Below are 288,358 nucleotides of genomic sequence, written 5' to 3'. Positions count from 1 at the left end.
TTTACTGAGGGAACAGGCAACAGGACATAGACAGAGAAAAAAAAAACAATCATAGAATTTTTTTCTGGGAGAACCGATGATCAGTCAATACAAAGTTTTATCTTCAGTGAGTGGAACAAGTCATATACTTTCAACACAATAAATTCAGTTTGGGCTTTTAGCAAAAACTATATCAAGGAAAATGTTTATCAGAAAAACTCTTTTTTTAATGTTAATTTTTTGAAGTAATACTTCAATAAGTGAAAGCTTCTGGGATAGTAACTGAAAAAGTCTTAAGTTCTTCAGAGGAAACAAAAAGAATGCATCTTTTATCTGCACTTTTCACAAGAAACAAGTCATCTCTAGTAAGAAGCTTTCTGGGTATTCATGCATCTACAGTGATGTACATCCCCAACACGTAAATTTGGGCAGGCACAGGCAGATATAGCTTTGGGCAATATGCACATTCATATCAGAGGGCCACAAGAATGCGCAGAGCATTGGGTAGTGCTGCAGAGCAAGAATTAATGTTCCTACAGTCTCTGACAATAAATTCACAGCAGCGCTATTTTGCTCACTGTGGTGTTTGATGACACTTTTTCTGATAAAACACGATACAGTGTTCAACTTAGAAACTTCCTCCAGTATGTCTATTAAGCCTGCCATTACAGCAGATAGGCATTTCTGTCTAAAATAGATTTCAACTGGTCCTTGGAGTGCATTGACTCTGATTTCTTCTTTCTTTTTTTGGGGAATATCCTACCTGCATTGTTGAGAACAATGTGTACAAATGTTGTGAAACAGATGTGCAATGAAAGGAAAATCAGACAGATAGTCAACAATGGCAAAGGCATCTCTGCATTTGCAAGTAAGTGAAATCTGTCTGAAAGCTTCTTTGCAGACAGCTCTTCCGTAAAGATTTTTTTAATCTTTCTGGTGAGGATTAATTCAACGGTAGCTTTTATTATGGTTGCTTCCATGTTTTATATGTGTTTGATATATGAATTTGCTTGAAATCTAGAATCTGCTTTGGACATTTTAGCTGAATACTATTTATTAAACAGATTTCCTGCTGAGAAAGCTCAAAGACCTGCTCCCCATTAGTTTGTTAATACTATTAGCAGTTCCAAGGACTGTAGTCAGAAAGGCAGGCCCAAACAAAGCAATTTAGCAATCCTGTAATTTTAACATGCTATAATTCATTCAAGAACTATTTGTCAGTGGGCATGAATGGTCTGAGATGAGCCTGGTTTTGTATTTAAACAGGGATAGCTAACTTCCCATCTCTAAGCATGTAGGATTCAGAAAAGAGAAAGGATGATCTCAGAAATAGACAAGAGATCAAGCAGGGAATGGATAAAGATTTCCAAATCAAAAGGGAAAGAGAATCAGGTGAGAACTGCTATCTGGTACCACAAGAACATCTCCAGAAGCAATTGTCCATGCAATTCTTACTCTTAATTAGCAAAACATTAGTTCAATTTCAACACTGTTAACTTCCACTGTTGGCTTCGCCATACTAAGAATTATTTCCACAGCTGAAGAAGTGAGAACCTTTATGTTAAAGAACTGAACACAATGGCATTATTTTATGGAGATGAATTAAAATAGAATAAAAGTGCTTTATGATGATCTTAACATATCAGAGAACACTCTTGCTAAAATATCTCTTCATCCTAACCCATTATTAGAGCTGCTCTCTTTTGATTCAAGCCTTAGTGAACTTTATTTACTCTTAGGCATTTGTATGACTCCCATTTGTGCAGTGTCTTAAGGCTTTGCCACTTTTTTCTGCATCATCTTCCCCACATTCTTTCTGAAGACAAAATTTATGATACATATTTTCTAGCTGGAAGAAAGGAGAAACCCCCCAGAAGAGATCTGAACCAAATTTTGGATAGGATCTTTCAGAAATGCCCAGCTCTGAATGATAAATAGATGAGCACTTTAGAAATTTCTTCTAGGGTTTTATGTGACTGGATATTATTAAAAACTTGGCTTGAAATAAAATGACTACAATTGGACAGAAAGGCTTTAGCAGGACAAGGCAAAGAACACAGAGAGTCTTCCATGTCCCTAACCAACTGGGCAATTCTTCTCTCCTGACATTATATCCAACAGAAAAGCAGAGAATTTTAAAACTTTTTCCTATATCTATCTACCTATATCTGCCTATGTCTGCAAGCTGGATTTATAAAATCTTGTTCAGAAAGTAATGAATCAAATACATCACTGCTCTACTTTATGAATCTGACAGATGCTGCACAAGGAATTATTCAGGCCCAATGAACTTCAAAAATAAATAAACAAACAAACAAAACACCAGTGTTTTGTTATCGTTTTTAAGCTTTTTTTTTTTTTTTTTTCTTCACCAGATTTTAATACAGTTTGGAGATGTGTCAGCTTCTTGCATATGTGTCATTTAAAGACAAAAATTTCTAGGATTAGTGAGACACTCCCAGCTAGGTCAGAGAGTGTTATTATGTGTCAAAGTCTGAAACAGCAAGGAGCAGTAATTGCTGAGCTTTGACTGCATCCTGTCTATGCTCTGGGCGGTTGAGGGTGTGTATACACGTATTTGTTTTATGCATGTCTGTCATAACTTGCTTCAGGGATTCAACCAACCATTTGTCTGCAACCTGGTTTAGTAATAACTAACACAAGAAGAAGGAGGCTGGGGGAGGGGGGGAAGGAGGGCAGTGAAGAGGGGGAAAGGTAAGATTCTACAGAAGCATGAAAAATAGAAACACTAGAAGGCAAAGAAATTATTTAGAGAGCTTACACTATGGAGCAATGGATTTAATTCAGATGGAAAAAATTAATGAAAAATTAGGAAAGTATTCCTGTCACTAAAATGACATTTATAAACTGCTCTGGACAAAAGTATTGGGAAATGTACAGTATGAAGCCAATTTAAATAGATAGCCTGTTTCCTTATGCAGCCTTTATTATAATTACAGAGAGCTATGTTGAAACTGAAGGCCTCTTTCTTTCTCACAGTCAAACTACTGTCCTGCAGTTGTGTAATTGCATCCAAGTTTGCTTCATCATCTAGCCTTTACCCATTGCATATTTGCCTGTCAATCCATGTTATGGAAAAACACTGGTTAACATCCATCTCTTACCTTGCACAAAAAAGGTTCTGTGGTCTGGTTGTTTTCAAACATGCATGAGACATGGAGTAAATACCCTGCATTTTTGCCCTTCTGCTTGTCTCAGTCTTGCACAGGGCTCTTGTAATCCCTCTATCTCTGTCACGGCTTCTTTTCAGCTCAGAACCTGTGCTCTTAGGCTGCTGTTGTCCCTTTTTTAGCTATTCCAGCAGAACCCAGTCAGGGTCTCGCGACAAGCAGAAAGCATGTGCTTTCTAATTTATGAACATACTCTGGTGAATATCTTTATGGTCTGGAGTTTCATTACCCCTTTGTTCATTACTGTATGCAATATCAAAATGGACTGAAAGTATCTGGGAAAGTTGAAAAATCTCTGAAAGAACAAAAGAGTAGACTCAGCCTGTCTAGCACAATACCTTGTCTCCTCCAGTAGTCAAACTGGATATCTAAGGAGGGGTAGAGTCCAATGCCAAAGGAAGAGTGAAGCACAAGTACAGTGACAAGTTCCCAGAATACTCTCCTAGTTTCCATGATTCAGGGTTTTCCATGCCCAGGGTTTTATTGGGTCAAAGGCGGTGGGGAATGAAGGAGCTCAAAGCATGTCTTGGAGAGACAGCCAATACAAGTGACAGTATTCCATTACAATTCCATTCCTAATGGAAGGGAGGAAGAGAAAACATGTCTTTCCTTACAACAAACAAAATAATTAAAAATTTGGGAGGTAAATGAAGGGAAAAGATGTGTGAAATGGTTCAGACTGTTTGCATTATTTATTTTCACCACTAGATATAAAAATAATAATAATTAAAAAAAAGCATATCCATGCATGCAGTAAACTGGTTCTTTCCGTAACTTTTTGGGATTTTGTTAGATTCTTTTTTTTTCTGTAACTTTACACATAAGAGCAAGTGCTCTCATATATTTTAATCATACAAGAATTATGCTTCATTCTTCCTGCCTAGACAGTTCTTTATATGCATCATATTTTCCCCTCAATTTTGCAGTGTTACAGAACAGTAAGAAATTTTTACCAAATCTTTTGCAACCTCTACAATGTGCCTTGTCCAAATGCAAAAGTAAGGTCACATTCTGGAATTACAAAGTGGAATCTTGCATAGATTCAAGTCTTCTCTAACTACAAATACTTGCCTTCTGACGAAAAACAAACAACAACAACAACAAAAAAAAAACAAACAAACAAGAAAAAGCAGTATAGAAAATTTCAAATCTAGGTGCTTTCAGATCTTCTTGAATGATCCAGGGCAAAAAATGTAGCTCTGACTCACCATTTATGCGACAAAAGCCTTCTGTTTCCCAAGTTGTATTTCTTACGTCTATATTCTAACAGAAAAAAAATCAATGTCTGGAGCAAAGCTCTAGTAAATTCATGGAAATAACCACAAGTACTTGATAAACGCTGCTAGTATACTTCTAACATAGATCTGTGGGAATCATCTATCTGTTATGTTAGTTGACTGAGTCCTAAGCTCAGAAGTTCAGCTAGCTGAGGCTACAAAAATAAGAAGAGAAATTAGCAAATGTTTTAACTACTGTGTAAGAGTTTCAGTAAAAATGTGACATATCCTTGCCTATTCTGTAGCCTTGGTTAGGAAGGTTATTGCTAGTTGTCAGATATTTGTAACTGCTTAAATTAAAATTGCAAGATTTTATTTTTCTGTGCTTTTATAAGCATTTGAAAGCTTCTGAAGTGGCAGGTGAGTATCAGATATTCTCTTGCAGATATGTTTGATGTGGAGGTAATTCCCTTTAAAAGCAGACTGCGGCAACCTGAAACTGAGAATACTTGAGATGAAACCAAGACTGAGATAGATGGTGTTCTGTATTGATTGAGGGTGAGTAGTTTTCAGGTACTGGCTGAGGTGGTTGTCAAGCCTGATGCAAATGTTTTGACAAGGTAGGCAGTGGAAAAGGTAGTACTTAAATCTAGGATGCTGAGTCAGATTTCACACAGAATTTAACTCAGCCGCCTACTTTACTCAAAACACCTTAATATATCAATTGTTGAAATAAGAAAAAAGAACAAACAAACTTTTTATCACTTGTTCCTGTCTACATTGGCTTCTCTGGGAGGGCATATTCAACCTTCAGCCGTGCTTAATCATTTCCTAGGAACTTTACACCAAGCATAAGTAGATCCAGATGGTAGGTTTAAAGAGGGCAAGGGGAGTGTCTTCCTATTCCTACTGTGCCAAGACCACTTTGACTCCTACTGTTCAATAAGTAAAATAATATCCAACAGGATCTTAGCTTTCCCAAGAAGCAGTTGAAGGAACCTGAATATACACAAACCATTCTGCTGTTCTATAGGGCATGGTTTGCCTTGATAAAACACCTTAGGATTAGATTGTCTGAATGGCCAAACCCTCTGTGAGCATATGGTTGGCTGGCAGACCCCTCAGCTCTTAGGCAAGTAAAGTGTAGTAGCAGTCAATCATCACCATAAATATCTTTTCACTGTCTTGCAATGCATGAACATATATGTCATGACACAATGATGGCTGAATCAGTCCCACTAAGCAGTACACACTGAAAAGTTGTTTACTTTAAATCTTTCTCAGAAATAAAAGTTAAGAAATTAGGAAACATCATAATGAATCAGTGAGATTTTCTCATCTGTTTTCTTGACCAGAAGTTATTTATGACTTAAATCTGTGTTTACTGTCTGTTCAGCCCTTTTGTTTTAGGAGTTGGGCATATCACTGCTATGCAGTGTGTTTTTATTTCATAAAATGTTTTGGCTAGATATGGAAAAGAAAGAGGCAGAATTATTGAAGTCCTCCATGTAATAGGAAAAGTATTATTGATTATTGTTTCTTGTCTAGAATATATACCAGCTAACCTACTGAAGTGCAGGTAATTTATTGGTGCCTCCCCCGTACCCCATGTGAATGAATAAACTCTTTTGCAAAAGCAAAGAAAAGTCTCCCAAACTTCCTGCACTGCCAAAAGCTCTCACTCAGTGGTATTGGAAACACCACAGATCCTTCACAGTATCACAGAATCACAGAATCACAGAATTTCTAGGTTGGAAGAGACCTCAAGATCATCGAGTCCAACCTCTGACCTAACGCTAACAGCCCTCCACTAAACCATATCCCTAAGCTCAACATCTAAACATCTTTTAAAGACTTCCAGGGATGGTGACTCCACCACTTCCCTGGGCAGCCTGTTCCAATGTCTAACAATCCTTTCAGTAAAGAAGTTCTTCCTAACATCCAGCCTAAAACTCCCCTGGCACAACTTAAGCCCATTCCCCCTTGTCCTGTCTCCGGGCACGTGGAAGAACAGACCAACCCCCACCTCGCTACAGCCTCCTTTAAGGTATCTGTAAAGAGCAATAAGGTCACCCCTGAGCCTCCTTTTCTCCAGGCTGAACAAGCCCAGCTCCCTCAGCCGCTCCTCGTAGGACTTGTTCTCCAGGCCCCTCACCAGCTTCGTTGCCCTTCTCTGGACCCGCTCAAGCACCTCGATGTCATTCTTGTAGCGAGGGGCCCAAAACTGAACACATTACTCGAGGTGCGGCCTCACCAGAGCCGAGTATAGGGGGACGATCACTTCCCTAGCCCTGCTGGTCACACTGTTCCTGATACAAGCCAGGCTGCTGTTGGCCTTCTTGGCCACCTGAGCACACTGCTGGCTCATATTCAGCTGACTATCAACCATCACTCCCAGGTCCTTTTCTGCCTGGCAGCTCTCCAACCACTCCTCTCCCAGCCTGTAGCTCTGCTTGGGGTTATTGCACCCCAGGTGCAAGACCCGGCACTTGGCCTTGTTAAACTTCATGCAGTTGACCTCAGCCCATTGGTGCAGCCTATCCAGATCCTCCTGCAGAGCCTTTCTACCCTCAAGCAGATCGACACACGCACCTAACTTGGTGTCATCTGCGAACTTACTGAGGGTGCACTCAATGCCCTCGTCCAGATCATTGATGAAGATATTAAAGAGGACCGGCCCCAGCACTGAGCCCTGGGGAACGCCACTAGTGACTGGCCTCCAACTGGACTTGGCTCCATTCACCACAACTCTTTGGGCCCGGCTATCCAGACAGTTTCTAACCCAACGAAGCGTGCACCAGTCCAAGCCAAGAGCAGCCAGTTTCTTGAAGAGAATGCTGTGGGAGACGGTGTCAAAAGCCATGCTGAAGTCAAGGTAGACCACATCCACAGCCTTTCCCTCATCCACCCAGCGTGTCACTTTGTCATAGAAGGAGATCAGGTTTGTCAAGCAGGACCTGCCTTTCATAAATCCATGCTGACTAGGCCTGATCACCTGCTTGCCCTGCAAGTGCTGCATGATGACTCTCAGGAGGATCTGCTCCATGAGCTTCCATGGTACTGAGGTCAAACTGTCAGGCCTGTAGTTCCAAGGGTCTGCCCTCCGGCCCTTCTTGTAGATGGGTGTCACGTTTGCCAGCTGACAGTCAACTGGGACCTCCCCCGATAGCCAGGACTGCTGATAAATGATAGATAGTGGCTTGGCCAGCTCCTTTGCCAGTTCTCTCAGTACCCTTGGGTGGATCCCATCCGGCCCCATCGACTTGTGCACATCCAAGTGCCGTAGCAGGTCGCCAACCAGTTCTTCGTGGATAGTGAGGGCCACATCCTGCTCCCCATCCTCTTCCACCAGCTCAGGGTACTGGGTATCCAGAGAACAACTGCCCTTGCCGCTAAAGACTGAGGCAAAGAAGGCATTGAGCACCTCCACCTTTTCCTCATCTCTTGTAACTAAGTTTCCCCCAGAATCCAGTAAAGGATGGAGATTCTCCTTAGTCCTCCTTTTTGTGTTGATGTATTTATAAAAATGTTTTTTGTTATCTTTAACGGCAGTAGCCAGATTGAGCTCCAGATGAGCTTTGGCCTTCCTAATTTTGTCCCTGCACAGCCTCGCAACATCCTTATAGTCCTCCCTAGTGGCCTGCCCACTTTTCCAAAGATTATAAACCCTCTTTTTTCTCCTAAGCTAAACACCACAGATCCTTCTGTATTTAAACAACCTAGAGCTCTTTAAATCAAAACTGAGATATTCAATAGTGGGTATTTCATTATGATCACTAAATGATCCTATCTGCACTGCATCATTTATTACACTGCACTGATTAAACTCTCAGAGTCCTGCCTAAACATGCTTTGAACTTAATTAGCAGAAAATGGGAGGAATTCTCTTGAGGGGTAATCATTTGTTTTTCAAAGTCACATTCAGGAATTAGAAAGACATATATTGTGAACTTTATGCTTAGAATAGAAAATAACCATGTAATACTGGTTGGAAACATATTTCTGAGGCACGGCCATGTTGTAGGAGTGGGGAGACAGAAGATAAGCAAATACTCTAGTATGGATTACTTTCTACCAGCTGAGGTGTCATGTAACATTGATGGCTCTCTGAAGCCTCAGGACACTTAATTAATTTGCAAAGAGCTTTGTAGAGCTAGTCATTGATTTTCCTTTTTTATTTCTTTGGTAAGGAAAGAAGGAAGGAGAACAGTAGCAGGAAATAGCCAGAAAAATGCAGTTTAACAGAATCATAGAGTTATAGAGTATCCTTAGTTAGAAGGGACCCACAAGAATCATCAAGTGCAACTCCTGTTTATGCAAAATAAAATTATTTAGCAAAATGTCTTATTTATTATAAGTTCTATCTTTAAGCTAATGCCACTTTTTTACAGTTCAAGGGCCATGGCACATTGATACAGCACAATGAAGTCTTTTAAGACTGTTTCCACAGTTAAGCATGTAATGAAGGCCAAGTACCATGCATCCCTCTGGTAAATTCTTTGCTTCTGTGCATGTTAAAATGCCCGATATGCCACTGGCACAGATGAAGCAGGTTTGATAGCATCCGCAGGAAGGAGGCCACTTATTTTTTCATGTGTAATTTATCACCACAGGTATTTTTGCCTACCTATGTGTCCTCTGCTTAAACTCATGGTAGCACGTACATTTGCAGCTGGACGTGCTGTTGCTGTAGCAATCGTGCTCCACCCTTCAGCTCACTGGCAGATTCAGAAACAGGATGTCAGCATGAGGTGCCTCTCTGCAGAGCTACTGTCTATCAGAAAAAGACAGTCTTGAGACACCCTGTGGGGCACTTTTTTAGAGGAACATGGGTAATTACTTAGGATATTTAAGTATAACATTAAATATTTACTTCTCCTGAGAAAACATTTAAAGTGGCAGTACTTTATACGATTCCTGCAAATGCAAACTCACAAATTTGGCTGGGACATTTTTATCCATTTTTCTTTCATAAAAGCCAAGTTTTACCTCTCATTTCACATACACACACACACATTTTAAGTTTTTTGCTTTTCACTATCTACCTTACCATTATTATTATTATTATTATTATTATTATTAAATTATAATTAATTATTTTTCATTATTATTATTAGCATAGCACAGAGAACAGTTCTGAAGCTCTCTTTTCATCCCAGACTTGAACTTGTTTGTCAAACCTCTGTGAACTTTGGGGACTTTTGCTCCTGATCTACATGACATGCTTTTCTTTCTCTATGTTTTAGATGTAGATGTGTACACCTTATAGCTATTTCTGTTTAACTGATTTTGCTTCACACCACTATTTTTACCTTGCATTACCATAAAGGATCATGGGTCATAAAGACCACTTAAAACAAGATGTGATGCATCTGAAGAAAAATTTGTAGCCTTGAGTACGTGTGTATTTGCACACACCCCTTTGCTCCAGACATAACTCACTGTTCTTTACAAGTCTAACCAGTACTCACTGTGTTCTCTTCCCACACATTCTAAGAACTTCCAGTCTGATGTGTTATCTGTTACAACTTCAGTTGCAAATGACAAAACCAAACCAAACCAAACCAACCAACCAAACAAAAAACAGCTGATGAGGAAGAATGTCACAACATATCTATTATGCACCTTCCTCCACCTAAGAAGATTTTCCTCCATCTATGTTTTTGGTGACTTGGCTTGTGTGGGAACATTTAGGGAGTGTTGAGACATGGAAAATTAAATCTCCAATTATCCAGAGGTCATAAGAGTCAGCCAAATTGTGTGCTTCCCTTTCCACCTCTACACCCACTATGCTGTCCTGCTGCTGACCCTGAAATGGAAAGACCACCCTCCTTTGAAATGAAATCAGATCCTCAGAACTTGCTCATCCTTGGGCCTCTCCCAAGTGCTCATGCTGCCAAACATGGCTAATTCAGCAGTAGTTTCATAACCTGGTGGGCTTCTATTCTCTTGCGACCTGAGCTGAGGTCATTGCATTCATTTCCATTTACGAAGTTGTCTTACATTTAAATCCATGTTGTCCCAGAGGCAAATGTGCGTCTGAGTTTTTCCCACTGCGTATGTGTTGCCCTCCTCACACAGATGAGGTTTTTCTGGCAGCTTTCTGTCATGTTGTTATGCTTTGAATAATTATTTTTTTTAAACTTCTCCAGTCCAAAGTTCACTTTTTTCCCTTCTCTCATGCTCTTTCCCCCCTCCCTCCCCATCCCCCCTTCCAGTTTCCAACTTTTCGACTCCATCGCCATCCTCTACCCCTCCAATTTATCTCTGTGTTATTCTTGGCCTGTCTAAGTGCTGCTTAGGAGCTAAGTTAATTTAGGTGCTTGTCTGCTTGCCTGTCAAATTCTATCAAGAGTACAAAGAATGGCAAGTTAATAAACTCACAATTATGTCTGGCTCAAAGCAAACTCTTATCCCATGCTGTTTATCTGGCAGCAGGTAAAAGAAAAAAAAAAAAAAAAAAAAAAAAAGACTAGTAAAAGGGAAGAAATACAGTCTTTCACGCACATGCACACAAACATTTTTAAAGGAAACCGAATGGTTGAGTGGTACTGTCAGGTGGCCAGAACAGAATTAGCTGGTGGTCTCAGGCCAGACCTTATGGGGCAGGTGTCTGCATTACAAAAACCACAAGCACCATTTGCAGGCTTCTTGGCAGCCACAGAACAAGGACTGATGTGTAGTCTCACCAATTCAGGAGAGTCACTTGGTGAGAATTTGGGGACAGGAATGGGGAGAAGGGGGCATGTTTCTCCTGCTGCCAGTCAGGTGATATTTATACTATTCATAAGAGACACATCCTCCACTGATGTCAGTCTGGCATCTGCCAGGAGAATAGGCCATGCTGAGTTCGCAGAAGAGAATGTCAAGGATACATGAAATTTGGAATGAGAGCTATTGTATTAAAAAGAAAAACCTCCAACAAAGCTATACAAATAGGGCGCCCAGCATCCTGGGAATTTTGGTGAGCTTCCTTCCAAAAGTTAAGCTTCATCAACATATGTTAGATTGCTCAAAAGAACAGTGTCTATTAGTATTAATTCTAGAAGTGTTCTTGGATAGCTTTGTTTGAAAGATAAAATTTGTTAGGAATAACATGCCTTTGGAAATGTCTAGAAATATATATATATATATTTTTGAGACTAAACAAACAGAAAAAAAAACACAGCACAATCATCTGAATGAGAGGACTTTTCTTTTTATTTGATTTACTGTGCATCACATATGTATTTTCCTTTTCTCTTCACCATGAGAAAGCCTAACATCAAACCTCCCAAGCTTCAGGGCATGGTATTTCTCAGGCTTAAGGAAGAACTTCTTTCCCTTGGCAGGTGTGGTATCAGTCTTTCTTCACTCATACCCTCTTTCCCCACTTTTGCTCCTGGAAGTGAATGGAAAGCTATGTCTTTCCTTACAGCTTTCAACAAAGTGCCCAACATGACCTTGGATGAGTTTAACCTTTCTATTCAAAGAAAAATAGATGACTTCAGATGACCAAAGAAGTAGTATATTTTTATTGCTTCATTTTTTTCTTCTTCCTGTGTCTTCCCTTTTACCTGCGGTTATCCCAGGCAATTGACTTATAATGTTTTGGTCTGGCAAATAAGTGAAAACACTTTGGTGATATCACCATTGATGCATACAGCTTTTAAGGACTAAAGTTCTGAACAGGATCTGCAATCCAAGTTTCTGCTGGACTTAACCGAATGCAAGATCAGCACTTAACAGCTGGGTAGTTACTGAAAAATTAAAACCTTAGTGTTTGAGAAGACTTCAAAGGTTTGACATCAGTAGTGAGTGACAAAACACGCATAATTAATTCAAAGATCACAGCATGCCTTTTAGCAGAATTTGTGTTTGTGTTTGATTATGTATTTTATCTGTGCTTATATATGTTTATACCCATATAAATTAGGAATATATATTTATATATAATTGCTTACTTCTGTTTACAAGTGTGAGTGGGAGTTTTCTATAGGCACTACTATATTCTTGAAGTCACGCAGTTTGATAAACATGCTCAAATACCATCTAGAAGATTACACACAATATCATTGATTTAGACACCAGAAATACTCACTGAAAACAGAACTATTGTATTTAGTTGCAATGGACTGTTGAATACAAACAAGGAATAAAACATACATTTGGGTTTTATATATATATTAAGATCCTACATCTTAATAATATTATAATTAATATCTAAAACCTGTTACAGAATCCCAGAATGGCCGAGGTTGGAAGGGACATCTGAAGATCATCTAGTCCAACCCTCTGAGCGGGATCATCTAGAGCACATTGTACAGGATGGCATCCAGGAGGATTTTGAATACCTCCAGAGAAGGAGACTCCGCAACCTCTCTGGGCAACCTGTTTCAGTGACCTGTCACCCTCACAGTAAAGAAGTGTCCCCTCATATTCATCTGGAATTTCCTGTGCTTCAGTTGGTTTCCAGTTGCGTCTTGTCTTGTCACTGGAAGCAACAGAAAAGAGACTGGCTCCATCTTCTTGACACCCCCCACCTCAAAGCTCCAGGTGACCTATAGTACTCCTAAGGGTAAACAATATTCTAAAGAGCCCTTTATTTTAAGTTTATGATTTGTGGCTGTGTTTTCTTTTATTATTATTATGCGTTGTTGTTGTTTGTTTGTCTAACTTATTTTTATTTAAATTCCTTATCTTTATTGATTTTCCTTTACTGAGTTCCCCAGTAATGTTCATTCTGTCATGCTGATATTTGTGTTTACCCACACCATTACTTGAAAATGAAGAAATGGTGTCCCCCAAATCCTCTTGATTTCAGGTACTGTTGTTCACTGTGACTACATATTTCAAGCAGTTCCATTAATAATACCTGTCTTGTGGAATATGTATTTGTTAATACAGCAAAATTTTCTCTGAAAGCTTAAGTGATGGAACAACTACAGTGAATGTCACTTTAGATGAAAATACAAACTCTCTTGGTTTTATAAAGAAATGTGATTTCTTTGTTCATGTTGCCTGTTCGTCCATCTACATCTTTCTAGTAACTTTTGAACCTACAGTCTGAATCCATCAACAAAACCTGACGGAGGAATAGTGGTATTAAATACAAGTCACTATTTGTGAAAACTCATATATTGAAGGGCGGGAGGAGGCTGATAAAGCCTCCTGATAGAGCTGATAGAGCCTCCTCTGACACCCTGATGGAGCCTTACTGAAAAAAAGGGATCATCCTTTACTTGCTGACTTTGCTGTATGTAACAAGTTAGAATGAGCAGTCAGGAAAGCCATACTTTGAAACAGACAGTATCACCTGTCTTCTGCTGAGCTAGCAAGGCTACCAAAGATAAATAGAGGTTGAAAAGGGCTGAGGATTTCCAGGGTGGGGGAGAAAAGGTGAAAGGAATTACTGTCATATTTGGGCCAATAATTCAGGGTAATGGAAGAGGCTGAGGTTATTGTAATGTGAGGGTGTAAAGCATATAGAATATGCATTCATAAGAAATTGGGCATTATCAGCTTATGGATCAACATTTTCAAGCTGCTGCACCCCAAGTCATCACTGCACTATGAGGGGTGCTTGGCTTTATGCAGCTTAATGACAATGGTGGAATCAGTGGGATTGCTTTACTGCTTAACCACTTTCTGCAGAACATTGTTGTATTATGGCCATAAATGACCACAACAAAGAGCGGCAATGTATCCTACAGATAAAAGACACTAGTTCCACATGTGTAAACAAGCACAGTGTATCTTGCTTTGAATTCCACTCTTATTCAACATATCATTTGCAGCAACAGACCTCATCCCTGTGGAGCAATTTCTTTTCCACTTGGTCTGCTTCTGATTAGTGTAAAAGAATGACGTATAGAAATGACACTATAATAAAGATGATGGATATTCAATGAAGCAGCTGCATATTAGGCGAAAAGGAAGCTGACTACTGAAGTCTGGATTAGAAAAAGAAAAGACAAACAACAAAATAAGTTTCTCATTCTGCATGTAAAGCTTAAAACCTCATTTTAGTACTCTTACTGATATGTCATTCATAACATAGAGTAGCAACTACTATTCTTCCCTGTGGAAGAAAAGTATTTACATGCATGTTAGGGGACTAAATGTCTTTTAGATTTGGTTTTTAGATTAAAGATTTACCCTGAAATGTCTTCTCCTCTGAAATTCATAATTCATAAGGAATAGGAAAAAAAAAGATCAAACCATTTTGAAATAACAAAACAACATTCACTGTAGATAAAGCTTTTAGACCAGGGTGTTAGTAAGTCTGCGGCTTCCCTAAGCTCATACATGGATTTGGTACACCAGGCTGAGTCAGCCTAGCGTGGGATGACTGGATGACTTTATATCCTTACTCAGATTTTGTGTGAATAGTTATTTTCCTTCTGTTTGCACCTGAGGAAAAGCTTACAAGTGTTTGCACCACCTTCTAAGCAACCAAATTGAACTGGGCAACAGCTGCCTGGAATACTTTACAAGACTTCTGATTCTGCAGGGATCTTGCCCTTGTTTACTTCATTTCAATTAGAGGTAGGCATTTGTTTTAGAAGGTGGTTTAGCATGCCATTTTGAAAATGGTGGAGTGAAATAGAAGAGAGGAGAAGGCTGAGGGGGATAAGAAGAAATTTTTATTTAATGAGTCAAACAACTAGCTGTCCAAAAGTTTCCCTGAAGACATTCACTTCTCCTGTCTGTGTGAACTCCTACAGAAAGGAATGGAATGTACCAAAGTTTTCCATAAAATGCTCCAAACACAGGATTAATCCATTGCCCTTTTCTGTGCTTCTCCTCTGGCTACAATAGTTTACGCTACTTTAAGGACATAGCCTACATATTTAGTTTATTGGATCTGATGTATGCTCATAGATGGACTTGATATTATGTTGTTTTGCATTTGAACTGAAGATGGCACCTCTCTCAATTTCTGCTGCTCTTTTTAATCCTTGTCACTGTACTGAAGGAACATAGAATCAATAACACTACAAGCTCCGAATGCACTGAAGAAGCAAATGTGTCTAGTCATGCAAAGCATTGACCACTTCATATTCAAAAGAAAAACACATGATAAGCATGAAAGGTGTAAAATTATCTTAAATAAATCTCTTTCAATAAAATGTTTTAGTGCTAGATGAAGAAACTGGGTTGGTGTCCTGAAGGTGGACTTCTGATTGAGAGTAAGGTATCTCAGGAATTATATTTTCAACTGCATCATGGGGGATACTACTAGCCAATATACCCCTTCTGTGAGTAGAGAGACTTCCTCTGAGACTGTAACTAATGTATTGTCTATTTGCTCTTTCACTTCCTCTTCAGATTTCTTACACCAGCGCAAACTGTTATACTAATGATATTAATACCAAGGAAGAAGCCTGTCTTTAAAGCAACTGTGCCAACATATATTTCAGGTAGCTTGCTGTACAACCATCATAAACTGCAGCTTTCAGTTCATTAGTTTATCTGAACTTAATTAAAATGTGGTATTTTAAGTTCCTTCAGTTTGACTAGTTAACTCCTAGTCCCACAGCTGTAATAAATTTTTACATTCTAGTGGTGTTTTGTGTAGTTTACAAATCTTCTGTAATTTCTTATTATGTACTCTAACTTGTTGAGGCATTGCTTAAAGGTTATTAGTGGTTTCTCTGTTATGATTTTTAAATCAAAACCAGTGCCAGCCAACGTGTCATGTATCTCAGCACATGCTACCAGTCCCTAAAGCAAATTGATCTTCACACTCTTGCATCCATGAACAATGTTACAACAGCCCTTGTCAGTTGGGAAGGACTCACTATTTCCAGACCAACACTTCAAGGACTGACTAGCATGTGTGTCCCATTGAAATAAAAACATTTTAATAAAGGCACACATACTTAGTTTCAGGATTCCCAAAGGCTGAGAACTGCTGAGAGCAAAAATAATCATTAATTATAACATCAAGACCAAATCAAAAATCTTTTGAATGATTCCATACATCATTAATGAGTAAAAGTTTTGTAGCCAAAATATCACTAACATTTCCTCATATTTAGTGATGGCTCTGGAATACAGAAATGGAAAAGTAGCTGCTTGTTTAGTCTTTCAGTACAGAGTTACTTGGTGCTTTTGCTGTCTTCTAATAAGAAATAAGGATATTTGTTTCAACCAGTAGGTCTATCAGGAGCTGGTTTTGCTATTAAATAACTTCACATGAAAACCATTGTAGATACATATTTTCACCAACCCACTTTATGTGTTTCTGTGTTACGTTGGTAAATACAGATAAACTTGAAGAAGCTTGTATAGTATCAATGTAAGCAGATTCCATAGTATTTACTTTTAGCAGGTTTCCTGTGCAGGGATGGAAAAAATATTTACTGACATTTTTCACAGAACATGTTCCTTTTCCTCAAAAGTGTCTTTTGTGTGCATGTGTTTCTAATAAGAAGTAAATTTAAATTGAAATTCTGGAATTTTGTAGACAGACACTCACAACTAACTCCATCTCTTCCAACATGGAGAATGAAGAACAGTGAAAAAAATCAATACGCCTTCATTTTCAGGAAGGTTTGAGTTATATCTTCTATCACTGCCTTGTTCTTCAGTCCAGACTATTTTGAATAGGACAGTTGGAAGATTTTCCAGAGTAGCTATAGCAGAATTTGACCCTGCCCTTTTGAGAAAAATTATTGCAATAAATCCTCTCACATAGTTCTGCAGAACCAGAAAGCATGAAGGTCTTGAATAAACTCTAAAGCTGTTGAAACAAATATTTCAGTGATTCTTTAAGAAATATCTTTAAATCTTTGTCAGGTTGTTCATAGTCTCTACTTGCCCATGTATGAGAAGAATGGAACAGATCCCAATGCCTCAGTCAGAAGTATCTGATCCTAAGTGACATGTTCTGTCTCATTTTCCTTCAGGACATATTGAATGTGTCATTGGCTAAGTTATGGGTACACCATGACTTTGGAAAGTAAACAAGAGAGGTTAACTTCACATTTTCTCATTATCATAAGAACATTAAAGTTTGACTCTGCACCTCCTGTACTACAGACTTACTACTACTGAAAACATAGAGTAATTGCTTAAAAAAAAAAAAAAAAAAAAAAAAAAAAAAAAAAAAAGTCTTACCTTTTTATTTAAAAAAGGTAAGGCCATCAGTTTGATGTTTTGGAAGAAAATAAACCTGGCAATGAGGTGTTCAGCTTGTACCAAATGCCTTACTGCCTGCCATGTGTTCTTTAATGCGCCAAGGTCACCAGCAGCTGCTTAAGAATCAAACAAATACAGTGGAAAGTTTTTTTAATATTTAAGAAACAATTGTATGCTTCACATTTTTGAAAACCTTGACTGATGGCTATTAGCAAAAATGTTATGCTCTCCATAAGGGAGGTGGAAAGGGTCATAACTTGGTCATCAACATTTGATGCATCCCAAAAGAGGACATAGAAAGGTCTCATACTAGGAGTGATGTGTTGTTGTTGGCTATCCTTGGCCACAGCTGTGATTGAAACTGGTTCAGCCTTTTAGGAGTGAGAATAAAAATGTAAATTGTAAGTCCCTTAGTCCCTTAGTCTCTTAGCTGTTTGGTGTTTGGTTTTAAAAATTATGAACTACTGTGACTTTCAATCTGAGATGAGACTATTTTGTCTATTTGATCACTTTGAGTAATTGCCATTGAGTGTTCTTTCAGTGGGAAAAAGACCATGGCAGATGTCTTATTCTACATATTTAGATTTAAATACAAAGTAAAGTAAGACACCTCGCTGCCATTCCAGACTCCTTGACATTCTCCATCTAGAAGTAACTTATGGGTATCAGAGCAGCCAAGAATCTGAAGCAACAAAATATAATCCATCCTTCCCACATCTTCTAAAACCTGACCTTTCCAAAAATTCTTCACCTTGCTTGTCTCTACAGAGAATAACAGAAAGCCTTGTTTTTCATTAGTGTCCAGTTTCCTTTGATGTCTTTTTTTTTTTTTTTTTTTTTTTTTTTTTCAAGGAGATCATCTGAAATGATATCCTGAGTATATCCTCTTCCGTTCATCCTCCTCTACATAAATCCTTTTATCCTTTCTGTCCCTAATGTGTGGACAGGAAACTCCATTCTGCAAATGTGTCTTGTAAAGGCACAGACAACTTTGTCATAGCTGAACCTAATCCTCAGATCATGACTTTGCCACATGCATCGCAGAAGGTGATTTTATACATGCAACCACCTCTTCTTTGAAAAAGAATTGTGGGCATTACCCTGATTTCTCCATTCCCCTGATTTCTCCAATCACAGCCATCCATGAGAGTGGCTAAAACAAAACTGTGTCTGTTCAGATGGAACTAGTTTGAGGTTCACACAAATTTCACACAGACAGACCAGTCTTCAGACTGTCAGTAACTTTTGACCTGTTTAAGCAAGACTTCAGTTAAGGTTTAAAGCTGAAATGTCTTCTACTCAATATGAAAGTCTTGTTTCCCTGACTAGCTCAGTTGTTGTATAAAAAATCTGGGATTATGTGGACTGGTGAAGTCACAGTGATAGGAGTTCAGCTGGGAAAAGAAACTGATTTATCTCAATTATTTGGAGCTAATACTGGTTCACAAATTCTCAGGAAACAGAAAAATATAAGCGACAAGATTCTGCTTAAAGATGTCTGTAGGACTAAAAGATGATGGGTGTATTTTTTTCAAAAGGTATTAGTACACTTACTCCCTGAAATATTCAGTTGACTCAGTTGGCTCAATGGGCTAACTTATCTTTGGATAGGGAATTAGAAGGAGTAAGTAAAATAAATAAATAAATGAATAAATAGACACAGCTATTCTACATTACATTGTCTTTCACATGTCACCTTGCCTTTTGAGGGATCCCCTAGTTCTCTATGCTGTATATTTTCTGATGAAGTCACTTTGTCCAGTCTATGTGACAGACTACAGCAGCAAGCTGTTTCTGTATAGGTCAAATTTTGCTATCTTACATGATGACATAAATGCAGAGAAAACCATCAAGTTTCCTAAGGCTTCTTTCTATCTATTTGTTTATTTAGTTGATTGTTTTTGCAGCAGAGAACTGAGCTCAGTGGAACTACCTGCATTACAAAACACTAGTTCAGAAAATTCAGGAAAACAAACAAACAAACAAACATACTTAATTTAAAAATTTGAGTGAAATCTAGGGAGAGAAATTACAGCTACGACGATAACACCCTGATCTCTTTGATTTAGAGATACTATAAGTTATGCTCAGTATTTGAAATATAAATTTTAATCCAAAAAATGAACACCCAGGCAGATTTACTCTTTCTCTTAATAACACCCCTGGACCCACCCAAAATTAGGGTGGGTTAGCACCCACACAAAATTCTTTACAGTGTGATGGAGTTTATATAGAAGGCCAAATGATGACCTGTATTTAGTTGATTTGTAAGATCTGAAGAGATCCCGCAGTAAAGTGGAATGTATAACAAACTACTTTGAAAACTTTGACTTGAATCACAGAAGAAAGACAACCTGAAGATTGAGTATTATACATGCCGTAAGCACATAGAAATATCTTTTGTTGACCACTTCATCTGACCACCAACAATTGCCTCCTTCCAGTGGGGATAGGGCAGCAAATATTTTTTATATGTTAAGTCATGACAGCAGATGTAATGGGAGTACAGTAGCTTCGAGAGACAGAAACAGACTATCCATGAGAATGTGTGTTCCAAATAAACACTGACATTCTCTCAGTTTTCAAGTGTGTTATTTTTTATTTTTTTCCCCCACTGGTGTGCATTGGGTTATTTGGAATGATGGAAAGGGAACATAGAGACTTCATATTGGAGCAGAATATACTGATAGGCTGCATTTGGACATTGTGCATTTCAGTCATGCTTCTTTCAGTTGACATGTCCAACTGGCAGCTGCCTTTGTGACCTCTTTCTTACTTTGCAGCCTTGTGTGCAAGATGTAGAAAAATCACAGATAAAGCAAAGAGCTACACTGCAGAGTGAGAGAAATGGCAGAGGTAATTAGGCAAGTACAGGCCCAGTTGCATGAGGGTGAAAGGTTGGAAGCTCTTGTTCAAGTCTTATTCCCCGTCACTGAAATCTGGCCATTCTGAACTGTACCAATGAAAGACTTCTGCATTGCTCATCTCTTTTGCTGTACTAATTTCCCCTGCTAGCCTCCACTGCCACACACACAATTTACCTTTGGAAACAGACACCCTCAAAACAGAATGTAACAGTAGGAATCAACAGCTACACTAGATACCTCTGTCTCTCTCTGTGTGTCTACAAGCATCCACTTTGCCTCCTGGACAAAGCCACGTGAAGGATGGCCCAACAGCCCAAAGAATATTCTAGGAAAGGAGAGCCACATTAAGAGACAGCAGGATGCAGACTGACAGTGTGTCTGTGCATTGGCTCAACAGCGCTTCTGAGCAGAAGGCAGTGATACAGCTCAAATGTCCACAAAGCAAGAGAGCATTCTCTAACAAAGAAACAGCATGGCAAGAAGAAATGCAGGAAATTCCATCTCTTGGTAAGACTGCCATTAACTTCTGCAGGATTTTGATAATCATAGAATCATAGAATATCCTGAATTGGAAGGGACCCTTAAGGATCATCAAGTCCAACTCTTGACACCGCACAGGTCTACCCAAAAGTTCAGACCATGTGACTAAGTGCACAGTCCAATCTCTTCTTAAATTCAGACAGGCTCGGTGCAGTGACCACTTCCCTGGGGAGCCTGTTCCAGTGTGCAACCACCCTCTCTGTGAAGAACCCCCTCCTGATGTCAAGCCTAAATTTCCCCTGCCTCAGCTTAACCCCGTTCCCGCGGGTCCTGTCACTAGTGTTAATGGAGAAAAGGTCTCCTGCCTCTCGACACCCCCTTACGAGGAAGTTGTAGACTGTGATGAGGTCTCCCCTCAGCCTCCTCTTCTCCAGGCTGAACAGGCCCAGTGACCTCAGCCGTTCTTCGTACGTCTTCCCCTCCAGGCCTTTCACCATCTTCGTAGCCCTCCTCTGGACACTCTCCAACAGTTTCATGTCCTTTTTATACTGTGGTGCCCAGAACTGCACACAGTACTCGAGGTGAGGCCGCACCAGCGCAGGGTAGAGTGGGACAATCACCTCCCTTGACCTACTAGCGATGCCGTGCCTGATGCACCCCAGGACACGATTGGCCCTCCTGGCTGCCAGGGCACACTGCTGGCTCATATTCAACTTGCTGTCTACCACGACCCCCAGATCCCTCTCTTCTAGGCTGCTCTCCAGCGTCTCATCGCCCAGTCTGTACGTGCAGCCAGGGTTTCCCCGTCCCAGGTGCAGGACCCGGCACTTGCTCTTATTGAACTTCATGCGGTTGGTGATCGCCCAGCTCTCCAACCTATCCAGATCCCTCTGCAAGGCCTTTCCACCCTCATTCGAGTCCACAACTCCTCCAAGTTTGGTGTCATCAGCAAACTTGCTCAAAATACCTTCTATTCCTACATCCAGATCGTTTATAAACATATTGAAAAGTACCGGCCCTAAAATGGAGCCTTGAGGGACCCCACTGGTGACCGCCCGCCAGCCTGACGCAGCCCCATTTACCATAACCCTTTGGGCCCTGCCCGTTAGCCAATTGCTCACCCATCGTATGATGTTTTTATTTAGCTGTATGGTGGACATTTTGTCCAGTAGGATCCTATGGGAAACCGTGTCAAAAGCCTTGCTGAAGTCCAAAAAAATCACATCGGCTGGTTTCCCTTGGTCCACCATACGGGTGATCTTATCATAAAAGGAAATCAGGTTAGTTAGGCAGGACCTACCCTTCACAAACCCATGCTGGCTGGGACCAATGACTGCTTTGTCCCGCAGGTGCGCCTCAATAAGTTCGAGAACCATCTTCTCCATGATTTTACCAGGCACTGACGTGAGACTGACAGGCCTGTAATTGCTAGGGTCTTCTTTCTGACCCTTCTTGAAAATTGGCACAACATTTGCCAGCTTCCAGTCTACCGGGACCTCTCCAAATTCCCGGGATCGTTGAAAAATAATTGAGAGAGGTTCCGCGATGACGTCCGCCAGCTCTTTCAGCACCCGGGGATGAATCCCATCCGGACCCATGGACTTGTAGGGATCCAGGTGGAGTAGCAAATCCCGCACACGTTCAGGGTCGATTGGGAGTTTGTCATCCCCACCGTCCCGGTCCTCCAGCTCAGGGCACCCTGGGTCCCGAAGCCCATCATCGGCATTGAAGACAGAGGCAAAGAAGGCGTTAAGCGTCTCTGCTTTGCCTATGTCATTGTCTGTGAGGAGACCTTCCCTATCAAGGAGCAGCCCTATGTATTCTTTAGTTCTCCTTTTTCCATTCACATATCTAAAAAAAACCTTTTTATTTTCTCTCACAGACACAGCCAGCTTCAACTCTAGGTGTGCTTTGGCCACACGAACTTTCTCCCTACAAACACGATAACAAATACAAACAAATACAGCATCCCTGTATTCTTTCCATGACACCTGGCCCTCCTTCCAGTAGCGAAACACTCTCTGTTTCCGCCTAATCTCCATTAGAATGTTCCTGGTCAGCCACGCCAGCCTCCTGCCCCACCTGCCTGACTCGCGATATTTAGGAATTGCCTGATCTTGTGCTTCTAGGAGGCATCGCTTAAAGAATGACCAGAACCCTTCTTCTAAACTGAAAGGAAAAGATTGTAGTCAATGTCATCTAAAATTACTGTCCTTACAGTTCTTTTTGACTTTCCCATCTCTTTTCAGTAGCTTTCCTGCTTAAAGAACACAAAGACCTTCAAAAATCAGCTGCAAGTAATTTCTTCATATTAAAAACAAACAGAAATTCTGAAATTAATCCCAAGGCAGCAGCAGGCTATGAACTAAGATCTAGTTCAAAGACGGATCTCTATCTGTTAATATGGTCAGTTCAGCCAAAATAAATCTTTATTTTCACCAGATGTCACATGTGGCTTAAGTATTCTCATGCAACTGCGTTAGAATAATTTTCAGAGAGAAGACAGATCCTTCCCTGTACAATATAAATATAACTTCTGTGAACTGATCTTAAGATGATCCTTGATTTTCCTTTATTTTATGTGATCATCAGGCTTTTCAGGGATTAAAGTATTAAGCAAAAGTGGGTGCATCTAATAGACAGACTTGTGCCCAAATTGTTGCTAATCATAGTTCAGATGGGTTACACAGTGCCAGCTAACATCTGCAGGTACAGTTGAGTGAAGTAATGTGAAGTAAAAGAGAACTAGACTAACATTTTCAGTGCATTGATGCTTTATTTTTATTGTATTTTTTATTTATTTTTATTTTTTTTGTTATGAAAGGAAAAATGTTCTGGTTTCACAAACACCTTTAAAGAATGCACAATGGGGGATATGTTTTATAGAGATGGTAGAGGATATAGTTACCTGAAAAAATGTAATGCCCTATTGAACAGCCAGGTTAATAAAAGTGAAGGAGAAACTGTGGGCAAACTCTGTAGCCCTTCTGCAATTCCAGGGTCATAGAAGATTTATTTAAAGGCTCAGTCTTCAGGTTTCTGTGTTCTCATGATAATCTTAAATTAAATTGAGAGCAATTCTCTTCAGACTATCATGGCTACATAAAAACCAAAACCAAACCAAAACAACCAACCAAACAAAAGAACTAAAGAAAGCCTGAAGGCATCCTTAATTGGATGAAGATTTTAAAAAAATAATTCCTAAATATATTTTTCTATAAATCATCAGTTTCATAAGAAAGAAATGTTGCTTGCAGGACAGAAGGAGTGAAGATAGAACCTAGGAAAAAATGTGTTACTCTACATTAGAAATGTGTATGTTCTACATTATTAGCTGGAATGACATTCAGTTGTATTAAATAAAGTATCCAAGACTTCCTGCTTGTTCTGATCTACCTTACTAGTCCTGGACCTTCCCTTCTGAGGTGTCAACTGGCAGTTTTTGCTTGCTGTTTCACCACAGATAGAAAAGTATGTTAGCACTTCTATGTCACAGAAGTATGAAAAAGGAGACAAGGATCTCAGTTAGGCATGGAAGACAAAAAACATGATGAAAGCTGAAGGAGAGATAAAAAAGATTTGACTATTGTTAGGGGGGGGGAGATGTTAATATCACAGAGACTGTGCAGAAGGACACTCTTTGAAGGATGATGTGACCTTTGTTACCAATTTTAATTATGTATATGGAGATGGAAGGATGGACTTCAGAGTCAATCTAAGGAAAAAACAAAAACAAAAACAAAAACAAACAAACAAAATTTCATTGATAGTTTTAGCAGTAAATGAAAATCCCCAACCCTTCTGTGAGATGTGGTAACTGGAAAAAGTAAATATTAATGGAAAAGTTCGAATGAAGGACTTTAGGGAAAAGAGGTGGTTGTCATGTATCCAAAATGTCTTTCGAGTACTCTGAAACTGCAAGTTTCACAGTCCCCAAGAAAGACTTCCAAACCTCTAGACCGGCCCAAGCCACATGAATGCTTAGGGAAGTGTATGAAACCACTGCTTTCCTTTGGCCCATTCACCTAGGGTTCTTAAACTTTCCTGCCTAGAGAAAAAGAATCTGCTACAGGGATTTCAGGAAAAATAGCTGTCTGGAACCACTATCACTTTTTTTTCTAAAGCTATAATGATGACCAGTTCACCAAAAAATAACCAATTTTAACCAATAGTATTGGATTTCATTGATGTTCACCACCCAACACAAAAAAACACTGCACTTATTAGGAATGTTTTATAATTAAAAGTAAGATACTCCCCCACAACAATGACATGGAAATGAACATTTAAATCTAACTTTCTCACTCTTAAAATGTCATCTTTTTACCAATCACTCTTCCTGATGCTGTTTAGTACTTTACCATGCATAGGTATGAGTCCTTGCCTTCACAAATATGGATCAAGGAGAAGCTGGAAGTAACAAGGGGTAAGGAAGAGGAGAGATCTACATTTTTACTGAACATGATTATTTGCAGAAAGTTTTTCACACCAGTGCAATATTTAAAGAGACATTGCAGGAGTCTTGGTTGTTAAACCTGTTCATAAATCTCTATGGACAAAGCAGTCCAGTTTGCTAAACCTGTTTTTTTTTTTTTTTCTGTACAGCTTTTATATCATTCTTTCTTCTCGTTATCCAAACAAAGTTCAATGAAAACAGGGGATGAAGGTGATTATCTATGTTTTGAGATTACTTTTTTGTTTAATCTTCATTTTCTGATTCTCATTCTGTCTGGACAGTTTGCCTTTTTTTTTTTTTTTTTTTTTCCCCGTTTTGATTACAACTTCATTTTCTCTGTTCCATGCCTGTTCCCCCTTCCTGCCTTCCTGAGGGTACACATCTCTTCCAGCTTTGGGCAGACCAGAATGTACTTTGGAAATATCCTTCCAAACCTCCTCCCACAAGGAGTTAAACCTAATATTCAGGGAGCACTTCAATTTTAAATGTAAAATTTTGTGGCATTCTGTCTGGTTTAGCCAAAGAGCCTGAAAGAGAAAGTTTGTTCAGGGGATGAGAGGCAGCATGTGATAGTTTTTGATTTCTTGCTGGGGAATGCATAAACTAGGTCTGAAACAGGAAGCTGCAAAAATGTGGCATCCTCTCCTCTATGAAAATCTTGTGTTCACTAAAGGGAAAGTGAAAGAATTCCCAGGAGCTCCCAACTGGCTATTGATACGCAGTCAAACTTTTCACCCTCACAGTTCCACCACACCCTACTTTAAATCTCAGCTCAGATTATTTTTATTTTTTTTAAAAATAGCTCATGATTTCGTTGGGCCTACAGTTCACAGAGATTGTGTTGCCACTAAAAACAGATAGCTAACCATGAGCGGGTAGAATTCAAAGGATTGAAGCAGATATATTTATTTGTAATTTATTAAAAAGCTCTGAATGTAGATTAATGTTCCTTATTCAATACTTTTTTTTATTGTTTCACCTGCTATACAGTGGGAATTGCAAAGACTGTCTGGTTATCTAATCTGATTATAGCTGCTTGAACTGTCTGAGGATCTTCTGAGAAAACATAAACTAAGAAACCACCCACAGTAATACCTCCCAGCTGCCCTCTGAAGGTCAAGGCTCTCTGTGAGACAGCTCTAGGCTCTAGGACCCATTCAAATCACAAGCAAGCAACTTCCCTTGCATACATGCACCTTACTGATGTCATTCACCCCTTCCACTAACATTTGCCTTGTTTGATCAGAGAAGGAGGCATGGAGCTGTTTTGTCCTTCATGCAAGAAGTCTTTATACCATAATCCCCATAGCTGGCCTTTGAAGTTCTTGTTAGACACATATTTATTTTTGGATACTCTGATGAATTTACTTTCCGTTCTCTGTGCTGTGAACTGGATCCTGGATCTGATCATTTGGGGGCCCAAAGAAGCAAGCTCAAATATGGTAGAGGAACTCTCTATGATGTTTTCATTTATCCCAGCAGGCACATGCAGCACACAGTGCAATATATACTGATTGCATCCCAACAGTGGGCCTTGTTTGGAGTTCTTTGTCAATTTTCCTGCGTTACGTTCTTGTCTCTTTCTTCCAATCTCTTTCTTCTTGTTACATCAGTCCCACGTGGTTAGATGGTAGCTCTTTTATGACTTCTTTCTTTTTCTAAGAGTTTAGTGAACCTTTCCTCCCCCTTCCCCTTCTTTCCCCCTTTTCTACCTTCTCTCAATTATCAGAGCTTTTGTTGTATTTCTAAAGTTGAAGTAACCAGAATAAGATATACTATGTATGGTATGGTAATCTTATTTTTAGATATTAAAAAGTGCTGCACACAGAAATTGTTTTATTTTGTGAACCTGGGATGTGTAGGAAAAAGATTAATATTTCACTCCACAGTGACCTCTGTGTCTCCCCCACCAAAACACCTAGATTACTTGCCCACTGGGTATACATGAAGACTGTATATTATTTTTGTCTCCTAGTTTCAAGTGCCAACTGACACCTAGTAGCTGACCTTGTGGCTTGCTGAACATTCCTGGATTTATCTGGAGATGAATCATGATCAGACTCCCAGTGGTGAAGAGTATGTCTTCATTAAAGTAAGGAAATGTTAGCAATCAAAATCATTAGACCTCATTTCACTAAGGAAAAATAATTATTGGTAGAATTACATGTTGCATAGCTCATGACAGCAAAAACAGGTTTTCTGTTAACAGCTAGCAGCAACCTTTTCCATTTACACTGGACCTATGTACTTCAACATTAGGCAAATGAATATTACAGAAAATGACTTAAAACTATAGCACCACAACTAATGAATTGTCATTTTCAGGACTAAGTTCTGTCACATCAAGTTAATCTATGTAGTGTCCTGTCCAGCCTGGGATTTATTTATTATTTTGTTTTAATACAACAAAATAAGGTGTCCTATAAACTTTTGAACCTTTAAACTTTTTTTTTTTTTTTTCAACAAAATATCTAAGTTAACAGGGGAAAAATACAGTTTCTAAATAAAGTCTTCCCCTAGGACGGCATTTTTGTCTTGCCAAATTAAACTAACCAAGACTTTTGTTTCTCCAGCAATTTAGCTTCCCAAGAAAAATACACCTGCAGCTATGAGGAGCCTTGCTTGAGCATGCAGGCCTTCTGTTTCATGAACAACATTAGAGGGCACTTCTGCATTGTGGTCGGCTTAAGCCAAAGAAAGGCAGAAGCCTGACCTTACCAGCTGAATTGTTCTTGAATTCAGAGGCAACGTGAAATCTGTTTCAGCCTCACCCAGATTAAGAATTTATTGTGCAGACAACCTCTTTGATCTCATTAAAGCTGCTGCTGGACCTGCTGTGAGGGAAGCGGGGGACTCATTCTTTATGAGGAGGTGAGTGGCCAGGGCAGTGAGGCTGAGATGTGGGCTCCCCTCCTGCCCCACATTCCCATGTTCCTGCATCCAAGAAACTTTGTCCCTGTGAGCTCCCACAATGTGCTAGGGGTGCTGAATCAGAGGCAGCTGTGAGAGCTGTATTGCAGGATGCAACAGGCATTACAGTTTTGACAGCTTTACTGATTTTTTTTTTTTAATTATTATTTTTTTAGTCTTTCTGCATGTGATGCTCTTGTAGCTTCTGTTGACAAAGGCACGTGACTAGTTTATAATCTCTGCTTTCACTGAAAGAAAAACAAACAGCTTTCTAACCTGTGTAATTGTAGACAAAAGCTTGAAAAGGAGATTCTAAAAGCTTCAATATCAGAAGGTCATTGGGAGGTAAAGTAAAATCTCAAGGTTTATTTGTTTATTTATTTTATAAATGCCATAATTTTTGAACTAGTTTCTTTATTTTAAGGGTGCTGACTCACATTTTAAGAAGGTTTCAGGTTAGCAGTGCAGACATAAGCAAACAAAAATCATCAATATCATTAAATAGCTCTACTTTATCCAAAATCCTCTAAGCAGCCATTTTAATATGTGCTTTTCTTCAATGAAATGATCTCTTCAAAAGACAAACAACATTATCAGCGCATGCAGAGAGAGCTCATTGGGCTTATTTTCCTGTTTACTGTTCTCCAAGGCCTGGCCTATGAAGTTGATCTTCTGAACCCAGACTCGCTGAAATTTGATTACAATTTATCCTAAGCCTCTCCCTATTATGAGGTAGAATTTCACAATATGCCTCAAGAGCAGTCTTCAAAGTTTGCTATTTTAGAGACTATCCAGACAAAGCCTGCTTGGTTTAGGCATCAAGTTCCATTGTTTGCTTTGAAACTCCCCCTTCTCACTTGTAACATTAGGGAAAGGTTGTAGAACCTGTTAGAAAGTTTTCTCTCAGTCTCACTTTGGGGACAAGGAAGTGAAAAAAGACAGAAAATCAGCAGGGTATCATAAAAATTTCAGTCTTTCTGGAGTGAGAACTCAAAATTTAGACCTTAAATTATTTTGTGCAGTCCTATCCCAGGATACATAGCTTTTCATTTCATTTTCATTTCATAATTTTCGTTTGAAATTATGTGTTCATCATTCATGACAAAATTAATGCTTGGCCTCCTCTCCAGCTCAGCAGGTACAGCTAGAAATCAGGATCCTGTAAAGACTCCCAGGTAGGTTTTTATCTTGAGTGCTGCCTTATTTGCTGTTGGAGGCTACACCTCACCTTCCATCACTTGTGCTGCAACCATTGCATAAGTAGAGTGCAACTTGCTGTATCAGTTAACTTGATCTGTGACTTTTCTTGGGCAAAGATCTTGGTGTTGTCCCCATTCATACATATTTGTAAGTAGCAGTCCTACAGAAGAATGGGGCCTAGTTGTTGCTAGGGCTGCCTGGTATAATGCACATGCTTCCGTGGGAGCAGTAACATTTGTGCATGTGTTCACCCACCCCTCCACCCCATTCAGGAGCATGTTTGCCACGCATCTAGGCAGCTACTCTATTCAAGTTTCAACCATCTGATTCATGCAGCAAAAAGTCTCCCCACAGAAAACATACTGGATGAACTGCTTTGTTTTTCCTAGAGCAGTACAAACAGTTATTGCAAGGGGAATTTTAGGAAGATTGTGCCTGGCAAGGAAAACTCACTAAATAAATATGTGATGTTAATTATCCTTTGCCTATTTCAAGTGAACATTTCAAAGTGCTTTGCAAACCATTAATTAAGCTGCAATTTAGTACCATGAGGTAGTTAAATATTATTAACACTGTTTTCTGCAGGTGGGAGACTATGACTCAGAGGGTGAAATGACCTGGATGAAGTCTGTCAGCAGCAGACCTGAGAGCCAAACCTCCAAATTTCAGCTCAGCAGCTGCCTGTTCTTTAGACCTTTGTATTGTGAAAAGATGTGGTTACCTTGGGGAGTATGATGAGTGCAGGTCAGAATTTGAACTGCAGGTCCAGAAAGCGTGTAGCAGGTCACCCAGATGACAGAATGGTGACTGGTAGGAAAGGCGATTTCTGGGGCTGTGCCATAAACATGGCCTTGGAGCACCCCCAGTCCTTGGAGCACCTCTTGACTGATAGCAGGCTTAATTAGAACCATTAATTACAGCTGTGGTTCTGATCTGTTGCTAATAACTCTGGTGACAGATTTCATGAACAAGTCTGGCATTTAAGTTTGTTCTGCACTTTTGGCAATTTTTTGGTCTACTGTTTCTCTGAAATGGCTCTACCTGATTCACTTATGCCACACCACCTTTGCCCTCCTGCATACACTTAACCTTTCCTTCCTAGTAAGCAGTAGTGTAAAAATGTCTTGGCTGAAATGTTCACAGAGCACTAGGAGTTGAGCCTCCCAGACCATATATGTTGGCCAGAGAGTCACAGCTGGTGGAGGACACATCTGAGGTTGAAGACTGACTCTTTGGAAAGAGGCACAGAGTGTTGTTTCCCAAAAGCAGGACATGGATAGTGGGGATGTTTTGCCAGCCCTTTGTAAGACTCATGTTTTGATATCCACTACTGAGTCCTGCCTGAGACATACTGTCCATCAGATACCCTGCCAGTTCCTACATTCTCCCACCCTCTTGTCTGATCTTCTTCCTTTGTTTAATCACCTTAAGCTTATTGTCAATGAAAATTCTAAATTAATGAAACAATAAATGTAACATAAAAGTTAAGAGAAATTAAGAATTCAGAATAACTGAGAAAAGGCTCACCTAAGGCAAATAGTGAACAGGAGCAGACCTGTGCCCTAGGACCTGTGTATCTAACACTGTTCAGGAAAGGGCTGGGGGTGTTGGGAAGGCTAGCAGGGAAGGCAGTTTGCAAAGTGCTCTGGTTGGAGGGTTCATCTTTGGGATGGACATTTACAGCAAAACCAAGTAAAAGTGCAAAAGGTGGGGGCTTCTCCTATATTCAACAATCTGGCTTTTTCGCTGCTAGTACACATTACACTATTTTGGTAGATGCTACCTTCCACTCCTTTTAAGAGATATAAATATCCCTCTTTTCAACTTCACTTGGCAACCATCATGATCTACTGGGAATGAGCTTTCTGAAAAGTAAGCTTTTTATGGTGTTGGGGTGTTGGGGTTTTTGTAAGCTTGGGGTGTTGGTGCAGACAGCCTGAGGCAGGCCGAGTTGGTGACAGGATCTGTACCCAACTACCCAGAGGATGGACTTTTCCCTATGTCTCAGAGGCTGGGCTACCTCAGCTCACTGCCACCGTAGGGTAAGTTTGTCCTACCTGAGCATGGCAGTTCTCAGGCACCTAAACAATGCCCAAGTAATGCCAAGTGTCATTTGAAATATGATCCATTATGTATATACGTGTGTGAAGCTATGCATTTTCTTATATGTATTTCTACATCTATGTATACATCTACTTACGCATTTTTCATTCACATACTTACGTAGGTAGGAGATATGGCCGATGAACAGAAGCAGTGAACCACTAGATGGGGCTGCAGGAGGAAAAAGATGAATGTGGGATGGATTATAGGCAATTCATCGTGATCAAGCTGAGTTGTGTGTTTAGTATCCTGGCTGTGTGGAATCTTTATTGAAAAAGATCAGCCATAATAGTAGCTTGCAGCACCTGTAATCTCACCACGGGAAGGGAAGCAAGCATGATTTCAAGCCAAAATGCACAGTATTTTACCAGGAAGAAAAACATGGTATCTCTTCAATTGTAAACTCTGGGTGAATGTGCTTATACATTCAGAGCATAAGGCAGATGGTAACAAACCACATGCTTGTGGACTATCCCACTTTTTCCACATCTGCATTCTCAAAACCACTTTTGGTGCCCGTGGTTTAACCTCTGTTTCCCTAACTCCTGTTTATGAGTTGAGTGGTCACATGTCATCATGTTGAGTGGGAAAGTGTGTACAGGGGATAAGGAGGTGGAAGTGATTCCATATGGTGAAAGAACCGACTATGCCAAAGTATTTAAAAAAAAAAAAAAAAAAAAAAAAACAGAAAGAGGAAAAAGCAAAAGTAAAATCTTTTGAAGAGATGGGGAAATGAAATGCTGAAAAAATCTGAAATGCTTTTGACTTCATATGAAGGAACAGTCATATGCATGTGAAAGGGAAACTTATGACTTGGAATGCTGATGATATAAGTTTTGGTGTTTGCAGCAAGGGCGAAGGTTAGACAGATTTACTTTCCTCTGCTCTGCACAAGATTCATGCTGAAGGCTGAGATTTCAGTCAGGAGACACTAGGCCCCTGGAAGACTGTGAAACTGCCAACTGTATTTTTTCTTCTAATTTTAAGCTGCTAACTAGAATAAAAAAACAACAACACAAAACAACAAAAATTCCTTTAAAGCATTTTCTACAGTTCTGTTCACAATAGTATTATGAAGTAAGTGGGGCAATGCTAAGTATGTACTTGCACTTTGTTGAGACAATTCATTAGCAAAGCCAGTTCTTACACTTCAGGGAAAGGTGAACAAAACACAGCAGATATCCTTTATTCAAAGTGGGTAACAGGGGTCAAATTTTTTTATACTACTAGATAAGACAGGAATTATCATAAAAATATGGAATAAACAATGAGATTTTTTATTTTATATTTTTATTTTTATCCCAGGTTCGAATGAAAATCAGACAATATTGTTAAAAATCCATTGTTGCAGGATGAGGATATACAACTTCTGGGCTAGCAAAACCAGATTACAGTACCACTTTTGTCACCATAATCAGTTAATACTCCTAGTAGTTTTATTTAGAAAGATCGATCAAAGATGAATGGGAATACAACCCCAAAGCATACTTCTACAGTATAAGCTTTCATAGGTGTTGTGTGCTGTAAAAAAAAATCATAAATGAAAGGATGTTTTACCTAATGGGACTGAGATATTCAATTTTTTGAGTATACAACATTAAGCAGTTTTAGAAGGCAAGATCATCAGCTGCATGAAACTTCTTGAAAATCAGGTGTCTCTGAGAAATTTCTAGCTGGGCTCACAAAAGCAAATATATTTCTGAATATTTAGGTCAAAGGTCTTTGATTTTGAGAGTAAATCATGTAATCATAAACTAGTCCCAGAAAGGGGTTCAAAGACCAGCTCAACTGGCATTCCTACTGTTCATTATCAGTGGTTCTCAGGATCACAGACTGAGTTGAAGCAGGTTTCAAAAGTCAGACTAAGAAAACAGCATGTGGTTCAAAAGCACTTAGCTTTGCCTTCAGGGGAAGCAGATAATCTTTGCCAATATACCAGGTGATGCATAGACACCAGGGTGAATTTCAAACTTCTCTTTGCCATCAGCTTCATTGTGGCTAGGATTTAAACACAGTTGTTTTAGGGACACATTCAATACTCATTTTATCAACTCAAAGGCTTCCATTGATTTAAATGTATGTGCTGTCACAAATTGGTTTACTCATAATCACAACTCAGGAAAAACTGTTGCAATTCATTATTTAAGAAATGTATGTAGAACAGATTGGACCTGGGGGCAGGGGGAGCAGAGAGGTTGAGGTGCAGGGGTCTGGAAATAAATGACAGTCCCAGGTCAGACTACTCCAGCTAGCTCCAGAGTGGCAACATCAAGCCTGCTTCACCCCTTTGAAAGTGGATTGGATTTCTCACAAAAGATCTGAAACTTTCCCTGAAGCAGGTTTAAACCTGCAAATTGTCCCAAAACACTTTCCATCCCAATAGACATCCTATCACAAACCTGTTCTATATTCTGTAAAGCTGACGGTGGGTGGCTTTCAGTTGACTTCCTCCCCACACACGCTCACTGCCCTTTGCTGCCAAGTCAGAGAGACGAAAAATCATATATGCTCACATTCACCAAGTGATCTCCAAAGCAACTTAATACCAGTTCAAGTCTTCCTTGTCTTATAAATTGGATTCGTTTTGTAGATTGTTTACCTACCACTTCTAGTGTGTCTCCAATAAATTAAAATCTGCTGAAGTGGTAAAATGTACGAAAGATATAGTGGATGGTCTGCAGGCTGTACAGTAGAACCATTATTCTAAGAGGAAGTAGGAAAGGCAATCATAAAATTTTGAAAAATTATGCAATAACTTTGTAGTTATTGCACATCTGTATAGATTACAATGATCTACTTCACAGACATATAAATAGAACTGGCAAGTAAAAGATGTGCTCTTTGCCTCCAGATGTAGTACTAGGCTTCAGCAAATGAAATTCAATTAAATACTTAAGAAAAAGTCTTATAAGCATTCATCAACACATGAAATCTAATCACCTCTCTTCCCCACCCCCCACTCTACGTTCTCCCTCACTTTCACTCATCCCCACTCAGGACATCTTTAGAAGAAAGATAACTAAATTTAATTGCTTCGTTTTCAGGGCAACCCTGAAACACTACATGACTTCATTCTCAGAAGGCAACAAGTCCCATAAATCACACCTACTGAGTGCACCCATTAGAGCTCCAGTATGACAACTTTATGCCTAATACTCTCCAAACAAGGACCACACAAAACTAGGGCTTTAAAATCACTGTTGACTCACAGTGGCTTTTATAACATGCACTCAGCTCAAAAAGACTTAACTTATATGGTATTTAATCATGTTTGGGCATAGGAGACCTCTCTCTGTTTCAAGACAACATATGTTAAAACAGAAGTAAAAGCAGGATATATTTGGCAGAGTTCTTTCCCTTGCAGTTCCCACAGAGAAAAATGTCAGTATAATGGAAAAACAATTGTTTCATTTTGTAAAGAAGGAATCCTGATAAGTGTGTCTTCATAAAAATTGAAAAAAATGTCTGTTTCCATGACAATGGAAGAAAGGTGTGGGAAAGATGGTTTTTCTGGATTGATCCTCAACTGCCATATATCTGTGCAAACCCAAGGGAGCAGCTAGAGCTGTACTCACCCACTTGGGAGGCTAAATGTTTCATGGGTAGATCGTGCTTCCAAGAATATTTGCACCACCAGGCCTACGAGTGGTGTACTAACTGCACTGTAACGATCCCATTTGTGTCAAATGTGAGCATATGCTCAATTGCATTGTCAAGCCACAGCACAGTGCAAACACCACAGAGGAGTGAGCCCCATAGAGGAGCTGACTGATGTTGTTCATGGAGTGAGGTAAACAGCTGATATTAAGTGATGGATATACAAAAATATCCTGGCCTAGCTGCCCTGCAGAGCCTGTAGCCTCAGAAGCAGAGGCTGTCACTTCAGGCTTCTGCGTGAACAAAGGGCACAGAAGGGGCTTGGCAGTCGATCCAAATATTTTCATGTGTTTAAACCAGGGCTCCCATTGCTTTTCTCCAACAATGTGACATGCATCACTACGTCTGACCAAGAATCAGTTATTCCTTCACACAATAGCATTTTTTCCTACCCTCCCTACGGCTACAAAAGAGACCAAGGGGGTGAATCTTACACACTGTCTAATGGACTTCCTTGCATTTAGAAGGCAAAACAAGGGGGGTTATATAATCAGGCTGACATGCAAACCAATAGAAATTACAATGGTACATCAGGGTACATTTCTTAAGTATTCAAACCACAGTGAAAAAAATACCCTCCACAAAACTACAAGGGTCTGACTGAAACCCACAAAAGCTGGGAAACACGGTAAGGTCTGACTGAAAGCCTGTCCTTATTTCACCCCTGAGGAAAACGAGAGAGTATAGATGGCATTGGCTGCTTTTTGGTGGGCCCCAAATATGCAGGAGAACCATTAAGACTCACAAACCAAACATAAGGCTTGCAGCTGCATCCCCTCTCCCATTCCCAGACAGCTAGCGTCTATCTCACACAATTTCAGGGCAGCACTGCAGCTGCCTTCCTTCTGCCTGGGTCCTTCACTCACACAGAAACCAACTGTGGAGCTGCTTCTCTGCTTTATAAGGTTCAAGTTAGCAACTGCCATACTTTTCACTCTGCTTACTCTATCTCTCACAGAAAGTGGTTTCTGCAGCATCAACAATCCCAAAACAATAGAAAAAAAAATGTGAGCAGAACAGCTCTGGATGCCTGTTTTCCTATGGATTTATGCCCTGTTCTATATTCTCCATTTCCCCCTTCTTTATTACACCCACAGCACTTCCCTTCCTTCCCCTCTCCACAGTGGCCTGGCATATGCCTTAGTGGTATGCACATGCTGCCTAGTCAGCTGGTTGCTACCTTTTCAGGTGGATAAGGAACTAAGTTGTTATTATTATTATTATTATTATTATTATTATTATTATTATTATTATTATTATTATTATTACTCCACAGTGAAAGTGCTAATCTGAGTCTTCTTCCTCTACTCAGCTACCCCTTTTTTATGAAAATTCATAGTCACTTGTCTTCAGTTTTTTCTCTGCTGTCAAATTGAGCTGGAGTGGAACAATTCCAAGCTCTTTACCATCTTTCCAGTGTTATCTACTCTGTAAAGTAGGAAAGAAATTTTATTTTTGTTTCTGAGATGAAGAGCTAAGACTTGCAAGTATCAGAACACTAGTAAAGTATTTGTCATTTTATAGAATATTTAATTCTTAAGTATATCTGACAAATGGGGAGCATAGCCCTAAATCAAGAATTTAACAGAAGTTATGGAAATGAAAGGAGCTGAATGTAGTCCCAAATCCCAGACTATCATTGTAATTCCATCCTCCTCCAGCCATCCCTTAGTGACCTATATTGTAAATAGCTGAGGATAAAAATAAATAAATTACACATATATGGGGAAAGAGATAAAAGAAAGACAGATTTCAGTTTGATTTGTACAATTTTCTGGTCCTGAATTCCATAGTCTTAATTCATACATACACTTTAAATCACCTTGGAAAATTAGAGCTGTTGAGGAAGGCAAAGTCTATCTCATGCCCTGTATTATGAACTGATTTAATGACTACCTACGCCTTCCCTAGCCACTGCTATTAGAAGGATACATTTCTCTACTGAGAGGCAGTTTATAATTCTAAAAAAAAAAAAAAAAAAAAAGATTAACACAATCCTATTAGAGTATACTTTTTTTCTGTACCTCTCTCTCTTCTGGATGGGAAGCAGCTTGCTATAAAGATGAGAGAAGCTTCAAACTGCTTACTTAAAGTTGGGGAATAAAACTGTCTCTAAAAAAAAAAATTAAAAAAAAATTAAATTTGAAAAGCAATGCCTCTCATTCTTTATGGGTTGGCATGAGCCTGCAGGCTGATGGTTTGGGACACTAAGGCAATGGGTGCACCCCGTGAAAGACAAACCAAAAGTTCTGACACTGAAGCATAATGGTTAGGGCTATTAGGGCTATTCAAATAGTCCATCTGCTTTTTCTATTTTTTTTTTTTTTTTATTTTTTATGAGTAAATGTGAAATACTTTGGGGTTTCTGTTTTGTGTATTTTTTTCCCCCTCAAAGCAAGAGAGGGTATTGTTTAGCTGTTAGACAACAGAGCTGGGCAATCTTAGGACACATGTAATAAATAATGCAGAAAATGGTATAAAGACACATATCAAGTGTGGTCTCATCTACAATAATTTCTGCCTCATCAGAGATATAAGCTAGCTTTTAGGTTTGGAAAATCAGTGAAAAAGAAAGGATTATTTCAATTTACAGAAGAAATAAGTAACAAGGGGTGAAATAAATGCCTAAGGATGAGAGAAGAATATATAATATCACAGATGATCTTAAAAGGGAGAATTGTCATATTCAGGGAAGTTAAAAGGTGAGTTACTTACATATGATGAATGCAAATGCTTTTTAACAGAACACATAATTGTCTGTTGCTAAATGAGGTGCTCAAAACAAAGAACTTAGTGAGATTTAAACAAGTATTATTTATATATATGATTAGCATCATTATTATGATCATAGAATCATAGAATGATTTGGTTTGTAAGAGACCTTGAAGATCACCTAATTCCAGTCCCCATGACATGGGCAGGGACGTCTCTCAGAACAGATTGCTCAAAGCCCCATCCAACCTGGTCTTGAACACCTCAGGAGATGGGGCAGTCTCAACTTCTCTGGGCAACCTATGCAAGTGCCTCACTACTCTCTGAGTAAAGAATTTCTTCCTAATACCCAGGCTAAATCTACCCTCTTTTATTTTAGAACCATTTCTCCTTGTCATATCACTTCACTCAATGGTGAAGAGTCCCTTCCCAGCTTTCCTGTAGGCTCCCTTTAGGTACTGGAAAGCCACTATAAGGTCTCCTTGGAGCCTTCTCTTTTCCAGGCTGAACACCCCCAACTCCCTCAGCCTGTCTTCATAGGAAAGGGGCTCCAGCCCTCTGATCATCTTTGTTGCCCTCCTCTAAATGTGCTCCAACATCCCCGTGTCCTTCTTGTTGGCCAGAGCTCAATATGGTACTCCATGTGGGGTACTCATAAGAGCAGAGTAGGAGGGAAGAGTCACCTCTATTGACCTGCTGGCCACACGTCTCTTCATGCCACCCAGGATACGGTTGTCTTTCTGGGCTGCAAGTTCACATTGCCAGCTCATGTTGAGCTTCTCATCAACCAGGTCCTCCTTATCAGTGCTGCTCTCAAACCATTCTCTTCCCAGCCTGTATTTGCAATTACTATTTTTTTTGTTTGTTTATTCATATGAGAGTTATGTATTGATACAAGAGTTATTATTTATATTTTTACTGATACAAGACATTATAGTAATATTACTATAGAGAAACATATTAATATATTTCAACGAAGCTGGTCAGGGGTCCAGAGAACAAGTCTTATGAGGATTGTCTGAGGGAGCTGGGATTGTTCAGTCTGGAAAAGAGGAGGCTCAGGGGTAACCTTATCACTCTCTACAGGTACCTTAAAGGAACCTGTAGTGAGGTGGGGATTGGTCTATTCTTCCACGTGCCTGGTGACAGGATGAAGGGGAATGGGCTAAAGTTGCACCAGGGGAGGTTTGGGTTGGATATTAGGAAAAAATTCTTTACCAAAAGGGTTGTTAGGCATTGGAATGGGCTGCCTAGGGAAGTGGTTGAGTCACCATCCCTGGAGGTCTTTAAAAGATGTTTAGATGTTGAGCTTAGTGATACGGTTTAGTGGAGGACTTGTTAGTGTTAGGTCAGAGGTTGAAGTAGGTGATCTTGGAGGTTTCTTCCAACCTAGATGACTCTGTGATTCTGTGGATCTGATTGAAATGGAGTTAACTTCCCCCTAGCAGCTCGTATAGTTTTGTGCTCTGCACTTCTATCTAGAGCAGCCCTGGTATCACACCAATGTTTTTTTCTGTTGCTGAGCAATGCTGGCACAGCATCAAGACTCCCTCCAAACCCTTGAACCCCAAAGCCAAAGAAAAGGGACAACAATACTTTTTTTTTTTTTTCTTATTCTGTGCTTGTGTTATTTCACATTCTATGGAAATTAAAGTACATGCATACAGTAGATTCCTATCCCTCCTTCCCACCCAGGTTTTGTAAAGGTGGGAAATTCAAATCCTTGTAAATAGCAACCCACCCCCTCTACCAACATTACTTCCCATCCATCTCCTTTCTTCCCTGGGCAAGTGGTGAGCAAGTATTTACATGCGATCATCCTTCAGAACCTGGAAAAAGGCCCAGCTGCCTCTTACAGGGACAGAGCAAAATGCTTTAAGTGTCATGGTGTCATACTAATAAAATTAATGTTCTACAAAATAGCTGACTTTTTTTGGACCAATTATTCTAAGCCCTTTGTACGACATTCTTATATCCTTTATCCCTCTTCTACATAAAACAACAACAACAACAACAAAAAAACACAACAAAAATGACTCTCAAGAAGAGTTTTCTGTGGAGATTGCCATGAGGAGAACTGGATTGTTAATTATAGAGAATGGTCTGCAATCTGAATGTGTTTCATATGCAATATTACAAATTCATGTCACTTACTTCAGTATTAAATTTAGGTCAAATTTACCAAAAGCTGTGCCCATGTAGGCATATTCAGAGTACATACCTCTCAGAAGGGAAAGCATAATTATGACAAAAAAGACAAAATGTTTACTATCAGCAGATATCTGAGTTGGACTGTATCTGATTTACTGAGTATTTGTATGCCTTTATTCCAGGAAGGCAAATAGACCTGCACTATCTGACAAAAAAGGCACTTTAATGGAACTGTTTTTTCCTATGCTTGTATGTAAGCATACAAGCATACAATTTCACTTTGAGGATGTTGCTTCAACCAAAACAATATGTTGTTCTTAAATTTTAGATAATAGTGAGTTATTGTTTATTATTCTTTCCTTATTGCACAACAGAGTTTTGATAGCATTAGAGTTTTGTAATTATTATCAACCTTCAAACTACAAACAAGGTTAGGGAATGGTTTGTAAACAAATAAATATGAAATACTTTGGGAGGTGTCGTACTACTATTTCTGATATCAAAGGTTGATAATCCCAAAGTCTGTCTGTGGAACAGTTGACTTTCAAGAGTTTTTAAGTATTATGCTTGAGGATTAAAGGCTATTTCTTTTTATCTTTGATCGTTATGAAATTATTTTTTCAAGATATTTTTGGATGATGAAAATCAAATATGTACTTATTTATATATTCATATAAAAACAAACAAACAAACAAACAAACGATGATGCTTGAAGTAGTATTCTTAACTAATTCTGCTAAAATAGGAACTACAATTGTCTGAAACTCAGAAAGACTCTACACTGACTTCAGTGAGCAAAAGCCCTTCATATCCTTCAAGGATTACATTAAATAAACAAGTCAGATACCTTATTTGTCAAGGTCCACCCATTTGAAAAGAACTTTGTAGAATTTTAAAACACTTTTTCCATTGAAAATGATATCTAAGATTTAAAACGGTTTTCAATTAAAATTTTCAAAATTAAAAATAAAATTATCAGTCTTCCTTGAAAGCTGGTAAATTATATGCAGTTCTATGATCTTTCTATAGAAGATTGTTGTTGTGGTTTGAGTACTCAGTTTATCAGCAATTTATATGTTGGTGAGGAGTTATAATCAGTGCAAGTTCAAAAGAAATCTTGGTAAATACACCTTGTGTGTGAAACAACTTCTTTGACTGGTCTTAAGAGTTAGAAGATCCTATATTTCATTTCAAATATTTTTACACCAGAATTATATTCAAACAAACCTTCGTATAGATGACAACTAATGCACCATCTATTTTTGATCTCACACCTCTTCTTTGAAGAAAGTTGGAAATGTTTTATGAGAAAAACTTTCTGAAAAATCTTTCCTAGATTAACTACGTGTACTTAAACTCAGTGTTTTGCAAGCTGCACAGAAACATGTCATACAATTTGCACTCATTTTTATGAAGCCAGGCATCTAAATATCCCAAGTGTATTTGAAAAATGCATTCAGGCTTTTAACTGAAGACCTGAAGGCACAGTTTTTGTTGTTTGGTATGGAATATTGCAAGTTATACCAGTGTAGATAGCTATAGCCTTAGAGTCTGGGATTATAAAAGAAACAGATTATAGAGGTAATTACTGAAAAGTGCTACATAATTAAAAGAATATTTACTTCATTAGAAAATTTCATATAAAATACAAGTAAATACATGAGAATATTTGCTAGAACTCATACAAAACTCTTACAAACAGGACAGAGAAAATAATGGAATCAGTTAATTCCCAGGTTGACTTAATGGATCATGCAGAATGAACAACTTTTGAAGCAAATGGCATGCTTTTAACTACACTGCCTAGAACAGTTTTCTTCTAGCATGTCTTTACAGCTAGCAGTATGATGGTTAGGCAGGAGCCAAATATTTTTCACATATCAGAGTGAGAAAGTGTCAGTTTCAGCCATGCAGACTTGATTTTCAAATTTGAACCATTTTCTCTGTGTTTGCAACATTCTTTCTGTGATGACCAGAGTCCTGCCACAGTTTGGGAAGGAGTATTGTTACCTCATTGTATGCAATAAAAGATTTGTATCAAGACTTCCCCATTTTCCCCTTGATACGCATTATGATTTCATGACACTCTGGAACGATCCTTCTCTGAGACTCTGCCTTACTTCTTTTGCAGTGTACAAGGGTTGTGTTGTTCCCTTGAAATTCTGTTGGACAGCCCAGTAGTGAGCTTTGGATAGGGCCCCTAAGCAAACATGTCTTTCAGACATTTTGAAAATGTCTCTAATTTCTAGATATACTCTGCATATACTCTGCCTATACTGCCTGCCCTAGCTTAGTCAACTCTTCCATCTAGCACAGAAAAGTTCTTTTACTGGATTTCATTTGCTGTTCACTAGAAAGTTAAATAAAGTCACAAGACCAAGACTGAGCTGCTTCTCAGAAGCACTTAGTGGAAAGCTAGGAACTCCATCTGTTTCTAGAAAATTTTGGCTTACTGACAAGGACAGAGATATATGCCCCTTGGAGCAAAATAACTTCTTGCTCTTCTTGAAATTGTTTGCAGAACAAAAATAGATGTAACTAATGTCTTGACACTAATATTGTGGAAACCATCCTTTTTAGTCTACAAGGGAACACCTGGGAAGCAGTTCTGGCATACAAGGTTCTGGTATGAGTAAGTTTGTAAAACCTCATGAATGGACCTGAGATACTTTTGAAACTTTGGTTATGAAAATGAACTTTTGACACGTTAGAAGGTAGAGGAACCTCAGAGACATCTGTGACCTCCTGCATAATAGCATACCTTTCCTTTCAGTGGGACATTGGAACATTAGACAATAAATAAATAAACCCCACCTTTTAAAAACCTAGTCCATACAGTTTATTGCAGTATTATTTTCTGATACCTCTGACTGTATCCCATCTTTCATACTAAGGGTGGGATTCTTTTTACCAGGCTTCAAAAGCAAGGTGCCTCACTGGAACGCAATGACTTTGTGTCAAAGAACAGACCTGTATGTCCCAGAGCCCTTTTAGCTGGGTGAAGTATTCTAAGACATGAAGTACTTCCTGAGAATAACAATTTCTTCTCACTGAGCACAGAAAGACTCTATAAAACTTATCTAGAAAAGGTTCCTAACATAAAAATGGCAGTTTAGGCCACATAAACCATGTCTTTGACTTGAAGTGTGTTTGCACATTACTTGTAACTTCATCTTCTAGTGGAAGAAGCTGTGGCATTTTTTTGCACAACCAGAATTTCTCTCTGGGTGTATTTTTTGTTGCTAGAAGGACATTATCAAAATCTGTTCTGCCTCTTGCCAGAGAACCTCTGACTAGAGGGTAGAAGGACCAGCTGTACAGGGCCCAGCATGAGAACAATCATCAAAATTAATTATTCTGTAGTGCCTGAGAAGTACTCCTTCACTTCTCATTCAGCAAAGGTCCTTCCAATGGGAGGGAGAAACTAATGGATGGAAATAGCAAACTTGGTACTGCCTCTCTAAAAGGTTTTTGACAGTGCCCCTAATTTAAGGTGACATGACTTTGTAAGCATGTGCATTTGGTGAGCATCAACACCCTTACTATGCCTCTTGTGGTTGGATCTATTCAAAGACTGGTACAAGGTGCAAGGAGTGCTCCACTGGGAAGACCTCACACTGAAGACTTTTCTGGTGAGCCAGCTCCTTAAGGTCAGTTCAACCTGCTTGCTGTCAAAGAATCAGTTCAGTAGCCAGACTGATCCGAGCACATATCTGTGAAATAATTAAGAGCACTGGTAACTGAAAAAAACATTTGCAATAAAGGGCTATCAAAATTTGAAAAGATCCAAATACTTACAAGGTGGGTGGTCTCTTTTTTCCTCAGTTATGTCAGGGGGACTAGGGGTGGCAGGATCTGGCCTTACATAGGTAAGAGCCTTTTTAATTTCCATTTTTTAAAAGAGGATTAAATAGGTTGGTCTTTTCCTCCCCATGCAAAACCATGATTCATCCATCATGTCAATAGCATCATATTCATAAATATACCACCATGCCTGGTGTTTTCCACTGAAATTGGCAAATGTGCTTAGAACAAAGTGAAATGAAAATTTCAGGAATTTCCAATTGGGCTTAGCAAGTTGTGAAAGAAGAGTGATGACTGCTATCGATGTAAAGAGTTATGAGCTGCCTGATTCTTCTGTTTTATGGAACAGTTTAGCCATAGAACATACCTACTTCACTGTGACTGTGGCCTGGTCCTGGCCATGGCCTTAATTTTTCTGAGGATGTTATTCATAAATGTTCTCTTAATCAAGCTCAGGCCCAGAATTTTACTGTTCAGGCCAAACTAATTGCCAGGATACATGAGATGCCAAACCCTAGAAGGTAAAGCTAAAATTTGTGTGTCCTGGCTCAGAGAGCCACTATATTTCAAACTTGAAATAAAAAAGTGGGTTTTTACATTTCTTAAATAGTTGATTTTTCCATTCCAACAATTAGAACTCTGTGTTTCTCAAAGAATTTACACTATTCGTATATCTCTTTCATTTTTTAATTTTACTAAAACAAAAATCTCTCTTTTTAAAGGTTTGTTGTTGTTGTTGTTTCTAAGAGAAAAAAAAAAAAAAAAGTAAAGATTATCTCTTTTCAAATTCAAAATTATCCCTGGCTAGTGTGCATGGTTGCCACACTGAAACAGACGGCGGTTTTCTGGGTGAAATGGCATTGCCACAGGTGCCAAGACCAACAAGAAAGGTATGCCAAGGACTGTGAAGATTTTATGTCTCTCCTGCCATCACAAACAGGAATGTTATATCTTTCAAGCGGACAACTGGCAGGTTCCCCATTGATTACACCCTTTTACTGAAAAAGAGAGAGATGAATGATTTTCTTTATTCTTTTCAGATGAAAAAGACTCTAGAGGATTAGGAATCCCTTGGTTCTTGACCTAAACACAGACTCCAAAGCAAAAAGTTGTGAAACCTTGTAACATCTTAATATTATTTTCACTTACTATTCATAATCTTATATCATAATACTTTTAACCTCAGTACCATCAAGGAACTGAAATATTTCACTGAATTCAACAAGCAACATAACAACGATCCTGTTTTTTCTTAAGTTCAACATCTGATAGCCCTCACTTCCATGACTGTGGGAAGCAGCATTTTACTTTGCCATTCTAAACCACAGGAGTAGGAAGAAGTGAGACAAGGTGAGGTGAGATACAGTATGTGGACAGAAATGTTGATGAATTTGAAAGCTTGTACATTTTTTTTTCTGTATATATCATCATGTGATTTTATTTGATAAATAAAGATTGTGGCTCCTTAAAAGCCTTGTGTCAGGACCCTGACTGCATCTCCCCTTCCCAAAGAGTTTCACTGCTTGGGTTGACAGGAAGGTCAGATATATGCATGATATGTATTAGAACCATGTAATCCACTTGTTCAGGCTTGTGAAAGAATAGCTTTAGAGAAGGAGCTGTCTAGCCTTGTGGAGCCTTATTAGGGCACGCCTCTCCTTTGCTTGGGGGCTGCTTCTAGGATCAGGCCATTTTCCTTGCTGCCCACCTGAGCTATGTTTTTGGTACACCTGTGCCCAGTCTCCTACTCACTGATTCTGGCCCTGATCCCAACACACTGATTTGACTTTCTGATTTGATCTCAGACCTTCCTCATTTCTATGGACTTATTGATCAGGACTGTTGTCTGCCTGTGGTTACCAATACTGGGCCTGTTTGGGAACAGTGGGGCAGCTTGCTGGTCTTGATTTGACTCTTGACTCTTGGCTCACCTTGGCTCACCTTCCCTTCACAGAGGAGCCTGTCCTTGATGCTCCCTAAAGCTTTGCATCATTTTGTCCGTTGGTCACCTTGGTTATAAAAAACTGCTATGAAAATGTGTGGGGTTCTGTGAACTTTAATAATTGAATATTACAGAAGTTTCAGTAGTAAACATTTACATACCAACAATCTACCAGACAAATGCATGAGATATTTATCTACTACCATTTCTTCTTATTTTCACCTCAGATGAATTACTCCCACCTGCCCCATTCCTCTACAAGGTACACATGAAATATTACATTTGTCCTTCAGATTCCTGAAAGAGATTCTGTTGTGCTGGGCAGAAAATATAGGACTCTGAAAGCTGGGTCAGATGAGGAAATACTGGAAGAGTTGTGACTCAGGGTCAGTGAAGGAAACAAAATCTATTAAGAAAACCACAAAAAACACACCAACAGAAAACAACAAGAAATACCAGTTTTATTCTGTTAATATAAAAGCCAAAAGGAATTTTGCCATAGACTTGACTAAGAACTGTTGAGTGTAGAAATAAGTTCTTGTCAGCAATTCTTAATTAATTCTTGCCTCTATTCCAGAGCAGTCATCTAACAACTTAAGACTAGGTGCAGGATTGACTACCACAACCCATTTGTAGCAGGCATGAATTAGACTTGCTACGTGTCAGAAGCAGACCATGTCTGAGTTAGATCCAAAGCACTCGTATTTAAGATTATGTTCTCCTACGAAAAAGGCCACTCAATGCGGCATAGTTTTTCACTGTCCTGTTTATCATGAGCTACAGTATCCAAACATGAAATACAAGTTCAGTACTGATTTTAAAAAGAAGAATATCAAAATTGCACCTCCTTATTTCCTTTTTCCAATTTAGGGTCTAGGAATGACCAAAGCCTAGTTCTAGTGCCTTAAGGCATGTTCAAATCAAATTTCTCTGCAGCAAAGCCAGGATCCTGTTCAGCTTCTGCAGAATTCCCACTGCTGCAGGGTCATAAAGACAGAGGAATCAAAACAGGAAAAAGATGAAGATCAAAAATATTCCATCAGGATAAAAAGAGTTGACTGAAAAGGATTAATCAAGGATCTGCATCACTAATTGTATCAGAACAGCTGAAAGGTCAGTCGGGGAGTAGAAATTAGCAGCTGGTGTTGTAAGGAAGGGCAAGGGACATCTTAAATTGATTTTGTCACTAAGAAAAATGCCTGTGGAATTGTGACACAACCTAAACATCATTTCTTTCTTCAAGGCTTGCAAATTCAGGCACCATTTTTGACAATAGAAAGCTATAGATCCTCATTTTCTTAAGAGGGTCTGAAATGTCTTCCCTCTCCACCTCCCATACCCCTCTCCCCAAAAGTAAAGATATATATTTGAGCTTACTATGCAAATTGCAATAAACCCATTAAACAATCAATTTCTCTATTGCTGTTTTTCAACATGCCTGAGGACCATTTACAGAATCTTCATCTCTGCTTTAACTCTAAACATTTGTGAATGCCTTTGATAGACTATTATTGCAGTGAAGTACTGTATGAAATATACATCACCTTCATGTACAGTTACATACCTAATTAGCATCAGAGTACAGTACAAACTGCACATTTGAATGTAAAATTGAAAAGTCACATTGCTTTTGACAATGCAGCTGAAGCTTTGGGAAAGTAGTTCAAAATTCAAACTAACACAAAAGTAATTCATTTTCCACAAGAACTCTTCAAAGAAGCTCAAACAATTCAATAAAAGTGTACAATGAGTGAAATGAAATACACTTTTGAAGTTAAATGAACAGCTACATGAAAGATAACTGTTTGCTTTATTCACATAGGTCTGTAAACACATATTATAACAATGAATGAATAAGAAAATTACTGCCTTGTGATTCTGGATAAGCACTCAGAACTGTCAGTTCTTGTCCAAATTATCTGGATCATTTGGGCATGGAAAAAATGGGTGGGGAATTACATGAGATCAGGGAAGAAAAAAAAGGAAATCTCATGAGAAAAGAACTACGAGGATTGCCACTCATGGTATTTTGGCAGTTTCTCAACCCAGAAGTATAAAGCAAATGAAAAACAGCAATAACAAATTCCAGATATTTTCGAGAACTGAACCTCCAAGAACCTCCAAGTTTCTGGGACCCTACCACAGATAGAGAGGGTTTGTGGAATGCCACCCTCTCCTCAAAGGCTCACAAAATTGCACAGGGACAGTGTTTACAGCTGAGTCATGCTGGCAGACAGACCATATTTATTCCAAGCACGATATAAGAGGATTTGGAGTGTGTTGTTGGAGCAGAGGAAACTTGCAGCTGCAACAGAGGATTCCCCCAGAGAAAGATCCAAGAACAGTTAAGCTTGAGAACAGTTAAGTTCTCTCCACAATGAGCTATTGAAAAGCCAGAAGGCAGTGAGGAGGTATGCTTCAACCTGCAACGCACAGAGTGTATTCAGAGCAGGGTGGAAGTTTTAGCTGTTTACAAGTGCTTTCCTGACCTGTGTCACTCATGTTTAACAAAAATAGATGAGTCGCTTATAGAAGACGAGTCTTCTTGTTTGTTATCTCCTCTAATTTTCTTCATCATGCCAGCATTGATTTTATTAGCCTGATTGCTCTTTTTCTTAGACAATATTTTATATTTCTAGAAAGGGAACTTCAAACACATACATTCTCCTTTTTATACCATTTTATACATGTCCTGCATAAAGTAAAAATGATTACAAGAACTACAGGACAGGGATACTCAGAGTCCAAAAGTGTCAACTCACAATCTAGTAACCTTCCAATTTGGTCTTCACGATCTGCTGAGGAACTCTTGTTGAGTAACCTTCATAGAAAGAGCTGTGGGGAAGGGAAGGGAAGGGAAGGGAAGGGAAGGGAAGGGAAGGGAAGGGAAGGGAAGGGAAGGGAAGGGAAGGGAAGGGAAGGGAAGGGAAGGGAAGGGAAGGGAAGAGGAAGAGGAAGAGGAAGAGGAAGAGGAAGAGGAAGAGGAAGAGGAAGAGGAAGAGGAAAAATAAAAAGAAAAAGAAAGAAAAAGAAAGAAAAAGAAAGAAAAAGAAAAAGAAAAAGAAAAAGAAAAAGAAAAAGAAAAAGAAAAAGAAAAAGAAAAAGAAAAAGAAAAAGAAAAGAAAAAGAAAAAGAAAAAGAAAAAGAAAAAGAAAAAGAAAAAGAAAAAGAAAAAGAAAAAGAAAAAGAAAAAGAAAAAAAGAAAAAGAAAAAGAAAAAGAAAAAGAAAAAGAAAAAGAAAAAGAAAAAGAAAAAGAAAAAGAAAAAGAAAAAGAAAAAGAAAAAAAGAAAAAGAAAAAGAAAAAGAAAAAGAAAAAGAAAAAGAAAAAGAAAAAGAAAAAGAAAAAGAAAAAAAGAAAAAGAAAAAGAAAAAGAAAAAGAAAAAGAAAAAGAAAAAGAAAAAGAAAAAGAAAAAGAAAAAAAAGAAAAAAAAAAGAGTTTGTCCTTTCATTGGGTCATACACTTAAGTGGCACAGACTGGCACAGCCCCAGTATTTCAGATGGAGCTACCCGATTTACACCAGGTGTGCAGTCCAGTAAGTTTTCATATACGTTAAAGAACACCCACTAACAAGGTGAGATCATATGTTGGCACAGTTGCAGAACATAAAAGATCTAGAAGGTCAAGCTGACGTGTTACACCACATTACAATGAATAATGGAACTCTCTGTTTAGTGAAGAGCTAGTAAATACATACAAATAAGATGGACAGACTTCCACCGGCCACCTGTATGCTCTTCTTCCTGAACCACCAAATATCACCAACAGAGTCAAAATGGTTAGTGTCAGAGGTCAGCAAGATTGAGGCAGCACTTCAGGAGAGGACAAAACCAGAGTCATAGAAGATTCCAGTGATGGTGTCCTCACTGACCAAGTCACAGTCCCAGAGTGTCTGAACATGGTCGGCAGAGCAGGATGCTGATAGCAGGGTCTACTGACATCCTCAGGCAAGGTCAGGAGATGAGATTCCACCTAGGAACTCCAGTCAAAAATAGCAGGACAGGGCCAGAGACAGGAGTGAAAATAAAGCTACCTACAACTTTCATCTAGAGTACTTCAAGAAAGTCCCATGAGTAAACAAGCACAGACAGGACAGAACACAAAGGGCAATTAATTTAAATGGATCTTATGGGGTAATGAGCAGCAGGAATGTGGAATGGGGGAGGTGGGGGGCTGATAAGATGGCTCGTGGCAATTAAGGTGTACTTGTTCTCTCAGGGCACAGACACTGAGTTTACAACAGTAAAGAAATCTTCATTTGAAACTCGACACAAGTGTAAAGCAAGACAGCAAAAATGATTCTGAAAATGTCCTTCTCCAGAAAGGATAAAGTATAACTTTTGCACACTGTAGGAGAAGATTATGTTTGGGAACTTCTAAGGAATTTTAAGGTGCACAAGTCCATGGGACCTGATGAAATACATCTGTGGGTCCTGAGGGAACTGGCAGATGAAGTTTTTAAGCTACTGTCCATCATACTGGAGAAGTTGTGGCAGTCTGGTGTGGTCCCCACAGCCTGGAAGAGGTTCTGGAAACACAACTCCCATTTTTACAAAGGGAAGAAAGGAAGCCCTAGGGAACTACAGGACAGTCAATCTTACCTCTGTGCTTGGCAAGATCATGAAGCAGATCTTTTTTGGGACTATGTTAATGCATATGGAAAATAAGGAGGTGGCTGCTGACAGCCATCATGGCTTCACTAAGGGCAGATTGTGTCCAGCAAGTCTGGTGGTCTTCTACAGCAGGATTGCAGCACTGCTGGATAGGAAAAGAGTAGCTGACATCATCTACCTGGACTTGTTCAAAGCTTTGGCACTGTCCCATGCAACATCCTTGTCTCTAAGTTGTAGAGACATGGATTTGACAGATGGACCACTCAGTGGGTTAGGAATTGGCAGGATGGTCACACTCAAGGTGTTGCAGTCAGTGGCTCAGTGTCCAGGTGGAGATCAGTGATGAGTGGTGTTCCTCAGGGGTCAGTATTGGACTGGCACTGTTTAACATCTTTGTCAGTGACATGCACAGTGGGATTGAACGTACCCTCAGCAAGTCTGCCAATGATACCACACTGTGCGGTGCAGTCAACACACTGGAGGGGTGGCATCCTTAGGGACCTGGACAGACTTGAGAGGTGTGCCTGTGTGAACCTCATGAAGTTGAACAAGGTCAAGTGCAAGGTCCTGCACCTGCATCAGGACAATGCCAAACACAAATGCAAGCTGGGAAGAGAATGGTTTGAGAGCAGCACTGATAAGGAGGACCTGGGGTTGTTGGTTGATGAGAAGCTCAACATGAGCTGGCAATGTGAACTTGCAGCCCAGAAAGACAACCATATCCTGGGTGGCATGAAGAGACGTGTGGCCAGCAGGCCAATAGAGGTGACTCTTCCCTCCTACTCTGCTCTTATGAGTACCCCACATGGAGTACCATATTGAGCTCTGGCCAACAAGAAGGACACGGGGATGTTGGAGCACATTTAGAGGAGGGCAACAAAGATGATCAGAGGGCTGGAGCCCCTTTCCTATGAAGACAGGCTGAGGGAGTTGGGGGTGTTCAGCCTGGAAAAGAGAAGGCTCCAAGGAGACCTTATAGTGGCTTTCCAGTACCTAAAGGGAGCCTACAGGAAAGCTGGGAAGGGACTCTTCACCATTGAGTGAAGTGATATGACAAGGAGAAATGGTTCTAAAATAAAAGAGGGTAGATTTAGCCTGGATATTAGGAAGAAATTCTTTACTCAGAGAGTGGTGAGGCACTTGCATAGGTTGCCCAGAGAAGTTGAGACTGCCCCATCTCCTGAGGTGTTCAAGACCAGGTTGGATGGGGCTTTGAGCAACCTGTTCTGGGAGTGTCCCTGCCCATGTCATGGGGACTGGAATTAGATGATTTTTAAGGTCTCTTCCTTAAGGAAGAACCATTAAAATTATAAAAACACAAAACAATTCTATGACTCTGTGATTCTATGTTCTGCTCCTATATATGAAGTAAGTTTCAGAGTTTCGAAATGTGTTACACAAAATGTAATTCATTTGTAAATTTTAGCCACAGTTAAAACCATGTTAGTTTGAGGCTATGAAACACATACCCTAGTCAACTCATACAGAAATGGCATGGAACAGCAGACAGTCTATGCATTTACATTGAGCTTCCAGGATTTTACACTTTTTTCTTTTATATAATTAAAATCCAGTAGAGTCTAATGAGGTAGTGATTTGATGAAACTTGACATCCGCTTCTGTTCTTTAGATCTTAAAATGAATATTTTCTCATAGTTATGGATAGGTATTTTATGAATAGGCAATTTCTTCAGATGAGAGAATATTGTCTGTAAATTCATTATCACTATTTTAAAATGTATGATAAATTAATTTATTATGAAATAAAACTTGAATGTTATCTCATGATAGTAGCCAGTACTTAAGAGACACAAGTCCATATTTCAGTTTTTATCTTCAGGCAAAGTCAGAATGCCATCCTTCCAATGTCAAACAAGATCCCCCATATTAAAAGGGAAATGAGAAACTAATGGTCTTTCCTATTACTGGTATGAAATCATTCTCTTCAGCAGGCTACCCTCTTCCTTTCAGATGCTGTAATTTCTATATTTATTTAAGTATCAGTAAGTAATAAAAAATGAAATGAAATGAAAAATAACAACATTAAATTAAATAATAAAATAAAATAAAATAAAATAAAATAAAATAAAATAAAATAAAATAAAATAAAATAAAATAAAATAAAATAAAATAAAATAAAATAAAATAAAATAAAAAGATTCTCAATCTCTTCTGACATTAATCTAAAATAAATGCCAAAAGGCCTACTAATCTTCTAATTAGTGGTAGTTTATCCACCACTCCTATTAAAAGAGAAAGTCTTCTGCTTCTGGTCAAATCAGAAAGACATAGAGGTCCAGAAAGCATCTCCCCTGCTAGAAGGTGGGCTGTTTGAGCTCAGGGTCAACCTCGTGGCAATGCAGCTAAATGTCTTCTCTGGGTGACACATGGGAGCAGGTCCCAGGTGACCTTGCTGGCAGGGAGCAGAACTGAGCACTTTCCTGTAGGAGATGGTTTTAAGCTGAAACTCTAGCTCTTGGACCCTGGTTTAACTACTGCTCCAGCTTAGACATCTTTTCCAATTTATGAAAAGGAACTGACTATGGAGGAAATATCAATAGATTTTTCCATTTCCAAACTCATCTTACCTAACAGAAGTTTATATAACTTTGTACTTGCAGATGGACATAGTGATCCTTTGATATGATCAAAGCACAATTGCTTAAAATATTGTAAAGTTACAATGGGAGAAGAAGCACAAGTACAAAGACAGAAGAATATTTTGAGCGAAATGATGAAGGATTAAAGGAGTTTATAAAGGGAAAATCAAAGGAAAAGATGATTCATGGACAATGTAGGGCAAGGAAGAGAAAAACAAAGAAAAGATGAAGGGAGAAAAGGTGTAGAGATGCAGATTCATTGAAGACCTGGCTTGGAGTCCAAAGACCTCCTGTTACCCCTCCCCTGAATGGAATAGAGTCAATTGCTAGTTCTGCAGAATAATAGGAAACACACAAAATTTCTTACATTGAGAAATAGTAATAATTTTACCGTCTGAGGAAGCTTTTTGAGCTATGGCAGTCCAAATGCAAGATTTCTGATACAAACCCACCAGGTATTCACAATTTTTATTTAATTGAAAACCGTGAAATCTTCAACTTCACTAGGTCTGGGCTTGAGAAAAGCTAAATTACTCATGCTTTCAAAACATTGAAAGGTCAAACAAATTTCAGGTTGTCATGGAAGCAGATTGTTGTGCCAATACTAGATCTTTGTAGCTGCAGATAATTAACCTTAATTACCCTGATGTGCTGTTACTGAAAATATTTGGTTACCTATGATGCTTTCAGTGTGTAAGATTGACAATTGTGCTCATTTGGTCTGTGTGGTTTGATGGCAAAATGCATTTCACTGGTGGAGTTGAGAATTTTATTGCATTTCCAGTAAGAAAAGGATTTTGAGAAAATTGGCCTGTGATTCTGTAATAGCATTTTAGCAGCCATGCTTGGTCTAAGAGTCCACTCTCTAATATCCTGCATCTTGACAAGTAATGCTCTATGGGCCGAGGCAAAAATACTAAGAAAAGAAATGATAACTTCATTTAATATTCTTGATATATTTTGCCAACATTTATACTGTACTCATAGCCTAGTTCCTTTTCTATACTAGGCTGGCAGAACGAGGAGAAAAATAATTTTTTCAAGTTCTGAATACCAACATGAAAAGCCTGACAATCAAAACCCTTCTTTCTTCAATATGAAAAAAAAAAATAAATCTATTTAACATTTAAATAATAGTAGGACAGTGACACAAAAACAAACAAATAAACAAAAAAGAAAAACAAAAACTAACACAAAGGCCACCAAATCCCCAGCTAAGGCCAACAGCTTTCCTAATGCAACTCTGGAGATCTCATTCTTTTCTTTTCCCTCTTCTCCCTGTTTCATAATACTGCATTTCAAAGGCTGGCTTGCCACTCTTCACCCCAAAATTTATGGTTTATGCAGAATTGTAGCATAATTACTATGTGAAATAAGGAGGTTTAAGAGAATAGAGTTTAAGCTACTTTTTCAGTAATTCTTTTTTTCTTTTTCTTGAGAGTGGAGGGGTTCTGTTATAGTAAGAAAGAGCTTGGAATTCAGGCCGCTTTCCTGATATTGACTTTAGACAAAAGATGGAGTACATACTGATGTAAGTGGTGAAGTGGGATATTTTAGGTGCTGGGTCTCAGTTTATGTTTCCCTGTGCTTTCTAAAGAGTTCCAAGCAGCAATTGAGAGTGTGCTTTGTGATGTGTTCTGTAATTTGACCTGAGGTTATTACACCCCAGGTCACACTCACTACTGTCTGAGAACATTTATTAGATTTTTTTTTTTCTTGCTTCATAAGGATATCTGATCTCTTTCTGGTGGGTGCCAAGATGATTTATTCTTTCTCATGGCTACAATACAATTATCAGTTGTAACATTCTGGCCTCCAAAATACCTAAACTAATGTACATCTTTAATCTTATTGAGAGGAGGAGCAGCTTTGTCTTAAAGTGTCTAACAATCATTTCATGTATTTAAGAGAATTCCTCAAAGAACTCTGATGAATTTGTAAAAATAAGGTAAGTCTCAGAAATTGATTGAGTTAGGACTTTATTTTAAAGTTGCATTATTAATGCACTATTAGGTTTATGACATTATAGTCAACCCTTGTTAAAAGGCTTCAAGGTTTGAAATTAAATCAGAATATGGGAAATTAAGGGTGTTAGAAAGATAGTAGTATGAGCCTTGCCTAGACTAGAGAGGTTAGTCTGTTACTCAGTGTTTACTTCAAAATGAACATAACTGATAGCTAGTTGCTTTTTAGGTGAAAGTGTTGATGAGAATAAAGAATATTTATTATTGTACTCTGGGTTAAATATTGAATATGGCATGCCTTCGTCTATGCTTGCAGTGAAATTATCTTCAGCATTGGTTGTGATGTAACTAGCCAAAGACAGACAAAATTGAGAAAGATGGTAAATAATGGTGAAAGACCCTGAAATCCATCCAAGAAACTAACAATAAAGCAATATTCACGACTTTTTGATTTTGATCTTTGCTACTTTCTTGGGGAAAAAAAAAAATCACACAGTATTGTAGTCTATCACTTCTGTGGTCACATCAAATATTTTATATGAGGAAAGGTCACAAGGTCACTAGAACCCAGTCTTAATCCATTACTCTAATACTTCTTCCTCAAAACAAACAAACAAACAAAAACAAACAAACAAACAAACAACACCCCCCCAAAAAAAAACAGAGTTAAAGTATTATGAATAACTGGCTGCAGAATCTAACCCTTATTTGGGTCTTCTACCAACTTGTTCCCCATATTCAGTCTGTGATCCCATAATATTTTAAAGCAGATGCCATTCTGAAACAAAAGACACTATATTCCATAAGAATTGACATGCTTCTAAAATAGAATGGCTTAGAAATGGTCTTTGAAGAAACAGTTTTTCTGTTTTTGTTATTCCAGCCAATGTCCTGTGAAGATAAGCACTTCCATAAATAAGAATAATGTCTGTAGCATGCAATATACTCAAAGATCTTTATCTCAGACTTTCTTGGCCTGATTCCTGGTTCTGCTATAACAGTGTAGCTGTAGAGACTCAATGGTCTAAAAGAAATAAAACAGATTGATGAGTATCTCTGCAGTGAAACATCTTGGCAGCAAGAATCTTTTCATTGTTTAATGTTGTATAGTAGTGGGGAATACAGGCATTTGGATCAGAATAAAAGAGTGGTAATCAAAATCTGAAATAAGTAATATTTATGCATATAAAATTATTTGTGTTGGGTGTGGTGCTGCCCATTTTTGTTTCTTTCACATGAATGTCCATGTGAACATAATTTTCTGCCAGGAATGTTCTCAATAAATTTTAGGGAACTCTAAGACTGTATTTGTAAGAAGCAAACTGCTGAATGAATTTAGAATGAATTCAGGATTCTCACTCAGTACAGAACTACTCTAGGCAATATAATGCCATGTGACTCATGCACAGAGATAAAACTGAACAACACAGATCCAATTTCTAGTTTAACAAGATCCATTTATAGATGTAGCTTTATAAATTTACTAAACATCAAATTAATTGAAGAACATTCAAAGTTTCTCATGGATGAGCCATAAACATTAAGAGAGACAAAATGAGTCCACTAGAGATTTTTTACATAAGAATAATAAAGCAGTTTACAGCAAGATGTTGTTTCAGATAAAATAGAATTGGAGGTTGAGAAAAATGTAGATTTGTGTGGAGTGAAACAAGGAAAGCCCAGTTTCCTGCAGCCTTGTGTCTCATGGTTGAATTCCTTGGTGTTTGTTCCTTGGTGTTTCCTACTTGGGAGGAGCTCACAATGATTCTACTGCTTGTCTGTCAATGCTCTGACTTCATTAAAAGACTTCTTAACTAAATTAAAGGGGCATTGGGAATGTAATTGGGGTAAACAAATCTCTACTTTTGAAGTCAGACTCCAGTGCACCAACGAATAGTGCAAAGCATAGGAGAGACCTGGTGTAAGTGATATCCCTCCCAGGGATACCTAGGGTCAAGGCAGACTTCAGATGCCTTGCATTTGCTTGACACAGATCTTATTTGTGCTGACACACAGTAATACGTGAACCCTCCATACTTTTTGAGAAGTACAATTCATTCTAAAGGAATAAGAAGGAGATGAACTAAAGTGTAAAAAACAACAACAACAAAATACATCAAAATACATCAAAGCAAACAAACAAACAAACATTTCCTGTAGATAAATTTATGGATCTGAACTCTGAGCTGGCGTGACCACAAGTCTCAGAATGAGATATTACTACTTGGGAGTGAGACACTGTTGATTTTCTGTTAGGTATTTCTAAGCATTTCTGTTCCAGGCAGCAGAGTCTTTCATAGTTATTCATTAGTTTGGTTACTTCTTGGGAGGGCAGTTAATCCCTCCCTCACTTCCATGTTTGCTCTCTTCCTCTTAGCCTCCTGTAGAGCTATCTCCAGCCAGCCAGGATGATCTGCTTGGGTGTTACCAGAGGAAAAGTCATGGAATTCACATTTTTTACTTTTATTTTTTGTAAAAACATAGAGAAGAGCAGGCATGATGGAAAAGTCTCAGGAGTGGGAGAGGCATGCTAGAGCAGTTTTGCTCTTGAAGAAGCATGCTTTATAAAACCTACCAGAGTCATGCTGGGGTATCCTGTCTTTTCCAATGTCAGGTTCCATTTTCTTTAATACATGCTTCCATAACATTTATAAGGCCTGTTAGCTAGAAACATATCTCAAATCATTATGATGCTACAGCTCTTTGCTCTTTATTATGGAAATAAATCAAAAGCAGACTTTCAGCAAAGAAAGTCATAGCTGGAGTAACAACTGCCAGGTTCTGAAGATGCCAATGCCCCAACGTCTTTAGCATTTCAGTGTATGTTTTGGCCACTAGAGGCTCAGTTTTTCAATTAAGGATCAAAACCAAACCAAACCAAAACAAACAAACAAAAAAAACACCTTCATGTAAGTTTGCCAACCCAGACAATGAGACTCTTGTTCTTCATGAAAAATCGTATTTATTTAAGCTTTAAATTTGTGTTCATATTTACTTTTAAAGAGCACAGTGGTACTGGAACTGGGCTGTGTCATATTTACACAAAAATTAAGAATACCCGGTTGAAAATGGAGCAAAAGCTTTACACGAAGGTACTGAAGATTACGTATCATAGGACAGGTAGCCCTGAGGGAAAAGGAAAGTTCAACTCAGATGGAAGCAAGGGCTCTTTTGTTTTTCTGCAGCCCTGTTTGTTGGGCTAAGGAAAAACAAATCACTAGCTTTTTGCAACCTATATCTTTGTCTCCCTATAATTGGCAAACACAGAATATATTGGGAAATGCTTTTTGGAGCAGGTTATGGGTATAATCAGAAATCCACAACAGAACTGCTCTTTGGAGCCATATTCTGTGTATAGGAATAGAAAGGTTTCACTGTAGTTTATTCAGTTTCTTGTGAAGCAAACCAGGATTTTGTTAACTCTACTGTAATGAATGCAGGTCACCTCCCTTCAGAGAAATGCTAATAGTGCTCTATGAACTGCAAACTATTCAGTTTATTTTGTCAGGTTTTCAGGATCTCTTCCAGTTTACAGAGAAACCTCTGATGCCCTCCCCAAGCCCTTACCAATCTGCAGCAGGAAAGTTGAATCAATCATCTCTCTTTTTTTCTCTTTTCACATAAATTAATTTTTACAGCCATTTTACAGTAAGAACTGGAATACTGCAGTACCAAGAGAACATTGTCTCACACAGGGGCTCTGGTCAAAAGTGGAAAAGACAGAAACTAATTTATTTACAAATATGTTGAGAGCCCATGATATCAGTGGGTGTAATACAATTGCATTAGGAAAAGATATTTTCATCTCCATTTTAAACTCAGTTAACAAGAGTTTAAGTTAATTCTGAGTATGCTGATGTTTACAAAACTGAATAAAAATAGACAAAAATATAGTTAACTCTAAGATTTATTAAATCTCATTAACCCTTTCCTATCTTGAAATATTCAGCTTGTTTGTAACTGAAATACTTTGCTCAGTTTTGGCAAATATTTTTAGACTCCACTGATAGATTTCTAGCCCTGCTTCTTTGAAAGAATGACTGATATCTCAAATATAACATGTAAAGAATTTTCCTTACTTGTAGGCAATCAAGGATTCTAGGTCCTTTACATACTTTCCACCATCCATGAAAACTAGTCCAGTATTCATATGAAATAAATAAAGAGATTATTACTACAGAGAAGTCAGTGTTGAATGACCAGAAGTCAACAGTCTATATTTAATACCCATCTTCACAAGAAAGTATTATCTGCATCATTGATTACACTTTGTCTAACTACATGTTAATGAGGCAGGCACAATAATGTGTACTTTATTACACTTTAAAAACAAGATCCTTGTGGAGATATATTAATTTGACTGGAACATAGAATATGCTTAAAAATGAACAAGAAATGTCAGAGTATAAACTATATAGGTAAGCTTTGTTTCAGTTCGGACTTCTTCAAGAGGGAAGGAACTTGCTAAAGGTTTTTTATTCTTGACTATAGAATATCAAACATGGTGAAAAATACCAGAATACTGAAAAAATAAATTATGTTTTTGGAAACTGTGAGCACGGGAGAAACATAATACTCTGATCTGTACAATACGTTTATTCAATGTTCAGGTAATTCCCTTGCATATTTACAGTGTCCTCTCACGTTCCAAAACATCTTAATTTTGCTTAGAATTTTCAAAAAGGTAGATAATTTGTTTAGAATTCTATGCTACACTGAAACTTGTACACCATCCATAATATGGTTTTAAATGTAAAAACTTAGCAAAGTCAAAGAAATATTTTAGTTGCATTACAGTTTAATTTCCTACATCAAAGACATCTACATACATGATCTCAACACAGCTTTGATGAATCTTCATAACAAAGTGATGGTAAATATGAATTTACTGTGAATGTGGATTAGCTTCACATTCACAAAAAACAAAGCTTCAATTCGACTCAGTTTCTACATTAGTTCATATTTTATTGATACATTCTGTCGTGCTTTTTTTTTTTTCTTAGTTGACTGCAGGTTTTTCATCCCAAATATCTTATATTTGAAATTTATGTCTCATATACATAACAGGTACAGTAAAGAAGCATGATGCAATGAATTTATCCTCTTTTTCTCTCATTTCCAAAATACAAAACCACTTTAGATGTAATTCTTATTAGATAGAGATATTTAGAGATAATTCTTATTTCCATGATAGTCTCTTATGGTTTAAAACCCATCACTTTTAAAGTTGATTAATATTCTTCTAGATGTTATAAATCACTATTCAGTTGGTTGAGTATATGTCCTATGCATTTAAATGTTTGCTGGTTTTTTATAATATAATAGTAAGTCTAACCTACTGAAAACCCTCAGGGAAACAGAGATGTTTTCTTTGAAGGGGAAAATAATTTAAGAATCATTTCAAAGTTAGTCCACTTTTTAGTGATGGTCCTGATTTAAATACATAAACTTCCTGATTGTCAACAGCATTTTGAGATTTGCTGCACACCTTCCCTCCTTCCTTCCTTCCTTCCTTCCTTCCTTCCTTCCTTCCTTCCTTCCTTCCTTCCTTCCTTCCTTCCTTCCTTCCTTCCTTTTTTTTTTTTTCCTGTATCTGGTAACTACACATTATTCAGCTATCTTGAAAAGAAGGAAGAAAATATGAGAAAAGTTAGGAAGCACCTGACTTATTCTTAAAAGAAGGAGCTAGTGGTAAATGCAGCAGTAAATACAAGGTGGATGCAAACACTACAGCTGTTTGTTTGCTTTGGTGTTTAGTGATTTTCATGAAGGAGCGATTTGCAGAGGAAGAAGAAAACTCCAAAACAGAAAGCACATTTCATACACTTCTTTGTGAAATTCACAGCTCTGTTCAGCAGATATGATAAGTGTCTAAGAGGTCTGCCACTGCCCAGGTTGTCTAAGAGGTTGGAGCACTGCTGTTATTTACTTGCAAGCTCATGGATCCAATTTGTGGTTTCCATCACTTCTTCAATGCCCCCATTTGACAGGATAGAGAAATAAATCAGAAAGGATTGAAAGACTAAATTAGCTGAAAATTTACTGTTTAACACTGGGGTCCAACAAATTATTTGCCAAAATTTCAATTTCATTAAACAAACAAACAAACAAAAAAAGTTACAATCTAAAACAAACCAGACATGACTATTAAAAAGGTTGGAATTGTAGAGCTTACGGTCCGCAATATAATACTTCTCTGTTTATTGGTGGAAATAATTGAATGAGCAGTGATCGAATTTGGATTATGTAGTATAAAAAGGATTCAATTGGTATGGGAGTGCCATTGTGTGAGGAGCTGTACAAACAGGGAGAGAAACAGTAACATACCGCCATATTCTACTTACACGTATAGTAATCAAGAAAAAAATATTTCTGTGTCTTGTTTTCTTCTGGAAAAAAAAAAAAAAGTGTTGCTGATTGTATACTGTTGATAATCTGTGCCAGTTCTTCAAACTAAAACAAGAATTTCCAGAGCAGCATAACCCTGAGCCCACCGAATGACAGGAGTCCATGTTCTACGTCTTTTCTCATCAAAATGTATTGGAAAAGCACTAAAATAGATTTTAAAACAGAAATTAAATGATTGTGTTGCTAGGTCTTACACAATGCACTAGTGTCATGTTATAGGCATGGATAAATAGGTACTTAGTGTTCCTATTTTTTTAATTGTGGCTGAAGGTAACATAAAATGGTACCTGATTTTATGATGTACCTTAGCTCCTGGAGCTATGACAGATTTTTTGTGAACATTGCACACACTCCCACTCTCCTACTACATTATTCAAAGGTAACAATACTAAAAGTCTTAGAAACAAAAAAAAAAAAAAAAAAAACAAGTAAAGGAATGATAAAAACATAGAATCATAGAATTGCAGAATGGTTTGGATTCAAACTAACCTTAAAGATCTTCTGAGAATAGTTTACATAGTCACCAATAATTTTTTTTGCTTTTCTTCAGTTTTTCTTTCTTACTAATTTAAGGATCAGTTCTCTTGTTTTAATTTCCAAGATGTAGATATTTGTCAGGTTTTCTTTTGGGAAGGAAAGACAAATAGAAGAAAAGGGAGGACATTTTTAGTAAACTTCCTGGCAAGTTTATTTAACTAAGCTTTACTTCTCAAGTTACAGAAATTTTAATCAGGTCATCATACAGTGTTTGTAATAGAGGAGCTCCAGCTTACATACAGTAGCTATGAAAGCCCATTGGTTTTATCTTGGAAGGCTATGATGGTAGTGAATTGTATCTGGAATCAGAAAATAACATTTCAGACTGTAAGATAAATTAGATAGGAAAGTCATTTATTGAGAAAACAAACAAACAAACAAACAAAACAATAGTAATTTCCACTACTGGTTTCTACCTGGTTCTACTTTTTCCCTGTACCACTCCTTCCTTTCCTACCTAGCTTCCACTTTTCCTTGTATCCAGCTGCAGATCCCATAATTTTTTGACATGCTCTCTAGGCACTTTGCCATCCTTGTCCTTGTATCCCATTACTCTTTGTCTTGACCTTAGAAGTCACAGATACTCCAGTTATCCTCAAAATCAGCATTATTGATCTCAGAAATTAAAATAAAAATAATAAGTACTGTACAAATTTAGATATTGAAATGCATTAAAATAGCGAAATGCACTTGGACACTCAAAGGTCAGCCGCTTTCTGTATAGACATAGTGAAGTGGGGCAAGGAAAAGCAAAAATGAGAGTCTGAGAGACTGAGAGAGTAACAGTTTAAATAAATCTTTAAAACAATCATTCCAGTGTTATAATCCTAGTATCATCATTGAGTGCTCTAATCCCAACACAGAGCTGTTTGGAGGCTATTCCTGGCATTTCTGTAATATAATCTGTTTGGCTACCTTTCAAGGTTAATGTGCAGCTTGAATTTCCTGTGTTTATATGTCTAATTAAGGAATATTTATTACCTCATCATAATACGATTTGTCATACATCATTAATGTTACATTTACAATTTCAGATCCTTCAATGCCTTTTTGGGGGAAGGGAAGTGATAACACATCAAGGACTGTCAATCCAGCTGGTAAACAGACAGTTTCATTTGAAGCAATTCAATGTCCATTCCTTCAGGTTTCACTGTGGACTGGCATATGACTGCACAGTGAACAACTAGAACTAGAGACTGTTGGCCTCAAAACATGACAAAAGTCTAAGTTTTTGTAAAGATTTTTTACCCACCATCTAATGGAGTATTTACATGATTTTGATTTTACTCCAATAACCTTAAAAAAATTGCCTTTAAGCATTGCCTCCTGAAATCTGAAATCAAGAACTTGAAGCACTGAGGAATCAAAATGAAATAGCCTCAAGCTACTACAAAGTTAATTGGGTTGATTTTTTTCTCACTCAAATCTATGCAGACATAAAAATGAATTTCAGAAAAAATATTTTAAAATAAACAAACAAACAATAATAAAAAAAAAGAGCGAGCAGCAGCATGGTTAGGACTTTGCAGTGATAAACACAGATCTGTGCCTTTTTTTTTTTTTTTTTCCTGTACTGCTATGAACTTGTAAGAAGGTATGGGTCAAATCATAGCCACACATGGATCCTGTCTCCTCTGTGTCCTGTTCAACATAAAACCAATGCCTATGACTCACACTGATAATAATGTCTCACTCATTCACATCATAAACAAGGTCTAAATCCCAATTTTTTATAATAAAACTGAAATTAACACTGAACATTTGCACAGATCTATGTTAAATAAATTATCTTTCTACTTAGCCTGACACCAAGTAGGTGTGCACCTTATTTGTCCGCCAAAGACAAGATGGGCAATCTTGGATCAAGGATGATCACTTTTCACATCTCCAAGAAGAAAATCACTATTTATTATTAAGGAGTGATATGTTTAATGCAGAAGAACTACCACTCATTTCTGCCAAATTAGGAATAGTTTAGGAATAGAATAGTTTAGCAATAGAATACTTTAGGGGCAAGTTATATTGTGTCTTATTACCGAATAAACCTTAATAAGAATGGCATAAGTATAGGTTATCAGCTGTAATAATTAAACAGTCAGTTACGGATAGTTCATTATCAAAATCAGCCTACATATTTTTATGCTAGTACTCCACCAATATTTCTTCATGTAAAATAGTACTCTTTCCAGCCAAAGAATGCTACAACACACACGTATTGTGCAGACAACCCGTGCCATGCCTCAGGTAGTCAAGTACATTGAGTTTACATAGCTATGGGGCAATACAGAGCATTCTGCCTCACTCCTAGCAGGCATCAAGAACTATGTATCTGTACTGGGTCTGGCTGGAATGTTAACTTTCCCGGCAGCAGCCCATACAGTGCCGTACTCTGTACTTGTAGCTGGAACAGCAGTGTTATCACACCAGTGTTGTGTCTACTGCTGAGCAGCAGTGGCACAGCACTGGGCCTTTCTCTAACCCTCCTAGGGGGTGGGCAAAAAGTGAGGAGAGAACCATCACTAGGGCAGCTGACCTAAACCAATCAAAGGGATATTCCATACCATGTGGTGTCACACTCAGCAATAAAAGGTGGAAACAGGAAGAAGAGGGGAGGGGTGGGCTCTCGTTGAGAAGACGTCAGTCCTCCTCTCGAACACCGGCTGCGTGCGTTGAGGCCTTGCTTCAAGGACGTGGTCAATCATCGCTCATTTGTGGGAAGTAGAGAGTAATTTCTTTCCTCTGCACTTCCATATAGCTTTCATTTATTTTGTTTGTTTGTTTTCCTCCCTTTTTCCCCTTTTCCCTTTTACTTCCCCTTAGTTAAATTGTTTAGTTCATGGTAGTCTTTATTTAATTATTATAATTATTTCCCTTTAATTAAATTATCCTTATCTCAACCCGTGAGTTGTTCTTTGCTTTACTTCTCCCCCTCCTTATCTAAAGGAGGGGGAGTGAGAGAGCGGTTGTGGGGTTTAGCTGCCCAGCACGGTAAAACCACCACAGTATCTCAAGTTGCATTTGCTTGGGTACTTGTATGTAGGAATGATGTCCTTATCACAGGTGTTATAACGTCTCCAGGGAAAAATTTTCCTTATTCCAGATAGTACCAGATAGTACAATAATTACTGTCTGTTGAAATGCAACAGCTTCTGGGATGGGAAAGCAACAATGAAAAAACCAAGCTGATGAATGACCTGTATTAGTTGTTAAGATTTTTGATACAGACACCATAGTGAAACTGTTGGTATGCAAAGATTTTAAATCCTTGTATAGATTCTTATTGGATTCCTATTGCTCTCTGTACTTCATTAAAAAATAAATTTGGACTGTGTGGCCAAGTGAATGGATTACTTCTTTTTCTCTCACATTCTCTCTCACAGTTAAAGATGAAAGGCTGAAACAACCGTGGTGGGATTGGCACCTATTTCTTCCAAGCAACCTTTTATTTTGAAGTGGATGCTTAGAGAACTGAAGCCAACCATTTAAGTGAGCAGTTAGAGATATCTAACACAATATCCTAGGAAACCAATTCATTCTACAACCATCAGTATGCAGACTCACAATTTTACTTATACAGTTGGAGATATGTGGATTATTCCTGGAACAATCCTTCTCAAACTCCCCTACTCCCACTTCCAGTATAATTGCTCTTAAGAAATAAAATCATTTTTAAAATCTCACAATCCTTTGCTCAACTGCTAGCCAATTCAGTCTGGCAGCAAGAAGCATACTTCAAATAAGAATTGTCCAAATGTGAATAATGAATTCAGAAATATTTTCTTTCAGAGCTGCATTTTTTGGTTGTGTTTATTAAAAATAAAAATATAAAACTAAATAAAATAAAATCTTGGCTATCTTGGCTGTGAACCTAATGAAGAATTTCTTTAAAGCTTTCCTAAATTAATAATTTTTTATAGACAAAAGATTTGGGCCTGCAGACATATAGGGCTGCATAGCTAGATGTTCCTGCTTATAGAGCACACTCAGTTGGTCTCTTTCTCTAGCCACAGAACCATAGAATGACACAAAGCAGACCTCCTTTTTGCAACCTGGAGGGAAACGTTAATTATTTATATCTTTCTTTAATGGACCACCACCATAGTTAAGCTATGAAGCAAGCTGTGAAAACACCATTGATTCATATTAAACTCATGTTTAGACAGTGGAAGATGTAATTTTTAATAAGCTTTACCTTGTCTGTGTTTTTTATTTATTAATGTCACTTCAGTAGCCATAAGTCTATCATTTGGAGCTGTAGAAGCTGTGCTCTGTGTAACTTCACGTGAAACACTGACTCCACTATCTGCATTTATTACATTCCAATTTCCAAAATAATAATTTTTTTCCAAGAAAATCCAAAACACAGTTGGTTATCATCTGGAAAAGGCTTTCCTCTGGATATATGGCTTATTCTGATCATGAAATAACGCTGGCACAGGAAACCTGTAAGTGAAGTTCAGGATGTGAAAAATCTCTTTTTCATTACAAATGTACTTGTCTGTCTTCTAGCAGTAGAATGCCAACAATGAGAGCAATGAGGGTCCCTCTGGCTGTTTTCCAGAATGAAACAGGTGAATGGAAGCAGCAAAGAATCTTCTGAGTGAGGAGAAATGAATTCATAGCTGTCAGAAACAGGGAGCTTGAATTTGGAAAACAGAAGTATGACCTAAACACCTGCTTTTAAGCCCAAATCTCATTAAGAATGGAAGCCGGGGGGAAGAGACGCAAGAAACAGAGAGAAAATCCTATTCAACGCAACACTTTCAAATACAAGCCTAGGAAGGCAAAACTCTCTAAGTAAAACTTTGGCTCAGATGTAGTCAAATCAAATGCTATATTAAAAGAATATTAACTTCATGACTCTAGCATACTTACCTCAAGAAAAGCTTAATTTAATTTGCATTCCTTTCAGTAAAATCAGTGCTCTGAAGTGGAGAATTCCCTGCCTTTTCTGCAGCTGCTGTGACAAAGCAACTTTTTAAGATGGGGTATGTGCCATAAAGGCCTAAATGGCAAAGATTACAGAGAGAGAGCGCTGCTTTTTGGTCCTTGAATTTTGTTAAAAGAAAGCTGCCTTGTTTTATTCACAGTAGCTGGGACTGAGTAAGGTACTCTGATTAAGAAAAGTATAGGCCTGAATCTCAGCTTAAAAATCAGAATCCATATTACAGTGATATCTCTGAATTTCCTGGCTGAAGTGAGAAGCTAAAGTGAAAACCTCCCAGACAAATCCCTTCTTTGGAAAGCTCTTTATGTTGAAAGCTCAGTGAGAGTAAACCATTGTTGTGGTATAACCCAGCAGGCAGCTAAACACCACAGAACCATTTACCTACTCCCCAACTCCAGTCAGTGGGATGAGGGATAAAATTGAAAAGTGTAAGAACTCACAGGCTGAGATAAGGACAGCTTAATAAGGAAAAAATAATAATAATGATAATTAAAGAAAAAAAAAAAGTATGCAGAAAAAAAGAAAAAGAAAAACACACAATAAACAAAGCAAGTGATGCCCAATGCAATTGCTCACTACCAGCTGACTGACAACCAGCCAGTCCCCAAGCAATGGCAGCCCCAAACTGTTCCCCAGAGCTGTGTTGTTTAGCATGATGTCGTATGGTATGGAATATCCCTTTGATTGGTTTGGGTCAGCTGTCCTGGTTCTGTCCCCTTCCAGCTTCTTGTGCACCCCCAGCTTCCTTGATAGCAGGGCAGCACGAGAAGCTGAAAAATCCTTGACTTAGTGTAAGCACTGCTCAACAACAACTAGAATACCAGTGTGTTATCAAGATTATTTTCATCCTAAATCCAAAACAGCAGCAAAACACAGCAACATTCCAGCTACTAGGAAGAAAATTAACTCTATCCCAGCAGGAACCAGGACAACCAATGTAAATTTGCCAGACAATTAGGGTGCTCTCAGGTGATCTCTGTTTTTAGAAATGTGTACTAGGTCTGGCTGGGATGAAGTTAATTTTTTCATAACAGTTCATATAGTGCTGTGTTTTAGCTTGATGACCAAAACAATGTTGATAATACCGGTGTTTTAGCTGTTCCTGAACAGCACTTGCCAAACATCAAGGCCTTCTGGTTCTTTCTTTGTCCCCTAGTGAGTAGCTTGTTTGTAGGAAAGCCCCATGAGGGTGCAAAACCAACACAGGTATTATGTCATGAACAACAATAGAACTTGGAGGGTGGCAGTTTCTCCAAAGTAGCTGTTGCTTGGAGATTGACTGGTCAACAGGCTGTTGCAGGTATGTGATTGCTTTTGCACTTTTTGCTTCTTCTTCCATTTTTTCCCTTTCACTTATTAAACTCTTTATCTTTATCTGAATGACAACATTCAGTGCAGATATCTTCCTTTCATCACAGGTTTAAGACAGTGACAATTCCAGTGCTGAGTTGAGTCTTTCAACATGAACGTACACCTTGTTGAACAGGATAGCCAAGTCCTCTTCTTATCTATAGAACTGACAAATCTGGGACAACACTTGTGCAAATCATCTCTAGTTTCAGCACACTTTACTGATGGCCTGAATGGTGAAAGTTTCAAAGATGGTAGGCCATCCCCATCCATCAGATGGAAGCACCTTTCAGTTGCTCTCTCCTGAACCACATTTAAACTAGGTAGCTAAGCAGTAACAAATTCCTTACTTCATGGTTTCTCTGATGACTTTTGTTTTTTGTCCCTTTGATATTAGCAACATCAACAACGTATTCCCCTCGTTAAAGCAGAATTAAAACCTTTATTATTAATATATATTTTAGAACAACAAAGAACACATGCCAGCAGTGGATAAGATACAGGCCAAAGTCTACAGGCTTCTGGCATTGCGGCTCTGTTTCTTCCAGCTGAGGAGTAATAATTTGACACCTCTGACGCAGCAGGACCTCATGCCCTGACAACTGCAGCCTTGTTCTACAGCTCTAAGCCATTCAAATACATGACAAAACTCACAGTCAGCAACATCCATAGTGGATTTTTTCCCACCTTAGCAGTTCTTTCTCTCTGATGTGGGCTTGGAGATATACTCTGCGGTATCACTGTTAAGCTTTTCATTTATTTTTCCACGCTTACCTACACAGAATGAAACACTCCTTTTTAGATGCCAGTCCAAATTATTCAAGAATACTTTTGACAGCTGCCAAGTAATTTAGACCAATACCTTCTTAACACCTTCTCAAAACAGACCTGACAACCCAAAAGAGTAAAGCTTTCCCTCACTTACAACTATTCTGTGCTTGTTGAATTTAACAAGCATATTTATTTCATTGAAGCATGGACGTTTTTTCACTCTTAGTTGGATGAAGGGACTTCATGGTACTCTGAGTTGGATTGCCCATTCTGCCATTTACAAATTGCTAGTTTTCCTTCACTTGTCACCACCAAATCCACACTTTTGCTGATGAGACTTTAACAGAATGTGGAGTGTTTTAAAAGATACAATTACATTCAAAGAGTGGCCTACTAAAATATTTAATAGGTCCTGCAAAAAATATACAAGTTACTGAACTGACCAACCAAAATTCTTGCTTTCGAGGACTTCCTTGTACCATTCATATGTTTGTAGTACATCAAATAATGACAATATGAAATCACCCAAACAGTTTGAATCACCTGTCTTTCCAGGTTACAGCTTGTTTTGAGAATATTTTTTCTTGCACCAATCCAGAATATTCTACCAGAAAATTTAGATGTGATGCTGGTTGATTCTTTTTGCAAGGCTGAGAAGTGGTCCATGGGCAGAACAGGAAAAGCCTGGCACGTGTTTAGAATGAAGGTTGAGTCACAGAGGGTGGCTCACTACCCTTAAAAATTAATAAAAATTGTAACTCCAAATGGAGCTCTTACCAAGATACAGATAGAGGGCATATAGCCAGGAATGCTTTCAGATATGTGACCTTCATTTAATGTGTGTAGCTATGAACAGAAACCCTTGGGGACATGGGTTTTTGATTCAGGAAACTCCCTCAAAGTTTATAAAAAAGCTGCATCACTTACTTACCTAAAACAATATGTCCCTGTGAAATGTATGGATATATAATACCTAGGCAGCATACACCATGTGTTCATCATTATGGATAAATACATCTCTCAGCACTAGACATTCTAGAAAGTAAAGTAAAAAAGAAAGCCCTGAGCAGTGTCAAAAATAAAAAAATAAAATAAAAAAAAAAATAAAAATAAAAAAAAAAGCAGGAAGGACCTGTCATTGCTGTAGCAATTAACCCTTATCCCTCAGTCCTAAGTCCACATTTACTCTGAGTCCAAGAATTTAAAAATAAATAATAGAAAAAATAGTAATGTGGAGCAGGATCAGGCAGGCTTAAGGCAGGACTCTTCCCTGAAGACAGTTGTCATGGAGGTGTTAGAAGAGCAAAGCATTAGCTTGCTCTTCAGTCCAGGTCTTGAGAGCCTCATATTCCATTTCTCAAACAAAAACACAACTATCCTTTACTACAAAGGATGATACAACCATAAATGCATTACAGATTGACCAGAACTCCCAGACTATACAAACCACAGCTACAGAAAGAACAAAGACAAATAAGAAACTTCAAATGCTCCATTAGAACAGATGTGTTTGGGATCTGCTATTGACCTGTTCCCCTTCCCTGCTCTCAATGAAATGAAGCTGTTAGAAATTACAGGGTTTCTCTTGTTTCATGCATTCAGCTCCAGGGATCTTTTTCAGAGCTGTACAACATAGTTCCATTTGGTTGATACTTGACCTTCATAAAACAGATGAGGCAAGATGAAGTGAGCCGTTCAGTAGGTGGCACCCTTTCATTTTTTTTTATTTTTTTTTTTTGGTCCTCAAGAACCTTGTAGGCATGGTGTTGTCAGTCTACAAGACATGGTGTTAGATTTTTTAAAAGCACACAGCGATCATGAATAATAGCAAGTGGGGATCTGCTTCCCTTTCTAATCTTACTTGCTGATAAAGTCATAATAGGTAATTAGGTAACTCCTATAATTAAAGAACACTGAAAGCTTGACTGAACGGACTGTCAGTGAACATTGTCACTGTCTCCCAGGAATGTCTTCCTTTCCCATTAACAGTTGATAAAAGCCAATCCAGACTTTATTTTTTCCTTTATGTCATTTTTATTGTTGATGTTATTTCTTTCCTTTGCAAACTGTGGATATGAAACCTACAGACCTCACTATTTGGAAAAGCGAATTTATTATTGTTGTTGCCTTTGGCAAAAGGTAGATTACTCTCTCTACAGACATGTGTCCTAGTTTGTGGCTCCTAGTTCTTAAAGGTCACAGGTAGGTTTATTTGCCCTGACATCTTGGTTGCATCATAGCATGCCGTTAATTGTATAAGCTGTTCTTTGCTGTATGCTTCCAGATGTTGTATTAATGATCACTGCAGTTCAACAGGCTCTTCAAAATCCACTGATTTCTGTAACAAAGTGAATCAGATTTTTTTTTTTAATTTACTTTCTTGTTCTTCCTATAGTCACCATCCCTCATGACTGCCACACACATACTCACCAAAACCTGATACAACGTGGTAGTAGATAGAAGGGAAAGAGGAGGGTGAAAGTATTTAGAAGTACTGTAGATACCAAATAAGTTATTTGTTTTCCCTGCAGAAGGCTTCCTGTGGAAGGCTGAAAATTAAGAGTACAAAAATATGAATAATGAAAATGTTAAATGTCTTTTAAAGTATGGTAAAATCTGGAAGAGGTTGAACCAGAAAAAAAATATATTGATTAAGGAATGGAGTGGGAGTTAATATTCTGGACATTCCCAAGAAGTGGCTTCGGGGAAGAATGATAACCTTGTTTACAGAGAACTAGGAAATAAAACTAAATCCACACAGTCACAATTGTTATAAATTCTCCATGATACTAAAGGTGGAATCACTCTGGTAAAAGAATGTGGAGGAACCAGGGAAGTGAGAGAGTGGGGAGGGACACAGGAAGGAAATCCACAGCAGAAGAAGGGGAGTATCTCAGCAATGCCCTTAGTAGCTTTTCCAAACTAGTCATCACCTTGGAATAGCAACACACTGCCTAGAACAGTGAACCAATGCAAAAAGAAGTCAAAGCACATCACCTTCACAGAAATCCAAGTAAAAGCGTGTGAAAGAGAAACTTCTATTTATGCAACCTAGTTAGGCACTTGGGGACTTCCTAACCAAGTTGCAAAATAAAGATACGTGAGACTGATTTCCTAGGCTTTTAAAAAAGATCTGATAGGGCCTAATATCATCCAATGCAAGGTAATGGGGAAGTTCTACCAAATCTCTTGAAGAGCATTACTCAGTGCTCCTCCAGCAAGGAACAATGCCGAAGTAATTCATGGACTTTCTATGCCTTTGTTTTCAATACAGAGATGTTGTTAGAGAAGGAAGGTGAAAGCAATGGACTTTGCACCTGAAGCAGAATATAATGATGTTGATGATAAGTTAAGTTAATGTTCTTCAGTCCATCTGATGTTTAACTCACTGTCTTGGGGTAGGTTCCAAGAAAGCTCTATGTCTTGCTTAAACCAAGCTAGTTCTGTTGTTTCAGAGCAGAATGGTTTCTGTTCCTAGATTTCATGCAACCTAGCTTTAACTAGTTTGCTTGAGAAGAGCTATTCATACAGGTTTGGCACCCCAGATCTCCTGATAAATTATCAGCAGGTTACTTAAACAAAGTGGGGTTTGTTTGTTTGTTTGTTATTTTTACCAGCCTTTGCTAAAATCCTTGCTCTTGCAGATGCCCTGGTAACAGCATACATGATGACTTTAATGTAATTAAAGTACACTTACAATAAATATATTATTTGAGTGAACATTGTTTAGCTCTTCCCTCAGATGCTCAAGACTTTGAAAAGGCTAGAAATGCACAGGAAACATCAAGAGCAGGCAACAGTTTTGAGGAACTCAGTGTAGCCAGTTGTTGTGAAGACTCAGCATTTTTCTCTTTACTAGTCCTTACAGTGTATAGCAGATGTGTAGAAATCCTTGTCAGACAGGGTTGCTCATGCAGAGTTCAAATGAACTCAAAGTTCATGGGTTCAAAGGAAACCTGGAAAAGTGTAAAGAGGAGAACTCCTTTACTAAATGAAAAAAAAAAAAAACAAAACACATCAGGCTCAGTATCTATCTTAAGCTGAAAATAATTGGAAACTGGGAGAGCATTTGGAGAAAGTACAGCACAGTTCAATCTTGGCTTGTGTTGTCTACTGTTTGGCTTCTGCTTATAGCCATGCTGGAGACTGGGTCTTTGCTAGACTGTCTCAAATGACATTCTGAAGTTGTTAGACAAACTTGAAAAGCAACTTGAATTCTCTGGGAAAAAAAAAAAAAAAGAAAAAGAAAAAAAAAGCATTACGGTATACATTACTGTACAGACAGTGCTTAGGGAAGCAGGGTTTGACTTGAGACAATGCAGTTCATGCTGAAACAACCCTCATCTGGTGCAAATCTGCAGGATCTCAATGACATGAAAGAGCTTCAGTAGTTTACCACAGTCTTGTGTAAAATAGATAGAAATATACTGCTTAAAACACCTAATGTTCTGAACTACACTAAGCAGATGAATATATTTAATAATTATTTGAATCATGGCTTTGGCATCCCCAGTAAACATTTAAAATGGTTAATGGAAGTGCTCTTTACTTCTGAATAAAAAATACTAAAAGGGCTGACTCTGAAATATTTGAGAAGTTTGGTTTGTATTAATGTTTAAAGGTTGGATTCTTATCCCAAACTTTTTGGATGTTTTTGGGCAGTGAATCGTATGTGAACAAGCTTTCCTGTGTGGTTTGTAGGCCTTATGCTTGGCAGCGTTAAAATTACCACAGGAAGAGCTTTTTCTCATGGCATTTTGGCTTCCGGTCACAAGCATAGCCTGGAAGTCAAGAGGCGTGGGAAATTAAAATAAGAGTAGAAACAGTTAACCAAAGTTCTGTGAAAAGGGTTTGGATTCACTAGAAGTTATGGGAAGGTCAGTCTTTATTGTATCCAGATCCATACTTTCATGCATCATAAATTACAGGATTAGTCAACAAAGCTAGACATCTAAAGAGACACTAAAATGTCGCAGGCTTTTCTATTTGCCAGTTAAGTTCTTTTCTCCCATTCTGTAGCCTCCAAACCAGGTGGAACAAAAAGGGAACCTTGTCATAACTAATAGTTTGTATTGCCTTGATGATTTTTTTCCTGGTATATAGCAATATTAGTTCATTTCACCCCCTTCATGTAAGCCTGATTATTATTTAATCTAGTTACTCCTCTGAACCCCTTCTGATCTTCAGTGGATTTAACCTATTCCATCTCTCTAAAGTAGGAGAACATAACTAACCCCCATTTATAAAAATGGCATAAAGTGAAAATATGACATTCTATAAACTATACACAGAGTCTGAGCCAAAGCAGAGAGCCAAAGCAGATTACAGAACCCAGTTTTTGGACAATTTTTTTTAACTCCACGTTTATCCATGCTCTGTTGGAAGTGAAGCAAGCAGTCAGTTCCCCTCTCCCTGACCTTTCTGTGTGTAGATACACAACCCCTGATGTTTAATCAAACTTCTCTCACTCCTGCCATACTCTAACCTGTTGATTTTCCCTTGATATTGCACCCTTCAATTCTACAAATTTTCTTGAGAGAAAATACACTTCCTTAGTGTTGATTTTCTTCATATATTCAAAATTTGTCGCAGAATAGCTTTTCCATCAGAGTCCAGATTGTTCTGGGTTTTTCCTTTATAATCTCCCACCTCTGCCGTTTACTGAGGAAAGAAAAGTCAGTCTCGGGAGGAGAGACACAGAGGCAGCTCATCCTTCAAGTTTGATTGAAACTTCAGCTAACAAAAACTGTGAAAGCATCATAGTAATCTGTATGTCTGCCTACTGGACGTATTACAATGACCACCCTTTAAGAAAGATTTTCAGGGTGACAGGACATTGGTCACAGGTGAAATAATTAGGTTTTCTCAGTTGGGGAGAAGGTGAGAAAGAGTGAAAGTTTACTAAATGGTTCTAGTGATCTGTGGCAGCTGGAACTGTTGGTGTGCAAGAAGTACTCTTCAACTGAGATTTCAATCTTCACAATGGCATTGGCAATTTGGGAGAGACATCCTTTCAAGCCAAGCTGTCAAAAATCAAATGTCAGCGTAGGTAAAGAACATTTGATTAAAAACTAACTACTTTTCTTGAACAGACATATGGGCTCTGGTTTCAGAGCATCCCTCTTAATCTGATTATCTTCACAAGCAACCAGGTTTTACCACAGGAAACTGATATGCAGAGATTAAATAATTTTTGCAAAATCATATAGAAGTCTATGACAGAGCAAAGAAATGAACCCAGGTCTCCTGATTCCTTGGCTACCATCTTAGCCACTTCTTTTCTGCAAAACAAATCTTACATTAGAATTTAAATTTCTGGGTGAGTTTCAAGTCTCACTGGAAATCCAGCTCCATACATTTAGTAGGGCCACTGTAAAATTTCTCCAAAGCTCTTCTGACTCAGAAAGTGGAAAAATAAAGTATGTCTTTTATGTAACTATGTCAAGAGGCAACATAGACAGCAGCCAAGCCTTTCAAGAAAAGTGTTTTTTCCTTGTGCGTTCTGGTTTATAAAGTGTATCTTCTTTATTTTCAGTATATAATTGTTTCACCTTCCAAAACAATATACAAGAAGCCAACTGCAATAGTTAGTGTCTTGTGTGCCTGTGAATTACCTTGGCCAATGCAAGGAAAGAAGAGTTGGTATCAAATTAATGAAAAGGAAAGGTGGAAAAACAAAGCAAATAGTGCAAAAGGGGAGAAGTAGACCCTTCCAGATGTTGATTCAGTCCTCCTGAGAGAGGTTTCTAAAACCAGTGTGATGAGTCATTTTCTAGCATCTCCTGTCTTCCTCCACTGACTGTTGAGGCGCTTATAGTAGATACATGACTGATGATTAAAGTTACTTGAGAGGAAACTCAAACATTACATCTTTTATGTATGTGTCAGTTGCAAAGTTATTCTTAAGACGTAGATAGAGCAGCTAAGACATCTCCTTATTCATTTGCTCCAATCACATATCCATCTTCATATATTGCTTAAGATTTGCAAAACAAGATCACAAGGGAGCTTCCATACACTTTAAAGTATGAAAGAAACAAACATTTTCCTATGCTTAAAGATCACTTTTTGAATCCATGTACAGGTAAAATTCCTGATAAAAATGAAATCTTTTGAATCATTCATTTGTATTTCTTCTTTGGGCAGGTCCCAAGAACACTATCAGTCAAATAATGAAGGAAACTGATAAACATGAAGTCAAACATGAATCTTCCTTGAAAAGACACTGCATAAAATATTTTTCCTTTTCCAGAAATTCCTGCTTGTCACTTGTCAACACAGAGAAAGAACAACAAAGGAATAACAGATCAGTTATTGCATCCTCTGACCAGAGTAGTGTCCAGCTGCTTCTGCTGCCTAAGGTAAAAGAGTTGTTTTAACATGATCTGAAAATGAAAGGAAGCAGTAGCATCTAATTTCCTTTCTCTTTCCTTTCTTTTATCCTTGAGTCATCTTTCCCTCAACAACGTTTTTTATAAGTTGTCCAATTAAGAGGTTTTTTAATGTCAGAAACTTTTTTTTTTTTTTTTTTCAGCTGAGAGGTTGGAGAAGGACTATTTACTCATTACACTCTCTAACATCTAACAGAACAGTGTGTGGCTATTTCTGAGTGCTACATTCACATAATTTAGTAAAATAACAATAGGAAAATAAAGATCTGCTTCTTCTCTGAGTTAAAGTTCCTGCCTAAAATAGAAATCTTTCCAATCAAATGATCATCATTACATGGGTACATGTGTGATCCAAGAAAACAAGGCTGTGAGTTTGAGTATACACAGTTCATACACATATATGCATGTGCACATGTAGAAAAAGAATAAATAGACATAAAGTCTCTAGACATAAAGCATGTAACAAGCCTAACTGACAACAGTACCTGCAAGACAAGAACCTAACTTTTGAAACATCAAAAGCTAATTTCTATCCCATGACACTACTGGTCTAGCCCCTGTTTGAAAGTTTGAATGTTTTTTTTAGGGATTCAAAATTAAAGTAACCTTTCAAAAAATTCCTGCAGAAAGGTACTGAGGAAGAATAGGATTCCTCCAGTTTAAATTCTGGAAAGAACTGAAAAACCAAACCAAACCAAACCAAAACAAACAAACAAAAAACTCTGAGTTTCCACATAATTGTGTAGCTGTCTAATAATCATATTCTTTGCTACTAGTTTATTTTGTACCAACCCTTTTCTGTACTCCTAAATAGCTCTTTCTACGTTTATTTATTTATTATTTAGTGTTTATAGCTTTCAAACTTCCTATCTTAACTGCTCTATCAGCAGCACTAGAAGCCATCAGGATATCCATACTGCCTCTGATGAACTCACCAGTGCTGACCCCCAAACATTCTCCAGCCTCAGGATTCCTTTCTGGCAGTACAAGAGCTGAACACATGTCATTGGGCAAAGACCAAAGCAGGATTCTTGTTTAAAATAGTAGATGATGACATACAGATTGTCTGGGATTTTATTTTTAACTAGGTCAAACTTGTGCCAGTAAAAGTGATGGCTTAGATGTCCAATTAAAGTCATAAAGTGATTAGATCTTGCTGGTGATCATCAGCTTCCCCTGGACAGTGCCAGGGTAACCCAGTATGGAGCTACTTCAGACTCTGACCTTCCATTCATTCTCTAATGCCTCTCTGTGTTCTACTTTTACCATGTCTTTGCAACATACCTCAGCCCTAGCTCATATCATCTGTCTGCTGTTCCTGTACTGGCTGTCTCCCAAGTCCCATCTACTCCCTGCTAATTCAGTATAACACTCATAGAACTATATGAAGGTGCTTATTCCATTGTGGGGTCATTTGGAAGAGATAACACTTGGTTATTTGCTCTTCAGCAAATTAGATCTTTCAGAGATGAAACTGAAACATAGTCATGCTGAAAGGGGCTGGTAAATTATCAAGCCTGGTGAAGAAAAAGCAGATGTGTATAATGCATACAATGTATCTGTCTTTTATTCATTAAGAAAGCAACTGGCTGATATAGTCCTTTTTTTCAGTGAAAATTAAATATAAGCTCTTTCTTTAGACAACAAATGTTCAAAAGCATTGTGCTTTCCTTTTTTTTTTTTTTTTTTTGTAGGAACAAAAAAATGCACCTGAGAATTGGCCAAGGAGAACTCTGAGTGATGAATTATGTTGATCTTTAAGAAAACTTAGGACACTGGGAAATTATATAGAGGTAAGAGAGAACCACTGATAATAGTGAAGAAGTCAGTTGGATGGATTTAGGCTGAGTAAAAGAAGGATAGCTTGACACTGATGTTAGGTAAAATCACAGAGAGGCTGTTATGAGACACTATCCAAAATGAAGAAATTATGACATCAAAATGAAAGATGTACTATCGTATCTTTTTTTTAGGAAAAAAGATTATTCACTTGTGAAGTTGTGAAGTATTGGAACAGGCTGCCTAGGGAAGAAGTTGAGTCACTATCCCTGGAGATCTTCAAAAAATGCATAGATTTAGAGTTTAGGGACACGGTTTAATGGTGGACTTAGAGATGCTGGGTTAAAGGACCAGATGATCTTAGAGATCTTTTCCAACCTAAACAATTCTATGATTCTATCATTCTATAAAATACTTAGGTTTGTTTTCTGATAATTTTCTTTCTATTAAAGACTAAAGATGTGATGGGCAAAGATACTTGGGAAGACATAATATTTTAGTGTTGTCTAAAGCATTTGGTAGAGCTACTACATTGTCAGATGAAAAATGAGTAAATAATGGTAGTAAAAGTGAATATCTGTGTATTTCATGTTAAATATATCAAAGGTTAACAGATTAAAATATTTAATTGTAAAAAAGGAGATCATCACCAAGTGTTGTTTCTACCAGTGTTCTGTGGTCTCCTTTTTCTGGATGAATGTTAATATTTTTATTGGTGATCTCAAAGAATATTATATATATATAATACATATAAGACAATGATAAATAATGTGATTACATATATATAAAGTTATTAGAACTGCAAACAATGCCAGAGGAAGATCATATTAACCCAGAGAAAAATTAACAGAGATCATAAGATAAAGTGGGCTCACTTAAGGCATGTGAATTTTAAAACCTGTAAACAAAGAATGGAGATCATGACTTTAAAATGAGCAAACAAGTACCACAAAGTAGTAGCTCTAAAAAAAAACATGATGGTTGTAGCAAATGATCATTTGTAAATTCTGGTGGGATGTGACTGTCAAGGTAGGCATAATTTTTGTTAAAAAAAGGAGACTACTGAGTAGAAAAAAAGAAAAGGAATATTACCTCTCTATCTCACACCAAGGAGAGTTTTCTTGGAATCTTTTATCCAAATTGATGACAAAAGAATGTAGGAAATTTGGAAGCTGTTTGGAAGCTGTTTAGAAAGAGCTGAGAGAATGACCTGAGATTACTAGTACATGTGTCACAGTCTGATTAGTCTGGAAATATCACAGTCTAAATTTCAGATCAGAGATGGCTTTCTAATCTAACAGATAAGACAGAAATGAGACAGAAATAAGATTCAGTGACCAGAAGCTGCATTTAGACATAGTGCAGGCTGTGAGTAAGGTGTGTCTTTTGATCAGGGAGATAAATCATCCATTGGGATTAAGGTGCTTACTCTTTCAGCTAGAACTTGAAATCCAGCACAGATCTGGACACAAGGCATCAGTCAGACAGGGCTCCAAGCTTGAAGCAGAAATTTCTGGGTGAGATGCTATAGCCTGCGTTATGTAAGAGTCAGACTAAATTGTCCCAAGCATTTTCAGAAGACTGACTTTACTCGTAGAAAACAAGATCAGAGTTCTTGTGTTTCCAGTAGATTGATGGCCATCCACTGAAGTGCAATCTACAGACTAAGAGATGTTAAATAGTTAGATGAGGAGGGTGCCCCACTGGATTGTTTATACTCACTATATCTGTGGCAGACCTGAATGAGGTTTTAATGTACATTAAAATTAGTCCATAGGCAGTTATATACTGTGAAGCCAAAACGTTTCCTTTCGTCCCCCTCCCAGCTCACAAGACCTCAGGTTTTCATTTACAGTAGAAAAATGGAGCCAGTAGAAAAATGTACAGTAGAAAAATGGAGCCAGTAAACCTATACTGTTCTATAAACAGAGCAGCACAATGTCTGTTAAAATTCTGGGCAATTTCTTGTAATCATATGTACTTAAGTAAAATTTACATGATTATTATGAGCTGCTCTTGGGCAATGGCTCTTTGTCAGCCTATAGTGATTAGCACACTGGTGCTGCCAGGACAAAATTCTGTCAGCACCACAAGAAGCGATTTCATCAGGTTTCCTTTTACACAGCTCACAGTGGCCTTGAAGCCTGCTATACTTTTTTCTTTTCCCTAGCCATGCAGTCTGACTCTTCAGATGGAAATTAAAACAATTACAAGAATGAAGAGTTCTAGCTTATTTCTAAAAATAGCCCTGATCTTCAGCAGGGGATATGATTCCTTAGCCATGTGCAAAAAAGATGACCTCTTTGTAAGGTCTAGCTTGCAGCAGGAGGTTTCTGCTCCTGGTTTACTTTTACATGGGTTCGAAAATAAACAGCAAGTTCCTCTGGTTGGCCTCCCTCACCAAAAGCAGGCAAGGAACATTCTGTACAAGGAAGCACTCACAATCATTAGAGGGGCCAACTCTAATGAAGTTAATTGATGTATCAATAATTTGCGTTGAGCATTAATGCTTTCTTAATATGTTCATGGGTTGCACAGCTACATATTTTATTAGTGCACAGTAAACAGTACTGTACATTTGGGATATCCTACAGACGTGAGTTGAAAGAGAATGCATTTATTTTTTGCAAAATGGAGCCTTTGTGCTCAGATCTTAAACTTACATAACATGCCAGGGACTCCAGAACATTTTACAGAATAAATAAATAAATAAATAAATAAATAAATAAATAAATAAATAAATAAATAAATAAAGTAAGTCACTTGTGTACTATACAAATTAAATCTTTTTGAAAAACAAAATAGGGAAGGGAAAACTCAAACAGGAAAGTTGAAAAAATGACCTCTGTTTTAACTATCTTTAGTATCTAGGAATTATATAAGTACACTGCAGTGCAGAGTCATTCAAAGAGTGAAACTTTAGATAAAGAATAGGGTCCCAGGTTCCTTTTCCTGCAACATAAAAGACTTAGGTGGGATAAAACAAATATGTATGCTAAAATATATTTTAATTGTGAGAATGATGTATTATGTTGTTAGAATAAGAATCTTGACCAATATATTTGACCTTGAAGCAACACATACCCCAAGGAGCCGTGTGAGCTGCACACCCTTCACCTTGTCCCAGCTGTATTGCCAAGCTGTAATTAACTAATTCAGAGACATGACATACCACTACTGATAATGTCTGGGCTGGAGAGACATCATTTGTTTTCAGCAGAGAAACATGAGAGAGACAGCGCAATGCCTCTCTGTAATGGTCTTTTGGCACAAGTAATCAAAAGTTTATCTATGTGCAATATAAAGGCCTCCATAACACTGGACAAAGAAACAAAGTGCCTTGGAAGAGAGAACAGGATCTCAAGACAGAGCATTATTTCATATATTACATCTGTTAGTTCCTTTAAAACAAGTGGTAGCACTAAAAATGTTTTATTCCTGTTGTTAGGTTATGTGATAAAAGCTTGTCTCCACAGACATGAAGGTGCAAAAAAAGGCGAAGACATATGGGGAAACCCAACTAACACACTGACATGGCTGCTCCCAGGCCCATACCTGGTGTCATCAGCCCATCAGGGGCTCATGACCACATCCATGAAGGAACAGAGAGGCACAGTGGCAGGTGGAGACACCCCAAAAAGAACAATCAGTTAAAGAAGCCCTCATCCCAGGGCTGTCACAGGAAAGCATCAGCCATACAGTCCAGCACTGATACTCATTAATATGTGTCAATGGAAACATCTTTCTGGATCACCTCACAGCCTGAAGTACAACGCATATTACAGAATCAGGCAAACAGTTTCTTTGGATTGCACAAATTTACCATAGAATGTTTAATGGAGGAAACAAAGGGTGAGAAAGGGAGAGGTCAAGGTGGTTTGGGGGGGGAAAGTAGTATGGAAAATAGAGGAAAAAAAAGAGATAAAAGTGACTCATCATGTAACAATTGCACATCAGTACACTTGTCCAGCCATTCCCTGTACCTAATCAGTACAGTCTGTCTTACCTTCTTCATAACTCCACTTATGGGTGACACGCTTTGTATTTTGTGTGCGTGTTTGTGTATGGAAGTCCATGTGCCAGCCACTGGGGAGAGGACAACAGGTCAGGTCTATGTGTCAGTGATACTGGCAACTGAAGCAAGTCAGGGTTCATGCTGTAGTGTGCGATCACTAGTGAATAATACAAGTTAGATTAACCAGAGAGTGGGTGAAGTGCCTGGAAGCCAGGGGTGTGTGTGCGTGTTTCTCTGAGATGATAGGAAGAGGCACCTTGAACAGCTGTCTGTCAGAAAATCCCACTCTTGTGCACGCATGTCTCTGTGCAGAAGGCAACCAGGGAGAGGGCTGCCATGGACAGAACAACCTTCTGGGTGGACTGTGGTTGTTGCAAGTCTAGAGAGAAGGTCTGTAAAGACAGGGTGGGCACACATGGATGCAGTCATAAATTGAATGGGCAAGAATAACGCTGATCTTTCCTCAGAATATGGGAATCCATCGATTGGATATGAAATAAAACATTTTGTTGCTACATACAACACTTCACCTTGGGGAGCTCAGAACCACAGTGTATTATTGAGTATAAGCAGTTACTGAAAAGCCAATAATAAAGAGAAAAGTGTATTAGGACTATGGATTCTCTGTCTTCCAGGTATAAAGGCTGGCCTTTAGCTGCCTAAAGCCAGGAAAAATATTTTCTCTCTCAGTGTGGTACACCATAATTCTCCATTATGAGATATCTTGATTTTCTCTCAGGATTAGCTGGTACTACTAATAGTGAAAAGCAAAATCTACTCTCCCTATGGGTAGCAGGGCATCTATCTTCTTTAACAGTGTCAAAATCTAATATAAATCATTCTAGTCTTTGATTTTCTGAAGAACTTAATAAGTAAAGAACTTGACCATGAACTTTAGTGAAAAACTGTACAAGGGATGTAGAATACTGTACACAGAAAAGTGTGACTAAACATGCAATCTGTTGGATCTTGGTAAGTAGAAACTTCTAATATAAACAGTTCTTGGATGATGAACATTCCTAGACAATCTGAACACTGTAAAGTGGACCCTAAAATGAAAAAGCTGCATATATCCCTCTTGAGATGAGCATTGGGTATACAACATCAGAAACGTTTGCACCAACACTCAGATTGACACCGTCACTCAGACATTTGTATAGAGGGACAGGGACAGTGAATTTCTATTCTGCCACAGTCTTCTAGTGTGACTTAGGTCTGTTGTTTAATTTCTCCAAAATGGTTTTCCCATTTGTAAAGGGAAAAGTTAAAGCTCTCCTTTCATTCAGAGGGCTTTTTCTGAGCCTAAAAAAATGACATGGTGAGGTGTTAAAAGCTGTGCCACTTGAATGACCCGTGTAGGTAGGTAAAATGACAGTCTACATAGAAAATAAATTATTTGCTAGTGAGTTTTGCAGAGGGAGGTGTTTGGATAGATTGGACAGATAAAAGGCTAGTTCCTTCATTGCAGATGAAGTTATTTAGCAGGTTTTCTTACCACTTTTTCCAATTAGGGTTTCTATTTATCTGCTACCTCATCCTTCTGTCATTGAGGCCACCATTAGACAGGAATTTTAGCCAAAGAATCGTAGATCTGAACTTTTTCAAAAACTTTAATATATAGGATGAAAACAGAGCTTTGGCTCCCAAAATGTAAGTTCATCTGGGGATTCAAATTCCACCTAGTTTAGGGTTGTGTTATTGTGAGAATCCAGTCCAAGCCCATCTTTTCAGTCATAAGGTGGAATTCATGACACTCAAATTCTTTCCACAGCATGAAAAGGATGTCATCATAAACACATTATGACTTCCCTACAGGTTGCTGGAGAAGAAGAGACTAACTCAGGAACAGCAGAGACCTTTAAAAAACAGCATGACCTTTCAGTTACAGAAAACATGGGAAAATCTAAGTCTTAGAAAAACTCATTTGATTCTGGCTTGGCCCTCTCTGCAAATCCCTGCATAAAGAGAAGTTTAGGGCAAGGATTTCTTTGCTGCCTCCTTAACTGCAGGCACAGTTTTTCACATAAATATTCTGAGATCTTGATGTATCCTAAACCAGGCACTGATGCTTTTAAAGTGTAGGGATTAATTATGAGTGTCATTGTGAGAAAGGCAACCACAGTGACATCTAAGCCCTGAATTTGGATATGGAAAAAATAACAAAGCAGAAACAAAAACAAAGAAAAGAAACAGAGTCTGTGTTGGAGTCTTTCTAAAAATCATATGCAAGAATCCAGATGGAGAGAGTTCAGGATGCTGTTCATGCCTAACATGATCAGCAGATAGCTGAGTGGCTTGGAGACAGGAGAAATGAGCTAGAGAAAGTGCCAGACTGCTAGCTGGGATTTCAATGAGTGTTTGTGGCAAGCCATGCCTCAGATCTTTTTTGCTGCGGCCTGAGTGCAGTCTTAGAGTCCATGAATGGAAACTTAAGGACCAATCATTTGGGGGCTGGTTGTTATTTCATGATAGTGATCCCATTTTCCAACCTGTAAGCTATTTCCCTCTCAAGACTTGTGAGTGCCATTAGATCAAAAACATGCCTTCAGGATAAGCCAGTCACACTTCACCAAAAGATATATAGCATGAAGACCACAGTAGTAGTAAATGAAAGGACTATAGAAGTATTATCGTCTCCCTAAGCTTGAAGCTTTCCCTGCAATTGTTTTTCAGTTCTCCTCATCCTTAACCACTCCAGTTTTGGAGGTGGGGAAATTTTGTGTATCAATCACTCTGCATCTCCCTCCCTCTGCCCCCTCTCTGCTCCTACTGACAATATCATTAGGCTCTGATCTTCTTCTCCAAATGGAAATTTTATGTTTCAGTGGCCGCTTTCAATATGTGAGATTCAGCCCAGGCTTGTCCAAATGGTTTAGAGTCTTTCCTTTTCCCTTTCACCACTGCTGTTACGTAAGGAGGCAGTATTTGCTGCTTCCCTGAAAGACAAACCCTGTAAAATTCCTGCTGTGAACATGTGTGGTCAGGCTTTTGTGAGCAGAAGTGGTGGTTTCCTATTCTCAGAGCTGTTGGAGTGCAGAGTAAAAAAGATGAAAGCCCAAAATGACAAGCAATGCTTATGCTAGGCAAACCATCTCAATTCTTTTGTTGGAGTCAGGTGCATTGACTCAGCAACAGACCTTTTTTCTTACTTGCTCAAAAAGATTAGCTACAACTATCCTTTGAGAGATGACAATGATATATTTCTTTCTTCCTCTGTTCTCTGACTATCCAATATTGCTTCCTTAAGAAGACCTAACTTACTTATCCTTTGCTACACAGTCTGTCCCAGTTTCTCAGCACTAGAGTAAGGTCTGAAAAGAGTTATTTGCTGTTCTGATTTGTAGCAGAACCTGAACTAACACAGCAAGAGAAGATCCAATTGGCCTGAGGCTTATGCTTTTTAATCTGTTAAAAAACATATATTAAATGGGAAACACCAGGAAAGAGAAGGTTTCCAGATGTTAGAATGGTGTTCTGGAGCCTCAGGGAAAAAGGGGAAAAAGGTTCATTAAGGCCTAAGTATGTACTGCAGATGTCAGGTTATTTTATAGGCTTGATTCAAAGCCCAGCAAAGCCAAAGGGTATCTTTACATTGGCTTTGATGGGTTTTGGATGAAACCTATAGATACAGAGAGGTCCTAAGTGATAATTAGCCTGTGTAGGACTGATAGAAAGTCATTAGAAACTGACTATCATATAAAAGAATTTTCAAATAGAATTTTCATGGAATATGTCTGTATCTCTACACATATTGCAGGTTAATGTGTCATCTACTCCAGAAAAGTGCCCAGCACTCTGCCTCTTACTGCTCCAGCACAAGCTACAAACTGGTTAGGGAGAAAAGCCCTTTTCCGGTTGGATTTCCCTTTTAGCACAGCTTTATGTGCTTGTATAATGTAAAACAGCCTTTTCTATTTCTGTTCAAGCTCTGGAGGCTTGGATTTCTCCCAGAATTTTTGATTAACAGCTGAGCCTAAATCAGAGCTGCCTGGGGTCTCCTTTGCCTTACTGACACATCATAATATCCTTTCATCTGCTATTTCAAGACAGTTCGTTGTTTTGTTAAGCAGTTCACTCCCTCTAAGAGAGACCATGATGATTCCTCTCTCTTTCTAAGATTTTACTGAGCTGTTTCAAAGAAAGACTTCCATTACACCAAGGAAAACTTCTTTTTTTTGGACAGAGTCAGAACTGGACTGCAAAGGACACTGGGTTATGGGCTGAAGGCCAGAGGGTGGATTTTGCTAAAGGTGGTCAGCTTCTGTATGCTCAGAAGCACTTCAGACTTTACCCAGCTGGTTCTGGGGCCAGATCAGTACAGACATGGTTTCATAGCATCTCTTGCAAACTAAAACTTTTTGACAGCATCAGCTAGAGTCTGTGTGTTACTGCTTGCCACCAGTCACACAGAGAAAAAAACTCTTTGTGGCTCAACTGGTGAATAGATTGAAATCCTGGATGTGGAGGAAGTGACACTAAAACTGATAAAAATAGTTTATAGTCTGGTCTGCTATTTAACCATCAATGAACTAACTGAATCACAACAGAATTTTATTTATTTTTTTTTCCTTCCTTTTATGGAAACTCGGTGTGGCTTGATAACATAAGCAGAAAAAAAAAAAAAAGTAAATGGTAGATGGCAAAAAGGTAAGGTTACACATGCACTGTGTGCATCAGCTTTATGGGGAGGAATGGAGTTTTGCCAAAGGCAGAGCCTACCTGGAGTTGCAACCAAGACGGGAGATAAAAGACAGCTATTCCTATATGTACATTGGTGGAATAAAGGCCAAAAACAGTGTGGGTCCATTGCTCAGAGGATCAATGGACTCATTGACAAGCTGTAGGGAAAAAGATGAGGCATTCAGTGCATGTTGTGGCATAGGTTTCACATTGAAGGCTTGTTCTTAGGCCTCCCAGGTACAATATAAGAGCACCCAAAGTCTGTTGTTATGAATCAGTACCCACAGCAGAGGAAAAAGGGCTAGGGATCACTTAGCCCACTTGGACATGCACAAATTCATCAGATTAGATAGGACATCCAAGGATGCTAAAGAAGCTGACTGATGTCATTGCAAGGCTGAACTCTGTTACTTTTGAAAAGTTATGGCAATTAGGGGAGGTTCCTAATGCATAAAAAAAGGAGGAAAGGAAAGGAAAGGAAAGGAAAGGAAAGGAAAGGAAAGGAAAGGAAAGGGAAGGGAAGGGAAGGGAAGGGAAGGGAAGGGAAGGGAAGGGAAGGGAAGGGAAGGGAAGGGAAGGGAAGGGAAGGGAAGGGAAGGGAAGGGAAGGGAAGGGAAGGGAAGGGAAGGGAAGGGAAGGGAAGGGAAGGGAAGGGAAGGGAAGGGAAGGGAAGGGAAGGGAAGGGAAGGGAAGGGAAGGGAAGGGAAGGGAAGGGAAGGAAAGGAAAGGAAAGGAAAGGAAAGGAAAGGAAAGGAAAGGAAAGGAAAGGAAAGGGAAGGGGAAGGGGAAGGGGAAGGGGAAGGGGAAGGGGAAGGGGAAGGGGAAGGGGAAGGGGAAGGGGAAGGGGAAGGAAAGGAAAGGGAAGGGGAAGGGGAAGGAAAGGAAAGGGAAGGGGAAGGGGAAGGGGAAGGGGAAGGGGAAGGGGAAGGGGAAGGGGAAGGGGAAGGGGAAGGGGAAGGGGAAGGGGAAGGGGAAGGGGAAGGGGAAGGGGAAGGGGAAGGGGAAGGGGAAGGGGAAGGGGAAGGGGAAGGGGAAGGCAAGGAAAGGAAACAGTACTTGCACCTATCTCCAAGTGTAGGAAGGATCCAGGGAACCAGCTGGTCATAGAACCATAGAATGGCTCATGTTAGAAGGGACCTTAAAAATTACCTAGTTCCAACCCCCCCCTGCCATAGGCAGCATAACCTCAGTCCTTCTCACTCCTTGAGAAGGTTACAGATCTTAGACTCCACACTTCTAAACACATGAAGTTTAAGAAGGTGATTAGTGGGAATCAGGATGGATTTATCAAGGGAAAAATCACACCTGACCAACTTCACTGCTTTCTGTGATGATGTGCTTGAAACTGTGGCCAAGGAGAGGGTGGTGAATGTTAAATACCTTCAAATCTGTAAGGTCATAGAATCATAGAACATCCTGAGTTGGAAGCGGTCCATAAGGATCATCAAGTCCAGCCCCTGGCACCGCACAGGTCTACCCAAAAGTTTAGACCATGTGACGAAGTGCACAGTTCAAACACTTCTTAAATTCAGACAGGCTTGGTGCAGTGACTACTTCACTGGGAAGCCTGTTCCAGTGTGCAACCACCCTCTCAGTGAAGAACCTCTTCCTGATGTCCAGCCTAAACTTCTCCTGCCTCACCTTAGCACTGTTCACATGGGTCCTATCACTGGTGTTTACAGAGAATAGGTCAGCGCCTGCCCCTCCACTCCCCCTCGCGAGGAAGCTGTAGACTATGATGAGGTCTCCCCTCAGCCTCCTCTTCTCCAGGCTGAACAGACCCAGTAACCTCAGCTGCTCCTCATATGTCTTCCCCTCCAGGCACTTCACTGTCTTAGTCGCCCTCCTCTGGACACTCTCCAATAGTGTAATGTCCGTTTTGTCCTGTGGTGTCCAGAACTGCACACAGTACTCAAGGTGAGGCTGCACCAGTGCAGAGTAGAGTGGGACAACCATTTCCCTTGACCAACTAGCAATGCCGTGCTTGATGCACCCCAGGATACAGTTCGCCCTCCTGGCTGCCAGGGCACACTGCTGGCTCATATTCAACTTGCTGTCAACCACAACCCCCAGATCCCTCTCTGCAGGGCTGCTCTCCAGCGTCCTGTCACCCAGTCTGTATGTATAGCCAGGGTTGCCCCGTCCCAGGTGCAGGACCTGGCACTTGCTTTTGTTAAACTTGCGGTTGGTGATCGCCCAGCTCTCCAATCTATCCAGGTCTCTCTGCAAGGCCTTTCCACCCTCATCCGAGTCCACAACTCCTCCAAGTTTGGTGTCGTCAGCAAATTTGCTCAAAACACCTTCTAGACCTACATCTAAATCATTTATAAAAACATTGAAGAAGACTGGCCCTAAAATGAAGCCTTGAGGCACCCCACTAGTGACCATCTGCCATCCAGATGTGGCCCCATTAACCACAACCCTTTGAGCCCTGCCCATCAGCCAATTGCTCACCCATCGGATGATGTTTTTGTTTAGTTGTATGCTGGACATTTTGTCCAGTAGGATCCTATGGGAAACCGTGTCAAAGGCCTTGCTGGAGTCCAAAAAGATCACATCAGCTGGTTTCCCTTGATCGGATGATCTTATCATCCTATCAAGATCTTATCACCTAGATGGGTGATCTTATCATAAAAGGAAATCAAATTTGTTAGGCAGGACTTACCCCTCATGAACCCATGTTGGCTGGGACCAATGACTGCATTGTCCCCCAGGTGTGCTTCAGTAACTTCAAGGAACATTTTCTCCATAATTTTACCAGGCACTGACATGAGACTGACAGGCCTGTAATTGCTAGGGTCTTCTTTCTTACCCTTCTTGAAAATTGGCACATTTGTCAGCTTCCAGTCTACTGGGACCTCTCCAGATTCCCAAGATTGTTGAAAAATAATTGAGATAGGTCCCACAATGATGGCAGCCAGCTCTTTAAACACCCTGGGATGAATCCCATCCGGACCCATGGACTTGTATGGATCCAGGTGGAGCAGCAAATCCCGCACATGTTCAGGGTCGGTTGGGAGTTTATCATTTCCGTCATCATGGTCCTCCAGCTCATGGCACCCAGGGCCCCAAAACCTACCATCAGTGTCGAAGACTGAGGTGAAGAAGGCTTTAAATGACTCTGCTTTGCCCATGTCATTGTCTGTGAAGAGACCCTCCCCATCAAGTAGCGGACCTATGTTTTCTTTGGTTCTCCTTTTTCTGTTCACATGTTTTAAAAAAAAATTTTATTGTCTCCCACAGACATGGACAGCTTCAACTCTAGTTGGGCTTTGACCACACAAATTCTCTCCCTACAAACAGGAACAACATCCCTGTATTCTTTCTTCATCACCTGACCCTCTTTCCAGCAGCCCTATAATTTATTTTTTCACCTAAGCCCCAGTAGAAGATCCCTGGTCAGACAGGCCAACCTTCTGCCCCATCTGCCTGCCTTCTGATATTTTGGAATTGCCTGATCTTGTGTGTTTAGGAGGCAGTGCTTAAAGATTGACCAGCACTGATGGATGCCAATGTCTTCAAAAGCAGTTTCCCAGGGAACCTTGCTGACTAGATCCCTGAGCAGCCTGAAGTCTGCTTTCGCCATATCCAGGGCTGAAGTTTTGGTGGCAGTTTTCCTCCTGTCACCATAAATTCTAAACTCAACCACTTAATGGTCACTATGAGCAAGACAGCCGCCAATTGCCACATTTACCACAAGACCCTCTCTGTTCTCCGGCAACAGATCTGTGAGGGCACCTTTCCTACTTGGCTCCCTTAGCACCTGCACCAAGAAGTTATCATCTAGGTGCTTTATGAACCTCCTGGACTTGCTCGTGTCAGCCGTGTGGTGATCCCAGTTGACATCAGGAAAATTGAAATCCCCCATAAGGACAAGGGGAGTTGATCTTGAGGCAAAGGTCTTTTAGACAATCTCCTAATCGCCACATCGGTGAGATATGTATGTGTGAGTGGAGTGAAAAAATTGTCTGGCTGGTCAGGCTCAAGGAGTTGTGATAATGTTGCAAGGTCCAGCTAGTGGCCAGACCGGAAGGAGCAGACTGTATCAGAGATGATATGTATTGAGGGCAGAGATGCTACTCAAAGGGCATCTGTTATGAAACAGCAGGGATAGGCTGTCGAATTGGGCTGACGAAAAACTCACAAGATTCAGCAAGAACAAGCAAAAAATATTGCACCTGGGACAGAACAACCTCATGCAATGATACAGACTCACTAGTATGAAAAAGCTCTGCAGAAAATAAACTGTGGGTCATAGAGGACAGCATTCATTTCTGAGTGTGTGTAATGCTGGTACTGGACATTTATACTCTGCTGGTATTATTAGGAGATTCTCACTCCTTTCAAAGACTAGTCCTCTGGGGAGAGAGAGAGAGAGAAAAAAAAAAAAAAGAAAAAAAAAAAAAAAGGAGAGGGAGAGAGAGAGATTTGCACACTTGATACTTCCTTCACTAATGTTAAGGGTAAATTTATGATTCTTCCTCAACACCCACCCCTTCTTTCAAAAACAAACAACAACAAACACATAAACAAACTAAAAACACCAGAATACCTCTCCATGACAATTGCTGACACATATCTACTGGATTTTAGAAATTGTAATCAAAGACAATTTTCAAGAGTGAAAAATCAGAACGAAACCAAGAAACAGAGATTCAATGAAATAGGGAGTGCATTTAGAAACTGTTTTATAAACTTATAATCATGTTCACCATTGAAAACTTCAGCTGAAAATTATCAGGCAGATGTTTTGCTTGAGTTTTTGGGCACCTTTCTGTAATATAATCTATAGCCTGTCATATTTCTACTTTCTTTAGCTAATTGCATTCATTTTTAACATGGGCAAAAATCTATGGACCACAGCAGAAGTCATTAGAATCAAATATTGTAATCAATTGTTCCCCATAAGTAGGAGTATATCTAGTCTAATTTAAATTTCGGGGGATTTCTTCAAATTCTTCAAATTCTTAGAAGATCAGAGGCTAAAGCCAGTTCCAGAGAAGTGATGGGAGTTCCACCATTCCCCCCCCTCCCTTTTTTTTTCCTTACCTCACTATCTTGCATGCTACGCATTTTTTCTCTGCTTCCAAAAGGGGTTTTGACCATGAAACTGACTCAACCAACCCTCCCTTTGTTACCCTATTTCCTGCAGCATAAAGGCAAGGATTGTTTCATGCACTTTCTATGCTCCTTTAAACCAACATTTGCCAAATATTTGTAAACTCAGAGAGATCTGAATTCCTCTCTGGGCATAAGATCATTCTTCAGATTCCCAGTGTTAACAATACGAATATTATATGTTATGGAGGTATTAGTGAAGTATGGCTGACTGTGAAACATAAGTGCTTTCTACCCTTGCTGGTTTCAAACTTAACATATCAGACCCCAACCGGCATGCTAGAACAGTCCCCTTTTCACTGTTCCCCTTCATGGAACAAGATGAACAGTAGTTGCTCTAAGGAAAGCTAAGGCCTTCTCACAAAGTCATTAATAGAGAACTTATCAAACTTGCCACCTAGGTGGAGAAATGTGGATACAGCAGTGGATGAGACTAGAAATAGAAGGGCATTAAAGCACATTGCCTTCTGACTATCCTCAGCAAAGACAATAAAAAGGACATTTGCACCAAAATAATTCAACAAAACTTTTAAGCTGCTCTAAATGTCATACAAACTCATTCCTACCCCCACTTAAGTATCACTTAAAGTTGAGCATACATAAAGTTGGAAAGCCTCCTTCTTCCCACTCTAGTATCTCAAGTTTGTCCTTAAGTATAGCTCAGCCAGCCCTAGAGCTGTTATCCCCACTGCGTATTCTTCCAGAATGTCAGAGTTATGCAACCACATTTTCTGATGTTTTTCTCTAAGTATACACAAGATTGTAAGCAATCCTGCAGCATGCGTAGGATGCCTGGTAATGACTCTTGAAAGCTTAAGATGTTTCATTAATAAATCTGTATTTTATAATTATACTGCTGCTTTTAGACTAAAAGGACAATGAGGCAATTGACTTCTACCATCAGCTAATTCAAATTAACTGGAATGTAAACACAGAAGCATAGGACAGAACTATGGAAATGAAAAGAGGAATATAGCACTAATGCAGTGTTAAATTTTGTCTGGTTAGTATAAACAAAAATAGGTGTTTTGTTTTGTTTTGTTTTTTAAATGACTTTCACTTCCTATTATTTCACTTCCATTACATAATGTAAATATGTCAAAACATCTCCAGATTCCTTCACGCTGGAAATCAGATTATACTTAAACAAAGTTTGTGTGTGTTCTCCTCTGGCAGCTACCAATTAAATGTCACCATTTTAAATACCATTTTTAGAATTGTCTTTTATACTTTGCCAGATAAGTCACAATTGCATCCTGTTAATTGATAGAAGTTTTACTAAAATGCAGAATTGACAGCACACATATTTTCTCTCATTTGGTTGGTTGATTTAAAAAGAAATGTGTGGGGAAGAGGGGAAGATATTTGGGCACGATCATGAGATGACAGAGAAGTTTGCATCCTCTAAGCAATCTCTCCAACAGAAGATATTTTCAGTCACTCCATCCTCCCAAACAAACTACTGTTTTATGTCAAATGAGGGTTTTTCAGGATGTCAGGGTGCTTTATCACCAGTGACAGCCCTTGCCCCACAGTACAGGTTTCACACAAGTTCTTTGCCCAGTATTTAACAGTATATAATTCTAGCTTTATTCCAGGGACAAAGTACTAGAGAAAAGTTGTAATCTTGTGGTGCTAGTATGCCCTTGGGGTATGACCTTGGGATACTGCCAGGGGTCTCACATCTCCCCCTCAGCTAGGCTGCAGCACCCCATTATTCTCAGAGTGGACTGCAGGAGAGACCCCAGCATTTTCCCACAGATACTTCCCAAGATATTTTCACATGAAGACTTTCTGTTTATTCTCTGGAGTCCTTATGTAAACCAACACTAACTCATGATCTCTTGTAACACTGGCAGGTCATAACTCTAACAGGTCTCGGAGTAAGCATTAGGAGAGCATTTGCCATCTGAACCAGCTGATATCTCATGTCAAACCCATGCTCTAACTGACAGACAAGGTTAAATGCAATATTGGCATCCGCTACACCTGCAAAGGTTGTCACAATGCTTTAAATAATTAAAACCATAAAGATTAGTCCTAGTCAATAGAATAAAGAAGAAATAGCATTTTAAAAGACAAAAGAAAAATTATTCCTTTAGAAAAAATATGCACTATTTTCACTGGAAAATGGAGCAGTTCTTTCCCCAATACTTTATCACCTGAAAAGGGCAGTTAATCAAAATACATCTCCTGGAATAATGCACAACTCAAAGCTTCTCTGAAAACAATGCCTATATGAGCAACTCAATATGAACAATAACCTGAAATAACCTCTCAGTGAAAACTGTTTAAGCCAACAGGTAAATAGAAATAACAAAAATTAAGTTGGGGACCACCTGATCTAAATCAATCCAACCAGATTAGATGTTGTATGATGCTATTTGTGGAGTCAGAAGATTTCCTATCTGGAAGCAGAGGTAGCAGAGCCCTAGTAGGACTACAATAGTCTGCTGTTCAGTCCTAAAGCCTGTCCAGCAGGCAGTCAGGCATATAGTTAGATGTAGGAGGGGTCTGAGTCTAAGAAGCTGACAACTATTTCTGTGCATGCTAAAGAGCATCCCAGGCTTTGATGCTTCCCGTGCTATTGGAGATCTTCTCTGTTCAAACAGGCACCATGGACCAGCACAAGCCCCAGTTCACCATCACTCCAGGATTTACTAACCAAAAGGATCTGGCAGTTTGGGTACTATGGAGTTTTAGGTCAGACACACTAGCCCCATGTTTCTTCCAACGCTCCTTCATTTTCGGACTGCACGGAGTTTGTGGCAGGAGTATATTGGCTGTTGAAGGACCACAGCTGGATGGCTGTGTAAGGGTCTAGGAAATGATAAACCATATTGAGCCTCCTTTGCTTGCAGTATGTCCCAGGCTTTTCCAAAACTCCACTAAAGTATATTTACACCTCATGAATCTGGGATTTTGAGAATATCAGGGATTCTTATGTCATGCCTTTTACTTAGTGACTTCCTTGACAGCACCTCCTAAAAGAGATCTGGACCTCTCACTGACCCTTTCCTGCGACCAGTCAGCAGAAACAGTGATCTGTTCACTTTTTCATAGGGCCTTTGGATGTACTGGAAATGTCCTCTTGCTCTGAATATTCCTGTCTTGAATTTGTCTTTCCATTCACTTCAGTTGCCATTGAATCTGGCCCCAAGTTCACCTTGGAAGAATATGCAGGGGGGATGAAGGAAACAACCGTGCTTGTCTGAACATCTGCTAAATATGAGCAAAACAACAGAGAAAGTTCAAATTACCCCTTTTAAAAAAAATGACAGATATGAGTAAGAGGTACCACTCATGAGACACCTCTGTGGAGTAAACATTTTGGACTAATATTCCAGGCAGCAACTACAGAGGCTCTAACAACAAACTGACCAGCCATTTATTACACTTCAAAAAAAGTGACTCAAAGGAAAATCTTCCAAACAGGCACCACTGGGCATTTGACTCAGCCCAAGCAATGTTTAACTATTGCTTTGCCATGAAGAGTACACGTGACTTCTGTAAACCTTGCCCTGGCAACCACTTTTGAATAAATGCATAGTGCATCTTAACATTTTTTTTCTCCAGCTTCCTTCAGTGACTAGCCATTGCAGGGTGCTGATGTTTTTCCTCCAAGCATGTCATGCTCAAATTAATTCAAACTAATTCAAATTACTTATTAAGATATTTTAAAACTTTTTCTATTTTTTTTTCTCCTTAAGTAACAGTAGCATTCTGGTTTAGCTGAAGGCCTAAAAGCTGGTTTTAATTTAAATATAAATAATACCCAGACTGTGTGATTGTTCTAAAAATAGACAGTTTTCTGTTCTAAATGTTTTGCTGATCTTAAAACTGGGGGGAGGTGAGGAGGGGACAGGATGTCCGACTCTTTCAGATTGACTGCCTCAAACCTGTGGCATTCAGTCTGTACTGAAGTAGGTCATTTCTGAGATACCAACATTTTATCTGGAAATGTATTTACCACGCTTTAGTACCAGCACAACTATTCAGAATGTGGTTCAGAAATCACAAGGGGAAATCACACACTGTTAAGACTAAACATTCTTGAGTGAGCCTCAGCTATGGCAAATTCAGCAGCAGAAAAAGAAACTGTGGTGAGTGAGTGCAGTTACTGATATTTTCCAAATAAATAAAGCAAACAAGTTGCTCCAGGAAGAAAGTCATACCTATATGATTTATAATACTGGAATTTAGTCCATGAAGGCAAGATGAACCTGGTAAATTAGAAGTTACAGGCCACCCATGGATGTCAGCATTGCCCATTACCTTTATTCATACTAACCAGTCTACAACAACTGGTATGGACCTCATTTTTTCTTAGGAGTGTGTGGCTTCTAGCAATACTCAGCAATTTTTGTTGGCTTAAAGGTTGCCAATGAGCTCCAACGTGGGTTAGCATCAACAAGGAAAAATATAGGGATCCTATTTACAGCCTACTGGCAGCAGGCAGGTAAGAAAAAAAAAATAATCTCCAAAATCAAAGTTTGTTTTACTGAGGGCCTCCTTAGGTGTACATTGGAAACAATTCTGTCTGTCTTCTACCACAGTTAAGTCACCCTCCAGTTTGGTGTGCCAGGCAGTAGTAGTTAACAGTCCAGAATCAACAGGTTTCTGCTGTTGAACAGTACCAGACCATATGGCCAAACGCAGATGGAAAATATTAAGTGTGACACGGCACATGATGAATGATGATAATGAACAAAAAGTAAAGTGGGGACTAGTGGGCATCTTGGCTCTTTTTCATCCTACTTGTGACATGACGTAAAGGCTGGCACCACTTATGTAAGGGGTAATTTTAGCAGCAGGACTCCACCCACCCAGTGTGAGCCAGCCCCTCCTCTCGTTCCCCATCACCACTCTCAGCAAAAAGGAGGTCACAGCATGGGTCTGCTTGTTTAGTCACCAGCACCTTGTGCAGTCATTCCATCCCAGGCTATAAAACAAAATCAATGAAATATCTCATTTTCTTTGATAGAAGAAACTTTACACCCTCTGCTCAAAATTATGGCAAGCCATCCAATGCACAAAACAATGAGGAGAAAAAAGTGCAGCTTCTGAAGACAGGCGTAAAGCAGCAGACCACACGTACTTTGGCAACTTTTTGACTGTCCTGTTTAGATGTAATTCTCCATGCCTTGCTTTCTGCACAAGAAGTTTTCTTTCAGATCCAGAAATCGGGTGTTACCAAGTCCCAGTTTAAGACTAAAGTCATTCCTTCTCTCTTCACCACTTCATGCCAAGTGGTGGGATTCAAGTCTTACATATTCCCTGTCCATTCTGACCTCATGCTTGTGGATTCTAGGTGCCTGAGGAAGGCTATTATGAAAGCTCTTTCTACAGGGTGTCTGTTTTTTCTCATAAAGTCAATAGAGTGACATTTCCAGAATCACACACTGCTGTGTCAGATTTGCCACTCAGCTTTCTAAGCAGCAGATAGAGGCTGTTCCTTTGACACGGCATTCTGTAACAAAGCATTTCAGGCAGGCACCGTAGTCTCAGTGGCTAACACAACACTATGAACCAGCAAAGTGCCTGAGAACCAAACGGCTTTGACAGTGTTAGAGATGTTGTGTTCTTCCTTCTGTTGCATAGTTCGGTGGGGCTACATGATATTATTCTGTACATGAATACAAGGAATAAAACAGATAATAGATTTTTGTAGCAGATCATGAAGCCAAGGAGATCTAGGCTATGAAATCAAAGTGCTGATTTTTATTGATGTGATTTTATTAAAAGCAGAAGGGAAAAATAAACATTCACTTTTTACCTAAAAGCTATTTGCCAGCATTAAATTCCCAGCCTTACTGTCTTTTCTAGGGCTATTGGATATATATATGCCATCTTGGATATTGAGTGAAGTCAATGGCACTCTGCTTCAGTACAAATCAATCCTCAGGCAGAGGCAATTGCAAGGTCCAGCCAAAAGAGAGGAAGGATGCTTATGCCAGTGGACTTCAGTGCAGGAGGGTGGAACTTAAGTCCATCAAGCAAGGAACAATCCAAACAATGCAGGTTGTCTTTTATGAATAGCTTCCTCCTCTAAACTTCAAAAAAAAACCTTCCTTTACAATGTACCATCAAAGAAGTAAAAATATGTTCCTGGGGACAGAGGCGTGGTACTGCTTAAATAGTTATTTCATCTCTTAATAGCTGATGGCACTGCACACACCATTTTCCTGGTGTTCTGCTAGAGCCACTGCTAACAAACATACATCTCCTGAACAACATACTAACAACTTACTGCTAACAAACAACATACATCTTCTGAAGGCTTGCTAGTTCTGCCAGGGTTTCATTTACACACTTGGCACATACTTTAATGAGCCATACCAGAGCAGGAAGCTAAATTTCTGTTTGTTTGTTTGTTGTTGTTGTTTGTTTGTTTTTTTCTCCTTAAAAACAGAAGTCTACCTCTAGACAGAAGTTTCAGGACTATCAGAACCCTTTCTCCCACTCCACTTCAAATCTTATCAAAAAGAGTCTGCAATGTTCTTATAACCATTCCATGCTGTCATAATTACATCCTGAAAAGAGTGCAAAATGTGTTTTTCCACTTAATTTACTGTTTTCCTGTGATTCATGAAACCTCTTTTCACATGAATAATTGGTCACTTCTTGTTTATATATCACCATGGTACGTAGCTCTGAGCAGGCCAAAAAAAAGACATGAAACTAATGTTTAATAATTACATCCACATACAACCTACCCCTTAAATCCCTTGCTCTTTACCTTTCCCAGAAAAGAAGACACAGAATTTTTGATGGAGAAAATGTTTCCCAAAGAAGTTTTGGACAGTTTTACCTTTCTTAACATTCACTGACAAATTATCTTGCTTTAGTGATGTTTTGTGCTTCATATTTTACAGTTTAAACAAAACAAGAAAGTCCTTTAAAAACAACCTAAGATGGTGTAGAAGAAGGGTACTGTTGCTGGGAGTGGCAGCTTTCCAAATATGAATTAGTTTATTTTTCAGGGGAGACAGTTAAAATGATGATTATCAATATTCACCCAAATTAGAAAGCACCTTATTATGTTCTCAGAACACTGTTTCAGCTTCTAAACACTTGAATGAATTTCTACTTTTACAGCAGAGTAAACTGAGGCACAAGTTAGTCTGTTTACAATGACTACCCACTTAGTCACTGCTCAAGTGAGTCTGCAGTGAAGCTTTGATTTGCAAAGCTCCTCCTGTCTTCAACTACAGCTTCCTGAATGGACTGCATGATTAGCTCAATGTGACAACATCTATGACAGATGAATGTGTATCTCTGCATGTGTGTGTATACTTGTGCTTCCTGAGTTTAAAGCTAAGGGCCACCTTGTGAAGTTTTTTGACAGTAGATGGAAATAAAATCAAACAATTATATTTTTGCTTGACAGCATTGTACCATGGCAGTCCAAAAACATGTCACAAAACAGAAGTCAGCAGGAACACTTCAAAACATAGGAAAAAGCCATGCTGGCTTAAGACCAGCTATCAATCTAGCCCAGTAGATTTAGTCTAACAGTGGCCAGAATCAATGCAAAAACTGAATGCAACAGAAAAAGAAAAGAAAAAGTTATTGAGAATGCACAAGGACATTAATCTCCTTTTTACCACAAAACCAAAGCAGTATCATTTTTTTTAAGACTGGGGAAAAAAAAAAAAAAAAAGTGGAGTGGTTTTTACCTCATATAGACATGAGTCAAAACTAAAGCCTCAAAATCTGATCTTATTAAAAAACAGAAGGGTGAACTGTGTTGTTTTCTCTCTCTCTCTCTCTCTCTCTCTCTTTTTTTTTTTTTTTTTTTTTTTTCTGGCAATGAGATATAGACTGGATGGAGTGAAACCTTGGCAAGTGGTGGGGGTTAAGACATGGGAGGAGAGAGAGGACAAAGGAGAGAGAAAAACAACTGTTGCAAGTCTAATCTTGTGATTCAAATGCACCTTAACAGCACTGGTTGGAAAGAAGACTAAAAAGTGGAAGGAATTCCTGGATCCAGACCAAGACAGCAGAAATACCTTAATCTTTGCTGGGCCATAATCTCTTGAGAAGGCTTGTGAGAATTTGATCCTGTAATTTCCAAACTAGAATCTTAAAACTGATTTGGACCAGAACTACAGTTGGTTTGAAAAATGTTATTACTTCTTCCTGTGGAAAAACAAAACTAAACTAAAAAAAAAAAATAAAAATCAGCCAAACCCAAAGTGCATGGGCTCATTACAAGCTCAGGAAATCAACTCTATTTAAATCTCTTTCAGCACCACTCTCCAACTTTAATAGAATGTGTGTTGAAACAAATTTTACATGGAAGTCATCCTCCCCTCCTGACCCCTAGCTCTACATATGAATGGTCCCTACTTGTGTCTTCTTTCTGATAGGTCTTCTGAAGACTTTATTTCACTAGCCATCATTTTTGTTCTTTTCAGCATTCCTTATTCCTATATCTCTGTTTCTGATCTTCATTATCACACCCTTGTACTCCTGTGTTTAGTTCAGTCCCTATTTTTCTGATTTCTGTGGTACCAGCTCCCAGTGATACTCATTCCTCTCTTAGCAGCTGCTTTGCTACCCCTTTTTTCTGTGCTCTCTCATGCAGTCTTCTAACATTGCAGCATCTGAAAGGTAGTTGAGTTCACTCCATTTTCTGTAAGTCTGCCATTCTCTCACACTGCTGGAACTCTCATAAGCAAAGTGTGTGCATCCTGAGAGCAGTCTTTCCTCACCACTGCAACTACACACCAACCTCTTCCTCTAGACTACGGTCTTTCTCTCATCTCCCCCTTCCTTCCATTCTAGCTCTTTCTGACAATAACAAAGTTTTGAGATGAGGAAAGTCCGTGGGAGACTTGCATTGATTTTCCAACCCCGCTGACGTGACTGGAGTGGGCATCCACTTAAACAAGTTCTGTCAGTGAGGCTTCAATTTCAATGCTGAATTCTCTCTACACATATTTTCTTTGGTGGGTTGATCATGGCCAGCTGACATGACCACCAAGTTACTCTCTCACTCCCTCTCCTAAACAGAATGGAGGGAGAAAAAAAAAAAAAAAGTGTGCCAAGATAAAGACAGATACCATCGTGAGCAAACCAGACTTGACACTTGACTTGGGGAAAAAATAATAAAATAAAATAAAATAAAATAAAATAAAATAAAATAAAATAAAATAAAATTAAAATTGCTTTCAATGTTGAGAAACAAAGACAAAAAGTAAAACAACATCTTCCACAACACCACCTTCTTCCCAAGCTGTTTGACTCTTTCATTTCCTCCTCCACCAAAGAGAGCAGGGGTATGGGTTTAGGAGTTGTGGCTTGATTCTCTAACACCTCCTCTCTGCCACTCTCTCCTTAGATTTTCCTCTGCTGCAGTATGGGTCCTTCTATGGCCTGCAGTCCTTCAAGACAAACCTGCTCCACTGCAGGTTCATGGACAACAGGTCCTTCAGCAAATACCCATATAGCAAATACCTCTGGCATGGGGATACTCCACAGGCTGCAGTGTGGCTGTATACTCCAACATTGTCCTCTCTATGGACAAATACCTTCTCTGGTACCTGGAACACACTGTCCTGTTCCTTATCATTGAATCACAGAATATCCAAGTTGGAAGGGACCCACAATGATCACTGAATCCAACTCCTGGGTCTCTGAAGGACCACTCAAAAAACAAATCGTGTCTGAGAGCATTGTCCCAATGCTTCTTGAACTCTGGCAGGCTCAGTGCTGTGACCACTGCCCTGGGGAGCCTGCCCCAGTGCCTGACCATCCTCTGGGGTCAGAACCTTTCCCTAACACCCAGCCTGACCCTCCCATGTCCCAGCTCCATCTCATTCCCTCGGGTCCTGTTGCTGTCCCCAGAGAGCAGAGCTCCCCTTGTGAGGAAGCTGCAGGCTGCCATGAGGCCTCCTCTCAGCCTGCTCTGCTCTGGGCTGAACAAACCAAGGGACATCAGCCACTCCTCATATGTCTTCCCCTCTAAACCCTTTATCATCTTTGTTACCCTCCTTTGGACACTCTCTAACAGCTTTATATCTTTCTTATACTGTGATGCCAAAACCACACACAGTACTGAAGGTGAGACCACGCCAGCACAGAGTAGAGCGGGACAATCACTTCCCTTGACTGACTAGAAATGCCATGCTTGATGCACCTCAGGATATTCTTGGTCCTTTTGGCTGCCAAGGCACACTGCTGGCTCACATTCAACTTGTTGTTGACCAAAACCCCCAGATCCCTTACTGTGGGTCTGCTCTCCAGCATCTCATCCACTGATCTGTATGTATAGCCCGGGTTGTCCCTTCCCAGGTGCAGAATCCGACATTTGCTCTTGTTAAACTTCATATTGTTGGTGATTACCCAGCTATCTAATTTGTCAAGATCTCTCTGCAAGGCTTAACCACCCTTGACAGAGCCAACAGCTCCACCCAATTTGGCATCATCTGCAAACTTGCTCAAAAACCTTTCAAGTCCTTCATCCAAATTGTTTATGAAAACATTGAAGAGGACTGGCCTTAAAATGGAGCCCTGGGGAACCCCACTAGTGAGAATTCACCAGCCTGATATAACCGCAGTTAAAAGAACTCTCTGGGCCTGACCTGTCAACCAGTTGTTCAGCCATCTTATTTATCCAACTGTATTCTCATAATTTTTTCCAGAAGGATACTGTGAGAGACAGTATCGAAAGCTATACTGAAATCCAGAAAGGTTACATCGACTGGCTTCCTTTGGTCAGCTAGCTGGGTGATCTTGTCATAAAAGGAAATTAAGTTTGTTAGACATAACCTTCCCTTAGTGAACCCATGTTGGCTCTGACCAATGACTACACTCACGTGTTTTTCAATAACTCCCAGAATAATCTTCTCCATAATTTTACCAGGCACTGAAGTGAGACTTACAGGCCTGTAATTGCCAGGATCTTCTTCTTGCACTTCTTGAAAACTGGGACCAAATTTGCCAGCTTCCAGTCAACTAGGGCCTCTCTGGATTTCCAAGACCATTGGAAATTAATTGAGAGAAGTCCCATGATGACATCAGACAGCTCTCTGAGTACTCTGGGATGAATCCCATCAGGATCCATGGACTTACATGAATCCAGGTGGAGCAGCAAATCCTGCACAAGTCTGGGGTTAACTGGGAGTTTATCATTCCTGCAATCATGGTCCTCCAACTAAGGGCAGCTGGGGCCTCAGGGCCCATCACTAGTGTCGAAGAGATATGTTTTCCCAGGGTGCCACCAGCTTGGCTGATGGCCTCAGCTGTGTCCTGTAGTGGCTCCATTCAAATAGGCTGTGTTTAGCATAAGCAGAAAGCAGATCCTGGCCTCTTCTCACAGAGGCAACCCCTGCAGCCACCCCACTGCCAACACCTTGACTCATCACGCACTTACTACCATTACTAGCCCTAACTCCAGCATCTAGAAATGCGTTTTTTTTCCTGAATCACTGCAATTAGCTATATCTTCTGCAGGTGGATGCATTTATCTATTTCTCTGGATAAAATCAAAAGAATAAATAATAAGCTTGCCAAATATCAAGGGCTTTATTTTAATTATTTATTTATTTGGGAAGACTAGAAGCATATTTCTTATTTTGGCTACTGTTGTATAACATATGTTTATTGCAAACAGTATCATCCTGTTCTGATTGTAGGTGCCTCAATATGAGGCACCAATGTGCCCTGGCAGCAAAGAGGGCAAACTACATTTTGGAATGCATTAAAAATAGCACAGCCATCCATTAAAAAGAATTCTGCTGCTAAATTTAGCATTGGTGCAGTGTCACCTCAATTATTGTGTGCAGTTCTGGTCTTCACTATACAAAAAGGACACTAAGTTACTTGATAGCACCCAGAGGATGGCAACAAAGCTGGTATGAGGAATGGCAGGCATGTCCTATGAGGAGAGGCTGAGGACACCTGGGTTGCCCAGTCTGGAGAAAAGGAGCTGAGAGGCAACCTCCCTGCTCCCTGCAGCTCCCAGAGGAGGGGAGTGCAGAGGGAGGTGCTAGTCTCTGCTCCTGCTCACTGATGACAGGATGTGAAGGAACAGCACAAAGCTGTGCCAGGGGAGAATCAGACTGGACATTAGAAAAAATTAATTACCATGACGGTGGTCAAACACTGGAACAGGCTTCCAAGTGAGGTGTTTGATGCTCCCATACCTGTTAGTGTTCAAAAAACATTTGGATATTGACCTCAGTAATATGCTTTAACTTTTGGCTAGCGCTGAAGTGGTCAGGAAGTTGGACTTGATGATCTTTGTAGGTCCCTTCCAACTGAACTATTCTGTTCTGTTCTATTGTTCTATTCTATTCTATGATTGGACCACGCATGCATGCAAAATTCACATGAATTAGAATTTTTATGCCAGTCCAGAGTCTTATCTGGAAATTGTGAAGACACACCTTTTCCAAGGGAAACTAAAAACCTAATTGTTCTAAACAAGTATATCTAGTATATTTTGTTTCCCTGTAAGATCACAAATGATGCTGGGCCATTTTCTCCATCCACCTCCTGATACTGCAAAGCTTCTTCTTTTGGGAAACCCACAGCAGCAGAATTTTTGACACAGCAATAAAAGTGACAAGGTATGGTACAGCGATTTACTAATTTGGAATGTCTTATGTGTCAAATATTTTAAGGTTGGAAAAAAGAGCTTCCATACTTAATAAACAACTTAGTCTTATTTCAGTATTAAACCACTATTTATTTACTACACTAAATGGGAACTTCCTGTAATGTCATTGGATCATTACTTTTCCATGATCTGAGTTCTCACAAAGGGGAATGATAAGAACCATTCATTTTATACTAGTTTCCAGTTAAGTAAAAGACATTGTATACACTATGCTTTTAAATACTGTTTGAGTGGGTCAAAGTCCATTGTATTGTCTTTGATTTATTTAACATTTACAAGATCCATAATAATGCACTTGTAATATTTTCATCTTGCTGTGAACCTCTGATTCACCATTTTTATTTATGTTCTTTATTTTTAATTTAATTTAGATGTATTTACAGGATACATCTAGGATAGTCAACAGGGGATATAATTACTTTCTTTCCTCATTGTTACCAAGTTCTTCTCTAGTTATTGCCAGTCATATTTAGAATAAAATTGCCAAGATTTGAATCACAGGTGTTGCAAATATATGTTTTGATTGTATCTGCACATTGTTACTATGTTAATTTTGTATTAAAATGATGTCAAACTTGGCCTTTATAATGTTTTTGTTGTTGTTGTTGTTTGGTTTTTTTTTTTTTTTTCCTTTAAACAGGATGATCAACATAATTTTGACACAGTGAGCACAGTTGTTGGTTTCCATATTTTTGCCTTATCTGTCCAAGCTGCCTAGAAGCCTGTCAGTTTGGTATGTAATAAGCTAAATAATGTGAGAGAGATTAATTTGGGTTCTGCATGACTTTATGCACTGTGGCAGACAGTCAATGGGAACTAGGGAGAACTATATACTCTCTTTAAATACAGAGGCTACTGCTCTAGTGATTGGGCAAGTAACACAGAGGCATCAGAAGCAGTCTACCAATTCAGACTGCATTGGGATTTACAGTTCCAAATACCAGATTAAGTCCCTCTGTTTTCTAGCATGTCCCACAGTGGTAACATTTGTTCAAGGAAGGAGATAGATCTTTTTGATCCTGAATAATCTTAATGGAAAATGTTTATCAAGAGGTTAGAGTTTATATAACATAGGAAAACTTGACAGAACAGCATGATGCTTTTTCTCATTTGTAGCAGAAGACTGCAGGATTACAAATGAAGCCAACATTAGTGCAAAGTCAACCTGAAATCTAACCCCAAACCTTCACCCTGGGAGGAAAGTGAAGTTATGACTATGTAACTGAGGTTAACAGCAAGATGGGAGAAGCAGGGCAGAAGGGTAACACACTTCTTCATGTGAACCACTGATCCATCCTACGTAGGGCTGTTCTTCTGGTGATTTGATCAGAGGTTATATAATAATGGATGTTTTCCTTAACACCTCATCTCCTAGGATCATCTCCTAGGATCTCATAAAGGGTGTGTGTGTGTGTGTGTGTGTGTATGTGTGAAGACTTCCTAGCACCTGCATTTACAGTGCAGAGCTTAGAAATAAGAATGTTAAGAATGTTAAGGGTTCAAAACTATAAGGCATGTTAAAAAGAATAATAATTTAGTATTAAAAGATAACTGAAGATGAATACTTTATGACTATCTGAAACATCTAAAAACATCTGAAGATCTTGGAATACCTAATTGGAATACTTAGAATAATGTCTGAATACTTAGGATTTTATAGCAATATCAAGCAATTATAGGCATGAATATATTGGCCCTCTAATGAGAAACATTAGAAAGTAGTCAATTCCTAAAATATGTAAAAAGAGCTGTATTCATCAGCTCTGTACCAAACCAGAGCCTAAACAAAATGATACAATACTATTTCTGTAGGATACGTTGATATTGGCTGTGACCAAAGCTTGGCAGTAATGATGGCAACTAGCATTTAGCTCATTTGCTGATACATGTTTATACCTTGTTAACAATCTGCTACCACTTTGTAGTAACAGAGGACAATATGGCATGGGAAAGTATGAAAGGAGAACTGGATTATATAGGCATTGAATCTGCCTATGCAAAGGCGAGCAAAGGCCTTTGTTTTTCTTATTCTAATGGGTTAGGTGAGAACTGATCCATAGGACTTCCATAAAGAACAGAATGAGTTTACTTCATTACCTCCTCTGTGTGAACCTTGAAGTGGTTGTGGATGGGGAATCCTTTCTGCTGTTTTTAACAGGTAGTTGTTTCACATGCTTTGGAGGTAATCAAATTTGATTTGAAATGAAACAAATGTCTATCTTAAAGAGGATGATGAAAACCATTCTTCTGAGTAATTCTGTCTCATCCTTCAATCTTAAGTGCTAAGGACACTGGACTCTTGATTAAAGCCACAGTTAGATAAAAAGAATAACTTGCATTAAAACAATACTGAAAATCTTGTGCTAGCTATCTCCTTTTTTTATGCAGAGACATATCAACAGTTTTCACTGATGCAACACAAAATAATATTCAAGATCTTATAACATAGTCATTTTCTTTTCAGTACAGTATTGTAAGTGTCTGTGATATAATCCATAACAGGCAGCTTCGTACAGTTTGAGACTAACTTGCCAATGCACTAGCAGAGTGTCTCAGGAAACCATTCTGGGCACAAGATGTTCTGTCACTATGACAGTGCGGTAACATGTTTTCCTCCAAGACTCAGAACACATTGTCATTATTACAAGTAGAGGAGATCTCCCCCAAAATGAGCAGGCTGACACATTAGGTGAGAGAAATTGGCAGGAAGAGATCTTTGGAGATGGATGCACCATATTCCCAGCTGGGCTGCAGCCTGGAATGCTTTTCGGTGTCTATTTCCTTGTCAGACAGTCCTTTCTGAATGTGGTATTGCTGATGTTCGCTCAAAGCTTCATTGCCAAGAAGGCAAGATATCTGTAAGAAATAAAGATTAAAATTCTAGCTTCACTGGACATTCTCTTTCAATTCAAGAAGAACAAAATTTCATCCAAATCCAGTGATATGATGATAACAACAGAATGATGCATGGATAATTTCCTTTTTAGTTTCTGCCCTAAGGTTTCTGCATGAGATGGTGTTACTCACTTCACTAATAACACTGATGGGGAGACAAAATAAAATATAGCTCACTCTACCTAAACTCTTCTGTCTCTAAATGATTAAATTGAGAGTGAAATTCAATAACAAACTTATTTGATTTGCAAGTCACCAAAGAATAAATCTGGTTTTGCTGATTTCTGGAAACTTTAATTGTATATATTTTTCTGATCACTATAGAAACCATTCCTGATGAACAGCCTTTCTTAATAAAAAAAAAAGTGAATGTGCCACCCCAATTTTGTCTGTTTTAAACGAAAACAGACAAAACATCTCACTAAGCTCAACAACAAAAAGTCTAGAAAGTGTGAATCAGTTCTCACTATAATGTACAAAATCTATTTTAATCTTGTTAATTGACATTTCTGAACTTTGTTCTGGAGGCAGCAGAAGTGAAATCATTCATGACACCGATAGTATATACAGAACATAAATAACTTTTATCCACCTTCCAGCTTGATTTCTTGAAGCTTAGCCAACAGGAAAAATATAATTAAAATACCTCATTGGTCTAGACTACTGCAATATATGATTGCTTTGTGAAAACCAACATGCACTTCTGGATGCTTATGCATTAGAATAGGTATTAACAATTGGCTCAAAATATCTAATAAACCAACCAACCTCTTGGGTCCTGCTTAAATACACTCGAGGACTTGTCATCACCTCCTTGAACTCATTTGTTCTTTAAGAATGCCTGAGAATGTGCTGAAGAAAAAACATCTTGAAAACTAGGTAGACACATTGTAACGATGATATTTGTATTATATATTGATGACATCAAATTAAATGCAATTTAATTCTGATCCCACAATCCGTTATTTGTATTCTTCCGAGTAGTCTTGTCATTCATGAACTGTGTAGCTACCAGTCTTTTGCAGACATTTTCTGTTGTTGTCTTGAGCTAATACGCTTGTTGTTTGTTTGTTTGTTTTATTCCAATATCTGTAGCATGTTCAACTTAAAAAGTATTTCATCTGAGAGAGACCTAAACACATTCCCAAAAAGATGAATAGATGATATATAAACTTTTAACACAATGTCTGGATTTCTTTCCATTTTATTTGGCAGACATTTAAAGACTTCTCTGTTGTTTATATAATTTTGTTTTAATATTAGCATAACAACTGAACAAGAGTATGTTCATCATCCTGATACAGTTGTATGCCCAGAAAGCAACATTCCTCCAAAACATTCTGTTTAGGAATCCCTCTTGACATTTCTCAGACTAACATGACTAACATATTTGAATCTCTACATGTCAGCATTGAAATGCTTTTAAGTTTTGCAAAGTTTTTTTTTTTTTTTTTTTTTTTTTTTTTTTTTTTTTTTAATGTTGTTTTGAAGTATGGGTTCTCATCTAGTATCATTTTCTAAGAGATGAGATCTCCTGGTTAAAATGGCAAGTCCTGACAGAAACTGCTCAGGTGGCTTGGGAACCACATAGGTTCTTCACTGAGTGGTTGCACACTGGAACAGGCTCCCCAGGGACGCAGACATGGCATTGCCTGTTGGAGTTTAAGAAGCATTTGGACTGTGCACTTAGTCACATAGTCTGAATTTTTGGGTAGACCTGTGTGGAACCAGGAGGTGGACTCAATGATCCTTATGGATCCCTTCCAACTCAGGATATTCTATGATTCTATGAACCTATGATTCTATGATTCACTCTTCAAACTGCACAGGAAAAACATGAATCTTCTCCTTTTTTTTTCTTCATTTTCTTGAATACATCTGAGTTTTCCTCAGTATCAAAAGAGTATGCAGAATATACATTCCACATAGCTTACAGCTGCTCATTTTGTTCCATCATCATGTTCATAAACATTTATGAAAACACTGTTTCTTTTGACCTGTTTGCAGAAATGTGTGACAAATACACACACACACACACACACACTAATAATAATAATAATAATAATAATAAAAAAGACACTGGTTGAAAAATTGCATACAGTCAGGTTTCTGAAATAATTATGCTTTCCAACGTCAATGTTGTTGTTTCAAACAGACCAAATGGAGTTTTATTGACTTCAGGCACGGCACCTGCTGAAATCCTTGGCCACTGACACTCCAGGACAGATTTGGACCTATTCCAGCAATAATACATAAATTAAAGCAAGATGCTCTCATTTATATGACTTCTTGACCCTGACAAAGTTATTAAGACTCATCCTGGTTCAACTGAGATTTTTATCAAAAAAACATGTAGCTGTATACTTGTTACATTTGTAGGAGATACAGCATTTCAGAATGCCCCAATTTTCTCTGCCAAGTAAAAATAGTAATAATAGAGATATATAACAAATAGCAGCACCTTACCTTTACCTTCATGTTTTCTACTACTGTCAAACCTCATGCTACAATACCTTGATTTATGTCTTTGTGATAGGGACTTTGTTGATATACCTCAACATGCTTTTTTTGGTAGGCTTTTTAGTAGGGAATACGAGAGTATTCTAGCTAGTATGCTATTAGTTCTGAAGTACCAAGGGAGAAACAACCTATTTCAATAAGAATATGGAGACATATTCTTCTTAGTAGTATTACAGTAAAAATAAGATGCACCAGCTCACCAAAGTCTCATCTGGCAGCTCCTCTTCCTCACTATGAGCAGAACAAATACTGACATTTTCCTCAAAGAATCAGTCATGAAATGTGCTCTTGAAACGACTTCTCAGTATGTTCCCAGACCCACACAGACCCATTCCAGACCCTAAAGCTGCTTGCATAATGTTCATTGCAGATGCAAAAAATATGAAGAAGGACAATATTCCAAGCTGGAAATAGCAAACAGCAGAATTCTTGCTGAATTCCTGGGAGCCAAAACTTCACTATCACTCTCTAAATATGTAATCTATGATCAAAATAAAAAAAGTGGGATGTTTAAATAATTTAATTTTTAAAATTATTGCCACAGAAATAGAGACTGGCCATGTACCATGGTGACCAGTTATTTTTCAGAAAATTTATGTAGAAAGATTGATGTGAAGTCTCAAGTGATGCCCTAATATGGTGGTAGTACAGGAACTGAAACATCCTTAAAAGTTCACTCAGCAAAAACAATTCTGTTTCTACTTTGGCTAAAGGGCCAAAATAAGCCCTTACAATGTAAGTACCACTTACATTGTAATTACAGTATCACTGTAATGTAGAGGGGATCTATGAAGCTTATTTTTAAATCCAGAGAGGTGCAAATCCCTATGACTCTTGTGAGAAGAGAAAATATTTTAATTTAAAGAAAGAGAATGAATATCGATGACTTGCCATCTGATGGTGATCTTTGTCCACTGATACAGATTTATTACCAGATATGAAAAAAAGATGAATTCATAACTTTTTTCGATAATTGTATTTTTATGATAATGTGTATAATAAAATTTTATTAATACACTTTTTTTTTTTTTTTCCCCAGCATTTCCTGTCAAACTGTTTAGAAATACCACTGGAAAAAAGTAGAAGGCCCTGGGTGTTAATTCAGTAATACCTTCTTTGTCTATCCATCTTTTGTCTACCCATGCTGGACAATGGAAAGCATCTGAAAAATGTTGGTTTTGTAACTCTGAAATGCAAGGAATTAAAGCCAACATAAACAAATGTGAATCTCTGACGCATATTACAATAGTTGAAATTACACAATAAAATCCCGGTATCACATCTATTACAGGAAATGATTGTCCTGAAAGGTGATAGAAAAAATGTAAAACACACATTGTACAAAAAATGAGATCAAAAGAAAAAAAGAATCACATTTATTTTGTGTTACTAGATACTGTGCTGCCACCAGCACCTACAGTGCTTACCACCTTCAGAAGATTACTATAAGCCTTTATAATAAATATAATCATAGTAATGCCTCCCATAGATATGTAATCATCATAACCTGCCATGAGTGTCTGTTGTAAATGGTATAAAGTAAGATTGACCTTATGTTCCTCATACAACAGAGCCTGATGAGGGCATTTTTACCTACTCTATCACCACGGCGAGTGAACTGCTTAGGTAATGTCTACACATTTCAGTCCTTTCCTTCAGCTAACAAGGCAAATACTTTCAAAGGCAAATACAAACCCTGAGCAGCTCAGCAACTCTGTCAGTTTCTCCATGAAGTTCAACTGTCCAAGTATGACCCTGATTCAGAAGCATTATTACTAATTTTATGTGGGGTTTAAAATAATTAAACTGTTCATAAGCTATACTAGCAGGTAGGTGATTGATTCTTGAATCCTTAGAACAATATTTTTTGACTGATCACAGGAAATGAAAACATTCGTTTAGACCGTTTCTGAAAGCATATTTATGGCCCAAATTATACCCATGTAAAAAGTGTTTTCCAGACCAAAGTTTCTTTGGCACTTTTAAAATTCTTTGATAAAGGAATGACATAGATGTTATAAACTCTTTCTACACAATATTCAGAATGGCCATTAAACATTTTTCAAAACAATCTTTTCCACAACTTTGTCACTCCTGCATCAAAACTTACAGTATATAAACTAGTTAAAGCAAATTATGTATTTCAGGGAGATCAGTGTAGGTTGCAATACAGATAGGGACAGAAAGATGTAAATGACTATTAGACTATGCTTTAACAGCTACTCATTTGGTATCAAGACAGCTAACTGGCTGGTAGCTACATTGGGTATACTTGCACTATGGACTTTCAAAGCTTATTTTACATTTGCACTAAGTCCATTTGTTACTGCATTGACACTATACATGATCCAAAAGTGAGTATAAATTACACGTGTTCACTTGAACAATTTCTAATCAGTGGCTATTACCTGTTAGGAAACAAGATGAAATCTCTCCATCCAAGGGAAGGGGAAAGTTTTGCAATCCCAAATATGTGCACATAAATCCACAGTGGACAAGTGGAAGAGTCTAGTGTGCTATAAGGGAGCTTCAGTGTGAATAGGAATTAGGCCCTTTAAGGTCATGTCTATGTGGATAATTTCAGACAGTCAGGAATTAACATTGCCATTTACTGAGCTGGCAGGACATGACGCAACTTTTGACCAAAAGCCAATGTAAAGATGCACAAAAATCTTAAAACACTAATGCAATCTCAGCCTCAAATAACTGCTTTTTCTTTGTTCAGCCATGCTATGATATAGTGAAGGAATGTAATGCTTAGACAAATAACATTTTTATTTAACAAAGTTTTTCCTAGAGCAAGGCAAAACTTCAAATACTTTCTCACCTCAGTTATTGATAGTATACAAAGATGCATGGAAATAGATTTCTTCTTTGCTAATGACTGATCTAGAATTCTGTCATTGAAGCAGACAGGGAACCAAAAGAAACATACAGTAATACAACAAGAATGTGTAGGACAGTATGATACCACAATACTAATTACTAACATTAAATTATTGTTTAGACATCCCACTTTTCTGATCTTTTCTGCTCTAGATCATCAGATGAAAGTGCTGAAATACAATGAGCCTGACTGATGCTAATGAAAGATATCATTATGTAAACTGGATCTATTATTACCTTTCAGGTAGCTTTTAATATACACAACTGATTAAGTCATATGTTTATGTTACAACATTTATAGCTCATTTCTAAGATAAAGCATATAGTCATATACATATATATTATGTATGTTATATGAGCCTTTGATGTTCTAGACTGCAGACGTTTTGAACGTTTTAGTTTTGTGTTTGTTATGTCTAAGGATTAGTTCTAGGGCTTCTTGTGTCCCCCATTACATATCAGTCTTGTCAAAATTATTATGTTATCATGAATATAAAGAATACTGATATTTCATTATAGAAGTGAAAAATTGCATTAAATGCCATGCTTCAGTGGCAAAGTTCTACCCTGTAGGCTTTCAAACTTACTATTTTCTCTTAAATTCCATTATTTAGTTCATCATAAATAAATTTATTTATATAATAAAATAAAAAATGTTGTGATGTCACCTGCCATGAGCTAGACTTTGTAAACTTCTCCCTGACTTCTGTCTTCCAAAATTTCCACAAACTACTGATGATAGGCAGACATGATTAGGCAGAAATAATGAAAACTAAAAATAATCTCTAAGGCTTTGGATGTGATGTGGAGAAGATGGAATTTATTGCATATTGCAAAGCTTGCAAACTATATAACTCTTCTTCTGCTGGATATCTGAATTTCTGCTCTGAGACTTGTGGTTTTGAATGTAATCCAAGCTCCCAGTCTGATTTCATATGTCTGTGGTCTAATTCTGCAATTTTGTTCACAGGGTAGAGAGAAAACCTAATGGACTAAAACTGTCAAAAGAAAAAAACAAAACAAACAAACAAAACAAAAACAAAAACAAAAAACAAACACCCTACAGTTCCCTGTGGTAATCACAATATTCAAGAGCTGAGATGAACACATGATGTTATACTGGGGAAGACACACCATAGCTGCCAGTGAAATCTTACTGACTCGCCATAAATTTCTTCTTCTCCATAATCATGCACTGTGGAAATGCAACAAAACTCTTCCACAGTAAAACTGACAACAAGGACAGATGGTCAAAACAAAATGAAACAAATTTCTCATTACCATATAATTTGTTTATTTCACCTAGGTAAATAAGATTAGACTCAGCACTAAAGTAGCTTTTGGTCTGCCAGATGAAAAGGTTAGTCAAGAAATATCAACAAGATTCATGGATTTTCATATATTTGGAGGAAGAGATCATCACTTAGTAAAAAGTGCATTATTTACCTTTTCAGTAAATCTCTGCAGTCATACAGAAGACAAAAACTATGGTTTAATTACAAAAATTAAGCACAGAAAAAAAAAAAAAAAAGAAAGGAAACACTCTGCACTACATATTTTATACTGCCAAATACATAGGCAACTATTTGGAGTTTCTTTATTGCTATAAGAAAGTGATTTACGAAAAGTGACTGCCAATGGAAAAAAACAACCAAACAAAAAAATCACAACCACCACAGAATACCTAGAACTACAATAAAAAATGTCCATGAGTCCCCACTGAATCACAAACTCAGCATCAGAAGTACCATTTTCTGTTTATTTATATTCAGTATTATAACAGTATTTTTATTTTCCTTTATTTCATTCAGAACTCTTAACTAAGGATCCAAATCTACAATCAAAAGAGTGTAGGCACAGAATTTGATCTGAAGGCCACCAAACAGATGTCAGTGGGCAGTATTTCTGCTTCCTTCAATGGATTTGAAAAGGGCATCTGAGTTCAGCATTCTGCACTCCTTATATTGTCAGAAATTCCACTGAGGCAGTGCAATATCAGTCTCCACATAATTACATACATCTTCTTCCTGAAACTGAGGTCAGTCTCTTTAATTGTATTTTCATGAGAAAATGAATTTTGGAATCAGACTAGCTTTGTAGAACAGAAATAAAAATATATACTATACATTGGTTACAGCAGTGTTCTACACTACTCTAACAAATTGCACTGTTTAGTTTTTAAACTTTTCTATTACTCGAGCTGGAGTTGTTTATAAATGTCTGAAGAAATGACTGTCAAAACTTATGTTTTAGTACTGATTCTTCTATTACACATCTAAAGTAATGAGAAATGATAGCTTCTCATGAGAAGTGAGCTTCTCAGGCTCACTCGAGGCAATGCACTTGGGCATATACTTGAGAAATACAGATGGACATGTACCTATATTTAACTGTTTTTCTCCATTTCTATAAGTAAAAAAATAATAATCAATTACATCACGACATGATACCACCTTTAAACCAGGCATAACGGAAATTTTTTCATCATTGCTGCCATTATCTAGAACTTCAGTCATGGGCTAATAGAAACCACAATGATATTTTTTTTTCACTCTGATAATAGTAGTCAAAAAAAAAAAAAGAAAAAAAAAAAAAAAAGAAACCACAGATACTTCTATCAAGTATAGTTTCAGATCAATCTTGAACCAGGGATACAATTTCAAATGATTAGTAGGAGACATTTATTATTTGCTTGACCAAGATTTGCAGCTTCACAAATAACACTGTACCAGTGGTACAGCAAATGTCAGTCTCTCTTTTCCTCTGTAGTTGTGGGATCTTCATTTAATAAAATGCTTAACTGTTTCTGTGCACATGAGAGGAAAAGTTCCAAACTAGACAAATTCCTCTGACGAACAACTTGATCAAGCTGTTGAAATAAGAAAAGAAAGAAAGAATAACTTTAAGAGAACCTAGAAATAAATTTAGGGATTAATCAGCAAAAATTCAACCATATTCATTAATAAAAATTCAACAACCAAATTCAACAATCACTACAAAACAAAGCAGTCTTTTGTGCATACTATTCGGTAACATTTTCACAAGGTATTTTTATCTCTCCAAAATAAAATGTACATTAGGTCTAAAAGAAATTGCCAACAGCTATCAAATCCTAAATGATAAGAAGTTTGAGAAACCTTAAAAGACTAATTGCCACAGTAGACAAATCCTCATAGCATCTTTTAAAATTGCTTTTGTTAAAAGATACTGCTTCTATTGTAAAATAAATGCTACATATGGCTTCATATTCCAAAAATTCAAAGTCTACTTTTAATTAGAATAGCAACATGTTTAAATAGTTACCAGAGATAAGATAAAAGATAAGAACACAATGACAAGATTTGCTGGATTACATGCAAATTAGATAGGTATATGGTTTACCAAAAGGTATTTGAATTTGCTAAATAGTGTAACAGTAGTAAATAAAATGCACAGCAGGATTCTCTGTGGCTGAATTTTACAGTTCAAATATCAAATGAATAATATTGAAACTGCTCAACGTTTTCTGCATGACTATGCTTTAATTGGCTACAAATTTAACTAAATACTTACACAATACTGACACAGGGTGAAACTAAAATGTAGTGGTATAAAGCTTTGTACTCACATTTTTAATTATAGCTTTCAATAAAAACTCAGATTCTGTGGTATCTTTCCACATGTATATGCAGGCAGCTCATTACTTGGCAGTTCAGTTAGTTGTATGAATGGACATTTTGTTTTGTAACAGAAATCCACTTTTTAAAATTAATAAGACTATAAGGCAAAGTTAGCGAACTTAGTTAAGGTAAACTTCCTGCTTCATTTTGAAAATGTCTTTATGACATAGCTACAGCAGTGTGACTGAATATACAAAGGGAAACATTGTTATGACCCTGTGCTTTGCTGCTCTTTATGCTACTCTGAAATGCAAAACCAGGCTCAAGTACTTTGAATATTTTAGTGTTTTCTTTTAGTAATGATGAATGTGTCAATTCCACTCACAAACACAATGCACACCTATTTTCTAGAAGCCACACAATGATAAAATTCTTGTTTAGTAATATACATCTGCTTGTATATATATTTTATTTCTTGTCCTACAAATTTCCAGCTGTTGTGCAAATTTTTGCATCTCTTAGACTGATGTGAACCTAACCCACTGATTTACAGCAGATTTTAAAGTGGATCTAGTTCAAATAAATTTCAGAAAGTCAACTCTTGATATACTTAAGTAATAGCTGCTATCAAAAAGAAAATGAAAGATCTGGAAACAACAAACCAAACTCTAAAAAAGCCATATCTAGAAAAGACAGTCAGGAACAAACAACAATATTAACACACTGGTGTGATGGTTCATCTCTTCTGTTTTGAAAGGTATCTTACCACTTTCCTCCTCTCTGCAAATATATATTTCCTCCTCTATGCAAAATATAAAGAGCATTTTGCATAGAGAAGCTTGTAGATGTTTTTGTGCTTGTGACCTACATTTCTTTGGGAATGGGTAGATATAGTCCAATTCACATAAAATCATGTTATGTCTTAAGAAAGAACATGGGAAACCTATTTCTCTAAACATATTACATCATCAAATTCTATTACTTATTGTAGATATATCAGTTGGACAAGCTTAGCATGAAAGTGACTTTCAAATGTCTTCCTTTCATGGCCTATTAAATCATCTGTATCCTTAGATAAGAGTTCTTTGTTAAGCTTTGACCAAGAGCTTTGGCTACGCCCTCCATTTTCTTTTCTTGCAGCCTCTCCCTGCAGATTCTGCTTTAAAGAGATCAAAGTAGCTCACCCAATGTATGTTCTGATATGGCGCTGATAACTTTACCAAGGCATCAATCTCCAACTGTATGCTGTTAAATTTATTTCACCAAATACTAATGTACTTTTAATGTGTATAGGCTACAATATGAACAAAACAATTTCATCAGGCTAGAAAGAGATTTTAAAAGTCTCATATGAACTAAGAACACATTTGGGTAGTCTTTGTTGAGCTCAAGTGGTTAACTGGTAGTCTCACTTTGTCCATTAGAAAAGTTTATGGCTTGTTAGAAGTTTATGCAAATTCAATAACATAAAAGTTCAGAACTCAGTCACCCCTTAAGGTTTACCTTGACAATACATTTTAAAACTCTTCCATGACAAAACGGAAATGACAAAACACTCTGAAAGACAGGATCTTCACATGACACAACATCAACAACAAAAAACAGTGAAATGATGCTGGCTTTGAAAATAGTACATTTAAGTGTGTTCAGAAGGAGAACATTCCCATTCACGGAGAAATTGACTGGGAAACAGAACAAAATCCAATGAAGCTTCATTATATAATATATTGTTTAATGAAGTGTTTGGAACAGACAATTTTTTTGAATAGTGCCTTAACACTACTGTGTTGCTGCTTGCATAACATACCATTAGATGTGAAAATATGTAAGTAAGACATTTTTAACTTTGTTTTTCTAAACAGTCTTCCCTCTATATTTTTAGGTCCTGTTCACTTCATGGAATGATCTCATTATTTAAATAAACATAAATGGACATCTGGCAAATTCAAACTGAATGTGACTCATATACAAATGTAATCAGTATGAATAACGTATTAGGGATAGAGCATTCACACAACCAAACCAACCCAAATGTTTTAATTCTGTAGTTATTTAAAAATGTACTGTTGGTCCAGATCCACCACATGAGAAGAGATTTTCTACATCACACCATCACTGTTTTCATTATTAATAAATGTTTTTCTTCCATCATATGAAATCTATCCAGTTCAAAGTTCCCAATTCTGTATGTTTTGTCCCATTGGCATAACGTTATTAAAACAGTTTTAATGCCCCTGACATTAAAGGTTTCTCTGAACTTCTTTAGTTTAAGATATTGAATACTATATTCTTATCTTTTTACAGTTTTATTATTATTATTATTATTATTATTATTACTATTATTATTATTATTATTATTTAGAAAGGAAGGAAGGAAGGAAGGAAGGAAGGAAGGAAGGAAGGAAGGAAGGAAGGAAGGAAGGAAGGGAGGGAGGGAGGGAGGGAGGGAGGGAGGGAGGGAGGGAGGAAGGAAGGGAGGGAGGAAGGAAGGGAAGGAGGAAGGAAGGGAGGAAGGAAGGAAAAGGAAGAAGAGAAAGAAAGGAGAGAAAGAAAGGAAAGAAAGAAAAGAGAGAAGAAAAAAGAACGAGAGTTTGCCGGGCTATGTACTCATATACATACTGACTAATTGGCTATATATGGTTTGAAAAGCAGCTCCTCAACTCCACAAAGTCTATACCACTCCCCAAAATCCCACAATCATTGAGATGCGTTCATTTGCCTAAAATAAAAACCTTTAGTCCACTTTCAAGCTCTTTGGTGTTATTCCACCATCCTTCTGGCCAAAAGGTAAGTGGATGAGACTGTGAAATGCCCTGTGGGATTCCACCCCAGACATATCCTTAGACCACCCAGAATGATGTGTCTTGAGCCACACAAGGCATGCCCCTGAAGGGAGGCATAGGCCTCAGCAGTACTCATATATCAATGGAAGCAAGAATTTGGGAAATTAAACTAAACACTCATGCAGGTGTGAAGAATACTGCCACCAGGTGACTGCTTTCATTCTGAACTGTTCTATTTTATTTTGAGTCAATCCACCTTGCCCTGAATCACTTCATAAATACATAGCTCAAACCAAAATTAAGAATTATTCTTGGCTCCACATTTTCTTAGCTTTTATCATGAAGTTCAGATTCAATGGAATACAATGGATACGATGGAATGAAAAGCTATGTGTCTGATGCCTCAAGTAAAAAATACTGTTTCTTACACACACACACACAAAACAAAAACAAAACAAAAGTAAAACAAACTACTATTACTACTAATAAAAGAGCATTCACTTAATTTCCCTAATATAACAACACACAAAGAAAGAGACTTTTATGGCCTAAGTCCTTAGCTTTCTCTATCAACTATTATCCAACCATTTAAACATTTCAAAGTGCTAGAAGAGAAACACAGTCAGAACTCTATAAATAATTACTATATATCAGAATTATATTATCATTACTAGTAAATAATAAAATATTTTCTGGAAAATGCAAGATGAAGATTTAAGGATAAAATTCTAATTTCTTCATAGTAAAGACATATTTAATCATTATTATCATAGGAGCTCTAAGTTCCCCCAGAAAAGTGAAGAAAGCAAAATTTTTACAAATAGATCCTTCACTTTTCCCTTTGATATAAATATTAAGATGTTTAGAAGAATATTTTTCAAAACTATTTCTCAAGCATTATCATTCTCCAACACCAAGTAGCTTTGTATCTGTAGAAAATAGTAGATACCTTTCTAAAAAAAATGTTTATTGAATAATTTATCTGTATTTCAAATGATAGCCAAATGCATTTCGACACATTATTCTGGCTTTGTAATACTAACAAACTCCCTGAAGTTGAAATCTTCTTTTTATCATAAGATTCAACATGTACACTGACCAGAGATTTAAAAATAATGAAGATATTGAGCACAAAGTTGTTAATTTCTTATTTATACCTGGTATTTTTTATAGTTGATCACACATGTACATTATAAATATAAAGAATAATCAGTATGTTACAATTTCAATGAAGCACAGCAGCTTCTCTTAAACATAATAAAATCAGAAATCAGCTTTTTAGTCCTGATAATTTTTTAAGAAAATCGTTAAAAGATATGATGGAAGCCATACAAAGTATTGCAATCATAAAGAAATCATTTTAGTATGGTGATATACATGTTTTTATTAATCCATAAAGGAGAAAAAAAAGACTTAAAATCCTGAAAAGTACTCTTGTCACCCAAAGAAAATCATGTCCATGCATATTTCAAATGTTAAATTAATGTTTCGGGGAACTGAAAACACTGAGATTGATGTGTAAGAGACTGCATTCTGAAGATCAAGCTTGGCAGTCTAGATTAATGGGGCTGATATAAAGGCTTTCTGTTTATTTAGTTTTACTAGTAGCTGCTTATTAGTTGTTGAATAGAATGCATTGCCAAGGTGATTCTTTGCAACTGATTAGCCACAAGTAATTATTTACAGACACCATCGTGGCATCATTACACACAGTTTTTTTTTAAATGAGCAGCAATATGAGCTACATATTTCAGCATCTTCCTTTCCTCTTTCTAAGTAATATTCAGTAGAAAGATGACATGTCAACTTTATAGGTAAAAGTAATCAAGATCTTGGTGTAGTATTTCTTGCAAGTTTATCTGCTTTTATTTGGTCCTGATTTCTCCATATATTTTTGTTATTGATAATATAACAAAGCTTTGTCTATTCACTGACTGTGAACTGTAACTTTTATTTCCTGTTTTGTATGTGGTTTTGTATTATACGTATTTACTAAATAAAGAACTTAAAAAAGCAATAAATATAAAACAATTAATGAGGATTAACTTATTTCTGTGTTTTGTTTTGTTTTTTATATATAATTTCATTAAAAGTCCTCTTCTTTGCAGAAATCTTATACAAGCCTAAACTAACAATGAAGTGAACTAGTATTTTTCATTAAAAGATTGGATTTTTTTTTTAATTCTATAGTTTTACCATAATATTGTTTACTCAACACTTTGAGGGATATCTCCATGAACAATACAACATTAATGAAATGTGCTCATATTTCTTCTAAATGTTTATGTACTTGCAAATTAAGGTCCAGTGGAAAAAAAATCTAGTCCCACAAGAATCAGGAATATAATTTAGTGACCCATTCAATACAATGAATTTTTAATGTAATTTTGGCTGGGTTGTACATGGAGCAGTTACTCCAGATGTAATGCAAATTCTTGGATGTAATCAGACATTGGTGTTGTGATCAAATTAAAATTTAGGTATTTCTCTTTTGCCTAATCATATGTACATCTGTAATAATAAGTAATGTCTTCATTAAAGCATTTTAACAACAATCTGCATTATAAAATACAGGTAATGAACTTTCTAAAGAATGGTCCAAACTTCACTGAGAAGTGGATGAATACCTGCATTTTAAATCCATTTTAACTGTAGCCACTTTTTATGAATGAGAAAAAATAATTTCTGAAACATTATGGGTTTTCTTGTATAACTAAAATCTTAGATTTTACAGGTTCATTCTGCCCCTATTCACAGTGTTTTTTTTTTCACAAAAAACAAAACAAAACAAAACAAAAAACAACACACATTGAAATGGACTACTTCAACTTAGTGCAAAGATTCTTTGCATATGTGGTACTGTATGTAGACTAACAAACCCAGAATTCAGCAGAATATTACACTGTAATTACAGGCTCATAAATGTCTTCTCACAATTGTATCTGCTGACATTTCTCCTTGAAGAAAAATGAAACATAAGGGGTTTGTTTGGTGCCATTTTTAATGTTTTTTTTTTTTTTTTTTTTTTCCACAACTAGCCCACATTAGTGAATTAGCTTGACACGATTCTGAAAAATTTCATAGTTACAGAAGTTCAGCTATGTGACCATATTTTCTAGTAAAACTATGGGCTCAGAAAGCTTTCCCAGTGCACTAACATGAACTTCTCCCCATAGGTTCAACAGAAGGCTTGAAAAATTTCCCTAGCACATTAAATATACCATGTAAAAAAATTATTACCTTGAGGAACCTGTGAATCTGTAAGTTGGATGAGGAAACAATGAACTACTTCCTCTAATTCCTTTATTGGATAAGAAGGAAAACAGATCCATATGGTACATATGTGCAGCAGAGCTTATTTTAGAGTTAATCTCAGAATAGGACATTTTTGTCTGTCCACCTGTGAATTTCTACTATTGATAACACTTACTAAGTATATAAAAACAAGGTTCTTCATGGCTGTAATTTATACAGTATCTGCTACGCATTAGAATGCTATCAGTGTTCCAGACAGAACCTCTAGAAAGAGTGATGTTTAATAAATTACATTGCCATGTGAAAATGTTTCTTTCTCCTTAAATAAATAATGCTGGAACTTCTAAACCTTAAGGGTTTTATACTCTAAACTTGATCAGTGAAACCATTAAAATAATACCATATGTTGGAGACATCTTTAAAACAGATTTGCCTAGTCTGCTGAAGGTGGTGGGAAAACACCCTGTCAACCCTCTCAGGCTCTCTCCGCTGTCTCCCAGCTGGACACAAGAATGTAAGAAAATACCAACTTTCTTTCACATAAATCAGAGAAGAAAATTTGCTTTCAATTAAGGAAGCTAGACTAAGTGAATAAAGGAACTAAAATGGTTGCAGCACCTGCTTGGACTACTGTAAAAGGTGAAAAATAGGCATTATCTAAAAAGACAATAATAGAAATATTAATGTGTAGAAATGCATGAGAAACCTCTGGGTTGACCTAAATACTTAATAGGTTAGGAGCATAGGATTCCTTTACTAAGCTAATTAAAGACTATTGCCATACACTAAATATAGAGAGCTACCAAAATTGCTACTGTAATTGCTGATGGGAATAGCAATCAGATTCAGCATACCTAACACAAACATACAGAAATTTATTCAAACAGTATTTAAGTATCTGCATATCTTATACAATGAAAGGCACTTGTATAATCTTACAAATTTAGGCCCTGAAGCTGCAAACTTCCATGTGCTTGTAAAATTTTGACTGCAGTAGGAACTCTCCTGCTATTAAAGTCACTCATGTATATTATGTGGACATGTACCTCATTGATTTTTAAAGGTTTCCAAAACAAAAGCTTTTAGAGAAACTCGATGAACATGCAGAAAGCAAGCATGTTCCTTACAACTTACTATCTGATGCATGAAAATGCTGATTATATGAAGGAAGTCAGATTTTTTTTTTAAATAACGATTTTTCCGTTCTCTCTTCACTGTTGAGGAGTGACATTCCATTCTGAATCTATCAATATGCATAGTCTTTGACTGCTTATATAATCTTTCCAAGAACACAGGATTTTGTAATGCTGATATGATAGCTACGAGGAATAATGAAGTTCTTACAATTCCCTTCTATTTATAGACATTGAAAGCAAAGTGTGCTCTGCCCAATACTAAAATGCACACAGTGATCTTCAGTGTTAGTATCTCCTGCTTCTATTTCTAAAGAAAAATATCCCTATATCATCACCTGCTGTTTTTCTCTTCTTGAATTACTGCAGGGTGTCAAATATACTACTTAAAATTAGGAAAGCATAGATCAGTTCTACTAATTAAATAACAAAAAATTAAGTTTGGCACCTGTTTACTATGTCAAAAATGCATATATTTGAATTAATGAAAGAGTAGAACTGGGAATTATTTTGCAGACTGCTTCTGATGTTTTATAGAGTACAAGCTGAGTAACACTGGCTTAGATTGGGCTGGTTTCAAATAAACCCTACTTCTCACATGTTATGGCACACAAGACAAATTCATGTTTTCTTCTGGGCACTATATTTTCTTCTACTTGTAAGAATGGAAAAAAAGGCAAGAAATTATCTGTGATGGATACAAATCACACAGATACCGATCATCCTCTAAATACTTTTGTATTATCCCCATTGATACTATGCAGCTAAACCTGTATAATAGCTACCGGTACATTGTTATGACTGTTTCACAAGTGAAGCCATGAAAGTGAACTTACGCTGTATATGTTCCCAAGCTACATATGATTCTACACAGCATAGAATTCAACAAAGTCTGCAAAACCTCTGAAAGAAAAATGTTTGGAAGGTGTCTGTTGATAGGTGTCTTAGTATATGCTAGCTTACAGTCCATGCAAGATAGGCACAAAGCAGAAGACTAATAACAAAGTAACAAAGGGAAAAATTCATCAGATCACCTTCAGAAGACTAATAACAAAGTAACAAAGGGGAAAATTCATCAGATCACCTTCTCTGATATGGAAGAAGGAACTAAAGATATATAACAGAATTTAAATTAAGGATATGTAAATAATTCATACTGCTTTCTATCCAGGCTTGTCAGACTCTGGGTCCTTATGGATGGTAGAAGTCCTTAACAGTTTTCAATCTTGAGCCATTTTAAGTACCCAAATCAGTCTTAAACACCATCACATCCTGTTTTAATAAGTCTACAAATGACTTGGCAGAGATTACAGAGGGCTTCTATGAAGCATTATAACCACAGATTTCCATCTCTCCAGGAAACTGCCTGAAGACTATCAGACTATCCTTACTGTAAAGCCATGAGTGCAGTACAGGGTTGGGCTCTAGATCTGGGACCAAAGATCTGCTTCATCTGTCAACATGCACACACATTCCAAATTAATACGGGGTAAGCCTGTTCAGTTAAAAGCAACAACAATTTTCCTACATATATAAATTGCTACTGTTATCAAATCAAATGAAAAACATGTTATCTGATGGGCTCATGGTAAGTCACACTCAGAGAATTGCCTTGCAGTATTAAGATGGTATCTATAGAACTAGAATCGCCCTGCCTATCTGAAAACAGAAAACAAAAGTACAATATTTCTTATTACTGAGAGAATGAATTTTACACTATTAGGGAATATATAAGTGAAATAGAAATAATCATTGCATCATTAGTGTTTGTAGCAGATTCAAACTGAAAAACCTACCCTAATAAGGTGCATGAATGGGCAACCAGAGGGTAAATCTCCCAACTGCTATTCCACTGCAATGAGGGCTTTCTAAATACTGTATCAAACGTGATTTTTCATTAATAAGGCATTCACCAGGACCACAATTCCTTTGTTTCCAAGAAGGAATGTAACAGGTGGTTAACAATGGACAGCAACAGAAAACCACTGGTTTTGACTACGATGTGAAAAATGATGTTATATACAATGTTGAAACTACAGATAACATAACAAGGCAGAATGTAGTTATTCTATTCAAGGATTTACTTAGATTCTACTTAGGGATCAAGAAGACTATATCACGATTATCTGAAGTTTCCTGTGAAATTGTGATACTATATACAACTAAAACATAGCTACTTGTAAAGCAAAGTGATCCCCAACAACACGCTGGAGTTTAGTGCATACTAAAGTAGTAGGAAAAAATAATCCTACCTCTTAATCTTGAGGACTGCTTGATTTAACTGTTAGGTTTACAGTTTTCATTCTAATGAGACTTTGATTATAAGATGTGACAGGATGAAACAGTATATACTTGAAAGCAGAGGCAAAGATGGTATCATATGAAATGCCTATATCTTTCTAAAATTATGTTACCATTGTAGATTAAAGTTGATGGATTCACATGAAGAAATTCAATAAAGAAAATCATCCTGCAGTAAATCTGCAGTAAAGCTTTAAGTCAGTGGTAATCATATATGTATTAAAATAAGTAATTAAGCTTTAAGGTTTGGGAAACAGAAAATTAATTTTCTACAATCCAGACAGGGATTTCTGAGACCACACGTAAAGGACTTCTTCAGTATTGATAGGACTGCAGCTTTTGCTAATGCTTTTTACTGTCAGACCCATTTTACTGGAAATCTCAGCTTGGAATTTGAAGCCAAAATACTGCAGCAAAATTCAGGGCAGCTGCTGGAGAAGCACTTCATAAAGCTGCAGCTGCAACGGCGTCATCAAAGAAAAGACCTCCTTGTTTCAAAACATACACAGATTGAGTACCCAGGGCTTTCAGCAGGTCATCACTTAAACACCACAAGGAGAAGATTCTAAAGAAGAAGGAAAGAAACAACAGCAAAAGATAAACATCTGCAGGCTCTATGCTCTATCCAACCACGAATTACTTCCACAACTGCTAGCCAGTAGAAAATTCTCAACAACACAAGTAAAGCATATTCTCCAAAGCAGCTTCCCTTGTTTACTAGACAAGCTGCTCAGCTTCTTTTCCAGATGCAGATTTACAGATTAAGGCTTTATACTGAAAAAACATCAGGTACATGTAACTTCAAATAGCTTGTAGGCTTCTTTGTTGTTGTTTCTGTTTTTTGTTTTGTTTTGTTTTTTGTTTGTTTGTTTTAACCTTGGTATTCCTTATTTTACATAAAAATAGGCAAAATAGAAGTACCTTGCAAGCTGCAGGGGGTGGGGAAGAAAGGAAAAAGCAACCTTGACCTCAAAATGAGTCAATAGTTTGCAGCCAAGGCAGAAAAACAGCATACATATGCATATGCATATGTTAACAATATCCACTGTTAAGTCACTGAAACGTCTTGCTAAATTTCTAACATATGAGAAAAAACATCCTAGTGTTTTGTTCATTTGTTTGTTGTTTTGTTTTGTTATTGAAGCTGATTTCAATACAAAAAGTATACAGGAAACCAAATAGTGTTTCTTCATCTATCTTATCTCACTACTGCTGCAGACAAGAACATTTACTTTTTTACATCTCTCTATAGTTTAATAGGCAATTAAAGTCTCAGATTTTGATCCCTCTGGTTTTGTTGCAGGAATACAACTGCAGGAAATAATCAGGAAAGATTAATCAGAAGACACATTGTAAGGCCAATTTCCCAATGATTTTTTCAAATAAAAATTCAGTAGAAAAGTAAAAAAGAAAGAAAGAAAGAAAGAAAGAAAGAAAGAAAGAAAGAAAGAAAGAAAGAAAGAAAGAAAGAAAGAAAGAAAGAAAGAAAGAAAGAAAGAAAGAAGGAAGGAAAGAAATTAAAATTTGAGCAATGAAGCTGCAAGATTTGGGATAACAATAGGTTGAAAATTTCTGCATATAACCAGTTCTGAAAAGTTTCTAACAATTCCTCAGCTAACCCCCCCCCCCCCAAAAAAAAAAAAAAAAAAAAAAAGGAAGCAGTTAAAAATACTGAGGTTCAAGGATCTCCATACAAAAGGCCTTAGCTGTAAATGAGAGTCAGTTAAAACAAACAAATATAAACAACAATTAGAAAAACGACAACAACAACAACAACAACAAAACAACACCACAAGCAAACACACAGAGTTCAGAATATTCTTCAGCTGTTGTGGAAGGCATTTAGGATCAGAATAAACTAGCCTTATGCACAAAGTTATCTACACATTTTATTTGTGAAATGAACAAAAGAATAAATTAATTCTCTTTAAAAACTGTATGGCCAAGAGAATCTGTTAAGAAACCGGCCTTTGTGGTTGACCCACACTACGATAGGATAGCCCTATCCTATCGTTGTGCATGAAGAGAGAAATTCTGCAGATTACTTTTTCTTTCTTTCTTTTCTTTTTTTTTTTTTTTAATTAAGATGTGTGTGAGTTCTGGAGTTTTGCATCATGAAACAAGAGATCACAACCGTGACCTTGCATGTCATGGAAACACAATAGATAAAAAGGCCATCTGTACTCTGTTCTTGCCTCTTTGGGGCCAAATTTTAATTTAACTAAAATGATATCACAAAAACTGCAAGGATGGAAGAGACCTTCTGATCTTTGCATTGAGAACTTACAACAAGGTCAATCAGTGTGGAACTTCTCCAATTTGGCAGTCTTGCAGATGCCTGCCAAAATGCCTTTGCTAAGCATGGTCATTATTATTGCTCCAAGACTCATTAGGATCCCCTTGGTGCCAACCAAATGATACAACCAGGACTTAGAAAAAAGCAAACAAGTTGGCTTATGACAACAAAAACAAAATAGCAGATGATTTAATTTTAACTTTAATTAATCCAAGTTGACCATATTGAACTGATTAAATGTCATGTCTAGTGCAAAGTAATGTGGATTACACTTACAGTAATAAAATTTCTAACTGGTGCTGTGTTACCAATATACCTAAATACATATATGCAAAAATTCTGAATTAAGAAATATCAGTGGAATTAGAATAGAAATTTGGTTACAAGCATGTATATGAATTTGAAAGAAAAAGACAACAAATTAATAATGATTTTATTTTACCAGGAATATAAAAGTCCTTTGCCTCAAAACATCCATTTACTTAGTCTAATAGAATATTAAATGTCTAACCTCCAAAATTTAGTTTCACTTTCTAAATTTCTCATTAGGATGGTAAAATATGGGTATTTATGTTTATTCACACACAAGTCTTTGTGTTGTGGTTTTGTTTGTTTACTTTTTATTTTATTTTATTTGTTATTAGCAGCTTTTAGTCAATCTAAAGTTCTCTTCTGAATGACTAAGGACAAGAGCCACAAGTTGCATTTAAAATGCATAATTCCATGAATCTAATTAAGAACTTCAAATTCTTCCTCTACTTAATTTCAAAACAGATTTCAAGGAATATGTGCAGAACACAAAAGAACCAATCTCAAAACCAACGATCTGGTTATAACTTTCTGATTTCCAGAAACACAATTTAAAGTACTGTTCATTTATAACACAAGAAGGATGAATCTGGAGTAATACAGGAGAGCCTCACTTGCAGAGGACAGGAGGTGTGTAAGGATGCCTCACTTCCTCCCGTCATACGCGGCTCTCCTGATGGACAAGAGAAAGAAATATGGAAGTCTCTTCCATTTGATAAGGAAGTCTCTTCCTTATCAAATATTTGCGTAATAGAGGGACTTTGAATGTCGGATGTTATATTTCCCTTGACCTCAGGTTCTGCTTAATCACCTAATGATGATTAACCACTACCCACTGATGGATACGTCTGGGTGATATTAGTAGTGCAAACCTTTATTAATGTGAACAGTCTACTCCACAGAGAAATTTTACCGATTACGTGATTGCAAACCAAATCCAAAGCTGATATATCTCTTACAGTAATTATATCAGTGCATCCTGGATTAAAAACAATGTGTCTAAATCATGAGCATATTTTGAAATAGTGTAATAACCAGTCATCTTGCTATTGAATATTATAATTCATCCTGTCATTTTTTCCCCTTTTGGCTTTGATATCACAGTCTTTTCTCAGCAGTAATACCACTTGAATTTGATTTCAACTGGAATTTTGCCTGAGTAAAGAGTACAGGCATAATTTCAGTCTTTGAAGACTTACATAGTGAGGCACAAAAGGATATATGAAATAGTTCCAAATAAAGAATGTCAAACACTTGCAGTTTTACTCCACAGCAATTGCAAGATATATACAATAGGTTATATATGTAGTTTCAGCTAAATCACTTTCATCAGCATAAACGATTACTCAAGGAGTTTCAAAATTATAATTTTATTTAATAATTTCCTTTGGATTTTAATGAACCTAAGTATGTGGCAAAGAACTTTTTCTTGTTTTGTTTTGTTTTGTTTCATTTTGTTTTTCTTTGCATTTTTAAAGACAGAGTAGTATAATTTACAGGAAATTAAAACTTCTCCTAAATGCATGATGCTTCGATATTGACAAGGGGCGGAAAAATGTTCTAAGATCCTCTGATGAAAACTGTCGAATAGGATCTATTGAACAAAATACTGTATTCCTTGATCAGAAACCACCATTTCATTTTAATATTTAGAAATTATATTTTCAAATGTAATAAAGACTTAAAGATTCAGGAAAAAAAAAAATAAAGCTCATTTCTGTACCACATGCAGTATGCTGCTTCAGGATGCCTTATTCACAGAGGAAAAAAATGGACAGCCAGGTGCACCAACTCATCTTACACTACAACTTTACATAAATCCCTTACTTAATCCTTTGGATTTATACTGCTCTTTGAGTTTGGTAAAGGAGTGGTGTGAAAATGCTCCTAAAGCCTCAATGTAAATGTTTCTTTAATCCTATTAAAGCCACAAAACAGGCCCAGCTGAATGAGCAGGAAACTGAGCTAAGGAACTCTCAGTGACCCCATCATACTACTGTCTCTCTTGGCACTGACCTGTTGGTCACAAGTTCATCCTGGGCATGGCACGGATGTTCTGACATCAGGCTGATTCAGAACATCAGTATGTGGGCCGTTATAATACATACGTACATACCAGATGGTGGCGTGTTTTGTAGTAATATAAAGCATTGGACTGGTAATTAATAGCTGAATTATTAATAGTTGATACAAAAATAGATTATGTGAATAAATAGTTTTAAAAGCAGCTTTGTTGCATTACACAGAATTTTGTGTTCCCCAAATATGACATTGAATTCAGCCAAAAATTATATAGCTTTATTGCTTTTCTTTTAGAGTTGGAGAATGGGGAAACGTTAAAATAAAAATATTCAAGGTGACACCACACTTTAAAAACTGGGAAACTGGTCTGTTAAAATGTGTTGGTGGTAACATTTAGGGTTTGGACTCCCATTGATGTGGCCCTAGGGAAAATATAAACACTCTTTCTGAAATTAAACCTTGAGTTTGCCCACCACAGTCTTGTTTTCAGCTTTGGCTGCTGGCACTTCAGCCTGCAATTGAGGCCTTGCATCAAATGCCAAACCAAACATTCAAGAACAAGAATAGTAATGACACCCTATTTTGCTCTAAGTCATATTAAAATACAGCAAGTATTAAAAAAAATAAAAATAAAAAAATCACTCATTTGAGATTAATAACGTAGGAGAAACTGATTTTCATAACCTCTCCCAATTGCACTTGCCTTCAAATAATACATCTTCAGAAGAAAGCCATGCTTGATTCTTGAAGTCAAACACAGAAAACAAAAACACTTATCAAAATACTTATAATCAGCAACTATCACTGAGGAGTATGAGTTTTACCTACAGAAATTCAAAAATAAGTTGTCTGATTTTGATGCATGATTTTGCAGGTGACAATACAAAAGGATCAGTAAATGAAAGCCACCAGTCTGTAACACAATTTCTTCAAGAAGGGTCTTTCTGGTTCCCAGTCATGGGATGTACTAATATCATAACTCGTACAGAAACATTTTAAACCATGATTTTAAACCTTCTTTTCTTAATTACCTTGCCTACAAGGTGATAGTGTACTGCTGCAGCTATTATCTTTTTCCTCTCTCTCCTGTGGCTGTACCAGTAGCCTTCTGTAACCTCACAATGGAGGTGGATTGAGAGTATCAGATAAAATGCATGATATGCTTGTTCTTCCAGCTAAGGAACTGGTATCTCAGACCCAAGAAGGGAATAATAACTCCTGCCTGTCCTACCTCCAGCTTCTGTAATGCCATATGGTACAAAGACAATGTCCTCTATAAAAATTACAATCTTTATCTACATGGGAGCTATAGATTATCTTATATAACCACTGCCTAATACTCTTTTGAGGGATGGAAATCTGGGTTGCAAGGTAATCTGACTGTAAGAGTTGACTCAACACCCACAGTTGACTCTAACTGACTCAAAGCACTGATTAGAGATCCCTTAACCTGACACTGGAGAAAATGAAAACCTGAAAAATGTTAAGTTACCATTTTACCAAGAAGACAGATGATAGTGAGGCAGGACTTCTAACAGAAAGTATTAGGAAACATTCTACTGCTAACGCACAGCAGTCAGTTGAAGAATATGACTTTTTGATATGCTGTAGACTTCTATCCAATATACTGTGTGAATGATAAGCTTTCCCATCTTCTTTTTTTTTTTTTTTTTAGAGCAATCAATTTGCAATATGGATGACAAACTGCTACCAAACAGGTGTACAATTCACAGCCTAGACTGCATCACTGTGCAGAAACACTTCACTTTTATTTGCAGACTATGTGTATTTCAGTCTGAATGCACTGAATAAACAGATGCTGTGTGTTTGTTGTGCATCATGCAAATAACTGAGAAGGCAGAGTACTGGATCCTTAATACTGTTCTTAACTATAGCTGAAAAGGGTTGGAAGAAAACACTTTTTAACAATGCAAGCACGATCAGCCACATCAGCAGTCTTGTTGGAACCATAAAGTTGACTATTTTAGAAACTGCCAATTATATGTGTACAGTTTAGCTACTGAAGTTACTGTAGTAGTTTATTGCAACAGATATTTTCAGTTCAGTCTAAGACATTAACATGTATTTTAGAAGACTTTAGAGGCACTTCATTTATCACTCACATGCAGTATATTTCTGAAAAACATTTTTTCTTCTTTTTCTCTAGTGTTTCTAGTGTCCTCTAGTGTTTCTTCTTTTTCTTCCACTCATTGTCATGACAGTTCTATAAATATATATTTTACTAGAGATGGTAAATAATTTTGCAAGTTTACCTAAGAGTAGAAAAAAGACCAGGAATGGATGGTCAGAGCTGAAAGGTTTAGACAATATAAATAAAGTTTAAAAATAAATAAATAAATCATAATCTAAATATGATAATCACCCCAAGAATCCATGCTGTTACGTTGTAATTATCATGGATTTAAAGTTATATTAGGATTCAAGATTCAAGGGGAGATTTTACTGAATTTCAATGGTTACTCCAATAGATGCATTAAAAACAAAACAAACAAACAAACAAACAAACAAAAAAGGGATACATCGTGTACAGATGTACAGAGAACAAAGCAAAGATGCAGTCTGTGAAAGAAGATCAAGAATTCTCAGCCAAATTTAGCTGGGAGAAGTTAACTACGTAATAAATGTCTAGAAAGCAACGAAGTAATTTCAGAAATGACAAATGCAGATTAAGTTATAGCTGAACTCTGTGTCAACTTTTAGTTAGACAGAAAACCAAAATGCTATAAAAATCACTTGAATTACATTGTGCCACAAATATGATAATACACTTAAAGACTAATGTATGGATAAGATGAAAATGGTTCCAAAACTTTTGACATTTCCACGTTGGAAGAAACAACTACACATAGACTTTTCTATAGAGATAATGTAATCTTCCAAAGCAGGAAGTTAAAAATCTTTCACAGACATCTGTATGTCTAATAATTGGCTGCAATAAGACATTTTTATTTTCTCTTAATGTGATGTTTGAATGTTTACTGATATTAATTTTGTTTGCAAATAACTATATGCAATTACAGACAGTTTCAGCTACCAGACACCTTATTTCTCTTCTATTCTGCTGATTTTCCCCATTACTTTGATCCAACTCTCAATGTAAAAACTGTTTTGAAATACATGGTCCTTATGCAGAATGTATGACCTATTGCATACTAAGACATTTTTCTTATTTTTGCCAGTAATGTGAAGAACTAAAATACTATTTTAATTGCAGTACTAAAATATGTAAAGGGGAAACTTTTACTCTCATTTAAGAATTATGTTACTGACCATTTTCCATGATGATTTTGATACATGAATAACAAATAGAGCAATTTTGTACACGTACGGTCTCTCCTGAGGGCTGGCCAAACGCAAAGGTGAATTACAGGCAGCTCCTCAGAATTTCAGCAACCAGAAGGAACTTGTTGCCTCTCCTCAACAGGGTGGATAAATCTAATTAAAGTGAACTTTTGTTTTATCTAATTAAAGTGAACTTCAAGCATTCTCTTGCAATCTTTACCTCAAATAATTCTAAATGCAAGATAACATTTTCCATCAAAAAATCTCCTCCTAAAATGTTAAAGAATCATAGAATCACTCAGGTTGGAAAAGACCTCCAGTATCATCAAGTGCAACTGTTAACCTAGCACTGCCAAGTCTATCTCTAAATCATGTCCCTAATCACCACATCTATACATCTTCTGAATACTTCCAAGAATGGTGACTCAACTGTTTCCCAGGGCAGCCTGTTCCAATACTTCACAACCCTTTCAGTGAAGATTTTTTTTTCCTAATATCCAAACTAAACCTCCCCTGATGCAACTTGACACCATTTCCTCTTGTCTTATCACTTGGTGCTTGGGAGAAGAAACCAACCTCCATGTCACTACTACCTCCTTTCAGGCAGTTGTAGAGACAATGTCTCCTCTGAGACTCCTTTTCTGTAGGCTAAGTAACTTCAGTTTCTACTCCTGCTCCTGTGGTGGTTTTGCTTGGGTGGGCGGCCAACCTCCACCTCAGCTGCTCTCTCACTCCCCCTCCTCAAAGGGAAAGGGGGAGAAAATATGATACAAAGGACTCAAAGGTTGAGATAAGGATGGAGAGATTGCTAAACAATTATTGTGACAGGCAAAACAGACTCAGCACAGGGAGATAGAAAGATTTATTGCCTATTACTAATAGGTAGAGAAGTGAGGAACAAAGGAAAGAAAATGAAAACTCCTTCCCCCCATATGCCCTCTTCCACCTCCTCCCCCTCAGCGGTGCAGGGGAACAGGGGAATGGGGGCTGTGGCCAGTCTATAGCGCTTTGTCTCCGCCTCTCCTTTTTGGTCACTCTCGTCCCCCTGTGCTGTGGGGTCCCTCCCACAGGATGCAGTCCTTGCTGAACTGATCTGGCATGGGCTTCTCACAGGCAGCAGCTCTTCAAGAACTGCTCCAACATGGGTCTGCATCATGGGATCCATCCATCAGGAGCAAACTGCTCCAACTTGGGTCCCCCACAGGCACCAGCTCCTGCCAGGTCACCTGCTCCTGCATGGTCTCCTCTCCATGGGCTACATCTGGCCTGGAATCTGCTCCAGGCCAGATGTAGCATTCTTCATCCGTGGTCTCCTCCATGGGCTGCAGCACGGAACCCTGCTCCACTGTGGGACCCATGGGCTGCACGGAGACAACCATCTCCACCATGGTTCTCACCACAGGCCACAGGGAACTTCTGCTCTGGCACCTGGAGCATCTCTCCCCCTCCTTCTTCACTGACAAGGCTGTTTCTCACTCCTTTCTCTCTCCTAGTTGCTGTGTGGCCACTTTTTTTTGTTTGTTTGTTTTTTCCCCCTTTCTTAAATATGCTCTCACAGAGGTGCAAACAACATCGCTTATTGGCTCAGCTCTGGTCAGCAGTGGGGCCCTTACCTAACATGAGGCAGCTTCTAGATTCTTCTCACAGAAGCCACCCCTATGGTCCCCTGCTACTAAAACCTTGTCACGTAAACCCACTACAGCTCCTCATACTACTTGCTCTCTAGACACTTCAGATTCACTGTCCTTCTTTGGACATGCTCCAGGGCCTCAATGTCCAGCTTGTACTGAGGGGCCCAAAATTGAACAGAGTATTTGAGACGAGGCCTCACCAGAGTCAAGCACAAGTACTCCCCTAGTCCTGCTGCCCTGATATTTCTGATACAAACCGGGATGCTGTTGGCTTGCTTTGTCACCTGAGCACACTGCTGGCTCTTATTCAACCAGCTATCAACCAACACCCCCAGGTTCTTTTGCACCAGGCAGCTTTCTGTGAATAATGAACCTTATGTCACTGAGGACCTTATGACTACTTGCACTTTAGGGAACATCTGTAAATGTGCATTAAGGTAAACTGTAGTATTTTCCAAACATTCCAAGTCTTTTCCACAGCCGAGGAAAAATATTTCTAGTTCCTCTAGCTACATGGTAAATACGTAAGCTGACTGTCCTAGCACATACCAACTCCCCACAGAGGTAAGCTCCCACACACCCTTTTGGCTGGACAAAACTGCACAGAATGCACCTGGTCAGAGAAAGAGGAAGTGGGACTCTAGTTTCCAAAAGTAACCGTAGCATTATGAAACTAATTATTTCTTCATACAAAGCCAGGAGATAAATTTTCCATATTTTTCTTCACTTTGAAATAAGACAGATGTAGTTTATACCAGCTTGCTAGTGATTTTTAAATACAAATAAAATACTGTTGCTGAAATAGGTCCTTAGTTTCTATAATATTGGAAAAAATGATCTATTAAATACTACACCCTCAAATTTCTAACTTGGATATCTGCAATTCTTAAGTGTGCACTTATATTTTGGTAAATATTAGTCAGAGAAATGCAATGTGTAGTTATGCCTCTTCTAAAGGTTATGAGGCACAGCTGCACAAATCATATGGGAACACACAGCAGTACAGTGAATTTCTATTACAATGGTTATATATTTGCTCCCAGCTTCCATCACTTAAATGGAGATGGGAGTGCGTGTGACAAGTGTCTGTGAACTGAACAAAGGTAAGTCTGTTATTCAAATGATTACTTAAGTCATAACGTGTAAACTTATTTCTTTCCCCTGCAAACCAAGTATGCCTTTTGAAGTCAACTAAAACTGCATACACATAACAGAGAAAATTTGACTGCTTAATATAATTTGTTTTGTTATCAGAAAACAAGCAGTAAACTTTCCTGAAGGAAGATGAATGTCATTCAAAGAGGAAAAAATAAAATTTGCTTGCTGACTGGCTATGTTAGTGTAGTTTAGGATCTACATCTATAGGAAATGCTTACCCTAAGTATTTATCTCATTAAGTAAATCTTTGTCATTTAGAACACTTCTTTAAATACCCTATTCATCAGATGAAAATTTATTTGGTAAAAACGCTTTCTTACTTTCTCCTATGTATGCCAACTACAAGAATTCATTTCTTCTGTCTGCACAGCTAATGGTCATAAAAATTAAGACATACATAAACAAAATGGGACCTATCTCAACTATTTTTCAACAATCTTGGGAATCTGGAGAGGTCCCAGTAGACTGGAAGCTGACAAAAGTTGTGCTAATTTTCAAGAAGGGTAAGAAAAAAGACCCTAGCAATTACAGGCCTGTCAGTCTCATGTCAGTGCCTGGTAAAATTATGGAGAAAATGATCCTTGAAGTTACTGAAGCACACCTGGGGGACAATGCAGTCGTTGGTCCCAGCCAACATGGGTTCATGAGGGGTAAGTCCTGCCTAACAAATTTGATTTCCTTTTATGATAAGATCACCCATCTAGTCGATCAAGGGAAACCAGCTGATGTGATCTTTTTGGACTCCAGCAAAGCTTTTGACACGGTTTCCCATAGGATCCTACTGGACAAAATGTCCAGCATACAACTAAACAAAAACATCATCCGGTGGGTGAGCAATTGGCTGATGGGCAGGGCTCAAAGGGTTGTGGTTAATGGGGCCATATCTGGATGGCGGATGGTCATTAGTGGGGTGCCTCAAGGCTCCATTTTAGGGCCAGTCTTCTTCAATGTTTTTATAAATGATTTAGATGTAGGTCTAGAAGGTGTTTTGAGCAAATTTGCTGACGACACCAAACTTGGAGGAGTTGTGGACTCGGATGAGGGTGGAAAGGCCTTGCAGAGAGACCTGGATAGATTGGAGAGCTGGGCGATCACCAGCTGCATGAAGTTTAACAAAAGCAAGTGCCAGGTTCTGCACCCGGCTATACGTACAGACTGGGTGACGAGATGCTGGAGAGCAGCCCCGCAGAGAGGGATCTGGGGGTTGTGGTAGACAGCAAGCTGAATATGAGCCAGCAGTGTGCCCTGGCAGCCAGGAGGGCCAACCATATCCTGGTGTGCATCAAGCACATCAGTCAAGGGAAGTGATTGTCCCACTCTACTCTGCACTGGTGCGGCCTCACCTCGAGTACTGTGTGCAGTTCTAGGCACTGCAGTACAAAACGGACATTACACTGTTGGAGAGTGTCCAGAGGAGGGCAACGAAGATGGTGAAGGGCCTGGAGGGGAAGAAATATGAGGAGCAGCTGAGGTTACTGGGCCTGTTCAGCCTGGAGAAGAGGAGGCTGAGGGGAGACCTCATTGCTGTCTACAACTTCCTTGCGAGGGGGAGTGGAGAGGCAGGTGACCTATTCTCTGTAAACACCAGTCATAGGACCCATAGGAACAGTGTTAATCTGAGGCATGGGAAGTTTAGGCTGGACATCAAGAAGAGGTTCTTCACAGAGAGGGTGGTTGCACACTGGAACAGGCTTTCCAGTGAAGTAGTCACTGCACCAAGCCTGTCTGAATTTAAGAAGTGTTTGAACTGTGCACTTAGTCACATGGTCTAAACTTTTGGCTAGACCTGTGAGGTGCCAGGAGTTGGACTTGATGAATCTTATGGGTCCCTTCCAACTCAGGATGTTCTATGATTCTATGATTCTATGATTCTATGATTCTATGAAAATGCACAATATACAAGCATTGCATTTTGATCTGCTATAAACATGCAGACTATAACATTGAATGAGTTTTTTATAAAGCACTTAATGAATAGGTAGTAAATTACTGATGAGATTTATAAACAACTAAATCAGTAGCACTGACAGTAAAAGTAGTGGAACTGAAAAACAGAATAAATTTGTAGCTCTCCATTCCATAAAACTTCCTAACATTTGTGTGCTTTTAAGAGTTGAAAATGCCTGGTTTTGAATAAAAGGCAAATAACATTTCAGGTTTCTTCTACACAATCTGTAACACTGTCCATGTATTTAAAATAAATAAATAAATAAATACGAAGCAGAGCAAAGAATTTCCTGACCTTTCTAGCAACAAATAGTTGGAAGCATATCTTAGTTTGAAGCACAGTAGTGACCAATTATCTGCTTTGATGACTGAAGTTTTTATAAGACATTTGGAAATATTTTGTTTTTTATTAAATTCAGCCTGACTCAGTTTCTGGGTAATTTACAAGGACACCATCAACATGGTGTCACACTGACACTGACATCTGAAAACTTCATAGCTACTTGTAAGTAACCTCTTACATCTTAACCTCTTAACCTCTTTCAGTCATCAGTAAGATGACTGAAACTAAAGAGTATTTGTGAAAACAACACAAAGCATTGTGCTATTTCTCTTACTTTGCGTACTTTTAACTTACTGAACACGGGTGAAGGAATGATGAAAGATGAAGATGTCTTTCTTTCCTCTGTTCAGCATGAATCAGAACATGGGCTAACTGTTGCATAATAAATGAGTTAAATTCTGCCTTTCCCAGCTCTACATATTTGATAAGACAAATATTTTAGAAGTTATGAGACCTTCCTCACTCTGAGGTAGCCACTGGCAGAGAGGCCAGCAAACACAAAACAAGTAGGAAGCAAATGTGATGGTGACTTTCTTGAACCCTCCCTTACAACAGAGAATTGTAGATACCAGGAAGAATAAAACTTGGTCTGAACTCTCTGGGTGCCATTCTAGTCTGTATAGATGTCTCATCTGAGAAATAGACATACTTGCTTAAATTACAAAGCAATTGAAGTGATCTGATGTCATGAGTTAGGAGCCTAGAAGAACAGGTTCTTTGAATGAGTGAGTGCATGGAATACCACTAGGAAGATATCCAAAATGTTCCAATAGTCTGTCTCGATATTCCTGCTGTCTCAATAAAATAATTGAATGCTTTGTTGTTGCTGCTGCTGTTCTTTTTAAAGAAAGATCAAGGCAGCACTTTATGCTTTCCTCAGAGTAAAGTTGTCTTTTGTGCAACATATGAATCTCAGAAAGGAAGTATTTTGTTGGTTGCAGCGCTAACCTTCTAATGAAAGTTGTTTTGGAAGTGTCTCCTGGGAGACACTTTCAGGGAAAAAAAACCCTCACTATTTTCCACTAATAAAACTAGTGTAAACACATTATAGCTCCATAGCTTGTAGGATCCACAGCATGGTAGAGGATGGATAGAGAACCAAACTGGGATAACTACAGCAAAGCTCTACTTGCTGCTGCAGTCCCTGACCATAAAAAGAAGACATACAAGATGCATGGTGAGGCTGACAGCTTGGAATAATACCAACTCCATTTGTTCATCTAATCTTTCTACAGCTTTCTATCTTCCACTGAAAATACTTAGAGTACATATGGAGTAAAATTATCGAATTCATAGAAACACTTGTGGTAATTCTCCTGAACACTGGTTCATAACGATGGCGAGACATGTTATCTTCTCTTTCAAAGGAAATCTCATCTACATTGGCTAACAAGATATATGTTTCATTTAAAAATGTATTCCTGACACATCTAGTATTTCCACACTTTAAGAAACAAAGGATAGAAATTACCTTTCAGCCTGTCTTAAGCATACTCATATTCTAGTCTGAGTAGGTTTTTTTCTTTTTGTACTGAATCCCTCATGCTTGTGTTTATTATTCTTTGCAGCAGCCATGTTGATTTGAATGATCCAATAGGTACCGAAAGAAAGTGAATGAGAAATTACAGTATGCCAAATATTAAATAGAACTAAATCAAGTTTTCTATAAAAAGAGGAAATACGGTAGAGTATCCAAAAGATATGTTGCAATTTTGTACACAGTACTATTTAGGTTCCTTTATACATGGTTGGTATGCTGAAGGCACTGAAAAAGATTAAAAATCATTCATGGTTAACTTATTCCCAAAATGTAATTTCATGAATTTTCTACTTGAATATTCTCAGAAAGTATCTTTATCCATTAAGCTGTGGGGTAAAACTGAGGGACTAAACAATATTGGGAACTAAACAACTGTTGGGGAATAAAATGCATTGAAGAAGAGAATTTATTAATTTTTTTTATGTTGGCTTCAGGAACATTAAATATTTAGAACTTTTGTCCTAGTGCATGGTTCAGTGTTTATAAAACTAGTGCTTTATGGTACTGGTAAAACTTTGGGATTGAAAAGCTTAACCATTTTTATTTCAAATCTTAACTGTGAACAGCTACATACCAATCAAAGGTTAAAAATGGCATTGTAAAAGAAGTTGTGAACCAAAGTTACCTGCAGAGGACTACCTGGTTCCTGTTGAAAGATGTTTTTTTTTAAACATAAAAGAATTAAGACAAAATAATGATGTACAGATAGAAATAAAAAAAAATTGCTGGGCATCTCAGATGGCAGGTGGAAAACAATTTTTAATTTCTCTTCAATATTAGAAAAAAATCAGGCAAGATGGGCTCTCACCTCAGGAGAACTAAGGTGAAACCAAGTATGTGATTGACAAATGCTCAATGGACATAAATGCTCTTTATGTTCCTGCATCTACTTATTTCTGCCTTTAATTTTTAAGATAGTAAATCTATTTAACCATTCAAATTAGTCAAAATTCTCTCAAGCAAAACTTGACCTTAGACTTCACTTATTAGAACAGAAATTCCTAGGCTAAATATATCTTTTCACTAGTTTTCTACTATTTGAATGAAGACAGAATGTAAGCTACACTCTCCTCTTTCTGGAGACTTAGTTCAAAATGATTCAGGCAAGCATGAAACATTGGTAGAAAAGATGCCAATAAAGAAATCTGAAAAATATAGGAAATAAAGGTTTCTGCACCAAAATCTTATTTCATATCACTGAAACACTGGATCTAATTTATTTCATATTAATGTGAAGTTACCCTTTCAGAACTCCGTTCAATTATTTATTTGACAGTACTGGAAATAATTATTTTAGAACACACAGTACAAGTACTGTAGACATTAAAAACTCAACCACAGGAATGGAAAAAGAAATTAAGGAAAAAGGGAAAACTGTAGAAATGTCTCACAAAATCTTGTATGAACAGGTAATCACAAAGAGAAAAAAAAAATCCAAGTAATTCAATTATTTAAAATGTCAAATATCCCAACAGTCAAATCCTCAAGATGGATAACTCTAAGAGTATGACTTCCTGTGTAAAAACTAGGAATATCCAATTAATTTTCTATGTTCCAGGATAAAGCTGACATTTTTGAAGCTGTTGTATTCACACTAAAACTAAACTGGACCTTTAGCATTTATTTAAATGAGGATACTTGAAAAAGTCCCTTATGCAAAAAAAATAAATCATAAAACACTTCAGTGATGATTAAACAAAGAGTTTCAAAAACAAACAAACAAACAAACAAAAAAAAACACCAAACCCTTATGCAATTATAAACTATTACACTAACACCCCATTACATAAGAGGATAACATGTAGAAAGCCAAAAAGCTCTCTACTTCATGGCAACATTTTTTATGGTTCTGTACAGATGCACACAAACTAACAAAAAATTATTACAGTACTATTTTGTCTCCTGGTACTTTTACAGATATATAAAATGTGCAGAATTAACAACTATTGGGAAAGTAATAACAGCACTGCAGGACTTGATGACCCTTTACTAAAGCAAACAGTAAAGAAGCAGAGGTGGGAAGTGATTGCTTGAACTTGTGATCAGAGGATTAGGCTATAGAACACATTAGGCAAAAGCAAGGTGCACTCAACCACGTACAAGCCTGACCCCTAAAACATTCCTATTTGAATGATGAATTCATAAAATAATAGTTTCCTACTGCTGCTCTTGCCATGAATTGGAAAAAGATTACGGTAAGTGTTTCAAGATAACACTTCTGTGACTACTTTGGAAATGGCAAAATATTGGTTTGAAAACCCATGAAGTCCATTCCAATCTTTTAAACAGAAAATTTGGTTATAAATAGAAGAGCATTCAGGAGCCAATCTGAATGCAAAAACAGAGGATCTGACTCAGAATGATGAGAACCCACAAAGCCATTGCTTTATGGTTTTAAACAATCCCCAGACTTGTGAATTATCATATTTTAGTTAGCAATTACTAAACTGTTAAGGCAATTTTTGTGGTATATGGCTAAGCTATGCATTCTTGCTTCAATTTTCACTGGTGAAAGACTAATCAGAGACTGTGATAGAAACCTTAAGTTCATTTTTGAATCCTGAGATGCAGCAGGTTAGACTGTTTCAGGACATGTAATTCATACCTGTCAGAACAAAGAAGGTTTGAATTTGACCTTAAAACCACCTTTAAAATCAATTTAAAATCAAATACTAATTTGATAAAAAATCCTGCTGTTCTTCCACTTTCCTACAAGAACTTATTTTAAAAATCTCCATCAGGAATAATCACAATATATATTTATATATAAAGAAAAGAAGAAAATCAATAAAAAAGGAAGAAATCAAGAAGAAAAAAAGAAATCAGTAGGCTTATACTGACAATAGTACTACCTCAAATTTTTCAATGTACTAATTTGGTACTTCCTCATGTTGGGAAACAACTGATTTTTTATTTTTTGGGTATAAAATACCTCCAGAAAAGTGAAATCCATTTTCATTTCAGTTGTTAATATTAAAATGTGACAGGTCCTCTTTGAAATTAATACTTTTAAAGTAATTAGAACCTACATGTACACAGGAATATAAATGATCTTTTCCTGGATCTCAGCAAGTTCACATCCTCAGTTTGAGGCTCATACTGAAAATGGCATTCTGAACATTGAAAATACAGCAGTGAACTGAGTGTAATAGCACTTCTATGTTCTCCATGTTCTTTCCTGACACCAAAATCACTTTTTTTGCCAATATTTTACAGATCATAATACTTAATGTAAACAAGATCAGAGTATAAAATAAAGCATATAAGTATATATTTTTCAGGATCAGGACTATCAGGATATTTTCTGCTGGATAAACCACTTGGACAACTAGCCCAAAAAGTCACAGGTGAGTTACTTTTCCCTTCAAATTTATTGCAGGGGACTACAGCATGTTTTTTTTTGTTTGTTTGTTTGTTTTTCCTAACTACTGTAGAGCAGTCTTTTTGTGCATGACAAGGTTAGTGATCCTAGCATTTGCAACTGACAGGAAAGAAAACACAAAAAATCAAAGAAGCTAATTAAGCATATATGTTAATAATATATTCAATTCCTATCTTTTTCTTCATTTTACATGCAGTTAAAGTATATAAAGTCTCACAGAAATTATTAAAGGAATGTATAATTTATATAAAAATATTTACTTGTCAGTATGTTTTACTGCTAGAATGCATCTGGATCCCTGCACCATTTCACCGGTTAGAAACAGAATGTGCTGTGTAACTACCTAGCTACATTATTTCTCAAAATATCTGGATAACACTGGATAGAAAATTCACTTCTGTCAATCTTTGAAGGCTTTTTGGAATATTTTAATATTGCAATAGTGTTTTTATTAAGCTGTTTTTTTGCTTTCTGTCTGCAATTTAATAAAAAATCATCTCAGCTATGAGATATATAAGGCAACTCTTTCAGGAACTGTCTTTGTGGAACAGCAGGCACTAGACTCCCTACATAAAAAGAAAAATGTGTAGTTCCATACTGCAAATTTAGGAATGGTTTCATTACTTCAAAATAAGACTAAGATGGACCTTAATGTACTTCAACATTGATATTTATTTATTTATTTATTTATTTATTTATTTATTTATTTATTTATTCAGACACTGCTTTCTTGTTGTTTTACAACTTGTTTTCAAGCTTTTTCCCTGTTCAGAAATTAACTCTTACTCCTGTTAATCAACTGACTTGACTTCTCTCAGACCGGTGGAATCTGATAAATCACTTGTCTGCCTTACAACAATGCCTGTCTGCTACTCTACAGTTTCATAGGTGGTTGCATCTGGTGTAGGTTACACCTAGTTTTTTTTTCTCACAACTTGGATCAGTGAAGGGAGACAGTGTAAGCAAAAGACTATGACAAAGGTGTTGTCCAAACATTATTTTATACACAATGCTAACATACTTGTCTTATTCTTCTAATACAAAAGTAGAATACTTTCAACATACCTCCATAAAGTCTGTCACATAATTACACTGCACAAAGGAGCAAACAACCAATGTGAAAGTTCCTTGGAATTGCTTATAAAACTCACACTGTGGGACAAAGATATGTTTCTGTTCACATACTTCACAGCTATCAAATGGAACCAGAGTGTTCATATGATGGGCAAAGCCCCACATGAAGTTCATATAAGAAGCCTTTCTTTTATATATATATTCCTAAAAGAGCACCATGTACTCACTAATCAAATCTTTAATCAAAAATATTAGAGAAGTAATACAGTGTCAGGTCACCTGCCATGCCTTTGTCTCTTAGTCCATGGATAACATTTTGGGAACTGCAATATTAGGCTGTAGTTAAACTACCATTAAACTTTATTTCTTGCCACTAGGTCTCTACTTCTTGTCATGTCCTCCAAAGAGTAAATAAATATGTTTGTCCACATACACACACAAATAAGTGCCTACATACAGATGTGCAAATGTATAATATCACATCAGCATCATTGAGGAAAAAAAACAAATAGCTATCACACCCTGAAACCCCTTCAGATATATTCAGTGTGAAAACAAACACTAGAATTCTTAGAGACAATGCAAAAATGTAAAAGGCTTCTCACTCCAATCAATAACACAGGCACAGTGAGTCTGAATGGCTGGCCTATGTGATTTATTATATCTTGGAGCACTTAAAATGTGGGGGCCTGTCACTGTACTGGCTATTTTTGAAGCAGTCAGATGAACAAAGACCACAATGCAAGCCCAGAGGTGATAGGTTTATGAACATCAAGCCACAAAAGACAACACTGGCAAATGAGTTAGCAAATCTTGGGTGTATGTCAAATGGGACAGAATGCTGATACTCATGGACAAGTGCTTTCCTAGTGTTACTTCACTCTCTAACCAAACTGCAAGATATTGCTTCCCCCTACATCTAAGTCATCGAAGGATATAGGTAGCACCCAATAACGTACTGTAACTATGCACTGGATATAATCTAAGAGTAACATTTATTTTATGATAATTAAAAGTGAACGTAGTAGATTGCTATTTAATCCTACTTCAGTGCCTGTCTTCTTTTTTATATGTGTGTATCTGCATTCACCACCACCACCCCATTTTCCCTTACATCATCAGGAAGGTGAAACATTGTTTTGCCTTCCTGATATTTATGTTCAAAAAAGGACCTATGTACTACAAGGTCAAATAAACTTTCAGGACATTAATAAAGATAATTTTCTGGACATAATGTGTGTGTGCCTTTGCTGAAAAAAGCATGCCTGGCTATTAGCAGTAGCAAGTGTGTTCAAATTTGACATAGAAGGGTTCTTCAAGGTGTTAAGGTTTATATAAACCTCTACAAGTCTGATATCTTTCAAAGATATCTTTCAACAGATATGTCTGTCTTACTTTATTTCAGGTTTGAAGCACACTTGAGAATAATTGTGGTTATGAAGTAATTGCAAAATAAAGGGCCAAATTCCTGTGAAAATTCCTTCACATCTTAGATATTCAGATTCTTAATATGTTACTTGTAGCAACATAGAAAACATTTTTCTAATATAATATTCATTGAAAATGCAATAAAGAAACTAAAGCTAAGACTGAAGTATATAAATTGAATCATTGTCAATATAGTTCATATATGGTTAAAAACTTGGGATTTTATTTTAAGTATAAAAAAGCACAATGACAATGTATTGTCCATCTTTAATTTATTGTCTCAAACTATATGTTGCCTTCAGAATTTCCTTTCTATTTTTGTTTTGTTTTAGTTTGCAGTGTCCTTTAATGAGAGGTGAATAATTACTGACATTCTCCGCTTGATATAGACACTTTGGCATTCAATAACATTAAATAACATTTGTTCTTATCTTAGGCATTTTAGCATGATGATATTGTTGCTTCCATTTCCCCCTCCTAACTAACTTTTATGCTCCCAAACTCTCATTTTTCATATAACCCTCCCCCCGCACAGACACTTGTCACTTGTTCATTTGCCCATGAGAAAATACAGTCAAAGAGACAAGTTACGTTTTGTTTCACTGATATGGAATGTACCTCATTTGTGGACAACAGTGTCAAACATTATGTGTAAAACCAATTAGATAAATAATTCAGAGTTAATCTGTGAGCAGGTTTGAACTAGGGTCTTCATAGCTCCACCATAGGTATGAATAAATTTTATGTATATGACATTAAATCACTCAGAAATTTTATGAAACCTAGGACATTTAATTTCCTCAACTCTAAAAAACTTCTGTTACAAGCATACTGATCAGGAAAGAAAAGGGTTGAAAAGTACTGTGTAAGAATAAAGGAATATCAATTTTTTACTTTTTTTTTTTTTTAAGTCACTTACTACTACTTCAAAGAATCCCACACATACATACTATATGTTAAGTGACTGTTAAAGTGTATGTTGGATGCTGAGAAGCTGGATTTGTGAAATCTCCGAACTTGTAAATCATATGGTGTCTTGGCCTTCAAAAGTAACCACTATTATAGAAGTAGCATAGCTGGACTACAACTCAGGTCAGTTCTGGAACTGCATCAGGAGATTTCTAGTTTGTTTTCCTTGTTATGTTGACATATATATTATGTTGACATGCATGATCTCTACAAATAATTATCAATCTATTTTTAAAAAGACTCATTCACAGTCAATTCCTTCTAACACAAAGATCCAAACTAAGTAAATATTTACTGTTACATATAGTGTAGTATAATATTGGACTACATGTATAATGTACTGCAAAACTTGTGGGATTGACAGATCTAACTTTTATAAATTGATAAACACTTAACCACTGCTAACCAGGTTATGCATGTAATATCATTGTAGCCATGCTTGAAGGATTCTAAAAACTTGTTTTCAAAACAATGATGAAATGTACAATGTGTATGCTACCTTTGCAAGAGCACAACTGAAACTCTCCTCATCATTCAGTAAAAAAAAATAAAATAAAAATAATTAAATCTCAGCCTAGGAAGAAAGTTGTGTTCCCTGAGTCCTTTCTAGAAATTCCTTCCATAGGCTGATACTTTTTAATATAGTTCATAAGGTATATTTTGTACTCTGGCAGGTACATGGGCTTTGATCAAGATCCATTTACTCTGTCTCTTTCTTTTTACTCTTTTATATAAGCTATTGTGCCTAATGATTTGGAGTCAAAAACATCTTCCACTCTGTACTTAAATACACAACAAGTTCATAACACCAGTGACAGGATCAGGGACCCCAGATCCCCTGAGCTGGAGAATTGTGACTGTGTGAATAATAAACTCCCAGCCCAGCCAATCCCAAACTTGTCACCATCTGGATGCATGTAAGTCTATGGGTTCCAAAGGGATTCATGCAAGGTTATTCAGGGAGCTAGCAGATGTCATTGCAAAACCTCTCTCAATTATTTTTCAAATGTCTTTGGAATCTGGGGATGTCCTAGCTGACTGGAAGCTGGCAAAAATTATTCCAATTTTCAAGAAGGGAAAGAAAGAAGACCCTGGTAATTACAGGCCTGTCAGACTCATTTCAGTGCCTGGTAAAATTATGGAGAAAATTATTGTGGGAGTTATTGAAAAACACCTGAAGGACAATGAGGTCATTGGTCACAGCCAACATGAGTTCATGAGGCAAAGCTGCTACTTAGCAAACCTAATTTCCATTCCATCTAGCTGACCAAGGGATGCCAGTTGATGTTATCATTTTGGATTTCTGTAAAGTCTTTGATACTGTTTCTCACAATATCCTTCTGGACAAAATGTCCAGCATACAACTAGAAAAATGGCTTGGATGTTGAAGGTGTTTTTGTTTGCAGATGACAAACTGGGAGGAGCTGTTGACTCCATCAAAGGTGTAGAGGTCTTGCAGAGACATCTTGACAAATTGTTGGGCAATCACCAACAATATAAAGTTTAACAAGAGCAAGTGTCAGATTCTGCACTTGGGAAGAGACAACCCTGGCTATATGTACAGACCAGGGGACGAGATGCTGGACAGCAGTCCTGCAGAAAGGGATCTGGGGGTTTTGGTCAACAGCAAGTAGAATACGAGTCAACAGTGTGCCCTGGCAGCCAAGACGTTCAACTGCATCCTAAGGTGCATCAGACACAGTATTGCCAGCCAGTCAAGGGAAGTGATTGTCCCGCTCTACACTGCAATAGTGCAGCCTCAATTTGAGTACTGTGTGTGATTTTGGGCACAACAGTATAAAAACGAAATAAAACTATTAGAGTGTCCAAAGGAGGGCTATGAAGATGGTGAAGGGTCTAGAGAGCAGGAAGGATGAGGAGCAGCTGAAGTCATTTGGTTTGTTCAGCCCAGAGCAGAGCAGGCTGAGGGGAGGCCTCATGGCGGCCTGCAGCTCCCTCATGAGGGGAGCGGAGGGGCAGGCGCTGAGCTCTGCTGTCTGGGGACAGCGATAGGACCGGAGGAAATAGCAGAAGCTGCAAAAGGGGAGGTTTTTTTTTCAGTTTGTTTGTTTTTTTGTTTTGCCAGGCTTTGACCTCACATACTTTTAATATAAACAAGATTATAAAGGTATGGTGTACCTGCAAAGGAGTAATAAATGATGTACAAGTCCACTTATATACAAAGGAAAATTTACAGAAACTCTGCAGCAAGTAACTGAAGACTTTTTCTTTTGTTATTTCAAACAACATATAGGTTTATTTTAACCAAAATCCCATTTATTTTTCTCCCAGATACAGCTGAAATAATCTGATCTGGGAAATCTAGACAATCTCACCATCAATTCAAAATTGTGTGATCTATATATCAACAGTGAAGAGAAACATAGAATCATTAAGGTTGGAAAACACCTCCATGATTATCTGGTCCAACCATCCCCCTACCACCAATGTCGCCCACTAAACCATGTCCCCAAAACCACATCCAACTTTTGCTTGAACATCCCCAGGGATGCCACCACTCCCCTGGGCAACCCATTCCAATGCCTGACTACTCTTTCTGAGAATTTCTCCAAATTTCCAATCTGAACCTCCCCTGACACAACTTGAGGCCATTCCCTGTAGTCCTATCACTAGTTACCTGTGAGAAGAGGCCGACCCCCAGCTCCCCACACCTTCCTTTCGGGTTATTGTAGAGAGCAATAAGGTCTCCCTGAGCCTCCTCTTCTCCAGACTAAACAACCCCAGTTCCCTCAGCCACTCCTCATAGGACTTAGGACATAGACATAGGACTCTGTACTACACAGACTAGTTGAGTTGCAATACTGGTCCTATTAACTAAGTTATTTATTATACTAGCTGTTCTAATATGAGATGCATTTTCACTTTCCCCAGAGCTCATCCTCTGTAAATGACTAACTTAACATATAAACAAATTCATTACGGACAGTGTTTTCCCCTGGACATCTGTTTAAATGTCTTTCCCAATAAGACCCACGCTGCTAAATGTAAACTTCTCCACCCACAATAAGAGAAGAAGAGAACTCAACCAACATCTTGAACTACTAGTAGAGTGAAACTTCTGAAGTTAAATACTATTTTCCACAATATTATTCAGCCCATAATAGCAAGGAATATAACAGACCAAAGACACTACCTCATTCTGAGGACAATGATACCAATTAGATTCACAATTAGTAATTTTGTTTATGTAGAATCCTTATGATTATAATTATTTTTAAAGATTCTCAAAGGGGAGGAGTGTGTTAATTTATTTATTTTATTCTCCTGGAAGTGAATCAAGCTTATAAAGTTACAATTGATTGCTTATGTACAAACATTAGTCTGCAAGTATACATCATTAACATAGCTGAAACCATTTCAGAACAACACAATATTTTTTAATAAGACCAATGTACTGGATATAAATCTTTCCCCACTGAATATCATATATTTTCAGGCCCTCATATAGTATGGGTAAAGAGGAAAAGTTCACCTTTGTTTGCATACAAACTGCAAAATGAAGCTTATCTGTGAACATAAAACAGCATGTTATTGATACTGACCTCTGATCACAACTTGAATTTGACAGACTGCATTTACAACCCCATCTTTAAGTTACTGTAATAAGAAATACCACAGATTTCAACTGTTTCATTCATTTCTGCTTTTTGATTTGTCATTAACTTATAAGTCTACAAATATTCATGAAGAACTTTATTATACTAACAGAAGTTGTTTGAAAAAAGTAGTGAAAAATCTGAAGATAAAACTTCTGTTTTTCTGTGCATTTCAAGACAAGCTTTAGGATTAATAAACTTCATCAATTTCTCACTTCAGGAAATAAAACCCGTTAGCCACTGGTAACTTACCCTTTTCTGCTCTTTAATATATTCCAGCAGTTCCTCCCTTGTCCTTTTCACAGCTTCTTCGATTGCCTTTTCACTTCGTTTTTGCTCCTCCATTAATGCTTCCTTGACAATTTCCTTTGTGAAAGGAAAACATGTTAAGTGTAAATATTACAAGTATTTCACAAATATAATTCAGTTCATCCTTTTCTTTCCTACTGGAAGTTTATCATTACTTTTTTTTTTTTTTTAACTATAATAGTTACTTCCCTGCCCCAAATTAATATGACACTAAATCAATTCTGATTGAGTACTAGAAGTACAATAAAATAGAGAAAGCCGGGAACAACTTAAAACACATATATCACCTCCAATACAACTTATTAGCATAAGTTATCAGCTAAGGAAAAATTTTCCTGGACTAAACTCACTGTCCTAAAGATTAAGTCCCGGCATCCCAAAGTCACTCATGAAAGAAGTAACAACAATATTTAGCCAAGAGTTTTGTTTTCAAAATTCAGGAACATGAGATGACAACCAAAATTCCTGAAACACACAAAAGGTTAATATCATAAGAAAATTAGACAACATCCAGTAAAAATAATGACACAGTATGTGTTAAACTATTTGGATGAGGAAAGAGAGAGAGGAAAGGAAAAAGGGAAAAGAGAGGATTATTTATTTATTTAAGACTAATCAGAAAAATCACAGGATTCACTGTACATTATCTTTGAAAGTGTGGATACAGAATAATAGATTGAATAAATAGTGGACCTCAGCTGAAATTTCATATCTGAGATAGGGCCTTGGGAACAGGTAGTTAGAGTTCACTTGTTTGATTGATTGAAGCAATTTTTACTTCTCAGAAGCCATTTGTGATGCATTTGTAATTCCTATGCTTTTACACTAGACATTCAAAAGTGGATGTAGCAGAAATACTATCAGTGCACCTGCAGAATGAAGCAGGGATGTGATGTACTTCCGCTACTCAATATCAGCAGACTTAAGCTTTCTTACTGCATTCACTGTTAGTGAATAAATAGTAAGCTGCCATCAAAATTTAATAGGATGGATTTTATTTATTTATTTTTATAGAAGAGAAACATAACAATATAGCTATTCAGAAATATTACTTTAGTTTCTTGTTTTTTTGTTTGTTTTTGTTGTTTTTTTTTTTTGAAAGAAGTTCTAGTCCTTAAAAAATACAGAAGTAAAAAAAAATTGAAACCTGTTTCAAATGCTCATAGAAATTATAAGGTTATCACATTTTTTCTTCTACAGACCACAATTCATATCCTCAATTCATATCAGATATGATCCAGTATCAACTAAATCTTCTATCAGAATAATGTTTACTAAGCAACACAGTTTGTACACAGAAAGCAAAACTAAAAACAGGTAAAAACAAACAAAACACAACCCACCCACATTTTGCATCACTTCAATAAAAACATAAAAATCAATGATGGATTAATTTATTTTTTAGATTTAATTATTAACAGGCATTCAAGCTCCTATGTCAGAAGGACTAAGTCTACCTTGTACATATGTTGTCTGATTCAGAAGAAAAGAAATACTTTGCTGCAAAACTTACAGTATTCAATTTAAAGTATTCAGTTAAAGCACAATACATATTTATACAGGGATAATGGTAAAATAAGGAGAAATACATAACTTTACAAATGTTTGAGAGCTCACATGACAAGCATTTTATTGCTTTGTTTACTTTATGGGTTTAAGAAACATTTGTCAAACTGCAGTGACACCTTCTTTAAATATAAAATCTCAGAATGCTATCTTACACATTCTTGGTGTTTTACAATTCTTCACAGAAAGTATTTTTTCAGGAACTCAGTGGTATTGAAAAGATTCACTTGGAAGAACAGGTGGAATGCTAAGGTTTTAGAGGTATAAGATATTTATCCTTTTACTGCTTTTAAACCAAAACTGAATTGTACCTGCAGAACTATATTTTTCTTGCATATAAAAGTCTAAAATCCCAAATTTGAGCTGTGCAGCTATATAGCCCTCACTGTTCAGGAACGCAAATGTTGAAAATCATAATTGTGAAAGATTAAGATTATCATCTTTTTATTTATATATTTTAATTCACTTTACCAAAGAAAAATCCTGGGACAAGGGTCTCTTTCACTAAGGAACTCTGGCATGACTAACAGAAAAAAAAGTAGCAGAAAGTTACACATTATAGAAATATTCTGTTCTTATATTCTCATGGCAGCTTAATTTGTCAAAAGGTCTCAAAAGACTCTGTTTCATATTATAATGTAAACTAGTGCAGTCATTTACTCCATTAAACTCAAAGGCAAATTAGAGATCTGATAAGGTGTTATGCATTATTATGCAGAAAGTCCTACATTAGTAAATGTAGGACAAACAAAACAAGTATGTTAACAAATAATAAATGTATGTTAACTTTCCTTAATATCAGGCTACTTGCGACTTAAAAATAAAACAATATTTGAATGAAGGTCCAAATAAAAATACAATTAAGTTCTTTTAAAATAAAGTCTACTAAAAGAAGAAATCTCAAGAAAACAGAAGCCACTAGAGATACATTTGTGAAAGATTATTCTATTACAACAATATTAAAATATTAAAACAATGTAAATAATTGTTTTCCATTTACAGTGACAATTTCCAAAAATTAAGAACAACCTCTGCTGTCTATGAAATTACGTATAAAAGTGAAAGCAAAGCTGTATTGCCTATTGAGGCAATAAACAAAGCATACCATAATTATGCTAGTCTTTACTCATTTATCAAGACTTAATTCAAGAGAAAAAAGGTGATACAAAATATTATTTTTTAACTTCATATACACTTACCTAGTCCAACTTTTAACCTAGCACTGTCAAGTCCACCATTAAACCATGTCCCTAAGCTCATATATCTACACATCTTTGAAGACCTCCAGGGATGGTGACTCAAACACTTCTCTGGGCAACCTGTTCCAATACTTCACAACCCTTTCAGTAAACATTTTTTTCCTAATATCCAACCTAAACCTCTCCTGGAGTAACTTGAGGCTGTTTCCGCATCTTATCAGTTGGTGCTTGGGAGAAGAGATTAACCCTCACCTCGCTATGGGCCCCTTTAAGGTAATTGTAGAGGGTGATAAGGTATCCCTGAGACTTCTTTTCTCTATGATAAACAACCCCAGCTCCATCAGCCACTCCTCATAAGACATGATTTCCTAGACCATTCACCAGCTTCGTTGCCCTTCTTCGGTCACGCTCCAGCACCTCTTGCAGTGAGGGGTTCCAAACTGAACACAGTATTTGAGTTGCAGCCTCACAAGAGCTGAGTACAGGGGGACAATCATTCCCTAGTCCTGCTGGCCATGCTATTTCTGATACAAGCTGGGATGGTTGGCCTTCTTGGCCATCTGGGTGTGCTGATGGCTCATGTTCAGCCAGCTATTAACAAATACCCCCAGGTCCCTGTTTGCCAGACAGCTTTCAAGTCACTCTTCCACCAGCCTGTAGTGCTGCATAGGGTTGTTGTGCGCCAAGTGCAGGACCCAGCACTTAGCTTTGTTGAACCTCATACTTTTGCCCTTGGCCCATCAGTCCAGCCTATCCAAATCCCTCTGCAGAGACTTCCTACCTCAAGCAGATCAACACTCATGCCCAATGTGGTGTTGATATAAAGGATCCTCTTTGCTTCCCTAAAAATTCCAAAAAGTGAAAGACAAGAATTCAGACAAGTCCATCATTGTTCTTTATATATTCCCAGTATCCAGAAGTTCAGAAAGTTTTGAATAATCCTGAATCCTCTCAGTGTACATGCTTAATTTTCCTTTATTTTTTTTTTTTTTTTTTGCTTTTTCCTGTTATACTATATCCACATTTAAACTTTTTCCTAAATTAGACTTTTGTTGCAATGGTAAAAATTTGCCCCTATTTCACCTTCAGCTAAAAAGGGTATAGCACTATTTGAGGTTTTAAATATTATTTTAATTTATTCAAGGGAAAGTAAAAGACTGGCTTCTCAGGAGAAGCTGAGGGTGAACACTCCACAAACTGCACTTCTTTTTTTTTTTTTTTTGATATCTGATCAAAGGCCTCATTCTTAATTATAGCTAAAAGTAGCTTCTTTACAAGACTTTTCATATACGTTTTCATATACGCTTGACGTCAGTTAGAAGATTAGAGTAACTAATAAAAATTTTAAAAATACTCAATTACTTAATGACAAATCACATTCAAACATATGTTAGGAATCACAACCACATAACTAGAATATAAACGTATATTTGCAGGAAGACAGAAAGAAACAGTGTACTTTATATACCAGCACTCAGTCAGTATTACAAAAAAAAAACAGCAGAAAACATATAATGGTTTGCAATTTTATAGGAAAATTCTTTTGTTTCCACACAAGGATCAGGTGGCAGTACTAAATTTTATCTAGGAAATACGACCACAGACTGCAACGTTAGTGGTTTTTCAGAAAATAGTTACCCTCAAATTATAATGTTTGTGGTTATAACTATTAGAAAGCACTTCTGAAGTCAGACATGGTTAAAGTCAGCATGCAGCGGACTTTTCCAGACTTTACCAGTATATTGATGGTAATTGGTGAATGACTTCCCTGTCCTTATCTTAACCTGTGAGCCCTTCTCCATCATATTTTCTCTCCCTCTTCCTTTGAGGAGGAGGAGTGAGAGAGTGGTGTGATGAAGTTTAGCTGCCCATCAGGATGAAACCAATACAATCCAATTGTAGAAAAGAAAGCCTGTTCTTTAATCATAGAGCCAGTGCTTTCATATTTTCACTTACATATGACTGTGTGGAAATCCCTAAGACATTCAATACAAAATTGATTCAGACTTGCCAAAACTATTAAAAGAAGCACTCCCTTAAGTACATGAGCATGAATACCAAACAAAGTTTTAATAACATAGCAGGTAAGCAGCCATTAATTTTTCAGAATTAAGCACTGTGTGTTCTAGATTTTCTGTTTTTACCTTCTGAGAAATGACATTATACTAGAACTCATAACCTCATGGAAAAACCTTAAACATACTTTAAAGTCCATAGAGTACAAAATAATTTTCAACTAATCAAGCTTTTTCAGGTATTTGGATGTTTGCCAGTAAAATTATATTAGATATTCTAAAATAATAACATAGAAATTATAGTGTTGCATGGAATAACAACACAGAAACCCGCAGGAGTATGAGTTGAATGTTTGAAGACTTGCTCAGAAAAGACTACTGGGAGCTTTTTCTCTTTTTTTTCTCAAACCTTTTAGTTTCGTACAAAAGTATTTTTTCTTCGTATATCTCGGTACATCTCAGTTGTGGCTTGGCTGAACGAAACTACAGTCTAAGTTTTCTTGAAATACTTTCCCACTAGTAAGATCATTTTGCCTTAGTGCTTTTGCTCATGTCCAAGAGGAAGCAGATTTTATGTTACTTCCTTTAATAAAGTTTGTTTTTTTTTTTCCTCCTTTCTAATTATTTGCAGTCTTCAAAACATGTTAGTCTATTGTATATCTCCTGCATGGATTATGGAAATGATGAATTCAGGCTTGTTTTCCCTTGAGAATCAGTGTAAACTGCAGTAGATTATACATAACATTTTAAGTATAAGCCTTCAGGAAATGACCAAGGTGATTCTTTGTTTTGAGTGCTTTTTGGAGAGTTATTAGTTTCAAGCTATGTCATGGAGTTGAAACTCCAAGGCTCACCCCTCAGCTCCTAGCTTTCATTTCACTTTTAATTATTTTTTTTTTAAGACCAAAATTGTGATGCATGAATTGTCTTTAACATCTTAACTTTTTTTTCTTCCAGATTTCACCCCATTTATGTAACTAAGTACTTAGCTCTGTGAAATTTTAACACTACTATACAGAAAGCTACAGACAGCTCTCTGCAAGGTAGTGTTATGGCTACTGTAGCTACTGTTATAGCTACTCTGCATTAACCTAATTATAAATTGAATATATATGGCCTTCCTACTTCATTGAAATTTGTATTGATCTTCTCATATTCCCAAAGAATTTTTGGCTTTTTTTTTTTCCAAATAATCTTTGATCATTGTCTCTTTCACTTGGAGCTTCCTTGCAATTTTAAATTCTATAGGAAAAGCTTCAGCTTCAATCAAATTTATAGATTCTCTTTATCTACAGGGCAACCACTGCTTTATTCAAAAAAAAGTATTCTAGATAATACATTCTAGTGGGAGAATTTTCTATTTCAAGCATTCCACTTGACACAGAGAACAACTATATATATTAAACCTTTCCTGCAGGGAAGTTACCAGTGGGAAAACAAACAAACAAACAAAAACACTACCAAACCAACCAACCAACCAACAAAAAGAACATACAATGTATCAAAAATAGAATAAAAATACTGAAGACATTCCAGCCTACGTTTAGTCTGCTAAACATATGAACTTCTCACCTATAATAATTTCTAATGTGCTGTAAAAGGATCATGAAGTAACTGTGCAAATGCATGTTATCTTTAATTAAAAGACTACTTGCTTCTCTCAAGAATGAAAGCTTATTATACCCAATTAAAAATGTAATCCCACCCTCCTCAAACCTGAGGACCATTGTCTGAATAAAAACAAGGTATTTTTTCTAAAAGCACTAAGCACCTGGATAACACATGTATAAAACCTGCAGGTGCTGCCAAACTCAACTGAAAGGAATCAGATTTACGGACTTTCCTTACAGCCTCTGGAGACAGTATTCTGGAAAAAAAAACTTTTCTACTCTAGGAAAAAAAAAAAAAGGAGAGAGAGAAAAAAAGAAAGACAGACTTGTAAATATAAATATATCTTTTATTTCTCACACATAGATTCTTTCCTTTGGTGATAATTTGAAAAAAGATAAACTAAAAGGAGATAGTTTTGTTAAAAACAAGTCAGGCTTCTCTTTCCTTGCTTGATTTCTCCAAAGTTCCAAACTCATGCATTGGTGAGAAAACATTTTTTTTCTTGAAATAACAATAATGCTCCTAAAGCTATTTTTACATGCTTAATTCCAAAAGGAGAGATTGTTGAATGTTCACTTACATTCATCTAAACTCAATTGTTTCATTACTTGATACTAAACATAATAATAGTATCTGGTGACAAATCTGAAGCAGGAAGCACAAAATATTATACAACAGAGCATGAAAAATCAAATGAGGCAAGTGTTATGTTACCGCAATTTTACATTTCATTGTCCAAAATGTTAGACTGTGTTTTACTTTTGGCAATTACAGAGCTGACTTGACAGATTATGTTTTTTAAACAATAATTGCGAGACAGTGAATAGTTCAGTTATACCTCTTGAAAGAAAAATCTTAAGGAAAAAGTGTAAATATGTTGAGTACAAGGCTTAAAAATAAAATGTAAGCAGACAAACTGCTTGTCTGTAGTTCCAAGTGTTTTTCAGCACTAAACCAAAGACACATCTGACACCTTAGGATCTTTCACATTAGCTCTGTAGGACATTTGTCAGATTTACAGAACTCTAGTAGCTGTAGTATGTTTATAAGAGTAACAACAGAAGAAGGCAAGCCATTTCTTGGCAGAGGTAACAAGAAAATTTTTGTAAGAAACAACATTCTATGTGAAAGACCATCCTCCCTAAAGAACTTGCACTCATTAATCAGAGATTAAAGAGATTAACTTCAAACACACTATATTTTTGTATGAGAGAACTTTGGAAATCTCAAGAAAAATCTGCATTTTACTTAAGTGGATGTATTCAGATCAGGTATTTGAAAAATGAACCTAATTTAAAGGAGAAATCATCATATATTGTAACTAAGAGAAATCATTCCTGTTACTATCAAAGTTGTCAGAGCTACTCAGTATTAAAAAATGAATTAATTAATGCCACATCAGGAGCAAGATATTTAGTAAAGGAGAATTAATCACAACATTCTCCAGTAACTCAGCATCATAATAAGAACATTATACTCCAATACTCCAATACCATCAATCATTTGATCAGCTAGCATCCTAATCTGAACAAAAAAATGCCCTCTTGAAGGCCTGGATTTCTTCCTCAGAAAAGCAGTGATATCAGAGTATACTTATGATTTTATCTGAAAGAATGCATTAATCCATACTAAATTACTAACATTATCCTGCTCTGTTATCAAACTTTAAAGACATATCAAAAATAAGAACTCCAGGAAAATATTCCACAAGGAACATAAACCTAGCCTGAGTCACTACATTAACTTATTCTTCCACTCTCCCATCCTCAAGACATTTTACATGCTCCCCAAATCCATAAAAATAGATCCTTGGCTGACCTCACAGAACCAGTCATGGGACCCCTTCACCCAAAAATGCTCAGGATGCCTCAGAACTCTTCTTAAACTTCTTATTCTACAGACAGTGGGTTTTGTTCAAGGCACATAGATTTCCACAGTAAATTACAGGACACAGAACTATCTGCCTTAGGGACATCACTAAACAGCACATGAAATTAATAGCACATTGTTAATTCCTCCTCCTATTAATCTCTTCAAGTTCCACATGCTATAAAACTGCAGTCTTTTTCTTTACTGTAGTACACAACTACTTTATTGCTCATAAGGGAGACTTTTTGTTAACAGCTCCTCCACACCACTGTAAACAATTCTTATTCTGGTTAGTCTAAATGATTCCTATTGTAACAAAACCATGAGCAATATTTCTTAGTTTAAATTTAGCTTTGAAGTCACCTGCTTATCTTTTTTGTTGTAAAGAGCTTGAGTGCTTGAACGATTATCATTATAGCAAAATTACTACATTGAAAACTGACATCTTATCTGTTGATAACCTTACATGCAAAAAACTACATACAAAGTAAAATCATTTTATTTACTCTAGAAATGTAAGTAACACAGATGCAGAGTATAATAATGGCTTTGCACCAAAAGATAACTTGATGAATTTAGTTAGGTTTGAGATTAATATTTCTGTTAAATACTTGAAAAGGAAATGTAAAGTTCTGTTAAATGCTGGAAAGGGATCTGTTTCCAAAGAGTATGATATGCTATTTTACTTCTGTTTACTTCAAATTCAAAACTAGTTGTTGTTGTTATTCAGGAGACCTTGTTAATTAAAAAATACAGCAACGTATAATTCTAACATCTGGATGAAACATATCTTCAATATGTTTCAATATCTTCAATACGTCTGAAGAATTTTCAACAAGTAGGCCACCAACAAAACAGACTGTTCCCCCAAATATTTCCAACAGCAGAGACTACAAAATTAACTTTTGGAAGAGTAATTTAGCTGCTATTGTAATATACTTAATTTGTAACTCCTGATGTCCAGTTAAATACAATACTGGCAATTGAGAGGGAATGTCTTTCTTAATTTGTGTTGTGATACACAATTGTCCTTATAGTAGCATCTCTCTAAGAAATAACTCTAGAAACACTTGTGTCTTGTTAATGTTTTATGTTTCCAATTTTGATAACCCTCTTTATTTTGTACCTGCTCAATTTTTGTCTAAGAAAAACATCTTTCTCTAAGAGAGACAATGGAATTCCATGATAATAAGGAATAGACATAACTTCTTTTCAATATATATACAATAGTCACATAAACCATCTACAACGTAGGTGCCAGTATCTGAGCTAGTTGTCTTGAGTTGACTTTTTGAAGTCATTGGTGAAAAACAGGCAGTTGCAGTGCACAATTCATCTCATTTCAATACACATGCCTGAAAAGGTCACAGGAGTTAATTTTCTGAATGTGCCAAATTCTGTCCGTACACAGTCTAGATGAAGGTAAACCAAGAAGACTGCAGTTCATTTCAAATATCACAAAGGTGCAGTGATAAATAACATATCAAGAAATACTACCACAACATTACAAAGACATTAAGCACACTGAGCAGGTCCAAAATGTACTAACTTGATTATGTTTTCTTTGCTCTTGTATTGCTTCTCGAACAGCCTGGGCAATTTTCTCTTTATGTCTGTCACGTTCTGCTTCCCACATTTTTCTTTCTTCTTCATGAATCTTCTCCATATTTCTCCTTTCCTCCTCTACTGCTTTCAGAACAGCCTCCTCCACTATTTTTTCTTCAGTCTCCAAAAGAAGCAGAAATAAATGATGAAAATAGACAACATGGGTGCAAAACTCGTATGTATTTCTTCTTCTAGTGAGATTAATCAGTTGGCAAGACATAAGACAAATATTTCTACTTCTAAACTATGAACTTAAATCTATTTTACAGTGCTACTAAGCAGGTATTACCACTGGACAACGACTTGGCAGTTAACGGAATTAAAGAGCTGCAAGCATAGATCTTAAATCCCCACCTAGTGAATACACTGTATCATAATTAGCTTGATTAATGTGAACACAAAAATCATGGAGCAGAAACCATGTTAGTGTAGGTGATATTTAATCACACATCATGGACCTCCTACAGGAGGCTCTTATCTCCAAGTATTTAACAAAAAGTCCAAAGGCAGCCTGAACACTGTCTTTGTCAAAGTATCCAAAACATACTTAACTATGTCTTCCATCCCAAAGCTCCTTAGCTACTTAAGCTAAAAAACACTGTTCATCTTTTTTTTTTTCCAATGTCTATATTCAAACATCACATGAAATCTTCAGAAGAAACACATTGAATTTGAAGTAACAAGGACAATGCACTGCTCTATATGTGCTGAACCATTCACAAATATATTTATCAGAAAGACTATACATCATTGCATAACATCTACAAATAAGTAACATCAGCCTGAATTTCAAAACAAACATTGGCTGAAAACCCCCTTCCACATTTTAATGAGCTTATAGGTCAGTGCAATGTCCTTCGATGGTGATCTTGGAACTACTCAAGTAAAGTTATAAATAGCAATAAATATTGGGTTCCTCAAATACCTACACTTACTAATAAAATGGTTTCTTGTAGTTCATTGGAATCTTTTTTTTTTTATTTGACATTTATAACATATAATAAAAATGTAAGCAAAAATAAAAAGGGCCTATTAAGATATTTTATTACACACACATTTTTCCCCTAGATATCAATCACCTAACATATGGTTTCTGTGTTACTGAGTGTTATTCAGAGAGGTGCTCAGACATCATGTGTATACCATAAATGAAGATACACATGACATTCTACTATAGCCTAACTGTGCTAGCTACATTGCTCATTTTCCCAGATCATTACAAACAACTAAAATTTTATACTGGATTTTATACCTGCATTAGAAATTAAACATAGTTTGTTGAAATGTTCATATTTCTAGGTGATTTCAAATATCTATCCTCATTGAAAATCACCATATTTAACAGAAGTTAAATAAGGCACAATGCTGTCTTAAGATCATCAATTGACCTTTCCACCTGGCTCTTCAAATGAAAAGATACTGATGTTGTTAATTGAAAGACCATGAAAACAGACGTTTAGGTAACATGAACAACTGAACTGCAACCTTCTGACTTGTAATAAATAAATTCAGAGGCTAACTTAAATAGAAGAAAGTAGGCTACATAGACTATCTCTATGAAGCGTAAGATACAGCAGATGTATTAATCCTTTCTAGATCTAGACTTTCATTTAAATACAGATGAGAACATAACATTTGACAAATTTGGTTATGAGATGACTTACTGAACTTGGCATTCATGACACATATGTAATTCAAAATGAACATTTACTACTTAACAAGAGATACCTGCATAGCAGCTGCCACAGTTTCCTTACTTCTTTCTCTTTCTTCATCCAAACATTTGTCCAGCACTTCCTGTGAATATTATGAAAAGTTAAACTGCAGCACACAATAGAGGAGTGGCTAAAAATCATTTCAGTCTATTGCTTGAGAAACCTTCCTTTTCCTGTCAATAACTGTGGCAGGATCATTCCACAGAAATTCTACAGAGCAGACCAGATTCCTTTTTTTGCAAATAAAAGCAGTACCTTATGTTTTTGTGACTGTTGCATCAAAGCTTCTTCTATCTTTTCTGATAAGACTTCCTTCTCTGCTTCCAAAATGTCAAGAAGTCTCTGATGCTATTGGGAGAAAACATCCATATTATTTTAACAATAGTCTGCTAGAAAAAACAGATAAGAAGAACTCATCCAAGAGACATAGGTTTACTGGTTGCTTATAAAAAAAAAAAATCAAAACTTAGATTCAATTAAATGAAATATACAGTGCTACTTTAATTGATTTGGTGACAACAGAAACTTATGATAATTAGCTTCCTGATTATCTAATATTTTCTTAGAAATGAAGCTGAAAAAAAACACAACACTACATAAAGCAACAGTTCTTACAGAATTTATAAGGATGGTCTAAACAATCACACATTTTAAATTTAAAAAGAGTGTACCACCTCTGAAAAATGTAGATGGAGGACTGGTAACAACAGAAATGGAGAAGGATGAGGTACTTAACAACTTCTTTGCCTCAGACTTCACTGGCAGTCAGGCTTCCCACATCCCTCAAGTCCCTGAACTTCTAGGCGGGGGCTGGGGGAGCAGAGTCCCTCCCACTGTAAGCAAAGAGCAGATTCAGGATCTCCTGATGCAGCTGAACAGCTACAAGTCTATGGGGCCTGATGACAGCCATCCCAGGGTTCTGAGGGAAGTGGCTGATGTAGCTGCCAAGCCACTCTCCATCATATTAGAAAAGTCATGGCAGTCAGATGGAAGTCCCCAGTGATTGAAAAAAGGGAAACAGCACTCCCATTTTTAAAAAGGGTGGAAAGGAAGAACCAGAGAACTACAGACCAGTGAGTTTCACCTCTGTTCCTGGCAAGATCATGGAACTGATCCTCCTGGAAGCAATGTTAAAGCACATGCAAGACCAGGAGGTGATCCGAGACAGCCAGTATCGCTTCTACAAGGGTAAATCATGCCTGATCAATCTGGTGGCCTTCTATGATTGAGTGACTGGATCAATTGACAAGGGAAGACTGACTGATGTCATTTATCTGGACTTCTGTAAGGCTTTTGACACAGTCCCACATGACATCCTGATTTCTAAACTGGAGAGAGATGGATTTGAAGGGTGGACCATTTGGTGGATAAGGTTGAAGGTTGCACCCAGAGAGTAGTGGTCAATAGCTCTATGTCCAGGTGAAGGCCGGTGACAAGCAGTGTCCCTCAGGGGTCTGTCTTGGGACCAGTGCTTTTCAATATCTTCATCAATGACATAGATGATGGGATTGAGTGCACCCTCAGCAAGTTTGCAGACGACACCAAGCTGAGTGGTGCAGCTAATACAACAGAAGGAAGGGATGCCATCCAAAGGGACATGGACAAGCTGGAGAAGTGGGCCCACATGAACTGAATGAGATTCAACAAGTCCAAGTACAAGGTGCTGCACCTGGTATGGGGCAATCCCAGGTATGAGTACAGACTGGGAGAAGAACCTACTGACAGCAGCCCTGCAGAGAGGGATTTGGAGGTTCTGGTAGATGAGAAACTCGACAAGAGCCAGCAGTGTGCACTTGTAGCCCAGAAGGCCAACTGTGTTCTGGACTGCATCAACAGAGGGGTGGCCAGCAGGTCAAGGGAGGTGATTATTCCCCTCTACTCTGCCCTTGAGAGGCCCCACTTGGAGAACTGCATCTAGCTCTGGGGCCCCCAGTACAAGAAAGAAGTGGACCTGTTAGAGCAAGTCCAGAGAAGGGATACAAAGATGATCATAGGACTGGAGCATCTCTCCTATGAAGGGAGGCTGTAAGAGCTGAGGATATTCAGCCTGGAGAAGAGACAGCTCTGGGGAGGCCTCATTGCAGCCTTTCAATACTTAAAGGGTTCTTATAAAAAGAATGGAGAGGGACTCTTTACTTGTGTAGATAATGATAGGGGGGATGGTTTTAAACTGAAAAAGAGGAGATTTAGATTGGATATTAGGAAGAAGCTCTTTACTCAGAGGGTGGTGAGACACAGGAACAAGGTGCCCAGAGAAGTTGTGGATGGCCCATCCCTGGAGGTGTTCAAGGCCAGGCTGAATGAGGCCCTGAGCTACCTGATCTAGTGGGTGGCATCCCTCCCTATGGCAGTGGGGTTGAAACTGGATGGTCTTTGAGGTCTCTTCCAACCCAAGCCATTCTATGATTCTATGATTGAAACAGTTCATTTAAACAGCTGCAAAATTTAAATTATGTTTGTCCTACACCTCTCATATATACATACAGCAGAAAGCAAATGTATTTTTTTTTTAGCCATTCATGATACCATGCACTTTGAAAGCCAGGGGATGACAGCATATGTGAATGCTGCTTCTAGTTTTCTTGTAATCTGAAACAGGTTTCAGGGAGAGAATGAATACTGAAATAAAGTGGTTCAGTAGTCTATATGTAGCTGTATAGTCTGTCACTGTTTCTAAACACAATCCGTTTATCTGCTTTTCAATAAACCAAGTAAAGCAACTGAAATACGTGCATTTTGTCTATAAGAACTGAGCTGTTTTCCAGAGTTAAAAAGCATTACTGGAAATTACTGATGCTGTGTATTTCTCAAAAGATAATTAATAGCAAATCAGTGTATTTTATTACATGTCATTTAAGAGATGATTATAACCTTAAAATGAAAGTATAGTATCAATACAACACAATATTTTACAAAATCACAAACAATAAAGTGTAACATTTATTTATATGAATAAAAATGTATGCATAGAACATAACACTTCTACACAAACACTTATGAAGGCAAACACCCCTTTCACCAGCATTACCAAAAACCTGCAATTTCAGTTTCATTAATTTTATTCCTTTCTAATTTTAAGTGTCTCCAAGGGCACTTAGAAATATATTACTGAACTGCAATAATATGTTCTGGAAAATATTTTTACATTTGAAGAATAGAATAGAAAACTTTTGGACTGTTTTATAAAATAAAACACCTATCTGCCTTTCCAGGATAAACATGTAAAGAGGTATTTCCTTATGAATTTACTTAAAATTGTTCTGAATAGAGGAGACGCATTCTAATGGAAAACACCTGTCGAAGAAGCAGTGAAATTCACATCATGGTTATACTAAATAATGTGTAACTAACTTTTCTTGTAGACTTATCTTCAGATATTATATTTAATTATCAGGGCACATACACAAACTTTTTTTCCAGTAACTCAAAGGTGAAAAAAATAAATGATTAATTTTGTTAGCTAGATAATCTCTGTTGTTCTTCATTTGACTGCGCAGATGACAAATCTGTTACTTCACATTTATTTAAAAGAATGACACAACAGAAGACAAACACATGCAAATATTGAATCAGATACTTACCACAAATCAAAGTTCACTGGTGTTAATTAAAAGAGTTAAATTTTACTGGTTTCAGTTAAGAATCATAGAGAGATTCTCTAAGGAGTACTTGTTAGAGAAAATCACCTCTATTTTTAAAATGCCTAAAAGAGAACAGCAGTCAACACTTTCAGCAAGATTAGAATTACTAATGTAACACATGCTAGTGTTTAATTTCAACTTAATTGACCATCAGAGCTTGAGGTTACATATGATGACTGTGTATTAATGGACCAGCTTCCTTATGTATTTTACAGCATTCTCCATGGGATCACAATTTTCAGCCTTTAAACCAGTGCAATTTTAGAAATTTTATTTACATATGTATAAGAAAACATACAAGCCTATCCTGGAAGTTCTGAGACACTGCAGAGATTTGCACTGATACTATATACAACATTTTAGGTTGGATATTAGGAAGAAGTTCTTTACTGAAAGGGTTGTTAGGCATTGGAATAGGCTGTCCAGGGATGTGGTTGAGTCACCATCCCTGCAGTCTTTAAAAGAAGTTTAGATGTAGAGCTTAGTGATATGGTTAAGTGGAGGACTGGTTAGTGTTAGGTCAGAGGTCGGACTAGGTGATCTTGGAGGTCTCTTCCAACCTAGACAATTCTGTGATTCTCTGATGTCTACACTGACAGTGGAGTCAACTAATGTCTATTCTCCCTGCAGATGGAGTAGAGACCTTCACTATTACAGTCTTCTGTGTGACTCTAACCTAACTACACATAAGTTTACTTTTCATAACCCTACGGTAGGCCACAATCCTAAATACAGATGTATAGGCCACAAACCTAAATACAGATGTATATTTGGATATACAACTATATCTGTACAAAACATCAAATTGTTACACCAGGCAGCTGCTATAGCAAGGAGGAGTTGAACAACACATGGATGCATCCGTCAAATTCGATCAGTTCTATGAAGAGACAGTGTATCAAGCAAAAGGAGAGGTAGACAGCAGTATAATATAAATAATTATGCTTCTTTTGGAAGTAGAAAGGGAAATACAATATACCACTTTTCCTCACCAACATCTACAAAAAAAAAAAAGGTTGCCTAATGAGTAAGGATAAAATAAATAGCAAAGCTGCTGTAACTGCCATTTACAGTATAATCACTTTTAGTTTAGATTTCCTATTTCCTTAGTAGATTAGAAAATCTACATGCATTGCATTTTGAGTTTTATGGAATTCACAGAAGTTTTTTAAGAATGGTAATTGTATATAAAAACAGACGTGTTTTTTCACAGAATCATAGAATCATTAATGTTGGAAAAGACCTCCACAATCATCTGGTCCAACCATCCCCCTGAAAAAAATGTCTTCTAAATTCCAACCTAAAACTCCCCTAGTGCAACTTGAGGTCATTCCCTCTTGTCCTGTTGCTAATTATCTGTGAGAAGAGGCTGACACCCAGCTCCCCACACCTTCCTTTGAGGTACCCATAGAGAGCAATGAGGACTCCCCTGAGCCTCCTCTTCTCCAGACTAAACAATCCCAGTTCTTCACAGGACTTGTGTTCCAGGCCCTTCACCAGCTTCGTAGCCCTTCTCTGGACATATTCCATGGCTTCAATGTCCTTCTTGTAGTGAGGGGCCCAAAACTGAACACAGTACTCGAGGTGTGGCCTCACCAGAGCTGAGTACAGGAGGACGATCACCTCCCTGATCCTGCTGGTTACACTATTCCACATACAAGCAAGGATGCTGTTGGCCTTCTTGGCTGCCTGGGTACACTGCTGGCTCAGATTGCTGACTCGTTCATGTTTCAAGATGTTACAGGTAAGTATTACAAGTACATTTATAATGCTATAAGATAATGACTTCTGGAATATTTCAGTGCAACTTCCTTTACATTACTTAGCTTCCTCAAATATCATGGAAATATAGATTACAATTTGATCAGGATTGCAAGCCTGTTGTGACTAGCTTGGCATGTCCTTTCCAATTATAAGGTAAATGTTTATTCATTTGGAATAATCCCTCCATAAATGGTTACCTTCATATCTTAACTTCCAGAAGTTCATGTATCATTATGAATGTTGCAACAGCTGTCCATACAACCCAGTAAAGCAAATTCTGTTGTACTAGAGCTGAAGAAATCTCTTGAAGAACCGGTTACTTGGCCTCAAAATTTGTATTGAGGCCTACCAGTTTTATTTTTCAGAGAGAAACATACTTTCAGCTATTACATTACATAAATTATATGAAAAGAATTAGGTACCTGGAAATAGACAATGTAGAATAAAATAGTTTGAACCTCTTTTCCCTGAAACAGGACTTGAGTCCAGAAAATCTGTATAGCATAGTTAGCATAGGCACAACAAAATGAAAGTTGCCATTTTGCATTTACTAACTGATTTAATTACTTATCAAGAACTTTTTTCCAATGCTGTGCCCCATGGTAGTATTAACCCTTACACAGAGCCATGGAATCTCCTTGAAAGCTGTGCCTATTAAAATGAGGTAAAGTGACCTCAGTGATATTATTAACCCATTATATATAAAAGACTGCACCACCCTAAAATCCTTTTTACTGAAGCACACTTGGGTACGTAGGTATTTTTTCAATAATCTAAACAATTCCTTATATTGTGCATAACCCTCATGCAGAAAGTGTGTGAAGTTAAAAAATGTTTCTATGCATTCCTTTTTCTGACAGTGATCAAGGAAATTTTAATTATCTCTATATCACGACACTACTTTTTCAGACTTTGAAAAAAGCACTAATACAAGGCAAATGATTAATGCATATATGAATAGAATTCCAAGCTGGAATTTTAAATATGTCTGAGCTATGAAAAAGCTACTGTAAGTAACTCTCTAGAACTTGTCACTAAATTTGGACAACTAGCTTCCTACCTAAGATTTTAAAATAATCCATATATTTTCCAAGCAGAAGTTATTATATAGAAGCATTAATTACATTAATTTTCTAGATATGTTCAGAATGACTTTGGACTCTGGTAGTAAAAGGCCATACTGAGCATTTTATACAGTCAATGCTTCCTAACTCAATCTTCTTTCAAATGAAATTATTAAAGGGAGTTGAAGGTAAAAAACCACAAACTGTGAGTTTCATTTCAGCACATGCACAGTTGAGAATTTGTACACACACTTGTATTTTTAGCTAACAGGAAATAACAATGAATAGAAATAGAAATTGAAGAAAAGTAATGGCTACATATTATATAGAGAAGAAAGGAAGGAAGAAGAAGGATGTGTGTGTGTCCTGAACTCAGAGTATAGTGGATGAATTACTGAGGCCAAAAGAAATCTCAATGAAAACTCCCCTTTAATGGAATACAAAAGTTTTCAGACTGTTAAATTTGCTAGGTTGCATGTTCACATGGTGCATGTAAGCTATACAGTACATTATGCAGAGACACTGAGCCAGCTCTAAAAACCTTTAGCCTAGGTACCTCATATAGTGTAGCTGATCAATGCACCACTTTGCCTGAAAAGCCCAGTCACCTTATCTAGTTCCCTTTCTGACAAAGCTATCATTTGCATGCTTTTATTCCTTAGCTGGGAGCTACAGGGTGTGGAGTGCAAAATTCTGACAAGCAAAAATTCTTAAGACTAGAATTTTAGTGGGATGTCATGGCCCAACATATAATAGTGTTTTCCAATAAAAGAAAAAAATCTTTTTAGAAAAGTGATATTCCAAACTGGAGAGAAATACTACCATTTCTACCCTACTCTCTAGAAAGTAGGGAGAGGTCAGGAAAAGTCTTTGAAAATCAACTTAAGACAAAAAGCATTCAAAAATAGTTTTTCCTCCCTGAAATAAGTTCTCTGGGCAATACTTCCAAATGAAAACTGTTTGATGTAGATTCAAATATACAGAGATCCTGTGGTTTTTCTTGATTCCTGTAAAAAAGAAATCAATTTATTTATTTATTTATTTTTTTCCTGGAATGTGAGTCACAGTGGACGTTGTAAACAGATTTAATCACAACAGCAAGTAGTCAGGGTTTTTTGTTATTTTTATATACTAAATTTATTTCTCAGGAATCATGGAGTTCTCCTTTCAGGTACACATCTAATGAAGGTATGTGATATGGTATATAATATATACATAGTAAATATTATGATAAATATGTGGAATGAGTGAAATAATGAAGGATTTTAGTTGTTTTACACTTAAAATTCTGCATTAATGCTATTAATAAATAATTCTACTTTGGTACAATTATAATTCTTGCATAGTCCCATTAAACCTAAACTGCAACGTTATAGAAAAAGTAGAAAATAGGGTGCCTTGTAATAACTGAAATGCTTTCTAAAAATATGGATAGTTACTTTCTGGGTTCTGTACACTTTCATCGAAGAGGAAATAAGCACAGGAATTCATCCAATGAGGATACAATTCTTTAACTAGTAGGCATCCAGTTTATGTTCCTGCAGATTGATTATTCAACTGACTACTTTTACATAAACTACGAATAGCGGCTAACAAATTGAATTTATCCATACTGAACTTGGTGATCTGTGTACAATGACTTTCCCAGTTCTGGAAAGGAACCATTCAAAAACAAAACTGCAAACAAATCATTGAACAACCTAATCACAGAATCACAGAATTTCTAGGTTGGAAGAGACCTCAAGATCATCGAGTCCAACCTCTGACCTAACACTAACAGTCCCCACTAAACCATATCCCTAAGCTCTACATCTAAACGTCTTTTGAAGACTTCCAGGGATGGTGACTCCACCACCTCCCTGGGCAGCCTGTTCCAATGCCTAACAACCCTTTCAGTAAAAATGTTCCTCCTAACATCTAACCTAAAACTCCCCTGGCGCAACTTTAGCCCATTCCCCCTCGTCCTGTCACCAGGCACATGGGAGAACAGACCAACCCCCACCTCACTACAGCCTCCTTTAAGGTATCTGTAGAGAGCAATAAGGTCGCCCCTGAGCCTCCTCTTCTCCAGGCTGAACAAGCCCAGCTCCCTCAGCCACTCCTCGTAGGACTTGTTCTCCAGGCCCCTCACCAGCTTCGTCGCCCTTCTCTGCACCCGCTCAAGCACCTCGATGTCCTTCTTGTAGCGAGGGGCCCAAAACTGAACACAGTACTCGAGGTGCGGCCTCACCAGAGCCGAATACAGGGGGACGATCACTTCCCTAGCCCTGCTGGCCACACTGTTTCTGATACAAGCCAGGATGCTGTTGGCCTTCTTGGCCACCTGAGCACACTGCTGGCTCATATTCAGCCGACTATCAACCAATACACCCAGGTCCTTCTCTGCCTGGCAGCTCTCCAACCACTCATCTCCCAGCCTGTAGTTCTGCATGGGGTTATTGCACCCCAGGTGCAGGACCCGGCACTTGGCCTTATTGAACTTCATGCAGTTGACCTCAGCCCATCGGTGCAGCCTATCCAGATCCTCCTGCAGAGCCTTCCTACCCTCAAGCAGATTGACACACGCACCTAACTTGGTGTCATCTGCAAACTTACTGAGGGTGCACTCAATGCCCTCGTCCAGATCATCGATGAAAATATTAAAGAGGACCTAAGTTAAATATTAAAGATATTAAAGATATTAAAGATATTAATATTAAAGATATTAAAGAGGCCCATAGTTTATACCTAGGTATGAACCTAAGTTCATGTGAATACTCAAATGCTAAATAGAATTATAAGAGAATAAAAAGAGAATAAATAAATTTATGTTGTTTGCAGTATCACTGAAGAAAACAATATTTTATACCTTCTATGATTCACAAATCTTTGATCTGATGAAAAAAATCACATAGTAATGATATGACACTTGGAATGTTCCTGTAATAACACCGCTTTGAAAAACAGTATATTAACATATTAAATTACGTATTACTAATTCACACTACAGTGAATGACTGATTTTTCTTGTTAAAAAAAAAAAATCTACCAAAAATTTTAATCTAATGAAACTGCATTCTAGTCAGTAGTTAAACAGGGGAAAAAAAAAAAAAAAAAAAAAAAAAAGTATATTAAGACTTAATCTCTTTCTCCAATACAGTTATTATTTTTTTCTACCTTCATTACATATGGACATAAAACAATTCCTGTTCCTCAAAATCTGGGAAAAATCTACAGAAACAGCAAACATTCTGATACTTTATTCATCCTTGGGAATAATAAACCACTGGACTGGGCTTTTTAAGAATTCAGCAATTTAAATTTGTTAATCCATTTTAACAAGAAACCATCATAACCCACAAAATTATTTCAGTGTCATGAAGGAATCTAACAGTAGGAAAAAAATAACACAGGTTGTAGGAAAATGCCTTTATCTCTACTTGAGGGAGATGACATAAAAATACAGAGCTGTAGCATCATGATTTTATAATGTTATCAAAATTATATTTTTGCTACCCTCATTGCTTCCCCCTATTCAAAATACTATCCTGAAGAAAAAGGCAACCATATCAAAACAGGAATAATAGCTTTCTGTTCTTTTAGAATGAGTAGCCATGTTTACCAGCATATTCTTTTATATAGTACCTTTTCTTCACTGCTGCTAAGCTTAACCCAAATCAAATGACAAGATCTGGTAATCATAACTGGTTTCTTACACTGTCCTCACTATCTGTGGCATCTAAGTGTTTGGCAGCACAAGGTGGAAAGTCTGTTTGAAAAATTCCAACATCTGTTACTTATTTCCACTTCCTCAAATTATAACTTATTACAGGATGGTTGAACTGTATCTTTTTGCCAGTTTGAGGTCCAAGTGGCTAACAAAGCAGCAAAACTTTTCTAAGAGGAAGCTCAGGAACCAGCAAAACATTACTAAAAGTTAAAACTGACATTATAAAGAAAAATTATAACAGTGGTAATAAAATAACCAAGCTTAATATTCCTACTTAGGGTTCCATTAAGATTTTTCTGCACATTGCTGAATAACAACACGTCAGAGGCTGAAATTACTGCAAGACAACACTGTCAAGGTCAAAACCTTTTGCAGCATCTCTGTTTTACTGTTTATAAATAAAGAAGCCATCCAGACTCATCTAATACTGAAAATACTTTTCTCAAAAAGCATGCACAGTAATAGACTATTTAGCCCCGAAACCTTGGAGTCCTAGAAATACAAAAATAAGAGACTTCTGTAAAAATATGAAAGATAAGTGTTTACTAGCCCTTCTGGTTTTGTGATCCAATTCATTTCACAGCCTGTACACGTTATTGCAGAATTGCTTCATCTACCAGGAAAAAAAAAGGAGGACATGGACTCCTAAAATACAAACACTATAAATAGCAAAATGTTCAGTAATGGAAGATAGCAAGGGAGGGAAAAAAATTAAACTACAGCTGACTGAGGAGAAAAATCATACTATAATACCTATTTTTTTAGTATTGACAAAAGTAGATGATAAATTCATTAAAAGCAGAGGAGATTTTAAAGAAAATTGTCATATAAGCACACGGCAGACAGTAAAAATCACCCTAAAAAGCTGCTTTCAACTGAAATTTGATGAATCCAAGGAAGCTTTGAAAACTTGGATTAGTGAATATAATATCCATATAAGATTTTTGGATGAGACTAACAGTATCTTGGATGAATTAACAGTACAAAGGGACTGAAAAATCATCTTTTAACTAACTTGTGACAGTGGGTAGATTCAAAGCAAGTTAGTTTAGAACTAGTAAAGATTTTAATTTTTGAAAAAAAGTAAATATACCTTTTTGCATTTTAGCAATAATTTTTCCTTGCAGAGGTAGACACTAAGCAATAGCCTTACAAAAATAAAGTATAGAAAGAGGATAAAGTAGACTTTTTCAGAAATTAAAAAAAATAATTCTTCCCATCACGGTGAATAGCAGATTACTAATCTTTTCAACTAATTCTCTCTACATAAGCACAAAAATAGTAAATTCTTGACTTCTTGATCTTTTCACTCTTGCCACTTTTTTTTTTTTTTTTAATATAAGCATAAACCATGAAGGTATTATAATACTCCAGGAGGATTAAATACCTCAAGTTGACAATAGGATTCTAACAAGTATATCTTGTTGTTTACATAGTCAAGAATTACCAGCAAACAAAGTTGTGAGAAAGTCTAAATTCCCTCTTGGTGAGGGGAAAACAGACCTAAAAAGATACACCTAGATGATCTGTGTTTAAGGATGAGACGTTACAAGTAAAGTGAATTAGATGAAAACATAATGGAAATGACTGATTGGATGACTGAATGGAAATGACTTTGCCAGATTGTTCCAACACTAGCAAATCATAAACTTTCTGAGAACTGTAAGAAACGATCCCCAATGATGGGGATGTGAAAAACACACTCAAGAATTTCTAAACCTATCATAATTGGAATTTATGAACCAGTTAGATGTTGCCTACTGCACACTTAATTTTTTTCAGTCTGCATGTTTTCTGCATTAGTACCTACTGTTCTCACTGCAAAAAATGACTGCTGGCCCCTTTAAAATTAAAACATTCAAAATTCTCTGAATACCAATTTGCATATATGCCTTTCAAAATCAGGTGTGAAGTAAATTTGAAAATTACTGCCTTATTGTACTGCTCTGTCTCAGTAATTACACTAGTAGTTCCTTTGGCTAGTATGGAAAAAAAAAAATCAGCTTTATATACTCTACATAAAGGAAAACTGCAGGATCTTTAACAGTGTAGGAGAAAAGTTGCCCCGTACAGAAAAGGAATATACATGTAACTGAGGTACAAAATTAAAGCCTTACATTCCTTGTATTTCTTCTTCTTCTACATGAATCAAAATGGAAAATATCCCAATTAACATAATTAAGGACCACAGTAAAATATATCCACTTTAACAATATTCAAACATGAAAGCACTTCATAATCCAGTTGTATATCTAATTTATACTGCTTCCTCAGGAAGATATAGAGAAAAAGAGGAATATCGTTAAATCATAACTTAGAAATAGGAATGAGTGAGACTTTATGAGATCATATTACTGTTCTAGCCTATGTGGCATCTCTATTCTAGTGCTGACCTATACTGAACCACTTTTATTAACTTACTTTTATAGAAATCTTATTTTTTTCTGATTACTGAAAATTCTATTTGAAAGGTTTTGCTGTTGTTTTGGTTTGGTTTTATTTCATTTTTTTCAAAGTGGGATCAAAATAATTATCTTAATCAGTTATTTTTCTGAGATATCAACAGTGAACTCAGAATCCAGTGAAATCAGAAACAATGAAACTCTCCATTCCCCACACAGAACTTTTTGGATGATTCTGTTGTCAGTGACTTCTGCTGTTTGTCCAAAAGCAGCCTATTTTGTTTACAAAGTTTTACAGGAACAAGTTTTTCAGTACGTATCTTCATATAACACATGACTTCAAACACAACATCAAAGTTGGTGTTCATTTTCAGGATGCATTTTTCATTTTCAAATTCATTTGCATTTTCATTTTCAAATGTGTGCATCAGAAAAAGGTAAAGATAAAATTTATAATCTCCCCCACTTATGAAAAACTGACTTGTTTGCCAGTGTCATTTCCTCTGTTATCCTCAAATGGTAGACATGTACAACTGACGTGCATTGCTTTCCTAAATACTATCTAACCCAACTGCATCTTGGAATAAAGAAGTAAAGAAGTTCTTATTTTCCTATTCACTGACAAAGGACATCACAAACCTGGTGCCCCTGAATATGCCACAAGAATGCCTGGTTTGCTTTTTGAAATGTAGATCTGAGAAAATATTCCATTGAAAAAACAAAGAAACAAATGAACAAAAAATCACCAGCAACACTAGCCTGTTCCCCAGGAAGCATCCATTACAGTGGTCATCAATGAGTTTGAGGGAGCTGGTTCTTTCAACACATTTCAGAATAGCACTTAAAAGGGGACCCATAACCTCTATACCTAGGGAACGTGTGAGATTGTCCATTAATATCAGTCACTTGTCTTTAATATTCTAAGAAAAGGGTAGATGTAGAATTACCCAGCATCTGTGGACAATAACTGGATAGTAACTGATATCACCAGTTCATAACTCAAGTAGTTGTCTCAAAGGCAATAGATAGTCACAACAATCAATACAGAGGAATGCTTCACTGAGAGGCAGTTCAGTATTCAGAGGACATTCATCAAAACAACTCCAGCAGATCTTTTAACAGTGCAAAATAATCCCAGGTTATGAAAGCCTTAAAATTCTGAAGCTTCTTCCACTTAACAGAAGAAAAAGTATTATATAATGCACATGCAGGAACTTCAAGCAAACAGACCAGAACTTTCTGACTTTAGGTTCTGTGGGAAAGGTACCTATCAGAAGGGCCACAATAGAAAATGGCTAACTATTTTACTTTTTTTTTGCAATTGCAAAGTTTTTGCAATTTTAAAATGAAGACCTCTAGAAACAGAACTAGGAGAAAAGTGCAGTCTGACAGACCTGAAACAAGATACAGAATCAAGGACAATTTGTGCTGATGGTTCCTTTTCTGGAGAATGTGATGATGATGCTACATATAGCTAGCCAGTATGCTGCAAAACGTTGCATGTCATTATCAAAGACAAATTACAGAAATTTGTCTAGCAGGAAACTAAGATAGAACTAGGCCTTTCACACCTTCCCTAGCCTTAAAGATACAACTTTTCACATGGACTGTATTAGCAGTATGGTACCTCTCCAGACAGATTTTTAACATGCATCTCCATCACAGGCACATCACACTGATAATAGACAGCTTCAAAATCTGCAACTACAATAAATTCTTATCTCAAGTTAAAGTCAAGCAGAGAAAAACAGCCTTTTTTTCTTCTCAAAGGGATATTTTTGGGAGGGAAGAGTAGGAGAGTTAAGGGGGTGAATACAATTAGGAGAAAGCATAAGGAAGGAGTCAATAAGTTACCTTTATTTTGTGGAACTGGAAATAAAAAAGCAGAAAATTTGGAGGAAATGAGGACAAAAATTGAGTGCATTGACAAAGTTCTAAGTGGGGTGAAAATTTGAAAACAAAAAACTACTTGTAAAACAAGAATTTTAGAAGGAAAACAGAAACCGAAGCTATGTTTGTGTATAGAACATACTTGCACTATATGTTTACTACCATGAAAAAAAAAAATAATTCTTTCAAGTAATAGATACTCATAACTCTACTTGTAAAGGTGACTATACATGCACAATGCCATAACACATCATTTTAATCAACTTATAATTTCAGCAATGTTGTTAGCACAGAACAAAATAAATTGAACAAAACCAAATATTGAAACAAACACAGAAGCATATATTTAGGAACAGATATATAAAAAAATAAAAGTATGGTACACATTTCTCAGACGTCTTCCAACAGATTTATGAGTGAACAAAGCTTGCAAGAATAAATTCTATTTTATTAAACCTGGTAGTTCTACCACACAGAACTCACAACCTTTGCCTGTTTGACTAGACTTCAAAATTTCAGCCTTATATCTAAAGATGGCAAATTTTCCGGGATCCAAAAGTGGTTTTAAGTTGCATTAAATGGAGGGATGATTTGAAATGGGCACTGTGTTATGTAACTCTATGATCCTTATGTTGTCAGGTTCTACTTAAGAAAACAAACAAAAGCACCACCAACAAAAAGCTATCTTACATAGATCCCCAGATAAATTTGAACTTCTTGAACATGTTTTCAAATTTCTGTCCCCACCATTTGGCTTGATATGCAAATGTAACATATCATGGGAGCAATACTGCTGCTCAATCTGTAAGTACACCCCCCAATAATCTTCATATAATTCTTCCAGATTTCATGAGATACACTCCTTTTTAACATTCAGAAAATTATACTAAGTCATGCAAGATATTTTCAATTCAGAAAAGACAAAGCATTTTATTAGAATTCATTTTTACTTCTTTTACTATACAGAACTATATGGCAAGCATATGATAAGTAACTGTAGTTCTGTACAATATACACCTTAGTCAAGATGGAATCAATTTCTCCACTGTTACGTCTCTTTCCTTTACCCTGTTTATACAGATGCTTACACATTTAATATATGTTTGCAGTAAGCGTTAATTGATATAGTCAGAACATATAAATTGCCATAAAATAATGTTGAAAATGGTGGAATACTTCAAATGGCCTTTTGATGAATTTAGGTCTACTTTACCCCAAGAAGTTTATATTAATAAACCATTATGGTTTGTATTTTTGATAGAATTGTTGCTAACTACTTAAAAAGTTAACTGTTAATTGTAATGTAAACAATATAGGATGGTATTAGCAAAATAGTTTTTTTTGTTTGTTTGTTTGTTTTTAATATAGACTAATGTTTGTTATTGTTTGGATTCAAGGGGACAAGCCATAACATTTTCAATAACAAGCCAGATTTACAATGTTCAGAAGCTCATCAGTAATTGATGTGATTCTGCACATTAAAGACACACTTGCTATGCAGTGTACCTTTAATCAAGTCATGTTACATTTATATATATATATTTATATATTTAAGTAAGTCTTTATATATTTATGATTATGTAATTCCTCATATTTAATTTTTAATGTTTATGTAAGATTTCTATGAAATAAAGAGAGGTTTGGACAACAGATATTTGTGCTTACTGTAACGGCAGGAAAAACAAACAAACAAACAAAAAAAACCCCTACAAATATTTGTGAAAATACCATGCAATCAAATCCTGTATTAACTATGTGAATTAAAAGTAGTTGTATGCTTGTCTCCAAGACTACAGAAAATGACTGTTCTTAAAGGATTAAATACTAAGTTGCACTGAGACTACTTCTCAGTGCTATACTCTTGAATTTGTTCTAAGTGGATTTAAATGCCATGAGATACTTTTGATACCGACAGATGGAGAGTCATTATTTACTTTGCATTTTTAAGTAACTCTGTTTACTGTTACGCTGAGGACACAAAATGAAAGAGTGATTATTTTCATTGATGATATCCAAAAAACATATTTTTTCAAACAGAGAAGAGCTGAAGCTAAAAGATAATCATGAAGGCTTCTGCATGCCCACACCCATACCTGAGCATTAAGAAGTTCTTCACATTTGTGGGACTGTTTTTCGATTGCCAGTATATACTGCTTTTCAATAGCTGCTTCTTGCTGTTGAACTGTAGACTGTAGCAGTGCCTGGGAAGAAAAAAAAAAAAAAAAAAAAAAAGCAGCAGAGAATATTCAACAAAGGTATAACAGGGATATTTATTGGTAACTGCAAATCAACTAATACTTTTGTATAACAAGAACACAGAATGCTGTTATAAATTTTGGAATGTGCAACTACTAAAGTACTTTTATGTAACACTACCTTCTTTTTAGTCAAGACTAAAATTTTTTGGATCTCAGGTTTCTTATACACAGGCTGCTTAAAAGAGAGCAGCACAGAGAAGATAGAGTATTTCTGTTAAATATAGTGGGTACAGTGGGACCACACATGAAGAGAAGCATATGAAAGCTGCTGAAAAAAAAAAAAAAAAAGGAAAAAAAAGCCAGACATATTTCACTGGCTGACAAAACTCCACATCCTCTCGGCACAGTGTAAGATCCCATGGGCCAAGCATGATCTTCACAACCACAAGTCAAGTAAAAGCAGATGGAAATTCTGAGTAATTTAAAACATAAAAGAACGCCCCCCCAGGAAGTTCACACTCAAATGTGAAGCAGTGGAAGTCGAAGTGTAGAAAGCCGAAGTACGAAGACAATAACAAAAAGATAATAAAATTAGGAACTCTGCATGCATGCACACATGTATGCACATGCACTTGACTGAACTCTGCAGAATTTCCAGCAACTGAATGCTGAAAGAAAAAGAAAAAAAAAATCAGATATATGAAAAAGTGAATTTTGAAGGAATTATGCTCCAACTTCCTTAAACAAGGCTAGTATTTTTACTCAGGATTTACTTAATTCGTGTGCTATGCAAGTTTTTTTTCCCTAATATTATATTTATGTCACTTTCCAAATATTCATTGGACTATTTATGCACATTAGATGAAGCTATTTTTAACTAGTAATCAATATAGCAAACTAGTTGAAATTACTGTGTAAGTTAAAACAGATGTAAGTTCTATAGAAAACAGACATTTGGCCCAAATGCAGACAAAGGAAAAAAAGTACCTTTTTCAAACGACTTTTGTTTTAGAGATGTATTTACTTTATGGAACATAAAAAACACATTCAATATGGCATTGAAAGCTTTTTTGAAAACCCCCAAACCAATAAAAAAACATGTTATAAAGAAATAGTAATTTTTTAAACTACGTTTTTCACTAATTAGCCTCTTTATGCCAAACTTGTTCTTCAGGATATCAGTAATGGTATTGTATAGTAGTACCTTTAGCAAAGGTTCAGAAAAATTTAAGAGGTAACAAATGGTGGATGCCACTTGACATGTACTTTAATCAAAGTGTAAGACTACAGTTACTGGTATTTGCATGATTTAGCTAGTCAGGCTAGTTTACTTTCATAAAAGCAAATTTCTTTCCAACTACATTCAGTTCTTGTGTTGGTATAAATTCAGGCAATCACAAAAAATGTAGCTCTCAAAGAAGTATAACTTTTGTATATGAAACTTTATATGCTAAATCCTACTGTGTATAAACTGAAATTGCCACATATCACTTGCAAAAATTAAAGTCTGTACTTTGTTGTGTTTTTTTTTTTTTTTTTCCTGCTAAACCATTGTGACATGAATTGTTTTGTATAACTGGCATAAAAGAAAAAAAAAAAAAAAAGAAAAAAAAATAACTCTGATTGTATGGAAAACAGTAGCAGAATAGTCCTTACAATATAATGTCATTTCTCAGTTTCTTCTTAGGCCAGAGACTGAGCCACTTTATACTCTTTACTATGCAAACTTAACTGGTGACTATTAAATTCCTATTAAATGGTAGAGAGATATATTTTTATTTTTTTTTGAGGGAAAAAAATATTGTCCATTAGATGGAACAAAGAGATTTTCTGAACTTTATAATTATTATTTTCTGTATAAAATGCAGAAAAATCCACATTCAGAAACTAAAGCCTTCCTCTTCTATTGTTTACACTTCTAACACATTTATACATTTTAAATAGTACCACAGAGATGATCCTGTATTCGACCATTCCATTAGTTGGTCAAGTTAGGAGACACACAGATCTGTGAAACACTGCTTCAGAGACAGCTTTCCATGTTATGTCATAAGACCTTTCCATAAAAAAAAATCTTTTTTCTATGCGAGATAGATCCAGCCAGACAGGCCTTTAAAATCAAAATAAAATATTTTAATTCAAACACTGTCTTTTCAAGTCATTTAAAAGAAAATGAGGTGTACCATATAAAATTCATGTTCTGTATTTAAAAAATTACCAGAGGGAAAACAATTTTCAAAATAAATTAAAAGATGAACTTGAGATGATTTTCTTTAATTCTCATTTAACATGCACCTGTTGCCCATGACAGTATTATGTTCTTGGCTGATATGCTACATTTGCCTAGCTCCAGCTGACCATAAACGTAGAGATGAGCATAAAGATGTCAAAAAAAGCACCTACACAATTGTAAAAAAAAAAAAAAAAAAAAGAAAAGAAAAGACGAAAATAAGCCTGCAGAAAACTGTTTGCTCATAACAACCATTTAAGATGTCTTGATGGGTAAATAAAGCACAGATGAATGATATCCATGCAAATCTTATGCAAATTTACAGATAATAAACTACTTAAATCACTAATTAACAAAACTAATTTACTAATTAACTAATATCCTATACCATACTATATAGTACAACACTAAAAGTTTGATAAATTGCTACTCTGCGCAACTATTTACCACTGCTGAAACGCCATTTTCATTCTTAATTACACAGTTATTCTGCTCCATAGAGCTGTTGATGCTTCATAGAGCTGTGGCCACTGATTTAGTATCAAGCAATTCTTGAAGCAATATTCCTTCTTTCCATAGCTCAATGAATCAGTTCAAACAAGATTACAGCAGAAACTAGCCTAGGGTATCTGTAGCATAAAGTAAAGGGTAGGATTTCAACATGGATGCTCTTGGTAACTCATTTTTCCTCCTATATATTGTGCAATGAACTTGACACAGGATGGAAAGGGTCATTCTGTGACAACAGCCAGTTGCAGGACTGTAACTGCAGATGGCATCAGACTTGATGTGGATCTACTTCTAAATTCTTACCACATTTGTTACCTCAGTCTACACTTTGTACAGTTCTAGAGAAAGTGGTCACTTGAGATTTTCAGAATCTCTTTGCATCTATCAACTAGTCTCTAACTACTTGCTTCTTTTTTTTTTTTTTTTCCTTCTTCCTCAATACAAAACAATTCAGAAGCTCTAAATACATCTACCTTTAGCCAAAACTGAGGTTATCCTTTAGGTCTTTAATATAAACAGTTATATTTTTGGAGGAGTTAAATGGATCTTCTTTTCCTATTTGGAATTTCTTTGGCTTTCAAAAATCTTCCACCTCCACCACATAAGAAACTTTATCAGCTTAAAGGGATTGTCGTACCTTAGATAAACAACTGCTTACAGCAGTATGCTTAAAATTTAAACTGAAGGTCATGCATTAACTTAAGAATGAACTACATCCGCTACAGAAATAGTTGTGATCATAAGTACATCATCATAATTTGAACTGATGCCTTTCCAGTAATCAAAGGCAGAATTTACAAGTCTTATATAATAAATAATCAACTTATATCTAGCTGTCTTAAAATGCAAAAAGTAGCATCTTTCCTCAAACTTCTGGGAAAAAAAACAAAAACAAAAACAAAAACAAACAAACAAACAAACAAAAAACAAAAACACACACACACACACACACAAAAAAAAACAACAAACAGCACCAAGTAATCAGGCAAACATACTCTTGGCTTTTTAATATTTTCTTCTTCTCAGTACCATATTACATTTTTTACCATGACTAAACTGGGCACAAAACATTGACCAAGAAAACCAAGAATTAATGTCTACAGTGATACTATTTTAATAGTTTTGGTTCAGCTATAATTCATTTCCAATTTGGCGTGAACTTCTAAGCTAGTCAAAGCTACAATTGAATCAAGTTTTCAGTCTCAAACTTCAATCTATAGCTGTTTAGGCTTGTAGATCTGAAAAAGCAAACAACGGTTTGATTTGTGGTAAGGGTTTTTGTTTGTTTGTTTGTTTTTCTCCGTAAAGAGAACTCTGATTAACATTCCAGTTTATACAAATGAAATATAAAATGTATTTAAGTGTGTACTTGTATCCACTATCTTTCCTTGAACTAACTTGGGGGGTAAGAAAAAAGGAGAGATTATCCACATCTTGAAAAACAACACAGTTATAATTTTAAAATCAATAGACAGTACACCAGGAATACACAATACAAAAGGGTACATGTTGAATACCAAACCCAGGGTATTATATATGCAAATTTTCCATTCTTGTAATTTTGATGGAAAAATTACTGACAAAATAGAATTCGCTAATTTTAGAAAAAAGTGTGTGACATTTACTTCTCCTCAGTTTTAGCCTCTAAGTTTTACTAATTTTTTTTTTTTTGTAATGAAAGAAAAATTGAAAGAGACAAAAAGAACTCACACAAAAACACAAGATCATTTTATGATTCTTTGTGATTTTCTTAGTGAAGTTTTAACATTATAAATGACTACTTCTATATTAATCTTACTGCCTTGGCTTCCAAATACTACAGGAAATTTTTTTCTCAGCAGGCAATGTCCTCCACAGGTGCTGCTTCTAAAGAGTTTTGCCTTTTTCTCCCTCCCTCTGCCTGTTACCCAAGCATTTTAAGGTTTTTGGCCAGTACAGATGACATAAGCTGTTTCAAATATGTGAACTTGGGTATTCTGAACTATTTATATACCAATACTGCACCTGGAAAGAAATTTGAGCAGTAAACCTCAATCCAAGGAATATTTATGCGTGGAGAATTGTTACAATATATGATGGTGATTATGTTTGTTAAACTGCAATTTTTCCAGATTTTAATACATTATTTTCCATACTTTTCAAATTCACATTTGCTATAGTTGATGCAGGGTATCATCTAATGGCAATAGATAGTCTGGGAAGGGAGAAAAATTCTCAAGGTTCTTCAGTATTACAGGTGATGAAAAGGGTTTGAAACTCCTGCGATAAGTACTAGCATAGCAATTAAACAACGCAATCAGGATGAAGACCATCATGCCAAAATAACAAAGAAACAAACCACACCAAAACAAAAACAAAACCAAACCAAAATGATCACCAAAACCCAAACACGTCAAAAGGTCCAACAGGAAGAGTAGTCTGTAACCAATACAACATACAACTTTTTGTATGCATGATCTACAGTGACACTCTGAAAGGCAATAGAAAGGCTGGTACTTTGCCAAGATGGCTGCTGCCAAATAAGTCACGACTGTTCCAGAGTTTTCAGCTACTGGATATCTGAATCCCTCTGGACTGAAAAAGTTAATTACTGACAACATGGACTCCACTGGAGAATGAGACTTAGCCATTTGTCTCCTTCAATTACAGAGGTTTATGTTTTTTACTTTGGCTTTTGAGTAAGTCAAATCAAAACGTCACATGTAAAAGTCCGTTTTAAGAACAGAATGACACTGAGTGAGCTGAAAATTCTAGTATCTTTACAAATTATATTAATTGTTTCATGACAGATGAAAAGAGATCGCCTCATTGACTGATAAAAGCAAAAACAAAGAAAAAAACCCAACACATTCTTTTTCAGAAAATCAACCAGATATTTTGCATGAGAAAGTCACCAAAAGATGTTAATATTTTAAACACTTTTCCATGACTGCAAATGTCATCCTTTCAAACTCTCTACAGTACTTCATTAGAAAAAACAGATTAATGCTATTTTTATTCATCGTTAGCTGCATGATTATGAAAACTGACTGTTGATGCATACATTCCTCTGGATTTAGAGTATACAAGTCCTATGAATTAAAGTTACATGGATGAAAAATATATATAATAAGATGATAGTACAGCTGTTACAGCATTGCTTATTCTGTCCCCCAGCGTGTATTCCATCCACAAAGGTTCTAAAAGCAAACCAAATCCTGGAGTAGAAAGTAGCACTGAAAAAGTTAATAGCTGAGGAAAAGGGCACCAAATCAACACATCTATATTTAATTTCCCTAAATCCAGAAGTACTTCCCTAAATTACGTTAACTTAACATATCCAGTGGCTTTTCTTTGGTCAAAAACATGGTAACAAGGTAAAATACTACATATTGTAAGAATTGATTTTGCTCATTATCCTCAGTTTCAGTACATGTACTTAAGATGACTCAAAAAAGTTACAAGAAACTATCAGAGTTGATATGAAATAGCAAACCTTTAGGTCTTTTTCCAAAATCTATTGGATATCAGGTGGATTATAGTCTGATGTTTTATATTCATCCTTCCAGAAAGAAATGAAAGAAATCATTAGATGTTCTTTCATATCATCTGGAGTAAACAGTGAATTTCAACCAAAAAGGAAAATTAGGAGTCTATACTGTGCCTCAGTCCTGATTTTCCTTTCCTGAAGAATAGGGTAGCTGCTCTTGAACCACTACAGACTAAGTCTTTTTTTGTTTAAGTTCTAAAATTTCAAGAACTTGTTAGTGTTGGTAGTTCTTATTCTAACACCCATATCTCTGAATTCTTGGCAGTAAACTATGTGTGAGGGATAAAAAAAAAGTGATAGTAGAATGTGCTAGAACATTGGGGATTCTTATTTGCAGGTTGGAGGAGAGGTTCTAGTGTCTGTAAACTACGTGGTTTAAGTGTATGATAAGATATTTTAAATGCTAGCATTCATTAATCATTTCAGACAATTGTTACCTTCTTCTTGTTACTTTGACACAGAAATAAATCACATCACTGATACAGATCATATTCCATCACCAAATTGTTTTGTATTTCCCATTCACTGCTCTGGCCATAAGTACATGAACAACTTTAAGTGTGTTTTTAAACAAACAAACAAAAAAATCACATTGTTAATGGATAATGCTCACATATAACTAACTAGGCACAGTATGGCTGTGTAAGCAACATATGAATATTACAAATAACAAGATTTGTATGATGATAATGACAGTAAAGCAAGTATTCTTCTGAAGCTTAAGCTATCAGAAACTTTCCAAACCATTCCAACAGTCTTGTGTCTTCCCTTCTTTATTATCACTCTCCTAACCCCCAAAAATATACCAGAGAATTTATCCTGCTTTTTCTTCAGTAACCAAAAATGTCTGGTGACTTCTGACATAAAAAGAATGAAACCCCTTAAGAACATGTTCTCCAAAGTGTCTTCACATCTGTTTTAGCTTTATGTATGACTGGTTATAAACATCACACAAGCCATTCTATCTCCAAAATATCATCAAAACCCTCATACATTTAAATGACAGTACAAAATATTTTTAAGTTGGTGTGCCAGAAACATTAAAACTTAGTCCGTCTTCATTTTATAAACTGGAATTTCATCAAAACAAAATAAAACTTACCTAAGTGAATTAGTCCAAACCCTTGTTTGAGCTTGGATGAAGAGAAAACTTGAATTCTCAATTTCATATATTAGAATAATTTTGGAAGACACTAAACTGAAATGACATCCAACTATCATAAGAACTTCTTGAGTATCCTCAGGGGAATACACATCTTATTTACTCTACTATATGCTTTAACAATGGTCAGATTTAGTTTGTATAACAAGTTCAGAAAAATTCCCACAATGCTAAAAGTCTTGTTCCTTTGTATAATTAGGTAGTCCTGGACCATAATTAATAACATTCTACACGTACTGTGGGAACTCTAGAGAACAGCATCACTGAATACAGACTAGAGACTGAAAAACTGTACTGTTCAACCTGAAAAGTTTAAATATCAGAAAATATAATTGCAATTGGACAAAAGACACAGATTTTCAAAAAATCTATCCTGCACTTCTGCAAGTTGTTTTAGGTACACAGTACAGGTTGCTTTCTAAAATTTATCCACAAATTTGTCCTCAAATCAAGGCAAAAGTGTGATAATTAGAATTTTGCTAAAAACCAAAGCACATACACTTGGGCCTATTTTTAATACAAATACCCATTTTAAAAAAAAATATATATACCATTTTTAATATATATCCATTTACCCAACACCAGTGCATTCTGTTTTAATTCTACTGACAGTAGAAACCACAGCTGCTTGCCTAGACCAGGATTTGTTGCAGGCCAAAAGCTAGAGTTTAGGAGAATCCTTCTTGAAACATATAGCCAAAATATAACTATTACCCCCAAATAAATTCCGAACAGTAACAAATTGCCAAATCTCTCTCACAACCAAGTAAAAATATTAAATAATATTAATAAATAATATTAATAATATTAAATAATGTTAATAAATATTAATATTAAAAATTAAAAATTTCTCAGGAAAAAAAAACAAGCGGAAAAACAAATTAGAGTTTATTCCTTTCATTTCTTTCATTCCTTTTGAAAAACAGTATAAAAGTCATTATAATACCTGCCAAAAAATAGACTTCTCAGGTGTAGCATTATTTGAAAACATTAGAACAATTGAAGTGCTCATCATGATGTACAGGCTGCTACATTCTGTTCTATGAGTTAGTTAAAAGTACTCATGAAAACCCTTAGCGAATCCAAATAAATATTCTCTCCAATTTCTTTCTCCTCTCAAACATCATTCATTTGCTTCAGTAACTAAATATAAGCCAGTATATCAAACACCTTCTTTACTTCAAAACTGAAAAGTCCAAATGGCTAAAACAAGCAATTTAAAAATATATAAATAAAGTTATCTAGTTGAAAGAAAAGTTACCATTCTACTTCAAACACAAACTTCATTAAATGCTAGTGTTAATTTCATCAATAGTACATAAGAACTGTTATGCCTCATAGCATTAGAAAATTACCACCTCATTCAGTATCTTTTCTCCACCACTAACCAATTCCTACTAATTTATTTTAGGGCAAGATACAATTACCAATTGCTGACCAATTAACCAATAAAACAGACAGGATGCAATCAAAATTCTTCCCTGATCCTGGGAGATGATACACTAAATAAAATGTAATATTTGATTTTCCATGTTGTAAGACAGTTCTTATCTAATGCACATACTATATAAATAAAACTCTTTTCCACACTTTCTTTTTCAACAGAATACAAATTATCCACTTCAGGCATTGCGTATTTTCATGATCAGGCTATTTTCAGGTGAGCATTCCTTTAAGTTAAATACAATACATTCTTTTTATGTGCTACAGAATGAAGATATATATATACATATATATATATATATATATATATATATATATCTGTGTGTGTTGTACGAATGAATATTAACCAAAATGAAAGCAATTACACTCCTACTTAGGTCAGGGCCCACTTGGAATTTACAATGAAGTGGGCCCCGATGAGATAAAAGTTGTGATGAATGGGCTGAATTGTTTCTACCCATAGTTGTATTAGAGTGTGTTACTACAGCTTTAACATTGCTCCTGCTATAAAATTTTACATATCAAGTCAACCAGTATTTCTCGTGTAAAATTCTCAGAAGTTACACAAAGTCAAGGCATTTTGATATGCATCACAGTATGAAAAAGTTTCATGGTTTCACTAATCACTTTCCTGACTAAACGGTGCACTGGATTTTAGGCTGGTGTTTCAAAGGCATAATGTACAAGATATTTGATTCACTTATAAGGACAGGGTAACATGTTTCTGTGAAGTGGTATAATATAACTTCAGTTTCATTTGCAGTTGGTTTTGGTATAGCAATGACTAATGACTATAGTTTGAATGCTATACTGAGTTTATCTAGGTATTTATCTCTACTGGCATGTGAGTTTAAGGATTTATTTTCCACAAAACGCTCTTTTCCTCGGGCTCCTGTTAGAAACGAACTTCAAACTCACGCAATCAAACCTTTGCAGTATAATAACTTCTTAGAATCTCATTCATTGTTCTAGGGTCACAACTACATGTAACATTATCCTTACTAAAAAGAAGGGAGTGATATTTTGTCATATTTACAATTACATTTAAAATACATGTATTATCATCACTGTTGTATGACTACTCCTACGTTATAAAAATAAGGAATCTTTTCCTAGCCATCAGTTCTTCATGAGACAAATTAAAGGGAGTTGGTCTATTCTCCCATGTGCCCAGTGATAGGACAAGGGGCAATGGGCTAAAGTTGCGCCAGGGGAGGTTTAGGTTGGATATTAGTAAGAACTTCTTTACTGAAAGGTTTGTTATGCATTGGAATGGGCTACCCAGGGAAGTGTCAGGTTGAGTCACCATCCCTGCAGTCTTTAAAAGTTTTAAAGTTTAGATGTAGAGCTTAGTGATATGGTTTAGTGGAGGACTTGTTAGTGTTAGGTCAGAGGTTGGACTAGGTGATCTTGGAGGTCTCTTCCAACCTAAATGATTCGTGATTCTGTGATTCTGTCTGCCTAGGGCTAAGATAGCAATGTAAGACCAATATGCTGAAATATTGTCTGTTTTAGAAGAAAACATTCCTCAAAATATGAGGAAGTGATCTATCAGAAAATATACATGTAACTCATTTTTATGTGATGAAAGATACAACAGAACAAAAAGGCCACCACAATAAATCTGCAAAGAGTAACAATCTACTCTAAATTTAACAATTTAATAACTTTTTGATTACTAATCAAATCAAATCTTGTAATTAAAAACAAACAAAATCCTAACAACAACAAAAAACTCTTTTGCTTTGTGCATCAAAAGAAAGACACATGTTTATCAACAGGAAGACTTTTGTACACCAGGAACACAGAACAAGTATTTCACTGTTCTACACAGGGTTTCAACAACTAATTAAGAGGATTCTGGGATTTATTTTATAGAGCTAATGATGAATGGTTCTGGCATTATATTCACACATACTAGAAGAACTTTGTTTGAGATGGTACTGGAAAGTGATAACTGGCTAGTATCTGAGAGGATGTGTCATAATTCCGATAGTCATGACTGTAACAGAACCTAATTTGGGCCATGAACAAGCATTTTACTGGAATAATCTACATTAGTTTGTTTTATTAAAACCCAAGAAATGCAAAATAGGACTATGTAAGTAAGGACTATTGTAAGCAAGGTTTTCCTTCCTACGCTTTTTAAACAAAACCCTAGACAAAGTTAGATGACATTCTACGCTCAAGGAAGTGGTGGATTAATTAGTTGATACTTTAAAATTACTAAAAATGGAAACCACTTTTTCATATAAATTATTTGTACTAGTGTAGCAGAGTCTTAAGCACCAAAGAAGACATATTTCAACACTAAATGAAGCATGGCTAATCATAAATGAAATAAGAAAGTCAGTAACTTCCACAATTTATATTTCACTAAAAGGATTAATCAGATTTATTTTACACTCCTAAGCTAAACAAATGCTATATGTAAGGCTCCTCGCTCATAAGCATGAGCCAGCAGTGTTAAAAATGTTAGTGTCCAAAGGAGAAAAGAAAAGAAAAAAAGAAAAAAAAAAAAAGGAGAAACAAGGAGTGTCCAAAGGAAACAAATATGGTGAAGGGCCTAGAGAGGAAGACAGGTAAGGAGCAGCTGAGGTCCCTTGTTTTGTTCAGCCCAGAGCAGAGCAGGCTGAGTGGAGGCCTCATGGCGGCCTGCAGCTCCCTCACAAGGGGAGCAGAGGTACAGGCGCTGAGCTCTGCTCTCTGGGGACAGCAACAGGACCCGAGGGAACAGCATGAAGCTGGGACAGGAGAGGGTCAGGCTAGGGGTTAGGAAAAGGTTCTGCACCCAGGGGGTGGTCGGGCGCTGGGACAGGGCAGTGGTCACAGCACCAAGCCTGCCAGAGTTCAAGAAGCATTTGGACAACACTGTCAGACATAGAGCCTGTTTTTTTGGGTGGTCCTTTGGAGACCCAGGGGTTGGACTTGATGATCCTTGTGGGTCCCTTCCAACTAGGATATTCTATGATTCTATGGCTCATTCACTTCAGGAAAAAAATCTTAACCCTTGTTCCATATTGAAATATTAACCATGAATGAAAAGTTTAAAAGAATCCATGAGATTTTTCTCAAAACCATAGAACAGGTTTGCCTTCACTAAATTCTCTAAGGATTCAGTTCACTGTAATTCCACATCTTTTCCCCCACATGGTAAAGGCTTACGAAAGAAGGTATTTAAGCTGTAAGAGAAATATATATATTTAAGATAGCATACTTATTTTCCTGCTAATCTATTTTATGTTTGCAGAAAAGGTTGGTAGCAGTATTTTACACAGAGGCTGGCATATCTGATGTTATTTCTCCTCAGAGTACTGTGATCTCATTGACAAAAATATGGCAACTAACCAATGAGGCAACAGGAAGACTTGTATGAAGTATATTCATGCCACAGTTCCCTGGTATTAAAGAATGTCTTTATGTAACTTGAATATAAACAGTCTATGAGAAATAATATGCTAAATATAAATATTTCTTGGAATCACAGTATTCAATTAAAAGCCTAATCTTTTGTACCAAATCATAGAAACTGAAAAATGTAAATCTTCTTTTCCAGGTGGCAAATCAGATCTTCAGAGCTGATGTTGACTTGTTAAATATCTTTTAAAAAACGATATAGCACTTAAGTATCTCTCTTTACCCAGCTATACATGAAGAGGTTATTCCTTAAAAAGGACAACGTTATCCATGCAAAACTCTCCTTTAGCTCACACAAAGGCTTTAATATGGTGAAGACTATTCATTCACTACTAGAGATTTTTTGTATTTCACAATTTGCATATATTTCAGAAATAAAAAGGAGGAAACACAAAAGCCACAGTTACAAATGGCTCACCGTTTTTTTCAAAATAAGGTCACATGGTAACAGACAGACATTTTATACCCAGCCAGTATGAAATGGAAGTGAAAAAGGCTGAGATACACCATGTGTTTGGTGGGCCATCCAAAGTGGACATTCTGAAGGACACACTCATTTCTCTCTCCTATGAGGAAAGGCTGAGAGAGCTGTGACTGTTCAGCCTGGGAAAGAGAAGACTCAGTGGGGGATCTCATCAACAAATACCCGAAGGAAGGGTGCAAACAGAGCACAGATCTAGGCTCTTTTCAATGGTATCCAGTGACAGGACAAGGGCACAAACAGGCGATGGGCACAAACTGGAACACGGGATGTTCCCTCTGAACATCGGGAAGCATTTGTGTTCTGTGCAGTTGACAGAGCACTTGAACAGGTTGCCTAGAGAGGTTGTGAAGTCTCCCTCCTCAGAGATATTCAAAAGTAGTCTGGACATGGTTCTGGTCGACCTGTTCTAGGTGACCCCGCTTGAGCAGAGGGGCTGTAACAGTTGACCTCCAGAGATCGCTTCCAACCTAAACCATTCTGTAATTCTGTCATTTGAGAACTTCCATTGTAAAAAATAAATTAATAAATAAATCCCGAAGGAGTAAGAAGAAGGGAAAAGAAATGCAACAATTCTCCTGAAACAAAATGAGGAAGGTCTGGAGCAAAGGGACATCGCCAATGAACAAGCTTAACTTCTCTCAGGAATGAAAACTAATGAAACTTCTTTCTGAATAGGTTCCCTTTTGATGAAATTTGTATAAGTTATATTGATGAAGACAGACATTTTTCTACAGATAGTCCAATTTCAATATTGACTAGAACACTGATAACAGTTTTTTAGCAAAATTATTAAATGGTATTCTTGTTAAAAGTTGTTGCAAATCTGTTTCATGTTTTATACTTTTCTGAAGCCTACTACATAAACTGTCTTCAAGTCGGTGGTCCTAAAAGCATCAGCAGGTCCTCTACATAGTGTAACTTTCTCAGATTTAGAACTTGGTAGGCCTACCTTACACATAAGAAGCAGAGGCCAAACAAAACAAACAAACCAACCAACCAACCAACCACCTTTTTGAACAGCATTTAGATTTCGAATTTTGTGGCAGACTTGGAATCTGGCATAAATGGCTCTCCTGGAGCTGCAGATCCTGACAACTCCAGAAAGAAAAATACATTGTGAGTAAGTTTTGGATATTTCTTAAAAATAAAGAAGCCTACCCTCCCCAACAAAGTATTGCAGGCTTCTTGATCAGCTTCTATGCTCAAGCTTTCAGTTTATTGCTTGAATCAGATGACACAGCCTCAATCCAATCCTTTTTAGTTTGCCAGTTCCATTCCAAACCTAACTAACAACATTGTCAGTTTAGTGATCCCAGCTTCTAATTGCATACTATGTCTCATGTCTCCCTTATCATTCCCAGCAAGAGCCTTATCTTCCATTTCTTATTATCAGTTTCTTTGTCCAGTCAGATCTTCTTTACCTCTATTAAGTCTAATTAGAATCTTTTGCCATACCTACACCTAAGATGAGTCAGTTTTTATCTGAAATAACAATAATCTCTGTTTTTGAATCAGTTTTGTGCACGTATTAGCAAGTTTTAGTAACAGTACAAAAGACACATTTATCCTCCACAATAACATCCACTTCTTGTATCTTACTGACTCAGCACAAATAGGAACAGCATGAGAGGTTTACAGATTCTGCCTTAATTTATACATATCTTCTTGTCTTAGTGTTGTATAGATAAAACAAAACAAACCAACTAAACTGCTCAATTGCTCTGTAAGGCTGCTTTCCTGCAAGTACAGATTTTTGAGACTGGAGAGGTCCAAAATGTAGCTAATGTGAAGTTTACCACAACTGTCTGAGAACTTTTGTTTTATTCCAGTTTTAAGATTCATCACTTGGCTAACATGCTTTATCTGAAGTTTCCCAAAGTGCAGAGTGAAAAAACATGTCATGTAAACTTTCAGGACAAACAGAATAAATTGGAAACAACTGAAAAGACAGTTTTATAATTAAAGAGGCTGAACAACCAAACTAGTTAATACTAAAGAAGACTGCCGGTAGTGCATACTTATTATATGATGTTACACTGGAAATTGTGCTAACTTGACAACTTGTTTACCTTGAATTCTTCAACAATAATACTCAAAGCTTCATGTCCAGCTTGTCTCATATCTTCTAACTCCTGCTTATGCTTTTCCTGTACAAAAATATGAAAATATTATATACTACATACAGACATGACATAATATTAAGAAAGTAAAGACCAAGTATTTTCCTCATTTTTGCTATCTTGCATGAAGAAATGTATACCTCTAGTATTTTTGGATACTGTATATATGCTCAATTCAACTTGTTCTGAATACTAAACTTTTTATTTCTTAACTTTACTTCAGTACTCCACAGATATTCTAAATGGTTCTCTGTTTTCTTTTGTTTTGTTTTCTTTTTTTTTTTTTTAATTTTCTCTGATTTTTCTGTTTGTTGTTGTTGTTTTTTGATTGATTGTGGTGTTTTTTTTTTGTTTGTTTGTTTTTGTTTTTTTTGTATATCTGTGAATGGTAGGACTTCTGAAGCACTCTCTTATTAAAGATAAAATCAAGATTGTAACTTTAAAATGCTGTTGTAATGTTACCTACTGACTAGCTAACTAATACATTGCAATGTTTTGATTATTACATTCAACTTTCTCAGAACATCAAACCCTTCTCCTGCTCAGCATATCTTTTTCTATCTTTTCATCTTTTTTAATTCTTAAGGTTCCAGGAAGTCTTCTTTCATAAGGCATTCTGAATATGTTTTTCAAATAAAACTCTTTATTTTAGCCACAGTAGTATGTAAAAATATCTGTGGATGGAAACATTCTGTATTTTTTTTGCCTTTATGTAAAAATGCTTCTCCTATGGTTTACAATATCTGCAATATGAACACTTCATTAAAGTCTCAGCATTTAACTCTTATCAATGAGCAGCACTGCTTTTTCAGTGATGTTTTCTTAAATCACATTGTACTGCAGATGATGCGTTTTCTGCACCAGCTTTCCAATGTGATTTAAAACAAAGACATCATGAACCTTATCTTGCACCGATTACAGAGCAACACCAAACAGAACTTGCACCACAGATCTATTGTTTTTGAATGGAATTCAAGTTGAAATGAATAAAATTCTTTGTTTTCTAAGAGTTCCATGTTCAAAGTAAAACAAAAAACAACGAGAATCAAACAAAACATGTTTAATTTCATTATGAAAGGCCATATAACACCATTAAGAACAAATTCATCAGTCTGTAACTCCACTAAATTTGATTAGAAACTTCTGCTCAGTTATTCAGTTCCTTTCTAGTGAAAGGGCCATCTTTGCAAAAAGTCTGAAATTATTGCTATATATACTTATTACATTCAGATTTTCTTGAATAAAACTGTTTTGTTTGTTTGTGAAGCCCTGCAACAACTGAAATGAAGCAGAAAAACAAAAGATGGAAATATTTTGAAGTGTAAAAAACCAAAGTATTACTTTGAATAAAATATACAACATCTGATGTTTAATCACATTGAGATACAGAGATATCACTGGCACCATAAGTAAGCAAACTCAGATGTTTTGCATTAAAAAATACTGAGATGGTCATATTTTTTACAGAATAAATCTACAGAATTGGTTGAAGAGAAAAATATGATGAACAGAAAAAAAAAAGAAAAGAGAGAGAAAGCAGTAAGTACTAAAAAAGCATAACGAGGATTAAAAATTATGATAAAAATAATTCTGTAGAATGAGGATACTCATTTTCACTATGTATTCTAACAGAAAAAATACTGAATACTGGTATTCTTCAGAATACTGAAGAATACTAGCACAAATGACATCGCTTATTGGCTCAGCTCTGGTAGGAAGTGGGGCCCTTACCTAACATGAGGCAGCTTCTAGATTCTTCTCACAGAAGCCACCCCTATGGCCCCCTGCTACCAAAACCTTGTCACGTAAACCCACTACACAGTGAGACGCAGTGGATCAAGTATGTTTTCTCCATTAACACTAGTGACAGGACCCGCGGGAACGGGGTTAAGCTGAGGCAGGGGAAATTTAGGCTGGACGTCAGGAGGGGGTTCTTCACAGAGAGGGTGGTTGCACACTGGAACAGGCTCCCCAGGGAAGTGGTCACTGCACCGAGCCTGGCTGAATTTAAGAAGAGATTGGACTGTGCACTTAGTCACATGGTCTGAACTTTTGGGTAGACCTGTGCGGTGTCAAGAGTTGGACTTGATGATCCTTAAGGGTCCCTTCCAACTCAGGATATTCTATGATTCTATGATTCTATGTTGACCAGCACAGTCACAGTCACATAGTTACCTAGCCTGTGGTTGCATAGAGATTGCAAGTGTTTTTTTAAGATTCCGTAAATAACAAAGACAATGAAGATTTCTTGTCTATTTATCACGGATTACCACAAATTACCACTAGCAAATACACTATGATTAAAAAGGCAAGCATTGTATATAGATAAAAAGCTGTTACAATATTACCAGAAAGCAAATTTTTCTATGTAGTAGATATCTGGGGAATAGTACAGATTAACAGTAGTAGCAATTAGAGGTATGAAGGCAATTAGACGCAGTAAGAAGTAGTAATATAGTAGCAAATACAGATTAGCATAGGTTCAACAAGTTATCAACACTATTGTACTGAATATACTTATGAATTGTGAAGTTATCAATATTATAACAACTACACTTACGACAGTTATAAATATCAAGTACTTATGGCAGATTATGTACATAAATACAACTTTAATAAAACTACTGATATCGCATCAAACTGATCTCAGAAGCGGAGGTGGGAGGGAAGGGCAATGCCAAATCAACCTCAGAGGGATCTAATTATAAAATACTGACCTCAAAATGGTCTAATTACAAACAAACAAACAAACAAACAAACAAAAAACTCTCAGGAGAGACAGATAATCAGAAATAGGCTCAGGAGCAGGACCAAACAAATAACAAAGTTTCGCTTCAAATATAATCTGCATTACAGAGTTTGGAGACAGACAGGCCTCCACAGCAGATGTAAAATTTGTTTAGGATGTCCTATAGGAAAGGAAAGTTTGTACAGCACAGGGCATTTTCAGAAAGAAAGGTTCCATCCTGGACAGAAAAACAGCAATTTTTATATCTCTGAGACATAAAAGGGCATAGGATACCACCTCTTAGAGCAGCCAACAGATGCTGCTAATTTGTTTCACGTGAGAGAACCAATAGATGAGGTTTCCTATTCTCTGAGACAAAATATTTTTACTTTTCCCAGGCTACTTTCTGCTTTTCAGATGGTAAGTTGCTGTTCCAGTTCCTTATTTTCCCTTTATGGATGGTATCCTCAGGATGTCCCCACTTCTTAGGTACTCAGCTGCACCTCAGGAGGCCAGTGATACCTTCCAAATATACTCCTGGTTCACGGGTCAAGCAGTTTTCAGACTGGAAGGCATTTTCTTCTGCTAGTGTTTTAACAGACATTTTCTGTCAGTATTGTTCCCATTAGGGCCAGGTCATATTTATGGCTGCTCCTGTCAGTACAGTACCCCTCACTGGCATTGTTGGGCAAATCAAGGTGAAAAGCAAAAAATTTAGTCTGTCTTCTTACAATAAATTTCTCAAGTTTTTCAGAATTAGTAATTTGTCCAAAGTCACAAGCCAAATGGGTACAACTATGAACACAGAGGTATAATCACGAACATGAAGATCCCATCCAACGCTAGAGTATCTACTTTAAATATTCCCTAAAGTAAAGGAAATTAATCATTAGTAAAGAAGTAATAGTAAGGAATCAGAGTGCTAGAGCTGACACAAACAAAACTATGCCTGTGAAAGAGTTAGAAGAGAGAATGAAAGTGCATTATCGTGAGTACCTATACAAAAGTTTAAGCTGGCCACATTCCTTCCAAGTAAGGGCTTCACCCAATCTGATGAAGTTTGATGTAAATGCTACACAACAGTGCCTGCTTTACGTGCCCATTTACAAGAGTGGCTGGCATTTTCTTCTGCAAGTCTGTAAAATATCACTTCAAAATCTTTTTGATTTATCACTCAATAGGATGTGCACTTGTTCCTTGTACTATCTAATAAGGCCACAGAAGATCAGTTTAAATAATTCATTCTGGAAGTATATTTATTGATTTACCATCTAACAATGGAGATGCACTAAAGTTCCTGAGTTTCATGCTTTGGCTCTGAACACCAGGGAAACATCGAAGAACAGCATATTCATTTGACAAGCAATGATAATGTCAATTCTTTACAAATCTGTATTTTCCACAGGAACATGAGCTTAATGAGTGTATGTAACTACTCTTAAAATTCATAGAATCATAGAATAATTGGAAGGGACCCGTAAGGATCAACGAGTCCAACTTCTGGCTCCACACAGGTCCACTCAGAAACTCAGACCATATGACTAAGTGCACATTCCAAACGCTTCTTAAATTCTGACAGGCTTGGTGCTGTGTCTATGTCCTTGGAAAGCCTGTTCCAGTGTGCGACAACCCTCTCAGTGAAAAACCTCTTCTTGATATCCAGCCTGAACCTCCCCTGTTGCAGCTTGACGCCATTCCCACAGGTCTTATCGTTTGCTACTGAAGAGAAAAGATCAGCAACTGCCTCTCCACTCCCCCTCACAAGGAAGCTGTGGACTGTGATGAGGTCTCCCCTCAGCTTCCTCTTCTCCAGGCTGAACAGGCCAAGTGACCTCAGCTGCTCTTCGTACATCTTCCCCTCCAAGCCTTTCACTATCTTTGTAGCCCTTCTCTGGACACTCCAATAGTTTCATGTCCTTTTTGTACTGTGGTACCCAGAACTGCACACAGTACTCCAGGTGAGGCTGAGTTAAAAAATTAATGCTCTAGACGTAAGAAAGAAAAAAGGAAGCTCTGAAAATTCTAAATAGTGTAGATCTGAAATTAAGATGTAATATTCAAATTTCATATTGGACAGAATTCTCACAGAATGACCAAGGTTAGAAGAGACCTCTGAAGATCACCCAGTCCAACCCCCCTGCTGAACAGGATCACCTAGAGCACACTGTGCAGAATGGCATCCAGGCAGGCTTTGAATATCTCCAGAGAACAGGACTCCACAGCCTCTCTGGGTAACCTGTCCCAGTGCTCTGTCACCCTCACAGTAAAGAAGTGCCCCTCGTATTCAGCTGGAACTTCCTGTGCTTCAGTTTGTGCCTGCTGCCTCTTGTCCTGTCGCTGGGCACCACTGAAAAGAGTCTGGTTCCATCCTCTTAACACCTTCCCTTTAGATATCTATATACATTGATGAGGTCTCCCTTCAGTCTTCTCTTTTCCAGGCTGAACAGGCCTGGTTTTCTCAGCCTGTGCTCATATGACAGATGCTCCAGTCCTCTAATCATCTTAGAACTCTTCTGAACTCGCTCCAGTAGCTCCATTTCCCTCTTGTACCAGGGAGCCCAGAGCTGGACACAATACTCCAGGTGAGGCCTCACCAGGGCTGAGCAGAGGGAGAGGATCACGTCCCTTGACCTGCCGGCAACACTCTTCCAAATGCACCCCAGGATACCGTTGGCCTTCTTGGCCACAAGGGCACATTGCTGGCCCATGGTCAGCTTGCTGTCCAACAGAACTCCCAGGCCCCTCTCTGCAGAGCTGCTCTCCAGCAGGTCAGCCCCCAGCTCCCAGCCTGCACTGGTGCTTGGTGTGATTCCTCCCTAGGTGCAGGACCCTGCATTTGCCCTTGTTGAACTTCACGAGGTTCCTCTCAGCCCATCCCACCAGCCTGGCGAGGTACATCTGAATGACAGCACAGCCCCCTGGGGTATCAGCCACTCCTCTCAGCTTTGTGTCCTCAGCAAACTTGCTGAGGGTGCACTCTGTTCCAGGTCATTGATGAGTAAGTTGAACGAGACTGGACCCAGTACCGACCCCTGGGGGACAGCGCTAACTACAGGCCCCCAGATAGACTCTGCGGCACTGAGCTCAACACCCTGAGTTCTGCCATCCAGTCAGTTCTCAATCCACCTCACCATCCACTCATCTAGGCCACACTTCCTGAGCGAGTCTACGAGGATTTTATGGGAAACAGTATCGAAAGCCTTGCTGAAGTCAAGGTAGACCACAGACACCACTCTCCCCTCATCTACCCATCTCATCATTCAAGGGCATCAGATTGGTTAAGCATGATTTGCCCTTGGTGAATGCATGCTGACTGCTCTTGATCACCTTATCTTGCTTGAAGATGGCCTCCAGGAAGAGCTGTTCCATCACCTTTCCAGGGATGGAGGTGAGGCTGACTAGCCTGTAGTTGTATGGATCTTTCTTCTTGCCCCTTTTTGAAGACTAGCACGACACTGGCTTTCTTCCAGTCCTCATGCATTTCTCCTATTCTCCACAACCTTTCAAAGATGATGGAGAGTGGCCTAGCAATAACACTGGCCAGCTCCCTCAGCACCTGTAGGTGCATTCCATCAGGACCATGGATTTGTGGATATCAGGTTTGCTTAAATGATCTCTGACCCAATCCTCTTCAACCAAGGGCATGTCCTCCTTTCTCCAGACTTCCTCTTTTGTCTCCAGGGTCTGAGATTCCTGAGGGCTGATCTCAGCGGTAAAGCCTGAAGCAAAAAAAGCATTCAGCAACTCTACCTTCTCTGTAACCTTTGTCACCAGGGCACCTGCCTCATTCAGCAGTGGGCCTACATTTTCCCTGGTCTTCTTTTTTTCTCCTGATGCATTTGAAGAAGCCCTTCTTATTGTCTTGCCAGATTTAATTCCAAATGGGCCTTGGCCTTCCTTGTTGCAACCCTGTATACTCTGACAGTGTCCCTATATTCCTCCCAAGTGGTCCGTTCCTTTTTCCACATACTGCAAACTTCCTTCTTCTATCTGAGCATTGCCAGGAGCTCCCTGCCAATGCATGCAGGTCTCCTGCCCCCTTTGCTTGCCTTCTTACTCATAGGGATGCACCGGATCTTGAGCTTGGCGAAAGTGATGCTGTCTTGGACCCCCGTTTCCTCTAGGGCCCTAACCAAGTAGATTTTTCCAAATAGATCCCTGAAGTGACCAAAGTTTGTTGTCCTGAAGTCCAGGGTCACAATCCTACTTTTTTCCCTGCTTCCTCCTTGCAAGACCCTGAACTCCAGCATATTATGGTCACTGCAGCCAACTTGTGTAGAATTCTTGTGTATGGCATGCATGATTTCAGATTTTTTTGGTTGTTTTATTTGTTTGAAATTTCAGTGAAGTGACCTTCAGAGGACTTTCACCTCCTTGCCTTGTGATGGAACAAATCTCACATTAGAATGATGATACAAACAGATACCTGGGACATTTTTACTTTGTGATCAAAGCCTTGATGATCTTTCCAGACAACACTGATAAGGAGGCACACATTGTAGACACAATATGAAAGTAACAAGCAATTTATTATTCAGCAGTTAGTGTCTCAGTCTTTTCAGTTTTGTGATTATTACATGATGAAATGTCACTATAAAGAATTTATGCACAAGACAACACATGCTTTAGTGTTAAAAATGCACATGCCTTCAGGAATAGACCAAATAAAGCTTTAATGATGACAAAAAGAAAATGTGATTGAACTTGGGACATTTTCTTACAATCTAAAGCTAAGTGACTCCAGGCTCATTTTCTTTCACTAGGCCCCTGTGAATCAAATGACTGTAGATCAGACTGATCAGTATGCCTGTTGAGCTTCTGAGAGGTGTGGTCCCCAGAAATGTCAAAGGGTAGAGAGACATCCTGAAATTACTGTGAAAGCAAGGATGGTTTTTGGCCACCCAACTTCCAGCTGCTTGTTGCTGACTGACAATTGCATTAACACTTCTTTTAGATCTTTTTAGCTGAATTATTTCCTAAATCATTTCCATCTAAGTGAATCATCGTTGGCATAAAAAGTTTAAAGAGTGTTCTTAACATACCCTGCTTTTCTGTCAAAATGTTGGACATGTTTGCAAATACTGAGAAGAGTGATGATAATACCTCCCAAAAGGGTACTATGTAAGATCCACACACAGTAAGACAATGTGTGAGATCCATTGCAGGGAGGGTACAAAAAAGAAACCTCAAGCTGATTTAATTTAATTCTAATTACACTGAAATTGATGTATTTTCTGCTACCCTTTTAAGAGGCAGACTGTCTTGAATTGTTGAGGTAAGGGCATGCAACCTACCAACTCTGCACAAATTCCCTTCTAACTTTTCATTGTGGCATGCAAGCACCTTTTCCACAGACTTCAATAGCAACAAGTAGAACTGTATTGGAGAAGGGAAGAAGAAATAGTCACACTTTCTTCTCATTTAATTCAAAACAATCATAATTCTTTCATAATTCTTTCCATTACCAAAAGTGGATGCTTAGAAAAATATTGTGCTAATGCTCCTGACATATCAAAAATAGCATCAGAAGGACTTGCTACTGCAAATTAATGCCACCTGAAAATGCAGCAAATGGTTGCACATCAAATTCACACAATTCAAAATCAATACTTCGTATCACACTATTGGCCTACAAGAGTAAACACCAAAATAATTTCACGATCTCAGTCCTATAGTGGGCATAACCAACACCAAAGGCCAAAAAAAAATATTATTTTGAGTACAACAGAACTAAATCACTGAAAAAATGAGTTAAATATGATGAGAATCAATCCACAATGTCTCATTAACATACACACTACAGTGTGTTATTGGATATAAGATACAGATTGATCACTATTTCTATTTGTCTGAAATAATGTGAGTTCTCCAGAACTAAGATATAGAATTGCTTTCAGGTCTATAGTAAAGCAAATATCTTCACTTTGGTCATATTGTCAGTTTCCTGGAGAAAGACGCAGATGAAAACTTAACAATATAAGAGTAAATATTTTTATTGTAAGGAAGGAAAGATTTCAGATTTTACCAACATAACATGCAGTATGTGTAACTTTAAGTTCAGGAACCAATAAGATACTATAATTTATTTTATACAAGCAAATATTATTGCTACCTGGAGTATACAATGACAGAAGAGTTTGAAGTGAATAATGCAGTGAGGTAACAAACAAACTTTCATGTCATGAGGACACTTCCTGCTTAGTTTGAAATGAGCCAAGCTGGAGCTGAGTGAGTGTGAATGGACCTGTCTGCTGGGAGACATTATGAATGATTGCATGTGAAAAACTATGTAAAGGAAATAGTACAGGAGAGCTTGAGCATACCCAGAACTAAGACGTAATTACAGTCCCCACAGCATCTGTAACAACTCTTCAAGCATCTGCAGTATATACCATGGATCTTTACTCTGCTACATTTAATACATTAATATTGTGCAAAAAAGCAACTACAGTGTATAACTGCTCATTTATTCCATAGGATACAGAGACTCTCCACTGCAGACATTAACCAAGAAAAGTGAGAAAAGAGCTAAGTAGCAATGAGAACTTGTTTATTAATTTGATAACTAAGTGTTCTTACCAATAATGAACATTTTGCTAGAAAAACTGTATGTTATGGTAAATTATTTGGTTCAAGAAGTCTTCTCTGACTGCCATCAGGTTTCTAAAATATTACATACAGATCTAATATATATTCTATATACTATATATTTAAGATGCAGATTCTTGGTAGTAGAGCTACAGCTGTGCCAGGGCATCTTATGCCACTGATGCCTTGCTGCTTCCCCACCTTACCTAGATTATGGGACATAATATTCAGAGAAAGGAAAGAAGAAAGAGCAACCAGGAGAACAAACCCAGGGAATATGACAAAAGAAAAAGCTGGTTACATGGGACAGAAAAGACCGAGGTAATCAATGTTGCCTTTGTGTCAGTCTGCAATAGTAAGGCTAGCATTACTCAAAAACAAAAAGGAAACATACAGAGGTTGGAAGCAAGGACAGGTAACCTGGGAGGAGTACAGAGACATTGTCTGAACATCCAGGGATGAAATTCAGAAAAACCAAACTGGAAATGAATTTTGCAAGGGATATCAAAAGCAACAAGAATGGCTTTTCTAAGTACAAAGATTACAAAAGGAAGACCAGAGAAAATGTGGGCCCACTGCTGAAGGAGATGGTGGATCTTGTCACACGGGTTGTGGAAAAGGCTGATGTACTGAGTGCCTTTACTTTACTGGCAAGACAAGCTTCAGGAGTCCTAGGTCCCAGAGATGAGAAAAGGCTGGACTGAAGAACAGAGGACTCACGCTTAGCATTAGAAGGTCAGGTCAGGGAACCCTTAAGCAAATTGCACATACATAAGTCCATGTGCCCTGACTAGATGCACCCATGAGTGCTGAGGGAGCTGGCAGATGTCACCATCACCTTGATACAAACTTCAGGAAAGAACAATGGTGACAATGCGTACCTCTTCTTCCAGTCTTAACTACTTGTCCAACTTGGAATGATCTTAGCCTTCCAAACTCCATTTACAAATCAGACATGCTACTTGAAAACCAATCAACAACAATTTTCCCAATGAAGTTGGAGCAGCAAAGCAGCTCCAACACAAAGTGCCTTCCCTCTCCCTAACCCTGCCTCTTTCCACAGTTTATTTCAGTAAGAATAATACTGTCTAATCAAATTCATTATTGCTCAGGCAAATACTATTGTCCAAAACAATGAGCTGAAGACAACACCCAATGAAGATTAATTTCTGCCATGAAAGATAGAAGTAGACAATGTAAATAGAGCAGCTATAGAGCAGCTTCTAGAGATCCCAAGTAACAACTGAAAAAAAAAAAAAAAAAAGAAAACGCAAACTATATCATCTCTTCTTTTTTTGAAGAAGTAACTGCATTAGGAATTTGATACTGAAGTACAGAAATCCCACTGCATCCTCAAAAACAGAATTGATGTTTGAAAATCTGAAGACAACTGATGAAAGGTATGACGTGTAAGTTGAACAAACTAACATATCTTGCAGGATAACCAGAGATATAAAGAAAACCATCACCTCCCTCAAGCTATACTAGTTGTTCCATCAGAAAGGTGACAAGAATTTAGATCAGAAGACAGAATGAAGAACAGCCTGGGAAACTAAACATCAAATCAAGGAGTTTGGGATAATGCCAAGAAAGACGACAGCAAGGCCTTCAGCTGACAATCTGCAAGATAAACTCCTCTTGACTATGTTGTTCAAAAGAAAAAAGGTTGACACTTAGGTCAGATTGCCCAAGCCAGAACACAAACTGCATCTGCAATTTCAACATTTCCCTTGCATCCAGAGAACTGCTATCAAATTATCAACACCTGGGTTTATTTGTTATATACACCTCAGAAATTCCTAAATAATTTAAGCATGTAGAAAAAAAAAAAAAAAAAAAAGAAACACAAGAGATAGACAAGTTACACCTTCCTTAAAAACAAGTAGTAAATCAGTACTACTTCGGTTTCTGAAGAAAAGGGTTTGTTGCCTAACCTCAGAAAAAAATCTCAGCTGGAAGGAAGCATCTCCCACAGTCCAGAAAAAGACATACAAGTCACAAATACACAGATCTTACAAGTCTTTCTTGGTTTTTGTTGTGTATCTTCTAGAACAAAAATGTCATATTCCATGCAACTGTGATTTAAGTTCACAGCAACTGATATTCTGATCAGTATACAAATTCAAATACTACATTAATTAGACTTGTGGTTCAGACATCCTTGGCCCTGCCCTTACTTACTAAGGTCTGTTTTCTGGCAATGAGATAGGCCAAATTGGAGTAAAATATTCTGAATGATTTAGCCTGGGTAGTATCCTCTGGATTTGAGTTATTCTCAACCTGACTTTACTGATTAGGAGTGGGATATTTATTTTTCTCAATTTATAACCACAGAATTAATTCACACAATCATTCAGGTTGGAAGGGACCTCCTGAGGTCATCAAGTTGAGCCTCCTACTCAAAGCAAGATCAACACTGAATTCAGACCAGTTTGTTTAGTTGGATCTTGAAAAACTCTAAGGATTGATATTCTATAACCTGTCATGGTTTTGACTGGGATAGAGTTAATTTGCTTCATAGAGGTTCACACAATGCTGTGTTTTGGATTTTTGAAGAAAACAGCAGTGATAACACACCAACTTTTTAAGCTGCTAACAGAGCAGTGCTTACACAGATCTAAGGACTTTCCTGCTTCTCATGCTACCCTGCTAGAGAGGAGGCTGGGGGCACACAAGAAGCTGGAAGGTGATGCAGCCAGGAAAGCTGACCCAAACTGATCAAAAAGATATTCCAGACCAAATAACATCATGGTCAGCAATAAAAGTCTGGGTAAAGAAGAAGAAAGCAGGGGGACATCTGGAGTGATGGCATTTGTTTTTCCAAGAAACCGCTATGTGTGATAAGCCCTGCTTTCCTGGAAGTGGCTGAACGCCTGCTTTCCAATTGGAAGTAGCAAATGAATGCTTTGCTTGCAAACATGGCTTCTGCATTACCTAGTATACTCTCTTTATTTCAACCCACGAGTTCTTGCACTTTTACCTTTCCAGTTCTCATTCCCCGCAAACCCATTTGAGGAGAGTAACCAAGCAGCTGTGTGGAATTTAGCTGCCTGCTGGGGTTAGACCACAACATAATCTCATTGGCTAAAACATCCTAATGCTTACCTTCACCGTACTTTTTTCCCTCCCTTACATGAAGTTCTAACTTCCCATGTTTCAATTTATGACCATTACCACTTATCCTCCTGCTACGCACCTCAAAAGAACCTGCCTGGCTCCATCTTTCTGACAATTTTGTACATATTGGACATCTGTTTGTATGCCTCCCTAAGCCTTCTCTTCTCCATGCTCAGGTCAATATACAGTGTTCACTCTATTCCCCTCATTCACAATCTCATTGGTTTGACACGGAAATCAATCAAGGTTCATCAGGCACAGTATTTTTTGGTAAATCCCTCATTATTCCAACCTTCTTCATCTACCCCAAAATGGCTGCCAATGGCAGTTACTGAATACTTTTCCCAAGGACTAACAGACTGGCAAGCTTGTAGATCTGCAAACCATCCTTATTTTTCTCCTATAATCAGGCTTTCTTCAGTCTCTGAAATGATAGTGATCTCAGAGTGACATCAGCCAGATATCTCATCATCTGACTAAAACTCAGCTCTCCTAAACTCTGTGATCCATCCTCTCCAATTCTCCATGGTATGATGCTGTTAATTCTTACAAATGACCTCGCCTCCTCTTCTGCCCTGCCTTCCTAATGAAAGAATATCCATCATCCATACCAGAGATTTAGCCACACAAAGTACCCCAACACATCTATTCTCTTCCTCTAAGCAAAAGTCTTTAAATCACCAAAAGTTATTTTTATTAAACCAGCATACATCAGTTGTAACATATTCTGAAAAAGCCAACAATTAATACTGTATTATGTTACTTAGAGGTAACTAAAAGCTATTATTATGATCGTTTTGTGTGTGTATTTGTTTGTTTTATTTTTTCATTCACACAGACCTGCTACATTTTAACAACTACAGATCATGAAACTGTATCATCATCTAATGCATCTTTTAAAAAGTGATACAATTATAGAAATTGTCAAAAAAGCAAATGGATTCAGGAAAATAATCAAAATTCTAAAAATTATAGTGAAAACAAAGGCATAATATATATGTGCTTTTCAAAAGATACAAGAAATAAAATTCAACATCCTTGACAATAGATGGCATCAAGACAAAACCAAAACTGTCAAAGATTCTTTGAGAAACTATATCAAATCTTTTGTGCAATAGGCTTTCTGAAAGACTGAAACCTAAGAGCAGACTATTAATTGAAGGATGAAACACAAAGTTAGGGACAATGTTAGAAAAAAAAAAAAAAAGTCAAATTTAGCCTTCAGTTGAGACTTGTATTTACTTCAATTGAAGCTATAAGAGGATATCCAAAGAACTTTCCCATTACAGAAACTCTTAAGGAAAGAACTGAAAGAAAACTGACTAGCAATTTTGCTCCTGCACCAACAAGGAACAGATAAAGCAACAAACAAAATTAACACGATTAATATCTAATTTCTGTCTTCTAATACAGTCTTGCTTTCTCCCATTGTTGTGGATAGAGAACTGCACTTCCCTCCAAGACTTGCACACATAACTGAAGAAGTAGCTGACTTTTCCATTCCTGTATCTAAGACACACTCTACAGATCGTTGTCACTTTGCCATTATATTGTCTCTATATTATGCTCTCCCCTCTCACTCCCTCTTTTCCTCCTTCTCACCCCTGAAATTCTTTCTTTGGTACAATAGGAACTCTCCCCACAGCTCCACTTAATCTATTCAACATGTAGTTTCAAAAACCACAAAGCAGAGATCATACTTTTTCCCAACAAAATCAGAAGTAGGATAAAACAATATCAGCAAGAAGCCTCCTGTTGCTGAAAAAGTGACAGGGAGAGGCAAAGGAATTCTATTTTGGACACAAATATCAATTCCTCTAAACTCTACAAACTAAGACCATACATATGCCCCCCTTCACAAGAGTCCCTCAGTTCCTTTCTACAAGCCAGCTGGCAGGGATGCAGAAACAAGCTCACACTTTTTGTTGTATAAGACAAATCAAAACATAGATTTTTAAAGGCTGTAGCACTGGGACTGAATTTGACTGAAAGCTTTAGCTGTATTATAACTTTGTTTGAAATTTCTTGGTATTTTAGACTACGTCAGACCTCCCACAAATTGGCTAATCCGGAAGAGAAAAATCATGATTAAGACACGTTCTTGTTCTGAGAAGCTCCCCTCTTCAGAGGGGCCCAAACATTGCTTATAGTAAGGCTTTTGGCTAAAAGTGTTTTTGAAAAGCAAAAGGAAATTCTTCTGAAATGCAGCCTTCCTCAACTGGATGCATGCAGATTTATTAAGCATATGTAAAAGGTATTTAAAAGCCAGAAGGCCACACTTAAAAATCTAAAGTGCACAGATTAAAAATACAAAATATCAAAAATTAAATTAAAAAATTACTTCTTCCTTCAAAAATACTATTGGGTTTCCACCGTGCAATGGAAAATTAGTCAGCTACGGCAGTGACTGGTATCTGAAAAGATGAGGTAATTGGTGGTGAAAATAGGAATGTGTTGAAAATTTATGAAATTAACTTGTTATAGGAATTGTTATAAGAATATATGTATAAGAGTTGCTGTTTTTATTTAATAAATATTCTGTTCTCGGAAGAATATCCAAAAGAGTACCTTGATGTAAGAAGGGAGGCAAATGCCACTAGACTCTTGAGAGCTTTTGCATATTTTCATGAGATATGATATCTTCAGACTACTCCTGTGTTCTTTGTTACCAATTAGCTAACATATCCTTTCTCCAAGCATATGAGATGTTCACTGCATTTTTGGCCAAATTTCATTAAGACTTAAATAATTTTCCTCATTTAATACAGTCACTATAACCAATGTAAGTAATAACAGTTTTGCAGAACACCAGATAAAGGCTGGAAAACAAAGAAGGAAGGAAGAAAGCAAGATCTCCCTAGAAGCAGTTAATTTTCATCATAACCTAGTACAGTATTTCTTGCATCTTTAATCTGAAATGTTTAGCATAACTCACTGCAAAAAACATCATGATAGTTTAAATCAAAATTTTAACTGCTACAAAAAAAAAGTATGGTATGAACTTGACATGAAATTTTCCTCAATGGAAACAAATGATACATACTGTCATACTTGAAAAAAAAAAAATTAGATTACTATAGAACTCCAATGACAATAACTCAGTAGTTTTAAATAGCAAACATTAAATAGTCCAAATGATGATGTATTATCATTAATATTTCGCAAAAATTATGCCACAAAAACAGCCAACAAAGTGAAACACTGCCTGAAATTACAGTTTAGGTCATGAAGATGGAAATAGATATTTCCTTTTCTTCTTCAGCACTAACAAGGAGGCTCTTTAATTATTACAAACAAACAAACAAAAAAAAAACACTTTTCTGGTTACACTGACTGAATATAAGGGAGGTCCAGAATATTTTTCATTCCTTCTTGCTTATGAGCTCAAACTATGTTTTCCCTTTTTAACTTTCCCCTGAGTTACTGAGACCTATTTCAGACACTATCTAGCAGGTGAATGGAAATTTGTTTTGCAATGATACATTCACTTCTTTCTATATACTTATTTCAAACTCAGACTTAAGACTCTTTGAAAACCTAGCACAGAGACTTGGACTGTTCTCCCAACATAAACATTAACTACATTTACTTCAGCCAGTAATTCTGCACTTATTGTACATAAAAATATTATGATACATGATGGAATTCAAAATTGTTCTTAGTCCTTTATCCTCAGTATCTTGGATCATTTTTTAATCATTAATCAGACTTGCACTTACAGATTTTTAAGTGAAATTTCATTATGGTATTTATTTCTGGAAACGACTGCTGATCATCATAAACAATTACTTTCATGAGGATGCTTAAATTTATAATGCTAATACAAAACTAAAATAGTGTCTGTTGAGTCTAAGTAACAGGTATATTTATGGAATTCTATAGAACTAGGAAAGTCCGTTTTAGACAATTTATGTCAACATCCTTCAGGTTTAAGAACAGATTTTCTAGTTTTCACTAGTATCAGTTCTCTTTAAAAGATAAAACTTAACCAAAAAGTAAAAAAAATTCTCAGGAGTTTAAGTACGATTACTTTAAATGGCACACTTCGTTCTAGTCCTTTTAAGCTTTTAATGAGGAAAACATATACAAGTCTCAGAAACAAAGTTTTTTATTTTGATTTTTTTAAGAACAGTAGCAGTGAAGTAACTAATTAGTGTCACTATGATTATATTTAAGGAAAATCAAAAGTATTCTGTGTAAGAACATATGTTAAAAAACTTTGTATAAATATATTTTTATTTAAAGACAAAATAAAGTTGGGTGTGTAATCTAGCTATGTTGGTGTATAGAGCTGACTTTTACTGTGTCTTTTCTTCATCATCTCCCTAACCTTGTTTTATTATGTTTCTCATAATCAGTCAGCAGTTTTAAAACAATGATATGAAATTGCTGTATTTATGTTCTATTGTGATAACTGCAATAACTAATACTTTACCCCTGTAACTACTCTCTCAATATCAAGAACTAAACAGAAATGACCTCCTACCTACCTTAGCAGTAGATTACAGCTCTGTTAAAATTAAGATGCCATACATTTGGCCTATGTATTAAAATCACAGCAATTGCATTACTCTAAGCAAAAAGAGCCTAAATTTTAAAGGCATAATTAATAAGGAAGTTTCATGGAGATAAAAGATGCATTAGTATAATTAATTTTGACATGCAAGCCATGTGAGTTTTTCTTAGTTATATACCAATCAACCTCCAGCATATGAATTTTAGGTTAGAATATATATTTATACAAATACAGTCACTTAATACTTGACAAATGATGTTATTTCAACCAAATTAATTCAGAATCAGATGTGCAATATACATAAAACAATACAGTTTGAAGTAAATTAAAAGGTGTCTAATAGGTAAAATAGACAACAAAATTTCTACCAATATTATAAGGTGTATTCTGTGACCCTTCAAAACTTATTAACACTGAAACAAATATGATTTAGCATTTAAATATAAAGGAAGGGACAATGCTTTAAAATTGTTCAAAAAATATCCTAAAGTTTGTTATGTACCTTGATCTCTCCCAATTACATTAGCATGAAAAACAAAAATTCTGGTAAAAGTATTTAACAATTTTGACTGCCATTGGGTAAGATTTTGTATTTTGACTGTAAGCAATGTTCAAGTACTCACAATAATTTCACTAACAGTATCAGATAACTTATACTGAATACAAACAGTACTCAAGTTGATCCAGAGATGTGGAGTTACTTTGGTATTGTTCCCCACATGTGCATATCAAGTACGAAATAAATCCCAAGTGTACGCTAATTAATGGATAATCTACCTAGAAGCATTGCCTTTCCACAGTAGTTCTACTCTACATAGGTCTTAATTCTAAGTACATTTTGCACATTCTCACTATGTTTTTCCAACGAAATACAATTTCTATAAACACTAGATCGCGTGAAAATCTTGATAAGATTGGTGCTAATGAACTCCAATTTATCAGTTAATTAAATATATTTTGGACATTCACAACAGTCTCAATTAGAATTCCCAGGTTAAACAGATAAAAAATGAATCATCTTGAGCACACTCACTGTGAATGGATTTGTGTACTATCTGTGCTGGACTTGAGAAACACAACATATCAGTCAATTCATTCATATAAATTTATCGCCAAATTTTAAATGGTGAGACAGGAACCTGGGTCTCAAAATAATATATATGATGTGATTTTGTTGTTGTTGTTGTTACTTACATCTTTGAAAAATTAAAGTTGTTTAAGCACAATCCTTAGCATATCTTCAAAACCAGACAGTCAAAGGAGGTACCTAATTGAGAAAAAAAATGCTAGGCTATGACTAACTGAATACAGTGCAAGGCAAGTTGGGTATTCAAAGCTGTTAACTAACAGTGCAATAGCATAAGAGAGACAGAATATTTCTAAAAGAAAACCAGGTTATCAAGCTAAGGCTTAATATCCACTCTTTCAGCTAGCCACAAGAGAATAAAATAATTCAGAAAAAAAATAAAAAATAAAAACAAATAAGTTTGAAGGAAAAAGGGAAGAATTTAAGTCTGAAGGAAAAAAAAAAAAAAAAAAGAAAAAAGAAAGGCAAGAAGAATCTTTTCCTAAAAGGCATAAAGAGTCCTTTTATTCATAGTCTGCAAAAATAATTTTGAGAAATGAAGACACTAAAACTGGAAAAAAAAATACAGGCCAAAAGATAAACAATTAAAGTGATTAATAGAGACCGGATAAAAATGAGTGTCTGAAGGAAAAGTAACAAGAGTAGAAGTAATTAAAAAAAAAAAAAGGGTGGAGAAATATATGTGCAGTATCTGGCACACACTTGAAAAAGAAGTGGGCATAGTATTGTTGCCACATCCATAAATTTATTTAACAGATCAGCAAAATGATGCATTTCTATCTGCCTTTTCTGACATCTCTGTTTTTCAGTGTTCCATTTTAAGCCTTGCTGTGACCTGTAAAATTTCCAGGAATCTAATTTAAAAGCTTAGTTGCAGGTACAGTAGATAATTTTTTTCACACCTATTTTTCATTATTAGTATTCTGTCTCCTCCATGTCTGCACCTAAAACCAACCTAAATATTTTCTTAGAAGATGGTATTTAACAGGATGTAAGTCATATATTAGCTTTGTAAGAAAACATACATTTTTGAGTACTCCAGCCACATAAAGCACCTACCTCTGAGACCTGTTTCCCATCTCCTGTGTAACACCTTTTTCAGAATCATAAATGCAGTCTTTTGGAAGAAAAGGCCAGGAAGGCAAGAAGGAGGAGTTGCCCTTGATGTAAGAGAGCAGCTGGAAGGCACAGAGCTCTGTTTTGAGGAAGGTGATCAGTCAAGTACTGTCAGGTTCAGGATTAGTGGACAGGCCTACATAGCTGACATGGCTGCATCTGCCTGCTGTAGATGAGGCCTTCTTCAGCTATCTGGAAGAAGCCTCACATTTGCAGGCCCTGGTCCTCATGGGGAATGTTAAGCACCCCAGGATCTGCACCCCAGGACAACACAGCAGGGCACAAGCAATCCAAAAGAATTTTGAGGCACACTGACAACTTTCTAAGACAGCTGACTGTGTCAGCCTCTTAGGTGCTCTGCTGGGCCTGATACAAACATAGAAGGACTGTTTGGGGATGTGAAAATGCACAGCAGCATTGGCTGCAATGACCACGAGATGGTGGAGTACAGGATCTTGAGAGGAGGGAACAGGGCAAAAAGCAGGATCTCAACACTGAACTTTAAGAGTAGACTTTGGTCTCTTAAGGGGGTCTGTTAAGAAGAATCCCATAAGAAACAGGTGGGCTCCAAGAGAGCTCATTCCTATTAAAGGATCACCTCCTCCAAGCTCAAGAATGGTCCATCCCGACAAGCCTGAAATCAAAGGCAGCAAGAAGCCTGCATGAATGAACAAGGAGCTCCTCACTAAAGTCACAGGAAGTGTTCAGGATGTGGAAGCAGGGACGGGTGATCCAGAAGGAATATAGAGATGCTGTCCCAAGCACGTAGGGATACAGGGTTAGGAAAGCCAAAGCCCACTTAGAGTTGAACCTGGCAAGAGATGTGAAGGGCAACAACAACAACAAATTTACTCCAGAAATATATTAATATCAAGAGGAAAGCTAGGAAAAACACAAACCTGTTGCTGAATTGGGAAGGGGGCCCTAGTGGCAAATGACTCTATGTCTTAAGACTGGTCCCTAAGACTCTAGGGAAAGTCTGCAGCAAGGAGGGGCTTAAACCCTCAACGGAAGCAGATCAGACTATGGAACACTAAAACAAAACAAACATCAAGTCCGTGGTGCGTGACTTGGTGCAGCCACAAGTGCTGAGGGAGCTGACTGATATCATTTTGAGGCTACTTAATTATCTTTCAAAGATCATGACAACCAGGAGAGGTTTCCAAGGATTGGAGGAAAGCAAATGTCATGCCTGTCTTCAGGAAGGGCTAGAAAGAGGTCTGTTAGCCTCACCTCATTCCCTAGGAAGGTGATGGAGCAATTGATTCTGGAAACCATTTCCAGACACATGAAATAGAAGAAGGTGATTGGTAGTAGTTGTATGAACTTAAAAAGGAAAAAAAATATGCTTAACCAACAGCTGTCTTGGTGGATGAGGAGTTAGTGGTGTTTGTCTCATTTATCTCAACTTGAAGAAAGGCTTTAGTCAGTCTCCTAGATAAGCTCAAAAAGTACAGGTTAGATAAGTGGAAAGTGAGATGGACAAACTGGCTGAATGCTTGAGCTCAGAGGGTTATGATCAGTGGCACAAAGTCTACCTGCAGACAAGGCACTAGTGGTATACCCCAATACTAGGGGACCAATACTGTCTAAACTCTTCATTAATGATCTAGGTAGAGTGCACCCTCAGCAAGTCCGTAGATGACACAAAACCAGAAAGAGTATCATTCTGATCATTCTGCCATTCAGCCTTCTGAGGACCCAGTGGAGTTCAACGCTAAGTCCTGCACCTAGGCATTACACCAGTATACACCAAAGACCAAAGGGCTGGAAAACAGCTTTGCAGAGAAGAAACTTGTGGGCCATGGTGGACAAGCTGACCACAATTCAGCAACACATGGACATCAGCAAAAATGACCAATGGTATCCTTTGCTGCATTAGGAGCACTGCCAGCAGGCTGAGGGAGATGGTACTTCCTCTCACCTCAACACTGCTGAGGTCACATCTGGAGGACTATGTGCAGTTCCAGGCACACCAGTACAAGACATGCACATACTGGAATGTGCTCAGCAAAGAACTGCAAAGATGATTAAGCGATTGGAGCATCTTACAAACAATGAGAGGCTTAGAGAGCTTGGGAGCATTCAACCTGGAGAAGAAGTCAAGGTGGATCTTATCAATGTGTATGAATACCTGATAGGAGGCGTTGAAGAAGGAGGAGCCAGACTCTTCTCAGTAGTGCCTTGTGACAAGATAAAAGCACTGGGCACAACCTGAAATACAGGAAATTCTGCTTGAACATAAGAAAACCTTTCTACTGTGAGTGGTCACCATGTTGCCCATTGAGACTGTGGAGATGTCATCTGTACAGATATTCAAAACGCAACTGGACACTGTGCTAGGCAATCTGAGGTTCAACTAGATGACTCAAGAGGTATCTTCAGATGCAATGATTTGAATGAAATAAAGTCTTTTAGATTGATTATTTCTACTTTATCACAATTATTTTTAGAACAGTAGTTTTCAAATTGATAATCAATATACAGGGGAAGCAAAGAGCTTCCTATAAAGTATGACAGCAAAAAATGTAAATAACCATCAAATACCATCGAATATTTTCTGTGAGTTAATAACTTTTAAACTGATATTTATTAATTAAAGTAGCTTTTATATGTGCTTTGCCACTAACATCCATCGTAAGCAGCAACAGTCACACTGGATATTATTTACTCCTGGCCAAGATTCTGAATTATCTGCAAGTTTCCAGCTTCCATTAAGAAATACAAGTCAGCATTAACATTTTTAAATTTAAGAGATTTGTGAAGTATGCAATGTAAATTAGACACTCAATTTCCATTTAAAATCCAAGGAAGATTATATTAAAACTAATGACATTTCTAGTGTCTGTGTGGACAAACTGAAATCAGAGTTGTTAAAGTGGTTCAACACAGCAAGTGTGCAAGCACAGAAGCATTTATGTTTAACCTACTTCAATAGTACAGAAACAGGAATGACAGCAAACCAGTAAGTTTTTTTCCCTGTTTACATGGTGTAGGTATGTCAGTTACCCCTAAATCCTCAGAGCCAGCTCAAGAAGAGGAACTGTTTCACAGCCTAACTTCCCAGTAACAGAAGAATGTATGTCTTCAGATTTCAGCTGAACAGCTTAATTATGGCCAATCCATACTGAGAACGCATTTGAGCCTGTACTTTTCCATCATCTTCTTCCTATCAAAACTCAAGGTAAGGTGGAATTATTTAAAATTTAACTGAAAGTTCAGCATAAAACAGGCTATCAGGCTAACAGCCACCCTCCCCCCCCCCCCCAAGCATTCTTATACACTGTCATGTTTCAGTTAAGGAAAACAGTAGTATTGCAATCAGAAGCAAATCTGTCAGCTACTGCTTTATCAGGTTCTCTGGAACGTAGATAGCCTTTGCAGCATGAATAATCACAAAATGAATTTGAAAGGTGAACTGCAGTTTGAAGAAAAAATATGACTCATGCTGTATATCATTTCAGGTTCTTTAAAATGGCAACAGACAAATTCTTGGATGTTATCTTCTCTCACTTGATTTCCCCTCCAGCCCCCCCCCCCAAAGAGCTACCCTCCAAAACAGACAAACTGTTCTCTTTATTAGAACTTTAAAAACTTGTCTAGTTGCATGGGGGTACACTACATTTACCAGAGAATTAATACACAGGAAATACTGGCCTCCAAAGAAAGTTATATCTTCCAACACAGATTACAACATTTATTAATCATATGACCAACTAGCATTAGTAAACATAACCATTTCACCCTGTTACTTCAGAATTGTTTCATGAAATTACTTTAGTAAATGCACATTTGTTGCTTATGCACAGTAGAAGTACAGTTCTGGGGTGTTCCAGAATAGGAAGCTTTGGAATCATCTTTCTTTATCCCAAATACACAGACTTTGAAACCTTCCTGTTGTTCACGTGAACAGGACTATTTCTCAATTAAGATGTCGATTTCAAATCTAATGTGACATGTTTCAGCCACTGAGACTATTCACAATCTGGACAGCTGATGGACCACATATCATAGTTCTTGAGCTGGCTGAAAACAGACAGAACTCCTGCACCAACAAGAAAACTGGCTGAACAATTTAGAAAGCCCAATTCGTTCTTCTCTCAAACGATGGAAGAACCCGTGCTAGAAGCAGAATTCTACTCCCCAGTTGTCAGTACTGGATGAGAAAGGAAGACGTGAAGAAAGAAGGATGGCTGACTTTATCCATTAGCAATGTCAGGAGCAAGTATAGAAATAGAAGTAGGAACACACAAGAAGGTACAGGCAAAAAATCTAATGATGCAGGGTGGTTGGAAGGAGAAGGTGACTTAAGAAAGGAGCAGACCAGGAAGGTTACCCGTCAGTCACCTGTACCCTATGTACACGAGCCATTCTGAGGCCAGATCAGAGACACATGCATCACACCTATAGCATGAGATCCCTTAGAAAAGGAATTATCCCTTGGACAACATCACATTAGGAGCAGTGAAGAGAAGTGTTATCTATGATTAATTTCCTACTCCTCAATCCTTAATGCCTTGTATTCTCATTTAATTGCTGTCCTCCTCCCCTCTGCAGGACACCAATGAACATTTAGACTATAAGACACACAGAAAGCTGTGGTCTTTTTTTACTCTTGTCAGCTACTGACATCCCAACTTATCTCTGCAAAACCTTCTGTCATCATTGCAAAACAATTCTGCCATCATCAATCATGAAAATGAAATTATTCTTTCATTCTCAGAAACACTCCTCCAAATGATACTTTCTAATAGAACTAATGTAATATAACTTTGTAGTTTTAATATTATTATGATAGAAAGTTTAGAATGTAACCACCAGGGCTAGTATTTACTTATTCAGTCCTTTATTTCATTAATATATTACTATGATATTGCTTGCATCTAAACACAAAGATTTTAACAGAATCACACAGAATTTCTAGGTTGGAAGAGACCTCAAGATCATCGAGTCCAACCTCTGACCTAACGCTAGCAGTCCCCACTAAACCATATCCCTAAGCTCTACATCTAAACATCTTTTGAAGACTTCCAGGAATGGTGACTCCACCACTTCCCTGGGCAGCCTGTTCCAATGCCTCACAATCCTTTCAGTAAAGAAGTTCTTCCTAACATCTAACCTAAAACTCCCCTGGCTCAACTTAAGCCCATTCCCCCTTGTCCTGTCACCAGGCACGTGGGAGAACAGACCAACCCCCACCTCGCTACAGCCTCCCTTGAGGTACCTATAGAGAGCGACAAGGTCGCCCCTGAGCCTCCTCTTCTCCAGGCTGAACAAGCCCAGCTCCCTCAGCCGCTCCTCGTAGGACTTGTTCTCCAGGCCCCTCACCAGCATCGTCGCCCTTCACTGCACCCGCTCAAGCACCCTGATGTCCTTCTTGTAGCGAGGGGCCCAAAACTGAACACAGTACTCGAGGTGCGGCCTCACCAGAGCTGAGTACAGGGGGATGATCACCTCCCTGGCCCTGCTGGTCACACTGTTCATGATACAAGCCAGGATGCCATTGGCCTTCTTGGCCACCTGAGCACACTGCTGGCTCATATTCAGCCGACTATCCACCATCACTCCCAGGTCCTTCTCTGCCAGGCAGCTCTCCAACCATTCCTCTCCCAGTCTTTAGCTCTGCTTGGGGTTATTGCGCCCCAGGTGCAGGACCTGGCACTTGGCCTTGTTGAACTTCATGAGTTGACCTCAGCCCATCGGTGCAGCCTATCCAGATCCTCCTGCAGAGCCTTCCTACCCTCAAGCAGATTGACACACGCACCTAACTTGGTGTCATCTGCAAACTTACTGAGGGTGCACTCAATGCCCTCGTCCAGATCATCGATGAAGATATTAAAGAGGACCGGCCCCAGCACCAAGCCCTGGGGGATGCCACTAGTGACTGGCCTCCAACTGGACTTGACTCCATTTACCACGACTCTTTGGGCCTGGCTATCCAGCCAGTTTCTAACCCAACGAAGCGTGCACCAGTCCAAGTCAAGAGCAGCCAGTTTCTTGAGGAGAATGCTGTGGGAGACGGTGTCAAAAGCCATGCTGAAGTCAAGGTAGACCACATCCACAGCCTTTCCCTCATCCACCCAGTGCGTCACTTTGTCATAGAAGGAGATCAGGTTTGTCAAGCAGGATCTGCCTTTCATAAAGCCATGCTGACTGGGCCTGATCGCCTGCTTGCCCTGCAAGTGCTGCATGATGACTCTCAGGAGGATCTGCTCCATGAGCTTCCCTGGCACTGAGGTCAAACTGACAGGCCTGTAGTTTCCCGGGTCTGCCCTCTGGCCCTTCTTGTAGAAGGGCGTCACATTTGCTAGCCGCCAGTCAACTGGGACCTCCCCCGATCGCCAGGACTGCTGATAAATGATGGAAAGTGGCTTGGCCAGCTCCTCTGCCAGTTCTCTCAGTACCCTCGGGTGGATCCCATCCGGCCCCATCGACTTGTGCACATCCAAGTGCCGTAGCAGGTCACCAACCAGTTCTTCGTGGATAGTGAGGGCCACATTCTGCTCCCCATCCCCTTCCACCAGCTCAGGGTACTGAGTATCCAGAGAACAACCGGTATTGCTGCTAAAGACTGAGGCAAAGAAGGCATTGAGCACCTCCGCCTTTTCCTCATCTCTTGTAACTAAGTTTCCCCCCGCATCCAGTAAAGGATGGAGATTCTCCTTAGTCCTCCTTTTTGTGTTGATGTATTCATAGAAACGTTTTTGTTATCTTTAACGGCAGTAGCCAGATTGAGCTCCAGATGAGCTTTGGCCTTCCTAATTTTGTCCCTGCACAGCCTCGCTACATCCTTAAAGTCCTCCCTAGTGGCCTGCCCACTTTTCCAAAGATTATAAACCCTCACTTTTCTCCTAAGCTCAAGCTGCAACTCTGTTGAACCAGGCTGGTCTTCTTCCCTGCCAGCTCGTCTTTGGGCACATGGGGACAGACCGTTCCTGCGCCATTAAGATTTCCCTCTTGAAGAGCGCCCAGCCTTCCTGGACCCCTCTGCCCTTCAGAACCGCCTCCCAAGGGACTCCACCAACCAGTGTCCTGAGCAGCTCAAAGTCAGCCCTCCGAAAGTCCAATACAGCGGTTTTACTGGTCCCCTTCCTGGCCTCGCCAAGAATAGTGAACTCCACCATTTCGTGGTCACTCTGCCCAAGACAGCTCCCGACAATCACATCCTCCACCAGTCCTTCTCTGTTTGTGAAGAGAAGGTCTAGCGGGGCACCACCCCTGATAGGCTCACTAACCAGCTGCGTCAGGAAGCTATCTTCCACGCTCTCCAGAAACCTCCTAGACTGCTTTCTCAGGGCTGTGTTGTGCTTCCAGGATATGTCAGGGAAGTTGAAGTCCCCTGCGAGAACAAGCGCTGATGATTTTGCAACTTCTGTCATCTGCCTGTAGAATTCCTCATCCGTCTCCTCATCCTGGTTCAGTGGTCTATAGCAGACCCCGACCAGGACACTAGCCTTGTTGTCCCTGCGACAACAAGATATGTTGTGAAATAAGATTAATAAAAAATTAAAAATAAAAATCTTTTTATAGATTAACAATCTATACTATTAACATATCTTAACAATCTTATTTTTATAAGATTTTGTGTGTATGGATACTTCTCCTTTTCCTCTTTCTGTTAGTATTTAAAATGATTTGCCTTACCTTAGCCCCCTATCATAATATTTCACAACATATCTTAACAATCTTATAAAAATAAGATTTTTATAAGATTTATAAAGATAAATCTTATTTTTATAAGATTGTTAAGATATGTTGTGAAATATTATGATAGGGGGCTAAGGTAAGGCAAATCATTTTAAATACTAACAGAAAGAGGAAAAGGAGAAGTATCCATACACACAAAATCAGGCAGCATCACAATAAGCCACATTACTTAACACTCCTTTTTCAACATATTACAAATACAAAATTTTACATGTATTGGGTGCAAGTTTTGAGATTTGTATAGATCAAAATCACTGTTTATAAAATTTTACTTAATCTAAAGGCATGATGAATCTATGATGAATCTAGCATGAACACCATATTTCTAAGGTACATATAAATGAAACGTTTTAAGGTTTTGAAGCATCATCTCCAAAAACAATGAGAGAGATCATTAAGCATTTTATTCTACATGAGGGAGCATGCTATATAGGCCCAGTATATAAGGAAAACAAAATTACAAGGCAGTATTAATCAGAATAAAAACAAACTCACCTTTCAGAATTATGATGGAAGAAACTAGCCCAAAATCTCAGATTTATCATTTCCTGTCTTTACTTAATTACACTTAAAGTCTTTTGCTCATAATTTGAAGCTTTACAATTTAAATATTACATTTAGTGGGAACTCAATGGAAAGAACCACCCAAACATAAAAAGCTACAGAAATAAATAGATGAAACATCTAATAACAGCAATGATTACACTTATATTACCATGCAATTTAATTCTAGCTATGAGTTAGCTCACGATATTTGGATCATTATGCACTGATGTATAGTTTCTTCAGTATAATCTTCCTCTCTTACCTTTCTAAAACATCATTTAGAGAATCCATCTGACCTACTTTAGACACAAGATCATCAAGTCAAAACAAAATCATAGTACTAAACTAATTCATTTTTAAATCATAACCTTCTGCAACAATAATAATATTATTAAATAAAATAAAAAAGACACTTTTTTTTAAATTAAAAATTTAAAATATGTTCCCTAAACAAAGAGGGAGAAAAGAAACAAAGGATTCCATGCAAAAACATCTTCAGTACTTTCAGAAGAACTACGGATTTGTTAAGTTAGAAGAACAGATGTCAGTAGCCAAAAGAATGTGTGTGTTTCAAAAAGAAAATCACACCACATCAACTACATTGTGCTGTGAGAAAAAAAAAAATATAAAAAAAAAGCCTGCTTAACTTCCAGAAAGGGTTGATCATGGGAAAAAATGTGCATAACCACAACTAGAATTTTCCAACAGCAATGCAGTATTACTTCAAATAAAACTGTGTGGTAAATCAAAGAAACAGCAGGGGAAAAATATGATCCAGTTCTCAGTGAATCATCCACAACTGTTGTCTGCAGATAGACCAGACATCTTAACTCTTATCAGCTAAACAATCTATAGAAAGAATCAAGGTCCCACTCAGAACACTAGAACCCAGGCCCTGTTTTCTCTTCCCAAACTGAATGTTCCCTTTCTGATCTGCAAATTAGAGAATGTCACCTACTAACACAAGCATTTACTTTAACATTTTTCCCCCGCTATATTATAAATTTCTTTTGTAGTTTTAGAATGTAGCATTTATTCATTTCTGCAACATATTACAATGAGTCTGCCATAAAATTTTAGATTTGCAGAATTAGATTCGGCGTTATGGTCAAAAAATGTATTGCCTCTTATCACTGAATGTCTTGAAAATATGCAGCACCTCCTATTTAGTGAGGAGCAGAGATGATAAAAAAATATACTTATGACCATGTGATCAAAAAGGAAAAAAAGTCAGACATACATTTGTTCCTGTTTTGTTCCTGCCTATATAAGTAAGAAATTATTAGGAGTGTGGGAATCATAATTCTAATTTTACCAGCTTGCATGAGTTCAATATCTCAAAGAGACCACTACATTAAATATCAAAATGAGTCTATAATATTAGTTAATACCAATTTGTTTATTCTATTTATGAACCCACAACCACCCCTTTACTGTCTCTGGTTGTTGCAGTAGCATACGGAAACAACATTAAAATGGAAAAATATTACGTGCACTGTTCAATCTTTATTTTTTTAATGTTGACTTTATTTAGATGAAACAGAACTTTTTACTTGTGTTTCACACACAAAAATGTGGAAACACTCCATTATCATCATCAACTGGTTAAGCACTAGCACTATACCAAGGACTCTCTCTGAATGTTGGTCCCCATGATTAGGAGCAGCAATTATCACTCCCCTTCAATTCTTGCATTTTCAGCATTGCCAGAGTAACTGTAAGGTTTTTTTCAGATTTATGAAGAAGAATTTTGTGACTATCACAAAGCACAATTCACTTCATTAGAATTAGCAACTCAGAGAAAACATATGTATATGCTTTATGCTCTTTATCTCATCTTTCAAAATGTTTGTATTAATAAAATTCATAAAAAAGCCCAAAAGCGTATTTTATTTAGACCATTTTGTGACAAAATAAAAATGCAGTATCTGTATCAGTAGGGAATACTTAAACTGGGATTAACAATGTGAAATATCTCTTATCAATCCAAGTCATTCCAGGCCAGACCTCAGAATCCATAAAGCTTGTAAATAAGAAAAGAATAACTGGCTTAGTTGACAAAGTGAGATTAATAAAATCTTCTCAGAACTTAATACAATAAACTCATAAAAGAGGAAGGTTTAATCTAAATATTACCTGGTTTAAAGATCTTACTGACTTTTTGGCTATGTTACCTCCAAAACAACTTTTGAGAATAGATTTACTAATTAACTGACTTCTGACACTTGTGATTAACAGTCAATTATTGAATATAAAGCACCATGAAATAATGCATGTTCACTTACAGTACATAATAAAATTGTCATCTTATAAGACAATTGTCACAGCCAAACATTTGAACAAAAACTTCATGTAAAAGGAATGAAATCAATGCACATTTATAGTACAGGGCATCAGAATTATTTCAGTTAAAAGTCTTATCCTCAAAGTTTCCAAAACTATGTCAGAGTCAAAAGTCTGCTTTAAAGCTTTTCAAATAAGAGCTAATAGTCAGCTGTTTCTACTTGAAAAAGAAATGCCAGTGAGATGGACATCTGTATTCTTTATCTACCAAATTTACTCAGTGTGTGGCCACAGGTGTTGGCCCTGGTACTGTAGAAGCCAAGGAAGAAAGGCAAAAGCAACTGGTATTAAAAGAAGGCACACAATATTCATTTCATGATATTAATTTTAACTCTTAGAAGCACAACATTTATTCTCTGATTTGATTTTCACTATATCCAGAAAACAAGAGGAAATGGATGATATTTTCTACAAAGTCAAAGGTTATGACCCTTTCATCTAGCATTCTTGAAAACTGTAGAGTCTGACAAAGAGGTATAACTGACAGGGAGACATTTGCAAACCTAAGGGGGTGTTTAAGGAAAGGCTGGACAGTAGATGATATTTGTGGTAGGGGGACGGTTGGACCAGATGATCTTGGAGGTCTCTTCCAACCTTAATGATTCCATGATTCTAAGTAACATTTCCACTACTTAAATATTTCTGCATGAAGAGTACCATCATTAAAATATTTTTAAAAAGTAATTAAAAAATTAAAATATTAAAAAAATAAGATCCACTAATTAAAATGTCAAGAGTTTATGATTTCCTTTAGCCAATCCGATACTCGATAAATCTGAAGGTTTTTAGGCAACATGTTTTATAACATAGCTAGCAAACATTTGAGTAGGATGTTACACACACATACAAAAAAAATAGGTTACCATAAATTCTAGGAAGTAAAACTGAAAAAACATGTATATGTGAGACTTCAAGCATGTATTAAATGATCACAGAATCACAGAATTTCTAGGGTGGAAGAGATCTCAAGATCATCGAGTCCAACCTCTGACCTAACGCTAGCAGTCCCCACTAAACCATATCCCTAAGCTCTACATCTAAACGTCTTTTAAAGACCTCCAGGGATGGTGACTCCACCACTTCCCTGGGCAGCCCGTTCCACTGCCTAACAACCCTCGCAGTAAAGAAGTTCTTCCTAACATCCAGCCTAAAACTCCCTTGGCACAACTTTAGCCCATTCCCCCTTGTCCTGTCACCAGGCACGTGGGAGAACAGACCAACCCCCACCTCACTACAGCCTCCTTTAAGGTACCTCTAGAGAGCAATAAGGTCGCCCCTGAGCCTCCTCTTCTCCAGGCTGAACAATCTCAGCTCCCTCAGCCTCTCCTCATAGGACTTGTTCTCCAGGCGCCTCACCAGCTTCGTCACCCTTCACTGGACCCGCTCGAGCACCTCGATGTCCTTCTTGTAGCGAGGGGCCCAAAACTGAACACAGTACTCGAGGTGCGGCCTCACCAGAGCCAAGTACAGGCGGACGATCACTTCCCTAGCCCTGCTGGCCATACTGCTTCTTATACAAGCCAGGATGCCATTGGCCTTCTTGGCCACCTGAGCACACTGCTGGCTCATATTCAGCCGACTATCAACCAATACTCCCAGATTCTTCTCTGCCAGGCAGCTTTCCAACCATTCCTCTCCCAGTCTTTAGCTCTGCTTGGGGTTATTGCGCCCCAGGTGCAGGACCCAGCACTTGGCCTTGTTGAACTTCATGCAGTTGGCCTCAGCCCATCGGTGCAGCCTATCCAGATCCTCCTGCAGAGCCTTCCTACCCTCGAGCAGATTGACACACGCACCTAACTTGGTGTCATCTGCAAACTTACTGAGGGTGAACTCAATGTCCTCGTCCAGATCATCAATGAAGATATTAAAGAGGACTGGCCCCAATACCAAAGCCTGAGGAATGCCACTAGTGACTGGCCTCCAACTGGATTTGACTCCATTTACCACGACTCTTTGGGCCTGGCTATCCAGCCAGTTTCTAACCCAACGAAGCATGCACCAGTCCAAGTCAAGAGCAGCCAGTTTCTTGAGGAGAATGCTGTGGGAGACGGTGTCAAAAGCCATGCTGAAGTCAAGGTAGACCACATCCACAGCCTTTCCCTCATCCACCCAGCGCGTCACTTTGTCATAGAAGGAGATCAGGTTTGTCAAGCAGGACCTGCCTTTCATAAAGCCATGCTGACTGGGCCTGATCACCTGCTTGCCCTGCAAGTGCTGCATGATGACTCTCAGGAGGATCTGCTCCATGAGCTTCCCTGGCACTGAGGTCAAACTGTCAGGCCTATAGTTCCCTGGGTCTGCCTTCCCGCCCTTCTTGTAGATGGGCGTCACATTTGCTAGCCACCAGTCCACTGGGACCTTCCCCGATAGCCAGGACTGCTGATAAATGATGGAAAGCAGCGTGGCCAGCTCCTCCGCCCGTTCTCTCAGTACCCTTGGGTGGATCTCATCCGGCCCCATCGACTTGCACACATCCAAGTGCCGTAGCAGGTCGCCAAACAGTTCTTCGTGGATAGTGAGGGCCACATCCTGCTCCCCATCCCCTTCCACCAGCTCAGGGTACTGGGTATCCAGAGAACAACTGCCCTTGCCACTAAAGACTGAGGCAAAGAAGGCATTAAGCACCTCCGCCTTTTCCTCATCTTTTGTAACAAGGTTTCCCCCCGCATCCAGTAAAGGATGGAGATTTTCCTTAGTCCTCCGTTTTGTGTTGATGTATTTGCAAAAACATTTTTTGTTGTCTTTAACGGCAGTAGCCAGTCTGAGCTCCAGATGAGCTTTGGCCTTTCTAATTTTGCCCCTGCACAGCCTCACAACATCCTTGTAGTCCTCTTCAGTGGCCCGCCCTTTTTTCCAAAGATTATAAACCCTCTCTTTTCTCCTAAGCTCAAGCTGCAACTCTGTTGAACCAGGCTGGTCTTCTTCCATGCCGGCTCGTCTTTGGGCACATGGGGATGTGCAAATGGGCTCCTGTGCCATTAAGATTTCCTTCTTGAAGAGCGCCCAGCCTTCCTGGACTCCTCTGCCTTTCAGAACCGCCTCCCAAGGGACTCTACCAACCAGTGTCCTGAGCAGCTCAAAGTGATCAATGATCTCGATGTTTGTGATGGAAGCAATTTTAATTCCATTTTCTAGCATCTAATTATATTTTCCAGATTTTCTGTTACGTAACACAAGCTATTCCACTAATATTGAAGTCAGCCAATATTTTCCAAGTAAGGGGCCATAACAGCTCTAGAACATAAGACAGTGTTAAATATGCATCTATTTGGAAAATCAATGGTTTTATTTTAATTTCTATGAAATTGATCATTCTACAGTTATGTGATTTGAGTGACAGTGATGCAGACTATTAAATCTATATTCCTGCTAACATCAAAATCAGGCTGATTTGAAGGCCCTTAAAATTCTTCAAATCCCAAAAGATCTGGAGCAGGCCTGAAGATACTTACCAGAGGAATTGCTGAACAGAAACATACTTCACACAGCAAGATACTACAAGAAATAAAATGAAATATACTACAAGAAATAAAATGAAATTACCTGGATCATCTTGTAATGATCTTGATATTTAAGTAGCTTTCCTTTTTTATCCTTCAAGAAATTCATTTCTAGAATACTGTTTTCTTCCAGTAAATATTCTAATTCCTACAAAGGTTAGAAAATAAAATATGGAAAATTACAAACATTTTTGAATTGTGAAAATACAGATTCAGGTTATCATTCCAACTAGTTTCATTTCTGAAGATACGCCATTTCCTATCATAACTTCATAACAAAAACTGTAATTTTGAGAAGCATAAGGTATTTGAAGTCATTATTTTCATATTTTTAATGGCTTCTGGTTTTATACATTTGAAACGCCTATTAAACATACTTTTAGAAAACGTTTTCTCTCCAAAGGCAGAAATCCTGTTCCATACAGCCCTAATGATCTCTACCTACAGTTCCAGAATTACTAGAATTTTAACATCTTGTTCTTGTATCCCCCCTGCAAGAGCCAAGAGAGGGGAAGGAGAATGACCCTACTGACTAAACTCCAAAATTATTTGCTGTAGAAAGGGCTAAAGAGTTTTACATGCAGATGTTGGTCCTACCAAACCAATTCCTATAGGCAAGTTGCTGGCACCTTTTCAGTTGCTCAAAAGCAACTATTTTTGCAGCCCCACAAGAAGCCAATTAAGAAACCTGCCAGATCACTGTACAGCTATTCAAACAAAAAGCAAAATGGAAAGGGTCAGAAGGAGGACAAGAGAAGCAGGTATGTTTAGTTCAGTCCTGCTTTTGAATGAAATAAGAACAGTTCTTGAGATTCAAAGTCTGATTCAACTGTAGGAATAGAAATGCATTTCACAGCTCTTCTTCATTTACAGCCCAGCTCTCAGTATCTACTCTTAAAGCCTATGCTTATAGACTTATACCTTACCAACCTTCTTCCATACTTAACTCCTAGTAACATCAACCCACTCCAGGCCTTCCCATTCTTGGCTCATCCCCATACTTATTTTCATTTCCAACAATCCATTTCCTTCTTCCATAGCACATCTTGATAGCTATCAATGAACACAGTATTAAGAATACCAGAAATTAAACCTTCTTACTCTCCAGTGTCTCATTGACCTCTGACCAGCTTAGACGCATAACTACACGCATAGTCCTACTTGGTACTCTACCATATTTGGTGTGGAAGCAACATGAAGAGTTTAGTTATCAGCACTCCTGGAGGGAGGGGAGGAAGTATTACATATTATGTTCATATAGATAGCCAAAGGCACTTTCAACTTCAGTGACTGCATGCTCACTCCCAAAACATGGACGAGCCATTATAAATACTAACTACATAGTATTTATACTATGTCTCTTATGCTGAGACATCTTGTCTTTCTCTATATCTTAAAAAAAAAAAAAAAAAAAAAAAAAAAAGGGGGAGGGGGACAAATAACTTTTTTCCTAAAATCTAAGATTTATTGCAAAAGATCTGACATGAAGAAAAAGTATTTTTGCTGAATTTGGATAATTTCTTTTAAATTTGCCTATTTTCTCCCAAAACGAATTATAAATCTGACAGCTCAAACTATGCTTAAATTCCATATAAACGTCAAATATTTATATAAAAAAACAGTCATACCTTTTTTGTTTTTATTTTTTCTTCTTCAGCAGTGCAAAGCTTGGTTTCTAGGTTTGCTACAGTTTGTTGAAGAGAGCTCTTCAATTCATTTTGCCTCTTTGTCTCATTACCATCTGGACCAATGGCCGATGTGACTTCACTTAAATTCAAAGAGGCAACTTGAATATCTACTTGATTCTAAAGGAGATGGTAAAAGGGAATTTAACATTCAAGTCAAATTTTTACTTCCAAATGAAATTATAGATTTAAAAACTATAAACACCAAGGTTATTTATTTGTAACCACAATTCTCTGAAGTTATCCATGCACACACATGTTCTATGTGCTGGCCAAGAAGAAAGGTCCAACAACAGAACAGTAGCTAGTAATTCTACTAGCATTCAGATCAATCTTTCCAATTTCCTCAGAGTTTTTCAAGAAACACTTTGGAGAAGGCTTTAAGAAGGAGGATATCAGATATCTCAGTTCTGAATGAAGTCAAAATACTAAAGAGAGGTGAGAAAGGGACAAAAATGAAACAAATCACTGGTCTCAAAGACGCAGACTTACAGCGAAATAAACTCTTCTTGGATTAGTCACACTTATGTTTTTGCCCAATGCAGACTACAAACAGCAGCCATGGGAAGGCAAGTGATTAAAAAGGATTCCAATTACAAAACAGATTTTTATTTTCATTTTTCTGAAATGAATATACTGAGGCTTGACTAAGAGAATAAGAGTAATCAGGACATGTCTAGAACAGTTAATACTATTTTAGTAAATTGTACAAGTGCAGGAATTGAAACAAAGGTTTCTTGAATATACAACTGAAAACAGATGGAACATAAATAAGACTGTATTTTCAGCAAAGCACAAAAATAAATTAGGTGAAATTTAAAATATTTTGTATTATAATTAACAGAAATTTGAGTTGCCCCCCCCCAATTATATAATCATTACTTGTTTATATAGCAACAAAGAAATTCCAAAGAAAAGAGATGGCAAATTAACTTCAACTGCCATTTTTATTCTAGCTTTTTGAAAGCCAAGAGCACTTGAGATTTGGGGTAGGATGGTAAAAGAAACATCTCAGTATGTGTTGTTTTTTTTTAAGACAGAATTGACGGATATGATTTAATTAATTCCCCTAACACATTTTATTCCAAACAAACCTTCAAATAATTGACTTTTTGGTTACTGAATAAGCATCTCTAGAGTCAAAGGAAAACAAACAAAATAACAGGGCTCAGTATTAGGGCCAGTCCTCTTTAATATCTTCATTGATGATCTGGATGAGGACATTGAGTGCACCCTCAGTAAGTTTGCAGATGACACCAAGTTAGGTGCGTGTGTCGATCTGCTCAAGGGTAGGAAGGCTCTGCAGGAGGATCTGGATAGGCTGCACCGATGGGCTGAGGTCAACTGCATGAAGTTCAACAAGGCCAAGTGCTGGGTCCTGCACCTGGGGCGCAATAACCCCAAGCAGAGCTACAGACTGGGAGGGGAATGGTTGGAAAGCTGCCTGGCAGAGAAGGACCTGGGAGTATTGGTTGATAGTCGGCTGAATATGAGCCAGCAGTGTGCTCAGGTGGCCAAGAAGGCCAATGGCATCCTGGCTTGTATAAGAAGCAGTATGGCCAGCAGGGCTAGGGAAGTGATTGTCTCCCTGTATTCGGCTCTGGTGAGGCCGCACCTCGAGTACTGTGTTCAGTTTTGGGCCCCTCGCTACAAGAAGGACATCGAGGTGCTTGAGCGAGTCCAGAGAAGGGTGACCAAGCTGGTGAGCGGTCTGGAGAACAAGTCCTATGAGGAGCGGCTGAGGGAGCTGAGATTGTTCAGTCAGGAAAAGAGGAGACTCAGGGTAGACCTTACCATTTTCTATAGGTACCTTAAAGGAGGCTGTAGTGAGGTGGGGATGGGTCTATTCTCCAATGTTCCCAGTGATAGGACGAGGGGGAATGGGCTAAACTTGCACCAGGGGAGTTTTAGGTTGGATGTTAGGAGGAACATTTTTACTGAAAGGGTTGTTAGGCATTGGAATAGGCTGTCCAGGGAAGTGGTTGAGTCACCATCCCTGCAGTCTTTAAAAGTTCAGATGTAGAGCTTAGTGATACGGTTTAGTGAAGGACTAGTTAGCGTTAGGTCACAGGTTGGACTCAGTGATCTTGGAGGTCTCTTCCAACCTAGATGATACTGTGAATAAAGATCTTGACTATATGTAGATGCACGAGATCCAGTAGATAAAGCAGACACAGAAAACTGCAGTTTGTGCTCTCAGTTTCCCTTCCATTAGAAACAGAGAGAAGTTTAGTGTGCTAATCCTACTTCTGAGTAATACATCAGTCTTAAGTCTGGCGCTTGCAAAAATGGTGACATTGGACCTTGCAAAGGTGAACTTTAATATAAGATTTCAAGAGATGCTGAAGACACAGCTATAGAAAAATACAGTTCTCTTAACACCTCCCAATAGGCAAAAAAAATACTTTATTATAGTTTTATGCCCACCACTCTCCTTAAATCTTATTCACAAGGGCAGTGTCTGACCTCCATTTCAAAATAATGTTAAGAAACTTATCAACTTCTCTTCTCTCTTTCGAAATGCTTCATAATGTTGTATTCTTTAGTTTGTATTATTTCCTACATTAAAAAGACAGCAAATTGTTTTTATGAAGCATGGGTCTGTCCAGAACAAAATATGGGAACAACTAAAAAACATCCTGAAAACAGAATTTCAGAATGATTATTCAGAAGTAGGAAAGCATATTATGTATTTTCAGTAAGACTACCCTATCAGATATTTCTTAGCTTAAAAAAATGCACCTAAGCCTTAATATTCTGGAATATCTAAAGTGCTCTTTCTAGAGAATAGAGAATTGAGGTAAAAGCTAAAGATTCTGGCCTAGCTCAAACAGAAAGGATACAGACTGTTCATATTTCAGTTAGCTGATATCAAAAAGTAGGATCTGTTGTGGCTGAAAAAAAGCATATTTTCATCATCCTGCTCGCAACAGTAACTGGCTGATCAAAACATTATTAGGGAGGTAGATGAAGAGCTTAAGGCAGAAAATTACCCTATCTGGCACCAGGAAAAAAAAAAAAAAAAAAAAAAAAAAGCTGTATCAATTCTCAGCAGAATTTCAGCTACAAGAGGAGATCAAGATGACAACTAAGACTTTTTTTTTTTTTTTTTTTTAGTTTTGTGATCTGCCACAATCTTTAAACTCATGCAGGAAAAAAACAGAACTGAAAAAAATAACAAGATATATAATATGTCTCAAAACCATGGTGGCAGATTCTCCTGGAAATTATGCTAAGGCACATGGAAAACAAAGAAGTGATTAGTGACAGCCAACATAGCTTCGCTAAGAGCAAATTATGCCTGACAAATCTGGTGGCCTTCTACAATGGGTAGAAGCACAGGTCAAAAAGGGAAGAGCAACTGACATCGTCTACCTGGACCTGTGCAAAGCATCTGATACAGTCCTGCACAACATTCTTGCTTCTAAATCAGAGGGACATGGATTTGACAGACGGACAACTCAGTGAATAAGAAATTGGCTGGTTGGTCACATTCAAAGAGTTACGTCAATAGCTCAACATCCAGGTGGAGACCAGTGATGAGTAGTGATCCTCAGTGGTCTGTATTGTAACTGTGATTCTTTAATGTCTTTATCAGTGACATGGACAGTGGCATTAAGTGCACCCTCAGAAATTTTGCACATGACACCAGGCTGAGCAGTGCAGTTAACACACTGTAGGGAAGGGATGCCATCCATGGCAACCTTGGCATGCTTGAGAGGTGCAAACCTCATGAAGTTAAAGAAGGCCAAGTGCAAGGTCCTGCACCTGGGTCAGGGCAGTCCCAAAATACAGACTGGATGGAGAATAAATTGAGAGCAGCCCTGAAGAGAGGGGTAACAGTGAACAAAAAACAGAACCTCAGCCAGCAATGTGCGCTTGCAGCCCAGAAAACCAACCACATCCTAGGCTGCATGAAAAGAAGAACCGTGCCCAGCAGGTCAAGGGAGGTGATTGTCCTTCTCTACTCTGCTCTTGTTAGACCCCTCCTGGAGTACTGCATTCAGCTCTGGGTCCCCCAAGATAATAACAACATGGACATATTAAAGCAAGTCCAGAGGAGGGCCACAAAGATTATTAGAGGTTTGGAGCACCTCTGCTAATGAAGACAGTCTAAGAGAGCAGGAGTTGCTCAACTTGGAGAAGAGAAGGCTCCCAAGAGGCCTTATAGCAGCCTTCCAGTACCTAAAGAGGGCCTAGAAGAAAGATGAGGAGATGCTCTTTATCAGTGAGTGTAGCAATAGAACAAGGGGTAATTGTTTTAGACTAAAAGAGGGTAGATTTAGATTAGATATTCAGAAGAAATTCTTTGTTATGAACGTAGTGAGGCACTGGAACAGGTTGTCCAGAGAAGCTGTCAATGCCCCACTCCTGAAAGGGTTCAAGGCCCGGATGGGTGGGGCTTTGGACAACCTGATCTAATAGAAAACGTCCCAGTATTCTGATTCTCTGAATATAAAATAATAAAAATAATTCCAATTAAGGAAAAAAAAAAGTGTTAATTCTCTAACACTAAAACCACTTAAAAAACATAAAAAACATAAAATTATGACATATCTTTATAGCTGTAATCTTTACAGGTTTAGCAGCAATACAATAACCTTTCTTCTACTGTTTCCTACATTCATCCCTGGCAACATCAGCATGTCTTTAACATTGTAATAGCTCTTAAACACACTTCTCTCTTGCAGTCCACACCAAACTAGTACAGTGTCTCCCAGTCAGAGGATTTAAACACCATTTGCTTACACTCCACACTCCTAAAGAATCAAAAATTATTTTACTTCAGAGTTTAACTCACAGAAATCATCTAAAGGACAGCTTTTGTTCTTAAAACATAATTAATCTAAATTTGCACAGAAAAGATACAATGCCAAGATATTTAATACATAAAGTTTCCGTATTGAAACAAAAATTGCTGCTTTACCTGTTCTTTAAGTACAGCTGGGTTTATAACATTGGCTGTTTGAATAGCCATTGCCACGTTATCATTTGATAAAGTGAATGAGTCAGGAGGAACCAGGCAGGATGAAGGCACAGAGTGCTCCAGAAGAACATCAGGAGAAATATTCTGAGATATATGGACTTCAGATACTAATGCAAGAAATAAAAACAAAACAAAAAACAAACATGAAGATGCATTCAAAAATTAACTCTGTTTCTGAAATTTAAACCTAGCAAAACACATCACAGTAACAACAAGTAAAATAAAGTTTAAATATAATTAATACTAGAATGTAAGTTCTTTCATAGAAATTTCCAGTTATGCCATTAAAGAAACTGTACAGAGGGCCATTATCAACCCATCACTACAGAAACTGGAGCATTTTTATGACAGACTCAGATACAAACTAAGAAAAAGGGGAAGAGAAAGCTTTGCACAAATTTTGAATGTAATAACAAAATCCCACAATCTTTTATATAGCCAGCTACAGGTATGCCTTTATAGAAGAGGAAAAAATGTTTACATTAAGAATCTAAAAAAGGCTAAAATGTTACTTAACAAAACTTCCTAATAGAGCTAGTGACTCATCAGGCTATACAGAGATGAAATGACAACACTGCGTTTGTCCAGTTCTTCACACTAAATATTTATTTCAGCCTGAGAAGCCATGCCTGTTAAATATTTTATAAAGCATAATACATTTTAAGTCTGACATTTTCTTTGAAATCATGTAATGACAACATGTTTATAATGCAAACCTGAAATTTCTGACAAGAGACCTTTCTGCTATAGATAATTACTTCTGTGCAAACAAAACATATATGCAGTTGCTTTAGAAGAAGCCACTCATGTTATCATTAATACATGAGGTGAACTGCAGATCCCACTATTGCTGAACAAGGCCCCTCAATATCACTGTTTAATGAAGTACACACACACAAAACAAACAAGCATATACATTCAACTAATGGCATTCAAAATGACAATCTATGCCTTGAAACCAGATATGCCGTATCCCATCTCCTTTACCTCCCCAGCTGTGGGATTCAGGTCAAGATAGAGGAACACGCCTTTATCTACCAAAAAGAAGAAAGAAAACAGACCACCAGACAGAAAAATATCAGGATCCTAATTGCAGCTCTCTTAATTCATTCTACTTGCACATACACTTGATGGAATTGTATTAGTATTTTAGCTCAGCTCAAAATGTGCTTTTGGAGATGACCTTTCCATCTTTCCTGCTCACCATACCACTGCTATCATAATGGAACAGTTTGAGAACCCCCAAAACAAAGACTTCCCTCTGATAAAATTGCTAGACTGCATTCCAGTAGCTAATGGACCTTCAAGTCCACAGGACCAGGCTGCAATTAGTCTGCAGTAAAAGTCCTGAAGCTCATTAGTATGGATATGAACTCAAAGCCACTTTACAGATCCTGTCATCATCAATTGCTACACCACCTGCTATGATAGACAGCCACTCTGATATTAACAAAAAATTTATCCTGTATTGTGCCCTGATTCTATACACATCCTTTAGCTTCAAGTAAGCTATGCAGTAGTTCTATAGTCCTGATGAATTTCCAAAGAAAATATATACTGTTCATTGATAAAGCTACAGTATTATAAAGGAAAGGAGCACATATTCAATTGTCCAAACATATGTCAAAAGTCATATACTCAAGAAGGCTTATATAAGATGTAAACGGCTGCCAGAGCTGAACTGATAATTTATTAACCTTTGACTTCACATTAACAATATTCTACAATACGTTTGTATATAAGAACTGACAAAGTCATGCACTTTATTATTAGAAGCAGAGATCAGTAAAAGCCTGTAATTCTTGCCTGCACAAGAAAAATTTATTTTCATCCCAGTAATGAAGTTTAAGTCTGCTTCTCTACATATACCAGTTTACAGCAGTAAATCAAAATACAAAGAAAAAAATCTTAAAATCTTTCAAGATGCTATCTTACAGTTTGTTGCAAGAAGCTCTCCAAATCTTATTCTTCCAAAGAGAATCTATTCTAGAAAATAAGTAGATATAGTATTCCAATATCTGAACTCAAAGGACATTGGGAAATATTAATTTCCTAAATTCTTACGTAAACCTTATAACAGCCACCAAATTTTGTAGCTATTTAGTTGAACATTAGAAGAAAGTCTTTCAGTATTCAAATGACTACACAACATACAAAAAATGAGAAATCATTCCCAACATATTTTAAAAAATATGAAAAAGTATGCATAGGTCTTGTCAAAAACCTAATTCTAAAACAAATGGCAAAGGAATGCTGATAGCAATATAGCTTGTATGAGATAATATTGTCAGAGATCCTGTTAAAGTATAATTTTTAAAAAGTACTCTCATATCAAATCTAACATTATACTTTTCTTACACTGAAGGTCTCCTGGATTGCTTGTGCCCTGCTGTGTTGTCCTGGGGTGCAGATCCTGGGGTGCTTAACATTCCCCATGAGGACCAGGGCCTGCAAATGTGAGGCTTCTTCCAGATAGCTGAAGAAGGCCTCATCTACAGCAGGCAGATGCAGCCATATCAGCTATGTAGGCCTGTCCACTAATCCTGAACCTGACAGTACTTGACTGATCACCTTCCTCAAAACAGAGCTCTGTGCCTTCCAGCTGCTCTCTTACATCAAGGGCAACTCCTTGTCCTGGCCTTTGCTTCTTAAAAGGCATATGTGTACTCACTGCAGCATTTCAGTAATGTGACATATCCTCATCATGTTTCTATGATTCCAATGCACAGACTTCTAATTCCCCGTTTGTTTCCCATGCAGCGTGTTTTGATGTACAGGTCACTTCAGAGAGGTGACCAGTTGTGCTTGTTTCCTAGAAACATGAGATCTTCTCCCATAATGCTGTTCCACAGGCATGTTATTATTTGTGTTTACACTTGCGGTGATACTCTTTCAGCCTTGTTTTGTTGATTACAGTTTCTATTCCCACCAAGCCGGAAACTTTGCTTACGAACTCCACCATTTTCTCACTTAGTTAGTCTCTCCCTTCCTATTTCCTAGTTTAAAAGGTGTTTTTTTTTGTTGTTGTTGTTTTTTCTTTTGTGTGTGTGTGTTTGTTGTTGTTTTTTTTAAGCAAACAAAAAAGAGTTGGAAGTATGTTGAGATGCACTTTGCATTACTTGGGTGATTCTGTCTCTTCCAAGATGTCATCAATCCTCAGAAATGGTCCCATAGTCATAGAAACCAAAACTATGATGGCCAGCACTGGCTGCATAACCATTTCTTAACCAACAGTCATTGACAGTAAACAGAATGCAAGTGACAGAGTCCTTTCTATGATTCCCTCTGTTATGAAGTTAACCTTAAGCAATTCTTAATTGCTGTTGTTACAAAAGAAACATCGTCATCACTGATGTACAACTGAAACAAATGGCAACAGAATGAACTGTTTCTGTGTATGAATATTTATTCAAATTACAAATATTGAATAAAGATAAATAACCCAATCTGAAGCAATAATTTTCTGACCAACTTGGAATGGCTTATTTTTAAATCAATACCACTTCCAGATAAATGATTTAAAACTGTCTTGGCACCCACTGTGTGCTGGGAAAACCCTATTCCATTGTTTCACTATGAAGTTTTAGCATGAATGATTTGGTAAAGAGAAATACATAAACCAAAATTTAAAATGGTAATAAAAAGCCACACAATTTTAAGGTGTTTCTGGTAGCACAATAATGTTTATTCTAGGATGAATATCTCTAACACAAAATAGTCAAGTGCGCTTATGATAAGGTTTAAGTCTTCCATTTACTCAACGGTTTTCACAAAAAGCTACAACCACCCGCAGTTGATCCTGTAAAGTTACACAGATTGGAAAACTGCAGAATAGTCTACAGAAGATGCCCAGAGAGTTTTTTTTTAGGAACTAGCTAAGAACTATAGGCACTTAAGTTCCATTTACATTTAGTAACTGGAATTAAGTGAGTGAGTGTTCCATTGTAAATGTCTTACAACTTCATTCTTCTCATATGACTAAACATGATTTGAAATATAAAAAGAGAGACTGGCTTATCTCTGGTATCTATGGCTAGGTAAACTAAGAAACAAGTCAGGAACTGCTTCATCTAATCATCCCATGTAGCTACGAGAAGTAAATTATATACTCTGGTAAACTGAAGGAAGCACACCAACTGTGGAAGAGAGGCAAAAGTATGAGAGTGTTTCAACATTAAAATATTTACTATTTCACTGCTGTTCCAGGGACCCAGCCATATACATTTACAATGCTACATAAGTGAATTATAATAGAATAACAATCATAATAGAATAACGATTATAATTATAATTATAATTATTATAGTACAGTATATATAGTTTATATATTACATAATTATATTATCTATGAATTTATGATATATTGTTCTAATATTACATCATACATAAGATACAACATATTTATATATTGCATAGCGTTGATGTATATGATTATATAACATACAATTATGATATTTATGATGGAGTATTTTTTTATTTTATTTTTTTCCTGAAGGTCTTTATTTACCTTTTCCTGCTACACCAGTACTCTCACTGTTTTCCCAAGGAGTACTTATATGTCCAGCCTCTATGATGAGTAAGCTCAGAAGTATGTTAGCATGATTCAAGCAATCTTTTACTCCCATTTACCTACAGCAACCCATCATACCACTAATGAGTATATACCAAGTGCAAAGCAGTATTAAATTCTATCATTATGAATCTAGTTAATAACTGATAATAGTTTAAATATACATATCTGACTTACTCTATAGGAGTTTTTATTTATTTAAAATTCTGTGTAAATTGTTAGTGGAAACTAATATTAATGCAAGTTAACTTCCTACCTTTTCTTCCACCCTGAAGACATCTCACTAGTGAAAATTTTGAGATTTAAAATGAATACATTTCACAAAATCATAGAAGTCTCAAGTTGGAACAGAAAAAAATATTTTAACTTCGATCTACTAGATTAGACAAAGTATTATATTGTTTCTTTGCAAAGGAAAGATTCCCTATGTTTTCCAAGTAGAGGAATAGCGTTTTCCTAAATTTGGAATGCCTTTAGACTTCTGTGTGATCTACAGAAAAAAAAAAAAAAAAAAAAAAGAAGTTTCATACATATTTATATTCCCTTCCCTCAGAACTTCACACAGTAAAACTTCAAGTTTTAAAGAAGGTTTGGTTCACATATTAGTGTTAACAAACAAGGAATAAAAATTTCAACCGTATCAGACACTTCAGAATACAGTCTGCATTGCAGATTAAGACTAAACAACTTTTAATTAGAACATCATCTAATAATTCACCTCCATATTGGTACAAACAAGGTTTTTCTTTCAGAGAAACCAAGCTAGGTTTTACAAAGGGAAAGTAGGTTAGTTTATAACATTTTATGTCTCTTTACATTAAAAAACCTTCCAATAGACTTTTCATGCTCAAAATTCAGAACATCCTTTGAGCAGTTCTGTTTCTTCTTCTTCCCTAATTGTCTTAAGCCTTTGAACTGGAGAAACTGTACTTATCTTTTTTTCATGTATTTCTTAAAGTGAAATTTTGAGAAGTACAGCTTCCCAAAATAATTACTCTGGAACATTCTTATGCCTGGCTTTCACTGCTGTCCACAATTTTTTCATGTTTATATCCCCTTCTGGGTACTAATGCTTACAATGAATACAGGACAGTAATACCTTACTAAGAATTTTGTTAGTGTTGTTAGGTTTTTTCTTTTAAATCAATACCTGTAGGAAATGCTGCCCAAGAAATAGCAGGAGACGTAGTCTGCTTTTCACCATTTCCACACTCATAGCTCTCTGCTGCCTACAAACAGGGAAGAAGTGTTATTATTTTCTTACAAAATGCTATATACTCTTATTTAAAAAAATTAAACATATTTATCTACCAAAGTTTCCAGGCATATTTTCCTAGTGTAAAGCAGAACAAGAACTTAAGTTTCTAAACTATTTATTTAACTACTCTGAGCATGCATCTTACTACTTGTCAGAACACTACAGAGAATTGAGTCAAATATAAACCATCTATAAAGCACATATAATAAAGGCCTCAGTTAGAAAGGGAGAAAAACTGTAAACTAGAAAATTGAATATCAGAGAAATTAAACAAATGTAGAAGCACAATAGACCATATATTTGATGTGCATAGAAAAACATGTTTATTACTGAACAAATATAAGTTACATTTAAGAACTGAAATCTAGTTTAAACAGATTTATATAGAGAATATAACATCTACGATTTAAGTTTTTTAATGTATTTATCATCCCCTATTTCTGTTCTACACAAGAATAAAATATTACTGAAAGTATGCTACTATTTAATTCAATTTGACATTTTCATGAAGTTATAATTAACAGAAGCACAGGTGTAACACATTTCTTTAAAAGAATACTGCCAAAATTGTTTGTGTAAGTAGTTTAATATCAAAATTAAGTCATCAAAATAACATACCTCAAATCCTCCAAAATCATCATCATCCATCTTTCAAATGGTACTAGAATATAGTTTAAAAAAAAAAAAAAAAGATTTAAAAGCAAAAACAAAACCACTAAACAGATATATGCTGTCTACTTATAAAATAACAATAAAGATATTGTAAAAACAAAAGTTACAGTGTTAAAGTCAGGTAGAATAAGCTATAGCAGTCAAATCCTAAAAACCATCAGCATGAAGTAATACAGCATTCTGTACTGCAGGAAATTGGGTATATTGCATTGATCAGTTTCATAAGAGAAACATGTTGATTTTATACTATGTTGATTTTTTAACTAGAAATCTAAAGAAATGACTCACATATCATACCTCAATTAAATGACAGATGAGTAAAGACTTTCTTAGATACAACTGCTTCCTAGCTCATCTATGTACTCTTCCTAACATCACCACCTTCTCATTTAGAAAGAAGATTCCATCTTTCATTAATTCTGTCATGGAGATAAGTAGTTATAACAAGTTGCCTGAAATCTTTCAAATTCACAAGTTCAACAAAAGATAACCTGAAGCAGAATATTTTCTCTCAGAATACGAAGGGCTAGAACTTCAAGCATGGAAGGGCTTTCAATGGCTAGAACTTAAGAAGCATGTTTTTATTGATCAAGCTAAGTAACAAAACTTTCCATTTTTGAGATGGAATTTGAGAATCTTCAAGGGAAAAGATAAGCACTGTCTATCAATATTGTTGAAGATCTTTTCAAGATAAGAATGTAGCAAATTTTTCTATCATTTTAAGACAGAAAAATAGAAAGAGTTATTTTAAAAGTTGTCTATTGCTCGCAAGCTTTGTGGTCAAGAACCCAGAACCTCAATAAATGGTACTGAAACCAAATACAAGCAGGATTTCTGACCATCAGATTCCTAATGATGAATTTTCTTCAGTAGTAATGAATGTGATCCAATTTAATGGAATCAAAATCTACATTGTACTTTGTAGTTCTGTACTCATGTTAACAAATAAAAGTGTTTTGTTGTTGTTGTTGTTTTCTTTTTGTTTTTTTTTGAGTTTTAGCCCTGAATTCTGTGGCATTTTGATATATTTATAGTTAAATTGCCATTCCTTTTGCAAAAATGCAGAGTAATTCAGCTAATGAAAGTAACTCAAGATATACATAGCTCTTCATGGAAGTTTATAATAAGTATAAGCTCTTAATAAAAAATCGTAATATATGAATGAAGGACAATCCAAATAAAATTTTTGTAAAGTGTCAAAACATATACAATTTATTTCAGTTAAAATAGATTATGATCTGGAGAAACTTAACACTGTAAAAACATGCTCAAATAGAAGAATTCAAAAGATTTGAAGGACATCTCCAAATTAGTGTCAAAAGTGGACACTTACAGTTTATATCCGTTGAGAAACATTACTATAAAAACACTAATTCAAACACACATCTTTCAAATTTTAACAAAATTATTTTCAAGTTCTTATTGGTGAATTTATTAAATCAACACTTAAAATGTGATTAGATAGATCTGGTTAAATTAAAATAGAATATGGTACAATATTCATTTCTGGTTATAAGAAATACTTGGCTTTTTAACAACGGCAAGGGTCTTTGTTTTTGAGGAAGAACGTTGTTGGGTAGCTAGGCAATCACCAACGATATGGAGTTTAACAAGAGCCACTGCCGGATGCTGCACCTGGGATGGGGCAACCCTGGATATACATGTATGTACAGACTGTGGGATGAGAGACTGTAGAGCGGCTCAGCACAAAGGGACCTGGGGGTTTTGGTCAATGGAAAGTTGAATATGAGTGAGTGTGCCCTGTCAGATAAAAGGGACAACTACATCCTAGGGTGCATTAAGCACAGCATTGCTAACCCATCGAGGGAAGCGATTGTCCCACTCTGCTCTGCACTGGTGTGGCCTCACCTTGAGTACCATGTGCAGTCTTGGGAACCACAATATACAGACATACAACTATTAGAGGGTGCCCAAAGCAGGGCTACAAAGATGGTGAAGGGTCTAGAGGGCAAGTCACTTTGTTCAGCCTGGAGAAGAGGAGACTGAGGGGAGACTTCATGCTAGCCCACAGCTCACAAGGGGAAACAGAAGGGCAGGCACAGATCTCTTCTCTCTAGTGACCAGTGACAAGACCTGAGGGAACGGCATGAATCTACATCAAGGAGGTTCAGGTTGGATGTTAAAAAAAGGTTCTTAACCAAGAGGATGGTCAGGCACTGGAACAGGCTCCCCATAGAAGTGGCATCAAACCCATCAAGAGTTTGAGAAGCATTTGGACAATTCTCCATATGATAAGACATATGGTCTGATATTTGGGTGGTTCTGTGTGGAGCCAGAGTTGGACTCAATGATCCTTTTGGGTCCCTTCCCACTCAGGCTATTCTGGTTCTCTGATTTTTCCAGAGCTATCACTGGGAGATACTGTCTTTCCAAAAATATGTTACCTCTTGCATAAAAGGGTGCTTTCTGCAAGAAGCAGGAAACAGGATCATTCCAATACTTTAAGAACCACACTGAAAAAAATTAATCAAGCCAACTTTTAGGAGTCTTTCAACCTTGAAAGTACATGTTCATTTAGCTCGAAAAATATTTGAATAATTCATTGCAAGCTTAGCTGATAACAATGCTCAAAGTATCTGCAAATATACCATTTCTCAACTCTACTCCCTATTCTTGTGATGGAAACACAATGCTGGTATTAATAAGCTGCATAACTAGCCTAAGGCTTGACAATGAACTGCAACAGCTTTAGTAGAAGCATTTTTAAAATCAGGCTATTTTAAGATGGGCTATCAAACATTTCCTTTCTCACAGTCTAAGAGCATTATATGCAGCATCAAAATAGGAAAGAATACATTAAGCACTGACAATCTAAAGAAGGATTTTTTTTTTTTTAATAAAAAAAAAAACAGCCCACATACTCTTACCATGACTAAATGTGGTCTCTTTAAGTATGCCTGATACTGGAATTAAGTAACTGTGAAATTGGGCAACAAGTAATCAACCTCAAAATTACAGATTCATAGAAATTACGGCTGGAAAAAGCAAAGTAGGTAACACAGCCCAGGCCATTTCCAAAACATTACAGTTCTCCAGTCATGTCCTACAAAGCTTGAGAAGCTCCCCAGAATCACACTCCTGTGAAAAGAAAAAACTTCCCATGGATTACGAAAATGTAAGCCACTTCATTTTCAGTAAAGATTAGATTTTATGACCAGGTTTGTAATCACCAAATGATACAATATTCAAATATACAAAATTAGACCAGAAGGGACCTCAGCAAGTTATCTCATCCAAGCTCCTGCTCAAAGTAGAGCCAACATTGATCAGGTTGTTCAGGGCTTCATTCTCTATGACCAACAGATAACAAAGCATGATTAATGTATTCAAATACAGATATGTGTATCTGAGATGCTTGCAAGCTTTCCTATACAAAATGCAGCCACCCAAGCTTGACCATCAGCTTAACATACGTCACAAGAACTTTGTGAAATGCACTTACCCAACACACAGACCAAAGTCATGTTTTTATACACAGGAAGATGAGTGGTCTTTCACAAAGAATAACGGAAAAAAAGACCATCTTCCCCTCTCCAGCTGTTAGGAGAAGGACTGTTGTAATCCCACCAGAAATCTCAGTTTTCTTCATATCCAGAAGTGGTAGAGACACCAAACATTAAACAAAGAATGATTCTTCATTCACTTAAAAGTTTACCTTTGATCAGTAGGAATTCAAATTAATCAAGTCCTGATCTATTACCTGATAAATCAAATATGTGTGCTTCAGTAACAAAGATACCGGTAATTTTGCCAGGTACTTTCAACTGGACACATTTACGTAGTCAGTAATTTTGAGTGTCTATCTTACTTGCAGAGTTTTGTACATTTTAAAGAAACAACTTACAGAGCATACTGCTTTTTGTTTTGTCAGAACAGTATGAGTGGAGCTGGCTCAGGGTGGGGCTGCAGCATTTTTACTTCTGGCAAATACAGCTAGTAGTTAATCCCTACCTATGACAACATATCAGTTTTACTTGCCTGTTTTTGCTTACTAAATGACTCATTCAATGTGCTCAATCTAGGACAGTCTTTTCTTCACCGGACATAACATAGACTGCATTATTTGAAGAACAAAACTTTGGCCGAAACTGCAGGCTCCAAAAAGCCTATCCAAAACATGTATGAGAAGCAAAAAAAAAACAGTCATTTAGAAAGCATAATATACTACATATATACATTTATAAAGCATACATATAGAAAGCATCACAGATGCTGTGACAAGGAGCGGAACAGATGATAAACTAAGTTATTGAAAAACTTCAAACCAGCTCACGTTAACTTCTCCTCACAGCTCTTCTGCAAAAACTCAAAAAGCCCATGGGCAATTTCAAAATGAGAACAACCTCTTTTTCCGCTCTTCTCCTGACCTATACCCATTAGTACTCCACAATAAGCATTAGGGCATCTTAACAACCTAGAGTAGCTACTAAGTCATTTGTTAGAAATTTCTGATTACAGAATATACATATCCCCAAAGGACGCACATCTCCACAAAGACCAAAATATGATTTGAAATTGGAAATTAAAGTAACTTTAGACTATCTGGAAAGTTGTTTGTTTGTTTTAAGAAAATTTTAATTTCTTCCTTCACTCCTGCTTGAGATCTCAACACTCAAAGCAATTTGTTTAATAACACTCAGATCATAATCAGAGCAATGTATTTCATTTACTGTGGACAGGAATTCAGTATGAAGAACAACATAAACATTACCAAAGACCACTGTCAAAACAAACTAAACAAGTGCTACTAGCAGAATTGGCGAGGTGGGTCGTTATTCTGAGGGGTTTGCTCATTCCTCGTTTTAAGGCCAAATTCCTCTGGCATCACTGTCAGGTATCAATCCCTCCTAATCACAGGTTTAACAAGGTACTGAAATATAGGTGATTTTTCACTTTTTTCTTCAAAAAGAATGGAACTACAAGATGCAATAATGCTCAATTCTTTAAATCACTGAAGAGTTCAATCCTTTTAGTGCTTTATTTTTGTAATTTCCAATTCTGTAATTTGCCTTATAGCAGTATGTTGTTTGTAATGAAAAGCTTATGCAGATTTTAAAAATAGCTGGATATTCAGTAAAATTGAATGGAAAAAAAGTCCTACAAAGATAGCATGATCCATGTGATTAACATTCGCTTAGTTGTTTGTTATTTATTCAATGAAGAGTTCACAACAACATTACAGAAAAATAATTCAGGTTTGTTTTGTTTTGTTTTAAACAGGAAAGCATATTACAGCTCCTACATTCTGCATTAAAATTTCAGTATTTATCATCTGTTTCTAAGAAGCGAAGTATACACTTAACCAGAGGCAAACATCAACAACACCATTTGGAGGACCTAAGACTGGAGTAATATTTATGACCATTATTCAATTTGAAAACTTTGACTGTATTAGTAGTTGCAATAAATGTGATCTTTAAGTAAAAAAGATGTTGGAATTAAAAAAAAACTACACAAGACTTCCATGAGAAATTCAATGTTTATGCCTAAAGCATAACTAATAAATTAGTTATATAATAATAAATTGGTAATTGTTTCAGAGATACTCAAAATTCTTCTACTATTAAGAAATATGCTATTTCAAGTTGAGTACTCATTACTTTGAACAAGCTACAAGTATTTAATGAGGTATCTAAGTCCCCCTAAGTTCCTGTTCTACTCTGTGCTGGTCTGGCCTCACCTCAAGTACTGCGTACAGTTCTGGACAACACAGTACAAAAAGGGCATTAAACTGGTGGAAAGTGTCCAGAGGAGGGCGATGAAGGTGGTGAAGGGCCTAGAGGGGAAGACATATGAGGAGCAGCTGAGGTCACTGGGCCTGTTCAGCCTGGAGGAGGCTGAGTGGGGACCTCATCATGGTCTACAACACCCTTGCGAGGGGGAGCGGAGAGGCAGGAGACCTATTCTCTGTAAACACTAGTGATAGGACCTGCGGGAGTGGTGTTAAGCTTAGGCAGGGGAAGTTTAGGCTGGACATCAGGAAGAGGTTCTTCACCAAGAGGGTGGTCGCACACTGGAACAGGAGTTGGACTTGATGTTGGACACTAATGCACGCAGCATGGGTAACAAACAGGAGGATCTGGAAGCCATCCTGCAGCAGGCAGGCTACGACTTGGTTGCCATCACGGAGACGTGGTGGGACCACTTTCATGACTGGAGTGATGCAATGACTCAACAAGGCTCTTCAGAAGGGGCAGGCAGCACAGAAGGGGTGGTGGTGTGGCTCTCTATATTAGAGAGTCTTTTGATGTTGTGGAACTCAAGGTTGGGAATGACAAGGTTGAGTCCCTGTGGGTTAGGGTCGGCAGGAAGGCCAACAAGGCTAGCATCCTGGTCGGGGTCTGCTATAGACCGCCAAAACAGGACGAGGAGATGGATAAGGAGTTCTACAGGCAGATGACAGAAGTTGCAAAATCATCAGCGCTTGTTCTCGCAGGGGACTTCAACTTCCCTGACATATCCTGGAAACACAACACAGCCCAGAGAAAGCAATCTAGGACATTTCTGGAGAGCGTGAAAGATAGCTTCCTGATGCAGCTGGTTAGTGAGCATACCAGGGCAAGTGCCCTGCTAGACCTTCTCTTCTCAAACAGAGAAGGACTGGTGGGAGATGCAGTGGTCGGAAGCTGTCTTGGGCAGAGTGACCACGAAATGGTGGAGTTCTCTATTCTTGGCGAGGCCAAGAAGGGGACCAGTAAAACTGCTATATTGGACTTCTGGAGGGCTGACTTTGAGCTGCTCAGGACACTAGTTGGTGGAGTCCCTTGGGAGGCGGTTCTGAAGGGCAGAGGAGTCCAGGAAGGCTGGGCAGTCTTCAGGAAGGAAATCTTAATGGCACAGGAGCCCATTTGCACATCCCCATGTGCCCAAAGACGAGCTGGCAGGGAAGAAGACCAGCCTGGTTCAACAGAGTTGCAGCTTGAGCTTAGGAGAAAAGAGAGGGTTTATAATCTTTGGAAAAAAGGGCGGGCCACTGAAGAGGACTACAAGGATGTTGCGAGGCTGTGCAGGGGCAAAATTAGAAAGGCCAAAGCTCATCTGGAGCTCAGACTGGCTACTGCCGTTAAAGACAACAAAAAATGTTTTTGCAAATACATCAACACAAAACGGAGGACTAAGGAAAATCTCCATCCTTTACTGGATGCGGGGGGAAACCTTGTTACAAAAGATGAGGAAAAGGCGGAGGTGCTTAATGCCTTCTTTGCCTCAGTCTTTAGTGGCAAGGGCAGTTGTTCTCTGGATACCCAGTACCCTGAGCTGGTGGAAGGGGATGGGGAGCAGGATGTGGCCCTCACTATCCACGAAGAACTGTTTGGCGACCTGCTACGGCACTTGGATGTGTGCAAGTTGATGGGGCCGGATGAGATCCACCCGAGGGTACTGAGAGAACTGGCGGAGGAGCTGGCCATGCTGCTTTCCATCATTTATCAGCAATCCTGGCAATCGGGGGAGGTCCCAGTGGACTGGCAGCTAGCAAACGTGACACCCAAACGTGAAACCTGATCTCCTTCTATGACAAAGTGACGCGCTTGGTGGATGAGGGAAAGGCTGTGGATGTGGTCTACTTGACTTCAGCAAGACTTTTGACACCGTTTCTCACAGCATTTTCCTCAAGAAACTGGCCACTAGTGGCTTGGACTGGCACACGCTTCGTTGGGTTAGAAACTGGCTGGATAGCCAGGCCCAAATTGTCGTGGTGAATGGAGTCAAATCCAGTTGGACACTGGTCACTAGTGGCATCCCCCAGGGCTCGGTACTGGGGCCAGTCCTCTTTAGTATCTTTATCAATGATCTGGATGAGGGCACTGAGTGCACCCTCAGTAAGTTTGCAGACGACACTAAGTTAGGTGCGTGTGTCGATCTGCTCAAGGGTAGGAAGGCTCTGCAGGAGGATCTGGATAGGCTGCACCGATGGGCTGAGGTCCACTGTATGAAGTTCAACAAGGCCAAGTGCTGGGTCCTGCACCTGGGGCGCAATAACCCCAAGCAGAGCTACAGACTGGGAGGGGAATGGTTGGAAAGCTGCCTGGCAGAGAAGGACCTGGGAGTATTGGTTGATAGTCGGCTGAATATGAGCCAGCAGTGTGCTCAGGTGGCCAAGAAGGCCAATGGCATCCTGGCTTGTATCATGAACAGTGTGACCAGCAGGGCTAGGGAGGTGATCATCCCCCTGTACTCAGCTCTGGTGAGGCCGCACCTCGAGTACTGTGTTCAGTTTTGGGCCCCTCACTACAAGAAGGACATTGAGGTGCTCGAGCGAGTCCAGAGAAGGGTGACCAAGCTGGTGAAGGGTCTGGAGAACAAGTCCTATGAGGAGCGGCTGAGGGAGCTGAGATTGTTCAGCCTGGAGAAGAGGAGGCTCAGGGGCGACCTTATTGCTCTCTAGAGGTACCTTAAAGGAGGCTGTAGCGAGGTGGGGGTTGGTCTGTTCTCCCATGTGCCTGGTGACAGGACGAGGGGGAATGGGCTTAAGTTGAGCCAAGGGAGTTTTAGGTTGGATGTTAGGAAGAACTTCTTTACCGAAAGGGTTGTTAGGCATTGGAACAGGCTGCCCAGGGAAGTGGTGGAGTCACCATCCCTGGAGGTCTTCAAAAGACGTTTAGATGTAGAGCTTAGGGATATGGTTTAGTGGAGGACTTGTTAGTGTTAGGTCAGAGGTCGGACTCGATGATCTTGAGGTCTCTTCCAACCTAGAAATCCTGTGATTCTGTGATGATCCTTATGGATCCCTTCCCACTCAGGGTAGTCTATGATTCTACGATTCTAAGTCTTCTGGCTGGAATCAAAGGTAAACAGTAGGATGATATTTTAAGAAGACATACAAGCTTTTTGTCTCTTCAAAAAATGGGAATTCAATTAAATTTCTACCTTTAGAAAGGTAGGAGGGTTTATGCTTCTCAGTTTGATTTTTTTTTCCCCTCCCAAGTCTGGTAGCATTTTTAATCACAATAAAAAGGCAAACAGCTTTAAAATTTCCAGAAAAAGAGTTAAGGACTTTGGAAAGTATAGTTTAATATTATTCAAATTAATGATATGCTGCCAAAAGCAAATTAATAGAAAAAACGTATGTGCCATATAAGTACAACACAACTGGAGATCACAGATGCAAGGCTTAATTTTATGCTACATGAGAAAAAATGAAGTCTACTTTTTTTCTCCTTATGGTTGAGCATCTAAATCTCTGTAGTCACACAGACTTGTATCTGTACATGCCAGTTCTCAAAGAATGTTTAGATGTTCAGTCAACAACATTCAGTTGACTGAACATCTAAACATTCTTTGAGAACTGGCATGTACAGATACGGAATTGAAGATGGTAGGCTGAGACTGAAACAAGAGTATTCTGCTCCTTTAATCAAAAGAACTGCCTTTTTATCCTTCAATCAGATGGACAATACCATTCCATACAAAGATGTTCAAGGGCTGTATGTACTACCCTCATCATGAGATAATGAAAAATAGGTATCAACAAAATGCCAATTTAGTCACAGTACGGGATGTAAGAAATATCTACCACCATGAATCAGTTTGCACTTCATCAACGAAAAGCACAATAATACAGCAATTGGTGCCTGGATTTGATCACATGAAAGAGGTATGTCCAATCAGATATTAAAGGAAGAGACTTCAAGGTCATGGGGAAATAAAGAAAAAAGTACACTGTATACAGTGTATCCGGTCCTTTAACTGATTCCTGCTACATTCAAGGGGGCTCAGGGGAAGAACACAACACAGAACATGTCACAGAACTTACTCCCCAGCATTGGCTTAAAACTTTTTTTTTTTTTTTTTTTTTTTACAAAAAGATAATGAAGTAAGAAATCAGATGCAAAGTCACCTATTTAACAGTAGTAGTTGCTTATATTACAACTGATTCAATTGAAATGTATGTGGCTGTTAAGAAAATATGAGAGCCCATGTAAGATTCTTTTCCACAGCCCAAATGAAGCACAGTTGAATATATTCAAGGAATCATGAAAAAAATTTAGTTTGGGAGTCCTCAGGAGGACACAACCACACCCAAAAGCACATCTACATTAGGCACTACATCATGTTGTTTAAGGCCATATATACAGTCCAGTTTAGAATATCTGCAAGGAGTCTAGTCAAACAAGGTGATGATAGTCAAGCATTAGATGAGACAAACAGAATTTTCTTTTCCTATTCATCTGCTCATCTATTCATTTATCCCAAAGTGTCTCTAGAAGGTTTCAAGACTTAGAGCTGAGGACAGCACATTAGGAAATGTTACAGAAGTCAAACACTGATTTGCACAAAATAAGATACGTAAAATAAAACTGAATAACTCAATTTTTTCAATCCACTCCCAGAGTGAATTTAACATTCATAAAAACTTACATAAAAAATCTTTACCCCTTATTTCTTTTCTTGGGAGTCAGCTCCAACCTGAAATGTCCAGATCCTGTAAGAAGCAAGTAAGATTCTACGTCATATATACTTCATACCTAACTTCACAACTATTTTTGAAATAATAGTATTTCCACATAATACAGTGCTGTATGGAATAAAGCAGTGGATGCAAATGCTGCAGCAATTATACCAGTTTCCTGCAATAAGAACAACTTATGCCATCTACAAGACTTCTATAACTGCCTTTCCCAATCTTGAACACTTTTAGAAGAAAATAAATCACAGTATAAGATTAAACACCAATACACACACCTTTTGTAAGTATAATAAATCTTCAAAGTTTTTTCAAAAAATTATATACAGTCATAAACGAAAGTTCTTCTTTCCTTGCCTATAGTCCTTAATAAGGAAATTAAAATAAAGATACTGTTCACAAACCATACTCTCATCTGAAAGATACTAAACAATATGAGCAAAAAAATCTCTAATACCTATTATTTATGGAATTTAAGATAATCTGTAGAATCAATGTAACTTTTTTTTAAAGAACTTGTGGGTCCTCATCTTCAGTATACAGCTTGCTTTGTTTTAAACAATGCTTAAAGCAAGAAAAAAAGCAACAAAGTGCAAATTTCAAGTCCATTTAATTACCCTTGATTGACGTAGCTTCACAAAAAAGAAGAAAGTAATAGCTCCACTTTCACACAAAAGAAGCAGCTCTGATAGCTCCCTACAGAGAAGGTAGGCACTGTTTTTATAAATTCACCTAAGACAGGAAGAAAAACATGACAGTCTTGTATGGAAAATCTACTCAAGAACTGGCAATTGCTCATACATAACCCAGAAGAAACTAACATCAGAAAACTAGTAAAATCATGTTCTATGAAAGGTGATCTCTGAAAAGCCATTAAGAAACTTATTTGTAAAAAGTATAGTACAATAAAGTAATTTATAATGGTATTACGCGAGTGAAAAAGAACAAAAGGAGATAGACTGCAGAAAACTCAGCAGAAAGAGACGTGGGTGTGCCAGCTGACAGCAGGTTCAACACAAGGCAGCAGCGTGTCCTGGCAGCCAAGAGTGCACGCTGCATTTTGGGGTGTATTAAACACAGCATGGCCAGCCAAAAGAGGTGATTCTCTGACTATACCTAGCATTGGTGCAGCTTCATCTTGAATATTGTGTGCAGTTCTGGAATTCACGATATTAAAAGGATGTTAAGGTCCTTGTAAGTGTCTGGAGGAAGGCAACAAAGCTGGTGCGAGGGCTGGCAGGAACGTCCTGCAGGGAGAGGCTGAGGACACTTGGGTTTCCTTGTCTGGAGAAAAGGAGCCGAGAGGTGACCTCACTGCTCCCTGCAGCTCCCTGAGGAGGGGATGTACAGAGGGAGGTGCTGGTCTCTGCTCCCTGGTCACCACTGACAGGATGCAAGGGAACAGCACAAAGCTGTGACAGGGAATGTTTTCAGACTGGATATTAGGAAAAAATTTCTCTGTCAAGTGATCAAACACCGGAAACAGCTTCCTAGAGAGACTGTCAGTGCTCCATGCCTGTCAGTGTTCAAGAGGCATGCTACTAAGAGCATTATCCTAATGCCTTTTTCTTTTTCTTTTTTTTTTTTTGCCTTGAAGTGGTCAGGTAGTTGGACTTGATCTTTGAAGATCCAGCCTGTTCTAGAATTTAGAAACTAGAACAGTTCAGATGAAAGGGAAGGAAAAAAAAACATAGAGGGGAAAACAGAAGTGCAATATTAGAGAGAAACTGCGTAACTTTCACTTATTGCTCCTCAACTCATCTATACATATGTAAAACTACCACTAATTGGTGTGCATTTATGTTTGGGAAAGAATTAATAAAAATCAGAACAGAAGTGTTTTCACCTACATCAATAAAAAGGTGTCAACCCCAGGCCAATGTCTAAAATACTACTCTGCTTGTGATTCTGAAACAATGGTTGAGTTTTACTCCAGAGTATTTCCTGAGATAGAAATCTACTACATGCACGGACCATTTTTGTCTCTATACCAGACCACTGGCCATGGAGCACAGGGGCATTCCATGTTTAACCATACGTACTCAGGACAGCATCATCCAGAAGAAAAGGCTGCAAGTACCACAGTGGTACTTTTAGCACATATTTCAAATTAGAAGGCTGAACACAGAAGATCTGTATAGTCTGTTTTCCAAGTGTTCTGCTCACTGAGATCTATGGTCATGAAAAACAAACAAACAAACAAACAACAGAAAAACCCCTCTCTATCAAGACAAAGACGGACTTAATTCTTCCAGAGGGTTACCTCTTGACATAAGCAGTTTTAGTAACACTTACTTTTTCACTGAGGATTTTACCTGCCCATGAATCTTCATCAGTTTCTCCCAATTTTTAGAATGTACTCTGTAAAATAATATCGACTTTTTCATTCTAGGTATCCAAAGATGAGTTCAAAGCAAGACCATTTTAACTCCAGCAGAAGTATCATATAAATACAGCTCCAGAATCAACAGATACTTTCTCAGAAGACTGAATTCTAACAGCTTAAGATGTTATGGAAAGTCCTTCCAAGGTTTCCAGTCTTCATCATAATTGATTTCTTGTGACCAGATCACAGAAGAAAATAGTTTTTTTGTTTCATTATATAAAAAAAGAATCACACAGTTTACTAATTTTAAATTTTCTTTAGTATCTCTCTAAAAACTTTCTCCATCACAAATATCTTTTCATTTAAAAGACCAAAGCATGCACCAAGTTATACAGACTCCTATGACAATTTTGACAAAGCTGATATAATGAAAATCTGTTGTGCTGTCTAGAAAAGCCACCCTCAAAATCTCAAAAATAGTTAGAATTAAATAGCAGTTTGAATTAAACATTTCTCTTATGTACAGCCAGCCATATACCTATAATTAATCAAAATCAAGTCCAGAGCAACAACCTGTGTGACCCTGATTCAGACTGCTGCTACTCAGGAGCCCTGGAAATACATTTGTATTCAACAAATAGCTAAGAGAAGTATGACTTGTCACCCACTAACTAGTTAATGAAGATCAGTGAGTAATTGCCCTGAAAATGCTGGAGCAAAGTGACCACAGTAGGCTTTAATAACTCTCACGTTTAAAGTACTCTTACTGCACTAGGGACCATAAAGTTGGAGACAATCCTCTTAAAAGCCAGACAGTTCTCAGACTTACACACGGACAAGACAAGATGCACAGGATAAAGTCAGAATACTGAGTTTTGACCAGATATTGGAAAGTGTTGCCCACAGACGTTGTAGACATTCCATCCCTGAAAATACTCAGACTTGAACTATACAAGCCTCTGAGCAACCTACTCTAGTTTATCTTTCTTTAAGCAGAGTCCTAGAGTAGAAAACCTCCAGACTTCCCTTCCACCCAAGGTCCATGATTCAATGCTTTAAATTTTATTCAGAATAATAACAACAGTAAAAATATTTATTCATTATTTATTTATTCATTTATTCATTATTTATTATTTATTCAGTAAAATAACAACAATAACATTTATAACCTCTAGAATCATAGAAGTAGAGACCAAAGAAGTGAATCCACCCTTGAGATCATTCTCCAGTTAAATTATACTACTGATATAACTACCAACTTCTGTTTAAGGTCATTTTAGAATTGAATTTGCTAACAAACCAACTTCCAGAGAGAAGCAGGAAACAGAAAGTACCTCTAGAAGTCTTCACTACCAAAGGGGGAGCAAAAGTACCAAAATCGTAGTGAAATATTTTCATCATGGATTCCAAAAAAGTCACAAGTGAACCTCTTTGCTAAGAGATGTAGCTTGAAGAAGGCTGAGGTGATGTTAACATGAAAAGAAGTTTACAAGAAGAATTTGTTCTCTGTCAGTAATAGAAAGCAGTTATCGATTAATTTGCGTTGCTCAAAATCCTTCAAAAAAAAAAATCATTAAATTTCATGACTCAACTGTGAATATGGTAAGATATTTACAAATTGCAATACCTTTTTTTTTTTTTTTTTTTTTTTTTTCCCAAAAAGAGAGAGAATGGCTTTTTGAGTCAGTTTAAGATTTAGGAATCTCTATCTTCATCTTGGTCTCGACAGATACAGTGCTTTGTTATTTCATGCTTCTTTCTCAAAAGAATAGAGAGGTATCAATTCCAGACAGGAAACAGTTTATGCAACAGGACACTCCAATTATATGCTTACAGGAATAAGCAATTTACAAAAAGTAACACAGTATTTTTTACTTGAAAGGAAAGAAATAAATGGTACAAAAATATCCACTGTTGAGAGTTTTGGAATGCTAAGACATACAGTGGTCTTTCTTTTATAGCCTATGTAGGATAAATTTAAGAAATTGAGGTTTAAGAGTAAAATAGAATCGTCATATGTATTTCAAATGCATTTCCATTTAAAAATTTTAAATTTCAACAACTTAGATTAATAACTGAAATACCTGTGCCTCTGTTCTTTTAACATCCATCATTCCTAAATATCAAACCTTTTTACTAGCAAATCACTGTAATGTATTTTTATAAGAAGCTAGAGAGAGGTGTTTATATGAAGAAGGGATAAGCTTTCCAGGAGTAAAAACTAGAGAACAAAGCAAAATTCAATTCAGCATAGTAAAACTTACTCTGAATTCAGTATATGAGAGTTCCAATACAATCTTAGTTCCAATACAATCTTAGTAACTGAGCATCACAGCAACAATTTAATGACATGTCAAACAAAACTGTAAATCTATGAATATATGGATTTCTACACATCCTTATGGTCATAAGGATGTGTAGAAACATGTACAAATGACTATCATTAATGCTAACTAAAAAAGAATTCAGTTCTAATTCTTAAATATTAAAAGAAAATATATGCTTGAAATAATTAGAAAAATAAGTTGGAATGAAGAATTGGCTTGCCTGGCTCAAAATGTGGCTGGATTACCCCCACCCCTTCTTGTTTTTAACTCAGTGTTACTTCAACTGAAAAAAATAAAAAAAATAAAAAAAATAAAAAACAGGAGCTTAAAAGTTCAGTAGGTCACCTTGATATGTAGTTAAAGACAGCTTTTCTCTTCATTAAAAATGAAAAAGGTCAAATAAAAGAATTAGTAAAGAATGATTAAATACATGTATTATGAAAGGAATATTGTTTTTCTTTAACTTCTGTAGAGTTTGTGACAACAAAGTGTCAAAGTTTAGAAAATGTTATTCCATTTTTGTTAGAAAAGCCAATAGATAACCATGAACATATGCAAGAAAGCCACTAATATACACTATCATACAAAACAGGATTCAATACAAATTATACTAAAAAATAAATAGCAATTCTTTTTTATTAGTGCATGTCTCTTAATGCACACTTTTCCAATTAAATTCCTCCCTTCATCTTTCTCCAAACCCTGGAAGTACAGTCCTTCTCAGAGGGACACAGTACTTACCAATTTGAGACAAGGTACAAACCTACTTCTCCACCACTAGATGATCAAATTATCAAAAAGACTACAGATTATGTCTCAGATTTTAAAGATTTAGGAATTTCACATGCCTCAGTTGCTAGTCTTGAAGTAGAACACTTAAAAAAAAATCATATTCTTTTTTTCCTTCCAACCACCTACTGGAAATTCAGATTATGTAACAACATAAATTGAGGTAACCCAAACACTTAAAAAAAAAAAAAAAAAAAAAAGTCCAGTCATTTTGCAAACTTTTAATCCTTTGTTTTTCAAGTTCTGGATATACTGTTAAAAGCAGAAAAGAACAGGCATCACTCCCTTCCACATGAAAAGAAAATTGCATCATCATTGTACCTTTCCCCCTTTACTAACACTTGAAAAGACGACTTGTTGACTTTTTGTTCACACATCAAACAGATGAATATGGCTTTTCATAATCTCCTAAAGAGAGGGTTCAATTCACATACAAGCAAGTGAAGATGTGAATTCATTTTCATATGACTCTCATGAGGCAAACTGGAAAGGTTTCACATTGCCCAGCTCTCAATTCCTTAACAACAAAAATGCTGATTTGCTTTCTAACAGAAAACATTGCTTCCAGATAACATGCACATGATCTGTCCTTGTTGTTTCTTCTTTTCTTGGCATACTCCTAAGCATGTAACACAGTACTTTTGTCACATGACTTTTCACCAAATGAATATTATGATATGTTCTCTGTTACAGTCGATAAAAGTATATTTACCTCATGGAACAGGTTGATTACTACTTATTTGATTAGGCCCCATAAAATCATTTAAAAATATAGTAGTAGGATTACACCCTTTGCAATATGATGTGGAAGCTGAGAGCAGAGATCACAAATCAAGCCAAAATGGAAATAGGATTAGGGCTCAATACTTCTTTTCTTTTTCTCTCAGAGCATGGTACTTCAAAGTATTGTCTAAGTTGATACTTTATACCTAGTAAGCATTTCTAGAATGCATCCTTCTCCAGTCCCAAAGTTTTTGATAAAGGCACTACTGTGCCCATTTCAGAACAAGAAACACATTTTTTTGAAAGGTCCCATACTCAGCAAATCACCAGACTATTTAAGTAATTTAAGTATCAAGTATGTGATGAGGGCGTTGATATCAAGAATACACGTATAACTCATCAGTTAACAATTAAACAAATAATTTCCTAAAACAGACAGACAAGATATCAGCCAGATTCTCCACCATCCTATAACCCATTCACTTTTGTCTCCTAGCCTACAAAGCTAGACAAGCAGCATGGTAGGCATGCCCTAGAAGTGCAACCCAACACATTTCTTTTCCAAGATCCACACAACTCCTCCTCAATTCTGTTAACAGAAAAGTTCTTATTGCACAGGGAAAAAGTCATCATACAACACGTATTAACAAGCAGATCCTTCCGTAATATCATTGCAAAAAACCGTATCAATAAATAGACAGTAATCACCTTCAAAGTCATAGAATATCCCGAGTTGGAAGAGACCCATAAGGATCATTGAGTGCAACTCCTGGCTCCACGCAGGTCTACCCAAAAATTCAGACCATGTGACTAAGTGCACAGTCCAAACACTTCTTAATTCCAACAAGCTTGGTGCAGTGACTAGATCCCTGGGTAGCCTGTTCCAGTGTGCAACAACCCTCTCAGTGAAGATCCTCTTCCTGCTGTCCAGCCTAAACCTCCCTTGCCTCAGCTTGACACCAATACCGCGGGTCCTATCACTGGTGGTTAAGGTCGGTGACTGCCCCTCCACTCCCCCTCACAAGGAAGCAGGAAAAAAAAATGATGTGCGTTGGCCGGGAATCGAACCCGGGTCAACTGCTTGGAAGGCAGCTATGCTCACCACTATACCACCAACGCCTCTCCTTGTACTGGTCTGCAATTAACTTCTACAGCACTTCTGTTACCAGCAATGGTGGCATCATAACATTAGAGGAGCCAGGATCTCCATTCCCTACATTACACTAGCATGCACATACATGAAAAATGGATAATTCATAAAACATATACTGCCTCACAGCTACAGTATAGAATAAATTGGATGCACAAAGTTTATAATGCAGCCAAGGCTCCATTCATAACAGTGGGATTAATTCAGAATGTTCCACATCTTCCCAGCCTAAGAAAGAATAACTGTTCTTTCTCCTATGCAATCATTTTAGGTCACAATTTTGTGTATCCTTCAAAACCTTTGTTAAACTGGAAATGAATGCATGCTCTTGAAAATAAAGGCATTACCTCGGATATTTGTTCTAAGATACTAAGCTGCCATGCACACAACATACAAGAAAAAGATGAAGACAACAAGCTCAAGTGGTCATTTATTTTCATGAACTATTTAAAGTTAACAAGTATCTTACATATTCACAAGTAAATTATATGCAAGTTCATTCTCTACATATATATTCAGCTTAATAGCTTTTGAAGTGGGCACTACTTAAAGAAAACTACTGAAACTTATCCAAAAATTGCTAAGCAGAAGCCAGCCTAGTAACACTGACATAGAAATAGACATAGAAATTCATGTTCCAAAGAGTAAACTATATATAGTGGTATGTTTTAACTTCATCAATTAGTGGGCAAATATATTATCTTTAGTCAGCAAATTTTCCAGAAAAAATTCTTTTTTCACTAAAGTCAGCTTGAATATCTGAACAATAATCATTAATATCCTATACTTACATTCAATAATAATAAATGTATTTGAAAATTAAAAGTTTCAGATAGTTACTATAATTTTCTGCAGAGACTTTTGCAACAACTTTATGTAAAGAAAATGAATTTTCTAGAACACCATATTGCTCTAAAAAGTTAACAAAAAACAAAACTACTTTCTTTAACATTTTACTCCTTATCAGTGAAACACTTATTTTTTAATAAAAATTGTCACTTATTATCTAGGCTTCTAGACACTGTAATCTATCTATTTTACACTTTAAGAAAATATATGTATGAACAATTTAAGCATAGCTGATACCTGATGATGATCCTTCAAAATAAGAACATGTTAATGCTGTTTTTTTTTTTGCTTGGGTGTCTAACTGGATAAATTAACTTCTTTAATCTATCTTAAAGTGATACATTAAAATAAAACGAAAGATCAGTATCTCTACACTTTTTGAATACTTTTTAAAAAGATTTTTACTGTAAGCTCATTGTCTAACAGTTTTATCTTGGCCCCTTTCAAATGTGACTGACGTAAAACTGTATGCTGAAAATATAAAGCCTTTACATATTTATTCTTTCAATGATAATTAAAAAACATTTTGTCTGTTCAACTGTGCACGTACCACTGGGGCAATATATGTGCATGTTTGGAGGGGAGTGAGGAGGTGGGCAGAGGTTGTATTCAGGGCACACAGACAATTTGAACGTAATAGTTTTCAAAAATAGATCTGAGATTTTCAAGCACGTTAATTCCTGTCTCATCTCATTTTAAAGGAAACATGTTTCTTGTACCAGTACTTGCCTTTTTCACCCCAACAAAGGACAAGCCAGGCCTTTTGATAGCCAATAAAAGCAGTTCATGCATGTCTATCACCCATGCACCTCATCAAATCTCATATACCTTCAGGATAGTTAGATAGCTAGATTACATAACTTAATAATGAAAAAGTATTCAGAAAAATCCTATTTATTTTTTTTCTAATCTTCTAATAATAAAACGAATCTGATCATGGAGTTTCAGTATCTCATCTTGCCATGCACCATATTCATATTACATTTCTGTATGCATCATTTTTGAATGGGCTGTAACTTTTAAACAAAAGTATTTCTACATTCATTTTCTGAGATCCTTTCTGCAGTTATTTTACAACATTACTAAATTAGCTCTAGCCAAGTCTTGAAGAAAACGTCCAGAAAAAAAAAAGGCGTAAATGAAATTATTTAAAGTTTCCCACATAACAGACAGAAACAGGACAAAAACTTAAACACTCATCAGCAGCACGTATCGCAGGGCTTCACTGGTAACCAGCACTTCAAACTTCAAACTGTGTGTGATTTCCCTTTAATCTATAGTCAGTCATGCCCAGATACCAATTTTTTTGCTTCAGCAGCTTACAAAACTGTATGCAAGTCAACTATGGCACGTATATCACATGGAAAAGTCTTTAGAAACTCTACATTATTTCCATTTCAGAAGTTGCACCCATGGAAAGTCCTGTTAAAAGCTTAACTGGCAAGTGTATACTAGAATATTTCATTTTCCATCTAAAACTACACTGGATTCCAATCCTCAGAGACAGGATTTCCAGTTTATTTCTCTCTCTACACACGTACTGAACTCATGTACTGTAACACAGGAAAGTGTTTTTAAAGTTTTGAAAAAAAAAAAAAAAAAAAAAAAAGGATAAGCCTAGTGCAAAGAAGTTGACTGTAGGTCTCTGTTCCTCAGAAACTTTAAAAAAAACCAAAACTGTTCTATGCTCAGCAATAAATAAAATGCATAAGAGAACATAAGGCATATTTAACATAAAAGCATATTAAAATTTAAAGTAACGCAACTCCAGCCTTCCCTCAAACCCCACCTCAAGATAAATGAAATCAATCCTAGCAGTGCATTTTGGCAAACATTTCATGAGGAAAAATTCAACTGGAAAGAACTATGAGACCAAGTTTTGACAACAGTACACAGAATTTTGAGTATCTTTTACCTATACTCACAGTATTCAAATACCTTAAAGAGACACAAAATGACTTTAAAACAGTTGATATGATACTGTATTTATTTGCAAGCTAACAGAAACCTTTCCACAGTACTAGATAACACATTTCAAATAAATCAAGCTACAATCAACATTTTCCTAAATTGATATGTACTTATTGGTATCTCCCCATTCTATGCAGACTTCAGCTGCAATTAAAATATTGAAAACAGATTTGCTCTTATTCTTCTCCCTACAATTTATTGTGGTCAAATTTAATTGAGAGTCAAATAATTCTTATGATTAAAATAAAAGTAGGCTCTTGCCTCAGCAGCATGGTTCAACACCTCATTTGCCAAACAGTAAATTCCTTAATCTGACGTAGCTAAGGACTCATTGTCACATCACTAAATAACCTCTAGAATAATCACTAAACAACATCTAGGTGGTGGAAACCACCTCAGAGATTTTTCAGAAATATTAACAGAAAAGCATTGCCACTGCTATTCATCCTTGTGGAAAAAGCTATTTTTTGATGGTATAGAGAAGCATTAACCACTACTATTTTCATGTCTCCTATTTGAAGCTAAAATTAGTTTGGTCCCTCAATTATCTGCAACAGCCTAGAATCACAAAAGCCACTTCCAAGCCTTTGGTATTTTTCAAATCTTCAAATTTCATTTTCATGCATCATAAGAAGCTTAACTTAATTAATCAACCTCATCTATCACTGTTACTACCTACTCTCTCACACACAGTAATTCACAAAGATAACACTAACATCCAAATTCACTGTTCTGATCTAGGCGGTGCTCTGAATATAAATCTCAGCAACTATTATAGCAGATGATGTCTTCTAATAAATATCTCCTCATAAGCATTCATCTCTTAACACCTAAAAACTTTATATATCACTCAGTATGAGTGTCTTTTAAAAATGAGCTACACCTGTTGTGGCACAGCCTTCATGTGACTTTCAATGGCCTGTGATCAAACACCTACAGGAAGCAGCTGATGAAGCATGATACACAGTAACTTAAATTAGTTATGCTGTTTTTCACAGGTTATTAATGACCGTATCCTGCAGAAAACACATCTGACTAACAGAAGCAGGCCACTACATGCCTGCCTATCGCTGCCCAACACACACAAGCATGCATGTTTAATCAGCCACCTTTCACTCCCTTCTTCTACTGCAGGGGACAGTTGGAAAAATAATGCCCACATATTCAGCCTGAGTACATACAACTGAAACTGGATGTGATGCTCACCCCTTGGGCAAACTCCCGAGAGAAAGACAGCATGAGAAAAAGCCACAACTGCAGCAGTGACACTACCTGTTGACCACTTTCCTTCTGTCCAGGCTGACCAGTAGCCTAACACCACAACAAACAATCTGCTGCCAGACTTAGCAGAGACACATGTTGCTAAAGACACTGACAGGCTCTTGCACAAACCATTGGGAAACTTCTCAATTTGTGAAATATAACATGCAAAAAGGGTTGTAAGGTGTACTACTCAAAAGTTTTTGACTTCATTCCCCCTCTGCTACTGACCTTGGTCATTAGTTACCTATTTCTGCCGGTAGCAGTTTTGTTTTGTTTTCCAGAAGGTCTGTATTATCATTCAATGCATCTAGATTCCTAGGCTTTATTATTACTGAGAAAACAACAAGCATAACATTAGGATAGTTTTCTGACACCTGCTTCCCCCCTAACTTTGCACACAATATGACACAAACTTCAACAATGTATCAGTGGAACAAAGATCTGTCTTGTCTTCAGTGATTCCACTTGAACATAATCCCTAGGAAAGGAGGCGAAAAAAATATTTACAACATTCTGATTTTAAAGCATGTAAGGTTGTTATAGAAAGTCCCTTCGTAATCTTGTATACTGAGTTCAAATTGTTTCTGAAGTTGCCACAATGGGTTGCTACATTCTGCTTCTCAAATGAAGATGAATTACTTTTTTATTAAAAATAAATAAATAGATTGCTTTCAGAGTAGGTTAAACAACCTGTTTTGCTCTGCATTTAAATAGAGCAGGGCATTAAATTCACTTTCTGCATTTGAGTTAAGAGTAGCCACTATTTACTGAAATGGAAGACTTCTAAAGAGCAGAAAGACATAAATCAAATTTCAAAGGGACACCAACTGTCCTTTTAACTTTAACTGACCACCAAAGACCACGCAGTGTATTTTTCCCTTACTTCATATTTATGTCTGAGAACCCAGGATTCTTATCTTTTTTTTCCCTTTACAAAAAAAAAAAAAAAAAAAAAAAAAGTCATCCTCCTTTTTTGTTGTTAGAATATAAAAGCAACTGAAACTCCAAAATTCTACATCAGGTGTACCTGGAGTTCTTCAACAAAACAAGAATGTCACTGGCCACATCACAGATCAAACTCTTTCTTTCCAGTTTCTTATGGCTTACGATACAGTAATCACAAATCTTAATGTGGACAGAGAATACAAAATGACTTGCAAAGATATCAGGTAAAAAATAATGCCTTTTTGAAATCCAGGCAGATTTTTTTTTATTATTATTAAAAAATAAAATTTTACAGTGAAAAAATAAAATACAAGGTGCTGTACCAAACAAGGCAAAAAGCATACCTACAAGAAGATAAAGACCTGTCTCAACAACCCAACTTGGAAATCTAATTATAAAATCATATCATACTGTTATGACTTTATGAAGGTAATATGGTTACAAAATAGCAATATCAAATTCTTCATTCTATTCCATAAACAAAACTTCTGTTTGATACAGATTTGGAGAAAAGCAAGAGATTTAAATAAGTAAGATTGTTAAAAATAATTCAAGACCATGGGAGCACTGATTCAAGAAATGTTTGAACTGCTATAGTTTAAAAAAGATTATAGTTTAAAATTAGATATAGGTTAACACTATAGACAATAATCATGATTATATTTGTAAACTAATGTAATTCTTTGGTTTTGTGTGTTATTTAATGGCAGGGGGAAAATATCTTCTAGCATTGTGTTGTTATCATGATCAGAACAATTCCTTTTTTTTTTTTTTTTAAATGCACACAATATTAATATTCTCTCTAGCTATTTACATTTCAAAACATCTACAATCATAGTCAAAGGTATCAAAATTTTACTTTTAAACTTGACCAAGTTTACCATGTATGTTTGCAGTAGTATTTATCTGATTTTAAATAACTGACATTTTCATCATTATATTAGAAAAAGTTTATGAGCCTCAGAAATAAATAATCAACTCAGAAAGCTTTGAATCCCTTAACCATTTTTCAGAGCAGGATCTGGACAAGCACAAGGACTTGATGCTTTCTCATACCTTTACAGACTTTAAAAGGTAAATTATAGAAAAGTTTTTGCAGGATATGGACTCAGATGAGTGATCCCATAAGCTTTAATGAGAATGCCAATGATTAGCCATTTGTAAGGTCACAAATGACTTAACAAATAAATTTATTTTTATCTAACTTACTTTATTATTTATTTTACATTTCATAGAATCATCATTAACAGCACTAATGGAAAAAACATTAGCAAAGCCTACTGGAAACAGTGACAAAAGGCACAGATTCTGCCACAACAAACTGAAAACTGAACTCCATTCTCACTCATGGAATAGCTGAAGAGAACTCTGTAGCTGTTATGTTAGCTCCATAATCCATTTTGAAAATTAGACAGCTCACCTACATTGTGGTAGGAGGCAAGTGTAATACATTGAAACATGTAATACATTTTTCTCCTTTATAGTTTCCCTAATGCTTTACCATATACCAATGAACCAAACTGGGAGAAGCTTATGCAATCACAATTACTTCAGAATCATTTTGCCCTGATGTTACTGCTCCCCTTGGATGCTGACCTAAAACCAGAAGCAACCCCATTTATCTGTTGAAGTTTCCAGAGAATTGAGGAGCTCAATTCTTCCTGCTAGCAGGCATCTACATGCCATAATCTGTAAGCAAATACTACACTTAATGAAGGCACAGGGCAATCTCAGAGCAATTACTACTTTAAAATACATATATGTAAAACTCCTTTACAGAATGTAACAGTCATACCCTATACTTCTGTACCCAGGCTCAGCAGGTAATACTTGACAGATCCACCTCTGTAAGCTATGAAAAGGCCCAAATAATATCAGGGAACCTACAGCAGTTATTTCTCTGTAATGTCCATGGCTCAGAGCAATTATTTGTCATCCCCTTCTGCTCACTAAGAGTTGCACCATCAAGTGTTCATAATACTCACATTGAAGTTAAGTATGAAATCCATATCAGAAATTTTACATCACATTGTTCTTCTGAAATTCTGGCACCCCGTAGCCAGTAATGTTATTACCTGGGTTTAGATGTTTAGATGTATCCATCCCTGCATTGCTTTCAGGAAGCAGAACATGTACAAGGAGAGGAATGAAATTAACACCCCAATAAAAACGAAGACCAAAAGTCCTAACTAGTTAGTTACCACTAACTTCATGAATAAGTAAAATGCATTCATGTTCAATTTGTTTTCAGATGAGCCTAAAAGCAAAATAGAATATATGTGTCCTCTAAATTCTTTGTTATAATTTGTACACATTTATCTGGCTGAAACAGATGGTGTTAACCTATATTTTTCTGCTTCTATTCAGACAAAGAGACTATACTACCTTGTCCTGTGCTATTTTTGTGAATAAAATGGCTAAAAGGCTAAATACTCTTAAGAATGCAGTACTTCTTAATGTAATAAATGGAGTAATAATTCATGTCAAGAAGATGGTTGATATTAATAAAGAAGGGGGAGATGTGGGAGTGTGGCCATGGGGGTCGGCAAGCCCCATGGTTGATGATAACATCAGATTCTTAAGGATGAGGCCATCAGGAATGTAAAGAGTTGAGAGGGAACAGAGAAGGGTGATTCAGGAGATGCCGTGCTGTCTCGGTTTGCTTGTTCTCCAGCCATTAAGGCATGGAAGTTTCTGGGTGTTTGCTGCTGCCGGGCAAAGTTGTTTGGCCAATGAAAAGTTGGCCAAAAAGTTTCATTTGGCCAATGAAAGCTTGGCACCTGGCAAGCAGTCTCTGAGGCCTTAAAGAGCCATGTGGGACCACAGTCAGAAACGTGTGGTTTGCCAGACAGTGAGGGAGCTGCAGGCTCGTCCACCGATCCTTCTGCTATGCCATTGACCCCCCCCTCTGCTACTGCCATCACAGGCCTTTGCTGTTCTGCCCCCTGGTGACCTGGACGTATCTTTTGACCCCTACTGGCCTTGAAAGGGGATGGATATGTTTTCCTTTGATCTGGGAAGAATAGGAAAATGAAGACTGTTATATGATCTGAGAAAAAATTAATGAAGTCATGGAAGATAAGGGAGCACTTCAACCAGGATTACAAACTCCAACTATGCTCCCCCAGTCGTGGACATTAATAGTAATAGATTTAAAGGATTGCTTGTAAACACTTACCTTTTAAAACTCTGCCATGTTTATGTTTCAATTGATACCTTTTCTGATTGTATATATGTATAGGCATACTCAGGTGTAGTATGTAAAAGCAGTGTTCTGTATAATTAGAAAGTTCAATGTTCGTGTTTGCGTGTTGGTAGAGCATAGACTCCCCATGCACCCAGCGCTGTTTACTTATATTACTAAATTCAGATTGAGTTGTTATCTTCATTTATAACAATAATTACGATTCTTCATTATGTACAAAAATCAAAAAACAACCAATAAGCATACTCAAACATTGGTATTTTCAATATTGATAATGCCACTGCAAACTACTCTTATAGAAATGACGCTTCACATCAAGTCCCTCTGTAAGTCATTCGCTGAAGCAAAAGCAACAGTTGAGTAAAACATTTGAGGTCATAGCCTTGAAATTTGCAGTTTTCCCTAACTGGAAGAATTTGCTTTTCGGATGTTTTGTGCCTTAATATATGTTTGCACTCTATTTCCTTTGTTTCCAAATAATAATAAACATTAAAAACCATTTTATCAGCCCTTTTTGCCAGTTTCCAGTTGTATTCCATGAACTACAAGCAATCTACTCTCCAGTAAAAGTTGTCCTCCTTTATAATACAAAGGGAAGAACAGAACCAAGAGTCAAAATTCAGAACCACCCTTGCCACCAGCATAATAATTACCTTTTTCTAAAGAAAAACAGAAAACAACAAAAACACATTATAGCATAATCACCTAAGAATAGTTTACATAAGCGCACAAAGAACTGCCATTGTTTCTAGAAGGATTGCACTAAGGTAAGAGGTACCATTCCTGGGAGTTTAAAGGTAGAAGAATTGGACAAGACCCAACTTTCTGCACCTGAATTTCACTGCACCTGAAAACTTAGTATCAGAGCATTAACATGCCATATGTTATCAGATAAGGAGATTCACGGAAATTAGCTAGAAGATTCAGATTAGGTTCTTTTATCAAGAAACTATGAAATAGATGAAAACTACATTTTAAAACTTATCAGAGTTGCTAGTGTTAGGATTAAATTCTGTTATTTTTGCAACTCTCTCATTTTCAGTAGCTGGAAGTTTTTAAACCCAGTGTTCCATATACTAGCTGAGATTTTAGATTATTATTTTTTATTATTACTAAATTAGCACAATAATTTGGGCATGCTTGATTTTTCTAGAGGTTTAGAACTTCATGCAAACATAACAGAAGTTTTATTTTATAGTAACTGAAGTTAGCCATTTAAACTCAAATCATTTTCAGATTGTTAGCCAAAATACATACAAACACTGAATTGTGATCACTTTAAGGACAAATAATAAAAATTGCTTTTTTTCTTGAAACTGTTCAGCATATGGTGTTTTAGTGGGAGTATAAAATCTGCTCAAAATAATACAGGCATTAGAAACATGTTTTTTGTTTCTGGGAATCAAAAATACCTTTACAAATATTATGCCCATTCCTGATCAAAGGCTTGAAAAGTTTACTAGACAATATCCGTAACTATATGATCAATGAAATATTTGCCTTATATATGTAAGCAAGACAAGGCCGACAGAACCTACCACCAGTTTATGAAAAACTGCAGGAGAGGTCTATAAAAAAATGCAATCCCTAAAATCTTTTTAAGAATATCCAACACCACTGTAACAAACAAGTAAGTACAAATCAATAAAGTGAATTCTTTTTTTTTTTTATTATTATTATTATTTTATTTATTTATTTTTTTACTTCAGACAGTCTTCTATGATTGCTTAATAGTAAATTTATGGATATCCAATTCTCCTCATAAAAACATACCCTGCAATCAAATTCACCTTCTTAAGCCTTGGCTTTATTGAAACAGAGCAAAAACCACAATATTAATTTCAGTCATTCCAAAAATTAGACTGCCAACTGAACAATGTAAAGGGGAGAAGCCTGCTATCTCATAAAAGCAAAATACTTCAGTGGTCCATCTAACTCTTTAGAAAGAAAGAATATGATTCCTATAGTATTTTATGAAGTTCTACATTATCCTACGTTAAGAAAACTACAAATCACTTAATTCCTTTCTGTAAAAATTGTACCACTTCTAGAGACTAAAGTCTAAAAAGCAGGTACTATTGCTTAAGGGATATGCTAGGAATAAGGGAAGGAGACTGAGGTTGCAATAGGCATTATCAGGAAAGCTAAAGCCAACTCTAAAACTAATAGTATTTATTTTTAATAACACAAGTGATGGCTACTTGCACATCCACCTTAAATCTTTAGAAGTGTGAGGTAACCAAAACAGGAAAACAACCCCTGCCTTAAATTCTGATGTACTTAATTATTATAAATTTACAAGTAGTAAAGTGGTGAAATGTAACAGATGTTAAAATAAAACATCTGTAAAGCAACTTGCAACATATTTTAGATAATCCACTTTTTATAGGCTTAGCCTATATGACTCAAAATTTACCTGTCTGCAACCTGAAATCCCCACACTAGGGGAAAAAAATACAAACACACACATATATATATATATATAAATTTTATATATTTTTTATTTTATTTTTATTTTATTTTTATTTATATATATAAAATAAATGTATATATGTTATATATACTATATATAATTATATTATATAATAATAAATATAATATGTTTAAATATATATAAGTAAAAATATAGCTGAAAAAATATTAATATTGGTTCAACAAGATCTTTTTCCTCTGTTATTATGATCAAATTAGTTTTACAGAAGTAGAAAGAACTTTCTTATACAGCCGTTTAAAATAACCAAAGCTGCACAGATCAGCAACAGCAGATTACAGAACACACAAGCTTATCAGACCTGAAACAACCATCTCAGTCAATGGACTCAAATAACACAGGCATGAAGGTATCGTGAACTTTTAAGTTTAGAGATTCACAGAAATCTTGTTTCCATCACACCACAAACTTTTTCCATTTGGTGCTGCAAGCCTTCCTGGAAGTTGGTTTTCAGGAAGCCAGGAGGAATCAAGCCAACTGCTCAGATACGCACGATACTTAGATGTCTTAGCGGTTCTGTAAACATTTGGAGAATGCCAGTTACTGCCATTAAGACTGCTACTCAATTGTTCCTCTGGACCAGAAATACACATTATAGCATAATTGTATTTTGGCACCTACAAGTCTGTGTAGCTATCATCATCCTGAACATCAGCCTGCCACCACGTAAACAGCTAACATTGTCTAGACAAGATATATTCATCACCAACCTCTGGCAGTAGTTTTGTCACTTGGAAAGAAATATAAAGGAACTGGTCTAAAAGTCCACATAGTTCAAAGAGAAGCAGACAACACTCAAGAAGCATGTACTGAAATGTAAAAGTACTTAAACTGCACTCAGACTTCCACCCAGGCATGCGTCTCAAAATCAGAGTGAGCATCACAGATATGAACGTGTCACCAGGTATATTCAGCTTTCAGTTGATGCTATATCCAGGCAGAAACGAACCAGGAGTCCTTCAACTTAACTATAGCAATGGTCAGAATAAAGATTTGGATAAAAATGTCCAAAGGTGGCAGAGTCTATTTTAATGTCCATTGTACAAATCCAGCGTGGACAAAATCCACACACTTCCTCAGACGTGCTGCAATAAAATATCATCTCAGCTTTAAGGTAAAAGGAATTACAATTCAGAAATTACATTATCCTAGGCATTACTGGTAGAGCTACATACAAAGGCATGTATACAGGGTTGAGGTATACAGCATGTATGCTAGTCGCCTCTATTTGATAGCCTTCCTTTCAAAATAGTGTAAAATAAATTGGCATCACATTTTCAAGAATCTCCTTAAGAGACTCTGAAAAAGGCTCTGTTATATGATTCTACGTACTATTTATTGAGAATTCATGCATCACTTGTTTGAACAGGACTGTAATTGTTTTCTGCTTTCAAGTCCTACCAGCATAGAGTTCACTATTGCACATGTCAACAAGCATGTAGGCTGCAAAGGCTCTTTGAAACTGATCGGCAATCTACCTCCTGTAGTAGTGGGTGAGAAACTGACACCACCACCACCCCCCAAGAGAAAACAAGAAAATACCAGCACACTGGCATCAATAGTTACTTCGCCATTCAGGCCATGCATATGGAGACACTGAACCAAACTGCAAGGTGAAGAAGCACATGCAGAACGAGACACAAAGAGCAAGAGAAAACAGACAAAGCTGGGAACAAAAACAGTTAAACAACTTGACAGAAACAAGTGCTCAAGCACTGTGACCAAAAACACTGAAAGCTCCATTAAAACGCTGCAGCAAAATGGCAAGAATTGCATTCGTAACGTGTGGATGACAGGCCAAAAGCATTGCTCTGGCAGGAAGGCTAACTGCTCCCGAAGCAAAGTGCAGCCTGCCGGGACGAGCCAATGCCGCAGGCAGACCTCACGAAGGGAGCAGCCCGGATCAGAAGGTTAGGCTCAGGTATGACGAGGAGAGTCAGCCCTGTTACACCGCTGACAGACCTACGCGGGCAGGATTTACGGAGCTCTGAGGCACACGAAGATCCGGAGGGGCTTTCAGAAACACCTCAACGCCCAACGCCGCCCCTGCAGACCCCACCAGCTGCCTCCCCGCCACCCCAGCGTCCCGAGCAGGCTCAGAGGAGCGCTCGCAGCCCTGAACCCAGTCCCCGCGGCACCGGAGCTGCCCCCGGGGCTCCCCTTCCCGTTCTCGGGGCTCCCCCGAGCCCCTGCACCCCCGCTCCGCAGCACTAGCCCCTCAGGGCCGCCCCTCAGCGGCCGTTGAGGGCCAACGCCCAACGCCCCCCCGCCAGCAGCACGCGGCCACAGCGGCGTGCGCGCGCCTCCGCCGCTCCCCCCTCCCCCGCCCCCCACACCGGCCCAGGCAAGCCGCCCCCGGGCAGCGCGGCCTCACCCGCCACGGCGCTCGGCCCCGCCCCCAGGCCCTCGCCCCGCCTCCCCGCCGGTCACGTGGCTCCCGCCGGGCGCTGATTGGGCGGTGTGGCGGCCCCGCCGAGGGGCGGGTGATGGCCTCCGGGGGGCGGGGGGAGGCTGGGCGGGGGCGGCTCCCGCCTCGCTTCAGCTCGGCCCCACAGGAGGCCTCGTCCGCCGGCCTGGTCCTTGTTTGGTTGCTTGTTTTTTGTTTTTGTTTTTTTTTTTTGTTTTTTTTTTGTTTTTTTTTTTTTGTTTTTTTTTTTTTTTGTTTTTCTTAAAAAGCGGCTGGTCGACCTGTTAGCGTGCTGGCCTCCTCGCCTCAAGCTCTATCCTCAAATGGGTTGCTTAGGATCAGCCACCGCCCTTCTACATCGTTACAAAAAATAGATCAGGGACTGACCAGAGTCAAACCTCCTGGTCAGAAACGGGGGATGAGCCTCTGGGTGGTCCTCTCGTACAGCTGCGGTAAGATGTGGAGGCGGCATGGCCGTCAGATGGCCGCCTCACCACGTGCCATGGTGGCACAAAGTAAGGTGCACCATCTGTGTCGTGGATGATAGGCCACAGTACGGTAATGTGTCAACACATAAATGGTTGTTCGCACGACCCTACCTGTTCTGCGGACTAAACAGTCTCTAATAGTATCTGAGACAGCAAGGTGCCCTTGCTGCTAGGAAGGCTAATGGTATTATTGGCTGCTATACATATACTTTGAACCAAAGGATCACCATCAAAGCAAGAGGTGACCCTTCCACTTAGTACTGGCTGTACCTGGCGTACTGCGTCCAGTCCTGAGCTGCCCAGTGCAAGACACACATGGACATACTAGAAAGAGTCCAGCAGAGAGCAACTAAGATGACTGAGGACCTGGAGCACGTCTCCTACAAGGAGAAGCTGAGAGGGCTGGGACTGTTCAGCCTGGTGAAGAGGAGGCTCAGGGAGATCTCATCATTGTTTACAAATACCTGAAGGGATAGAGCCAGGCTCTCTCCAACAGTGCCCAGTGCCAGGGGACAAGAGGCCGTGGGCACAAACTGGCAGACAGGAGGTTCCCTCTGAACGTTAGGAACCTCTCTGTGCTGTGCAGGTGATGGAGCATTGGCACAGGCAACCCAGAGAGGTTGTGGAATCTCTTCCTCGCAGATCGTCAAAAGCTGCCAGGACTTGGTCCTGGTCAGCCTGCTCTGGGTGGCCCTGCTAGAGCAGGGGCTGGGCCAGACAGCCTCTAGAAGCCCCTTCCCACCTCAGCCCTTCCGTGTGACTCTGAATTGATACATAATCAATAGTGCATTAAAAGACATAATGAAAATGATTTATCATCATGGCATGGAAATAGTACACAGCAATAATTTTTGTGTTCTGTACTACACGAAGAAAAACAGAAAATATGACGTATTTAGGCTATGTCACTGAATCACAGAATGACCAAGGTTGGATGGGACCTCTGAAGATCATCTAGTCCAACCCCCCTGCAGGATCACCTACAGCACATTGGATGGCACCCAGGCAAGGTCTGAATATTTACAGAGAAGGAGACTCCACAACCTCTCTGGGCAACCTGTTCCAGCGCTCTGTCACCCTCACAGTAAAGTGTCCTCTCATAGTCAGCTGGAACTTCCTGTGCTTCAGTTTGTTCCTGTTACCTCTTGTCCTCTCGCTGGGCACAACTTCAAAGAGACTGGCTCCATTCTCTTGACACAGTCCCCTCAGATATTTATGCATATTGATGAGGTCTCCCCTCAGACTTCTCTCTTCTACGCTAAATAGGCCCAGTTCTCCCAGCCTGTCCTCATACAACAGGTGTTCCTGTCCTATAATCATCTTTGTAGCCCTGATATGTCCTTTTGCACATGACTGCAGTGTGCACAAAGGTGATGATAGAGCATAGAATTTTTGTAAGTAACATATAAACTCTAATCAGTCTTTTTACAAGTTATTCCATGCATTAGGGAAAAGAAGAAAAAAAAAAAAAAAAAAAAAGGACTAATGCACGTGCCTAAATTGCTACACAAGTTGAAAGTTTGAAGGACACTTGAAATACTAATTCTCAACAAACCAAAAGAGGCATTCTAAGGGCTCTTGTTTTCTGTATTAGTTAATTTTCTACTGCAGTATTATCCCTGCTAAAGACTGACATATATGTCAGTAAAATTGTAGAGTTTGTTCTTGGGTGTACAACAGGAAAAATCTTAAGACAACCTTTTGAATAGTGTATATTAGCATTTGTATTTGGTCATTCAAGAAGTTCCTGAGTGGTTATCTCATTGATTTTTATGATACTAAAAGTGAAAATTCAGATTCTTAGGATTTCAGGAGATCCTTTCCAGAACAATGTTAAAGTATGCTCTTAGGTCAGGACTAGCTGCTCCTGTTTTGTCAATAAACAGAAGACTTCACTTCTTTTGATTGTCAAGGTATTACTCTCGCTGTAGAAATTAATGCAAATGCTATTACTGCTGTGTAGACAATAAACCCTAAATATTATGTTTATAATTAATGTATTCTCTCTTGCCTCTCTGCAACACGTTCCTTTTTGTTTTTAGATTTTGTCATGCTGTTTTTGAAGAATAAGCATATTCTGGGCAAAAAGACAAGAAAAAGCAGCTCTTTGCAAGCTAAATTAGGTAATTACATTTTCACTGTGTTTTTTAAAGCACAGCTGTATCTTTTGGGTTATAAGAATTAGTATATAATATGCTTAACTTTATACCTTTTTTCTTATGTAAGTGAAAATATCCCTTCAAAATGCAGATCTGTCTAACTAGCTCATTTTCTCCATTTTGAAAATCCATAAAGGTAAATACATTGCTTATTATAATTTTTCCAGAGTTTACAAAATATAATCAGAATTTCTCATGTATTTTCTTTGTCAGAATTTGATAGAAGAGAAAAAAATGAAATCACCTTGTTTTGATTTTCCATTACCAATAGGACCAAAGCAATTACATTAATGTTATACTTCAGTACTTTTAAATAATATTTCAATGGCATAAAACATATCAATTAAAGCTACTTTATAGCTTTATCAAGTATATCAAGTATAGCTACTTGATTTTTTCTGTGCTAAGAGAGTAAGACCATTAATGCCATTTTCTAAGCAATGGAAGAAGAATAATTTATATAATACTGTGATTTCATTAGATAGATATGCAGTCAGACTACAGTATGTTAGAGTTCCTCTAAGTCCCAACCCCAAGTCACTAATATTCTAAGACTGTTTTAGCACCTATAAAAATGGGTATACAACTTCTATTTAAATGCATAGGAAACTAATATTGGTTTAGAAAGAAACCTCATAAACTATTAAATTTGTTTCCTTAATTTAAAGTCCTCAAAAATTTATTGAAACAGTATGAAAAAGAATCTTCTATCCTTAATCCATGTATCAACATCACAGAAGAGGAAAGAGTCCCTACTACACTAAAACAGCTCCAAAAGGAAATAAAATATTAAAGTTCATTTTCATGTATAATGTTATTTAGCTTGCACAAAAATAAATTTCAACATAAATTCTGCACAATTTATTTTTTTCTAACATTCTATCTCTGTTTTTGTTTGTTTTTGTTTTGTTTTGTTTTGTCATCCCCCCCTCCCCCTCTCCCCCTCCCCAAATTAATCCAAGTGGGAAAACTCCCTTAAGTCTATAATTTTCAAAAATCCTGTATTTTATGGTTTCTTTGGGGTCTGATATGGTTTGGTTTTGATATTCATCTTCCCTGCTGAGTTGCCACACTGTAGCCCTGAAAATGTACTGCTGTTGGTGAATCTGTTGTAGCTTTTACTTCAGCTGACCTGTCCCAAGGTACCCCTCAGTTAATTCTGAAAATCACCCTGGATGCTCCTTATTCTTTAAGAGTATTTCCTATTGTAATGCGCACCAAGGGAACGGAATAATTTTTTTCTTAGTGTCTAACACTACATTTTGTTGAATATCCTGATTCAGACAGGTCATCAGCATAAATTTTTGCCATTCTTCCAAAGTTGTGCTGATTTTTGATGTTTATCATACTTTGGGAAACTCAATGGCAAAGAAACAACATGAAACAAGAAAATCAATTTGTCTCACTCTCAGACTTATTCACTAAGCCTGAAGTGAATGATGTAATAAATCTAAATTCATCAACTAAAGGAAAAGCAAGAAAGACAAGTAAACACATTGCAAGCTATATACAGCTTTTAAAAAGAATCAGGAAATAGGAGGTATATAGGAGCTTTATATTTTGAATTAAGATTGAATATAGCAATTAGCAAAAGATATTTTATTATTATTATTAGATATCTGTACTTGGCTTCAAACTACATTTCTACCTAGAGTTTTATGAAATATTTTTAAAAATATATTTTATAATCTTAGATCACTGAAAAACAGAAAGTCCAGTATAATTGCACTAAAAATATTTTGAACTATTCTAAGAGCAGAAACTTCTTAATTTGGGCTGACTGTTATTGTTATGTCTCCTCAAGAGCAAAGTTTATAGAGATTCCTGTCAGTTCTGCAACTTTTTTTGAATTGATTCAACCATACATGGTAACATTAGGTGAATAAGTGGGTAATATCACCCTTCTGCACAGCAGTTTGTGTGTGGTATGAAGCCATATTTTTAGGTCTTCCAAATCAAACAATGTTTGTAATGTTATTGGACAGCATGATTTTTTTTAATCTTCTTGATAGAGAAATAATGAAAACTCTGTTGAACAAGCATTATTTATGAAGTTGATAATAGATTAATTCACCATTATTAAATGTCATCATTAACCTAAAAAGTTAACTTACTTAATGAAGCAAATTGGTGATATAACGATGATGTGATCATGAAGAATTCATTTTTCTTATTCTGAAGATTATTAAGACAGTGGGACAAGGGAAAGCAAGCTCCTTTATATTACCACTATTTTAATACTCTGTCATTCAGTAATTCTAAATACAGTCAAGGGTTTTAGCAGCTAAGGTCTTTCACATCTGTTGTGTGGTGAAAGGAAAGGATGGACCAAGTTCAGTTTATTAGCAAACTGTTATTTGCATGATAAGAACTGACATACTCTCTCACTCTTGTACTTAATACTAGCAACAAGAACCAAACAATTACAGTTTAAGTGGTCAGGAGAATAAATTACCGTGTCAACTCTGAAACTAACCATCATGTATAGTAAATTAACCTGTTTCATCAACTCAAATTTCTGATTTCTCCCTTATCAAGCTCACTTCTCCCATCAAAACTTAATACTGTCCTCATTGGTGATACCAGAATTAGCAATAAAAGAAGCATATTTGTTGCTAAACCACAATCCTCCTACTTAGAAATATTTTGCCACTCTTTTCTACACAGTAAAAAACAAAAAACCCACAGTCAAAATATGGTATACTTGTTTGCCTTTTTATAGGGAAAATCATGACATAAAAATTGTTAGAATTACCTTTCAAGAAAAATTAATAAAAAGTAGACATGTAAAACTCCTGCTGTTAAACAGAATGTCTGCTATAGGGTACCATTTTTTCCCAACCTATTGTAATATATTTCTCCTTTTGTATGGCAATTGCAAAACCCAGAAGTGAAGTTCTAATGTGTTTCTTTTTTTTTTCCTCTTTTTCTTCTTTTTTTTTTTTTTTTTTTTTTTTTTTTTCATTTATAGAATCTGTCTATTGGCAAAATCTTTAGGCAGTTATAGGGAGAAATGTAAAGTTTTCTCCAGGTTCATCAAGTAGGCATTCTGCTGTACCTGCCATCTCGAGAGTCATGCATTTGTATGCAGTGAATTAGCAGCACACACTTTATTAACTTCCTCCAATTGCCACAGCTTTTATGCATTTAAAAAGTGCTAAGTGCTGGATGGTTTTGTTTGGTTGGTTAGTTGTTGTTGTTTTTTTTTGTTTGTTTTGTTTTGTTTTCTGTGTGTGTGCGTGTGTGTGTGTGCGTGTGTGTGTGTGCGTGTGCATGTGCGTGTGTGTGTGTGTATGTGTAAATATTTGATCCTACTGCTTTGTAAATCCTATGGCAGTATTTACAAATTTGAACTCAGTGATCTATTTTCAACTATCTTTTTCCAATTTTAATTGATGTATTTGTGAATTGCATCAATATAAGCAGCATTGCTACACTGGAGACTTCTTTGTGAAATCATGTTAAAAAGTTTAAGCAAGATTTTTGATTCACAAGAACAGCTCTTCTTAAATCAGTTCTTGTGTATGTCTGCAAGAGCAATTTATGAACAGTGCTTTTAGTTGAAGTGGTATTTTCCTACAGTATTTTAGTTTCCCTTGTTTAATGTTAAAATAAATAAATATTTGAGTTCATAGAAGTTCTAGAGAAAACAATATTGCACAGAGAAGTCACATAGTTAATCACGGAAAACTGCACAAGTGCTGGGAGTTTGGTTAAGCTGTGAGGGAAATGTCCAAGTAGCCCTTTTTAAAGCCATTACAAGCATACTTGCAGCACTTTAAATCAGTCAAATCTTGTCAACAAGAACTAGGGCTGTGTTCTTCAGCTGGTAGCTAATGTACACACATTTTCTGGGGATTTGAAAGAGCAGACAAACAAGGTCTATAAATTCTCTCCACAGTGAGTTCAAGAACTTTGAACTGTGCCCAAAACAGTTTCTGAGGACAAAAGTATAGCCATTTGAAACTAATTCTATTTTTCCGCTTAGCTTTCATAGAACATCAGTATTCGAGACTTCATTGGATCATTGAAACATAATTTTATTTTTAACATAATCAGTACCATCTTGACAACATTGCCAAAACATAAAGTTAAACAGAAAACCCTAATTTCTGGCTAGAAAACCAGTGAGCTTTCTAGAATTAAATTCAACAAGGCAAAAATCTTCCTAAGGCTTTTGGTCCTCTTCCTAATGTTTTGCTGTGTTGTTGGTTTTATCTGTTTATTTTAATATCTAATAAATAAACAAAAATAAAAGGACAGGTTTTCAAGCACTATTGGATTTATCATATTGGATTTATCTTATCCACATGGTCAAGGTATCTACTACCTGAAGGAACTGGAGAGCAGTTAAATCATGCTGCTTCATTTAGTTTTAGTACCTCTACTCCGATCACCAATATTTGGAAGGTAAGGCTTTATCATGAAGTTTATATTTGTTTATTTATAGATAGATGAGAAATTTGTGATAATAAATTTGCTGTATTTATAGCAATGACTGGCTACAGACATTAAATAATCTAGGAAGTCAGTTCAGTCTGCCCTGAGCTTCCCTTGAGCAGGAGCTGACACAGTTCCCTCTGAACTGTGAAAATCCAGGGCTGACAGTGTCTGCAGGTGTTTACTATGAGGGTCCTGGACAACTTAATTTCATCTGGAGTTTTACCACAGGTTTAAATTCTGACCTGAAGACTGAAGAATATGAAGAAATACAGCCTTCAGAGTCATTCAAATAATGTGGTACAAATGTTACTTTAAAATATAGAGCACATTCTTAAATGATGCATATTATCATGTATGTATATAGTATACAATCATTATTGACCTTAGACTCTTCAGACAGATTTGACATTTTGCTGTCCTCTGCCCTCAGCCGTAAAAATGTTTTACAAAATGTTAATTGACAGTTTTAGAAATCTCAGGTGGGTGTTCAAACAAGACACAGAATTTTTCAGAGAACTTGAACTTGAACCATCCCAAATACTGAGCCAGAGAGTGAGATGGAAAGCTACAAGCAAGCAAAGATAGGATTCTGCAAACAAGGTCATTATCATAGCACCAAAGAAGGACACATACTGATGTTTTGGGAACACCTACTTGGAATTACATGTCCTTTAGTGCAAGGCATGACTTTAGCATAATAGTAGAACCAGATGCAATACCCCATTGGTCAGTCCTCAAGTCCTCTCTGTCTGGATTTTCTGGAACCAGATAATGCATCGGATTAGTCAGTATAATAGCCTGTCATTCCTTATGAGTAATTTAATATACATTCTTGAAAATAGCCTTCAGTAAGACCTATTTTTATTGCAGATAAATCCCAAAATTATTCCAAGAAAGTTCCTAGCTATGTCACATCAAAATCTTCATACTAGCCTCTTCACAATCCTTGAGATTTTGTAACTGATTGTGTCTTGGTTGTTTGAGACAGATGCAGGAAAACAGCCAGAAATGTGCTGGAACAAAAATTCATCAGTTATAATTCTCTTAAATGTGTGTATCCTTCTCTAAAATGTGTGTATCCTTCTCTGAGTCCTGGACTTTGTCAGCAACAGTGTACCCACTCTTGTAGGACAGCTATTATATAGGGAATGGCATTCTTTCCACCAGCAGTCAGAGGAGACTGCTTTCTTCAGCAGTAATCCAGCAGTAAAGCATCAAATGAGAGCTCTGAAGGAATTTCAGTCTGTTTTCATGTATTCCTGTCTAGCTATAGCTCAAATATTACATTTGAAATTGCTGTACTAAAAGAAACATGGATTTCTGTTCCATTCCTGTTTCCTGAATGAAGACATTTTTTTCCATCTTTGCACACAGGAGTAGTAGGAGAATGATGTCTCTAGAATTAGAAGCAATTGATCATTTTTGCAAAATAGCTACAATAGGGATTCATTCATATTACAGTTCAAGATCATTTATTTAAAAATGCAGGTAGATGAAATGTAGTAATGGCCAACTGTGTTTCTCTTCCAGATCTAGATAAATTGATCTTTAAGTTAAAGAGTCTTTAATGTTGTTAACTGAAGTGCAATGAACTTGTGCAATCCATGTAGCTGTGTTTCCTTTGTAGAAGGAAAAAATTAGCATGGAACAAACACCTGAAAAGATTTCTAGTCCCTTTACCAGCTTTGTTGCTCTTCTCTGCACATGCTCGAGCATCTCAGTATCTTTTTATCCTTTTTGTAGTGAGGAGCCCCAAAATGAACATGGAACTTGAGGTGCAGTCTCACTAGTGCTAAGTACAGGGGGACAATCATTTCCCCAGTCCTTCTGACCACACTTTTTCTGATACAAGCCAAGATGTTTTTGGCCTTCTTGGCCACCTGGGCACACTGCTCACTCATGTTCAGCTGGCTGCCAACCAGCACCCCCAGGTCCTTTCCCGCTGGACAACTTTCCAGACACTCTTCCCCAAGCCTATCCCACTGCATGAGGATGTTGTGCCCCAAGTGCAGCACCCAGCATTTAGCCTTGTTGAATGCCATGTGATTGGATGTAGCCCATCAATCTAACCTATCTAGATCCCTCTGCAGATCCTTCTTACTCTCCAGCAGATCAACACTCCCACCCAACTTGGTGTTGTCTGCAAACTTACTGAGGGTGCACTGCCAACCCCTCATCAATATTGTTAATAAAGATATTATAGAAAACTGACCCCAGTACTGAGCCCTGGGGAACACCACTATTGACCACATTTAACTCCATTCACCCTGTCATAGAAGGAGATCAGGTTGGTTAAGCAGGACCTGCCTTTCAGAAACCCGCACTGACTGGGTCTGATCACCTGGTTATTCTGTACATACCATGTGATGGCACTCAAAAGATCTTCTCCATGACCTGCCCTGGCATTGAGGTCAGACTAGCAGGCCCGTAATTCCCTGGATCCTCCTTCCTACCCTTCTTGTAAATGGGTGTCACATTTGCCAACCTCCAATCAACTGGGACCTCCATGGTTAGCCTGGACTTCTGGAAAATTATTGAAAGGGTTGAGGCAAGCACTTCCACCAGCTTCTTCAGAGCCCTTGGGTGGATCCCATCCAGGCCCATAGATCTGTGAGTGTCCAAGTGGTGTAGTAGGTCACTAACCATTTCCTCTTGGATCATAAGGGCTTCATTCTGCTCCCTGCCTCTGTCTTCTAACTCAGTGGGCTGGATACCCTGTGAAGAATTAGTCTTGCTAATAAAGACTGAGATAGAGAAGGCATTAAGTACCTCAGCCTTTTCCTTATCTCTTGTAGGTTTCCCGTAGCATCCAATAAAGGATGGAGATTATCCATAGTCCTCCTTTTCTTGTTTATGCACTGATAAAAACATTTTTAATTGTCTTTTACTGTCATGGCCAAGTTACAGTTACTAGCTGGGCTTTGATCCTTCTAATTTCCTCCCTATATAACCTCACTATATACTTGTAGTCCTCCTGAGTTGCCTGCCTCAGAGTTCTATCTGATATATCTCATGTCAAATCAATGCAACTGTGTTAATCAGAGGACAAATTTGTTTGCTGTGCTTTTTCCCCACTACAATTCATACACAGATACAACAGCAACTCTTAAAATTTCCTTTGGGTTTTATGATTCCCTTAAATGCTTTTAGGGTTCTCTCAAGATCCTTGCTCTTTTATATTGTTTGATATCCCTCCTAATTAAATATTTTGATCTCCATAACCAGATACTTTCAGAAAAATATGCTTCAGTATTGGCAGATTAACTATATTTGTAAAATATATAAGTATATAAAGCACAGGTAATAGCAATAAGGTGGCACCCACAAGACCTCTAGAATGCATGAGTGAAATGGTGGGCTAAGAACATCAGAAGGATATTTATCTACAAATCAAAGTGCTTCTGTATCTTGTACAAAATCATATCTAAGACTGCCCAGTTTTAGTCAGATTGCTTCAGGGGAATCCATGTTGCTTACTTTGTGCTAGTCTGCGCAATACAAAATCCAAGAATACTAATAATCCTTCTGTGGACAATGGTTCTTTCAACCTTTGTAGATTATATATTAAGTGACTAAAGTACTCATGCTTCTGGCATCTTGTGTGATAGACCATGTTACTTTATTTTTAAACACCTTCAGAGACACTATATTCTCATCTAGATGGCTGAGATCCAGAATTTCTTTCTTGCCACCTCTCTGTCTCTGATGGAATTTTAGAGTTCTTGTGTCAACACAGAGGTAAATACTTTGCTAGGGACATATATCATTGAATTCTTCCATACAAATCTCTGAGTACACTATTCATATTTTTCAGGCTTTATTGAATCTCATGGAGTATGGTTCCAGCTACAGGGTTTACTTCCAACACTTGGTCATGATGGTATGATTTCCATGTCCCCAAGGATCTAAGAAGGAACACACAGATGTGTCTGTCCATACTAGTATTTTAGTTTAGATCAGGAATGTCTTTTGAAGTGAATCTCTCAATTGTCCCCACTTACAGCATCTCAAGTGAGATCATAGTATAGTCTTGGAATACATGAGCTAAATTCCTTTTGAATGAAACTAAACTGGGAGATGACTGCTGGGAGTGCATCTGATATACCCCAACTGTTAAGAGGTGTTCAGTCTATAAGACCAGATAGAGCTAGTCCAATGTAAAATCCATGAAATACCGGCACTAACAGATCTGGTTCTGTCACACCACACTACTGTAGACATTGGGTATAGGTCCTTAGACAGCTCAGAAAGGTATCATTGCAACACTTGCTGAGAATTTACAGGAAGTAATTTAAAGATTATAGTAGAGTCTATAACTGACAATTGTAAATCTTTTCAAGATCTTCTGAGGCAATCTCTACTAGAGATGTCTAATCTTTGCTAGGACATGTAAGTACTTCGGTGTAGTTGTCTGAATTAAAAAAAAAAAAGGCACTGTTTTTGCACCTCTTTCCTCTAATCTTAAACAAGAGTCTCATAGAAGCAGTTTAGCTTAAAATGACTTGGGGGTTCTGGTGGACAGGTTAAATATAAGTCAACGATAGGTTCTTGTGGAATAGAAGGCTAACCACATACTGGGCTGCATTAGCAATACTATAGCCAGCAGATTGAAGGGCACTTTTACACAACTTTGACTTTATTTGGATTAACAGAATCATTAGGAAGTTTCATACAACAGTGCACTCAGACAATGAAAAGACTAAGCTATCTGCCACTGCTGATATTCAGTAGCTACTTTTCTGTTATGTAGAATATGAGCTAAGTGTTAGGCCAACCATGAAGCTTTCTTTGTTGTCACAAAATGGATCCACTTCTTTCTTTGCAGCTGTGGATGGAAGGACTTTTCTTCCAGTGCCCTTGAGCAAGTATGCTGTAGCATAGTGGTTTTTTAGCCTGCAGCTGAGATGGAAACAGGACTTGAATCTTAAGTACAACAGAATCAGATCTTGTAACACATAGTCACCACAAATATTTAGTTAATATCAAATATCTGTGTACTGCTAAAGAAAGGGGATTTCTGCTCATTTGTTAAAGAGAGAATGAATGAATAACTCTATTGTTAATTAGAATCAGATTGCAAAAAGTATTTGCATTTGTATGAAGAAACTTCAAATTGAAAAGTCACTGTTCAGTCTTGCCCACAGTTGTATGCACATATTTTCTAAAATCAGCAAGTGTTAGCTAGCATTGTAGCAGATAAATGACATATATACATGTGTCTAGGGGCAAGATTGACCCCACAGGCTGTAAGACTTGCCACCACCTAACTTTTCGCATTCCATAGTTGTGGAGTGGATAAATCTAATTCACACTAATAAGCATGCCTTTAAATTTTAAAAAATCTGTTAACGTTATAAGTGTTCTTCTACATTGTTTAGTCTCCTATTTATAAAACAAACTGTGACTTCAATTTCTATCAGCTCTTCATTCTGCATTCATTTCAGTTTATTGTAATTTTCAGGTACACATCCAGGACATAACAATGTGAGATAGGAATTTTCATCAGAAGGTTGTTTATACACCTATTGCCTATAGCATGGCACCCTTTCTCTTGTGCTTTGCCCTTGTAATATGTGTATACCTTTGAGTGTATCTCAGACATCTGAAAGATCTGGACAGGTACAGCCACTGAACTTGTACACAGACTGCCTCAATACTTTATCTTTATACTCCTCCTAAGGTCAAGCAGTTATGGAATTTTCACAGTAAGAGCTTGGGCTTGCCGGTTATATGCTGCACCCTTTCATGGTAGACCCTCCATCTGTCCTCATCACTGCAAACTTGTCAACATTATGCCTGTGTACTCAGCTAGATTTCACAGAAGTGGTCTACAAGATCTTCAGTAATGGCCTGCAAATTGAGTATATACAAAATATACATCTGTGGCAAGGGCATTTCCAAAATCAAAATTCTGGCTGTCAGGCAGGGGGCCCATGCCCAATGCCCTCACACATTTGAATGCACAATGGGGGCTGTGGCCTAACCTGCCTATTTCACTTACAGTCATGGAAGTGAATCACAGGTGTTCAAGAATTACATCACATAGATCACCTCCAGTCTGCTCTTCATGAAACAGGCAAGTGTCCCCCTGCAGGGCTAGTTGAAGTTCTGCTTTCTTCATACTAATTCTTCAGTTTTTAAACTTTTAGTTGTATTCTCCTGTTTCATCCATGTCAGAGTCATGTTCCCTCTGTGGCCTTCCCTTTAACCTGAGCCCATATATATCCCTTCCATATTGCTATTTACTAAAAACATTTCATGAAATAACAACATAACTGTATAAAGGAAAAGCAAAAGTCTCCCAGAAAGCAAAAGTCTCTTTCGTGCCTAACAGATTTTTAGTAGAACACTGAGATTATGTGATTGAGTCATGTTAGAATGTCATAGGCAAATTAATATAATTTGGGGGGGCTGGAGCCAGAATAACTTAATTCAGGCCCAACTCAGCCATGCCAATTACTTTCTTTAACAACAGAGCTGAAACAGAGCAGAACTCCATCCTTTCTTTTTGTTCCTTCTCCAACACATAGTTTCTCTGCCAGTGAACAAACTGGCATATGCCAAAGTTGAGTCTGAACATGTAGAATCATGTAGATAGTAAAGATGTTATAGGAAATAAATTTTAAGCTTGAGATTGTGCAAACATGACATTGCATATGTATCCTGAGGAACCAGTACACCTTATGCTGCAGAACAGAGGCTACAGACAGAAAACATGCTTTATTTAGAAGATGGCTGTCATTCTGAAGTACTCTGACACATTTTATGTCTTATTGCTTTGTTACAGCTGGTATTGTAAGAAACCATGAGAGTAATTATATGGTATTGATGCAATCTATCCAGATACAGGAACAAACCTGTTTTTGATTTTGTAGATGGGATTCTTTCTCAGAGATTCCATTTTGTTTAGGGTGGGTTGATTTTGGCTTTTCTCCAATGAACATCCTCAAGATTGACTGGTTTCTCTTCACTCAAAATTTACTTACTTTTTAAAAAGCATTCATTAAGCACATTCTTTTGAAAGAAATTATGAGACTATAACAACATTGCCAGTTGTTGGTGAACCAAAAGATGAATTGAGAGAGAAAACCCTCATGAATCAAGTCTAAGCATAGATAATGTCTGGTTGTGAAAGACCATCAGTGGCAATTGTGGCTTCTTATCAGGACTTTGGAAAGAACAAAATTATCAAGTTATGACAGTCATACAGTGGACATTCCCAAATTCCCAGATAACGATAAAAGGCATAAGGCATTTTTGTTTGTTTGTTTCTTTGTTTTTTAGTGAGAAATTGCATACAATTTCCAGAAATGAATAATAATCTTACTCTTCTGAAATTCTGATTTCTTCAAATTACTCTTCTTCATTGTTTGCACAAATTATCTTAAATTTAACAATTTATTTTGGAAAGTCTACAGAGCTGGGTAGTTGAAAGAGGCCTTTCCCTATACAGGAAATCAAATGCCCTGCCCACAGTGCTTCAGAAGATGCTTTTCTTCTCTGTAATACTTACAAATAGTGTAGGCAATTTGTAAGCCAGAAAAACATTGGCTAATGATCGATCCTAGAACTGCTGTTTGTCTATAACTAGTTTGTCTTAACAGCATGGAGCCTAGATAGCATTAGTTATGATTAATTAAAGATAAGATGATTGTGCAGCCCTGCTCAACCTGAACTATTAGTGTTTTAGCAGCATATAGCACAGTACTGTAATAGTGATTATATTGTACCTACGCTTTATAAAGTTTATTTACAGTTAGACATGATTCCCATACAAATTACTATGAAGGAGTGCTATTGTCACAGGCACCTAGAAAAGCAAACATTTGATGTATGAGTGTGTACGGCCACAGTAAAGATATTCTATATAAATAGGCAATTATCTACCTGTTACGTAGTTTTGTAGGGTTTTTAAGTTTAATTAAAATAGATAAAATATTTTGCTGCTGCACTAGTAAAATAGTTTCATTTTTTCAAATGAAGAGGAAGGGGTATTGTACTATAGAAGTATACTCATAATGCACATAACATTTATTTGTATATAATCACTTTCCCTGACTGTTTCCCTAAGCCTTTCAGGGAGCAGTAGAAAATAAAAACAAAAGCAAAAACAAAGCAAAACAACAACAACAAAAACAAACAACAACAAAAAGCACAGTTATAGTTATGAATCATCATATTTAACTGCTAGGATTTCAAATACATTTGAATTTCATTTCATTGGGCTTTGCATGTGGTGCATTTAACTATTTGTTTCCCCTGGAAAACAAAATGATCAGGCAGTTTATTAAATGCCATACAAAACAAATCTGAGTTTCATTTTCCTTTTCTCAACCATTCTTTATATTTGTGTTATCAAGTTTATCAAGTTACATATGATTTTGGATGTGTGAAAACAGTTTTAGCAATTACTTTATACAAAAATAAACAGCAGTAGAACTAGTTTGCCATAGAATTATCTGGTTATCCCATCCTGTTATCATGTAGATGTGTTTGAATGGTTTCTGTAGAGCTCGGGAATGCAGGATTTGTCTGCAAATATTTTAGTTGAGGTTTTAATTTAACTATATACATGAACTGCATGAACTTTGGCACTTGACGACTTCTGAGAAAAAGCTATCATTAAGTAATACTGGACTGTAAATAGTCATATGTTGTAAGGATATTGCATCAAAGCCGTCATTTGGAAAGCATATCAGCATTGCAGTTCTGTTTTAGAAACCAACAGGATGCTATCTAAGTGTGTTTAGCCAGCTGAAAGCTATCAGAGTTCCTTCAAACAAACATTGTTTGAATTAATACATTATTTCCAAATGAGTTACATTGGCAAGGTATATAGCAACATGTGGTTTAGAAAAATAAACCTAAATAAAATGAAAACAGGAGCAGCAGGAACTCTGTTTGAGACTTGTATGAACTCTATGTGGATTTTATCTCATATGGTAAATAACTGAAAATTAGAAGTAATATTCTAAGAAGAAAAGGTTGACATAAAGGAAAGAGTTGAACATAGTAGAAGCACCCATTAGGTTAAGACTTCAAGTATGGAAGTCAATGTGTGGTAATATGTCAGTGAAACTGCTAGGACATATTGTACAGGCACTATTAAGTTCTGTTTAAAAAAAAAAAAAAAAAAAAAAAAAGTAAAACATTTCTGGCTTTATGTAGTTTCTCTATTCCTGAGTCTTCCAGTTTTATTTGACACATTGTATTCTCTGATAAATTACTTGTTGTTCAGAGACTACTGCTGGTAGCTTAGACATATGACTAAAATAGGACTATGATTATAACAGTAGATTGTTTAGGTACAGATTGCAGATTATATATATATATATATATATATATATATAAAGCCCATCACCACAGCATCTGATCATTGTAAAGACCTGTTCTCAGAACGTCTTGTAAGTTAAGGAAAAGCAATCAGTATTTTTTCTGAATAAAGAGTCAAGACATCAAATATATGTATGTGTGTGTATATATATATATATATATATATGTTAGGATGCTGATGGGTTAGGTTTATGCATAACTGC

The 288,358-nt window shown here is 37.3% G+C and overlaps 1 protein-coding gene across 1 annotated transcript; it reads right to left on the bottom strand.

Annotated features, from left to right (window-relative positions):
• Positions 1-115,421: 115,421 nt before the first annotated feature.
• On the bottom strand, positions 115,422-240,836 carry CCDC91 (coiled-coil domain containing 91; the record flags this gene model as incomplete). Its single annotated transcript, XM_084305815.1, has 12 exons — positions 115,422-115,767; positions 151,241-151,354; positions 161,107-161,283; positions 162,891-162,959; positions 163,133-163,225; positions 179,441-179,548; positions 194,390-194,467; positions 227,732-227,836; positions 229,317-229,493; positions 234,301-234,467; positions 240,081-240,159; positions 240,807-240,836. The coding sequence occupies 12 exons, from the start codon at positions 240,834-240,836 to the stop codon at positions 115,645-115,647; spliced, it is 1,320 nt and encodes a 439-aa protein (XP_084161941.1). The 3' UTR covers positions 115,422-115,644.
• Between the last annotated feature and the right edge of the window lie 47,522 nt (positions 240,837-288,358).

Source organism: Netta rufina (assembly GCF_964035555.1).
Source record: "Netta rufina genome assembly, chromosome: 1".
Lineage (NCBI taxonomy): Eukaryota > Metazoa > Chordata > Aves > Anseriformes > Anatidae > Netta > Netta rufina.
Note: the sequence above shows the minus strand (reverse complement) of the source record. Positions and strands in the feature narration are given on the sequence as shown.